Source organism: Budorcas taxicolor, chromosome 5 (genome assembly GCF_023091745.1).
Source record: "Budorcas taxicolor isolate Tak-1 chromosome 5, Takin1.1, whole genome shotgun sequence".
In the NCBI taxonomy this organism is placed as follows: Eukaryota; Metazoa; Chordata; class Mammalia; order Artiodactyla; family Bovidae; genus Budorcas; species Budorcas taxicolor.
Window position 1 is genome coordinate 137356629 of NC_068914.1, and position 256406 is coordinate 137613034.

Here is a 256406-nt window from a genome sequence, read left to right on the forward strand (position 1 = left end):
TCTGGCATCATAAGTGACTTCCAGAAGAGGACTATGTGAGGAGACCAGCCTTAGGCTCATTTAATAGCAAATTAGTCTACGTGTGAAAATGGATTTCAGTCAAAAAGAAGGAAAATCCTTCTAAGGGATTTATTTCAGAGCAGTGTTAATTAATCCCTGGAGCTAGACACATGTGTTGCTTCCTGCTGTTCCTGAGAAAGAGGCATCAGCACTCTCCTCCCATCTCCAAGGTTCAAATGCTCTTGAGGAGGCCCACAGAGCTCCACACTGGCCGCCACCTCAGGGCAGAGCCTGAAGAGGGCCTCTCGACTTTTCTCCAGCAGCTCAGCGGATCATGTCTGACTCTTTGCAACCCCAAGGACTGCAGCCCACTAGACTCCTCTGTGTGGGGATTTCCCAGGCAAGAATACTAGAGTGGGTTGCCATACCCTCCTCCAGGGGATCTTCCTGACCCAGGAATCGAACCCAGGTCTCCCATTGCAGGCAGATTCTTTATTATCTGAGCCATGAAGGAAGCCCAATATGGGTAGAATTATATTAATAAGTAGGGGCAGGACAGGATGGAAATACACCAGGATTTCCAGAACTTGATAAAAAGGAACACTTTTATGGGCTCAATTTTATGTATATTGAAGGAATCGATTTCTGACTCTTTTGTGGCCTTGTGGACTGTAGTCCACCAAGCTCCTCTGTCCATGAGATTCTCCAGGCAAGAATACTGGAGTCAGTTGCCATGACCTCCTCCAGGGGATCTTCCCAACCCAGGGATCAAATGCACGTCCCTTATGTCTCCTGCATTGGCAGGCAGGTTCTTTACCACTAGCGCCACCTGGGAAGCCCTCAATATATACATGTACATAACTTAAATTCTCTTTTTCCCTTATCCGATGGAATTAGGGGAGGCCCAAAACTGCAGAGCCTTGGCCTTAGGGATAAGTGGCCAAATTTCCCTTGTCTTTCACAATATTGAAGAGGCCACCTTCGACTCTAGAAATACTAAACTGCACTTTGGCCAGGTGGGCTCCTTAGACGAGGAGAGGAAAAGAGAAGAATTCATGAACATGGCCATTTTCAGGAAAAGAACAAAGAATATGATGGAAGCTCAGGAAGACAAAAGTATCAGCTCATGCAACCATCATTACTTTTGAGTCAGAAAAAGAAGTGGTCATGGAGTTAGATTTTGAAAGATGAACAGGTACCAAAGCAAGAAGGGCCTTGGACACAGAGACTAGCATGAGGCAAGGTCGAAAAGGGTGAATGAGCAAGTGTAGTTCAGGAAACCTGGAGCGTGGGTGTTGGCGAATAGAGAGTGGTCTGAAATGAGACTAGAGAGGGCAGGGGCTTGACCACCCAGGGCCCTTTTGCCAGAGTGAAGACTCAGGCAATGGGAATTCAGGCCATTACCACCTCTAGGAACTGAAATATAGCTAGTAGTTACAGGAGTTTAAGGCTACAGGAACACCATGTGATGTAGTGAAGCTGGAGAAAGACATGTTCTTGCAAGGGAGTATATGAAAATCCATCTCTTCTTTTCAAACCCATCTCTTCACTGTCCTAGGACCAGCCTCGTGTTCAGGGGTTCTAGGCCCAGCACTGACACATTTATTCACTACCTGAGCAAGTCACCTTATCTCCCTAAAACTTTTCATCCTTTCAAATGAAGATATTTATAGCTCTCTTACAGGGTTACTGTTACACTAAATGAGTCTGTAATGTAGGTAAAAACATATAACAGTGTCGGCCTATACTCAGCAAATGCTGTTTTATTTTCAGTTTCCTCTTTTCTCCTTTCTTCTACATTTTTCTGTTACCATAACCCTACTGAAATGAATTTCAACCCCACCTCCCCTCAAGTAAATTAAATATTACTTGACTTGTTTGTTTATTCATTAATCTGTTCATTCAGCAATGGTTATTAAGGACTTGGCATGTACCAAGAAGTGTGGCAGGAGTTAAAGATGAATATAGCAATGTCTACTCTAATAAAAAGTAAAAATAAATAAATACACAAAGGGAATGTAAAAATAATAGGAACTCTTCCTTGACTACTCCAGTTGTAAGCGATCAATCATTTCTCTGCTTCTTTATGCCACTTTCCTCACTTTTGGCAAAATTACCTTGTAATGCAGTTAATTTTTGAAGTGGCTGCGATTCATCTCCCCAACCAGATGTAAGTTCCATAAGGATGGGCACCATATCTCATCATTGTGGAGTCTCTTCCACGCCTTGATTGTGAGAATTCAATAAGTACATGTTAATACTTGTGGTGAGATGAAGAGGCAGAACCTTACACATTCTCATACTCACAGGTAACTTCCTATCATTAATGCACTCACACTCAGCACACTCTGTTTCTCCTTTTGTCTCATCATGAAATTGATATGAAACGAAACAAGGCACATAGTAGCGTTATCAGTTTTCATTCATAAGACTGACGTGTTCTTTCTCATTTCCTACAAACAATCCTCTTCCTAAATATTAGCCCTTCTCAAGCCTTCGATGCCACCCATGATCTCCTTATATTCTGCAGATGGGTGACCTAGCTTTCTTTTTCACAGAAAAAATAAAGCATGTTGAATGGGTGTATCTCAGTTGTTCTCTCCCTGTCCCTCTTCAATCTGGGCATATATATCCCCATTTATTTGTCTCCTCCTTCATCCTCTCTTCATTCTCCAATTTTCTTCCAATTTCAGATAAATCTTGCTTCTTCTCATAGTCTTCCCTGTCCCACAACTAATCTGCAGTATTTTTTCAAATATTTATTTACTTAATTGTATATTTGGCTGCCTTGGGTCTTAGAAGCATGAGATCTTCCTTGTGTCATGTGGGATCTATTGTTGAGGTGCGAGGACTTTCTAGCTGTGGTACATGGGCTCCAGAGTTTGTGAGCTTAGTTGCCCCACATCATGTGGGATTTTATTTCCCTCATCAGGAATCAAACCCGTGACCCCTGAATTGCAAGGTGAATTCTTAACCACTGGACTATGAGAACCAGTGGGGATTAGGACCCCTAATCCCCAGTATTTTAGGTCTTTCAGTGCTGACCCTCCCTCTGAGCAAATAAGCATGTTCCAGGAGTCTCTAATTAACTAAAGAAGAACAGAGAGAATAGAGGCGGGAGAGAAAGATGAAGAAAAGAATAACCATTCCTTGAATGATTCCCTCCACTAACTGCCTTATCTCTGCACTGTATTCATAGCCAGGTTTGCTTTGGGTAGAGATAGTATGTTTAATGGCTTTCCCCAAAACTAAAAATTGAATACACTCTCAATGCAGAAGTCTTAGAAAATACATGTTGCAAGCATTTCTTATGTCTCTATATTCCTTTCAACATAAATTTAATGGTAGTATTTTTCTCATCATATGACTGAACCATAAATTACTTAACCAATGCCTTATAATTGAACATTAAAGTTATTCCCAATTTTGTATCATTTAAATAATGTTGTGATCAGTATTGATATATGTACATTCTTGTGCATATCTTAGATAATTTCCTCAGGAACAAAATACAATTTCTGGGCCAGGGACCACATTTTTTTAAAATATAAATTTATTTATTTTAATGGGAGGCTAATTACTTTACAATATTGTCTTGGTTTTGCCATACATTGACATGAATCTGCCACGGGTGTACATGTGTTACCCATCCTGAACCCCCCCTCCCACCTCCCTCCCCATACCATCCCTCTAGGTCATCTCAGTGCACCAGCCCAGAGCATCCTGTATCATGCATCAAATCTGGACTGGCAATTCGTTTCACATATGATATTATACATGTTTCAACGCCATTCTCCCAAATCATCCCACCCTCGCCCTCTCCCACATAGTCCAAAAGATTGTTCTATACATCTGTGTCTCTTTTGCTGTCTTGCATACAGGGTTATTGTTACCATCTTTCTAAATTCCATATATATGCATTAGTATACAAGCTGGTTTTAGAAAAGGCAGAGGAACCAGAGATCAAATTGCCAACATCCGCTGGATCATCAAAAAAGCAAGAGAGTTCCAGAAAAACATCTATGTCTGCTTTATTGACTATGCCAAAGCCTTTGACTGTGTGGATCACAATAAACTGTGGAAAATTCTGAAAGAGATGGCAATACCAGACCACCTGACCTGCCTCTTGAGAAACCTGTATGCAGGTTAGGAACCAACTGTTAGAACTGGACATGGAACAACAGACTGGTTCCAAATAGGGAAAGGAGTACATCAAGACTGTATATTGTCACCCTGCTTATTTAACTTCTATTCAGAGTACATCATGAGAAACGGTGGGCTGGAGGAAGCACAAGCTGGAATCAAGATTGCCAGAAGAAATATCAATAACCTCAGATATGCAGATGACACCACCCTTCTGGCAGAAAGTGAAGAGGAACTAAAGAGCCTCTGGATGAAAGTGAAAGAGGAGAGTGAAAAAGTTGGCTTAAAGCTCAACATTCAGAAAATGAAGATCATGGCATCCAGTCCCATCAGTTCATGGGAAATAGATGAGGAAACAGTGGAAACAGTAGCTGACTTTATTTTGGGGGGCTCCAAAATCACTGCAGATGGTGACTGCAGCCATGAAATTAAAAGATGCTTACTCCTTGGAAGAAAAGTTATGACCAACCTAGATAGCATATTCAAAAGCAGAGACATTACTTTGTCAACAAAGATCCATCTAGTCAAGTCTATGTTTTTTCCAGTGGTCGTGTATGGATGTGAGAGTTGGACTGTGAAGAAAGCTGAGCACCGAAGAATTGATACTTTTGGACTGTGGTGTTGGAGAAGACTCTCGAGAGTCCCTTGGACTGCAAGGAGATCCAACCAGTCCATTCTGAAGATCAGCCCTGGGATTTCTTTGGAGGGAATGATGCTAAAGCTGAAACTCCAGTACTTTGGCCACCTCATGCGAAGAGTTGACTCATTGGAAAAGACTTTGATGCTGGGAGGGATTGGGGACAGGAGGAGAAGGGGACAACAGAGGATGAGATGGCTGGATGGCATCACTGACTCGATGGACATGAATCTGAGTGAACTCCGAGAGTTGGTGATGGACAGGGAGGCCTGGCGTGCTGCGATTCATGGGGTCGCAAAGAGTCAGACACAACTGAGCGACTGAACTGAACTGAACTGAGCTGTCAAAGATAAGGTGTCCATAGGTGCGTGGATTTATCTCTGGGCTCTCTATTTTGTTCCATTGATATATATTTCTGTCTTTGTGCCAGTACCATACTGTCTTGATGACTGTGGCTTTGTAGTAGAGCCTGAAGTCAGGCAGGTTGATTCCTCGAGTTTCATTCTTCTTTCTCAAGATTGCTTTGGCTATTCGAGGTTTTTGTATTTCCATACAAATTGTGAAATTATTTGTTCTAGCTCTGTGAAAAATACCGTTGGTAGCTTGATAGGCATTTCATTGAATCTATAGTTGTTTTGGGTAGTATACTCATTTTCACTATATTGATTCTTCCAATCCATGAACATCGTATATTTCTCCATCTATTAGTGTCCTCTTTGATTTCTTTCATCAGTGTTTTATAGTTTTCTTTATATAGGTCTTTTGTTTCTTTAGGTAGATATATTCCTAAGTATTTTATTCTTTTTGTTGCAATGGTGAATGGAATTGTTTCCTTAATTTCTCTTTCTATTTTCTCATTATTAGTGTATAGGAATGCAAGGGATTTCTGTGTGTTGATTTTATATCCTGCCACTTTACTATATTCATTGATTAGCTCTAGTAATTTTCTGGTGGAGTCTTTAGGGTTTTCTATGTAGAAAGAGACCACATTTTGAAGAGGTTTAATGTATTCACAGCTAACCTGCCTTGAAAGGGTACACTTACTGGGATGACCTAGAGGGATGGGATGGGGAGGGAGGTGGGAGAGGGGTTCAGGATGGGGAACACATGTACACCCGTGGCAGATTCATGTCAATGTATTGCAAAACCACTACAATATTGTAAAGTAATTAGCCTCCAATTAAAATGAATAAATTTATATTTAAAAAAAAGAAAGGGTACACTTACCAACTACATTTAAAGTAGTGTCAGGTAAAGCCTAATATTCACTCCATTTTTTTTAATGAATCATGACTTAATTTATTTGTTTTTATTGAAGTATTGTTGACTTGTTGTATTAGTTTCTGGTGTACAGCAAAGTGATTCAGTTATATATATATACTCTTTTTTATACTATCTCTATTATGTTTTATTATAGAATAGTGATTATAGTTCCCTGTGCTATACAGTAGGACCTTGTTGTTTATCTATTTTATATATAATATTCTGCATCTGCTAATCTCAAATTCCTAATTTATCCCTCCCCCACCCTTTTCCCCTTTGGAAGCCTTAAGTTTGTTTTCTATGTCTGTGAGTCTGTTTCTGTTTTGTAAATAAGCTCACTTGCATCATATTTTAGATTCCACACCTGAATGTTATCATATGGCATTTGTCTTTCTTTTTCTGACTTACTTCACTTAGTATGATAAGATCCAGGTCCATCTGTGCTGCTGCAGATGGCATTATTTCATTCTTTCTTATGGCTAATATCCATTGTATACATGTACCCCATCTTCTTTATCCATTCATCTGTTAATGGACATTTAGGTTACTTCCATGATATTCACTCTTTAATGCACTAATGTCTAGCTTCTACTTCCATCACATTATTGGATTTTTTTGAATTGTCCTGTCCAAGTCCTACATTGGTCTTCATAACCCCTCTAAAGCCTTTGTCACCATTGACAACCACTCTCCACACCCATGAAGCTTCCTCCTCCCCTGGTTTCTGTCATATCACTGTCCCTTGATTTCTTTCTTGCTTTTCTCTACCCCTATCTCCAATTCAGTCTTTCCACATTTCCTATGCTTCCCATTAAAACTGTTCCTCTTTTCAATCAAGTCTGTCAACTCATATTGTGAACCACCACATAGAAACAGATAACTCCAAAATCTCTACCTCCAATTTAAATACACCTCTCCTTACCTCTAGACCAGGATATTCAACCAATATACCTACAGGACATTGCCTACAGAACAGACAAACTCAATATTTCCAAAACTGAACTCATTATCTTGCCCCCAAATTTGTTCCTTTGCCTGCATTTTACATCTCAGTTATGATAACTCAGTTGTTCAAACCAGAAATGTTGGGGCCATGTCCATTTCTAATTATTTACCAAACCCCATCTCTTTTCGTTTTAGAGTTCTCCTTTCCTCTGAATGATGTCTGTCATAATCTATGATACCTTCATTTATATAGCACTTTATACTTTGAACTAAGCTTGGCCTTTTTGTTACTATAACCTGTTTTTCTGTGGCCTTTGGGTCTATGTCACGTCCTCACTGGGGACTGAGTTTGTATCATAAACACAAAAATTCTTTGGTGTATGAGGAAGGATATAAAATAATAAATCATGCATTTACATTTAGCAAAAGTTTATTGAATACATGAATGGATGAACAAACCATGACATCACCTCTCCTTAGCAAAATTCTAAAACAAGAGGTACATCCTTGGGTCCTGCCTTCTTTTTCTGTATGCCTTCTATTATTTCTTCCTCTGTCAATATCCTCAGGCTTTTCATACTGATGATTTGATAAAAATTTTCACTCTAGCACCTTTCCTAGGAATATTTGCCTGTTGAGAGGTCAATGCAATTGCACAGTTTCACAAAAACAAATCATTGACAAGGGGAAGATACTTTGGAATTCAACAGAGGATGCTTGCAAGTAGCTCATGTTGCCTTTGTATAGCAGAGACAGAGTTTTCTCATGATGTAGAGGTTACTATAAAGAAGTAATTATTTTGACTTGAAAAATACATTTGGGAGATGTCAGTGCTTATGGTCCCCTAGACAGAAACCATGGTCTTAGCTCATCCTCTTTGTTGCTGACTGGGGGACAGGGGCTGTGCTCTGAAAGTGGGTGGACAGGAAGCTTCTTCCTAAGGGGTAAAAACAGAGCAAGATTTACTTTGCCTACACCGGCCTTGTGGTACATTATTTTGATGTCAATAAGCCTCATATCTCAATCTCAAAAACTCTCTATAGTCCTTTCTTCAACAGTTTAAAGGAGAAAGAAAAAATTTTCAGACATGCTGATTCTGTGTGCATTTTTTACATTAAAGTCATTAAAATCCCTCCTTAAAAGCTTTCCAGGTACTTAACTGGATTTAAAAGGAAAATGCAGGACAGTTTATATTTCAAGAATTACATTATACTCGGTTGGCTTAGTCCATGTTTGGTTTTGTTTTTTTCCAAACTTGAAATGGCCCCCAGTTCCACTTGGAAAATAATAGTAATGCTGGCAGGCACAGCAGTCTCCCATTTTTTCAGACTGCAGGATTCCTCGTTACACACGGCTAAGATAATGTTCTGCACAGATACACCGAGAGCTCCACAAACGTCATGGCATTTATGCAATACATCCTTTTATTGGTGAGGAAAGAGAAATTTCAGGGTGGGATCAGGACAGCAAGAGACTGGTCTTTGAAGTGCTATGACATTAATTCACCAACTGCACGTCTCCATCCAAAGATATTTCACACTATAGAAGCTAAATTTCACCCCACTTTTTTTTTTTTAAGTTATCTGCTTAGGTGCATTTCCTTTTATTCCTGTAACATTAGCATGAAGAACTGAAGTGTTCCCATTGTGCTAAGTAGCAGTGATTCACTTTGCTGGCATCTACATCTGCCGCCGCTGCTTTCTGAACCAACAGTTCCTGACAGATGACATAACTGAAGGCTTTGTTTCTGTTATCCCCACCGGCAATGTGTGGTATGAAGACAGCAAATGCAATTCTGTTTTTCCTCCTCCTCTGTATTTCTTCCCTGAAGTATCGCTTCCAGTACTTCAGTCATTCACCTGTGCAATACCTATTGAGTATCAACTGTATACAAGAAATTTATGTTCTTCACCATGATTCAATTCTCTGACAGGGCCTTTTTTTGTGTGTGGTGGTGGTGGTGGTGGCGGCTGTGAGATTATAAGGGATAATCAATGGACTTCCCCTGTGATCCAGTGGTTAAGATTTTGCCTGCCCATGCAGGGGGTGCAGCTTTGATCCCTAGTTGGGAAACTAAGGTCCCACATGCCTTGTGGCCAAAAAACCAAACCACAAAACAGAAGAAATATAGTACCAAATTCAATAAGGACTTTAAAACTGGTCCACATCAAAAAATCATGAAAAAAAAATGGGTAATCAAAGATGTCTACCAAGCTCTTGGGAGTCTGGGATTGACGTGTACACGTGACTATATTAAAAACAATTACCAACAGGACTTACTGTATAGCACAGAGAACTCTGGCTCAATATTCTGTAATAACCTAATTGCATTTGAAAAACAGATACACGTACATGTATAACTGATTCACTTTTCTGTACACCTGAAATTGATACAACATTGTTAATCAACTATACTTGAATATAAAATAAAAAAAATTTTTAAAGAATATCATAGAGGTATCCACTTCCAGGCAAGATGAATAACAGTGACCAGACTTAGCACTCTGCCTGAAACAAATGGGAAAAAAGACAAAATATGTTTCAAAAGAGGTTTTCAAGAAATTGGATATCAGAAAATTAAAGGCAACCATCACTAAGAGACAAGAAGGAAATAAGAGAGCTTTAACACTGCCTCAGGTTGCCAGCAAGGGAGAGTTCCCAAGATGTAGAACAGGAGACAAGAACCCACAAAGAACCCTGAGGTGCATTAAGCAAACAGAGCTGGAAGTCTAGGTAGGCCAAGGCAGCTAGAATTCACATTGAAGGGTAACCAGAGAAGTGAGAGCTGCAGACAGAGCTCTGAGGATCTACAGTGGGTGTCCCTTGAGTATAAAAGAATGATATTCCATAATGGAATTCTGCCCAGAAATGACACAGGTAAAAGATTAGCAGTAAACAAGAATATTAAAACAGTTATGACAATTGTATTCCATATGGTCACTGTTAGATGAAAGACTGAGCATGTCTAAGTAGAAACATGAAAATAAATTTTAAAAATGCAAATCAAACTTCTAGACATGAAAACTACAATCCCTGAGATGAAAAATACACCATACGGGGATAACAAAGATCAGATGCTATAGATGAACATATTAGTGAATTTTCAGATCTAGAGCTAGAAACTATCCAAAAAGAAACACAGAAAGAAAAAAAAAAGATTGGAAGAAAATGAACATATTTTCCATGAGTTGTGAAATATCTTCAGGTGGCTTAACACACATGTAATTGGTATCCATGAAAGACATGGGGCAGATAAGTGTAAGTGATCAACTTTGTTTTCATATTGGATGAAAACTATGGTGGCTCAGCAGGTAAAGAATCCATCTGCAATGCAGAAAATGCAGGAGATGTAGGTTTGAACCCTGGGTTGGAAAGCAAAATATTTTTTAAATGCAAAAGCTGAACTAATGTATTAGGCATCTGGGAGGAGGAAATGGCAACCGACTCCAGTATTCGGACCTAGAGAATCCCATGGACAGAGGAGCCTGGTGGTCTATAGTCCATGAATTTCAGAGTCGGAAACAACTGAGCAGGCACGCATGATCATGACGCATGATAAACGCACAAGTCCTAGAATCTCAACAAACCCCAAACAAATACCCATGAAGAAAACTACACCAAGGAACATCATAATTGGGATGCCTAAACTCAATCGTAAGAAGAAAATAAAGTTTTAAAGCTGTCAAAGGAAAAAAGGCACAGTATGTTCAGAAGAACAAACATAAGGAGGATAACAGACTTCTCCTTAAAAACAAGACAGATGAGAAGACAATGGAGCAGCCATCTTTAAGGCACTGGAAGAGTGAGAAGTTGACCAAGGATTTTATGTCTTATAAAACACTTCAAAACGAAAGAAAAATAATTTTTAAATGCAAAAGTTGAAGTAATGTATTAGAAACTAGTTGGATGATATAAAAACTTTCTTCTTACTATATAAAGTTCCCTAAAAGATAATAACATGTCAGTTCAGTTTAGTTGCTCAGTCGTGTCCGACTCTTTGCAACTTCATGAACTGCAGCACGCCAGGCCTCCCTGTCCATCACCAACTCCTGGAGTCCACCCAAACCCACATCCGTCGAGTCGGTGACGCCATCCAATCAACTCATCCTCTGTCGTCCCCTTCTCTTCCCACCTTCAATCTTTCCCAGCATCAGGGTCTTTTCAAATGAGTCAGCTCTTCCCATCAGGTGGCCAAAGTATTGGAGTTTCAGATTTAGCATCAGTCCTTCCAAAGAACATCCAGGACTGATCTCCTTTAGAATGGACTCGTTGGATCTCCTTGCAGCCCAAGGGACTCTCAAGAGTCTTCTCCAACACCACAGTTCAAAAGCAGCAATTCTTCAGCTTTCTTCACAGTCCAACTCTCACATCTATACATGACCACTGGAAAAACCATAGCCTTGACTAGACAGACCTTTGTTGGTAAAGTAATGTCTCTGCTGCTATCCAGGTTGGTCATAACTTTCCTTCCAAGGAGTAAGCATCTCTTAATTTCATGGCTGCAATCACCATCTGCAGTGATTTTGGAGCCCCCCAAAATAAAGTCAGCCACTGGTTCCACTGTTTCCCCATCTATTTGCCATGAAGTGATGGGACCAGATGCCATGATCTTCATTTTCTGAATGTTGAGCTTTAGGCCAACTTTTTCACTCTCCTCTTTCACTTTCATCCAGAGGCTCTTTAGTTTTTCTTCACTTTCTGCCATAAGGGTATCATCTGCATATCTGAGGTTGTTGATATTTCTCCCGGCAATCTTGATTCCAGCTTGTGCTTCATCCAGCCCAGCGTTTCTCATGATGTACTCTGCATGTAACGTAAATAAACAGGATGACAATATACAGCCTTGATGTACTCCTTTCCTATTTGGAACCAGTCTGTTGTTCCATGTCCAGTTCTAACAGTTGGTTCCTGACCTGCATATAGGTTTCTCAAGAGGCAGGTCAGGTGGTCTGGTATTCCCATCTCTCAGAATTTTCCACAGTTTATTGTGATCCACACAGTCAAAGGCTTTGGCATAGTCAATAAAGCAGAAATAGATGTTTTCTGGAACTCTCTTGCTTTTTCAATGATCCAGCTGATGTTGTCAATTTGATCTGTGGTTCCTCTGCTTTTTCTGAACCAGCTTGACATCAGGAAGTTCATGGTTCACATATTACTGAATCCTGGATTGGAGAATTTTAAACATGACTTTACTAGGTGTGAGATGAGTGCAATTGTGTAGTAGTAGTTTGAACATTTTTTGGCATTGCCTTTCTTTGGGAATGGAATGAAAATGGACCTTTTCCAGTCCTGTGGCCACTGCTGAGTTTTCCAAATTTGCTGGCATATTGAGTGGAGCACTTTCACAGCATCATCTCTCAGGATTTGAAATAGCTCAACTGGAATAACATCATCTCCACTAGATTTGTTTGTAGCAATGCTTCCTAACACCCACTTGATTTCACATTCCAGGGTGTCTGGCTCTAGGTGAGTGAGCACACCATCATGATTATCTGGGTCATGAAGATCTTTATTGTACAGTTCTTCTGTGTATTCTTGCCACCTCTTCTTAATATCTTCTGCTTCTGTTAGGTCCATACCATTTCTGTCCTTTATCGAGCCCATCTTTGCATGAAATGTTCCCTTGGTAGGTCTAATTTTCCTGAAGAGATCTCTAGTCTTTCCAATTCTGTTGTTTTCCTCTATTTCTTTGCTTGATCGCTGAGGAAGGCTTTCTTATCTCTCCTTGCTATTCTTTAGAACTCTGCATTCACATGCTTATTTCTTCCCTTTTCTCCTTTGCTTTTCACTTCTCTTCTTTTCACAGCTATTTGTAAGGCCTCCCCAGACAGCCATTTTGCCTTTTTGCATTTCTTTTCCTTGGGGTTGGTCTTGATCCCTGTTTCCTGTACAATGTCATGAACCTTTTCCTTCCATAGTTCATCAGGCACTCTATCTATCAGATCTAGTCCCTTAAATCTATTTCTCACTTCCAAGGCAGGTTTCAGCAATGGAGCTAGTGGAGGTGATGAAATTCCAGTTGAGCTATTTCAAATCCTAAAAGATGATGCAGTGAAAGTGCTGCACTCAATATGTCAGCAAATTTGGAAAACTGAGCAATGGCCACAGGACTGGAAAAGGTCAGTTTTCATTCCAATCCCAAAGAAAGGCAATGCCAAAAAATGCTCAAACTACTGCACAATTGCACTCATCTCACACGCTAGCAAAGTAATGCTCAAAATTCCCCAAGCCAGGCTTCAGCAATACATGAACCATGAACTTCCAGATGTTCAGACTGGTTTCAGAAAAAGCAGAGGAACCACAGATCAAATTGTCAACATCCACTGGATCATTGAAAAAGCAAGAGAGTTCCAGAAAACATCTACTTCTGCTTTATTGACTATGCCAAAGCCCTTGACTGTGTGGATCAAATAAGCTGTGGAAAATTCTGAAAGAGATGGGAATACCAGACTACCTGACCTGCCTCTTGAGAAACCTATATGCAGGTCAGGAAGCCACAGTTAGAACTGGACATGGAACAACAGACTGGTTCCAAATAGGAAAGGAGTACATCAAGGCTGTATATTGTCACCCTGCTTATTTAACTTCTATGCCAAGTACATCATGAGAAACGCTGGGCTGGATGAAGCACAAGCTGGAATCAAGATTGCCAGAAGAAATATCAATAACCTCAGATATGCAGATGACACTACCTTTATGGCAGAAAGTGAAGAAAAACTAAAGAGTCTCTTGATGAAAGTGAAAGAGGAGAGTGAAAAAGTTGGCCTAAAGCTCAACATTCAGAAAATGATGGTCATGGCATCTGGCCCCATCAGTTCATGGGAAATAGATGCGGAAACAGTGGAAACAGTGGCTGACTTTATTTTCGGGGAGCTCTAAATCACTGCAGATGGTGACTGCAGCCATGAAATTAAAATATGCTTACTCCTTAGAAGGAAAGTTATGACCAACCTAGATAGCATATTCAAAAGCAGAGACATTACTTTGCCAACAAAGGACCATCTAGTCAAGGCTATGTTTTTTCCAGTGGTCATGTATGGATGTGAGAGTTGGACTGTGAAGAATGCTGAGCACCAAAGAATTGATGCTTTTGAACTATGGTGTTGGAGAAGACTCTTGAGAGTCCCTTGGACTGCAAGGAGATCCAACCAGTCCATCCTAAAGGAGATCAGTCCTGGGTATTCTTTGGAAGGAATGATGCTAAAGCTGAAACTCCAGTACTTTGGCCACCTGATGTGAAGAGTTGACTCACTGGAAAAGACTGTCATGCTGGGAGGTATTGGGGGCAGGAGGAGAAAGGGATGACAGAAGATGAAATGGCTGAATGGCATCACCGACTCAATGGTCATGAGTTTGGGTGAACTCTCGGAGTTGGTGATGGATAGGGAGGCCTGGCGTGCTGCAGTTCATGGGGTCACAAAGAGTAGGACTCGACTGAGCAACTGAACTGACTGAACTAATGAAAATGAAAGAGGAGAGTGGAAAAGTTGCCTTAAAGCTCAACATTCAGAAAACGAAGATCATGGCATCTTGTTCCATCACTCCATGGCAAATAGATGGGAAACAGTGGATACGTTAGCTGACTTTGTTTTGGGGGGCTCCAAAATCAATGCAGATGGTGATTGCAGCCATGAAATTGAAAGACGCTTACTCCTTGGAAGGAAAGTTATTACCAACCTAGACAGCATATTAAAAAGCAGAGACATTGCTTTGCCAACAATAGTCTGTCTAGTCAAGGCTATGGTATTTCCCAGTAGTCATGTATGAAAGTGAGAGATGGACTGTAAAGAAAGCTGAGCACCAAAGAATTGATGCTTTTGAACTGTGGTGTTGGAGAAGACTCTTGAGAGTCCCTTGGACTGCAAGGAGATCCAACCAGTCCATCCTAAAGGAGATCAGTCCTTAGTGTTTGCTGCAGGGACTGATGTTGAAGCTGAAACTCCAATACTTTGGCCACGTGATGGGAAGAGCTGACTCATTTGAAAAGACCCTGATGCTGGGAAAGACTGATGGCAGGAGGAGAAGGGGTCAACAGAGGCCAATTCAATGGGCATGAGTTTGGGTAAACTCCGGTGGTTGGTGATGAACAGGGAGGCCTGGCATGCTGCAGTCCATGGGGTCGGAAAGAGTTGGTCACGACTGAGCAACTGAACTGTACTGACTGATAGATCATAACCGCCCCTCGCTCCTCTACTTCAGCTGCTACCAAGCACAAACTTGGTTGCTAAGTAAAAACTAAATGTTTCATATCATAAAACCCTAGGACTTGGGGATTTCCTGTTATGGCAGCAGCAATACATGAACTAATGTAAGACTTGAGGAGGTAAAACTCTGAGTTGAAATCCATTAAGACAGACTGAGGAGTTCACTGTTTTGCTCTTATTAAGTCTAAACATCTGATTCTCCTCTCTGTTCTATGTCTACTTTGAATATATATGTAATTGTTTAAAGCACATTTATCCACTCATTATTTCAACAAATAGTTTCTAAGCATCTCCCGTGTGCCTGGTATTGGATACTTGGGACTCAGCAGTGCACAAGACAGATGAAGTTGCTACCCTCATGTAACGTATGTTTAAATGAAGGACTCTGTTGAACAAATAAATGAAAGAAGAAATGAATATATCAGAAGAAAAATAAGCAGTACCCACGTCACAGTGAATGGTTTTATTATCCATATAGTGTTCTGATACACAAGAATCACCATATTATCTGTTATGTGTGTGTGAAAGTCACTCAGTAGTGTCCTTCTCTTTGCAACCCCATGGACTGTAGCCTACCAGGCTCTTCTGTCCATGGGATTCTCCAGGCAAGAACACTGGAGTGGGTAGCCATTCCCTTCTCCAGGGGATCTTCCCAGCCCAGGAATTGAACTCAGGCCTTCCACATTGCAGGCAGATTCTTTACCATCCGAGCCAACAGGGAAGCTCTGTAGCTGCAGAAGAGAGAGAATGGGGAAGACACATGTGCTTCTTCACCATCCTGACTTGAAGTGACCTTCCTTATCCTCTGTATTATCTGTTAAGACCATCTTACACCACTGTAGGACTTAATCCCCTTTGAGCAGAAAATGCCCTAGTAAATGAATGAGTTTGCAACCATCATCTAGGAAACCATAACAGAAGAGAAGTAGTAGAGTGGGGAGAACCATTCATTCTCTTCCTAATCCAAAGTTAAGGACTTAGAGAGAAACCAATTGAGAAGCACCCATTTTTGCCCATAGACCAGATTTCATTCTATCTGGCAGTAATATTACCTTTAGAAGATGAGTACACATTCTCTTATCATAAAAAATATAGTATTTTGGAACTTATTGTAAAAATCTTACAGAAAGAGCTACAACACAACTCTATAGTAATGAACTTCAAATGATATGATAACCATATACAGTATAGCTGGGCTTTCAAGTTCAATATCTAAAGAAATAATCATTTTTAATTACTATAATGTATTTTGTATGTAAGCAATTTTAACAGCAAAATATTTTTTAATTAGCCACATGAAGAAACTATACAAATTAACTTAAGCCCCCATTTCCCTAAACTCAAGAGATTGCTGAAGGTCTAGCTCAAGCTCAGACATGGCTATTGATATAAGTTCAGGCTTTTGCTTTTACTTTTCCTTTTCTCACTTTGAAAAATCAATCCCTTCAACCCAACAAAAACAAACTGCTTTAAAATATTAATTATCTACTCTGTCTTTTTAAATACAACTATATATAAAATATGCACAAAGGGATGGAGTGGAGGAGGGGAGGGAGGCTTATAATTATGACTGATTGGCATTATTGTACAGCAGAAACCAACACAATATTTTAAAGTAATCCTCTTCCAATTAAAAAAAAATGAAAATGTGCATGAGTAATAAGTATGTAGCTCAGTGATCTGGTCTCAGTGGGAACATACTCACATATCACTCCCCAAGTTAAGAATTAGAATAGTCTCAGACCTCAATCCACTTGTCCCCTCCTAATCATAATCCCTTCAATCCTTCAGGCAACCTTACATCCTGATGCCTAATACCATAAAATGGTTTTGCCTATTTTTGAAATTTATGGAAATGGACTCATACAATATGTAATTTTTGTTCTCTCAACTTCATATTTTGAAAACCTTTTACTCCTAGAGAAAAGTTATGATTATATTTAAAATGTCACATATCATTAACCTAGATTTACTACTTGTAAATATTTGACCACATTTGCTCAATCTATCTCTCTTTTGATAAATAAAGGATTGGTGGATAGATAGATAAGGCAGATAGATAGATGAATTATTAAGAAGTAAATTACAGAATATGGATATGAATCACATTTTTTAAAGCTTCATCATGCAAATCCTAAGAATAAAGTCATTCTGTTACATAACAATAATATAATCACACTTAAGGACATTAATAATAATTCCATGATATTTAATATCCAGCTTATATTTCAGTTCAGTTCAGTTCAGTCACTCAGTCGTGTCCCACTCTTTGCAACCCCATGAATTATAGCACGCCAGGCCTCCCTGTCCATCACCAACTCCCAGAATTCATATTTAATTTCCCTCAATTATACCAAAAATTATTTTTCTAAACTCATTTTCTATGCAATATCTAATCAGTTCTCACTTAATATGTTTGGTTGTAAACTATCTCTTTGAAAGCAAAAGTGAAAGTTGCTCAGTCGTGTCCAACTCTTTGCAACCCCATGGACTACACAGTCTGTGGAATTCTCCAGGCCAGAATACTGGAATGGGTAGCCTTTCCCTTCTGCAGGGAATCTTTCCAACCCAGGGATTGAACCCAAGTCTCCCACATTGCAGGCAGCTTCTTTGCAGCTGAGCCACAAGGGAAGCCAAGAACACTGGAGTGGATAGCCTATCCCTTCTCCAGGGGATTTTCCTGATCCAGGAATTGAACCAGGGTCTCCTGCATTGCTAGTGGTTTCTTTACCAACTGATCTACTAGGGAAGCCCTAACTATCTCTTTAGTCTTTTTTAATCTAGTACCTAACCCCACTCTTTTTCTTCCATGACATTTTCTTTTAAGAAAATTTGTCTTTAAAATACCCTGCACTCTGAATTTGATTCTCTATGGTGTCAATTAACTTGTGCCTCTATCCCCTGTATTTCCTCTACTCTACAGATTAGGTCTGGAGGCTTCATGAATTCAGATTAAATATTTTTGGCAATACTTTATAGAAGTATACCCTATGTTTACACCAGTTTCATAATCACTCTTCTCATATAACTTCCTTCCCAATTCTTTATGGTGTTTCCAAGAATAGCAGCAACAATAAAACTGAAGAGGTTCACTGAATGTATGGAAGAAAATCTTGGAATATATGCATGGCAGTTTAACTTAGAGGCCTGCAGCATCATTTTTTCTTTCACTGAGGTCTTAGTTCCCTATCTCTCATGATGGCAAACAGAATCTTAAGTTTCATATAAGAAGGACAGCATTCTTTTTTTATTTAACTATTTCAGACAGAGGTAGCCAAATCTGATTTTGCTTTGCAGTTCAGTTCAGTCGCTCAGTCATGTTTGACTCTGCAACACCGTGAATCACAGCACGCCATGCCTCCCTGTCCATCACCAACTCCTGGAGTTCACTCAAACTCATGTCCGTCGAGTCAGTGATGCCATCCAGCCATCTCATCCTCTGTCATCCCCTTCTCCTCCTGCCCCCAATCCCTCCCAGCATCAGAGTCTTTTCCAATGCTTTACAGCATTGGACCTTGCTTCTGTCACCAGTCACATCCACAACTGGGTATTGTTTTTGCTTTGGCTCTATCCCTTCATTCTTTCTGGAGTTATTTCTCCACTGATCTCCAGTAGCATATTGGGCACCTACTGACCCGAGGAGTTCCCCTTTCAGTATCCTATCATTTTGCCTTTTCATACTGTTCATGGGGTTCTCAAGGCAAGAATACTGAAGTGGTTTGGCATTCCCTTCTCCAGTGGACCACATTCTGTTAGACCTCTCCACCATGACCCATCCAGTCTCAGGTGGCCCCACACAGCATGGCTTAGTTTCATTGAGTTAGACAAGGCTGTGGTCTGTGTAATCAGATTGGCTAGTTTTCTGTGATTATGGTTTCAGTGTGTTTGCCCTCTGATGCCCTCTTGCAACACCTACCATCTTACTTGGGTTTCTCTTAAAAATATGGAAGTGTGTGAAGTGTAGTTGCTCAGCCGTGTCCGACTCTTTGCGACTCCACAGACTGTAGCCTATCAGGCTTCTCTGTCCATGGGATTTTCCAGGCAATAGTACCAGAGTGGATTGCCATTTCCTTCTCCAAGGTAAAAATATGGAACCCTTCACGAATTTGCGTGTCATCATTTATTAAAGACAAACATTTAACAGTGCTTTTTATGTCTATTGGCATCAAAAAAGGCAGAAAAAGAAGAATGAAATAAAATTAGACAATTAGGAGGCAATGACAGTATTAGAGGGGTGGCTTTTAAGCTTTTTAGACCATGACTTACAACCAAGTATACACAAGAAGATATAAGTTGACAAAAAAAAATTCTCATAAAACCAAACTTCATTATGTGTGAAGAAACCCTGATACTTTATATCCTAGTCTCTCATTAATTTTTTAAAAGAAAACAATCTGTGTTTTATCCCTAAAATATGTATAACCCCTAATGGCTCATAATCTGGAGTTGGTGGAGGAATGCATTAGGCTAGCTAGATTAAGTGTTTTACAAAGAAATGAGAATGAATTGGAATAATAGCCCAACTCAGTAGAAAACTACATTACATTTTAATTATTCCAATCAGTGTTTTCCTTCAGCTTTTGCATCTTCCCAAGTGCTCAGTGGTAAAGAATCTGCCTGCCAACACAGGAGATGTGGGTTCGATCCCTGGGTGGGGAAGATCTCCTGGAGAAGAAAGTGGCAACTCACTCCAGTTTTCTTGCCTGGGAAATCCCATGGACAGAGGGGCCTGGCGGGCTGCCATCCTTAGGGTCACGAAAGAGTCAGACACTACTTAGGGACTAAACAACAACAACAAAAAGATCAACTGGGAAATACTTAAGTTTGTATTCTCACCTAATTAGTGACTGAACAATGAACAAGGCTACCTTGAGTGTATTTAGGGGGGATTGGATTCCTCTGCTGTGAAATTAACATGATTAACAAGTTCCCTGAATAAAGGTTAAAGGAGAAAGAAATGTGAAAGGGATGGCACAAAGCAACAAGTGAAGAATGTGTTTGGTTCCAGGGAGTAAGCGCTAAGGCCATAGTACTACAACTGCCCTTTTCTTAAAATCAGAATATGTAAGTCATGAGAACATTCAGAATCACTTTAGAGTGTGCCCCTGATAAATCATCACTTCCAGTGTTTCAGACTATTTGGAGAAGTGTTAAGTCAGACAGTGAGAAGTTCTGAGCCATAAAGGTCTTGGGTATATAACTAAATCCTCCCTGAGTGACAAGATTTTTGGAATGAGAAATGATGGAAATTGGCACAAATGACCAGCTCAAATGATGTGAATTTCCTGCCATGAAAATAGTCATTGAAAACCAGTAAAATGGTTTCAGTTTGTGCCGGTTTATTCCTCTAAGCAGATGTGTCTCACTTATCATTTGTTTTAATTATTCCTGATGTGTTGCCTATCACACCACAAGCTTCTTCAAAGGGAAAGGAAGAAGCAGTTGTCATAACAACAAAGCTCTTCATTACCCTGGGAAACTTCGACAGCTTTATTTAAAATGAAGGAGAAAAAAGAACCCTAACCAATTAGCTTTATCAGTCTGATTCATGTTCTTAAACTGATAACAGTGTTTCCTGAAGAACTTACAATTTGATGGGGAATGTGTCATGAATATTTATGGCAACATAAAACTGAAGAAAAAATTGGCTAGCTAATTATCACTTGGAAGGTGTCTCTGGTCAAATTTCTGCCCAGTGATCCATTTGATTTTTTTTTTAATGACTTTTATTAAACAAATCAAAGAATTAGCGGGACTTCTGCCAGCTTATATTCACTGGTTCAAGAACAGCATTGAGACCTATTTAGGTTTAAACTTTAAAAGCCCAGGCTTCACCCTCAGCTAATCTGATTTGTGTTAAGTTTGCATTCAGTTACACCGGAAACATTCTGTCCAGCCTTTGCCCCTTCCTTCTCTGTGCCAGAGATACAGCAGAAGTCCCCAGAGAGTTTTAATTCTGCCCTTCTCTGCAAAATTAAAAAAGCAGATGCTTTCTTCTGGTTGTGAGAGATAAGACTGAGAAGTAATTATTGTTCTGGTCCCAAATCCCACAGGTGTTTTCATTCCTGCCCTGTGACCACAGGAAAAATAAACAGTAAACCTGAGAAGGTCTAGTTGAGGTGCTCTTCAAGTTCAGACTTGAGGCCAAATGTTTGAATACCTCCTGCACATTAAAAAAAAAAAAAAAACTATGCAGAAGTAAGCAAACTTTTTCTGTAAAGAACAAGACGCTAAATATTTCTTACTTAGCGGGGACCTAAGGTTTCTGTTGTCACTCTTCAGCATCGCCATGCTTGAGTGAAGCTGTTTTAGACAATGTGTAAACCAATGGGTTTGGCTCCATCTGGTCCTACCATTGTATGCAGACCCAAAAGTATTCCCAAGAAATTAGATATCTACCACCAAAGGAACAAGTGCATAAGTTCTTCAAATAAACAACAGTGAACACTTGGAAAGCATGTCCACAAAGTTGTCTGCACTTATATTATTTCATTTAACCCTGAAATGAGGATTACTCGAAGTGGCAGGCATATCAATTTTTATCTTACACTTGAGAAAACTAGACCTGGGGTGCTCAGGTAACCTCCTTGCTTTTCAAGATCAAACAGCTGGTCTCTTGATGCCAGTTTTAAAGATCTTTCCACCACCTACCCAATTATCTTGAAAACAGTGCAGTTTATACAGATCAAACAGAAAGAAGTATGAATGATAACAATTTCTAACTCTTCTTCTTCTATGGGTAAGTGTAGTCAGTGCTCAAGTGAGTGAAAAAAAGATCATCAACACTCCTCAAAGTCTGCTGAGTTTCAAGTGATGCTAACTCAAGCATTAGACCTAGCTAAGAGTGACCAGAAAGCCAAAAAATTATGTTCAGGAATTAACTACATAGGCCTGGTTTTCTCTAAACTGCCTACCTCATAACCTGAAACCAAGAAGGGCTTCATCGACTGTTTGGGGGTCAAAAAAGGAAATCTACCAGAAACAGCCCCCACTGAGATAAATACAGGAGCATTTACTGATCAGGATTGGGATATTAAAGTCCACATATAGAAGAGAGTTTTTTTACCAAAGATTGTACAGGCAACTATTACTTAATTATGACAATTATACACAGTCAGGATATTACATTAGGAAACACAGATGCACCATCTGTTAAGGAAACATGATTTAACTGATTTTTTTTCCCCTAGACTTTAGCCTTGTAAATATTAACTCTACGTGGTTCAGCTCAAGTAAGAGTCTCCATGAAAAACATTGCCAACAGGACATCTATCAGTCATAGCCTTCGTTTCAATTCTACAAGAATTTACTGAATGTTTCCTAAGTGTCAGGCATAGTAAAATAATCTCTGCCTTCAAGGACTTTATACAGTGAGCAATAAGAATAAAATACATATTTAAATGAATAAAACAAGGAAGACTTCAGGTAGGAAAGGGTTTAATATTACATGGATCTAGAGGAAAAAAGAGATCTGGAGGAAAAGAAAGGATATTTCTTAAAGAAGAGGATCAGGAGAAGTTTCAGAGTGCACTAACAGATAAAAAAGTACACCACCTGTCCTGGCCCGTGAACTGGTGTAAACAAAGATACGAGGGCAGAAAATTGAATGGGGGGTTGGGAGTTTAGTTGGTTTAGAGTTTGCCATAGTGGTTAAAACTAAAAATTCAAGGACCAGGGTGCCACTGGCTGAAGGCTTTCGCCCCTCCACCCCGGTTCTTTTCTCTCTTTTGACATCTTGCCAAGGATGCGGTGCCATCATGGGAATTGATGTTCCCACAAAAAGGACAGAAAAGTTTGACATGAGTGGTGTGATAAAAAGACATGTTCACATGCTGAAATACAAGGAAGTCATTCTGGCTTATACATGAGTTAACTTGAATTTTATGCTAACTAAGAGCCTGTTGGTGGCCGATCAAACATACATTGTACATCTGCTTTAATTATGAAAGAAAAAGGGCATGTTGACCAGAAGTAAAAAATGTCCATGATAAAAATAAAGATTAGATGCCCCTTTTCATAGGGTGCCAATGCTGGTCCTTCTCCATGATAAAACTCCCTTCCCAGGGGCAAGGCCATGGTCGCTCGCTGTGTACATGCTGTTCTTTAAAAAAAAAAGCCTTGAAAAAATAAATGTAACCCTGACTTGTTTAGTGTTCTTTGTTCTGACGAGACATAAAACTTTGTTGGAAAGTCAGTTTCTCAGAGTTATATGGAAAGCGGGGGCTGGGTTAGCCCTCAGTTTGGCTCAAATAGAACTCTATGCTTGGGGGCATCCCTGGTGGTCCAGTGGTTAAGAATCCACCTTCTAATGCAGGGGACATGGTCCCTGGTCTGGGAAGATCCTATATGCCCACTGTTAGAGAAGCCCACAAGTGCAATGAAGACCCAGCACAGCCAAAAAACACAAAACAAAAAACAGCTAACACTCTATTCTTCTTATTGTTTATAGATTATTTTTGTAGATAAGCCCAAAAGCCAGGACATCTCCATAAGGTTGTTGGTCAGGCTGCACAGGCTTCTGGCTGGAGGAGCTGACTCCACCTTCAACCAGATTCTACTAAAGAGGTTGCTCGTGAGTCCCACCTACCGGCCACCTCCGTTCCTTTCCTGGATGACCCAGAAGATGAAGCATCCTGGCCAGGAAAGCAAAATAGCTGTGGTTGTAGAGATTATAACGGATGATGTGTGTGTCCAGGTGGTACCCAAACCGCAGGTGTGTGCTCTGCGGGGGTGCAGGCGGGCAGCCACACCCAGGACCACATCCTCAATGCTGGGGGCAAGCTCCTCTCCTTTGACCAGCTGGCCCTGGGGCCTCTCTCCCAAGGCCTGTGGCCATGACCTCTCCAGTCCTTAAAAGGGCCAAGAGGTATCCAGGCATTTTGCCAAGGCCCCAAGAACCTTCGCACAGCCACATCAAGGGCTCAGAGTTTGATGGGCCAGCCATGGCTACAAAAACTAATCTCAGATCTGCCTTGTTATGAAAAAGATTTCAGATGCTGCAAAAATTAAAAAGTAAAAAAAAAAAAAGGATAAAAGTTCAAGGACCTTATTCAGTCTGGAAATCTTCTATTTTCTTTTAGAGTTTACATAGTACATTTTTTTTCTCTTTGAGTCAATTCGCACATTCAAAAGTTGGAAATCTCACATAAGTTAGATTTCAGGCTCGTCTTAAAGAAGTGGAAAAGCCAGCAATCATGCCGACTATTATAGTCTATCAACATTCAAAGTCCTGCAGAGGCTGACCCTCAAACAGGTCCTCCCCCATGTGTCTGGTCCTCTCTAAATCCACCGTATCTACTTGTATTACCTATATGGCCTTTGTAGGCATTTGAACTGTAACAACTAGTTCAGAAGGAACACATGTGGTATCTTCAAAGAATTTGAAAGAATTTCATTATGATGAGGAAGGGGTGTAAAATTATTCTACTTACTTCACAAAGTAAGAAACTATTAAATTATAAGCCATGAGTTAATGAAATAGGAAAAGCAGGCTGAGTCATCTATATTGTGGAGAAGGCTGAAAAAGATAATTGAGCTGCTTATAAGCTGAAAATTGTTCATTGGATTCAAAAACAGTGATGGGCAATGGGAGGTTTTTGAACTCATGAAACTAACTCTGGCTTTTTCAAAAGATGTTAATTCTGACTAAAATAAAATTTTAAATGTATACGCCTTGTTTTAGTGAGCATGCAGGTTATTTTCCACCTATGTTGAAAATAAATGTACTGTGAGGTACATTGATGTTTTGATTTGGTTGACCTCAATTTGAATCATTTGTCCTATAACCTTTTTTTCAGTGCTCTACATGAATTTCAAAACACATTCCCATAAACTCAAGCATAAATATATGAGGAACCACAGTCATTAAAATACTTAGTTCTACAAGTTGTATGTTTGCCTATAACTTTCCTTTTTTAATACCACTTAGAGGCAATTATTTCCAAGCAGAAAATAACTCAAGCTGAATATACTCTAAAGTACATTTATATGTAAAAGGCAATCATTTCTGAGAAACAGGTATTCTAAAATTCTTCACATTTGCTGGGTTTTTGCAGTTCACTATAAAATGCCAGCTGATTACATAAGGAATTTAAAGTGATTTCTTTCATAACACTGATATATGCAGAGTCAGCCTTTTGAGTAAATAGTAGCTCCAACAAGAACTATTTTTATCCTATATTTAAAACATTCATGTTTTCCTTATATACTCATATAATTTTAGTAATTTATGGCTTATAATATATCTTTTTTTAATAAACAAGGTAATTTTTAAGCACCTTCCTGATGACCATTAAATTAGCCCAAGCTCTCTCATTTTTCCTAAGAAACATCTCATCCTTTAGTCTTTTTTGCTTGCTTTTCATTTCTTTCTGCCATTCTAGTTGCCTCTCCTCTCCTAAAGTATTAATCGCATCTCCCTTTGCCGTCATTGTTCAGTCGCTAAATCTTGTCCAACTCTTTGTGACCTCGTAGACTGCAGCACACCAGGCTCCTCTGTCCTCCACTATCTTCTGGACTTTGCTCAAATTCATGTTCATTGAGTCAGTGCTGCCTTCTAACCATCTCATCCTCTGCTGCCCCCTTCTCTTTCAGATACTATATAATCACTTCTCCCATTAAGGTGCTATATTTATAAAATTTCAAATCTAACACTTGGGTTATTGGAAAAGAATAAATCTATCAACGGCTACTAGTTATCCATCAGCTAAGGTTATTTTTCATTTCTATTGCCACTAGAACCATTTTAGAACCACAATTTCTTCAGCTTATTACAAGTAATCTTGAATTTGACAACTATATATGAATTACACAGATTTTTATTTCCTGGATAGGGTCTGTCTGATAACAAATTTTAAAATAATCTCCTTTTCAAGGCCAGGGATCTTAAGCCAACAAATGCTCATTCCTGACAACAGAACTGCAAAATACATTTATATATATAATTATTTTAATAATCATTTGTTTTCTGTAAGATGCTCACATATATGCACAGATTTAGGTGGTGTTGTGCCAGTCACACCTCATAAATCAATCTGACAGGTCCTTATAATCACTGGTACTTTTCACATTGGAATCTCCTATTTTTTAATATCTTCCTTGCACTGAAATCCTGAGACTATGTGTATTATTCCAAAAATGTTTCACCAAGGAGATGAAAACAGACTGGCCTATGTCTTCCTTGACCTATGCTGTGATTTCTTGGCTCCGTCCACACAAAATCATATTGTCCTTCTTTTTTGTGCCCCCTTACATTACATGTTCATATGAATTTGCAACCAACTATCACCCCAGTCCATTTAGCATTACTGCTTTCCACGTTTTTCCTCCTACATGAGTATCTGATCATTTTACATTTTCCAAATACAACAGCTCCATTTATCAAAACATCATTACTTGGAATAATTATCTGTATATAGTTGGTTGGCAAAATTTATGTTCACATTCTATGCACACCCATGCCCTAGTATGAATTTGGTGGTGATTTCAGGAGCCCCTATAAATAATGGCATCAAACTCTAAATAACTGCATCAAACTCCAAAAATGTGACTGATACTGAATTTTCTTTATGTGGTCATTTGGATCTCTAACTTCTTCCTGCTTAAGATTTTAAATTCATCTAGCATCATTGGAATTAGATGATGTCTACATCTTCATGATTTATAGAATAAAGCCATCTTCATGTATGTGTGCAAGAAGGGACAAACAACACTGATCAACAGTGTGATATACTAGGTCTATAATGAATATCAGTGACCACGTAGCATAAACAGCCTTGGTAGATATCTTGCAGCAGTGTCTTGCATGACCATTCAAGTCTTATATTTAACTTTTTATGTTTTATCTCTTTATATACATGCTAAACGCTTGAGAACATGCTTCTAGCAATATATAGTGTACATAATAGAGACTTAGAAATATATGAAGAAACAAGGAAGGGAGAGAAAGGCAAAGGAAAGAGGCAGTGGGAATAAGAACCCTTGAATAAGCCCAGGATGAGAAGAGTAGGAGGTCCAAAGCTTACCAAGTCTCCTGTTACTAAAATTTTATAGGGAAGAGGAGAGGTAGGCTGGACAAGGTAAACACATATACTGCTTATATTTTCGGAAGAAAAATAATCAGTACTGGACTTCCCTGATGGTCCAGTGGTAAAGGATCTGCCTGCCAAGGCAGGGGACAGAGGTTTGATCCCTGATCTGGGAAGATCCCGCATGCTGCAAGGCAACTAAGCCCGTGAGCCACAACCTACTGAGCTTGCACTCTAGAGCTTGGGATCTGCAACTACTGAGCCCATGTGCTGCAGCTACTAAAGCCTGTGTGCCCTAGAGCCTGTGCTCCACAACCAGAGGAGCCACCCAAGGAGAAGTCCGCACCCCGCAACTAGAGAAAGCCTGAGTGCAGCAACCAAGACCCAAAGCAGCCAAAAATAAATAAACAAGCAAATAAATATTATTTAAAAATCAGTGCTACTGTAAAGAAAAGGAAAACTGTCAGCTTTGAAAGAGGTGAGACTAAATATGAAATATCGGGTTGGCTAAAACGCTTGTTTTGGGTTTTTGTACAATGTTATGGAAAAACCTGGAACGAAATTTTTGGTCAACCCATATAAAGGATGGTTAGATAGCAATGGCTGGACTTTCAGCACATATGCAGCAGTCACTCTGTACCCAGCAGGCACTCAGCGCATGTTTAGGACCCATTAATAGTAAATCTCACCATGTCTATGAACACCATCATATGCCATCACTGGGCAAAGGTTTTTATGTGAATTATCTATGGTGAAAAAACTCATGAAATTTATCTAAGCAGGTAATCAATTCATTTTATATAAACACTTATTTAATGTACCTGACTTACCTTGTTGGATTCAGCTCTATACTGCAAACACTCTTCTAATCTCTATGTGTACCTTTATGCAGATGAAGAAACTGAAGCTACAAATGAGGAATGACTGACCCAAGCTTTCACAGCTAGCTAGGAAGTGGCTCAAGAGAGTTCAAACCCAGGTGTTCTAACTCCATAGCCTGCATTCAGACAGAACTCCTGGGACTCTTGATTAAGTAATGTGCTTTACAGGACAGAATGATGCAATTCTGTTTATACATTCTTACCCATGCCAGGCACCATAATATTAACTAATAGGTGAGTCCTATATATAACATACCCAAAAGGTAGCCTCGGGACTTCATTAAGAGATTTCTGGGGAATGCCTGAATCCATACACAGGAATGAAAGCTATATACATTTTGCTATTCTTGGGCCTAATTATGGACAACAAATTATTAATACTATACCGTGGAGTTGACATACCAATTCCTCTTAGGAATCTGAAATTTGTGTAAGCACAAGAACAGCTTCTGACCTCGAATCTTCTCTGTGCGTTGCCCCAGTTCTTCTACACTTTTGTGGTGTGAGCTGGTCTTTTTTTTTTTTTTTTTTTTGGTTTGAGGTCTCGACTGTGAAGAAGGCTGAGCGCCACTTTTGAACTGTCCTGTTGGAGAAGACTCTTGAGATTCCCTTGGACTGCAAAGAGATCCAACCAGTCCATTCTAAAGGACATCAGTCCTGGGTGTTCTTTGGAAGGACTGATGCTAAAGCTAAAACTCCAGTACTTTGGCCACCTCATGCAAAGAGTTGACTCATTGGAAAAGACTCTGATGCTGGGAGGGATTGGGGGCAGGAGGAGAAGGGGATGACAGAGGATGAGATGGCTGGATGGCATCACTGACTCGATGGACGTGAGTCTGAGTGAACTCCGGGAGTTGGTGATGGACAGGGAGGCCTGGTGTGCTGCGATTCATGGGGTCGCAAAGAGTTGGACACGACTGAGTGAACTGAACTGAGGATCAGTTCTTAAGTCTTTTCATTTGCACCTGCTTATAGTTCTCTTGGGCTTCCCAGGTGGCACTAGTGGTAAAGAACCCACTTGTCAATGCGGGAAATGGCAGTTTCCATCCCCGGGAAGATCCCCTGAAGAAGGGAATGGCTACTCACGCCAGTATTGTTGCCTGAAGAATCCCATGGACAGAGGAGCCTGGCGGGCTACAGTCCATGGGGTCACGGGGAGTCGGACACGACTGATGCGAGGTAGCACCCGCGCATGTAGTTCTCTTACGTGCCCTCTTTTTGAGTTTCTGGCGGGCTTTCGTCCCCTCGAACAGGTAGAGTTTTAGGTGTTCGCCTTCCTCACTTGTGTCTGGTTCAGAGTAGTCTGTCCTGCTGCAGCTCTCATGGCCGGTTCCTATCTCTTTGGCAAATAGGATCAAAGTATGGATTTTAAAGTCCATTGTCGGCCATCAAGAATGGCTTCCTGGGACTTCCCTGGTGGTTCAGTGGCTCAGATTCAGGAAGGGAGCAGCTCCTAATCAGAGAACTAGATCCCACATGGCACAGCTAAGAGTTCACAGGCTGCAATTAAAGACTCCGCATCCCTCAGTGAAGACCTAAGGGCGCTGCAACTAAGGCGCAGCACAGCTAAATCAGTAAGTTGTTGCTGTTGTTCAGTAGCTCAGTCGTGTCCGACTCTTTGCGACCTCATGGACTGCAGCGTGCTAGGCTTCCTTCCCTGTCTTTCACCATCTCCTTTGCTCAAACTCATGTCCATTGACTCGGTAATGCCAGCCAACCATCTCATCTTCTGTTGCCCTCTTCTCCTTGTGCCCTCAATCTTTCCCAGCTTCAGGGTCTTTTAATAAATAAATAAACATAATTTTAAAAAAGAACAGCTTCCTATTTTAGAAACATCTTTACCAGTATCCTGTACCACTATTTTCTACCCCTGGGAGCAGTGGCTCAGAGACATTTTCTTGCATGGCTTCATACCCAGTGCTGTGTAGTCTCCCGCTCTACTTTAGGATTCATTCTCTGCATCCTCACATCCTTCCCTTGTGTTCCTTAGTGAAGTGAAGTCGCTCAGTCGTGTCTGACTCTTTGCGACCCCATGGATAGTAACCTACCAGGCTCTGCGGTCCATGGGATTTTCTAGGCAAGAATACTGGAGTGGGCTGCCATTTCCTTCTCCAAGAGATCTTCCCAACCCAGGGATTGAACCCGGCTCTCCTGCATTGCAGACAGACACTTTATCATTGAGTCATTAGGGAAGCCTCCTAGTGTTCCTAATGTGTTCCTTAGGGCCAGCCTTTATCACTGGTCCATATCTGTGCTCTTTGTTCCTTTTCCATCCTTTGAGATTTCCCAGTCCTGGGGGCCTGGGTCAGAGAAAAAGCTGTAGATAAGCCCCAATTCCAATCCATGGCAGACCACACTGCCACACTCTCCTGTAAATAATTCAGTGATTCTGCCATAGCTCTAGTTCCTTTGTTTACATTGAGACCATCGTTCATCCATCTTTTGGGTGTCAGTGACAAAAAAATGAAATCCCAAACTCTTTATTCTGAAATGTAAGAATCTTTGTGATCTGAACTCAAGAAGCTGTAACTTCAGGCACTCTACAGATTTTTTAATAACTTCTATGTACTAGAGAAATGGCACTGAACGACACAAAGTTTCTGCTCTCGTAGCATTTACATTCTATGACTTTGTCATTAGTTAATATTTATCAACTACACTTGATATGGAAGACATATGTTAGGTGTTTGGGGGAGCCAATAAATAATATCCCTCTTTCCCAGTTGAATTCAGAAGCAATTCAGAGATAGAAGAGATAGACAGATGGTGATCAAACCAACAGCTTTATTACTGCTAAAGCTGATTGGAGAACATGGCTTAAGATCTGCCTTTATTGTTGAATTTAAAAGACTTCTTTTCTTATTTGCTGGGATAATTTGACAGCTGCAAGCCACTTTCCCCTAGAAACAGAGCCCTTTCCACTTGGGAGAGGGCTGGTGGGAATCCATGAAGCCTGTGGACACATTTACTCAGAAAAAGGAAAGTCCAAAAGGGATTGAGTTCAGAAGGGATTGAGTCCAGCTCCTTCAGTGTCTTCTGTTGAATCCACAAATCAGATAGCTGAAGGGAGAGGCTAGGAGTGTCATTCTAGCAGAAATCTCATCATATGGAAGCAAGAGACCAGTGTGTTTGTTTAAACAGATAATAAATGAGACTCTGAGAGCAACTAAGGTTGAATCAGGGGAAACTTATTTGTCCTCGAAACACTAAAGATTTATTGAGACTTTGCAAAGTCTCTAAGAGTCCTGGGTCCATGAGTTCTTTAAAACACTGATTTTGAGAGTTTCTGCAAATGGTCTTAACACTAATGATTACTTTCATTGTGAAAGCAAAAATTGCAGGTGAGGCAAAGATGTAGATTAGGAGCTGCAAAGCTTTCCATTCACATCTGAATGAAAATAAACAGCAATTTAAAATGCAGTCTATATAACGGTGAAGAGTAATTGTGACAGTAATTAGAGGAAATACTTTTAACAAAGCATGACATGTAGAGACAAGTTGTTGGAAGAGGCCTATCATTGAAAATTCAGTATCACCTCCTTGCAGGTTTGGATTTGTTAAACTATTTTCCAACAGAATCTAAGAAGAAACAAATGGTTTTCAACCATAACAACAGAAGTAATCACCAATGAAACCTCAAATAACTTTCAGTGATGACTCTTTTACTCTGGAGGCTGCTGGAAACACAAGAGTCAGTCTTATTCCTTGTTGCTTGCTCCTAAGAGATCAGGTCATACTGTTGAGTCCCCCAATTTATTTAGATCTGTTATTTTATTTCAAGTGCTAATTGTCTCTCACAACAAACAGAGACTCCTCTCAGCTGCAATTATTGGCATTACAATAGATAATCAACAGGAAAGCCTGAATGCAGAGCGGGAAGAGTTGCCTTGGTTACAAACTTGAGATTCTTTGGTATTGCGGTTCTAGCCATGTTTTGAAATTTCCTAAAACCTTCCAAGAGCAAAATATTACCTGCTTTCTTTTGTTTCTTGCATCCCGTCCAAGTTAGTTTTCACCAATATGGAAGCCTAGACTTACAATGATATACGTACAAGGTCTCCTCTATAAATAACCCTACAAAACTAGGCTTTCATCAAGAACATTTGTGTATACGTGTTCATTCACTTTTAAAATAATGAGAAGGAATCAGAGTTATTGTTTTGTGCTACAGAAGCATATTATTATATTTCCTCTATCCATAATTACACAATTCAGCCATTAAAACTACATTATCCTCTCATCTCTCTTTTTAAAAAGCAAACAGAAAAATAAGTCACCTTAGAGCCCATCACTGTTCACATTCCCAAATGGTATTTTCTCTCTTGAGTGCAGATTGAGTAGGGCTAGAAGGGCAGGCCAAAAGATCTCTGCTAGCAATTGTTTTGTTTTGTTGCTTCCCTGTTATTTAAGAAATTGAGATTTTAAAAGTTAGGGTTATTATTCAGATAATGATCTATTAAAAAGTACATTTAAAAATCCATGCTCTCCTTCCTAGAACTCCTTATTGTTTATTAGGCTGTATTAGTGGCCAGAATGAGCTCCTCCTTTGCTGCTGAATCTTGGTTACAAGAGATATTTTTGTTTATCTCTAAAATATCAAGTGAGCCCCCAAATGAATTACATTTCACCTACCTCAATAAAGATATTCAGATGTGTAAATGATAAATACCATTTATTAAGGACTTATACATGATAAACCCTACACTAGAGCTTTTAACAAATGTTGTATTATCTAATCATTACAAAAATCCCATTTTGCAGACATTGTGTTGTTATTTAGTCACTAAGTCATGTCTGACTCTTTGCAGCACCATGGACTGTAGCACAACAGACTCCTCTGTCCTCCACTATCTCCCTGAGTTTGCTTAAATTCATGTCCACTGAGTCAGCGACCTTATCCATCTAACCATTTTATCCCCCTTTTCCACACAGACATTATTATCTCTATTTATAGATAAGGAAACTAAAGCTTACAATATCACTGGAAGAGATTTGTTTTTAATCCGAAAATTATTTTATTAACAGCGTAGACTCGAATGCTTAAAGTCAGAATACTGGAGTAAAATCTTAGCTTTGTCACTTGGGGCTGTGTGATTATTGTCAAGTTACTTAACCTCTCTCTCTGTCATAGTCTTTTTTAATCTATAAAATGGGGAAGGTAAGAGAAATAGGCTTATGGTGAGAACTAAGTGCATCAATACATGTAAAGCACTTAAAACACTGCCAGGCACATTATAATTATCCAATGTTAGGCAGAAAGTGAAGAGGAACTAAAAAAGCTTCTTGATGGAAGTGAAAGAGGAGAGTGAAAAAGTTGGCTTAAAGCTCAACATTCAGAAAACGAAGATCATGGCATCCAGTCCCATCACTTCATGGGAAATAGATGGGGAAACAGTGGAAACAGTGGCTGACTTTATTTTGGGGGGCTCCAAAATCACTGCAGATGGTGATTGCAGCCATGAAATTAAAAGAGGCTTACTCCTTGGAAGGAAAGTTATGACCAACCTAGATAGCATATTCAAAAGCAGAGACCTTACTTTGCCAATGGGCTTCCCTGGTGGCTCAGAGGTTAAAGCTTCTGCCTCCAATGCGGGAGACCCGGGTTCGATCCCTGGGTCAGGAAGATCCCCTGGAGAAGGAAATGGCAACCCACTCCAGTATTCTTGCCTGGAGAATCCCATGGACTGAGGAGCCTGATGGGCTGCAGTACACGGGGTCACAAAGAATCGGACATGACTGAGTGATTTTACTTACTTACTTACTTACTTACTTTGCCAACAAAAGTCTGTCTAGTCAAGGCTATAGTTTTTCCAGTGGTCACGTATGGATGTGAGTGTTGGACTGTGAAGAAAGCTGAGCACTGAAGAATTGATGCTTTTGAACTGTGGTGTTGGAGAAGACTCTTGAGAGTCCCTTGGACTGCAAAGAGATCCAACCAGTCCATTCTAAAGGAGATCAGTCCTGGGTGATCTTTGGAAGGACTGATGCTAAAGCTGAAACTCCAATTCTTTGGCCACTTCATGTGAAGAGTTGACTCATTGGAAAAGACTCTGATGCTGGGAGGGATTGGGGGCAGGAGGAGAAGGGGATGACCGAGGATGAGATGGCTGGATGGCATCACGGACTCGATGGATGTGAGTCTGAGTGAACTCCAGGAGTTGGTGATGGACAGGGAGGCCTGGCGTGCCGCACTTCATGAGGTCGCAAAGAGTCGGACACGACTGAGTCACTTGAACTCTTTAAATATTGAACTCTTTAAATATTTGGAATATTATATAATTTCCCAATGTAATGATGCTTCAGTGTTTCAAATTATGTTGCTATTTAGTTGTTTCTTATATCTGCAATAATTTAATCATTTTTATCAGAGTCACTGAAAATTATAAAATATCAACATGATACAAACCAGTTTTTTCTTTACACCATGCTTAGCATAGCTGGATAAGCAATACAGATTTTAAATATAAATAAATATATATTGCTCTGTTACTTACAGATTTATTAATATTTAGAACTAGCCTTAACCTTTTTTTTGTTACTATTATTATCTAGAGGCATCAAAGCTGATACTATGCAAAATTGCTACAAGGTTGCCTTTCTATTCTGCTGTATACTCTCCTATAATTTCATTCATGTTCCCCTCTAATTCCACTAGAATCTATCTATTTAGGTTTTCTTCTCCACCAAAACTTGTTTTCAGATCTTTCCATTCATAATGGTTTTTAAGGTGTTTTTTTGGCTGCTACAGGTCTTCACTGCCAATGAGCCTTTCTCTAACTGCAGGAAAGGACGGTTACTCTCTCACTGCAGTGCACAGACTTTTCATTGCCGTTGCTTCTCTTGTTGCAGAGCATGGGCTCTAGAGCATGCGGGCTTTAGTTGTTGTGGCACATTGACTTAGTTGCTCCAAGGCACGTGGATCTTCCCTGATAAGAGATCAAACTTCTGTTACCTGCATTGGCAGGTGAATTCTTTAACCACTGAACCACCACGGAAGTCCCATAATGGTTATTAAGCTACCATCTCCCAGGGCAATGTAAATCTATCCCTCTATATTATGAGATGCTAGGACTAGGACTTGGCAAATGTTTTTCCTTTGTCTATTAGGCATAGCCAGTAGAGAGAAGGAGAGAGAGAGAAAGGTGGAATATGGACTTGATTTTTATATGTGAATTGCTGTCTTCATCACTCCCAGATGATACCTGAGAGGCAAAGCTGGGAAACTGCCCCATTAAGTTTCTGAGTCCTGCATCCATGGGGCCAGTCCTCAAACTTCTAGGTACGAGATGCTGCTACACAGCTCCACATACTGAGCAATATGAATCCCAACTCTGCAGGGTCCCCTCCTTAAGCTTGTAGATTTAAATGACTCAAACTTCTTCCCTTTGTTTCTCAGGTGGCTACTTCCTACAGTTACTGTCTCCATGTAACTTAAATATTCAGCCTCTGCTTTTTCACTCTTCCATCACTTGCTTAAGCAACTCTTTATCTCAAACTCTCTCTATTGAAATACCTAATGTGCTTTCTGATTTCCTATATGGACCCTGACTGATCCCAAAATTTATAAATAACTGTTTGAAATGTTATATTCTTGGAAGTTTTGGAATTATATCAAGAAGATATAGAAGGAAGAGTGAAGGAAAACTTAAAGCCTCTATCAGTTCAGTTTAACCATTCAGTTGTGTCTGACTCTTTGTGACCCCATGGACTGCAGCACACCAGGCCTCCCTGTCCATCACCAACTCCAAGAGTTTACTCAAACTCACATTCATTGAGTTGGTGATGCCATCCAACCATCTCATCCTCTGTCGTCCCCTTCTCCTCCTGCTTTCAATCTTTCCCAGCATCAGGGTCTTTTCCAGGAGTCAGTTCTTCACATCAGGTGGCCAAAGTATTGGAGCTTCAGCATCAGTCCTTCCAATGAATATTTAGGACTGATTTCCTTTAGGATGGACTGGTTGGATCTCCTTGCAGTCAAGGGACACTCAAGAGTCTTCTCCAACACCACAGTTCAAAAGCATTGATTCTTTCTTGCTCAGCTTTCTTTATAGTCCAACTCTCACATCCATACATGACTGCTGGAAAAGCCATAGCCTTGACTAAACAGACCTTTGTTGGCAAAGAAATGTCTCTGCTTTTTAATGTGCTATCCAGATTGGTCATAACTTCTCTTTCAAGGAGTAAGCATCTTTAAATTTCATGACTGCAGTCACTATCTGCAGTGATTTTGGAACCCAAAAAAGTAAAGTCTGCCACTGTTTCCACTGTTTTCCCATCTATTTGCCATGAAGTGATGGGACTGGATGCCATGATCTTAGTTTCCTGAATGTTGAGCTTTAAACCAACTTTTTCACCCTCCTCTTTCACTTTCATCAAGAGGCTCTTTAGTTCTACTTCACTTTCTGCCATAAGGGTCTATCAGTAGGGACTTTCATGGGGATAGAAAAAGAAAAGTTTTCCCTCCATCCAAAGAAGCATATTCTACCAAGGCAGTTAATTCTTCCCATAGGCAGGAGAAATTCTCTTACTAGGGGAGAATCAGACTTTTTTGTTCCATATAAGCCTTCAGACAATTAAATGAGATACATCCATATAACGGTAGGCAATCTGCTTTACTCAGTCTACCAGTTTAACTGTTTTGTTGTTCAGTTCGTCAGTCGTGTCCAACTCTTTGCGACCTCATGGACTGAAGCATGCCAGGCTCCCCTGTTGTTCACTATCTCCCAGAGTTTGCTCAAACTCATGTCCACTGAGGCAATATTAACAATCATCTGTTAACTTCATCTAAAAATATCCTCATAGAAATAGCCGGAATAATGTTTCACCAAATACCTGGGCACCCCTTGACTCAGTCAGAGTGACACATAAAGTGAACTGTCTCATTTGCTAACAAAATAAGGGACCAGTTGAGATTTCCATAGTCAAGTCAAATAGCTGTAATTGAAGAACTTCAGGGTAATTCCCCAGTGGCTCAGTCAGTAAAGAATCCACCTGCAACACAGGAGATCTGGGTTCAGTTCCTGGGTTGAGAGGATCCCCTGGATGAGGGCATGGAAACTCACTCCAGTATTCTTGCCTGGAGAATCCCATGGACAGAGGAGCCTAGTGCGCTACAGTCCATAGGATTGCAAAGAGTCGGACACAACTGAGTGACTAAGCACAGCACAGTACAGGCTAATTCAGTGTTCACTGGAGATTTTTCCTTCTATCCTGCCCTTGTTGTGTGAACATCATGTGTCTTTATTGTTTGGAATTTTTGCCCTGTTGGCCAGAACTGTTTGCATCTTTCTTGGCTGCTAGAAAGGCTCTTTAGTCCTTAGGCTTCCGCAAACCATGAGTGCAAGTCAGTAGCAGAGCACTGAGAAAATGTACAAAGAACCAAGATCCTGGGGAGAATGGGCTAAATAAGGAGGTATAAAACACCCCAGATTATCTTAAAAATTATCTATATTTTGTTTTAAATGGACAGTGAATTTTAAAGGTGTATGATATTTTCCTAAGGGCTATACTAGTCCAGATAGGGTGCTTCTGGAAAAAAATTAGAACGGAATCAGCAAGATGGGCTTCCTCTTCATTAGGAGTTTTTGATGACACTTCCTCTTGTTATCTGAATTATGTCAACAGCAAGTAAAACACAGCATCTAGTAGTCCACAAATTTTAAATTATTCAGAGACTGACTACATGGTTTTGGAATTACTATATCTCTATTCATATTTCACCCTTCCATTAGCATTAATATCAACAATAAGAGTATGTCTTTATAAGAGTGAAATTCATAAAATGGGATCTTTTCAATCTGAAAGAGATATTTAAAGGCACAAACCATGCCTACTCCAAGAACATCCAGGTGTACAAGCTGGATCTAGAAAAGGCAGAGGAACTAGAGATCAAACTGCCAGTTACTATCAGATCATAGAAAAAACAAGGGAATTCTAGAAAAATATCTATTTCTGCTTCATTGACTATACCAAAGCCTTTGACTGTGTGGATCACAACAAACTATGGAAAATTATGGAAGAGATGGGAATACCAGACCACCTTACCTGCCTCCTGAGAAATCTGTATGCAGGTTAAGAAGCAACAGTTGGGACCAGACATGGAACAACAGACTGGTTCCAAATTGGGAAAGGAGTATGTCAAGGCTGTATATTGTCACCCTACTTATCTAAGTTATATACAGAGTACGTCATGCAAAACACCAGGCTGGATGAAGCTCAAGCTAGGATCAAGATTGCCAAGAGTAATATCAATAACCTCAGATATGCAGATGTCATCACCCTTATGGCAGAAAGTGAAGAAGAACTAAAGACCCTCTTGATGAAAGTGAAAAAGGAGAATGGAAAGCTGGCTTAAAACTCAGCATTCAGAAAACTAAGATCATGGTATCAGATCCTGTCACTTCATGGCAAATAGATGGGGAATAATGGAAACAGTGACAGGCTTTACTTTCATGAGCTCCAAAATCACCGCAGATGGTGACTGCAGCCATGAAATTAAAAGACGCTTGCTCCCGGAAGAAAAGCTGTGACCAACCTAGACAGCATATTAAAAAGCAGAGACATTACTTTGCCAACAAAGGTCTGTATTATCAGAGCTATGGTTTTTCCAGTAGTCACGTATGGGTGTGAGATTTGGACCGTAAAGAATACTGAGTGCCAAAGAACTGATGCTTTTGAACTGTGGTGTTGGAGAAGACTCTTGAGAGTCCCTTGGACTGCAAGGAGATCCAACCAGTCAATCCTAGTGGAAATCAACCTGATTATTCATTGGAAGGACTGATGCTAAAGCTGAAAATCCAAAACTTTGGCCACCTGATGTGAAGAGCCAACTCATTGGAAAAGACTGCGATGCTGGGAAAGATTGAAGACAGGAGGAGAAGTGGGCAACAGAGGATGAGATAGTTGGATGGCATCACTAACTCAAGTGGACATGACTTTGAGCAAACTCTAGATGGTGACGGACAGGGAAGCCTGGCATGCTACTGTCCACGGAGTCACAAAAAGTCTGACATGACTGAACAACCGAACAGTTGGCCACTCCCTAACAATTGTTGCTGTTTTAGTCCCTAAGTCATTTGTGATCCCAAGGGCTGCAGCCCACCAGGCTCCTCTGTCCATGGGATTCTCCAGAAAAGAATTTCCTTCTCCAGGGGATCTTTCTAAACCAGGGATTGAACCTGAGTCTCCAGCATTGGCAGGCAGATTCTTTACCATTGAGCCACCAGGGAAACCCACTCACTAATGATGTGGTAAGCCAATTGTCTTAAGAAGGGAAAGTAAATTGCCAAGGCTTATGAATGAGTTAGTAGAAGGGATTAAAATTAGGCAACTGTTTCTTGTAAACTAATTTGCTTACACCTCTAGGGTACTTCAAGTGAAGACTATGACAACAGAAATGAAGGTAAGGATGACAAAAGGATTTAAATTTTTTGTCTTACTCTTATTCCTTCTTCTATGGAAAACTGGAAATTAACATCAGTAAATTACCTCTATTCCTGGAAAAGATATGTAATGTTTCCTAATCCAGGGTCTCAGACCTAACATATTTATATATAGTAAAATACAAAATAAATATAAACAATATAAAGCTATATTGTGTATCTATAATTACACTAGATATTTTAGATGTTACAGTGGTGGTGGTGGATTAGTCACTAAATTGTGTCTGACCCCTGCGCCCCCATGGCTCCTCTATCCATGGGATTTTCCAGGCAAGAACACTGGTGTGGGCTGCCATTTCCTTCTCCAGGGGATCTTCCCAACCCAGGAATTGAACCTGGGTCTTGAGCGCCGAAGAATTGATGCTTTTGAACTGTGGTGTTGGAGAAGACTCTTGAGAGTCCCTTGGACTGCAAGGAGATCCAGCCAGTCCATTCTGAAGGAGATCAGCCCTGGGAATTCTTTGGAAGGAATGATGCTAAAGCTGAAACTCCAGTACTTTGGCCACCTCCTGTGAAGAGTTGACTCACTGGAAAAGACTCTGATGCTGGGAGGGACTGGGGGCAGGAGGAGAAGGGGAGGACAGAGGATGAGATGGCTGGATGGCATCACTGACTCGATGGACGTGAGTCTGAGTGAACTCCGGGAGTTGGTGATGGACAGGGAGGCCTGGCATGCTGCGATTCATGGGGTCGCAAACAGTCGGACACGACTAAGCGACTGAACTGAACTGAACTTCTGCACTGGGGACAGAGTCTTTACCAACGAAGCCACCAGGAAGCCCTTAGATATTATAGATATACCTAAAACATACTATATATCTACAGTACGTATAATATTTGTGTAATATAAATATACATAAACACACTGCTGTTTTTTATCTTTGAAAATGCTAAGATCGACAGTTTTCTTTTCCTTGCTTATAATTACAGTTGAAAAGCCTGAAGAATCCCCAGTTGGCCCGCCACACTGACACTCATATAAAATGGCCTTCCAGAGCACTGATGTCCCTTGACTCCAGCATCGTCACTAGCTGAAGCTAGTATCAGTCTGCTTTCTACCATGGTCCTTTTAGCACCCAGTAGGCTGGCAGGCCTGTAAAGGAGGCTTCCCAGTAAGGTTGTAGAAACCAGGAACTTTACCTCTCAATTCACCCTGGCTATTCCCCTTATGCTGCAGCTGTGCTTAAGGACAAGAAAACCAGAGCAAGAACAGGGGAAAGGGCAGGTGGTCCACACAGAAGGTGCCTGTTCTTCGGAGAAGAGCTGGAAATTAACCCTGCAAGAGGTATACTGAATCTGAGTGGCTTGCTTTCCAGATACAAGGATTAAAAATCATTACCCTGATTAAAATCTGTCCACGGCTCCCCATAGCCTCCAAGCAAAATGCTGAGCCAGGTCCTTTGTGATTTTACCTCTGACAATTCATCCAATCATTTCTCACTGCATTTGCCCAATGCCACCTTCCTACCTCAAAACCCTGAATTGTATAACAGAGCAATGGTTCAACATCTGCCATTACCTTTACCTTCCCATTCCTCTGCACATGCTAATATTAACTGTGCTTGGGACACTATTTTATTCTACATCACTTGCCAATGCAAAGTGCCATTCTCACCTCTAGTATTCTCTCTGGCAGGACCTTCCCTCCCTCTGGTTTATTGTAGGGTATCTGTAGTAGCCAGTCTTTACAATGGCCTGAGATTATATTATCTCTTGATATTCACAATTTTACCATCTTCTCTTAAATTAAGTAAACTTGACCTGTGTATCAGTTTAGTCTCTCAGTCATGTCTGACTCTTTGCGACCCTGTGGACTTCAGCACACCAGGCTTCCCTGTCCATCACCAACTGCTGGAGCTTGCTCAAACTCATGTCCATCAAGTCAGTGATGCCATCCAACCATCTCATCCTCTGTCATCCCCTTCTCCTCCTGCCTTCAATCTTTCCCAGCCTCAGGGTCTTTTCAAACGAGTCAGTTCTTTGCATTAGGTGGCCAAAGTATTGGAGCTTCAGCTTCAGCATCAGTCCTTCCAATGACTGTTCAGGACTGACTTCCTTTAGGATTGACTCGTTTGATCTCCTTGCAGTCCAAGGGACTCTCAATAGTCTTCTCCAACACCACAGTTCAAAAGCATCAAAAAAGCATTTGACTTGTGTAACCTAATGGAAATTGTCAGATATGTGATTTTTTAACTGAAATATAGTTGATTTGCAATGCTGTGTCAATATCTGCTGTACAGCCAAGTGATTCAGTTTGTGTTACATATAAATACATTTTTTAAACATTCTTTTTCATTATAGTTTATCACGGATACTGAATATAGTTCCCTGTGCTAGGCTGTAGGGCCTTATTGTTTATCCATTCTATATATGTATTTAGTTGCTCAGTCATATCTGTCTCTTTGTGGCCCCATGGACTGTTGCCTGCCAGACTCCTCTGTCCGTAGCATTTTCAAGGCAAGAATACTGGAATGAGTTGCCATTTCCTACTCCAGGGGATCTTCCTGACCCAGGGATCAAACCCACATCTCTGTGTCTCTTGCATTGGCAGGCAGATTCTTCACCCCTAACACCACCTGGGAAGCCCCACTTCTATATATAATAACTTATATCTGCTAACCCCACTACCCAGTCCCTCCGTCCCCCACATCCCTCCTTGGTAAGCACAAATTTGTTCTCTGCGTCCCACTGTCTGTTTACTTGTCTGCTGCACCCACTAGCCTGAGGGTATCTTGACTGCAGAGAGGAATGCCTGTTTTAATTTATAGAGTTTCAATGATCCAGCAAAGGATGACTCCTAACAGTTATACAGGCTGTACAAGAGCTCAAGGGGGCCTGCCAATGTGCTGAAGCAAATGGGGACTGAAGTCCAGCCCTTGCTCACTCAGCAAGTGAAAGGTCCTGCTGCTACCATGGGAGAGAGACACACTCTTTCCTTGGTACTCACTAAATCCTATCAAAGGGTCACCATTCTAATCCATCCATTGTGTTAGGAAGGGTCTATTCAGGAGATAGAAACCATGCATACCGTGACTAAGGAAGGTTTAATACAAAGAATAATTAAATACAACAGGGGATGGGAGTAACAGAGGGCAGGTTCCAAGGGTAAAGAGAAGTGGAAACAACACAGGAATCACTGACACGGGCATCAGCCATTACCTCCACGACTGAGGCAAAGCACTCAAGTAAGGAATGAACCTAAAAGAGAGAGAGACCCTCGTCCACTGGGGCCAAGATACAGGTTTTACTGGAGAAAGCATGGGTCCCAGAGATGGCAGAGAAGTTTGTTGAGGTGCAGCCAGAGCAGACTTTCTGGAAAGCCATGCTATGGAAAACTGAAGGGAGACACCAATTGCAAGGTGCCTTACTGCTGAAAGAGAGCACACAGTGGAACAGGAAGAGGGACATCTTTTCCCATGTCCCTCCATCACCCTCCATTGACAGGCTTAATTTAGTGCAAAAGAGAAATGTGGCAGAATTATTGGCAAGGCAAAGAAGAGTGGATCTGTGGCTGAAAGGCTGTGGACTGATAACTGGCACATCCAGCTAGAAAGCGGCCTTTTTCTGATTTGTCTACCGAAAAGAGATGCCTTTTTCAGACTCTCAAGAAGGCACTCTACATTGGTTTCTGAAACAGTCATGGGTGGTTTGGGGTACTTTGTGTTCCAAGGTTGTCCTTTAAAAAAAAAAAAAAGTATTTGTTTATTTGGCTGCGCCAGGTCCTAGCTGTGGCATGTGGGATCCAGTTTCCTGACCAAGGATCAAACGCAGGCACCCTGCATTGGGAGCGAAGAGGCTTAGCCACTGGACCACAAAGGAAGTCCCTCAAAGGTAGTTCTTAGTCTCAGCAACCATTCTGCTCAGATGGCTGATTCTCGGAGACAATTTATGCAAGTGTCATCTCTTAGTTGGGCTTTCCAGATGGCACCAGTGGTAAAGAACTTGCCTGCCAACAAAGAAGATGTTAAAGATGCAGGTTTGATCCCTGGCTTGGGAAGATCCTCTGGAGAAGGGAAAGGCTACCCACTCCAGTATTCTAGCCTGGAGAATTCCAAGCACAGTCCGTGGGTTGCAAAGAGTCAGACACAACTGAGTGACTTTCACTCTCACTTTCACTTTCCAGTATTCTTGCCTGGAAAACACCATGGACAGAGGAGCCTGGCAGGCTATACTCCATAGGGTCACACAGAGTCAGACATGACTGAAGCAACACAGCACGCACACACGCGTGTTCATCTTTCTATTGACCATATTTTCAAATTGAACTTAGCAGCCTCTTGGCACTATTGCATGTCTCACATCAGACTGAAATGACCTACACAGTGACTGGTTCCCCTCTCCCTGTGGCTTCCTTTCCCAGAACACAACAGCCTGCGCTCTCTGAGCTTTGATGTCAACAGAACACCTGGATACCTTGTTGTTACAAATGTAGGCCTTGCAACTGATGTCATGTACATCGACTGAGTGTGACAGATGAAAGATGAAATGCTTCCCAATGTGGAATCTGATGAGGATACAGGACTTCTGTCATTTTCAGGCTGACTGGTTCTTAAAAGCAGTTTGGCTCATAATATCTGTCAGGAAAGGGTAATGTTTTGTGACATCAAATCACAATTGTATCCTCACTAATAGGGACATCATAGTAATTGATACCTGCGTAGATTCACACAGCATGAAACTGTGGCTTGTCATCTCTTCCTATTTGTACAACTTTTCTCAAAAATGAAATGATAGCATTGCTATAAACACCTAGCAGTCTGTTTATCCTGCCGATCTCAAGAAACACACTAATTATATGTTGAAGGAAAAGTTCAATTTCTAATGTATTTAGGGTAGAATCAATGTCAGTTAGTCTAGACAACACTTATGGAGTCTGAAGAAGTTACAGTGAAAGAAGAAAGTATATCCTTGCCCAGAAGTAACGTACAATCTACTATTTCTTGTCATGGCTCAGATAATTAAAGAATCCGCCTACAATACCAGATACCTGGATTTGATCCCTGGGTTGGGAAGATCCTCTAGAGGAAGGCATGGCAACCCACTCCAGTATTCTTGCCTAGAGAATCCCCATGAACAGAGGAGCCTGGCAGGCTACAGTTTATGCGGTCACAAAGAGTCAGACATGACTGAGCCACTAAGCACACTACAAATCACCATCTCCTCTATTTTGATATATCTATATCCTCACTTATTTAAGGACCTTTAAAAATGTAAACAGTTGGAAAGTAAATGTAAATCTAGTTCTATAAACTTATTAAAATGTCTTTGATAAGCAATTTTTTATGATAGAAAATTGTCACACAAAACAAATTTATACACAAGCTTTAATTGTTTTGCTATATTTCCTGGAGACACAGAGGGGGGGAAAAAAAACAAGACTTGCAAGTAAATAAGATGTGTTGAGCCTAATAACCACTGCTTTTAAGAAAAGAAACACAGGCAGCTACGGTAAATCAAACTTACATATCAATAACATCTTTCCAGAGAATCTAGACAATAAGCTTTGTTAGTACTAACTCAAAGAGATAGAAATGATGTCAATGAGAAAGGAAAGGAGTCAGTACAATGATTATAGTAAAAACGATAATTAGTGTTAACATTCCCTGAGCTCTTTCCCTGAGCCAGGTACTATTATAAGCCTCTAGATAGGTCTATTAGTTAGGCATCTCCAGAGAAAATAGAACCGAGCTGTTTTTCTAGAGAACCCTGAAACAGATAGGTATAGATATATGGACATACATATATAGAGAGAGAGGCTTCCTGGGTGGCTCAGGGGTAAAGAATTGCTGTCAATGCAGGAGGCACAAGAGATGCGGGTTCCATCCCTGAGTTGGGAAGTTCCCCTGGGGGGAGGAATGGCCCCCACTCCAGTATTCTTGCCTGGAGAATCCCATGGACAGTGGAGCCTGGCGGGCTACAGTCCATGGGGTCGCAAAGAGTCAGACACGATTGAGCACACACACACACATACATATATAGAGAAAATCATAATATATATATTATTTAATGAGGAGGGCATGGCAACCCACTCCAGTATTCTTGCCTGAAGAATCCCCATGGACAGAAGAACCTCAGGCTATAGTCCATGGGATCACGAAGAGTCGGACACAACTGAGCTACTAAGCACAGCATATTATTTAATATAAATCTCTCTCCATATGGAATGAGAGAGTGAATGATTATAGTAATTGGCTCAAGTGATACAGAGGCCTAGCCTCTCTTCTTTGAAAGCTGAAAACCCAGAAAATTCAGGGTATAATTACATTTACAGCAGATGCTTCAGAATCAGGAATGTTGATATCCAAGGGCAGGAAAAGATGAATGTCTCGGCTCAAGCAGAGTGAATGTGCCCTTCCTCCACTTTTTTGTTTAGCTCAGGCCCTCAAGGGATGGAATGATGCCCCCTCACACTGACGAGGAATTTCCTCTTTACTTCAGTCTACCAATTCAAATGCTAGTCTTGCCTGGAAACACTCTACAAACACCCAGAAATGATGAGCACCCCTTTGCCCAGCCAAGCTGACATCAAATTAGCCATCACAGGTGGGTACTGTCAGTATCAGTCAATGTGATTCCTGTTTTAACCACATAGCGCCACTGTGTATTCCCGCAAATGAAAAGAGAGACACACATGTTAACATGCATTCATCTATTTATTGAAGAACATGTAATTTCCATTGCTTTTAACCTACAACATACGGAACCCACAGTTGCTATAATGTTTACTTCAGTATTCTTGCCTTGAGAACCCCATGAACAGTATGAAAAGGCAAAAGGAAACTGAAAGATGAACTCCCTGGGTCAGTTTAGTTGACTTCAGGTGGGTCGCTCAGTCATGTCCAACTCTTTTCGACCCCATGAACCACAGTCCACCAGGCCTCCCTGTCCATCACCAACTCCCGAGGTCCACCCAAACCCATGTCCATTGAGTCGGTGATGCCATCCAACCATCTCATCCTCTGTCGTCCCCTTCTCCTCCTGCCCTCAATCTTTCCCAGCATCAGAGTCTTTTCAAATGAGTCAGCTCTTCATATCAGGTGGCCAAAGTATTGGAGTTCCAGCTTCAACATCAGTCCTTTCAATGAACAGCCAAGACTGATCTCCTTTAGGATGGACTGGTTGAATCTCTTTGAAGTCCAAGGGACTCTCAAGAGTCTTCTCCAGCACCACAGTTCAAAAGCATCAATTCTTTGGCACTCAGCTTTCTTTATAGTCCAACTCTCACATACATACATGACTACTGAAAAAACCATAGCCTTGACTAGACTGACATTTGTTGACAAAGTAATGTCTCTGTTTTTTCATATGCTGTCTAGGTTGGTCAAAATTTTGCTCCCAAGCAGTAAGCATCTTCTAATTTCATGGCTTCAATCACGATTTGCAGTGCTTTTGGAGCCCAGAAAACAAAGTCATCCACTGTTTCCCAATCTATTTACCATGAAGTGATAGGACCAGATGCCATGATGTTCGTTTTCCAAAGATTGAGTTTGAAAACAACTTTTTCACTGTCTTCTTTCACTTTCATCAAGAGGCTTTTTAGCTCATCTTCACTTTCTGACAAAAAGGTGGTGGCATCTGCATATCTGAGGTTATTGATATTTCTCCCAGCAATCTTGGTTCCAGCTTGTGCTTCCTCCAGCCCAGCGTTTCTCATGATGTACTCTGCATAGAAGTTAAATAAGCAGGGTGACAATATACAGCCTTGACGTATGCCTTTTCCTATTTGGAACCAGTCTGTTGTTCCATGTCCAGTTTTAACTGTTGCTTCCTAACCTCATACAGGTTTCTCAAGAGGAAGGTCAGGTAGTCTGGTATTCCCAGCTCTTTCAGAATTTTCTACAGTTTATTGTGATCCACATAGTCAAAGTCTTTGGCATAGTCAATAAAGTAGAAATAGATGTTTTCCTGGAACTCTCTTGCTTTTTTGATGATCCAGCAGATGTTGGCAATTTGATCTCTTGTTCCTCTGCCTTTTCTAAAACCAGCTTAAGCATCTGGGGGGTTCACGGTTCACAAATTGCTGAAGCCTGGCTTGGAGAATTTTGAGCATTACTTTGCTGGTGTGTGAGATGAGTGCAGTATGCAGTAGTCTGAGCATTCTTTGGCATTGCCTTTCTTTGGGATTGGATTGAAAACTGACCTCTTCCAGACCTGTGGCCACTGCTGAGTTTTCCAAATTTGCTAACATATTGAGTGGAGCACTTTCACAGCATCATTTTTCAGGATTTGAAATAGCTCAACTGGAATTCCATCACCTCCACTAGCTTTATTCGTAGTGATTGTTTCTAAGGCCCACTTGACTTCACATTCCAGGATGTCTGGTTCTAGGTGAGTGATCACACCATCATGATTATCTGGGTAGTGAAGATTTTTTTTGTACAGTTCTTCTGTGTATTCTTGTCACCTCTTCTTAATATCTTCTACTTCTGTTAGGTGCATACCATTTCTGTCCTTCATTGAGCCCATCTCTGCATGAAATGTTCTCTTGGTATCTCTAATTTTCTTGAACAGATCTCTAGTCTTTCCCATTCTATAGTTTCCCTCTATTTCTTTGAATTGATCACTGAGGAATGCTTTCTTATCTCTCCTTGCTATTCTTTGGAACTCTGCATTCAAATGGGTATATCTTTCCTTTTCTCCTTTGCTTTTCATTTCCCTTCTTTTCACAGCTATTTGTAAGGCCTCTTCAGACAGCCATTTTGCTTTTTTGCATTTCATTTTTTGGGGGGATGGTCTTGATTCCTGTCTCCTGAACAATGTCACGGACCTCCATCCATAGTTCATCAAGCACTCTCTCTATCATATCTAGTCCCTTAAATCTATTTCTCACTTCCACTGTACAATCATAAAGGATTTGATTTAGGTCATACCTGAATGGTCTGGTGGTTTCCCCCACTTTCTTCAATATAAGTCTGAATTTGGCAATAAGGAGTTCATGATCTGAGCCACAATCAGCTCCCGGTCTTGTTTTTGCTGATTGTATAAAGCTTCTCCATCTTTGTCTGCAAAGAATATAATCAATCTGATTTCTGTGTTGACCATCTAGTAATGTCCATGTGTAGAGTCTTCTCTTGTGTTGTTGGAAGAGTGTGTTTGCTATGACCAGTGTGTTCTCTTGGCAGAACTCTATTAGCCTTGCCCTGCTGCATTCTGTACTCCAAGACCAAATTTGCCTGTTACTCCAGGTGTTTCTTGACTTTCTTCTTTTGCATTCCAGTTCCCTATAATGAAAAGGACATCTCTTTTGGGTGTTAGTTCTAGGTCTTGTAGGTCTTCATAGAACTTTCAACTTCAACTAACCCCAGGTCGGTAGGTGCCCAATATGCTACTGGAGATCAGTGGAAAAATAACACCAGAAAGAATGAAGAGATGGAGTCAAAGCAAAAACAGTGCCCAGCTGTGGGTGTGACTGGTGACAGAGTAAAGTCCGATGCTGCAAACAGCAATATTGCATAGGAACCTGGAATGTTAGGTTCATGAATCAGGGCCAATTGGAAGTGGTCAAACAGGAGATGGCAAGAGTGAATGTCAACCTTTTAGGAATCAGCGAACTAAATTGGACTGGAATGGGTGAATTTAACTCAGATGACCATTATATCTTCACTGTGGGCAAGAATCCCTTAGAAGAAATGGAGTAGCCATCATAGTCAACAAAAGGATCCAAAAATGCAGTAAGGTAAGGTAAGGTAAGTCGCTCAGTCGTGTCCGACTCTTTGTGACCCCATGAACTGTAGCCTACCAGGCTCCTCCCTCCATGGGATTCTCCAGGCAAGAGTACTGGAGTGGGTTGCCATTTCCTTCTTCAGGGGATCTTGCATTACTTGGATGCAATCTCAAAAAGATAGAATGATCTCTGTTTGTTTCCAAGGCAAACCATTCAATATCACGTTAATCCAAACCTATGCCCTGACCAGTAACGTTGAAGAAGCTGAAGCTGAATGATTCTCTGAAGATCTACAAGACCTTTTAGAACTAACACCCAAAAAAGTTGTCCTTTTCATTATAGGGGACTGGAATGCAAAAGTAGGAAGTCAAGAAACACCTGGAGTAACATTAAAGTTTGGCCTTGGAGTACAGAATGAAACAGGGCAAAGGCTAAAAGACTTTTGCCAAGAGAACACACTGGTCACAGGAAACACCAACTTCCAACAACACAAGAGAAGACTCTACACATGGACGTCACCAGCTGGCCAACAACAACATCAGATTGATTATATTCTTTGCAGCCAAAGATGGAGAAACTCTATACAGTCAGAAAAAAAACAAGACCAGGAGCTGACAGGCTCAGATCATGGACTTCTTATTGCCAAATACAGACTTAAATTGAAGAAAGTAGGGAAAGCCACTAGACCATTCAGGTATGATGCAAATCAAATCCCTTATGATTATACAGTGGAAGTGACAAATAGACTAGAGGGATTAGATCTAAAGACAGAGTGCCTGAGGAACTATGAGATTGCCGGAGGAACTATGGATGGAGGTTCATGACATTATACAGGAGACAGGAATCAAGACCATCCCCAAGAAAAAGAAATGCAAAAAGGCAAAATGGTTGTCTGAGGAGGCCTTACAAATAGCTGTGAAAAGAAGAGAAGTGAAAAGCAAAGGAGAAAAGGAAAGATATACCCATTTGAATGCAGAGTTCCAAAGAATAGCAAGGAGAGATAAAGCCTTCCTCAGTGATCAATGCAAAGAAATAGAGGAGAACAATAGAATGGGAAAGACTAGAGATCTCTTCAAGAAAATTAGAGATACCAAAGGAACATTTCATGCAAAGATGGGCTCGATAAAGGACAGAAGTGGTATGGATCCAACAGAAACAGAAGATATTAAGAAGAGGTGACAAGAATACACAGAAGAACTGTTCAAAAAAGATCTTCACGACCCAGACAACCACGATGGTGTAATCACTCACCCAGGGCCAAACACGAATGTAAACTCATGTGGGCCTTAGGAATCATCACTATGAACAAAGCTAGTGGAGGTGATGGAATTCCAGTGGAGCTATTTCAAATCCTGAAAGATGATGCTGTGAAAGTGCAGCACTCAATATGTCAGCAAATTTGGAAAACTGAGCAGTGGCCACAGGACTGGAAAAGGTCAGTTTTCATTCCAATTCCAAAGAAAGGCAATGCCAAAGAATGCTCAAACTACTGCACAATTGCACTCATCTCACACGCTGGCAAAGTAATAGTCAAAATTCTCCAAGCCAGGCTTCAGCAATGCATGAGCCGTGAACTTCCAGATGTTCAAGCTGGATTTAGAAAAGGCAGAGGAACCAGAGATCAAATTGCCAACATCCACTGGATCATTGAAAAAGCAAGAGTTCCAGAAAAACATCTATTTCTGCTTTATTCACTATGCCAAAGCCTATGAATGTATGTATCACGACAAACTGTAGAAAATTCTTAAATAGATGAGAATACCAGACCACCTGACCTGCCTCCTGAGAAATCTGGAGGCAGGTCAGAAAGCAACAGTTAGAACTGGATATGGAACCACAGACTGGTTCCAAATCGGGAAAGAAGTACATCAAGGCTGTATATTGTCACCCTGCTGCAAGCAATAAATGCTGGAGAGGGTGTGGAGAAAAGGGAACCCTCCTACACTGTTGGTGGGAATGCAAACTAGTACAGCCACTATGGAAAACAGTGTGGAGATTCCTTAAAAAATTGCAAATAGAACTGCCATATGACCCAGCAATCTCACTGCTGGGCATACACACCGAGGAAACCAGAATTCAAAGAGACACATGTACCCCAGTGTTCATTGCAGCACTGTTTATAATAGCCAGGACATGGAAACAACCTAGATGTCCATCAGCAGATGAATGGATAAGAAAGCTGTGGTACATATACACAATGGAGTATTACTCAGCCGTTAAAAAGAATGCATTTGAATCAGTTCTGATGAGATGGATGAAACTGGAGCCAATCATACAGAGTGAAGTAAGCCAGAAAGAAAAACACCAATACGGTATACTAACACGTATATATGGAATTTAGAAAGATGGCAATGACGACCCTGTATGCAAGACAGCAAAAAAGACACAGATGTGTATAGCGGACTTTTGGACTTAGAGGGAGAGGGAGAGGGTGGGATGATTTGGGAGAATGGCATTGAAACATGTATACTATCATGTAAGAATCGAATCACCAGTCTATGTCCAATGCAGGATACAGCATGCTTGGGGCTGGTGCACGGGGATGACCCAGAGGGATGTTGTGGGGAGGGAGGTGGGAAGGGGGTTCATGCTTGGGATCGCATGTACACCCGTGGTGGATTCATGTCAATGTATGGCAAAACCAATACAGTATTGTAAAGTAAAATAAAGTAAAAATAAAAATTTTTTTTAAATAAAAAAAAATTCAATATCAAAAAGAAAAAAAAAAGATTGCCGGGAGAAATATCAATAACATCAGATATGCAGATGCCACCACCCTTACGGCAGAAAGTAAAGAACTAAAGAGCCTCTTGACCAAAGTGAAAGAGGAGAGTGAAAAAGTTGGCTTAAAACTCAACAGTCAGAAAACAAAGATCATGGCATCTGGTCCCATCACGTCATGGCAAATAGATGGGGAAACAGTGGAAACAGTGAAAGACTATTTTGAGGGGGCTCCAAAATCACTGCAGATGATAACTGAATCCATGAAATTAAAAGAAGATTGCTCCTTGGAAGAAAAGTTATGACCAGCCTAGGCAGCATATTAAAAAGCAGAGACATTACTTTGCCAACAAAGGTCCACCTAGTCAAAGCTATGGTTTTTCCAGTATTATATATGAATGTGAGCATTGCCTATAAAGAAAACTGAGCCACCAAAGAATGATGCTTTAGAACTGTGGTTTGGAGAAGACTTTGTGAGTCCCTTGGACTGCAAGGGGATCAAACCAGTCAATTGTAAAGCAAATCAGTCCTGAATGTTCATTGGAAGGACAGATGCTGAAGCTGAAACTTCAATACTTTGGCCACCTAATGTGAAGAACTGGCACATTTGAAAAGACCCTGATGCTGGGAAAGACTGAAGGCAGGAGAAGAAGAGGATGACAGAGGATGAGATGGTTGGATGGCATCACCAACCTGATGTAAATGAGTTTGAGCAAGCTCCGGGAGGTGGTGATGGGCAGGGAAGCCTGGCGTGCTGCAGTCCATGGGGTCACAAAGATTTGGACACGACTGAGCAACTGAACTGAACTTACTGAATGTGTGCATGGGTGCTCAAGCACTTCAGTTATGTCCGACTTTTTGTGTCCCCATGGGCTGTAGCCCGCCAGACTCCTCTGTCCATGGAATTTTCCATGCAAGAATTTTGGAATGGGCTGCCACTTTCCTCCTCCAGGGCATCTTCCTGTCCCAGGGATCAAATCCACGTCTCTTGCATCTCCTGCACTGGCAGGCAGATTCTTTACCACGAGCATCACCTGGAAAGTTTATGTGATTCAATTCACATGACATGCTTAGAATAGAATACATTTTACCTGTTATTATTATTATTATAGTCTCTTATTATTGTATGTCAACTCCTAACACCTGTTAGATCAGTGACCATGAGATTCAATACAATTCAGCCACTCCTTTTTTTACTGAATAATTTCCTTTTTTCCTATATGAAAAATCTACTGTTCCATAGATTTGGGGGCAAAAATATTGAAGGATTTCAGGATAAAAGGAATGTGAGGGTCAATTCTTTTAAAAACACATCATTTTAAGTCATTAATATTTCTCTGCACTCTTAAGGCATAAATAATATTTTGGTGGTTGATAAACAATGTAAAGTTTTTGGATTCCAAGGAGGAACAAATAGAAAAATGAGCCTTGAGCAGTGGTCCTTAAGGCAGTTGGAGCTACTGTAATGGAACTGACCAGTCAATTATTTCCAGCAACTAATTTCACTGGCTTTTCCATTTAATTGACTGGTAGCTTGACCACTGTACAGAAACGCTCGGGAATGCAGGCATTATTGAACAAAGCAAAACAAAGTGACCTATTAAAGTGGATTGCAATGAAAGGAACAGGGCTCTGCTGAGAGCTGGTTTTAAATAAGCTGCCCCATTTTGAAAAACAGAGCCTTCTTTTCAAATCTTCATTATTTGAAGTTATTTTGCAATTTCTGGTGTAAATGTAATTCTGGCCCTCTTCTCTGTTGCTCAGAACAATCTCCTCTCCATTTCTAAGCTTCTGTGTAACGTAGTTGTCCCTGTTGTTCAGTGGTTAAAGTCGTGTCCAACTCTGCAACCCCATGGACTGCAGCACGCCAGGCTTCCCTGTCCTTCACTGTCTCTTGGAGTTTGCTCAAGTTCAGGTCTGTTGAATCGATGATGCCATCCAATCATCTCATCCTCTGTTGCCACCCTTCTCCTGCCCTCAATCTTTCCCAACATCTCTGTCTTTTCCAATGAGTCAAGTCTTTGCATCAGGTCACTAAAATATTGGAGCTTCAGCTTCAGCATCAGTCCTTCTAATGAATATTCAGGGCTGATTTAGGATTTTTGGATTTAGGATTGACTGGTTTGATCTTGCAATCCAAGGCAGTCTCAAGAGTCTTCTCCTGTCGACAATTATTTTAATTCTAGTCAGTCTCTTAATTCTTATTCTTCTCTGAAATCTGACATTAGACACTGTTTTTAAGAATTTAGATAACTTCTCCATTTTTCCTATAAAGGAGAAAACTGCTTTTTCTTGTTTTCTTTTTTTTGCTGGATAAGTGACTCTACCCTCCACCTGTCTGTATTAACTTATCATTCACTTTGTACTGCTTTCTCACTGTCAAAAAAAAAAAAAAAAAGCTCTTTTTTTAAAGTCTTTTCCCTCTGTACTGTCACTTCAGATTCACAGTTGCTAAGTGTTCCAGGAGCCCACCAGAGGGACTTTCTTGTGGTGTGATCTGCAAACTTTGAAATAACACCCACCAGCAGAAGCACCATATGCTATGGAGTTACACAGTAAACTGACAGGAACATCTCATTTGTCATTTGAAATTCAGAAAATGTCAGCAATTTTCATACCCAGCAATTTCCTAAATGCCTCTCTGGTTAGCAAGGAGTAACATTTGCTATAAATGCACGTGAAAAGATGAAATTTTATGTTGTGCTTCTAGAGGAATAATAATAGCAAAGCCAGTACTAAGACCTACACAACTCGATGAGCATATGGACAGACATATCAAATTTCTACACTCACTTTGATCTATCCTATGTGAGCATCGCTAGGTGGATGGTTTTATTCATAACGTTTATGACATTTGGACTACTCACATTCTATAACACTGGTGATTCAAATGTGCCTTCTTATGACAAAATATAATACCAAAGAATATTTTTAATCCATTAAAGGCAAATTTAACATAAAACGCAAGCTGTCCCCTTTGTGATTAAGCTGAATTTGCATCCAGCAGCACTTTTAACCAACAACAGAGCCAACAGAGAAAACTACTTGGCAATTCTTCCTAATTAAAAGATGTTAATTACTGCTAAATATTATACACTTTCTATGTTATAAACGTTCATCTAAATCAATGTTATTACAGTACTAAAGAAATTAATAATGATTTTAAGTCTGGTAAAGTGTGGCCAAATTACCCATTAGTTCACACCATCAAATGACTTCACAATGAAATTTCTGCATTGATATCCTATAAAGACCAGAACATCCATGGCCTCACACATCTAGCACATCTTTTATGTGTCAATCATAGTGCCTGGTGGTGTGTCTTTTTCATGCCTAATATCATGACATGAAGAAGTAGCAGAGATTGTGTGAAGGTGAAGAATAGAACACAGTCTGATTCTGGGTGTTTCCTTCACTCTGAATTTGCCTTTAGCCAGCCTGGCCTCTCTGGAATAGAGAATGTTAGATTGAGTTCTCTACTATCTATATAACCAGTAGGTCATGACCAGTAAGAACAGGAAACTCACATTTACTGAGCTTCACAACTTTTCTCACTTTGATAGAATTGTCCCTTTCCAGCTGTGGTGCTGGAGAAGACTCTTGAGAGTCCCTTGGACAGTAAGCAGATCAAACCAGTCAATCTCAAAGGAAATCAACCCTGAATACCCTTTGGAAGGACTGATGCTGAAGCTGAAGTTCCTTACTTTGGCCACCTGATGCAAAGAGCTGATTCACTGGAAATGATTCTGGTGCTGGGAAAGATTGAAGGCAGAATGAGAAGAGGGCAACAGAGGATGAGAAGGCTGGAGGGCTTCACTGATACAATGGACATGAACTTGGGCAAACTTCAGGAGATGTTGAGGGCAGGGAGGTCTGGTGTGCTGCAGTCCATGGGGTCTCAAAGAGTTGCACATGACTTGGTGATTCAACAACAACAACATAAATGTCTCTTTTTGTATATGAGAGTTTTGGTGCTCAAAAGTGGAAGTCGCCAAATTTACACAATAGGTGGCAGTGTTCAAGTCCAGTCTCTGACCTCAATTCACAAGTTCTTTCTACTAGGTCATGCTCCTTGTTATGTAAAGAATATCCGAAAACCTCATTTTGATTTATGAGCCAATATTCTTCCTTCTGTTATCACTTGACCACAAGTCCTACTGTTTGAGTTTTGGCTCAAAAGGAGACTTGTTAATAAAAGAACTCCAGATTCGGCTCTGCCGCTGACAAAGTGACCTTGGAGCATCACTTTCTGCTTTTGAGCCTCAATTTCCTCATCTACAAAAAGAGTGACTAACTCTCTCCTAAGATTGTGGTGATGATCAAAGGTGTTGAGAAAGGTGTTTAAAACAAATATAAAGAGCAGCAAAGGTAAGGCACTTGGTCAACTGTTACACAGGAGAATGAACAGAGGTGGAAAGCAATTTGGACTCTTTATAAGCCACAACTGATAATCCATTCTTTGTAATCTGCTAATGGTTATGGGAGGCAGAGGCATAACCAGGGGTCCCCAACCCCCAAATCATGGACTGGTAATGGTCTGTGGCTGTGTGCACCTAGTTGCAAAGCAGAAAGTGAGCAGCGGGCGAGTGGGTGAGGCTTCATCTGTATTTAATGTGAGCTCCCCATTGCTCACATTACTGCCTGAGCTCTGCCTCCTGTCAGATCAGCAGCAGCATAATAAATGGAATGTGCTTGAATCATCCTGAAACCATCCCCCCACCCCACTGTCCGAGAAAAAATTGTTTTCTACAAAACAGTTTCCTGATGCCAAAAAGGTTGGGGACCATTTGAATAGCTGATTTATTGCAGTACTGAACACTTGGGAATGTGAATTTTAGAATCAGACAGACAGATCAGAGTTCAAATCCAGGCTCCTCCAACTTCTGATGGTTTGAGCTGAAGTATACTTCATCTGTCCCACCATCACTATCTCGCCTGAAAAACAGAAACATGAAGTACTATCTTATAAGCAGGGAAGACTTCTTGGACACACAACCTTGCCTAGTTACACAGGACCATGTTCTCAACAGGGTCTCACACTTGGTTTAATGCCTTGTGGTCACTAACTTGAAATTCCGAGTAATTTTCTCTTTGAGCTTGGGTTTTGTAAGTGAAGTCCAAACTGACAATGGAGCGTGCACGTGGGCAGAGGAGACATACATAAAGTGAATGCCTTGCTAGTCCATTAGCATATAACAGTCAGGATTCCCACGAGCACAGAATTCTAGTGGACCCACCAGGCATGAGAGTTCAGTGAGATTCAAAGCAGGTACAAAATAAGCATTTTAGGTCTGTTGTTGCTGTGTAGTTGCTAAGTCATGCCCAACTCTTGGTGACCTCATGGACTGCAGCATGCCAGGCTTCCCTGTCCTCCACCATGCCAGGCTTCTCCATCCTCCACTGTCTCCCAAAGTTTGGTCAAGTTCATGCCCATTGAGTTGGTGATGCTACCTAACCATCTCATCCTCTGCCACCCCTTTTTCTGTTTGCCATCAATCTTTCCCAATATCAGGGTCTTTTCCAATGATTCAGCTCTTCGAATCAGGTGGCCAAGGTATCGGAGCTTCAGCTTCAGCAATATTAGGTCTATGACTAAGTGGCAGTACTGACAGCCTGAGAGGCTATTCTTTCCCTTTGAACCAGAACTTGTTTGAAATAAAGAATACGTGCTCTGGAGTCTATAGCTAGGTTAAAATCCATATTCTTCCTCTTTGTAGCTGTGTGATCTTGGGCTGGTCATTTAACTATTCAGAGTCTCAGAAAAAAATCCACAGACCTCACCTGGTTGTTGTAAAAATCAGTGAGTTAACATGTAGAATAATGACTATAGAACATGTAAACACTCATTACATTTTTTGCAACTATTAATTTTGTTGTTTTGTTGTTGGAATACAGAGAAATTTAGTCAAACTTAGAGAAATCAAGAAAGGCTTTACAAGCCTCAGTTGAAAAAGATACATGCACCTCCGTCTTCATTGTAGCACTATTTATGACAGCCAAGACATGAAAGCAACCTAAAAGTCCATCAACAGATGAATGGATAAAAAAGATATGCAGTATGTAATGTATATGTGATGGAATATTACTCAGCCATATAAAAGAATGAAATGATGCCTTTTCATTTCATGGATGGACCTATAGATTACCATACTAAGTGAAGGAAGTCAGAGAAAGACAAATATATCACTTACATATGAATCTAAAAAACAGTACGAATGAACTTGTTTATAAAACAAAAACAGACTCACAGACATGGGAAACAAACTAATGGTTATTAAAGGGGAAAGGGTGGGAGAGTGATAAACTGGAAATATGGGGTTAACAGTTGGACACTACTATATACAAAATAGATAAGCAACAAGGATTTAATGTCTAGCACAGGAAACTATATTGAATATCTTGTAATAATCTATAATACATATTTTAGTTTGAAGAGAATCAAAATAAAAATATACACATATATATGTATAACCCAGTCACTTTCCTGTATACCTGAAACTAACACAATACTCTAAATCAACTGTACTTCAATTTAAAAAAAGAAAGGCTTTACAGAGGAGAAAACATTTGGTCTGTCCCTTGTGAACTTCTCAGTCATAGTGAAAATATTAGTTGCTCAGTCGTGTCCAACTCTTTGAGATCCCATGGACTGTAGCCTCTGTTCATGGAATTCTCCAAGCAAGAATATTGGAGTGGGTAGTCATTCCCTTCTCCAGGGGATATTCCTGACCCAGAGACTGAACACAGGTCTCTCACACTACAGGCAGATTCTTTACCATCTGAGCCACCAGAGAATCCCCAGAAATGCAAAGCCAGCTGCATAGATGGCTTAAAAGGGCCTGAACCATTCACTGACTGTATTGGGCCCGGCACATCCACCAGAGCCCTCTCCAAACTTTCAAATAACTGAGGCTTCCCTGGTGGGTCAGTGGGTAAAGTCTGCCTGCAGTGCGGGAGAACCATGTTTGATCCCTGGCTTGGGAAGATCCCCTGGAGAAGGAAATGTCAACTAACTCCAGTATTCTTGCCTGGAGAATTCTGTGGACAGAGGAGCCTGGTGAGCTACAGTCCATGGGGTTACAAAGAGTCAGACACGACTGAGTGACTCATACTTTACTTTTCAAAACTGTTTAGGAGAGCATACGTTTCTCTTTATAATTTAATTTATGCTCTTACGAAGACCCTTGTAAGAAAAAATAAAAGTCTTTTAAAAACACAGAGTTGTCAGAAACCATCTGAGAGTCCCTCACCGGAAGCCCACATAAGAGAACCTCTTAGAATAAAATTGCTTCTTCGTGTGCAGGCGCACACAGGAATCAATCAGTCCCTTCCTGCAGCTCTGGTCTGTTCATTTTATATAGTTGCCCAGTTTGACAAGAAATCTAGGGAAGGGCTAAGGAGTGTTGTCAGCACAAAGATGGGAGGGGAGTGATATACTACGCTAATAAAAAGACTCACAAAGGTCCCTGAAGTCATAAATCCTTCTCGCGGCTTTTAAAATTTGTTTCTTTTGTAGGATTGTGATGATGGAGCCCTGACATCCTGCCCTTTCCTTCCCTTTCCCCTGCATGTCAGGAACCCTGAGCTCAGTGCTCAGTGTGTAGAGAGAACAGAATCCAGTACAACTCCCTGCCTTCACCGTTCTCTCCCTCCATGTGGGTCTGGGCAGATGGAGACAAGGGGCCTGCTGCCTGGGCTCCCCAAGTCTCTCCTGCCTGCCTTACCCTCCCCATATATTCTCAGGATTGCCTCTTTCCCACACACGCCTGGAGAACTACCTGATTCTCTGAGGCATCAGCCAAAATACTGGCACTAGGAGCCTAGCATTTTTATTACAGTAAGTCCCCTGCATACGAACCTTCAAGTTTCAAGCTTTCAAAGATGTGAACATGCGTTCACACGTCCAATCATGTAAGTTAGTCCATGTGTCTGGCATACATTGTTCAGTTCAGTTCATTTCAGTCACTCAGTCGTGTCCAACTCTTTGCAACCCCATGAGTCGCAGCACGCCAGGCCTCCCTGTCCATCACCAACTCCCGGAGTTCGCCCAAACTCATGTCCATCGAGTCAGTAATGCCATCCAGCCATCTCATCCTCTGTCGTCCCCTTTTCCTCCTGCCCCCAATCCCTCCCAGCATCAGAGTCTTTTCCAATGAGTCAACTCTTCGCATAAGGTGGCCAAAGTACTGGAGTTTCAGCTTCAGCATCATTCCTTCCAAAGAACACCTAGGACTGATCTCCTTCAGAATGGACTGGTTGGATCTCCTTGCAGTCCAAGGGACTCTCAAGAGTCTTCTCCAACACCACAGTTCAAAAGCATCAATTCTTCGGCGGTCAGCTTTTTTCACAGTCCAGCTCTCACATCCACACATGACTACTGGAAAAACCATAGCCTCGACCAGACAGACCTTTGTTGGCAAAGTAATGTCTCTGCTTTTTAATATGTTGTCTAGGTTGGTCATAACTTTCCTTCCAAGGAGTAAGCGTCTTAATTTCATGGCTGGCATACATTGTTACATGCATGCATTCTCTACTAGTGGTTGTGTGTTTGTGTACCTTACAGCACTGTATAGAGTACACTAGCAATTGTTGTCATTTAGTCGATAAGTCATGTATGACTCTTTTGTGTCCCTTTGGACTGCAGCCCACCAGACTCCTCTGTCCATGAGATTCTCCAGGTGAGAATACTGGAGTGGGTTGCCATTTCCTTCCCCAGGGGATCCTCCTGACCCAGGGATCGAACCCACATCTCCTGCAATGGCAGAAAAATTCTTTACCATGGAGCCCAGAGTACAGTAGTACAGTATCTTTATTTCTTGCCTGTTCACTTGATGCCAGCCTCTGTATGCCAGCGATTGTACTTTTCGAGGTACTGTACTGTAAGATTAAAATGGTTTTTTTTTAATTTTTGTGTCTGTATTTTTAATGTATTATTTGTACAAAAAGTATTCTGAACCTATTACAGTATGGTACTATATAGCCAATTGTGCTAGTTGGGTACCTAGGCTAACTTTGTTGGACTTAACGAAAAAATTGTACAAACTTGCTCTCAGAATGGAAATCATTTGTATGTAGGGAACTTACTGTAATTCGATGGTTTTCTTTTGGTCTTATGTCAGTTTCTTCTGGGCTTCCCAGGTGATGCTAGTGGGAAAGAACCCACCTGCCAATGCAGGAGACATAAGAGATGTGGGTTTGTTCCCTGGGTCAGGAAGATCCCCTGAAGGAGGGCATGACAACCCACTCCAGTATTCTTGCCTGGAGAAGTCCATAGACAGATGAGCCTGGTGAGCTACCGTCCATGGGGTTGCACAGAGTTGGACATGACTGAAGTAACTTAAAGCACACGCATACGCACAGCTTCTTCAGGTGAAGCTGGCATGGGAAATACTGCAAATAAAGCACTGCAGTCTGACTTACCTCAGCAAGGAAAAGTATCCAGAATCCCACAAAGAGGTCATCTTTGAGCATGAGCAGTAATCACAGTGTTGACGAAAGCCATGGACAGAACATGACTGGCTGTTGACCCAGGAGCTAGGTGGACGCAGGCAATCAGAGGCTCCTCACCTCTCCCTGTCCTGGGAACATCCATTCTGCACCCAGTCTTAGAGCTGAAGCCGTTTAAGGCATGCAACCTTGAGAGAGTGAAGTGGTGTTGAGACCATCCGGATAGTATATGTGACTGAACCCCAGTAAGGCCTCTATGTAAATTCCTAAGATTTCGGTGGGTGGGGGCGGAGATCTATGCGTCATGCAGCCATCCAAGACAGGCCTGGTATGTAAGTTTTCTTGCTCCCTGAGAACTGCCACCTACCCACCTGGAGTGGTCTGCTTCTTCCTTTGTTCTCTTCTGGCTCTTCTTGTTCAGTTTCAGATCTGCCCCCTGGGAGTTCCTGAGATTATGAACCAACATACAGATGTAGTCAGTTTCCCCATTTCTCTACTTGGGATAATCTGCTTTCCTGTGCTTGGAAAATACAATTTGTCTTTCTATCAATTCAAGTAAAATGCCACGAGGAATATAAATTGATAAATGCCACTATAAAAATGTACTATCCCAAAGAAAATACTAATGCATTTTTATTGTCGGAGTTTTTATTTACTGTTACATGACTTTTCCTTCTACAGGGTAAATATTTCAGAGTTGCTAGAGATAGGAACATAAGTGCCCTCCCTCCCAACAAATATATTTAAAACAAAACCAACAAAATTCTAGCTTTTAAAAATGAATCTACCTATAGGGATGGGTTGTGGGGGTGGGAGAGAGACTCAAGAGGGAGGAGATATATGTATGGAGAGAAAAAATTGTGGTCAGTGGCTGTCATGTCTGACTCTTTGTGACCCCATGCACTCCTCTGTCCATGGAATTTTTCAGACGAGAATACTAGACTGAAGCTTGTTTGCATGTAGGGATGCCATTTCCTCCTCCAGAGGATCGTCCCAACCCAGAGATCGAGCCTCTGTCTTCTGTGTCTCCCACATTGCAGGTAGATTTTTTACTCACTGAACCATTGAGGAAGCCCAATGTATACGTATATGTATACATAACCCACTGCCGTAGTCTTGCCTGGAGAATCCCACGGACAGAGAAGTCTCGTCCCAAAGAATCAGACACAGCTGAAGTGACTTAACATGCATGCATGCATATGTATACATATATGTATAGTTGATTTACATTGTTGTACAGCAGAAACTAACACAACGTTGTAAAGCAATTATCCTCCAATTTAAAAATTTTAATGAATAAAAATAAAGCACATACTATAAAAATTCCAAAATAAAAAAATTACTCTATAATAAATTAGTTTTCCCTTCAACCAACTATGGCACACAGTGTGTTCATTCCAGCTCTACAGTCAGTGCCCCCAGATGTTTGTGTGTATGGTCCACTATGTTGCATTTTCCTCCATCAAGAGACAACGCCCAGCAGCATGGGTCCCAAAGAGAAGAAGACATGGAGCAGAGCCCAAGCTGACCCAACTGTAATGGGAGCAAGAGATGAGTCCACGCTGCCATGCAGGCAGCATCCCCTAGTCTAAGGGGAGGGATGGAGTGCAGCACTCTGAGCCTCAGGACAAGTCCAGTCTCTCTACTTTACAGCCACTTCTCAGCCTTTATTTTCCTTATGCAGCTTGAGCTGACATGTCATTCCCTACGTATCAGCCATTGGTTCAAATCACTGTGGGCTATTTTAACAAATTAATTTTGCTCTTAGATGAATTGGATCACTGTCACTGGGTCATTGGTGGGTCATCATCCTGCTGCTGTAGTCATCTGTCCTTGGAGTGCTGCTGCTGCTAAGTCGCTTCAGTCGTGTCCGACTCTGTGCGACCCCATGGACTTCAGCCTACCAGGCTCCTCCGTCCATGGGATTTTCCAGGCAAGAGTACTGGAGTGGGTTACCACTGCTTTCTCCTGTCCTTGGAGTGGGCAGGACAATTGTTTCTGGAGTCTGGCTGGACCAAGGTTTCCACCGAGAGCTGCCCATAGCACCTTAGGCAGAAGACAAGACAAGAGCATGGTCCAGAAGAGAAGTAAAGATTTCCCCTAACATTGTGAGCTCACCGTCATGTCGGATTTACAGAAGGAGAGGAAAATGAGAGATTAAGCAATAAATTCAAAAAACAAGATGATCAGAATCGGGTGAGAATAAGGTGTAAAAAAAGAGGAGAGGACTTCCCTGGTGCTACAGTGGATAAGAATCTGCCTGCCAGTGCAGGGGACATGGGTTTGATCCCTGGTCCGGGAAGATCCCACATGCCTCAGAGCAACTAAGCCCATGCGCCACAACTATTGAGCCTGTGCTCGAGAGAACACGAGCTGCAACTGCTGAAGCCGGTGAACCCAGAGCCTATACTCTGCAACAAGAGAAGCCACTGCAATGAGAAGCCAGCGCATCGCAACTTGAGAAAGCCCATATGAGGCAAGGAAGACCCAGCACAGCCAAAAATAAATAAATATACAAAAGAGCAGAATAAGGAGTCTGAGACTTAAAGTAGTCAAATGGCGAGCGAATATTTGAAACTTACTTTCTTACGGAGCCACAGAATCCTGAAGCTAATCAAAAGAATGTTCCTAAGGCTCTGAAGTCAATTCCAAAAATGTTTTTATCAGTGACGCAGTGACACTGAAATAAGCGTATAAACATCCCAAGATGCCTACTTTGAGGGGAAAAAAAAAACACCATCCTTGGCTGTGTGAATTCTGGCATATTTGCTAAACATCAGACATACTCCTTCCGAGTGACTCTTTAAATATGCAGTATGTTCAGAAAAACCAACTTGGAACACTGGTGTGTTTTATTTCTTTATTGCTAGAGGTCCTATCCTTTCCTTTGTTGTTTTTCCTCAAAACACAGTCTTCTTACTTGAAAATATTTATGTGTGTACGAGAGGACAGGAAATGTCTGAATTGTTCTATGAAACTTTTTTCCCCTACATTACTGCATTTTCACACATCTTTCTCTGTGGGGCAGAATGACTATGTTTTTCTTTATAGCCATCAGTTGGCAAATCCATGGGGACTCTACATGGCACGGCTCATGATAACTTTCTAGTTCTGAAAGGTTTGGGGGGACATGATACTAACGTTATATCAGAAGATGAAGTGATTCAACTTCATTTGAAACCTTTATCGGTCTGACTCCATGAGGAGAGGTGCCCTGGTTAGCCAGGTTACAGTTGGTCTGCTGACATATCTGATGCCTTTGACTCAACTTACAGTTTGCATTACAGCAGTTCGCTTTGAGATTTGGGCTAAGTCACTTTGCCTTCTGGAATTTCATTTTTTCTCCCAGTGCTTCCCATCCGTTTCACCAAGATTCTATGAATATTAACATCAAAAGGCTTTGAACTCTCCTAAAGAAAGGAATGCCTCTAAATATGGGGCAATAAGTGCTCTGAAAAGCATCATTTCATGCTGGTAATATAAATAATCTGGGGGATTTTACCAAGAGAAAAGTTACTTTGTACTGCTGCTGCTAAGTCGCTTCAGTCGTGTCCGATTCTGTGAGACCCCACAGACGGCAGCCCACCAGGCTCCGCCATCCCTGGGATTCTCCAGGCAAGAACACTGGAGTGGGTTGCCATTTCCTTCTCCAATGCATGAAAGTGAAAAGTGAAAGTGAAGTCGCTCAGTCAAGTCTGACTCTTCGTGACCCCATGGACTGCAGCCTACCAGGTTCCTCCATCCATGGGATTTTCCAGGCAAGAGTATTGGAGTGGGGTGCCATTGCCTTCTCCGTACTTTGTACTAATCCCGCGAAATAATGAAAATGCTTTGAAGAGATAGAAACTTACATATGTCCTCAAGATGTATATATAAGAACACTTTAACAGGGGTGGGAATAAAAGTGAATCAATAAGCAAACTGTTTGATTTACATTACTGTCACTCATATTTGAAGGAGGAAATCAAATTAGTGCAGAAGGCAAAAATCTGACAAAATCTTAATATCATTAGTCACCAGAGAAATGCAAACGAAACCACCATGAGATAACTACACACCCGGTTATATAGTAAAGGTAAATCAGCCACGTATAAAGCTAGCGAAAGTGAAAGTCGCTCAGTCATGTCTGACTCTTTGGGACCCCGTGGACTATACAGTCCACGGAATTCTCCAGGCCAGAATACTGGAGCAGGTTGCCATTTCCTTCTCCAGGGGATCTTCCTTACTCAGGGATCAAACCCAGGTCTCCTGAATCGCAGGCAGATTCTTTACCATCTGAGCCACCAGGGAAGCCCATATAAAGCTAGTAGGAGGGTTAAAAGACAAAGTAGTCAAATCACCTTTATCCACAGTAAGTAATTGAGAGATACACAGAACAAAAGTGTCAAAATATGACATCAAACACAGTAAAGCTTGTGGGCAAGGAGTGAAAATGCAGGGTTACTAAAATCTTTTGAACTTAAGAAATCAGTAACAAATAATCACATACATAAATACATACATACATTTTGGGGAATGTAATCACAACTATCAATGGACATGAGTTTGAGTAAACTCTGGGACTTGGTGATAGACAGGGAGGTCTGGCGTGCTGCAGTCCATGGGGTGGCAAAGAGACTGAACTGAACTGAATGTAATATCTTTGTACAGTGACACAAGGTAACTAGACATTGTAGTAATCATTTGGAAACATACAGAAATATCACATCACTATGCTTTGTAACAGGAACTAACACAGTGTTACATAGGTCAACTATTCTTCAAAAACAAACTCATAGTAAAAGAGATCAGATTTGTGCTTACCAAAGGTGGGTGATTCTTGCCTAGGAAATCCCATGGACGCAGGAGTCTGGTGGCCTACAGTCCACGGGGTTGCACAGAGTCGGACACGACTGAGCGACCTCACTTCACTTCAAAGGTGGGTGATGAGATGAGGAGGAAATGGATGAAGATGGTTAAAAGGTGCAAAATTCCAATAAGTAACTACTAGGGGTGTAATGCCCATGACTAACATTGCTGTATTTATATGGGAAAGTTTTCCCATTATAAGAAAAAAGAATTTTCCTATTTCTTTAATTTTGTACTTGTATGAGATGATGGATATTCACTAAACTTACTGTGGAAACCATTTCATAATGTATGTAAGTCAAATCATTATGCTGTTTATCTTACACTCTGTGCTGTATGTCAACTATATTTTGACAAAAGTAGAAGGAAAAAAAGTGAGCCAGATAGACAGGTGCCTGACCTCAAGAAGCTTAACTCCAGTGGAACAGTAATAAACATTTCACCAAGTTTCCCATTTTCTTTTCTACTGTAATCTTCTCATCCCTCCCCTCCTAACCAGAGAAGCTTCACTGAGCTGAGGAGGTAGCGCTCTTCCATATCAGTCTTTATTACTTTCCTTCCTGCCCCCGACAACGTGCACCCCACCCTATCTGACTCCAGTCTGGATAACCTATGACCTCTTACCTCTTCGTTGTGTTTTAATTTTTCTCTTTACAAACTTTCCAAGACAAGTTTCTTTTTTCAATGTATTTTTAATTGGAGGAAAGTGGCTTTAAAATATTGTGTTGGCTTCTGCCACACAACGACATGCATTAGCCATTAAGTAAAACTATGTTCCCTCCCTCTTGACTCTCTCTCCCCAATCCTATCCCACCCCTACATCTTGTCATAGAGGACCGCATTGAGCGCCATATGTTATACATCAACTTCCCATTAGCTATTTTACATATGGTAAAATGTACATACATTTACAACTTCCTTAGTGGCTCAGATGGTAAAGAATCTGCCCTCAGTGCAGGAGACCCAGGTCCTGGAGTAGGTAATGGCTATCCATTCCAGTATGCTTGCCTGGAGAATTCAGTGGACAGAGGAACCTGGTGTGCTATGGGCCATGGGTTGAAAAGAATTGGACACAACTGAGCGGCTTAACACACTTACATATGATAATGTATACATTTCAAGGCTACTCTCTCAACTCGTCCCACCCTCTCTTGCCCCTTCTATGTCCACAAGTCTATTCCTATGTCTGTGTCTCTATCCTGTCCTGCAAATAGGTTCATCAGTACCATTTTTCTAGATTCTCTATATATGCATTAATAGATGATATTTATTTTTCTCTTTCTGACTTAATTCACTCTGTATAACAAATTCTAGGTTCATCCACCTCACTAGAACTCACACTGGTCCAAACAGCAATCACCAAAAAATCTACAAACACTAAATGCTGGAGAGGGTGTGGAGAAAACGGAGCCCTCCTGTATTGTTGGTGCAAATGTAAATTGATATAGCCACTATGGAGAACAGCATGGAAATTCCTTTTAAAAAACTAGGAATTAACTACCATATGATCCAGCAATCCCACTATGGGGCATATGCCCTGAGAAAATTGAAAAAGACACATGCACCCCAACGTTCATCACAGTACTATTTAAAGTAGCTAGGACATGGAACGGAGAAGGCAATGGCACCCCACTCTAGTACTCTTGCCTGGAAAATCCCATGGATGGAGGGGCCTGGTAGGCTGCAGTCCATGCGGTCGCTAAGAGTCGGACATGACTGAGCGACTTCCCTTTCACTTTTCACTTTCATGCATTGGAGAAGGAAATGGTAACCCACTCCAGTGTTCTTGCCTGGAGAATCCCAGGGATGGGGGAGCCTGGTAGGCTGCCATCTATGGGGGTGCACAGAGTTGAACACGACTGAAGCGACTTAGCAGCAGCAGGACATGGAAACAACCTAGATATCCATCCACAGATGAATGGATGAAGTTGTGGTCCGTGTATACAATGAATATTACAAAGACAAAAAGGACATGTTTATTACCAAAGGTCTTTTTAGGAAAGGAAACTAAAAATTATTCAACATATTCTATGTACTAGGCATTTACATACCTTATTTAATTTGTCGTTATCGCTTAGATGATGTAGGTATTACTATCCCATTCTTAGAAGAGAAAACAAAACTTTTTAAAGCAATCTTCTCTTTCTTATTTTTTTGACAGTTAATTGCTTTACAGAATTTTGTTTTCTGTCAAGCCAGGTAGGACTTGAGGCTAGATCTGACTGCCAAGTTCACATTCTATTCTTACACAGACTTCCTCTTAGCTCGCCTGTAATAGCTCTGCTGGGTCATATACATGTTAAGATGTTCCTGTCATCTTATGTTGGGGGCTTCCCAGGTGGCTCAGTGGTAAACAGTCTGCCTGCAATGCAGGAAACACAGGTTCATTCCCTGGGTCGGGAATATCTACTGGAATAGGAAATGGCAACCTACTCCAGTATTCTTGTTTGGAAAATTCTTGTTTGAACAGAGGAGCCTGACAGGCTACAGTCTATGGGGTTGCGAAGAGTTGGACATAACTGAGCAGGCATGCACACCATCTTATGTTAGCTTATCCTTTAGATTTTTAGCTTTACAAGTATGACAGAGTATTATTACTGGGATTTCCCTAGTGGTTCAGTGGTTAAGACTGTGCTTCTACTGCAGGGCATATGGTTTCAATCCCTGGTCAGGGAACTAAGATCCCACATGCTATGCTGTGCAGCCAAAATAAAATTAAATTTAAAAAATTTTTAAAGAGTATTGTTCCTGTATAATCTAGAATAATGGGAGTTTAATAAATTTGGCTGACAGATTTTATTAAGATCTATTTTATTTATTGCTTTGTTTATAAAAGCAATACATGATCAACATTAAAAGATGAAAAACCAAGACAATCACAAAGAAGAAAATAAATCATACAGGACCCCACTTCCCAGGGATATCTGATTATTGCTATTTTGTTATTTCCGTGTTTTTTCCTTCACATATAACCTTTGAAAACAGAATTGGCATCATATTGTACATATCCTTTCATATTGTTTTTTAATTAGATTTTTGATACTTGGAATAATTTCCCATGCCATTTAATATTCTTCTACAACAATGATATTCTGCTGTAGTTATTTAATCATTTTCCTATTATTGTTCCTTAAGATTTTTACTATAAATAATGCTTGATGAATATGTCTATAGATATATTTGTGTACATCCTGCTTTCCTAAAAATAAACTCCTCTATATGAAACTGCAACTATTTGCTACTTCATGTGTTATCAAATTGGTTTCCTATGAAATTGTGCCAATTTACCCTTCTACAAGCAGTACATGGAGCACCCAATTACTGACAGTTTTGGCAGTAATTGGTATTATTATGTTCATTCTTAATTATTACCAGGATAATAAACAGAAAGTGATATGTCTTCTGTGAGTATGGTTTCAGTGTGTCTGCCCTCTGATGCCCTCTTGCAATACCTACCATCTTACTTGGGTTTCTCTTACCTTGGCTGTGGGGTAACTCTTCACAGCTGCTCCAGCAAAGCACAGCCGCTGCTCCTTACCTTGGACGAGGGGTATCTTCTTACAGCCACTGTTCCTGACCTTCAACGTGGGATAGCTCCTCTAGGCCCTCCTGTGCAGCAGTGGCCACAGGACTGGAAAAGGTCAGTTTTCATTCCAATCCCAAAGAAAGGCAATGCCAAAAAATGTTCAAACTACCACACAATTGCACTTATCTCACATGCTAGTAAAGTAATGCTCAAAATTCTCCAAGCCAAGCTTCAGCAATACGTGAACCGTGAACTCCCTGATGTTCAAGCTGGTTTTAGAAAAGGCAGAGGAACCAGAGATCAAATTGCCAACATCCACTGGATCATGGAAAAAGCAAGAGAGTTCGAGAAAACATCTATTTCTGCTTTCTTGACTATGCCAAAGCCTTTGACTGTGTGGATCACAATAAACAGTGGAAAATTCTGAAAGAGATGGGAATACCAGACCACCTGACCTGCCTCTTGAGAAATCCGTATGCAGGTCAGGAAGCAACAGTTAGAACTGGACATGGAACAACAGACTGCTTCCAAATAGGAAAAGGAGTACGTCAAGGCTGTATATTGTCACCTTGCTTATTTAACTTATATGCAGGCTACATCATGAGAAACGCTGGACTGGAAGAAACACAAGCTGGAATCAAGATTGCCGGGAGAAATATCAATAAGCTCAGATATGCAGATGACACTACCCTTATGGCAGAAAGTGAAGAGGAGCTAAAAAGCCTCTTGATGAAAGTGAAAGAGGAGAGTGAAAAAGTTGGCTTAAAGCTCAACATTCAGAAAATGAAGATCATGGCATCTGGCCCCATCACTTCATGGAAAATAGATGGGGAAACAGTAGAAACAGTGTCAGACTTTATTTTGGGGGGCTCCAAAATCACTGCAGATGGTGATTGCAGCCATGAAATTAAAAGAAGCTTACTCCTGGGAAGAAAAGTTATGACCAACCTAGATAGCATATTCAAAAGCAGAGACATTACTTTGCCGACTAAGGTCCATCTAGTCAAGGCTACGGTTTTTCCAGTGGTCATGTATGGATGTGACAGCTGGACTGTGAAGAAGGCTGAGTGCCGAAGAATTGATGCTTTTGAACTGTGGTGTTGGAAAAGACTCTTGAGAGTCCCTTGGACTGCAAGGAGATCCAACAAGTCCATTCTGAAGGAGATCAACCCTGGGATTTCTTTGGAAGGGATGATGCTGAAGCTGAAGCTCCAGTACTATGGCCACCTCATGCGAAGAGTTGACTCATTGGAAAAGACTCTGATGCTGGGAGGGATTGGGGGCAGGAGGAGAAGGGGACGACCGAGAATGAGATGGCTGGATGGCATCATGGACTCGATGGACATGAGTCTGGGTGAACTCCAGGAGATGGTGACGGACAGGGAGGCCTGGCGTGCTGCGATTCATGGGGTCGCAAAGAGTCAGACACGACTGAGCAACTGAACTGAACTGAACTGATATGTCTTCTATCTGCTGTTTCTCGGCTGTGAGTGAGTCTAAACAACTTTTCATAAATTAGGTACCCATGATTTGCAAAGTACCTATTTATGTCTTTTGCCTACTTTTCTGCTAGGATGTATTTTTTATTGATTGGTAAGCTTTCTATACATTGAGGCTTTGATTTTTTTTTCCTTCTTATGTTGCAAATGTTTTTTCTAGTTTCATTTACTTAAGAAAAGCCTCTATTTTTAAATGGTTAGAGATTCTCAAGAAGTTGTAAAATATAGTACAGAGTGCCTGGGAACCCTCCATCAAGCTTCCTGCACTGATAACATCTTATATTAACTGTAGTACATTATCAAAACCAAGAAACTAACATCTGTGCAAAACAGTTAGATACACTATAAACTTAATACAGATGTCTTCAGTTTTCCTTAAATCTACTAACAGCAATTTGAATCATAAATTTTAATGCAGCCTTTCTTATTTTTTTTAATCCTTTATATTCCCATTTCCAGTTTGACATGACAGAAGCTTGGAAGTTGCTACTCCCTCTTAAGAGGTGGAAAACTGAAGATACTGAAAGTCAACAACTCTTCTTGGATTCATAAGACAAGTTTGCAGGGAAAATCGCTGCCCCTCAAGACTGGAGAGTTGGATGGATACAAAGTTGTGGCTTCAGAGAGTCAAGACTCACAAGAAGAAACCAGCGTGGGAACCAGTGCTAGGATAGGAAAATATGAATTGTAATAAATGAATTGCTGGAGTCCCAGTGCAGATAAGTCCAAGAAATAAAAACTCCAAAAGAACTCATCATAGGGAGGCCCCAACAACATCAGGATATTATATTCAAAAGCAGAGACATAACTTTGCCGACTAAGGTCCGTCTAGTCAAGGCTATGGTTTTTCCTGTGGTCATGTATGGATGTGAGAGTTGGACTGTGAAGAAGGCTGAGTGCCGAAGAATTGATGCTTTTGAACTGTGGTGTTGGAAAAGACTCTTGAGAGTCCCTTGGACTGCAAGGAGATCCAACAAGTCCATTCTGAAGGAGATCAACCCTGGGATTTCTCTAGAAGGAATGATGCTAAAGCTGAAGCTCCAGTACTATGGCCACCTCATGCGAAGAGTTGACTCATTGGAAAAGACTCTGATGCTGGGAGGGATTGGGGGCAGGAGGAGAAGGGGACGAGCGAGGATGAGATGGCTGGATGACATCACTGACTCGATGGACGTGAGTCTGGGTGAACTGCGGGAGATGGTGATGGACAGGGAGGCCTGGCATGCTGCGATTCATGGGGTCGCAAAAGTCGGGCACGACTGAACCGAACTGAGTGACTGAACTGAACTGAACTGAACTGAACACCCAGGTATTCAATGAGATTTCCAAAGTAAACTTTGGAGACAAATCCTCTTTGGCTTCTGCAGGGGGAGGGGGAAAGGAACCATTTTGAAATACCTCAGAGCACCCAAATTTATTTTAATGACTGTTCTCTTTTTTTAACGTATGTAATTTTATTTATTTACTTTTGGCTGTTGCGGGTCTTCATTGCTGTGTGGGCTTTTCTCTGGTTGCAGCAGGCAGGCGCTACTCTCAGTTGTGTTGCGTGGACTCCTCGTTGCGGTGGCTTCTCTTGTTGCAGAGCACAGGCTCTAGTGCTTGTGGCTTGCAGGCTCAGGAGGTGCGGCTCCTGGGCTCTAGAGCCCGGGCTCAACAGCTGTGGTGCACAGGCTTAGTTGCTCCGCTGCACGTGGGATCATCCCAGACCAAGGATCAAACCCATGTCTCCTGCATTGGCAAGTGAATTCTTTGCCACTGAGCCACCAGGGAAACCTAGAGCACCCTGTTTTTAACAAGACTTGCCCTCAGGGGAAACTGCTTGTCAAGAGTTTAATCCACTCAGGTAGCATCAGAGCCTAACTGAACTGGGGAAGGGAAATATCCTACTCCAGCCCACCCTAGTCATCCTATGCCCTCTAAAAGGGGAGAAATAAAGCCTGAGAAACACTTGTGAAGTTCACAGTCCAGCGGCAGAGGCTTACTGAAAGACTGAGACCCATCTACAGGACTATAGAACGCTCCTCCTGATCCCACACTTCACCACATTAACTAAAGGTCTATTTACTACAGTTCTCTTTACCTGGTACAGCACATCTAGCTCTCAAGAAAAAGTTAGAAGGCATAGCAAAATGCAAAAAATACACCTTGAAGACACAGCTCAAACATCAGAACCAGACAAGGCAGGAATGTTAGAATTATCAGATGGGGACTTTTTTTTTTTCAGTTTGCTTACTGTATTTAATAGGCAGTGATGGTCTCAAAAATCTTTCTTTTCATCAGATGTTTGATCCCTTTGCAAAGCTTTAGGTTTTTGAGCTTGAACATGGAGCTTTATTCCATGAATAACATGGTTTTCCTGTTATCATGTATTAAGTTCTTTTTCTGAAGAAAATTGAATCCAATCCATACCTCTGTGAAAACCAGTCTTTTTATCAAAAGGAACAGTGCACGCTGGTACCTGGCCAAAGTGTGCAAATAGCTCACTTGGAGGCCACAGTCCAGGGAATTTTTCTGACAAATGCAACCAGCCAGTGGACGTTCATACACAACACTATAGCACCCCTCATTGCCAAAGCCACTATCTTTTATTTTTCAAATGAAGAATTTAAAACAGTTGTGATTAATATGCTAGGGTACTATAGATAGAGAACCTGCAAAAACAGATAGGTGATGGAAACATAAGCAGCGTGATGGAAATCCTAAGAAAGAACAAAAATGAAATGCTAGAGGTAGGGCTTCTCTGACGGTCTAGTAGCTGAGAGTTTGCCTCCGAATGTGGGGGACACGGGTTCAATCCCTGGTCCAGGAGGATCTCACATGCAGCGAAGAAACTGAGCCCGTGCACCATAACTACTGAACTCACCTGCCACAACTACTGAAGCCCACATGCCTAGATCCCATGCTCTGCAGCAAGAGAGGCCATCACAGTGAGAAGCCTGCACAACACAAAGTAGAGTAGTCCTCACTCAGCAAAGCTAGAGAAACTAAAGCAGGAGCAGCAGTGAAGACCTGCTAAGGCACTTCAGTCATGTTTGACTCTGCAATACTATGCACTGTAGCCCGCCAGGCTCCTCTGTCCATGGGATTCTCCAGGCAAGAATACTGGAGTGGGGTGCCATGCCCTCCTTCAGGGGATCTTTCCCAACCAGGGAGTGAACCCATGTCTCTTATGTCTCCTGCATTGGCAGGCAGATTCTTCACCACTAGCAACACTGGTAGTAGGACTATAATAATTTTCTCAAGGCTAATATGTTGTTGTTGTTTGGTCACTAAGTTGTGTCCGACTCTTTGTGACCCCATGGATTGTAGCCACCAGGCTTCTCTCCCTATGGGATTTCCCAGGCAAGAATACTGGAGTGGGTTGCAATTTCCTTCTCTAATGAAGACCTAGCACAGACAAAAATAAATATATAAATATTTTTAAAAAGAAAAGAAATGCTTAGAGGTATACTAAAAAAAAAAAAAATCAAAACTGTAACAGAAATAAAGAATTCATTTAATGGACTTACTAGTAGACCAGACATGACTGAATAAAGAATCGGTGAGTTAAATGACATATCAGTATTATCCTCGAAAATTAAAATGCAGAAAGAATTAAGTCTGAATAAGAACAGAATACTCAAGGACTGTAGGACAACTAAAAAAGTATACCAAATCATAATGGAAATGCCGCAGGAAAAGACAAACAGAAGAAATGTTTCAAACTATGACTGAGGATTTCCTCAAATTCTTATCAGACACCAAACTGTAGATTCAGGAAGCTTCAAGAACACAAAGCAGGATAAATTCCAGAAAGACTACACCTAAGCATATGATTTCCAAACTACAGAAAGTCAAAGAAAAAATCCTGAAAGAAAACAAAGGGAAAAAATCTTACTTATAGATAAAAGATAAAAATTCTTTCTTTCTTCATCCTTGAGGTTACTAGTAGCCCGTTATATTTATGTACTGTAATCTTATGAATCTCCTATTGTTGGATTGTTGTTGGAGATTCTTGGAGAAATACTAAATGGGTTTGAAAGTTCTAGTGCCAATCATGTAAGCTTTCTTTTCTTCTTCTGGGAACAAATCTAATATTGCCAAGGATCGCTATGCTCTGACAACTAAGAAATCTGCATGTTTGCACTGATGGAAAATGAGTCACTTCTATGAATCCTTTGATTGGAACCTGTGCACTTTATGAACTTTATGAACTTTTAAAAAGTATATATTTATATCTTCATAAGTTTTATGAGAAACTTACATTTTTATATCCTTAATTTGGCTACAGGAAGATGTATAATAATTTTATTGCAGACTTAGAATTTTATCTCAGGAAAGGTAGCCCAGTCAAATCTGCCTATGTAGAGCTATGTGGCCACTGGTGTCTGTCCACCACAGCTACATATTTTCAGCCTCTGGGGTAAAAGCCTGCTTCGGATGCCTGGACCCTTGGGATTTATAAGCCTTTCACCTTGAGGGAGATGGCTGATTGCAAGGCAGGTAAATTTAGAATACTATCTGGGTACTGAATTTGATGAAAAACCAAGGGCACATGCAATCCTTCAATCAGCTTCTGACTCTTGGAATGCTGAACTTTCAATCTCATTATAATTAAAAGCAACGGGCTTCCCTGGTGGCTCAGTGGTGAAGAATCTGCCTGTCAATGAAAGAGACCGGGGTTCAATCCCTGGTCCAGGAAGATCCCACATGCCACGGAGTGGCTCAGTCCCTGTGCCATAGCTATCGAGCCTGTGCTCTAGAGACCAGTAGCCACAATTACTGAGCCCACAGGCGGCAGCTACTGAAGCCTGCGCACCCTCTAGCCCACGCTTCGCAACAGGAGAAGCCACCACAGTGAGAAGCCACCGCAGAGAGAAACCCAAGCACCGCAACAAGAGAGTAGCCCTTGCTAGCCGCAACTAGAGAAAAGCCCAAGCAGCAATGGAGACCCAGCACAGCCAAAGATAAACAACTGATAATAGTAAAATAAATAAATAGATTAAAAATAATTAAAAGAGGGAATCAAGGCTCAGTCTGGCCCAGGCAGATTCTCAAAGCTGGCAGAGCCTAAAACATGAACATTCAGGTCATTTTCTATTTCTTTTAAGGATTATAAATACTACTACAATAAGTGTTAGTAGACAGTATTTATATCTTTAACATTTATTCAGTTATTTCCTTAGAATACATTCCTAAAAGTGGAATTCCTCAGCCAAAAACTATGCTTTATTTAGTCTTTTGGTAGATATTGCCAAAACTCTATTTAAGGGCTATACCAATTCATCTTTTTACCCATGGAATGCTCCTTTCCCACATCTTTACCAAAGCTGGGCAAGGCCATTCTTTACAACTTCTGAAGAATTAAATATCTAATATGAACCAGATCATCTTGATCCCCTACTTCAAAACCTCTAAATGTTCTCCACTATCCAGAGGACATATTCTCACACTTGATCTTTGAAATACTAAGAGCCCTATACAGCTTTTGTTTATGTGAATTATACTTACTAATATTTGCTGTATTATAATTAACACATTATCATACATCAATATAAATAAAATTTTTAATTTTTTATTCAATTCACTAAAAATGATAACTCCATCACATGCTAACATAAATAACATTTTTCTGAAAGATGGACTAATTTTTTGGTCTTAAAAAACGCCTATTTATTATTTCACAGTTTTTCTGTGTCAAGAGTCTTGGCAAAGCTTAATTGGGGCAAAGATAACTATTAGAAAAAAAACACTAGTAAGACACATGATATTGCTGTACATTTTTGCAAATCTCTTTAATGACTGGCTAAGAAGAAGGTGTTCTATTAGCCTAGAAGCTGAAGTCTCAGATCTACTTTGGCACTCAATCTGTCGTAATACTGCACACATGTACTTTCTGGAAAACTTTCCTGCACACTCATGAGAAAATGAGTGTGAAAAAAGTAAACGATGTCTTAGTACTAGTATGAATGTGGTTTTGGACTCCCCCTGAAATGTTCTTAGAGACCTTAGGGGTCTCCAGAGCATACTTTTAGAACCAAACGTCCAAAGGATAAAGGCTTACTCATTACCATGCCATATGAGTACTTTCTTCATTCAACCCTAAACTTTCCTTGATTATCCCCTGTTGTGCTCATTCTTGCAGCCAGACATAATTTTGACATCATGCATTTTCAGTTCCATATGCTTTCACATATACTATTCTCATCCAAGAATGCCTGTCACTGCTGGCTATATTGGGATTTGAGCGAGCCCAATAAATTATAACCTTATCCAAATTCTGAATAAACTGAGAGACAAAACAAAAAAGCAAACAGAGAACTAAGGATCACTTTTATTATCAATGGGGCTGGTTTTGAAGCATGAAGTTTACTAGATGGTGACTATGAGCTCCCTGAGATTCCACCCCAGAACTTAACAGACCCACCACCCAGAGACACACAGGGCTGGACAATGGCAGTTTTCCCGTATACAGCCCCTGCTCCATTATTATGTTCTGAGAATGGAGAAAAGGCTCACTCCCAAGAAGGGAGCAGGAATGACTGGAGCTACATTCAAATCCCCAGATTCTTATTTGAATGCAATGCATGTGTGTTCAGTTGTGTCTGACTCTGTCTAGAGTAGCCTGCCAGGTTCCTCTGTCCGTGGGATTTCCCAGATAAGAATACTGGAGTGGTTGCCATTTCCAAGGGATCTTTCTAATCCAGGGATCAAACCTGAGTCTCTTGGCTCTCCTGCACTGGCAGGCTGATTCTTGACCACTGAGCCACCTGAGAAGCCCATAAAATCCCTAGTCATACTCAAACATTAACTATTGTATGAAGTTTTATTTAACTTCCTGACATAGTCTCCATTCTGCTTAAATGACATATGGTACATATAAATTCAACAAGTTTTGAAGATCATAACAGGCAAGGCCCAAAAGATACAAATACAAATAAGGTACTATTTTTTCCTTCAAAAACTTGGCAGGGAGTGGCGACTTCCCTGGTGAGTCAGTGGTTAGGCTTCCACACTGCCAATGCAGGGGGTGCAGGTTCGATCCCTGGTGGGGGAACTAAGGTCTCACATGCCACACAGTGTGGCCAATAAATAAATAAGCAAAAATAAATTCAATTTAAAAAATTTTTTAAACTTGGAGAAACAATAACACCCTTTATCCCCTACATTCATTTTATTGACAAATTTGGAAACACAAAACACACAGACACCCTTTTTCTATGGAGTAATTTACAAATATCATCACACCATCTGAAATCTGTCTACATCATTTGACCCTCGTGAATCTGTTCTTGACTTTCACAATGCCCCTGAAATCGTTCCAGACTACTATCATTACCTAGCAAGATCTAGCCACTTCAGTGCCACCAGTAATTACTACCCCCCAAACCTACCAATTCATTTTTTTGTCCTTCCCATTTCCCTAGTAATTTTATACTTGGATGGATGCCTCTGTGTGTTTGTGTATTTCAAATTTATAGCTATAATGGTAGAAATCTGCAGCAACACAGCTCATTATATAAGGATTTGGAAATAACATGGGCCAAATCCCAGATCTAAGAACCAGTAGTAAATATAATAGAAGCCTGATATAACATGTTTAACCTGTAAGGAGGGCACTGTTTCTGTCCCTGAACAGCTCATTACAGAGATTCCACTGCATTGCTGTTCCTCCCCATCCCCATGGCAGCCTGTACACTGCTTGAGAGCACTACCACTGGCTGAATGGTTAGATTAAATGACGTTTGGGGGTCTGTTTTTATCCCCTGAAATTCTATAATTCTGGTGAATTACCTTTTCTTGGAAGTATCACACAATGGTTCAGTTCAGTTCAGTTCAGTTGCTCAGTCGTGTCTGACTCTTTCAACCCCATGAATGGAAGCACGCAGGCCTCCCTGTCCATCACCAACTCCTGGAGTTCACTCAGACTCATGTCCATCGAGTCAGTGATGCCATCCAGCCATCTCATCCTCTGTTGTCCCCTTCTCCTCCTGCCCCTAATCCCTCCCAGCATCAGAGTGGAGAGTGAAAAAGTTGGCTTAAAGCTCAACATTCAGAAAATGAAGATCATGGCATCTGGTCCCATCACTTCATGGGAAATAGATGGGGAAACAGTGGAAACAGTGTCAGACTTTATTTTGGGGGGCTCCAAAATCACTGCAGATGGTGACTGCAGCCATGAAATTAAAAGACACTTACTCCTGGGAAGAGAAGTTATGACCAACCTACATAGCATATTCAAAAGCAGAGACATTACTTTGCCGACTAAGGTCCATCTAGTCAAGGCTATGGTTTTTCCCGTGTCATGTATGGATGTGAGAGTTGGACTGTGAAGAAGGCTGAGTGCCGAAGAATTGATGCTTTTGAACTGTGGCATTGGAGAAGACTCTTGAGAGTCCCTTGGACTGCAAGGAGATCCAATCAATCCATTCTGAAGGAGATCAGCCCTGCGATATCTTTGGAAGGAATGATGCTAAAGCTGGAACTCCAGTACTTTGGTCACACAATGGTTACATTTTACCAAAGTGCCCAGTACATTCTCTATCATCATAGTTAAAAACACAGATGTTGGACCCAAAGATTTGCTGTTGTTTAGTCACTAAGTCGCGTCTGACTCTTTTGCAATCCCACAGACTATAGCCTGCCAGGTTCCTCTGTCATAGGATTTCCCAGGCAAAAATACTGAAGTGGGTTGTCATTTCTTTTCCCAGGGGCTGTTCCCAACCCAGGGATCAAATATACATCTCCTGCATTGCAGGTAGATCCTTTATCGCTGAGTCACCTAGGAAACCCAGAGCCAAAGAGTAACAGGTCTCAAATTCCAACTCTGTGTGTGACCTTAAAACAAATCACTTAATTTCTTTATGTCTCCATCAACTAACTCATCTACAAATTGATAAATATAATCGTACCTATCTTGTAGGAATGTTATGAGGATTAAAGAGTTAATACATATAAAGCACTTTAGAATGGTGCCTACAACATATTAAAAGTGTATAATCAACTACCAATTACTAGTCTGTATTAGCAAATATGTGTTCAAAGAATTTTGCAATTTCATGAATTTCCAGTAACTTAAAATATACATTAGGCACTCAGAAAATTCTGGAGAGTGATCTCTGAATTTTATAGATTTATCCAAATCCTTCTAAATACCTTGTCTCATTAAAATGAAAGTGTTTTAAATAAGAAAGGCAGTTACTCTTTTTTGAAAACTAATGCTCAGCATATATATCAGGCAGATACCTGTTAAATTTATCAATGAAATCCTACTATAAGAACATGTTTGCATAATTCTTTTATGTTAAAAATACTCAAATCCATTCTTTTTAGAGCAGAATCAAGAATCAAGCATCTACAAAATTCTACCCTCTCTTCTTTGCAAAATCTTGCTGTGGGTGTGTCAAATGTTCGAACCAGTCCACCAGGTACAGACACTGACTGCTGTTTAAAAGACACAATCGAAGAGCATATTAAATACTTCCACAAAGCTTGGAAAGTAAAGCTAACTTTCAACCATGGAAAGGCTTAAGCAGTAAATTTGGCACATTTGCTCTTAAGTCATTTTGAAGGCATTAAAACATATTTCAAAGATTTCAAACATGCAATTATTTTTCCTGCCACTCAAAATATGAAATAAACATTGCTCTAAAAAGATATGTGCTTTTTTACCCATCAAAACAAACAACTTAATGATTAAAAATTGCTTTCACAAACCATTTTCCATACATTTGCAACTCACCCAGCCAGTTTTTAAGTCTGAAATTATAGAAACCATTGGTAAAAATGGATCATTGTTCCAAAAAATTTAAATGCATTAAACTCAAGGTGTGGTTACTCTATGAAAAACTCCCTCTAAAAATATGTATTATGCATGTACTTTGGAATTCCAGTCACTAGCAAAGCTGTAGTTCTGTCTGCCTAATGGTGTTGATTTTTCTGTTGTTTATCCTGTGGATCAGCCTTATTTTATAATCCTACCTTCCCTGTATTTATCCAGAGTGATAGTTATTTTTTAAATTAATTTAACAAATAAATCCTGAGCACCTACTCTCTGTAAAGAACTTTGTTGTATATTGTAAGGGATTTAAAGCTGGTTGCAATAGTCCTACTGCTCAGAGTTCCCACTCGGGATGAGCAGAGTGATAATGCTGACAGATAGACTGAATATAAGACAGTCTGCTCTGTCCCCATGACTTTACAAGCTCCAGGCCATGTGCCACTGTGATGAAGGGAGAATACACAGGCCAACCAGACTTTGGTCCTAGACCATCCCTGCTTGACTTATTAGCTCCCATACCCCAATTTCTTGTTCTGCGATCTCCTAGTTTAAAACCTGGCTCCCTCTATCCACCATATTTAGAGCCTTTTCACTGACTCAGATTTCTCTCCACTCTGGAGTCTCAGACTTGCAAAACTCCCAGGTAAGAGATTTGCCCGTTCTGCTCTATCCCTCGGCATCCCTGGGGGACTCATTTCCAGATCACTGCAGATACCAAAATCCGAGGATGGTCAAGTCCCTTATATAAGACAGTATAGTGGTTGCATATAACATATACACACTCCCATGTACTTTTATTTCTATTTACATATTTTGACTGCACTGGGTCTTCGTTGTGGTGCACAGGTTTCACCTTGTGGTGACTTCTCCTGTTGCAAGCATGGGCTCCAGAGCCCAGGCTTCAGTAGTTGCAGTCTGTAGGCTTAGTTGCTCTGCAGCATGTGGGATCTTGCTGGATCAAGGATGGAACTTGTGTCCCCTGCATTGGCAGGTGGATTCTTATCCACTGTCCCACCAGGGACGTTCACTCCCATACACTTTAAATCATCTCTCAATTAGTTATAATACCTAACACAATGTAAAAAAGAAGGAAGTGAAAGTTGCTCAGCCCTGTCTGACTCTTCTGTGACCCTACGGACTGTAGCCTGTCAGGCTCCTCTGTCCATGGAACTGTCTAGGCAAGACTACTGCAGTGGGTGGCCATTCCCTTCTCCAGGGTGCTCTGTAAATACAGGCATACCTCAGATAGTGTGGGTTCACTTCAGCCCACCACCATCAAGCAAACATTGCAGTAACATGGGTCACACACTTTTTGGTTTCCCAATGCATGTGAGTTACATTTACACTACACTGTAATCTGTTAGGTGTGCAACAGCATTATGTGTAAAAATAAAACATATCTGCCTTAATAAAAAAATACTTTATTGCTAAACAGTGCTAACCATCAACTAAGCCTTCAGTGAGTCATAATATTTTTCTAGTGGAGGCTTTGAAATATGGCAATAATAACCAAAATGTAACACAGAGACACAAAGTGAGCAAATGTTGTTAGAAAAATGGTGCCGGGACTTCCTGGGTGGCACAACGGATAAGAATATCCCTGACAATGCAGGGGACACAGGTTCGATCCCTGGTCCCAGAAGATCTCAGATACTTTGGAGCAAGTAAGCCCATGTGCCACAACTCCCGAGCCTGGGCTCTAGAGTCCATAAGCCACAACTACGGAGCCTGCATGCTGAAACTACTGAAGCCTGCGTGCCTCACAGCCTGTGCTCTGCAACAAGAGAAGCCACTGCAGTAAGAAGCCCACATACCGCAACCGGAGAGCAGCCCCTACTCTCCACAACCAGAGAAAGCCCACATGCAGCAACAGAGACCCAGCACAGCCAGAAATAAACAAATAAAACAGCATGTGCATGTCAGAAAAATAACATAAAAAAAGAAAATTGAAGTACTGATGTTGTACATCTTCAAAGAGTGAATTGTGCTCCATGATTTAAAAAAAAAAAAAAATGGTGTGGATAGACTTGTTTGAAACAGGGTTGGCACAACCTTCAATTTATAACACACACACAATCAGGACTTCCCTGGTGGTCCAGTGGTTAAGGCTCTCTGCTTCTACCGCAGGGGCGTGGATTTGATCCCTGGTCAGGGAAATAAGAAATTCCCTGGTACAGCCAAAAAAATTTTAAAAAATAAAACATCCACTATTCATGAAGCATAATAAAGTGAAGTACAATAACACAAGGTATGCCTGTAGTTGCCAGGGCAGGGCAAATTTAAGTTTGTTTTTGGGAACTGTATGGTGTTTTTTCCTTTTAGTATTTTTGCTCCACAGTTCGTTGAATCCAGGGATGCAGAATTCCTAGATACTGGTCTGGCCTAGACCCCTACCCACCTCTTATTTCTCCCTCCCACCACAATCTGCCTGCCATAAAAGGAGAAATTTTAAAAGACACATGGTAATAATTTTATTATAAGAATGAGAGAAAGCAGCCATTACAGGAGGTCATAGGAGTGAGACAAGGCTTCTGATTTTGAATCTTCTGATGCTGTTTAGTGATGAGTTTCAAGGGTACAAAGCATGTTTATACTCAAACAATGATTAGATCTGTATTATCAAAGTAGTATATTTTTACATGTGTGATTTGTCGCTTTTTTTTTGTAGTGCCATCATGGTACCAGAGAACTAGAACTTTGCAAAGAGCTTCTACATGCCAGACACTTTCCAAGTTCAGTTTTATTTATTATTTTCCTGCACATTCTGATGCAGAAGATGTTTTATATGAGGGTGAGATATTGAATAATGCCAGATGCCCGTGCTACAGTTTCAATCCATATTTCTTAGCACTTTCAATTTTAGAGTTGCTGTTTCTACTAGTGATTTCAAGGTCCATCAGAATTTATATTCATCCAAACACAATGAACAACTCTTTCTATTCAAATGTAATATTCATACAAATTCTAAATCCTTGACCTCGAAGGCAGCAGATCAAAGAAAGTTGCAAACCCTAAGAAGACAGACCCATAACGTCTATGGATCAACTGGAATAAGTACACAGACTGGCAACAGGTGTTTTTACTGGACCCAGTTTGGCATAAAAGAGCAGGGGAGGCAGAACTTAAAAAAATCATACAGCTCCCCCCATTATTTGCAGGAAGCAGCCTGTCATCAAGGCAGGGTCAGAGAGCAAGAATGCAAGGAGAGACGCCTCAAAGCCAGTGATCTCTGGTGGCTAGGCAGAGTTAAGGCCAAAAGAATTCACTCAAAAATACAATCTTTTATCATGAGGAACTTACGTGTCTGTGAACAGCAAGAATTCCTGACTGGTCTAGAACCTGGACATGGTATCGCTCCCACACAAATCTCTTGTCAGTAGCTTGTCCGGAAAAACACTTCATCTTTATTAAAAAATGAGCATCTATGCAAAGCTATTACAAGAAAATGAAAGAAAAATAGATACAATGGAAGATAAATACATCTTTCATTGTAGAACAGGAAAAATGTTTCCATATAGCAGACAAAAATTGGGCCAAGCATACTGCCATAAACTTGAAAACAAACAAAAAGACCAAACTAAAGCTACCATATCTGTAAAGAAAGAGCCCATATCAAATATACAAGAGCTCAGGGAAGCTGTGGCAAGATAATGGGAAGTGAAATACGATTTGAAAGAACCCAGGAAACGATTCATTGGCAGCAACCAGATTTTGCCAAAAACATGGAAAGAAACAAGAGTGTCAGAAATAAACAAAAAGAAGAAATGGAAAGTTCAAAGTAGAAAAAAAGAAACTTAAAAGAATTAGAAAAAAATAGTAGCAAGACAGGACAGATTAAAGAGGTCTTAACACATGCAGTAACTTAGTATCCTGATGAAGATGTAAAACATAACAATATAGGAAAAAAGCTAAAGATATACTTCAAAGTAACTTTCTAGAAATATATCATAAACCTACAGACTGAGAGGGCATGCTGAACAACAGGAAAATTTGACACAAAACATTTAACACTGTTTTAGTAAAGTTACTGGACTTGAAAGAAAAAAAAACAAACTTGTGCATTAAGGCTAAAAGTTTGAGTCAGAATGTTACTTTCTACAGTAATGTTTAATGGCAGAAGACATTGGCGCAGTGGTACAAAGCCCTAGCGGATATAAACTGCATGGTTTAAGAACTGTCCGCAGTGAAATAGTCATCAAAGCATAATGAAAATGAACATTTTTGAACTTGCAAACCTCAGGAAACATTCCCTAAGCCCTTTCCCAAGAAACTACTACAAGCCAAACTTTGAAGAGCAAACAGATAAATGGAATACTGGTCCTAAGTATTGACCTCATTAAACTGTAGGACTAAAACGAAGACAATTTCTGGAGATCATGCTCACAGAATAGAATTTAAATGTTATAAACCTAATGATGTAGAAACAATACAGCCAAGGTCTGGAGGGAAAGAGGACAGATGGTGGGTAGTAATGTCAACCTGATGATTTTCTCGTCTGGTAGAGCAGAGGATTGAAAGATGATTGAAGCTGATAAATCATATGATAGAACTATAAGTACATTTCAAAATCTAAATATGAATGAAAAATTATGTAATCAAGAGTCAGGTGACTGGGAGAAAGTGGAAAACACTAATTTTACCATTACTCATGGCAGGAAGTCAATAGACAGCTGCCTAAAGAAATGTAAGTTTAAGTATTTCGGGGAAGAAACACTGTCATGTATCACTGGTGAGAAAGTATAAAAAGGATACCATAGGCTATCTCTAGACTGTTTCATGGGCCCAAGAGACAAGGGGCAACTTTGCAGTTTAGCTTTGGGGACTGACTAGAAGTGAATGGAGCTTCCCTGGTGGTTCAGTGGTAAAGAATCCTGCCAATGCAGGAGATTTGGGTTCAGTCCCTGGGTCGGGAAGATCCCCTGGAGAAGGAAATGGCAGTATTCTTGCCTGGGAAGTCCTATGGACAGAGGAGCCTGGCAGGCCACCATCCATAGGGTCACTAAAGAGTCGAACATGACTTACAGACTAAACAAAAACATAGAAGTGAACACACAGTTGAGAGGAAAGACCACAAACCATCTCTCCAGCATCAACTTGTTATATTATTGTGGACAACTATTATGACTGGTGACCATCCAACACCTTCTGAATACTATCTTGCCACCTCCTCACAAAAGGTCAAAGCTTTTGGCCCAGCTTCCTTTACAGGTAGGAAAGAAATGTGACTAAGGCTCCAACAACCAGACACAACTCCACAGGGGTTTGACACTCAAGAGAGCATCTTTGGCCACTGGGATAAATGAGCATTTCAGCTTTCAGGGGTGGCAAAGACAGAGGTTCTAGGTTCAAGTGCCCAGAGATGCTAAGAGTAAGTCACCCATGGAGCAGATTTTAAGATACTGGATGCTATTCAGAGCTTGCTGTCTCTGTGCCTATCTGGCCTTCCTAGGTATTCTGTAAGGCAGGGGTCCCCAACCTCTGGGCAGTGGAGCAGTACCTTCAGTCACATCAGCGGCAGCATTAGATTAAAAATAAAGTGCAGAATAAATGTAATGCACTTGAATCATCCCAAAACCATCCCCTCTACCTCTGGACAATGGAAAAGTTGTCTTCCACGAAATCACTCCCTGGTGCCAAAAAGGTTGGGGATCACTGCTGTAAGGTACCCAGTATGATTTTAAAATAAATTTATTTTCTGCTTAAGCTAGGTAGGAGGGATTTCTGTTATTTGCAACTAAGAACCATGCTTGACTATGTATAGTACCAGCAGAACACATATTTGGAAAGAAAAACAAAAACAAATTTTAAACACTTATTAGCCTTGAAGAAAACCAAGAACCTAATGTTTTCATTGGCTCCCAGTCACTTACACACAGTAACTTCACACTAAGATGATAAGTATCTGTGAAATGTTCCTCTCCTAGAACATGGTATCTGTTTCAAATATTAAAGAATGGATTCTGTTAAAATACATCTTGGTTTTAAGTGCAATTATCCAAGAATCACCAAAAGTTAAAGCATTCCAAAGAGGTAAATTCAAATACCACCAAGTCTTACTATCTTGGCTTGCTGAAATCCTTTGCAAGATTTTGTGGATGATTCTACACTCATCTAAAATGTTTATGCTAGGCTCCAAAGCTTACTTGTAAGCCCAAAGTTTGATCCAGTTCACTGCCTACTGTGAAAGGATTAACAGATAATGTTACTCTAGTCTCCCTTTTGTTCTCCACCATGAAAAAGCAGTAAAAAATACACATTTATCCTGGCATCTTGTGATAAAGAAGGTGTGCTGCTGAATGGATACATTTACATTGGAATCTAGGTGCTGAGTACAGTGGTTCTCAAAATGGGTTCCAGGATCAGAGCATCAATATCACTTGAAAATTTCTTGGAAATGAAAATTACACTGAATCGGAACTTCTCAGGGTGAGGTCCAGAATTCTGTGTTATAAACTCTCCTGGTGTTTGTGTTCTATGCTGAAGTTTGAGAACCACCTTCTTTGGCAGCACAATGAAACCACTCCAATCAGAGGAGAGTTAAATTCTGAGGATGGAATAGCAAGTTGCACCTTCTCAATTACACATTTCAGAGCATTAAAGGCATTCTTTTCTAGAACTAACTTAACTTCACATGCAGTACAAACTCACTTCTTCACTGAGGAGAAATGAAAAGTTACGCCCTTTGGAGCACTAGAAAAAAATGTAGGAGGTGAAATCCATTTCTGCATTTGCTTTCCTCATCATACTCAAGAGTCTTGCTTCTCAAAGGAAAATAGATATTTTTACAACCACCACCAAATGATCCTTTCCAGGACTCTTGGTTACCAAGATCCCATATGGAATCTTTTCCTGGGACTGTTAGACCTCAATTACTCTGCAGTCTTCTCCTTAGGCTAAATAATCCCAGTTCCTTTTACCCTTATTTAATGCTTTTTAAAAACTCATCATCGCTTTCAAGCTATGGAGTAAAATATGACCTCATTTGACTGTTCAATTAAATTGAAATGCATTTCCTGTCACTGAACTATAGAAATTAATGTCACAAAACCTAAGTTTCTTATATTCTACCTATGTTTTATAATACAAGATGTACTTCTTACAATAAAAAGTCAAACTGAGGTCTGTCCTTTCTAGATATTCTTATCCCTCCTCTTTACCCCATTCCTCTTCCTAAAAAAAGTTCAGTTCATGCTAAGGTCACTAAGTATTCTGTATATATTGGATTAAACATTCTGATCCTCATTTGCCCTATTAAATAAGAACTGACCAGATGGATATTCCTCTGACTCTCTCTCCTGAGCAGGGTTTAGTTAATTAAAAATGATTATTTTTACTACATATTTTATATATCAGCCAGATGTTACCTGTGGTCATTTCTGGAAAGGATCATTTGGTGGCAGTTATAAAATAGACATTTTCCTTTGGGAAGCGAGACTCTTGAGCCCAATCAGGAAAACTAATGGAGAAATGGATTTCACCTCATACCTTTTTCCTAGTGCCCAAACAGGATAACTTTTCATTTTCTTTGAAAGTAGGATCTATAAAAATTCTGTCTTCTAACTCTGCAGTCTGGCTCTACTCATGTTGTATCCAAAAAGGATCAATTGATTCAGGAAGAAAAATTAATGCTGGTTTCCATCTGTACCAGAAGTGTAAATTGCCTTTTCCAAAGAAACTGATTTAGTTTCTCTAGATCTGGTTTAAGACAGATATAGGTACGACACAGTAACTGTTCTGCTCAATCAGGACAGGGACTCCATTGTGTCACTGTCATGATGGCCTTCCGGATAGATTTATAACAGTTTCTGCTTTTGCACGGGTCTCCTAAGAAGCTACAGTTCATGCAAACTAATTTGCCTAAATTTCCCATTAGTGCTAAAATACTCCAGAATGAGGCAAAGATACTGTAATTACAAATCTGTTTTGCGATTACACTGTCATTTTCTCTTCATTTGCAGACAAGCTAGAAGCTAAACAAGTGCCCCCTCTTTTTTTCTTAAAAGCAAAACAAACAAAAACAAAGCGATGTTCAACTTTCTTTTAAAAAAAAAAAAATCAATTCTTGAGATCACTCAAAATTCTGAAAGTCTAACAGATTAAACAAACCACACTAGGGACCTCCCTGGTGGTCCAGTGGTTAAAGACTTCACTTTCCAATGCAGGGGATGTGGGTTCAATACCTGGTTGGGGAGCTAAGATTCCACATGCTTCACAGACAAAAAACTGGAACATAAAACAGAAGCAATACTGTAGCAGATTCAATGAAGACTTTAAAACGGTCCATGTCAAAATATTTTTAAAGAGAAAAATAACCACGCTATCACTTGGTTTAGGTTTAGAGAGTTGGTCTTCTCTGCAACACCATTTAGATAACTAGAGACAAATGTGAATCTTTCAAAAGTTTGACACTCACATGACAACAAACATAATCATTTGGTATGGCAGAGTGTATGGACAAGTAAGACACGTTGAATTCCAAAGCCCTGGCTACGTCTTGTAAAGTATCTCATGGCATGAGGTGGATCTATTAATAGGTTCTGGGCTCAGTTCTGATTTTCTACATCATCTTGCAATACTGACTTTCCCACTTGGAGTTGTTTTTTTCCTTTTTTCTCTCTCATGAAAACACAGAACTAGATATTCTCTAAAGTCTTCTTAAGCCCCTAAGTGATACGATGGATTGTTTGTTTAAAAATATCTTTCAGGCTTAAATTCTGCTTTCTTGAACCACTGCAACAATTTTTACAGAGGAAGGGGTAAGGGTGGGGTAAGAGTTGCTTTCATTAACTTACAAGCTTTAAATACAGAACACAGTGACTCATCTTCTGATTGTATAAAGCATCTACTCCCTGTGTCCCGAAGTACACAAATCTGCTTGCAGTAAATCACGGTCACCTCAGAAATGATCTCTTCTTGTTTTCACGGCAATCCACATTTACTAGTGTTTTCCTATTGAAGTCATCTGCGGTACATTTGATTTCAAGAGCCAGGTAAGGGGCAGACATTCCTGATGAAGGGGCTGACAGTCGCTACAGTAAATTGTCCTCCCAAATATATGATTGCTTACCTTTAGATCAGGCCATGCTCATCAGCCTCTAATAAGTTTGAGAGACTCACCAGTCTTAATTTCCTATGTGAATCTATAATTGTCCGCAGAGGTCAATTTCAGTGGATGCCTCATATAAATTAGAATTGAAGATAATGATGCCTGTTCACTTGATCAACTGAAATGACCAGCTGGGTTTAATGGGAGGAAAACAGAAACCCCTGTGAAATTGGAATAGCTTCAAAGGTGAGGGAATGTAATTATTTTTCTGCAAAAGTTTCTTCCCCAAAGGTGACTGGCCATTGTGCTGGTGGGCTTGTGGACCAGCATGTTGTAACGGTAGAAACGGCATTCAGAGCCACTGACCACATCCAGAGGCATAAGTCAAAAGTTTTCTCTGCTGAGCTGTGGGGGAAAGCAGAATTTCTTCTCCACTCTTATTTTTCATCATTTCATTCACAATTGGAGAAGTGCTTTGAGTGACGTGCCTAATTGACTTCTGAGAGGCAAATTCTAATTTAGGTTGCTGCAAAAGTGTTTTCTCTTTATAGCCATAAACCATTATCTCAGATCTGTTATCATAATCTTTAGGGTAATATAATTTGAGGTCTGAACAAATCTTGGTATCACCTACACCAACTCCTTTAACCTTACAGATGAAGAAACTGAGGCTCAGGCATGTGAACAGACAGGACTAAGGTCACAAAGCTAGAAAGAGGAAGAGGCGGGGTTAGAATTCAGCAGATGAAAAGACCAAACAAAAACCGATTTCCAGTCCAGTGTTTTCCACTTATGAGTAGCTGGAGACTTGTTTAGGGAGGAAAAGAAGATGCCTTCCATGAAAATCACCATTTAAGAAAACTTAATTTCTACAAAGGTGGGAGGAGGGGAGCTGAGAGAGACAGTGAGTAAACGAACCAGTAGCCCCCAAAGCAGATTACTGTTCCCCACAGCTGACTGGGGGCTCTGGCTATGTGTCTCTGAGGGCCGGGGGACAGTTTTACGTACCTCCAGTGACAGCACAGACTCAGGAGCCATACTGCCTGCCTGGGATTGATTCTTGCCTCTGCTAATTCTGAGCTCTGTGACCTTTGGCAAGTTGCTTAAGCTCTCTGTTCCTCAGTCCCTCATCTGATAACATCAGATGATAACATCAATACTGACTGTTGTGAGGATTCAAAACCTTACTGTACCAACCTTACTGTACCAAGAGATTAGATAAAGGCTAAAGTAAATTGATATACATAAGGAGCTTCACACATACTAAGTGCTATGTTAGGGTCTGCTGTTTCTTTCCTATTCACTCTACCAGGAAAAAGTTTCAGAATATAAGACGTAAGTGGTACTTCTTAATAATGTACACAGGTGCTTTATCTAGATAAAGACACAAGGATTATACTAGGAGACTTAGAAAGTCATGGATAAAATCCCTTTTTAAGTTTAATAGATTAACTTTTCAATATGTATTACTACAATTTAAAGTTTTTTTAATAAACGATAGGACTTTTCTCATTAAAAATATTCAATGATATCCATAGTTTCATATAAAATGACAGGTATTTCATTAGCAAAACAGTTAGTAAAAGAGCATATCTGTTGTGAAAATTAAAGACAAATTATCATGGCAGGAAACTCGTGCTGAGTGATTAGGAAATTAGTCCTGAAGTAGTTTGGAAGAGCAAGAGAAGTTCGGGGTGCTTCATTTTCTTTGGCCACATAGTGGTTCTTGGGCAAGTCAATATTTGCTCCCTTAGAATTTAACATTATCAAAGCTATCATTAACATTTTACTCAGAGTTCTTAAGAGAAAACCTTTGCAAAATTAACCCTGGAGATCTAGTAATTCAGATCATTTCAGATAAGCCTGAAATGGGGACTATGTGTAGATTAGTTGGTTTTTTTCCATTCATTCTTTAAGCTAAATTCAATGGAAATTTTAAGGGAGGGAAAAAAAAGTTATCTATCCCCCCATTTTTTCATTAAATAACTTTAGCAATCACATAGAAAGATAATTTTTACACATTGTTGCAAAGGACGGTTTTGGAATTTGTTGATGATCTAAGACATGGGGAGGTCATGGTAGGCTGCGTATCTTCCAGTCACATGATGGTAAATCTGTGGGGAAAGCAGAGTTTAGTCATCAGTTATTATATGCCTATTCATATCAATTAATAATGACACTACTACATAATGATTTTAGTTAATATTTCATTATGAAGCCCCACTGTTATGTACTTCAGCAGAATCTCCTTCCAACCTTACTTTAGGTGGAAGTTTGCTTGGAAGAAGGCAGGTGGGGTATGATGAGGTCAATGAACTGAGTTTTCATCTCTTTGTTCTCACAGTCCAATAAATGCCTTTTTTTTTAAATTGAAATTGACTTACAATGCTGTGTTAGCTTCAGGCACACAACAAAATGATTTATACACACACACACACACAAATATATTCTTTTTCAGATTATTTTCCATTATAGGTTATTACAAGATATTGAATGTAGTTCCCTGTGCTATACAGTAAATCCTAGTTTCTAATCTATTTCATGTATAGTAGTTTATATCTGTTAATCCCAAACTTGTAAGTTATCCCACCTCCCCTTTCCCCTTTAGAAAACATAAAGTTTGTTTTCTAAGTTATAAGACTATTTCTCTTTTGTAAATAGGTTCATTTATATTATTTCAGATTCCACATATAAGTGATTTCATAAAATATTTGTCCTTCTCTATCTGACCTATTTCACCAAGTATAATAATCTCCCAGTCCATCCACATTGCTTCAAAAGCATTATTTCATGCTTTTTTAATGGTTGAGTACTATTCTATTGCATATTATACACACACACACACACACACACCTTCTTTGTCCATTCCTCTGTCAATGGACATTTAGGTTGCTTCCATGCCCTGGCTACTGTAAATCGGGCTGCTATGAACATCAGTGTGCATGTATGTTTTTGAATTAGTGTTTTCTCTGCATATAATGACCAGGAGTGGGATTGTTAGATAATATGGTAGCTCTATTTTTACTTTTTTTAAAGGAACCTCCACAGTGTTTTCCACAGGGGCTATACCAATTTACATTCCCTCCAACAGTGTAGGAGGGTTCCCTTTACTCCACACCCTCTCCAGCATTTATTTGTAGATTTTTTGATGATGGCCATTTTTGATAATGGCAAGAATACACAGAAGAACTATACAAAAAAAATCTTCATGACCCAGATAATCACGATGGTGTGATCACTCACTTAGAGCTACATATCCTGGAATGTGAAGTCAAGTGGGCCTTAAGAAGCATCACTATGAACAAAGCTAGTGGAGGTGATGGAATTCCAGTTGAACTATTTCAAATCCTAAAAGATGATGCTGTGAAAGTGCTGCACTCAATACGCCAGCACAATTGGAAAATGCAGCAGTGGTCACAGGATTGGAAAAGGTCAGTTTTCATTTTAATCCCAAAGAAACGCAAGGTCAAAGAATGTTCAAACTACCGCACAATTGCACTCATCTCACATGCTAGTAAAGTAATGCTCAAAATTCTCCAAGCCAGGCTTCAGCAATACGTGAACCGTGAACTTCCAAATGTTCAAGGTGGTTTTAGAAAAGGCAGAGGAACCAGAGATCAAATTGCCAACATCTACTGGATCATCAAAAAAGCAAGAGAGTTCCAGAAAAACCTCTATTTCTGCTTTATTAACTATGCCAAAGCCTTTGACTGTGTGGATCACCACAAATTGTGGAAAATTCTGAAAGAGATGGGAATACCAGACCACCTGACCTGCCTCTTGAGAAACCTGTATGCTGGTCAGGAAGCAACAGTTAGAACTGGACATGGAATAGACTGGTTCCAAATAGGAAAAGGAGGACATCAAGGCTGTATATTGTCACCCTGCTTATTTAACTTACATGCAGAGTACATCATGAGAAATGCTGGGATGGATGAAGCACAAGCTGGAATCAAGATTGCCAGGAGAAATATCAATAACCTCAGATATGCAGATGACACCTCCCTTATGGTAGGAAGTGAAGAGGAACTAAAAAGCCTCTTGATGAAAGTGAAAGAGGAGAGTGCAAAAGTTGGCTTAAAGCTCAACATTCAGAAAACTAAGATCATAACATCTGGTCCCATCACTTCATGGCAAATAGATGGGAAACAGTGGAAACAGTGGCTGACTTTATTTGGGGGGGCTTCATAATCACTGCAAATAGTGACTGCAGCCATGAAATTAAAAGACGCTTACTCCTTGGAAGGAAAGTTATGACCAACCTAGATAGTATATTCAAAAGCAGAGACATTACTTTGCCAACAAAGTTTCATCCAGTCAAGGCTATGGGTTTTTCCAGTAGTCATGTACAGATGTGAGAGTTGGACTTTAAAGAAAGCCAAGAGCCAAAGAATTGATGCTTTTGATCTGTGGTGCTGGAAGACTCTTAAGAGTCCCTTGGAAGTGCAAGGAGATCCAACCAGTCCATCCTAAAGGAGATCAGTACTGAATATTCACTGGAAGGACTGATGTTGAAGCTGAAACTCCAATACTTTGGCCACCTGATATGAAGAACTGACTCATTTGAAAAGATCCTGATGCTGGGAAAGACTAAAGGCAGAAGGAGAACGGGACGACGGAGGATGAGATGGTTAGATGGCATCACCGACTCAGTGGACATGAGTTTGAGTGAACTCTGGGAGTTGGTGATGGACAGAGAGGCCTGGCGTGCTGCAGTCCATGGGGTCTCAAAAAGTCGGACACGACTGAACAACTGAACTGAACTGAACTGAACTGAACTGATTCTGACCAGTGTGATGTGATACTTCGCTGTAGCTTTGATCTGTATTCTCTAATGATTAGTGATGTTGAGCACCTTTCCATTTGTGCATTGTCCATCTGTAAGTCCTCTTTAAACTAGTGATTTTTTTCCTTTCTTAAAAATACTTGTCAGGTATTCCAAGGACAGCGGGCTGCTGCTCCTCACCTGCCTCTCGATGTCGGCAAGTAGAGTGCTGGCACCTATTCGAAAGAGTTCAGGCTTCATCCACTCATCTCCCAGCTCCTCCTTTATGAGAGAGAGCCACACAAGGGAGTCCTTCGCGCTGCGGATGCCTCCGGCCGGTTTAAAGCCTACCTGGAAGAGGGCAAGGGAAAGAGAACAATGCTTAGTATTGTTACTGCATTGCTTTAAAAACCAGTCTTGCATTAATATAGGGTCTCCATCCTTTCTCTCTTTTCTAAATCCTATTTCACTTCCCCCAGCACTCAGAGCACTGACTCAAGCCCATTCACAGGACAAAATGACTTTTCCAAGATTAATGGGAAGAATGTCACTGCTTCCAAGGAGACACTAATGAGAGTTAATAACCCTCATTAACATTTCACTTGCTGGAAAGTCATAAGCCTTAACCATCTAGACTATAGCTATGAACCTGGGATAAACAAGAGAGGTGTCAATAAACAGGAAAACATAACACAAGAGCCCGTTCATTCTCCATTTCTATCAGGAGGCCATGGGAAATGTACAGCTTTTGGCCCTTCAATCTGAACTGCAAAAGATACATTTGTGGGTTTAAAATGAGAAGAAACAATCAGTGAGGCTGTACTGACCAAACCACAGCAACCACCAAGGACAGGTGACACTTATTTTGATCAACTTAACTACAGGGACTTTTAAGTTGTCAGTAGACTGAGCTGCATAAAACAGCCAAACAGCTAAATAAGCACAGGAGAGAAAGACAGTGTAGGGGCCCTTCACACTTCAGCAGTCTCTGCAGGTGACCACCAATAGCACAATTCAGCCAGTATCTGATGTTTACAAATGATGTCCCTGAGTCCATTAGAAAAGGATAGATGTGTCCTATATACAGTAAAACCTGCTTATCTAGAAATAATTTTCTTAAGAACTTGACTATCCAATAGAGTAAATACCCAAAGCCCAAGGACTGAAGCTCACACATTTGACCACTCCCGAATTTGGTTGCTCTGCTGGAGAGCACCAGTGAGGGGGAGTGTTGGAGGGGTGGTTGTTGCTAACAGAATGCCAGAGAAGGGACACATTCGCCACAAGGAAAGTTGCCCCATGCTGCAACTAAGACGCAATGCAGCCAAAAAAATTTTTTAAAAAAAGAAAGAAAAGGAAACCTCAATTCAATAGAGTTGGGGGCGCTTACTCCTGGATAATAGGAAGAAGAGAGACTCTTCTTTCCTGGCAAGGACTCAGTGCGTGAATAGTCCCCGACTCCTTGTTTACTACACCTCCCATCTTCCTTTTCCTCTCAAGCATTCTTCTTCCCCTTCTTCCCTTTCCCTGCAGGGAGTTGCATGTGGCTCGCCACATTCACTGATCCCCAATAAATCCATCTTGGCTGGAGAAATAGCTGGCAGTCTACTTGCTTTAGGTCAACAAACCCTAGCTGGAAACTTCTAGCTAAACTGGCCTCCCCCCTTTTCCTCACCACAGTGCATCCAATGACCAACACTCAAGTCTCACCAAACCCACCCTCTGAATCCCTCTCCATACACACACACGCTTTCCTCTCAACTCTCCACACACACACACGCTTTCCTCTCAACTCTCCACACACACACGCTTTCCTCTCTACTCTCCACACACACACACGCTTTCCTCTCAACGCTCGGTTCCACTGGTTTAGTTCAGACCTTCATCAGTCCTCACAGGAACATCGGCAGAAGTCCCCGCACTGGTTTTCCTGCCTCGGTCACATGTCACACAGCTAAGCAACAGCCACACAGAGATTCTAACCACATCTACCTATCACTCTGGAGCCCAGGTGACCTTGTAAGAGTAAGGGGAGGTGAGGGTGGGAGAGGTAAGTGGAGTGAAGCTATTTATTGAGATAAGGCAAAAAAGAAAAGAAAAAATCAGTGAGCTGATATTAGCATACATGTTAATCATAGGAGCATTTTCTGTCAATTAGGCAGTACTGCACACAGATTTTTCTATATAATTCTGCTGTATCAGCAAGTCTATTTGGCAATGCTTTGAAACAGAGTTTCCAGCGTAAGTTTATCCTGTCTTTTTTTAAGGGAGAGAATATGGAAAACATAAATCTACAATGAAATCGGTTATGAAATATCAAACCTCTGCTTCTCAAGAGTGACACTAATCATGGACTGGAAGGCAACCCATTACATTTTAAAACATCTCTTAAATCAATGATGTGGAAGCTTCACCGTCTAAGGGTTGCCTGGATAGCTTGTCAACCCTCGGAGAAAATGCCCCTGATTTGCAGATACACACACGGGTCCTTTCTTTGTGAAGTCAAGTGTGATCCAGATGAATATGAACTGACTTCTACCCGCTTCTCAGTAAAACCAGGATGAACTTTTATTGGCTAAGGAAAGGGGCAATACAGTTAAAAACAAAGTCATGAAAGACAGCAAACTGTTCCTCCCTCTCTACCGGGATCTAGATCATTGAGCTGTTAAAACTTTTATTGAAATTCTTATGTAAGTGTTCTTTCAGGAAGGGACGTGTTCACTTTTAAGAAAACGGCTCAATGAGTGAATCAATGAGTGCTTGTTAAAAACAATACAGGACTGGGTGCCCCATGGAGAATTTTAATCCCGACTGTGGAGCTTACGAGGACTTCTCTGTGTAGCTCAATGGTAAAAAATCCACCTGCCAATGCAGGAGATACGGGTTCAATCTCTGAACCAGGAAGATCACCTGGCAAAGGAAATGGCAACCCACTTCAGTATTCTTGCCTGGGAAATCCCACAGACAGAGGCGCCTGGTGGGATAGAGTCCATGGGGTTGCAAAGTGTCGGATACACCTGAGCAACAAAACAACAACATCACAGAGTTTATGAACGTAGAGATGCCTGAGGACTATCCCTGACCCAGGGCTGCTGGGGGTGAGGGCCCAGGCATTTGGAAGTATAAAAAACTTCACATCAGTACTTCCCCGGCAGTCCAGTGGTTAAGATTTTGCCTTCCAATGCAGGAGCTGAGGGTTCAATCCCTGGTCAGGGAGCTAAGATCCCATATGCCTCATAGCCAAAAAAAAAAAAAAAAAAAAAATCAAAACAAAACAGAAGCAATATTGTAACACATTCAATCAGACTTTTGAAAAATGGCCCACATCAAAAAATTCTTCAAAAAAAAAAAAACAAAAACAAAAAACTGCATGTATTGGAATGTTTTTTGGCTGAGAGTAACCCCAGGTCTAGTGAATGGTCGTGATGTCATTTGAAGGTCCCGAAGCTAGAGTTCTCATATTTACAGTCTTTCTTTTTTTAAAAAAAAAAAATTGTTTTTAAAATTGGATCATTGCAGAAAGGCTACCAAGTAGAGGTTACTCAAGTTAAGTCAACTTTCCTATGTAGGTCACGGTAGATATTTATCCTATTTGTACTCTTTTAAGATATAAAGGTATTCTGAAGGAAAAATTCTGGAAGGAGTTCATCTCCTCTTAAACCTAGGTACCTTCTAAGAAAGGTCTCCAATTCCAAAATAAACTGAAATACAGTCACATATAAAGTCATCACATCCCAGCTGGCAAAGGATTAAAGTTCTTTTTTTGGTTTCTATTCAGCAGACATCAAGAGATTGGTTTTAAAAGATGCCTTTCGTGAAGGCAAAGTCTCATTTAAAAAAAAAATTACCTTTCTCTCCCGTGATGTAAAAAAAAAAGTAATCCTTTGAGATAATTTGCAGCTAAACAAGCAACTTGAAGTGAAAAGGAAAATCCAAACTCATTTTTTAAAAAAACACCTCATACACATTTTTTCCTTTTAAATTCATATGTTTCAAAAAATATGTATTATTTTTCGAAAAGCTGGCAAAAGCGAGCATATACCCTCCTCAGCTTAACAGTCTTCCAAAGAGCACATCTGACTGCCATAAAACGCAAAAATGGATATTTAATTCAAGAGCTATATAACGTCTAGCTACCTTTTCCCTGCTGTTTCACAGCATTTCATTATTTTGTTTAATAAGTTCATCTCCTCGAGAATTTTCTCTTCACCTCACATTATTAAAAGTAATAAGTTTTTCTGGACCGGGGGTTTCCCAACAGAAAAACCAATTTATGTGTGTCCTTCAATAATGACAGGAAAAGATTATTTCCCATTATATTGCATACTTTTCATATCACCACCACAGCTTATCATTCAATAAATGTTACTCTGCAATTCTTTCCATTCCTCAAGGAAGTTTAATTTCTGCATTAACCTGTTTTCGCCGGCCAACGCCTTAGCAGAAAGCCTCTGTTGTGGCAGAATTAGTTCGTTAAAGAACCCATTTAGGAATCTCTTGTCAGTGATAACATTGTCTTCGGTTAATAAAAGGACGAAAAGTGAGTTTACATCTTGATCACACCTACTAACTCCCTCACTCACCCTCACTTTTCTGTGAATCACACATTCTTTCCCCATGAATGTATTCTTTTGTCATGAAAGGTAAATTAAACGTTTATCTTAATAAAGGGAACGCATTCACAGCATCTGCATATAAAGACAGCTATCGTGGCTGTGACTAGTATTATAAATAACATCATCTTTACTCCAAGGAAGAAAGATTTGCTGGCAATAAAATACCTTGTTTCCAGTTTTCCAGAAGAAATCTCTAATGGCCCGAAGCATAACTATAGCTACTGGAAAGGTAGCATTTACTGTTTCTTTTCCCGTAGAGGTCTTAATAAAATCTGATCCTAAAAAAAAAAGAGGAAGAAAAGCTCCATATCAATTTTTTAAATTTATGAATTAAAATACTTACTTTTTTTTTCCTTCCACTTTTGAGTCAGCGGAAGGAGCAAGTCGTGTACCCTTTTTTCCCTGAGGAATTTATTTTCCATCAATTATTTGAAAAACTAAAACCAAATCTCTCTTTAAAGTCATTCTGTCCATATTTTTTTTTCTCTTACTTTGAGTGTATGCTCAGTCGCTAAGTCATGTCTGACTCTTTGTGACCCCATGGACCATAGCCCACCAGCCTTCTCTGTCCACGGGATTCTCCAGGCAAGGATACTGGAGTGGGTTGCCGTTGCCTGCTCCAGGAGATCTTCCCGACCCAGGGATCTAACCCACATCTCTTGAGTCTCCCAAGTTCCTCTTACTATAAAATTAATTAAATTAGGCATCAAATGGATTCTTCCAGACCCCTGGGGCTCTTGCATCTACATTTCCATATCATCAACTAAAACCAGGTTGGTTTATTTAATGGAAAACTGAGAGAAATAGAAACAATTTTTTGCCCTATGCTTAGGAATGCTGGAGACCCGGGTTCGATCCCTGGGTCAGGAAGATCCCCTGGAGAAGGAAATGGCAACCCACTCCAGCACTCTTGCCTGGAGAATCCCATGGAGGGAGGACCCTGGTGGGCTACAGTCGATGGGGTCACAAAGAGTCAGACACGACTGAGCGACTTCACTCACTCACTCACTCAGTAGCATCATATATCATCACACTACTACAAAACTGGAGGGCCTACTCATTTTCCCCTCATCTTCTTTCTTAGGTGCGGTAGAAAGTGTGCGGAACAGCTGTGCCAATACAAGGAGAATCATCACTAGCTGATGTCTACTGCACTGTCTCTTAACAAAAGCTGTCTTCCAACTAGACTGTGACTTTCACGAAAGACACCACATATTTTCACCTTGCAAATATTTTAAACAACTTCCTGTCTCTCAAATATATCCTCAACCTAATGATGTAGTTTAACAAAACAGCACAAGGAGCCAGAGAGAGGAGAGTAATAGTTAAGAGTTACTGAACTCTGGGTACTATGCACCATTCCAGTGATTTACAAATATTGACTCAATCCTCACAATAACTGTATGCATACTAATATGTACTAATAAGTACTAATATGATCCCTATTTTTAAGGAGGAAATGGTGACTGCAGCCATGAAATTAAAAGATGCTTACTCTTTGGAAGAAAAGTTATGACCAACCTAGACAGCATATTAAAAAGCAGAGACATTACTTTACCAACAAAGGTCCATTTAGTCAAGGCTATGGTTTTTCCAGTAGTCATGTATGGATGTGAGAGTTGGACTATAAAGAAAGCTGAGTGCCAAAGAATTGATGCTTTTGATCTGTGGTGTTGGAGAAGACTCTTGAGAGTCCCTTGGACTTCAAGGGGATCCAACCAGTCCATCCTAAAGGAAATCAGTCCTGAATATTCATTGGAAGGACTGAAGCTGAAGCTGAAATTCCAATACTTCGGCCACCTGATGCAAAGAAATGATGCTGGGAAAGATTGAAGGCGGGAGGAGAAGGGGATGACAGAGGATGAGATGGTTAGATGGCATCACTGACTCAGTGGACATGAGTTTGAGTAAACTTTGGGAGTTGGTGATGGACAGGGAGGTCTTGCATGCTGCAATGCATGGGGCTGCAAAGAGTTGGACACAACTAAGTGACTGAACTGAACTGAAAGGAAAGTAACTTGCTTGAGGTCAAACAGTAAGTGAGGGAGGAAGAATTTTAACAAAAGCAATAGAATTAAACCCATGTGCTACAGTGCCTCCAAAAAACTTAATTAGGGTCACACAGTCACACACAGGGTCCATCCTCCATGTGGTAATCTACCCTCAAACTGTTCTGTGGACCACAGCTCAGCATCACAGGCACTACCAGAGAGCCTGTTAAAAACGCAGACCCTCGGATCCCACACTGAACCAATTAAATCACAATCTGAATAGAAACTAGGTTCCCAGATGATTCCTGGGCAATTTATGGCCCACACCCATGGAATCTGTGAAATCATTTGTAATCTAATCTCTGAGATGCTCCCAAGGTCCATCAAGGTGGTCAAGAGTAGAGGAAAGAAGTGGCCAAACTTCCCCCTCTAGTTCCAAGGGCACAAAACACTTCCAGGGAGACTCTGTGGGCAGAGAAGTTCAAATTGACACACCTTGAGTAAGTACAATGTGAAAGGCACAGCAGAAAATATAAATACAAATCATTCAAGCTCTTTCCCTCAAAAGCGTACATTCAAGGAGCAGGTGGAGATGCAGCATAAATCCCACGTAATCACTTGATAAGCCAGAAGTCAGGAGATCTGGTTTCTAGCTCTGGCTGACATTTACCTTGCAAATTCCATCACCTCACCTTTCTCATTTATAAAATATGTCTGGAAATCCTTACTTGCCTCATAGTGTTATAAAAGTAATCAAAACAGACAGTCTCTATGAAAGGATTCTGAAAATTATCAATGTCATACAAACCGAAATGGAGCAGGGACCTAGGTAGGGCTGCAATCTGTGTAAGAACTATGAGAATTCTGGTCTACCCAATCAGGTCATCAGAAACTTTCTTTCCTTTGGACCTGAAGGCCCACTGGAAGAAATGGAGATGTGCTTGTCATGCCCGCATTCATGAAGAATTATTTACTGGGAGCTTACTATGGGCTGCATTCTGCCTACCTGCTGGGAACAGAGTGGTACACAAAACAAAGTTCCTGCCCTTGTGACTAGATTCTCAAGAAGAAAAAGACAATAAATAAATAAACACATAATGAAGGCCACCTGATGCGAAGAACTGACTCCTTTGAAAAGACCCTGATACTGGGAAAGATTGAGGGCAGGAGGAGAAGGGGACAACAGAGGATGAGATGGCTGGATGGCATCACTGACTCAATGGACATGAGTCTGAGTGAACTCCGGGAGTTGGTGATGGACAGGGAGGCCTGGCGTGCTGCATTCCATGGGGTTGCAAAGAGTCGGACACGACTGAGCAACTGAACTGACTGACTGCATGAATGAAGGCCAGGTGGAGGTAAGTGTGATGAAGAAAAGTAATGTAATGATCAAGAGAGTGATGGAGGTGGGGAGAGATAGCTGTAATTTAACAGTCATCATAAAAGTATTTCTGATGAGTGAAATCCAGAGAACTATGAAAGGAACCTTTGAAAAGAGCATCACAAGGAGGGAAACAGCAAGTGCAAAGGCCTTGAAGTAGGCATGTGCTAAGTTGATGAATGAATGAATGGATGGGTGAATGAATGAATGGGACTACAGAACCAATACCTGGCCCCTACAATATCAGAAATAACAAGCAGAGGGAAGAAACGAAAGCCAGGAAATACATGTAAAAGAACATCAGCAAAGATTCACACTGATACCAAGATGTGTTTTCCTAATAGGTGTCAGTGTCTTCTGATTCACTAGAAGGCTTTGGGTACCAGATTCGATACAAGGCTTCCCTGGTGGCTCAGTGGTTAAGAATCCACCTGCCAGTGCAGGAGACACAGGTTCAATACCTGTTCCAGGAAGATCTCACATGCTGAGGAGCAACTAAGCCCAGGCATCACAATTATTGAGACTGTGCTCTCAAGCCCAGAACTGCAACTACTGAAGCCTGCATGCCCTAGAGCCTATGAAGCCACTGCAATGAGAAGCCCATGAACTACAATAAAGAGCAGCCCTGCACTCTCTGCAATTAGAGAAAGGCATGCATAGCAATGAAGACCCAGCACAGCCAAAAATAAATAAAATTCTTTTTAAAAAACCAATATTGGATATCATCTAAATTCTTCATCTCAGAAGAGAGGCTATCAAGGGTACATATTAATAATCACTTCCCATTGTTATAGATTATGGCTTCATAGTTCACTTCTTTTTATTGATGAATAGTATTCTATTGCATGGTTGTTTCACCATTTGTTTATCCATTCATCTATCTAAGGATATCTTAGTTGTTTTCACTTTTGGCAATTATGAATAAAGTTGCTATAAACATTCATATACAGGTCTTTATGTGCACATAAGCAATTTTCAAATCAGTTGAGTAAATAACAAGGAAAGCAATTGCTAGATTTTATAGTAAGACCATATTTAGCCTTGAAAAAAACTGCCAAATTTTCCTGCAAAGTAGTTATACCATTTTTCATCCCCAACCGTAATGAATAAGAGTTCCTGTTGCTCTGTATCTTCATTAGTGGTTGGTATCAATTTTTGGCAATCTAACAAGTATGCCTATAATCAAGGGCATATGTTGTTAGATTAGATTACACCTATTTCAATTATGGATTACTACTGTAATCAGTTTTTCTTAAATTTCAAATTCCAATTGTCCATTACAGTAAATAGGAAAGAAACAGACCTTTGTATATTAAACTTATATCATGCAACCTTGGTAAACTCACTTAGTAGCTTCAGGAGTTCATTGATTTGGAGGGATTTTCTCCATAAACAGTCATGTCATCTACACAGAAAGGCAGTTTTACACCTTTCTTCTTGTATTAACTTCTTGTGATTGTTATAACAAATTATAACAAACTAGGTAGCACAAAGCAACCGAAATTTATTCTCACTGTTTGGAGGCCAGAAGTCCAAAATCAAGGAGGCAGCAGGGCTGTCTTCCCTGTGGAGGCACTCACGAGAACATCTTCCTGGCCTCTTTGACTTCTTATAGCTTCCAGCATTCCTTGCCTGCATCACTGCGAGCTCTGTCTCCAAATGCATATTGCCTCCCCTTCTGCATGTGAGCTTAATATTACTTCGCCTTTCTCTTATAAGGGCATGCGGCTGCATGAGTGCTCAGTCGTGTCTGGCTCTCTGCAATCCTGTGATCCTTAGCCCACCAGGCTCTTCTGTCTGTGGAATTTTCCAGGCAAGAATATTGGAGTGGGTTGCCATTTTCTACTACAGGGGATCTTCCCAACCCAGAGCATATAGGATGACATTTTGACCCCACTTGGATAAGCCAGAATAGTAATGTTATTTCAAAATCCTTAATTTAAACACATCTGCAAAGGCTCGCCCCACCAAAAAAAGGTAATGTTCACAGGTTCTGGGGATGAGGATGTAAATCTATTTTGGGGAGCCTTTATTAGCCTACCACACTTTCCAATCTTTATACATTGATTTTCCTTTTCTTGTCTTATTGCACCAACTAGGACTTACAGTAAAATGTTGAGTAGGAATGCTGAGAAAGAACATCCATCCCTGTTCTTAGAAGGGTCTTAGGGAAAAAGCATCCAGTTCCTCAGCATATTAGGTGAAGTTTGTTTGTAGATATGTTTTATCAAGCTGAGGGGGTTCCTCTCTATTCCTAATTTGCTGAGAGATTTTATTAGGATTAGGTGTTGGAATATATCAAATGTTTTAACTGTACCAATTGATATTAGCATACAATTTTATTTTCTTTTTTAGCTTATTGATATGGTAGATTATATTACATTGAATCAGTCTTGCACACCTGGAGTAAATCCCAGTTGGCTGTGGTATATTATTCTTTTTATATATTGGACTCATTTTTGCTACTACATTGTAGACAACTTTCACATCTATGTTCATGAGTGATATTAATATTCATCCATTGCTTTTCTTTCTCATAACTGATATTTGGGTAATGATAGTCTCACAGAGTGAGTGCTCTCTCTTCTACTTTCTAGACGAGATTGTGGAGAACGAGTATTATTTCCTTCCTTAAATGTTTTGTACAAGTCATCAGTTAAACCATCAAGAGCTAGTGCTTTCCTTTTTGGAAGGTTTTAAATATTTTTCTTTAATAATTTGCTTAATATTTATTCAACAATTTATTAAAGTATCAAATATAATATTATTAGATAAATTATCAAATATATTATTAAAGAAGAAAATTCATTATCTTATAATACTATCATTAAAATATTTTATAAAATAAAATTAAAATAACATCACTAATAGCCATATGTCTATTCAGACTATTTCTCTCGGTGTGAGTTTTGATTATTTATATTGCTCAAGAAATTGATCTAAGCCATCTGTATTATCAAACTGTGGGCAACGAGTTCTTCATACTATTCTTTTATTATTTTTTTAAAGTTGATAGGAATAGTAATGATCTCTTGTTTCTGATATTAGCATTCTCTCTTTGATTCTTGGTTATTCTAACTAGAGTTTTATCAATTTGATTGATCTTTTCAAAGTACCAGCTTTTGGGGTTTTCAAATTTTCTATATTGTTTTTGTTTTCAATTTCATTTCTGTTCTAAATTTTATTTCTGTTGTTCTGCTTGCCGTAGGCTTAAATTGTTGTTCTTTCTCTTTGTATGTCCTAAGGTAGAAGCTGAGATTATTGATTTTTGATCATTCTTCTAACATTCTTCTTAGAAATTTCCTTCTAAGCTCTGCTTTTGCAACATTTTACAAATTTTGATGAGTTGTACTTTAACTTTCATTTAATTAAAAAGCAATTTCAAAAACTTCCTTTAAGAATGTCTTAAACCAAATGTTATTTAGAAGTACCTTAATTTTCAACTATTTGGGAAATTTTCAGCTGTCTTTCTTCTATTGATTTCTAGTTTAGTTTCACTATAGTTCAAGAACATACTTTCTATTGTTTATTCTTTTAAATTCATTTAAGTGTGCTTTAAGAACCAGGATGTGTCCCTTTCTTGGTGAATGTTCCATGTGAACTTGAAAATATGTATTCTGCTGCTATTAGATAGTTTTCTATAAATGTCAACTTGATTAATACGGCTATTCAGGTCAATTACATCCTAGCTGATACTTGAGCTTGAGCTATCCACTACTGAAAGACAGGTCATGAAGTACAGTTATAATAATAGATTTGTCTATTTCTCTTTTCAGTTCTACCAGATTTTGCCTCAGATTTTGATGCTCTGTTTTTAGATGTACATGTGTTTAGGATTGTTCAGGATGTCTTCTTTGAGAAATGACCCCTTTATTTTTATGCAATGTCCTTACTTATCCCTAAAAATGTTCCTTTTTCTGAAGTTTTTGTCTGAAATTAATAACCCTTATTCTGAGGTTAGCATGGTATATGTTCCTCCAATTTTTTAGTTTGAACCTTTAAAGTCTTTATATTTAAAGTGCATTCCTTACAAACACATACAATAGGGTCTTATTTTTATAATTAGTTATAACTTTTCTATGTGTTGTATTTTTATTGCTACACTTCTTCCTACCTTCTCTGGCTTTAACTGAACATTTTATATGATTCCATTTTATCTCCTCTCAGCATATCAATTATACTTCTTTTGTATATTTTTTAGTGGTTGCCCTGTAGCTTTCAATATACATTTTTAAGTAATCTAAATCTACCTCCAAATAACTATATATTGCTATAAGTACTGCAGTTATTTTTCAACCAAGTATTCCTAATTTTTCCCTCCTATCCCCTATAACACCACTGTAGTTCATTTTCATTTATACATATGGTACAACCCAGACAGCATATTAAAAAGCAGAGACATTACTTTGCCATCAAAGGTCTGTCTAGTCAGGCTACGGTTTTTCCAGTAGTCATGTATGGATGTGAGAGTTGGACTATAAAGAAAGCTGAGTGCCAAAGAATCGATGCTTTTGAACTGTTGTGTTGGAGAAGACTCTTGAGAGTCCCTTGGACTGCAAGGAGATCCAACCAGTCCATCCTAAAGGAGATCAGTGCTGAGTGTTCATTGGAAGGACTGATGTTGAAGCTGAAACTCCAGTACTTTGGCCACCTGATGCAAAGAGCTGACTCATTTGAAAAGACCCTGATGCTGGCAAAGATTGAAGTCAGGAGGAGAAGGGGACGACAGAAGATGAGATGGTTGGATGGCATCACCAACTCAATAGATATGAGTTTGAGTAAGCTCCAGGAGTTGGTGATGGACAGGGAGGCCTGGTGTGCTGCAGTCCATGGGGTGGCAAAGAGTTGTACACAACTCCCTGGGTGTTCTTTGGAAGGAATGAAGCTAAAGCTGAAACTCCAGTACTTTGGCCACCTCATGCGAAGAGCTGACACACTGGAAAAGACTGATGCTGGGAGGGATTGGGGGCAGGAGGTGAAGGGGACGACAGAGGATGAGATGGCTGGATGAGACTCACGACTTGATGGACGTGAATCTGAGTGAACTCTGGGAGTTGGTGATGGACAGGGAGGCCTGGCATGCTGCAATTCACGGGGTCGCAAAGAGTCGGACACGACTGAGTGACTGAACTGAACTGAATTGAACTGAGCGACTGAACTGAACTGAATGGTATAATCACCCAGTATACTATCACTGTTACTACTTTAAACAGTTATCTTTTAGATCAATTGAGAAAGAAAATAATTTATTTTTGTCCTTCACTTATTTTTTCTCTGATGTTCTTTCTTTTTCAATGTAAATCAGAGTTTCTGACTTACATAATTTCTTACTCCCAGAATAATATTTTTAACATTTCTTATAGGGAAGATCTGCTGGCAATGATTTCCCCCAGTTTTTAATATGTCTAAGCCCTTTGCTTTTTAAGGACAATTTCACTGAATATAGTTTTAGATTGGTGGAGTTTTTTGCCTTCAGTACTTTATTTCAGTTTATTTTGACATGGTTTTCAATAGAAGTCCATTGAAATTGTTTCCTTTTTCTTTTCTCTGGCTTTTTATGAAATTTTCTACATGTCTTTGGTTTTCTTTAGTGTGAATCTTATATACATATATACTATGTAAAGGAATTTCCCTGGTGGCTCAGGCGGTAAAGCGTCTGCCTACACTGTGGGAGACCCGAGTTCAATCCCTGGATCAGGAAGATCTCCTGGAGAAGGAAATGGCAACCCACTCCAGTATTCTTGCCTGGAAAATCCCATGGACAGAGGAGCCTGGTAGGTTACAGTCCATAGCGTCACAAAGAGTCGAACACGACTGAGCAAATTTACTTTCACTTTCACATAGCTATGTAAAAGGAAATGGCAACCCACTCCAGTCTTCTTGCCTAGAAAATCCCATGGACAGAGGAACCGGGTGGGATACAGTTCACGGGGTTGCAAACAGTCAGACACAACTGAGCAACTGAATATGCATATCTAAGTATACTGCTTTTTGTTTGCTCGTTTCTGATATTTATTCTGCTGAGTGAGCTTCCTGGATCTATAGTTTGGTAAGAAAGTGAAGTAGCTCAGTCATGTCCGACTCTTTGCGACCCCATGAACTGCAGCCCACCAGGCTCCTCCCTCCATGGGATTCTCCATGTAAGAATACTAGAGTGGGTTGCCATTTCCTTCTCCAGGGAATCTTCCTAACCCAAGGATCAAACCCGGGTCTCCTGCATTGCAGGCAGATGCTTTAACCTCTGAGCCACCAGGGAAGCCCAATAGTTTGGTATCTATCATTAATTTTGGAAAATTCTTGGCCACTATTACTTCAAATATGTTGTCTGCTCAATTTTCTCTTTCTTCTTCAACTATTCCAGTTACATGTGCCACACCTTTTGAAATTACCCCACAGTTTTTGGATGTTCTTTTTTTTTTCCACCCGTTTTTTCCTTTGTATTTCAGTTTAAGAGGTTTCTTTTGATATATCTTCATAGTCACTGACTCTTTCCACAGTTCTATCCAGCCTCCTGACAAGGTATTCTTCATTCCTGTTTCAGTGTTTTTGATTTCTAGCTTTTTCTTTTGAGTATTTCTTAGGGTTTCTATCTCTCTGTTTACATTACCTACCATTCCTCATGTTGTCTACTTTGCCCATTAAGATTAACATGTCAGTCACAGTTACTTTAAATTTCTCTTTCTGGTAATTCTAACATATCTGCCATATCTGCTGCTGCTAAGTCACTTCAGTCGTGTCCGACTCTGTGCGACCCCATAGACAGCAGCCCACAGGCTCCCCCGTCCCTAGGATTCTCCAGGCAAGAATACTGGAGTGGGTTGCCATTTCCTCCTCCAATGCATGAAAGTGAAAAGTGAAAGTGAAGTTGCTCAGTCGTGTCCGACTTGTAACGACCCCAGGGACTGCAGCCCACTGGGCTCCTCTATCCATGGGATTTTCCAGGCAAGAGTACTGGAGTGGGGTGCCATTGCCTTCTCCAAACTCTGGTTAAATGTTTGTTTGTCTCTATAGATTGCGTTTTTTCTTGCCTTTTAGCATCTCTTGTAATTTTCTGTTCGATGCCAGATGTGACATCAGGCAATAAGAACAGAGAATAAGGAGGACTTCAGTGTGGGATTTTATGTTAATCTGGCTAAGAGTCAGGTTGTGTTTACTGTCTGCTGTAGCCAAAGGTATCAGAGTTTTTGAAACCTATAATATCCTTTTGTCTCTCAGGTTTACTTCAGTCTTCCTAAATCTTCCTCTTTAGGGAGAGTACACGTCTTTTAGCTCTGTCAGCTGTAATCCACTAGATTACTGGAGCCCTATTACTGTAATGACAATGCATGGGAGAAAAGAAGTATTTTATAATCTTATTATTAAATTTCAGTCTTTAAGTGGGTCTTTGTCCTTGGGCTGTAACCTTCATAAGTGTGTCTTGGCTTTTCTCCCTGATTTTGATGATTTAGGAAGACTAGAGTGAAATGCCCTCCCCAGTAGGATGAGGCTCTAACAAAGCCTTTTGCCTTGGAAAGTGGACCTTTGTTAAGAAGAATGATCTGGGCATATTTCACAATGATTATTTTCCTCTTTCCTTCTCAGGGCTAAGAGAAGATCTTTCTTGGCTCTTCACTGTGAGAATTTGGGGTTCCTGGAGAGAAAACCCACAAAAATGTAGGGGCCACATGCAGCCTCCAACACTTTGCCAAAATTGCCATTTATGTGTTCCTACCAGTTTGACTCTCACAGGCAAGCAGATCTCTGCTATGACTCTCAGAATCTGCTAGTCTCTACAGATTTCAAGGTGGCAGTTTGCCCTGTGACTTAAATTCTTTAATGTTTGAGAAAAGTCATTTATTTTCTGAGAAAAGTCTGAGAAAAGTCATTGATTCTCAGTTTTTTCAGTTTTTTTTTTCTTACTCCAAGTACAGTTACGAAAGCATCCAAGATCTTCACATGTCAACCAGAAGTTCTTAAATTTTAAGGCAAGCCTTTATTGTCTGGGAAGTCACATATGGAAGAAGATACAAATCATATGCAGCATTTGCATGTTTTGGATATAAGATTACAGTCAACAAGAATTGGAAAGGTTCAGATTCACAGTTAGAAAAAATAAGAGAAGGCTTCATGGAATGGGTGAAATTTGGGAGAGACCTTGAAGGAGAGATATAATATGAAGATGAGAGAGCAGATGGAAGAAAAATACCATTAGAAGAAACACCAAAAGCATAGAAAGTTCAAGACATATCCCAACAGTAATAAATGGATCCATCTAAGGAATCTCTGTGAGGGACAAGGAGCATAGAAGTACAGAATGGTGATATCTAGGATATGTGTGTCAATGTGGATTCTAAAATCTGACTATAACAATCCCATAGGAAATATAAGGTCTGATCATCTGAAATCAATGTTTAAGATGTTAAATATGGTGCTTGGATAGGCTGAGAAGGACAATTGAAAATCAGAGACTACATAAGAGATTCATAGAGCAGGTAGGTACAGGCACCACTGGCTATTTCTTTAAGTCCAGGAATATGACCTAGCTTTAATTACACAAAACACCTTAGAAAGTACCTTTGTATTTTACAACTGTCAAAAGAACAATGGATTTCCCAGTGTGAGTGAGTAGGCACACACTTTGTTTTACTTATTTTAATATTGCTTCCTTTGCCCCTCTGCTAAACCAAAATTACCTTAGAGAAATAAATGCTAGATTTGGAATTACTGACACCACAGAGCACCAGAGGTTCTCCTCAGAGCTCATGTAAATCCAACATTAACCAAGCTCACCTTTGCTCAGTTGGGGGAAAAAACCTTATAAGAAAATATCTCACAATTAAAATAGCTATCCATATAAATATTCTTTCATCAGTGCCCATAATTTCAATGAAATAACTAAACTAGGAGATGAAAGACCTGAAGGGTCAAAAGGAACACATTAAATAAGACAAGTATTCAAATGTGCTTGGTTGAAATTAAAATTAATAATAAATTTATAGTATGATATTAAATTATATTTTTTTATTTTCCTAATTTGAAATCTCTAGCACAAGAGTTTTTTCATGGTCTAAAGCAACTCAAAGCTTTTCTAAGGCCTATAATTACAAGTCTCCATGGTACAGTTTCATTAAAAACTTTCATTAAACAACAGCTGCCCTTGTATATGGTCTTCTAATCAATTTGGTCAAACAGAATGACTTCTAATCAGCTGTTGATAAAAATAGAAGATGAAATTTTAATTCTAATAGATTAACCACAAACTCAAGACAGTCTTCAAAATCCATCTAGCTCTATTCTCCAGTGGATTTAATGACTATTCAGCAACTCATTACTAAATAGAACAAGATGAACATTTTCCAGTTCATTAAAGAAATGTACTATGTATTTTTGCATTGTCCTCATGATTCGTTACAGGGAGTCTTAATTACAAGATAATGGATAATGGTTATTAAATGCAGACTGCAGTAATGAAGCTCTATTCATTTGCGAACCTCAGAGACTGCAAAGAGAGGAAAATAAAATTACTAGCTTCAAAAGATTAACGGATCAAATTATTATTCAATTTTGAAAATCTCATTCAGACTTCATAGAAACAAGAAGAGATTAAAAACTAGTATTAAGACCAAAGTAGTACATTTAAAAAAATAATATCTTAAGGCTATTACTGTATAATAAGCTTCAGATGTGATTATTAGAAAAACATATAGCTAACAATGGGGAAACATACATTTTTATTTCCTGAACAAATCTTTTTTTATGAGATAGGAAGTTACTGGTAGTATCTTAAAGGGAGTCTTGGTGAACATGGAAGATATATGCTACTAGGCTACAAAAGAACAGCACAATGGAAGGTATGATTAACATTTTATACTTCACTAATGAAAAATAGGATTTAAAATCAACTGCTGCTTGAGAAAGCTTGTCATTAAGTGGAATTCATGCCAACCCTATAATAAGAGCTTCTGGGCACATTATTCATTAGCACCATGTTTTCTACTGCTCTGTAAGAAATCACCGATTAAAGTTAGCAAGAGAGTTCTGTATGGTAATTATGACACTAATTTATACTAGAAATCTGCAATGGGACACTAAAAAAAAAACTACTGTACAAAAATATGAAGCCCCCAATTAAAACCATATTCTTAGATATTGTATTCTTCCACTCAACGTAGGCTTGAAAATAATTTGGGGTGAGACATAAAGTGAAAGCCAGTCAGTCACATCCGACTCTCTGTGATCCCATATACTGTACAGTCAATGGAATTCTCCAGGCCAGGATGCTGGAATGGGCAGCCGTTTCCTTCTCCAGGGAATCTTCCCAACTCAAGGATCAAACCCAGGTCTCCCACACTGCAGGTGGATTTTTTACCAGCCAAGACACCAGGGAAGCCTGAGACATAAAAGATTCAGCATATGGTTGAAGAACTGGCCAGAGGATGGTTGGAAGCAGATGGCCCTTATGGAGGTGTATCAACATGGTGCTCATACTCAGTCTGGAGACAAGTACACCACAAAGGCATCTTTACAGGATCCAGGGATATTGGCTAATCTTATGAAAAGTGGGGGAAATGTTTGCCAAAGGAAGAGAAAAGAGCCAGATTGAAAAAAATAGAAACACTAGCTCTCTTAGTTCTTTCCTTCAATTTGAAGAATGAGCTCTGGAAATACTGGGTTGGCCAATATTCAGGTTTTTCCATAACATCTTATGGGATCTCAAAGAGTAGCTATAAGATGTTATGGAAAAATCCAAATGAACTTTTTGGTCAACTCAATCTTTCTCATTTGGTCCAGCCCATCATGTGAAAAAAGCAACAGAGCAACACAATTAAGCAATAAGGCATGTTTGAGCAGAATGGCGATCAGAAAGCAATCACAATCTCAGAGTTAGAAAATATCTCAAATACCTCAAGCGGAAGATTAGTTCATGATAACCATATTCCTTGCAGTTGCCTTCCCCTCAATAAAAATTAAAATGTGGCCATTTAAAACAATGCCACACAGTATGATTCAAAGGAAATGCAAGGTAGAAACTCTGACTACATAATCCTTGATAATTGACAGTAATGACCCTGGGAGAATATTCTACACAGTTAGGCCAACCATACAAAGATATGTGTTAGAACGGCATGACACAAACAAGAGTCCTCAAGTTATGTCTAATATGCCCGAAGTTTCCTTTCGTTTCTAAAACTTAGATTCTTTGGAATGAGTTTTAGAACTGGAATAACATTAGAGATGAGTTACCAATCAATGCAAATAACATCTATTTTATAGTGGATCTAAACTGTGTAATTTTTCAAACGATTTTAAATAGTTTAGCTTAGTTAATGCTTTTCCAATTTGATAAAAGGATTGTTTAACTCAAATGTTTACAAGGTCATATCATCACCATTTGGGGCCAAGATAGGCAATGGGATACAGCAGAATGCCTTCTAAACTGAGCTCTAAACCTCCTCTGACTTTTACTATTGTATTAATTATTAATGCTCCTGAGGATGTATCCACGTACAGTCAACAGTTCAGAAATGGGCCCCCTCAAATCATGCTCTCATAGTTCTGACCTCTTTGCTTCCTTCTCTGTCTTCTGAGTAAAGTTGTCAAGCAAGTAGAGTGAGGGGGAAATGAGCCCTAGATTTGTCACTAAAACAAAGGTTCTGAACTTAGATCACTGGGAGTGGTTGCACAACTTCATGAATATACTAAACATCCCCTGAACTGCACCCTCTCAAAGTGAATTTCACCTTATAGGAATTACATTTCAATTTAACAGAAAAAGAAAAAATGAAGTTTGTTCATGAGGGGGAAAGCAGGAGAGAAAGGAAAACTAGTACAACTAACTCTAGGTAAAATTATTAATCAGTTATAATCACCTGTACCCTCAACCTTTTCCTGAACTCATGTCTTAAGGCTACTCCCAGTAATCTCTGCAAAGGGTTTTCCATCAGCTCCCAAGTATGACATCCATAAACCAGGTTTCCTCTCTCATCTTTCTTAATAATTATAACATAACGTTTAGCGATCATCGATCTCAACTGTGGTTGTTTACTGATAATGCTTCACTCTATAGATGAGCTTGATGGTTAAGATGGTAAAGAATCTGTCTGCAGTGCAGGAGACCCAGGTTCGATCCCTGGGCCGGGAATATCCCCTGGAGGAGGGAATGGCTATCCACTCTAGTATTCTTGCCTGGAGAATTCCATGGACAGAGGAGCCTGGTGGGCGACAGTCCATGGACTCACAAGGAGTCGAACGTGATTGAGCAAATAACACACAACACAACAAATGAGCAACATTCATATTCAAGAATTAAACGACCTACAGCATTATGTTTGAAGGAAAATACTTCAATACACTTATCATTATTGTTCCTTTAAAAATTTTTTTAAGAATGGTACCCAAACTGAGAATTTCATGCAGGCCAAAGAGGGGATTTTTATAAAAAGACCTTTTACGACCAGCTCAATGATGTGCCCTGGGATCACGGACTACCCAGTGCATAGACTAGCACTGCTCTGTCAAAGACGGTGGTCACTCAACCGTGTGGCTACTAAGCACTGGAAAAGTGGTTAAGTCCAAACCGGGATGTGCCACAAATATAAAATACACACGGTGCTTTGAAGGCAATACAAAACACAGACTGTAAAATATCTCAGCAAAAATTTTCATACCGATTATATGCTGAAATGAAATATTATGGATTTATTGGGTTAAATAATATATATTTTTATAATTACTTTCACCTGTTTCATTTTACTTTATTACTATGGCTATTAATTTCTTTTTAATTATTTATCTCAATTAGAGAGCACTCCTGCCTAGGGCTTCAATGAGACATCAAAACCTGTAATCACCTTATATAGGCTCCTATTTGATATCTTTTTAAACTAACAATCTTTAAATGTTGCTTTAAATTCATTTAGCTAAAAAGGCTTAATCCTGCCTAAAGTAGAATAAGAAGATCCTTGGCAACAGCACTTAACTATATTCTCTCTTGTCCAAAAAATTTGACTCTGCAACTCCTGATTTGAATACTGCACTCAGCCAAACAAAAGCGCTGTAATGAACTGGGCACACCCTCCTTAGAAAGCAGAGAAGATCTGCCTGGAGAACAAAAGAGCATGTCCCTAAAATGTCATAGGCCCAATCCCAAGCATGTATTACAGAGAAATTCTAGTAAATACATTTTTTTCTTTCTTGAATGTTCTGTGATTCAGTGCCATTTATGGATTCGCACCCTAGGAAACTGGCCAGCTGACTAGTCTCTTAATCCTATTCAGAACTGGTCTTGCTTTTGGTTTTCAAACATAAGAGGAACTCTAAAATTATACTTGCAAACTGATGACAATGTATAACATGCTCCCAGCTGTATGCTCAGTCCAACCACTCTATCCCAACCTTATCCCAATCCCATCCAACTAGTATTTACTGAGCACTTACCATGCTCAGTCAGTAAAGAATCCACTTATAACGCAGGAGACTGCCTGCAATGCAGGAGACGCAGGTTTGATCCCTGGGTCAGGAAAATCCTCTGGAGAAGGAAATGGCAACCTATTCTAGTATTTTTGCCTGGGAAATCCCATGGATAGAGGAGCCTGGGGGTCTACAGTTTATGGGGTCACAAAGAGTCAAACACAACTTGGCAACTAAGAAAAAAAAAACACCATGTATAGTACTCTTGTAAAAAGGGGGACAAGGGGCTTCCCTGGTGGTCCAGCAGTTAAGAATCTGCCATGTAAGGCAGGGTACATGGGTGCAGTCTCTGGTCCGAAAAGATCCCCCATGCCCCGGAGCAACCAAGTCCCCATGTGCCACAACTATTGAGCCTGTGCAGAGAGCCTGGGAGATGCAGCTACTGAAGGCCGCGCGCCCTAGAGCCTGTGCTTGACACCAAGAGAAGCGACCACAAGGAGAAGCTTGAGCACCGCAACTAGTGAGTAGTCCCTGCTCGCCCCAGCTAGAGAAAGCCTAGCAACAAAGACCCAGTGCAGCCAAAAACAAAATAAATAAAATTCTTTTTAAAAAGCCGGGGGGTGGGGGGAGCACAGCAATGTACAAAACAAGATTCCCTTTATTTTGGCTCTGCACCAGTACAGAAAACGATGACTCAGTTATGCAAGTTACATCTGTTTTCTCTTTCTCTTGGTCTGGTTTCTGAAAATTTTTCTGTATCTGTCTCTATCACAGTACCCTCCTTTCCAGAAAACTGGTGGCACCATTGGGAAGAAAAAAAAAAAAAAAATGAGATTCATGACATTAGGCTGGTACCTTATGATCAAAAGAAGATGCCAGAAATACACATAGGCATTGTCACTGTGGAGGTATAACAGTCTGGATAAAACAGTAAAGCGTTTTAGTCTCAATATAAAATGAAAACATCAATCTATACATCAAGGTACCATTGCCAAATGTCTCAAAATCAAAATGCTTTCCTTTTGGGCCACTGCCTAGAGCTGAACCTACTGATGTAGGGATTTATTATGGTAAGTAAATGTCCTCTATTGACATAGTAGTTTTAAAGTCATCTTATCTTAAAATGACATATCTAATATTTTTTTTTTCCTTTCCCATTTTCTAGGAGGGAAGAGGCAGACGAAACCTCAATAAAGGGTAAAATGTGATTCGGTATCACTATACTTTGGCAAAAAAGAGTAAAATGAAGAAGAGTTTTAACAAAATAACAAGCTAGATATGTTTTAAACAACTGAATTTCCTTCTGATTGCGCTTTCTATTGTCACGAGCAAGTTTGGAATATATAGTGTATATTAACATTAAAAGTCAGGTATGCTTGTGTGGAATCTATTAACTTGAGAGAAAATTACTCAAATTGAAGAAATCGCTGCTTAAAATGGATTTAGAAATACATTTTACTGAACAAAAGCGAGCGAGAAAATTAGGCTACTTTATCAGGATTAGAAAGTGCTATGAATTTTAAACACAAAGCTTCTAAAAAACAATGCAGAACATATTTGAGATTATCATACCTCAATGTCATCATAAATCTTTTTCCCCCACCAATTGATGATAAGTAAGTAGAGTGACTTTTCACAGTGACCTGTCTTTCGTAAAAGAAGTTGTGTTAATTTTCCTGAGGGGTGTTTTTATCTCTAGATGATTGTTTCGCTGTACCTGGAGATTCACACGCTTCTCAATAGCAGATCCAGAGATGGGTGAACCTTGAAAAGCTCTGAATGGGAAGTATTTACATGTGGCGCTCTCTGGCCAGCTGTCTGGGTTATGCAGTGACCACTTACCAACTACTTACAAAGACAATGCTGCCCTTTGATCGTTCGCAAATCATCTTCAAGTTAAAATTCTCACTATTTTGCAACCAGTCATACCTTCATTTATCTTTATTTCTTTTCCCTCAGCCACCACTAGAGACCTCGAGTCCTCAACAAAAGAGAAACAGCATGGCAAAGGAAGAAGTGACCGAGCCCACCTACCCATCCGTGGGTAAGGGCACCACTGGGATGGGTCACCGCAAACTTCTGCCAAATAACATGCACCATCAGGGTGTTAGGGTCATTCACAAATTCCCAAAAACACACAAGGCAAGGAAGGAGGAGGAAAAAGAAGTCTGTGAACTGGGCAGGAAGAAAGGTTCTGACCCAGACTGCAAAAGTCCTCAGTAAAGACAACGTGCCTGCCCGCTGGACCCATTTTACGTATTAATCAGAACTCATCTAAGAAATTAAAAGATGCTTGCTCTTTGGAAGAATAGCTATGACAAACCTAGACAGTGTATTAAAAAAGCAGAGACATCACTTTTCCAATAAAGGTCCATATAGTCAAAACTATGGTTTTTCCAGTAGTATGTGTGGATGTGAGTTGGACCATAAAGAAGGCTGAGCACTGAAGAACAGATGCTTTCGAACTGTGGTGCTGGAGAAGACTCTTGAGAGTCCCTTTGACAGCAAGGAGATCAAACCAGTCCATCCTAAAGGAAATCAACCCTGAATATTCATTGGAAGGACTGATGCTGAAGCTGTAGCTCCAATACTTTGGATACCTGATACCAAGGTATCAGAAGACCCTGATACTGGGAACGACTGAGGGCAAGGGAAGAAGGGGCTAACAGAAGGATGACATGGTTGGATGGCATCACCAACTCAATGGACATGAGTCTGAGCAAACCCTGGGAGATAGTGAAGGACAGGGAAGCCTGGCGTGCTACAGTTCATGGGGTTGCAAAGAGTCAGACACAACTTATCAACTGAACAACAACAACATCTAAGATCTCCTTGAAAGTCACTTTTTTTTTCAAGGCACTGACTTCCCAGTGAATAAATAAATATATATGCTCATATCTGCAAGGAGATCCAACCAGTCCATTCTAAAGGAGATCAGCCCTGGGATTTCTTTGGAAGGAATGATGCTAAAGCTGAAACTCCAGTACTCTGGCCACTTCACGCAAAGAGCTGACTCATTGGAAAAGACTCTGATGCTGGGAGGGATTGGGGGCAGGAGGTGAAGGGGACGACAGAGGATGAGATGGCTGGATGGCATCACCGACTCAATGGATGTGAGTCTGAGTGAACTCCGGGAGATGGTGATGGACAGGGAGGCCTGGCGTGCTGCGATTCATGGGGTCGCAAAGAGTTGGACACGACTGAGCGACTGAACTGAACTGATGCTCATATCCTGTATTTCCCTTATAGCAGAAGGGCTATATGTTCCTTTTCCAAAATTCTCAAGTAGAAATTGTATATACCCATACAGTAAGAAAGTATATTTCAGACAAATAGCTTACATTACACACTTAACACAGAGGCTTTATCTGCCTCTCACAGAACTCCCTATTATAAAACTAATAGGTCTGATTTAAGGCCACTGGTTTTTTAGGAGATTTCCCTCCCCCCACAAACAGAATAGAAATAGTTTCTTAATATGTATAAGTTAAGTCTTCATTTACATTCCTTTTAAACCTATATTTTAAAATTTCAATACATATTTAATGTTTTTAATACTGCCTATATAATTGCCTTGAGTGTGGCATTTATTCCCTCCCTCTGAAGTACATGTTTTATCATAAATGTAATTTCTCCCAGGTATTTCAGGGGAGTTATTAAATGTCAAAATTCAAAGTGAATATATAGGTAACTTTAAAATGTAAAACCCCAGTGAAGAAAAAATTTCAGCTGTTAAGTTGATTACCGAAAACGGGAAATGGGATTCACAATGATAACCTACAAGGGAAAAAGGCATTTAGAAAACTGGGTTAGAGACAGCAAACAGTGTCAACTTATGCTAGCGATCTATTTACTTGTGCTTCTGTCACAAATACCATCAATTTATTCTTGAGAAAGAAGGTTCTCTGGGTTGACTTGGCCCAGGTTTTTATATTTAATACATGGAAACAAAAGAGCACAAAAATTTTTAAGTATGAAGCCCTAAAAATTGTTGAAATGTGGAATGAACAGATAAGACAGGTTTGATGGTGGCATTTTTCATTTCACAACCTTCAACTGCTTAAAGAGTAAAATCGTAAAATTTCCACTCTCCAGGGTCTGAATTTAGCCAAATATTCCATTGCTCCCTTCTTCTGCCCACCCTAGAGTATCTTGGACTCTAGCTAATTCTGATGATGATAATATAACAACAGGAGGAGAGGGGTCTTTTATTTTGCTAGGAACTCACTAGGTGCTTGGCTTTATGTATCTATTCTCATCTGATCTCCACAATAGCTAGGAAGGCAGGTTATTCTTACTATTTCCATTTACAAATGGTGAAACAAGGGGTTATAGATATTGACGAACCTAGGATAACAGTTTTTAAGTGTCACGAATGGAATTTAACCCAGCTTTTTCTAAGTCAAAGTCCAGGCTTTTCACCACCGCACACTTCTGCCTTCTAAACCAGACTCATTATTGTTTTGCAAAAACATCCTCTGCCTTATCAACCTCATACCCTCCTTCTTTCCTGCCTGTCAAAATCCTACCTAGCCCAATTCAACTATTTCCTTCAATATGAAGTGGCACTGACATTGCTTTCTTCCAATTTTTAATGTAAATGTGATGACTGGAGCTCTGGCAGCCACCTTTCAACCACAAGGGAAACATCAAGCAAATAACTGAGGTACCAATCTAGACAATGATGATGAACCAACAGTGGTAGCTGGCTACACCTCCAGACTTCTCGTTTTATGAGAAAAATAATTCCTTATTTATTTGAGCCATCACTGTTCACTTCCGTGCTATCTGTAACTGTTTGCTTTCACTCTTCTGACAGAAATTCAATGGTACACTACATCGGTTAATGTCTCTCTCTCTCTCTGCAGTCACTCTCTGCAGCCAAAGACACAAAGTATCGCCCCCTACACATGCTCTGCCCTGCCTGGCTGAGATCCCGAGGAACTACCAGCTATGTCTATCTGGACCCCTAACTCTCCATCCACACTGGATGACAGGAGTCAAAGCCCAGCTAGATAAAGCGTGGAAGGAAAAGTAGGAGGCGAACCGTGATTTGAGAAAGTTGGTAGGAATTATTAGGAAAAGCTCAAAGTGCAAAGTCACCGAACATCAGAGATTTCTGGTAGAGAAGGAACTTCTGAGGACTAGCAAATGACACCTCTATAAAGCAATCTGTCTGAAGAAGTTACCAAAGAAGCAGAGAGAAAGGAACCATTTTTATCAACAGAGAGAAAATACTGGGAGCTCAAGAGAGTAAAATATGGAGGAAGAAACTAAAGTTCAAGTCTTTACAAGCTAAAATTGGAGGGCTTCCCTGGTGGCTAGCGGTAAAGAATCCACCTGCCAATGCAGGCACCCTGACTTCGATCCCTGATCCAGAAAGATTCCACATGTTGCAAAGCAACTAGACTCCTGTGCCACAACTATTCGGCCTATGCTGTAGAGCCCAGGAGCCACGTCTGCTTAGCCTACAAGCCACAGCTGTTGAAGTCCACGTGCATAGAGCCCATGTTCCACCTTTTGCCTTCAGTCTTTCCTAGCATCAGGGTCTTTTCCAATGAGTCTACACATCACATCATGTGGCCAAAATATTGGAGCTTCAGCATGAGTCCTTCCAATGAATATTCAGGGTTTATTTCTCTTAAGAGTGACTGGTTGGATCTCCTTGCAGATCAAGAGACTCTCAATGAGCCTTCTCCAACGTCACAATTTAAAAGTATCAATTCTTCATTGCTCAGCCTTCTTCATGGTCCAGTTCTCACATCTGTACACAACTACTGCAAAATAGAGTTCTTTTTTTTTCTACTTTTTATTTTATATTGGAATATAGCCCATTAACAATGCTGTGAGAATTTCAGGTGCACAGCAGAGTGACTCAGCCATACACATACATGTATCCATTCTCCCCTAAACTGCCCTCCCATCCAGGCTGCCTAGATTTCTATTGTTTAAGTCACTCAGTGTGTGATGCTATCACAGCAGTCCTACAAAACCAATGTGAGAACGTATATTTAAAAAAGACATCACATGCAGCACTATTTACAATAGCTAGAACATGGAAGCAACCCAGATACCCATCAACAGATGAATGGATAAAGAAGTTGTGGTACATATACACAATGGAATATTACTCAGCCATAAAAAGGAATGCATTTGAGTCAGTTCTGATGAGGTGGATGAACCTAGAACCTATTATACAGAGTGAAGTGAATCAGAAAGAGAAAGATAAATATCATATTCTAATGCACAAATACGGAATCAAGAAAAATGGTTCTGAAGAATTTATTTACAGGGCAGCAATGGAGAAAGAGACATAGAGAATAGACTTATGGACATGGGGAGCAGGGAGGAGAGGGTGAGATGTATGGAAAGAGTAACATGGAAACTTACATTACTATACATAAAATAGCCAACGGGAATTTGCTGTATGGCTCAGGAAACTCAAACAGGGGTTCTGTATCAACCTAGAGGGGTGGGATGGGGAGGGAGATGGGAGGGAGGTTCAAAAGGGAGGAGATATAAGTATACCTATGGCTGATTCATGTTGAGATTTGACAGAAAACAACAAAATTCTGTAAAGCAATTATCCTTCAATAAAAAAATAAATTTAAAAAAAGGCATCACATGAACAGGTGATAAGGAATGCATCTATTATTATTACTTTGGGCTATGTTAGGTTTTGGTTGTGGCACATGGGATTAGTTGCTCTGCAGTGTATGGGATCTTAGTTCCTCCGCCAGGGATCAAACCCACATCCCTCGCATTGGAAGGCAGACCACTGTATTGCCAGGGAAGTCCCATGAGTGGGTCTTGAACAGTTCAAAAACTGAAGTTAGGTCACTTATGTTTCAGACAAATCCAAAGTCAACTCTCCAGGGTGCTTCCCCAGGATGAAGCAGGGGACGAACAAAGAGATGAGAAAGGAAGGCACAGCCAGGAAAGCAGCCCCGGGCCAAGCAGAGCATGAGATGCAGAGGAAGAGATGAGAGGAATGGACTGACCCCTTGCCCAAGACAGGGTGAAATTTCAGGAGAGGACAAGGACATAGTTACAGGCAGGGACCAGCTAAGGAAGAACGACTAGGAGAGAAAAGGGATACCCCCAGAGGGCAGCAGGCTCTGAAGTGCAGGGGTATCCCCATGTCCTCTGCCAATGATCTTGCTGGTTCCTGGTCATGCATGAAGTCAAGGTTACATCCAATGGCTCCTACCTGGTATTTCTTTACCTATCTGGAATCTCTCTAGCAAGTTCAGAGCTTATAACCTTCTGGTTATAAAGTACCTAGTAACTATTGAAAGTGAAAGTAAGTGTTGGACTGCTTCTGTCCATGGAATTCTTCAGTCAAGAATACCGATTAGCATTAGTTGCTAAGTCATTTCTCATGAACTGTGGCCTACCAGGCTCCTATGTCCATCGGATTTTCCAGGCAAGAATACTGGAGTGGGTAGCAATTCCCTTCTTCAGGGAATCTTCTCGTCCCAGGAATTGAACCCAGGTCTCCTGCATTGCAGGCAGACTCTACTGTCAGAGCCACCAGGGAAGCCCATTATTCTACTTTAATTTGATTGGATCTATCTGGGGCACTAAGGAAAGGGACACTTTGTCTGATAAGTCCACACTGGGAATTCCTTTCTAAGCTCCCAAAGCATCTGAACTCTGAACGAGTCTCCAGCCAAATGCTTCCTCTCCCCCACTTCTGACCCTGGGGAACAGGAGACACGTCATTCCATGTTAATATTCTCCTAGTCAGACTTTCCTGGTGGTCCAGTGGTTACGAATCCACCAGCCAATGCAGGGGTCATAGGTCTGATCCCTGGTCTGGGAAGATCCCATATGCAGCGGGGAAACCATGAGGCTCCTCTGAGCCTCACTCTGCGACTAGTGAAGCCTGCCCACCTAGAGCCTGTAGCCTGCAACAAGAGAAGCCGCCTCAGTGAGAAGCGCACGCACCACGACTAGAGGGTGGCCCCCACTCACCACACTAGAGAAAGCCCGCACAGCAAGAAGACCAAGTACACACAAATAAATGAATAAATAAATATTTTTAAAAACTCGCCTATGCATCACTTCATCATCCTCGGAAGATTCTCCTTCTAATACCATTGACTTTCTTCCTGTCTTTCCTCAGCTGTATTTTCCCCCTTACTACCTACTAACACTCTTCCTACTAACAGACACAAATTCAGACCACCACCCCACCTCTGGAAATTGATGGGGTTCAGTAATCCCTTTTGGGTGTAGAATTACTTGAACAATGTACATCCTTAAGAGAATCAAATGCGACATCACCCAAGACCACAGATGGTGGCTTCGCAATGCCTGTGTCCTTTTCTTTGTTTCTGAACCTGAATCTCTTTCCCATCTCTGTGGGAGGTGCTTTCTCCCTGGGTCAATTACTTGAATAAAAATCTGGAATCTTTCCAGTCTAGTCCTGAAGGAACAACCAGAAAAAGCGATAGTGGAGAAGGCTGGGTTCAACGGAAAACTACATTCAATTATAATTGAGTCCCTGATCACCTCATGGGGCCTCCGCAATGGCTCGGCAGGTAAAGAATCTTCCTGCAATGCAGGAGACACAGGAGATGCAGGTTCAATCCCTGGGTCAGGAAGATCCGCTGGAGAAGGAAATGGCAACCCACTCCAGTACTCTTGCCTAGGAAATTCCATGGACAGAGGAGCCTGGTGGGCTACAGTCCAAAGGGTCACAGAGTCAGACACGACTGAGCAACTAAGTACACTGATCACCTCATGGGAGTCTGTATGGTTAAAAAACAAAGAGGGGGAAAAAAAGGCAAAGAGGGAAGACAGAGTTATCAGCCATGCCTGGATGTGGGCTTACATAAGGACAGAGGATGAAAGTGAGAAATGTACTTCAAAAATAATTTCAGCAGAAAAATGTATTTAATAACCACTCAATTTAGAAAATACCATCTCTAATGAAAATGTCTCCAAGTGATAGTTTTAAGGATTTCCATTTTATATTTTTGAATGGCATTAGAATAATGAACGCTGTGAGATGAGGACACAGGAGAAAGCAGAAGAAAATCTGCTTTTTAACTAAGTTATCTCATCCGCAGTCCTACTCACAAACTGCCACATCCATGAACGCGACTAGAGATAACATTATAAACTCTGAGGTAATTTATACACTTTTCGTTTTTATTAAAAAATAAACAGGCAAATTTTAATTATTCACTAGAATGTTAATATAAAACCAGTGTGATAGCAGCTAACATTCTACAAACAGCCTTTTGCTGGCTTCGTGTGACATGGATGATCTAAATTCTTCCCCATTTCATTGACTATTCAGTGCCTCCTCCGTTGTCCCCTGCCCAATTTAGCAGCTTTGTAACACAGGAAACTTAACTTTTGATGTCGCAGTTGATGATAAATTTTTTACAAAAAGCATACTATAACACGAATTCTTAGGTCACTAGGAAACCAAAGCATCAAGATAATTCAAGTAAAAGCATGAATTTCCTTTTTGCTCCCAAATCACGGAAATAACTGTATTCGTTCTGTTTTGCTTTATGTGCCTTGTCTTGCTAATGTTTTCTAAACATAAAAATAACTTCTCTTTCTTTTATCTTCATAGCCTTACTCAGACTTCGTTTAAAATTCTTCTCCTTGTTACAAGAGCAGAAGAGTAAAGGAGAAGCGGTGAGACTCTGGTGGATTGCTTCTGCAACAAGCTGGTGAGACAAACGAAGAGGTTATGAGACAGGTCTAGGATCTGGGACCCTTTGCTGGAATGCCTGTACCTGGACGGACTTTCCAGATGGCTCCGTGGTAAATAATCTTCTTGCCTATGTAGGAGACATGGGTTCAATCTCTGGGTTAGGAAGATCCCCTGGAGAAGGAAATGGCAACCTACTCCAGAATTCTTGCCTAGGAAATCCTATGGACAAAGGAGCCTGGCGGGCTACAGTCTGTGGGGTCACAAAAGAGCTGGACATGACTGAGTGACTAAACAATAGCAACTGCACCTGGACACACCTCTCCTTGAGCCACAAAATACAAAGAAACTGTATGGGACTAAAGATAACTGTGTGCATGTGCAGTTGGGACGAGTTCAGAGACCAGAAAACCCTAATGCCACTTCTGAAGATCCGGGACCAAAAGCAGGGTATTGCACATGTACCCTTGTACACAACAACACCTAAGGGGTGAGCAAAACACCTAAGTCACCCCTCCAGCCTGACCTCTGGACACATCCGTACCCTCACCCCATATAAGGAACCACCCCATCCCAACTCAGAGAGGGAACAGGGAACCTGTTACTTGATTTCACTCCTCCTTTCCCCCTACTTCAGCAGAGACCCCAGTAAAGGCTTGCCTGAATTTCCTGTCTGGCCTCTAGTCAATTTCTATTGATGGAGGAAAGCCAAGGACCCTGATGGATAACAGGTGGAGGACCTTGTAACAGGAGGCAGAGGTTCAGCTTCCTGGGCTGAAAAAAGCCTTGCACTGTGTGTTGAGTTGCTTCAGACGTGTCCAACTCTTGAAGCCCTATGGACTGTAGCCCACCAGGCTCCTCTGTCCATGGGGATTCTCCCAGGCAAGAAATACTGGAGTGGGTTACCATGCCCTCCTCCAGGGGCCCTTGCTGACCCAGAGATCGAACCCGAGTCTCATGTCTCCTGCATTGGCAACTGGATTCTTTACCACCAGTACCATCTGGGGAGCCCCACCTTTTGGGGGCCTTGCTTCCCCTGAACTTCCTGTCCTGACCAACTGCACCATCATGAGCTGTTTTGTCCTCTTTCTCCCCTGTTTAGCAGGCAACCAGTCATCAAATACTATTCATTCCACCCCTTTAGTATCCCCCTCAGCTGTCCACTCCTCTCCAACCCCACCACTGTGCCCAGGTTCAGATCCTTATCCTGGTCACTAGATTGTGACAGCAGCCTCCTACCAGGTTCCTGGTCTCCCCCCAAATTCACTCCCCTGAAAGTGAAATTCTGATCACTACTCTACCACTGCAGAGAGCAAGAAGGGAGGACAGGGAGTCTGGAGAAGGGGCATCTTATTGACCTTCATCGCCTGTGCCTAGCACATAGTGGAGAAAGAAATGGATGAACGAATTTGTCGATCACTCACTTCCTGGCTATAAACTGCCAAGGCTAAAAACTTGCCACACCGGCAGACAGGAACGCAAATTCTATAGCAGAGCCATAAGCCTCAGGCTGCTTACTGGCTTCATGCACTGGCTTGCCACCCTAATCATATCAGTGTTCTCACCATGGCATGCTCTTCACAGCTCCAGGTATAAAAGGGCATGAGCTTCTTTGCCTGAGATGTCCCTCCTCCTCTGCACCTAATGACTCCTCCACGCAGGTCACTTGCTTTGTGAATCCTTCTGTGAGACCTCAGAGGGTGACATGTTCCTGAAGCCCCAGAGTAAGTGTACCCACAGCTCCTACCATTCCCAATAGGGCAAATCATAAACCCCATTTTTTCATCTCACCAGACTAAGAGACACTGTCGGCATTTAAAGGGAAGGCGCTGCTCCTTATTTTTCTCTCCCCTCTCTCTTGTCATCTCCTTTCCCAATGCCCAGAATGTTGTTGCTGTTTTAGTAATAGCAGAGTTGTGTGTGACTCCTGCGACCCCATGGACTGTGGACTTCCATGCTCAGAACAGCATCTGATAAACATTAGATGCTCATAAAATACCTGCTGGATGAGCCTTTTCAAGGGAAATAAATACCCCAGGTATTAGGAGGACAGAAAATCTCACCCTTCCCTTCCCCACCAGCCCCTCCTCCAGCCCCTATCTTCACCCCATCCCTTACCACCCCTCAATCTCTCATTTCCTTCCACTCCCCAGCACAGCTGGGACCTGGGCAGGGAGTCCCCATTCAAGTCCTAAATCTAATACCTTGCAGATGAAGGGAAGAGGGACCTCAATATTATCAAGGCAGCCAAAAAAGATGAAAAATGTTCATAGAGACCTAATTAGACATACAAAGTCAGGGCCTTTCATAAAACACTGTTATGTGTTGGTTAGGATCTACAGAACTGCTGTTGCAGTGTGAAATTTCAGTTACTCTGTCGGCTAAACTCAGGGCTGGCACAGAGATCAAGTAACCATCATGATCTTGTTCTACGGGAATACAGGTTCAGAGTTCCCAATGAGCCTTCTGTAAGGTAACTACCTACCAGAACAGTCAGCTTGTTCATAGTGGACTGTTTTTGCTAAAGTTTTTTTCCCCTTGAGTTTGTAATTCTCTCCCTGAATAATTTCTAAACTACTAAGATGAGTAGAAAGGACTCTTGTCTTATCATCAAGAAACCTGTATTCCAGATCAAAGGCTTTCATTCCTGCCTACATAGTAGACACACAAAGGGAGTTTTTTAAAGTACTCATTCAAATGCTCCCATTCAAGATGGTTAAAATCAGAATCTCTGGGTGGTAGGATCTTTTCAACAGTTTATGGAAGAAGCTCTTCAGGAAATTCTAATTTGCAAACTGGGTGGAGAACCTAGACTGTGTTTTGACTCATTTGTTCTGGGGTAATTTCCTCATGAATCTGACTTGTCTGAATCTTGGTTTTCTTACCTAAGAAAATGAAAGCTTTGAGATGAACAAAAATTTCTCTATATCCTATAAGTTTCTCCTGTTCTTTCCAGTTTTCAAAACGTTTGGAATTTTTATGAGTTAATTTTTGAACGTTTAGTTGCTCTATTCCTCTTGGCTTATCTGATGATGTACAAATCAAGAAAAAACAGACAGAAATCTGCAAAGACCTTTTAGTAACTGAGACAGAAGGAGTTGCAGGCAACGTTCCAATTTGAAAAGTATTCTTCCCACATACTTAACTAGTTCCTGGGAAGACAAAAGTTACATGTACAATTACTTAATTTTACAGTTTTTTTAGAGCCATTATATTAAAACTTTTACTTCACTCTGTATAATCGGAAGAATCGAATCACCAGTCTATGTCCGATGCAGGATACAGCATGCTTGGGGCTGGTGCACGGGGATGACCCAGAGGGATATTGTGGGGAGGGAGGTGGGAGGGGGGTTCATGTTTGGGATCGCATGTACACCCGTGGTGGATTCATGTCAATGTATGGCAAAACCAATACAGTATTGTAAAGTAAAATAAAGTAAAAATAAAAATTTAAAATAAAAAAAATAATAAAAATAAAATAAAAAACTTTTAAAAAGGAAAAGAAAAAAAGTCCCCGTATACTATATAATATTTCACTCCCTCAGATACATAGCTTTATCATTCTAACAATGCCTTTTTTTGCATATGCTTCCATTAAAGCCACGACTGCAGAGTAAGCTGATGATTTCAATGATGCCCCCTCACTCCCGAAGTCTTTTTTATTCAGTAGCTCACTGAGCAATTTAACACACAGGGTCCCTAATTTCTTTATTCTAAGGATGGCAATATAACCTTTGTCTTGCTTTGACCAAGTTTTCTCTTAGTTAACACATCTTTTCAAGTTAAAAAAAAATATTTTTTCATTGATTTGGCTTATAAAGTAAACCGAGAAACCTGCAAATAATTTTGTGAAAAACAAATAAAGAAATATTCACCCTTGCAGAAGAAAAGAGAACACAGGAGAATCGCTTGCTCTATTTTATAATATCATGGTACATGGTGTAGTCTCATGTCAGTATTTATTATCAGTCATTTAGTTTATGATAGAGAATAACTTTTGATTACTGATGCTTGTAGTATTACTCACTCTGTCTTGGACTGTTTGAAGATCTGTATTTTTATTACAAAGTCCAATAAAAATAAAGTGAAAAACCCATAGGTCCCAAAACTGATTCCTGGCTAGTGCCGTATGTCACTCCTTTCCAATCTAAAGAGTATTTCCTTCTGCTGTTAGTCTCTGCCTCTCGCTCATAAGCAAATTTATCTCCTAATGCTTCATTCTTTATTTTAGCCATTAATCTCCTATTGAGAACCTTACCAAATGCTTTTTGCAGATAAAAATATTTAATATCTACTAGATTTCCCCTATCCACAAAGCCATCCAACACTGCTTAGAGGGGAAAAATCAATCTTTTGTACCTGAATTTAAGTTTGCTGGTTTGACTCAATGTATTTTTCTCGAAACTTCTTCAGGTCTTTACAGGAAACAAGAGAACCATAGGGCCAAAACGCCACTTCTCTTTGTTATCGGTTCAATTGTGCTCCCTAAAAAGGCATGTTGAAGTTCCAATCCCCAGAACCTCAGAAAGTGACCTATTTGAAAATACAGTCATTTCAATTGCAACCAGTTAGGTAAAAATAAAGTCTTACTATGTAAGCTGGGCTATTACATGATGGGTGTCCTTATAAGAGGAGAGACAGAAATACACAGGAAGATGACCATGTGACAATGGAGGCAGAGATGAGAGGAACACATCTGTTAATATAAGCCAAGGCTTCTCTGGTGGCTCAGACAGTAAAGAATTTACCTGCAATACAGGAGACCCAGGTTCGATCCTTGGGCCAGGAAGATCCCCGGCAGAAGGGAATGGCTACCCACTCCAGTATTCTTGCTTGGAGGAATCCTTGGACAGAGGAGCCTGGCTGGCTATATATAGTCCATAGGGTCACAAAGAGTTGGATACGACTGAATGACTAACACACACACACAAGGCATGCCAAGTATTGCCAGCAAACAACAAAAGCTTTCTAGCAAGAAAGGATTCTCTGCTACAGATTTCAGAAGGAGAGGGCTTGTGGACACAGCCTTAATTTCAGACTTCGGCCCCCCAGAACTTGAAAACAAACATCCTTTTTTTTTTTTAAGGTACCCAGTTCTTGGTACTTTCTTAGGGTGCAGTTTAGAAAACCAATACCCTCCCTCTTTTCCCATTAATCCCATATTTGCAGGCCCTGTCTATCCTGGATTTAAGTCTACCCAGAAATTTCATACATACACAACCTGTGTGTCTGTGTGCAGGCATGTAAAATATTTTTCTCCTTTAGTATCCGACTCCAGGCTGAAGAATCACAATTAACACTTAGAGCCAAAGGACCATATTTAACATTTAGAGTCAAAGGATCATATACAGTGTTTCTTCTTTCAGGATCATATTTACCTCCAAAGCAGAAAGCACCCCAATGGTCGCTGAGTATCATATATCTAACACTGGCTCCAGTGGGCTGTCATCCCAGCAGATTCTTTGAATACCTCCTACTTCCTGATGTGGCCATGCAAATTCCAGAAAACCTGGACTTTATCAAAACTCTGCTTTATACTGGGCTGAAATCCATCTTTCTATATCTTCTAAAAGTAATGTGCCAGTCCTCCGTCCTTGGGTAATAGACAACAGTCATGTCTTTTCATGCCTTGTTGTGTATGCTGCTGCTGCTGCTGCTGCTGCTGCTGCTAAGTCACTTCAGTTGTGTCCGACTCTATGTGACCCCATAGATGGCAGCCCACCAGGCTCCACCTATGGAGCTTCTCCAAGCAAGAACACTGGAGTGGGTTACCATTTCCTTCTCCAATGCGTGAAAATGAAAAGTGAAAGTGAAGCTGCTCAGTTGTGTCTGACTCTTCGCGACCCCATGGACTGCAGCCTACCAGGCTCCTCTGTCCATGGGATTTTCCAGGCAAGAGTACTGGAGTGGGTTGCCATTGTCTTCTCCACTTGTTGTGTACATGCGTGCATAAAAGCATGTGAACACAACATCACAACCCCAATGCTCACATTCTTCCCAAATAAGATGTCCCCTTTCCTTTCAATCACTCTGCATGAGGATGTCTCAACTTCCCTCATCCCATGCTCGGCCATCCTTCTACACATGCTCCAGTACCATTTCCATCCTCACACCCTTTCATCGTATCTCTCTGCTCCTTCATTCTCATACGGCCCTTAGCCTTGACCTCTCTCCTCATCCTTCCTCAGGTGGAAAAGAAAAAGGTCAACTTCAACTGCTGCCTGCGAGCTGCTCCCTGGGCACCCCAAGGAGGAGAATCTAAAAACAAGCTAGAACCTTGTACAGAACTCAAGTGGCCATTGATATGCATGACCCTGCACGTGCATCATCATGGGACCATCAGCAGAGCAGGTAGAGACAGTGGAAGCTACTTGAGTTCAGGGTTCTCTTGCAATCTTCCCTTTCATTTCAGTAAGGATTTGCTGTGGGTCTATGATGGGTGGGGCTCTGGGTTTGCCTTCATGCGGCTCTTTCATGAGTATTTCACGTCTACCACCCCCTAGGGGATTCCTTGGTGGCTCAGATGGTAAAGGATCTGCCTGCAATGCAGGAAACCCAGGTTTGATCCCTGGGTTGGGAAGATCCTCTGGAGAAGAAAATGGCAACCCACTCAAGTATTCTTGCCTGAATAATCCCATGGACAGAAGAACCTGGTGGGTTACAGTCCATGAGGTCGAAAAGAGTCAGACAGGACTGAGCGACTCACTCACTCACTCACCCCCTAGAGTTTTTCTCCAAACATTCTCTCTCTATTGTCTTATTTTTCTTGTCCTCCATAGAAAATTACCATTCAACATATAAATCTCATTCAGGGACTTGAGAAATACTTCTGGGCCTCCAAAGGTCAAACATAGCTTACACTTATCTTTCATAATCTAGATTGATGGTGGGACAGAGAGCAGGATGGCGCAGTGACTGAAGTATGGAATCTGGGGTTGAGTCCTTCAGAATTCTGCTCCGTCCTCAATGTGTGGCCTCAATCTAGTCACTTAACCTCAAGCCTCAGGTCTCCAAGCCACTCAATGCTGATAAGGTACCTCCCCTACTTCGCTTTAGGACAACTGCAAAAAGAATTTGGTGAACTACTCCACAAGATTTATTAACCTTTGTTCACGAAATGATTCAACAAATACATACGGTGGTGGTTCAGTTGCTAAGTCATGTCTGCCTCTTATGACTCCATGGACTAAAGCCTGCCAGGCTCCTCTGTCCATGGGATTTCCCAGGCAAGAATATTGGAGTGGGCTGCCATTTCCTCCCCCAGGGGATCTTCCCAACTGACCCAGGGATCAAACCTGCATCTCTTGCACTGCAGACAGATTCTTTACCACTGAGCCACTAGGGAAACCCCAAATATGTATATCAAGTATCTCCCCAGTGCAGAGGACTAAGGGGCCCATTCGAGGGTTTCAATTCCACAGCATTTATGAGTTTGCTAATAGGTGAGTAACTGGCACAGATACTATATGACAAATTACAAAAATCAACATGTTAGGAAATAAAGACAAATGAATAACAATCTCAGAGACACAAGCAACTACCTATGGGTCTCACCTCCAAGTCATAAACCAGAATTTCACTAAGAAAAAAAAAATACCTAATTCTTCTGCTGAGAAAAATACAGATCTCTTTTAAAAAACGAATTTTATATATGTTGTTTACAATTGTATATTTTGATGTCCTTGTACCTGATGACTTATCCCATAAAGAAGCATTTTCTAGGCACTGGCTATGTGCAAGTCTTTCTGCCCAGGGGATTTCTCTTAGCAAGCCAGGTCTGTAAAAGGCGGTTTATATGCTTTCGGAATAAGGTGGGTTACTTTTTTTTAAATTTCACATAGTAAAATTTTATACAGACTAGTGTACACCACATAAAAAACTAAGCTTAGAAGGTATCCCTTCCCTGCCCCTCCTCCCTAGAAGTCTAGCCATGAGGAGACAGAGAAAATGCTTTATGCTTAAATGCTTAAATAGACTTAACCTGTTTTAAAAAATGACATGCATGGACCAAAATGCACCATCAGGAGTTCCTGCCCTGCTGGGAGGCCAGCAAACATGGGAAGTCCTCTCTTCTGTGGAGTTTTTTATTTTACACTCAACAAAGGATGGGGAGGGTGTGGGTGGGCGAAGGTAAACGTTCTGAAATTTTTGCTTGGGGCCTTGAATAAGATAGCAAGTTAATTAGTTTTTACTCTGTAAGTGGTTTAATTTTCAGGGCTGGTTTAAGGAACTGTAAATAATTCTACACTTTAAATTCTTTACTTTTTAACCTAATACATGTATATTCTTATGCTTTCCACAGTGATAAACTTTCAACTGAAGCAAACTTTTTCATAAATTAAATGCTTTTCCTATGAAAGACAAGATCTTATTAAAAAAAAAAAAAACAGGCTGGAACACCACAGGGGTCTGGATGTGCCATCTGGATCAATACTCCTTCAGGATACAAAGATTTGCAGCCTCAGATGAAGGACTCAGTGTGACTTATGACAGTCTTTAGAAAAATAAATCTATACTGTCATTTATACTAGGATTGATTCATATTTAAAATTTTTTAACTTTAAAAAAAGTCTTAGATGTTAATTTGCTATTAATCACAGCATTTTTTTTTTTTAGGGTTTTGGTTTCCTTCAGTCACAGCAAATTTCCCACTGTTTTCTCTCTTTTTTATTTATTTAATGGCTTCCCTTCTATTTTCTTCTCTTTTTCTCAGCTTCATCTCATTGTTTCTGTATTACTTTGATCTTATTGGGTTGCATTTTGAGTATTCCCTCCCCTGGTTCCTACTTTTTTCATTTTTGATTTCCTATACGTTACAAAATCCCAGCCAAGTTCAAAACTCATTTCGCATTCCCTTCAAGGTCTGCTTTTCTCAAGCCCCATATTTTTATGTTTGTACTCTTTCCACAGATCTTCATCAGCAATTCAAACCTGATGACATTATGATTGCATCTTTAGTGCTTTTCTACTCCAGCCTTATTTATCATGCCTGCATTATTTCCAAAGATAAGGTCTAGCATAACTTCAGAGCAGAGCTTGTTAGCTGTTGCGTGTGTGTGAACAGTCCAGGCTACTGAAAGATAAAGCCACGTGCCTACAATCTGGCTTTATTCTTAATGTGTGCATTTGCTGGGCGGAAATCCCTGAGCAGTAGATGACCTGCTTTCGACTTCTCTTTTCTATAAGCATGTTTCCCTTTCTATCTTACTTCCTATCACCTTGTTCTTGGATTGTTTGATGAAAAAAATATGGTGCTCGTTTCTCTTCCCTGATTATATTCCCTTCAAACTGTTTACTCCTACTTCACCGTCTTCTTTTTTTGTATTTCTCTCACCACATTTCCACTAATGTAAAAGTAAGATCGATTTTCTCTTTTTTGAAATATTTTATTTTAATTAATTAATTTATTTATTTGGCAGCCTCGGGTCTTGGCTGCAACACACAGGATCTTTGTTGCATCACGTGAGACCTTTCATCGCAGCAAACAGGCTCTCTAGTTGGAGCTCAAGGGCTCAGTAGTTGCAAAGCGCCTAGTTGCCCCTTGGCATTCGGGATCTTAGTTTCCTAACCAGGGATTGAACCCAAGTCCCCTGCACTGCAAGGTGGATTATTAATCACTGGACCACCAGGGAAGTCCCAAGATCCATTTCACTGATGGAAAAGTCAAGGCAAAACGTTTTTCCTTGGTCCTTTCCTTGCCTCTGGAACTATCTGAGAATCCTAAGAAACCCTTTAGACATCATACCACACTGGTTGGATTGCTCAAGCCATACTTTGTATATATAATCTCCTTGCCAAAGGTATATTTTTTCTAACTTTTTGTTCAATTAAAGTAGAAATTTGCTCTCAAAACAACATGTCCAAACTCTACAAAGTTGTGACACACCAGGAAAGAGGAATCTAGATCTAATCTAATCTAATTTCATTTTGCCTGTTTTCACTTTTCTTTATCTTATCTTTCTCATTGATTCATTTGTATATTCCACAATATTTCCTTAGGCTTTCTTAGATGTCAGACATGGTAGCAATCACAGAAGAATACAGATAAGTAAGATAAGAACCTCTTTGGCCTCAAGGAGGTTCACAGTTTTATACACATACACACACACACACACACACACACACACAAACACACACACACTATGTGTGTGTATATATATATATATATGCACACACACATACCCCTAACAGATAAAACTACTGATGATGATACTATATGACAAATGCTACTGGTATTTATAATTATCCAAGGAGGAGGACAGTATGAACAATTAGTTTTGCCTTTAAAAGATCATAGAGAGGTTTCGCGCAATGCTGCGAGGGAAAGACCAGAAGCAGACAACGAAACACTTCAATTAGCTTTAGCAGAAGAGAAATGGAGGAACCATAGAGCATTAAGGATGAATTCAGGAAGACCCGAGACCATGGAGAACTTGCCTGCTCTTTACACTATTTTCCAAGGAGAGGTTGCTATGGTCACAGACTATGGAGCCTTTATCAAAATCCCAGGCTGTCGGAAGCAAGGTCTGGTCCATCGAACCCACATGTCATCCTGTCGCGTGGATAAGCCCTCTGAGATAGTAGATGTTGGAGACAAAGTGTGGGTGAAGCTTATTGGCCGAGAGATGAAAAATGATAGGATAAAAGTATCCCTCTCCATGAAGGTTGTCAACCAAGGGACTGGGAAGGACCTTGATCCCAACAACGTTATCGTTGAGCAAGAAGAGAGGCGGAGGCGGTCCTTCCAGGATTACACTGGGCAGAAGATCACCCTCGAGGCTGTCCTGAACACCACCTGCAAGAAGTGTGGCTGTAAAGGCCACTTTGCAAAGGATTGTTTCATGCAACCAGGTGGGACCAAGTATTCTCTGATACCTGATGAGGAAGAGGAGAAAGAAGAGGCAAAGTCAGCAGAGTTTGAAAAGCCTGACACCACGAGAAATTCTTCTAGAAAAAGAAAGAAGGAAAAGAAGAAAAAGAAACATAGAGATAGGAAGTCATCTGACTCTGACAGCTCAGACTCTGAGAGCGATACAGGCAAGAGGGCAAGGCACACATCAAAGGACAGCAAGGCAGCAAAGAAGAAGAAAAAGAAGAAGAAGCACAAGAAGAAGCACAAGGAGTGAGAATGGAGCGTAGAGAGGGTGGCTGAGAGAAGGAATCCAGAGCCTGTGCTTTGAAGCCTTGGCTCTCAGAAAGACTCAGTAGTGAGAATATGGCCTCCCACCCTCTTCTCTCCTATGGGAGATGGCATCCCCTTGTGCCACAGGCAAGTCTGGGAGTTAGGTATCAAAAGCAGCTGCCTGAATGAGTTGTTCCCTTATCACTCTTGGTCCCTTTGCAAGTGACCCCTGCAGCTCACCCAGTTCATTCACCCAGCTTCATTCAGCAGGAGGTCGTATTACCCTCTCCAGCTGCCACTGCCAGAGCCAGATTCCTGTACAGGAGTCCAGGCTAGAGCCACAGGAACTGCTGTGGGGGTGAGTCTGGCTATAGTTGAACGGAGGGATTGGCCCCTACCTATTGGCCTGCCTGCCCTGGCCTGATTGGTGGATGGTCTCTGTGACATCCAGCACACGGGCAGAGGGAGACTGGCAGTATGAGGGAGAACACGGTAAGGAGTGGTGCTCACTTTTTCCATCCCCCCAACATGATTCTGCTATGTTAGAAGTGACAGCCAGTGGTCACAGCCAGAAAAACATTGTTTGCAGTGACTTAGCTTGTTTGTGACATTCCATCAGACCACTGAACCAGACAGTTCAAGCCGAAATCATTGCTTTACTTTGTATTTACTACAGTGTGAGTCAATTGGTTCCATTTCAGGTTTCTGCTTAAAATCCTGGTACTAAAAAAAAAAAAAAAAAAAAAAAAAGATCATAGAGAAATCTGACAGAGTATGAAAATTTCACTTAAATCTTTAAAAACAGCTATCAGGAGGGGAGAAGGCTATGACAGACAGAGGAAATGATGTAAGGAGACAGAAATACCTGGGATATTTACAAATAGCAGTAATGACCATACAAAATAGCAGTACAGATAACCTTTTTTTTCTGTTAAATATAGGGGTCTTATTTATGTGGTTGCTTTTATTAATTTCTTTGTTGCAGCATGCAGGATCTTTATTTGGGGCACGTGAGATCTAGTTCCCTGACTAGGGATTGAATCTGGGCCCCCTGCATTGGGAGTGCAGCATCTGAGCCACTGGAGCACCAGGGAAGTCCCTAAATAAAGATACCCTTTTAACTGATTTAATTTAATTCTTATTTTACCATAGAAGAATACCTACCTCGCAGAGTTATTGTAAAGATTAAATATAAATAAAACTCTTAAAGAGTGTCTGTCACACTTACAGATTATATCACATATATTTCATCTATTCAAAATATTTTCTTTTTTTTTTTTTTTTTTTTGGTTCTTGGATCTTTGTGGATCACTGTGGCTGCTGAATAAGTGATCTCATACATGGCTGAAGAGCTGAGGTGGCTGCTACAGCTTTCATCATGGAAGAATTAGAAACAATGACAATGATATCTAAAAAGTATACTATAAAAAAATGACACATCTAATTATGATTCTCAATGAATCAGATTTTTTTTTATAACTTTCTTTTTTAGGACAGAGTCAAAAGCTGGCAAAACAAGTTCATATGTAAGATTCATTAAACAATTCTATTAATACAATCCCTGGAGAAGGAAATGGCAATCCACTCCAGTACTATTGCCTGGAGAATCCCATGGACAGAGGAGCCTGGTAGGCTACAGTCTATGGGGTCGCAAAGAGTCGGACACGACTGAGCGACTTCAGTCAGTCAGTCATTAATACAATAAGCTTTAGGATCAGTACAGAATAGAGTCCAGCTCAGTTTCTTTTATCTCCTACAGCTATACCAGGGCTTCCCTGGTGGCTTAGTGGCCAAGAATACATCTGCAATGTAGGAGCCTCAAGAGACGCGAGTTCGATCCCTGGGTTGGGAAGATCCTCCAGAGAAGGACTCTTACCTGGAGAATCACAAGGACAGAGGAGCTTGGCGGGCTATAATCCGTGGGGTCGCAAAGAGTTGGACAGGACTGAAGTGACTTAGCACACACAGCTACACCAAAATCACATGCGTTACTTCATTTGAACTGATAATTAAATGAATTTATTTGTTCAAGGGTCACAGATTCTGTAAGACAGGACAAGAGTCCAAGTCTTCTAACTCCCATGACCATGGCTCCTTCCCCTAAAACATTCTGAAAGATTCCTCAGCGTTAGTTCCTCAGTCATGCCCGACTCTTTGCAACCCATGGACTGCAACCCAGGCTCCTCTGTCCATGGAATTTTCCAGGCAAGGATACTGGAGTGGTTTACCATTTCCTTCTCTAGGGCATCTTCCCAACCCAGGGATCAAACCTGGGTCTCCTACACTGCAGGCAGATTCTTCACCAACTGAGCTACCAGGGAAGCCCTAGATTAAGCCAAAAACTAGGCTACTAATCACTTAGTTGACCAAAAATGTAAACACACTCTGGATAACCAAGCGTTTACTTACAGTGATGTATAACACCAGACTAACATAGTTATATATATTTTTACCTCTCTCTCTTTAGAGAACTGGGTTTATAATAATAGAAATGGCTATCAAAATTATAAGATATAAATTATTATGAATGTAAATGACAAACTCCTTTCAAGATTTTTGATGCTAAATCGATGGGAAAACAAAAGCCATGAAGAATTCCAGACATGATAGAATAAATGTTAATAGACTTGGCCTCCTGCTATAAATTGTTATATAAATAACTGTGCAACTGAACAAAATATATAAGGCAACTATTTTTAGGCATTGGGAAACTGGCAGCTCAAGATAAAGACCTTAAGGTAATTCAGATATACAATAAGGACTTTTAATCAGCTATTACAAATATGTTTAAAAATTTTAAAGAAAATATGATCTCAATGAATTTTAAAAAATGGAAAAGAGTAGAAAAATTAAAATTCTAAAAAATAACAAATGGATTCTAAAACTAAAAATGTTCATCGGCACAAATTTCAGTGGATGGGCATAAAAGTAAATTTAAGGTAGAAAATAAGGGTCAATGAACTTGAAGAAAGATCCATGTATATTAGCCATTCAGAAAAAGGGGGCTGAGGGTTGGAGGGGAGATTAAAATTGAAGTTAACAGGGCCCAGTAAGCTGTAGACAATATCTAACACTCAGGAACTTGGGTCCCAGAAGGAAAAAAAAGACTGGGGAAGAAAATATATTTGGAAAAATATTTTTTTTAATGTCTAAAACAACAACCTACAAATCCAAGAAGCTCAATAAACTCCAAGGAAGGATGAATATGAAGAAAACCACACTTAGGCACATCATAGTCAAATTAGTGAAAAATAAAGAGAAATATTGGTGGCCATAGCCAGAGTAAAATGAAACATTACTTACAGGAAAACAGGAAGAAACAGAATTCCAAGAAATGGAATGATAAGGTTAAGTACTGAAATAGAAATAAAACTGTAACCTAAAACTCTATATTCAGCAAACCACCCTTGAAACATGGAGGTGAAAAAAGACATTTTTCAATGAACAAAATCTGAGAGAACTAATCACCAGCGGACTACAGGAAGAATAAGAGATAAAGAAATGACATGCAGAAGACTGGTTTTACCTAGGTTTCTTCTTTTAATTTCCTTAAAAGACAAATATCTATTAAAAATCACATCACTTTGAGGAGGGGTTTATAAACAGGTAGAAGAAGAAGAACAGTAAATAATTCTGGGGACTAATCAGGGTGTAAATGGAACTGCTGTAAGGTTTTTATATTTGTGACCTATGAAATGTAAAGAGGAATATAGGTATGCCTCATTTTATTGTGCTTTGCATTATTACACTTTACAGATATTGCATTTTCTATAAATTGAAGGTTTGCAGCAACCCATCATCAGGTAAGTCTATCAGTACCATTTCAAGTCTCTGTGCCATGTTTTGCTGATTCTTGAAATGTTTCAAAAATGTTCATTACTATTATATTTGTTATGGTGATCAGTGATCAGAAATCTTTGGTGTTAATAAATTAATAGAACAAGTAGACCAAAATAAAACCAAACAAAATCAGATCTAAAAAATGTGACCAACCAACTTGAGTTAATTGACATTCACAGAACATGATGACTAACATTGGCAAATAAATGACACTTTTTTCAGTGCACTTGAAGCAGATACTTAAATATACCATAAAATGGGGTATAAAATAAATCTCATTAATTACAAAAGGCAAAAGATTTTTAAAATTTATATTCTCTGAGCATAAAAGAATTTTAAATTTTAAGTCAGTAATAATGATATCCATAGAAACATAAAATATTTGGAAATTAAACATTTCATACTAAATAACACTCTAATAATATTCTAAACAACTAGAAAAATTAGAAAACATTTTTAACTGAATGATAAAGCAAAAAGAGCAAAATATTGGTTCTTTGAAAAGATTAATAAAACTGACAGATCCTTAGCAAGACTATAGTTTCTACCAAAACAAAACAAAGAACAATAACAATAAAAGGAAAGAAAACAAAAATGGTTGATATTGGGAATAAAAAAGGAGATATAACTACAGACCCTACAGACAGACTAGTAAGAGAATATTCTAAACACCTTATATCAATAAATTCAGCAACTCCTATATTTGTACAATGAAAAACAAGCAAGCAAACTTCTTATACACAGAATGACGTGAATGGATCTCACAAGTATTACACCTCAGGGCATGTAGGTGAAAAAAAAGGAAGAGTACATACTGTGTAAGTATAATGTTCTAAAACTGGCAAAGCTAATTCATGGTGATAAAATCAGACCAGTTATTGCACCTGGAGCAGAAGGTTAAAAAGAGCGGAACTGACGTCAAAGGGGAATAAATGCTGTTTCTGGGAAGATTATACAAACTGTCAAAACTCACCATATCATACATGTTAATACTTGAACTTTATTGAATATAAATTTACTTCAATGAAGATGATTTTGAAGAAAAAAAAAGTTTTTAGATAATACAGAAACAGGATGAAAAGTGAAGGCAGTCCACAAATTTCATTTAAAAAATTTTTCTTTACATCTGTGTCTCATTTGCTGTCTTGCATATAGGGTTATCATTACCATCTTTCTAAATTCCATATATATGTGTTAGTATACTGTATTGGTGACTTTTGGACTCTGCGGGAGAGGGAGAGGGTGGGATGATTTGGGAGAATGGCATTGAAACATGTACACTATCATGTAAGAAACGAATCACTAGTCTAGGTTTGATACAGGATACAGGATGCTTGGGGCTGGTACACTGGGATGACCCAGAGAGATGATATGGGGAGGGTGGTGGGAGTGGGGGTTCAGGGTTGGGAACTCATGTACACCTGTGATGGATTCATGTCAACGTATGGCAAAACCAATACAGTACTGTAAAGTAAAAAAATAAAATTTAAATTAAAAAAATTTTTTTTCAAAAACTACTTCATTTCTATTATATGCCTCTGTAACAGAATGACAAGCAAAAGCTGTGGGTCAGGAACTGCTAGATGCTTTCACACACATCTCACAAAGACTGCGCCTTTAATTCAGGATAAGGTCTGGCACAGTGCATTGGGAGACAGATACACCTGAGGCCAGAACACTTGGGTTCAAATAATGACTTATATGATCAGTTAGCTTTGGGACCTTGGGCAAGTCCCTCCATCTTAAGTTTCTTCATCAGCTACAGGTCTGGTGTGAAGGTGAAGGAACATAATTTTGAAGTATCTAGTAAAGCACAGCACAAATACAAGTTCTATCACTCACAGTATCAAACACTGATCAGATGAAAAACTGAAGGAGATAAACAAGATGGACTGGGATATGAGCCAACAGGAAGAGACAGGTGACGGCATGTTTCCAGTCACATTTCTGTCTGTGGATGCAAAGGGTGGGGTGGAGGGTGGAACAGATGTGTCTAAGCATGAGGACCTAATAATGTTCCTATTTTAAGCAACAGGTACAGGGTTGGCTTGCTTACCCAGAATGAATACACTTTCACTGTGACCTGGATCACGCCATTCTGGGCTAACTCCCTGGTCCTGTTTCTAAGAGCATGAAAAGGGAGGCTACCTGTCTACCTAAGACTCCAATGGGCTTTCCCCAGGCTCCTGAGGGTTCCAGCATCTTCTATCATTGGGGACCTTTGGAATGCCAATATAACTGATGACCCATTCGTTACAATGTTCCATTCTTCCCCATCCTTAGGTTTTCAGAGATTTCAGTTTAAATAAAACAAGCAGAGCAGAGATCTTTTGGATACAGCAGCAAACCAGAGCAACAGCTTCATTAATGCCTGGTTGGCTGAATTTCAGTACAATTCCAGGGAACCACGCTAGGTCTGAGAGAGTCTTTAATAAAAAGTACATGAGTAGAAAAATCTAGAGAGTGACTGTGATAGAGGCCCAAATTTAAGAAGCGAGAAGTCACGTATATTCATCCAAACATGGAGCCACTAGTAGGGCAGCTAAAGATGCAACACTCCGTCTTGGTATAGCAAGTTATCTGACAGAGGTTTCAATAAACCTCCATGGGAAGGATTTCCCTGGTGGTCCAGTGGTTAATAATCCACATTGCAATGCAGGGGATGAGGGTCTGATCCCTGGTTGGGGAACTAAGATCTTACATGCTGCAAAGCAACTAAGCCCAGAGGGAGCAACTATTGAGCCACGCACTCTGGAGCCCATGTGCCACAACCAGAAAGCCAGCTGCTGCTGCTGCTGCTAAGTCGCTTCAGTCGTGTCTGACTCTGTGTGACCCCAAAGACAGCAGCCCACCAGGCTCCCCCATCCCCGCGATACTCCAGGCAAGAATACTGGAGTGAGTTGCCATTTCCTTCTCCAATGCATGAAAGTGAAAAGTGAAAGTGAAGTCGCTCAGTCGTGTCCGACTCCTAGCAACCCCATGGACTGCAGCCTACCAGGCTCCTCCATCCATGGTATTTTCCAGGCAAGAGTACTGGAGTGGGGTGCCATTGCCTTCTCTGAGAAAGCCAGCATGATGCCGCAACTACTGAGCCCCTGAGCCAGAGCTACAGTCTGTGCACAACAGAAGATCCTGCGCCACCTGCAGGGCACGGCAGGTAACTCACGGAGCCTCGCATATGAAAAGGAGGAGACCGCGGAGGCTCAGGCAGGGTCTTGGGAAGGACCTTTATCAAAGCCAAGCTGAAGGAATTTATATTGTATCTTGAAAATGAAGGGCCGCCACCGAAGGATTTTAAACAAGCGCTACCACAACCCAATTAGCATTCCTGAGAGATCATTCTGGCAACAGTGTGGAGAACAGATTGAAAGGGGACAGAAGCAGAGACTGGAAAACTAGTTAGAAGACCGTTGAAGTGATCCATGTGGGGAATGACAGTGGCCTAAGATAGCAGCACACAGGATGGAAAGAATGCATGAAATACGGCGAAAAACAGAACTCTCAAGACTGATTCACTGATTCCTATGAAGGTGAGAAAAAGCAATCAGTGTCAAGCTTGTGTGTATGAATAGCTAGACCTGCTGTTTGTGAAAACAAAGACTGAGTCAAACTACATTTCAAAAAAAAACAAAAACAAAAACAATGACACTGCCCTAAATTTAAGAAGAAAAAATAAAACACAGACAAAAGCTCAGGCTGCCTTAGACAGGACGGATATGGATCTCTGAAAAAAATCAAACACTTAAATTCACAGAGAGGAATAAGTCAGAGTTAAAGAAATTCCTGTCTAACATATGTTGATGAATGAATAATCAAAGACTTAACACAGAAGGCAATTCACTAACAAGAGAGCCATCTACTGCCTTACAAGGATAATGCAGTGATGAAATGCCACCCAAAAACGTGGAAGAAAGCCAAGTTTGTGACCATTTCCCACTGCACATGTATTCATAAAATAGCTGACCCCTCCCACAGGAAAAAAAAAAAAAAAAACCCCTTCAAGTGGTTAGCTGCTGCTGCTGCTAAGTCACTTCAGTCGTGTCCAACTCTGCAACCCCACAGACGGCAGCCCAGCAGGCTCCCCTGTCCCTGGGACTCTCCAGGCAAGAACACTGGAGTGTGTTGCCATTTCCTTCTCCAATGCATGAAAGTGAAAAATGAAAGTGAAGTCACTCAGTCATGTCCGACTCTTAGCGACCCCATGGACCGCAGCCCACCCGGCTCCTCCATCCATGGGATTTGCCAGGCAAGAGTACTGGAATGGGTTGCCATTGCCTTCTCCGCAAGTGGTTAGCACTTTCAGTTAATAGCCAAATGCTTCGACTTACCAATTTCTCTTAAAAGCATCCATTCAATATATACCATCATTTCAATATAAAACGCTTACCTGCCATCATGGCTATCATACTGGCTTTATAGACGTTGGTGAGAGATCCAAGTTCTCCTGTGGCTAAGATGGTTTTGAGGTGAGCCTCCCCACAGGCCTTGCGAAACTGACGAATCTCATCGTACAGGGCTGAGCAAGGAGATAATTGAGGCCGTTACAAAGCCGGCAAGTGATAACATAACTTGGCAGCCATTTAGAACTGGTAGAACCCATCTCAGATTTAGGAAACATAAACCATTTGTCACTTTCTAAAAAATCACCCCAATTTAATATTGCCTCAAGCATTCTGTTGCAGTTCCCCTCCTGTTCTAAGGAACTCCTTCGTTTGCTACCATGAAAGAGTTTCTATGCCCTGGCCCCAGGTCCCAACCCACAGAGCTTTTAAAGTATCATTATAAAGACATGCAAATTACAAATAATTTCTACTGCTTTTGTAGGATGGTTACTTAGGAGAAAAAAAGAAATTCATCTACCATATATACAGGGGTGTATCACTTTGCAAACTAAAGAAAAAAAAATCCTCCAGTCCTTTTGAATTCTCCCATTCACACATAATAAGTTCTCTTGTTGGAATATAAAGCAGGCCTTTCCTGAGAGCTCTGCTAATGAAAATAAAGACATAACAGTTTGCCCCACTCTCTGTCAGGGTATTTGTCCATGCATGCGTGTGTGCTAAGTCGCTTCAGTCATGTCTGACTCTGCAACCCTATGGACCATCGCCTGCCAGGCTCCTCTGTCCATGGGTTTCTCCAGGCAAGAATACTAGAGTGGGTTGTCGTGCCTTCCTCCAGGGGATCATCCCAACCCAAGGATCAAATCTGTGTCTCTTACATCTCCTGCATTGGCAGGCAGGTTCTTTACCACTAGCGCCACCAATATATCAGACTAAAAAGCATTCAGCCTAGACAGGGAGTGATGGGTGTATGTATACAAATTCAGCCGTGGAGGAATTCAGAGATGCAGCTTTGAATCTATTATCTCTGACCCCAGTACCACATTTGCCTTCTAGAGCTCCATACAGCATTCATAAAGCACCTGAACTGAAAATATATATATATTTATTTTATACACACATATACATATATACCCTCAAAGCCCATTATACTCAATAAAATTAAATTGAAGGGGAAACATTTCATATTCAAAGTAACAGAATATTAGCAAGAAAAATCAGTACAGTATAATGAGTATTAAAATTCTGAAAAATTATTTAAGACTGTCTATTGCCAATAACACCAAGCTCTTAACCTGCATCAGGTTGGCTACATCTCATTTCCTGAACTTCAGTTATTGCTACACTATCAGGATTAAGTAAGTAAGTAAAGTCACTCAGTCGTGTCCAACTCTTTGTGACCCCGTGGACTGCAGCCCACCAGGCTCCTCAGTCCATAGGATTCTCCAGGCAAAAATACTGGAGAGGGTTGCCATTTCCTTCTCCAGGGGATCTTCCCAACCCAGGGATCGAACCTGGGTCTCCTGCATTGGAGGCAGACGCTTTAACCTCTGAGCCATCAGGATTAGGGTAATAATAAACATTAGGGTTACGAGAAGCATTTTTAATGCTAAAATGACAGTTGTATAATTCACAGGTTTTCTAAAGTACTTATAAAAGACTAAAAATCAGTCTTGAGTCAGAAAACTAAGTCAAACCACTCAAGTTTTTGGTGTTTTTATTTTTGAGGGGGGATATGCGCCATGCCAGACACCATGCAGGATCTTAGTTACCCAACCAGGGATGGAACCCACGCCCCCTGCAGTGGAAGCATGGAATCCTAACCACTGGACCACCAGGCAAGTCCCCAAACCATGAAAGATAAAGATGGAACAAAACTTGTCTTCTCAATTTTAGAAAACCCAAACTTAACTTGAAGCGCGAAGGATTCTATTACAAGACACATGGAAAAGTACAATGTTTGTTGCCTCCAAGAGGTACCCATGTTTTTTTTTCAAGAAAGGGCAGAATATTTTTACAAATTCCTAACAGTCAGTAGTTGTTTCAGAAATGACCCGAGATGCCACACTGCCCACCTTACCCTGCATGTCGCACCTAAACCATGAGGAAATCATATCACCCACACATCCAATACAACAACTTGCAAGAACAGGATAAACAGCAAAAGACTATGCGGCAGTAACCATCTATATTCTTTTAACTCAGAGAGTGAATCTTGGATGGAAAAACAGTTCTTGAAAATAGAAAGCTGTCCTCTAAGAACTAGTGACAAGGAAACCTCTTGAGCTAAAAATTCAAGAATGATAATCTGGAGTTAAGTTGTGATCTAATTAAGGATTTTTCTTCCTAGTACAATGAGCAATCTCAAGGGTCAAACAAAGGTGGATTTAAAACTCAACTCCAACACTTTCTGTGTGACCTTAGGCAAGTTATTTCTCCCAGCCTCAGTTCCAGCCTTAAAGTATCAATAATAATATTTATTTTATAGGTTATTTGAGGATTAAAAGATAAGATATATACAGATAGATAGGTATACACACACACAAAACTTTGTGCATTGCCTGGCTTATTGTAAGCATTCAAAAAGTTTAATCATTATTATTAAGTTCAGAATTCTAGTAAAATGAATTTTTACTAAGTGCTGTTGATAAAAGTTAAATCTTGGTTCATACCTGACCCAACTTTTTGTACTACACTGAAATTTTGTTATATGGATTAGTGGTTATATTCAGTGAGCCATCAGATAAGACTTGAAAATATTTTGTTACAGCATTTGTAAAAGGGAACTTTGGCCTGTATAACAAAATTCTTAAAACATTGGTCCTGAGCATATTTATAAGCAAAATCACCAGCCATTTTCTAAAATATATTACCCTTTAATATCCACTGAAGTTCTTCACCTACAGTTAAAATTAACCAGAAAACCCAGATGTATTTTATGACTCAATTATCAGCCACCTGGAATTCATGCTTTTTAATCCATGACCCAAACAGAATGAACCAAAAATGGTAACTCTGAGTTTCACTGGATTTAACTAATATACAACCATTGCCTTCTAATTCTTTAATTACCAACTCTTTAAATTATGTTACTGACCTGTCTCATCACATAACAGGATCAAGGTTAACTGAAAAAGTATCTTACATCTTTAAAGATCAACACTGGGAAAGCTGTTATTTGTTTCTGTTACCATTCTGCCCAGAGTCTACCAGGACAATTAAATCAGAAAGCATACCTAACCTGGTCTTTTTAGAATGCAGTCTGTGTGTGCTGTGCTAAGTCGCTTCAGTCGTGTCCAGCTCTTTGCAACCCTATGGACTGTAGCCCACCATGCTACTCTGTCCATGGGATTCTCCAGGCAAGAATACTGGAGTGGGCTGCCATGCCCTCCTCTAGAGATATCCCTGAGTCAGGGACTAAACCCAAGCCTCTTCTGTCTCCTGCACTGACAGGCAGATTCTTCACCACAAGCAAGCACCACCTGGGAAGCCCAAAACGAGGTCTGGGCTCCATCAAACGAATGCTTCTACATAATCCTTTGAATTTTACTGAGTGATGCAAAGATGAAGGACAGTTAGAGATTTTCATCAGTAATGCAACGTCAGCAATGGCAGTAGATCCGAGAGTCCACAGCAGTCACCAGCCAGCAGGGTACCCACGCTGGCCACTGGCAAGAGCAACAGCACTGGTCTCGTAAGCAGACTCTTTCTGCTACACATCTGGCTTACTCTCTGCTCCCCAGTCTTCATGGTCCTGCTTGTGCTCCAAGCCTGCTTCTCAGCTTCCCACTGATTCAGTAAGCTACCCCAGATCCTCCTAATAATAAATCATAAACCCCTTTTCAGCTTGCCATGGGGCTTCCCTTGTGGCTCAGACAGGAAGGAATCTTCCTGCCTGCAATGTGGAAGACCCAGGTTCGATCTCTGGGGCGGGAAGATCCCTTGAAGATGGACATGGCAGCCCACTCCAGTATTCTTGCCTGGAGAATTCCATGGACAGAAGAGCCTGGCGGGCTGCAGTCCATGGGATCATCAGAATTGGTTTATTAGTCTTCAACCTATGACTCCAGTATAACACATAGACACTGGCAAGTATGGTATAATGGACAATAGTGTGGGTGCTCTGACTGCCTCGATTTATATTAGAAGACTGCACGCAGCACCAAAGGATAGCCCCCGACTCGTCGCAACTAGAGAAAGCCCGTGTGCAACAATGAAGACCCAGTGCAGTCCTAAATAAACAAATAAACAAAAAGCAGAGGACACTATGATCCACATTTCCTAAAGAATGTAAGATACAACCTCTTTGGGGCACGAGAAGAGATGTCTAACTTACTACTGTGGTGTTCAGTCGCCCAGTTGTGTCCGACTCTGCGACCCCATAGCCTGTAGCATGCCAGACTTCCCTGTTCTCACTATCTCCTGGAGTTTGCTCAAACTCATGTCCATTGAGTCAGTTATGCCATCTAACCATCTCATCCTCTGTCTCTCCCTTCACCTCTTGCCCTCAATCTTTCCTAACATCACGGATAGATAGACAGAGCTGTATGCATGTTTATAGGTGTGCGTTATATACATTTATGTATTTCGTAGATCTGTCCCCTGAGGAGGCATGGAAACAGCAGCAACCCTGTAGAAATGAGCACCCTGTAGCACCCAGATCTTCGTTCCTAAACTCCAGCCTTCAATGAAAACAAGCAAAGCTCCTTGGGAAAGTGACTGATTCCAAGCCTGGGGCAGAGAAAGCTAAAAATCAGCCCGAAATATCTTTTAAATAAATGTAAAGAAGGTCTTAAAGAATAACAAAAACATGTCAAAAGGGCAGAGGAGCTAGCCTGAAGCAGCTCTCATCTGTCAAATCTGGGACAATTTGAGTTCCAGAATAAATAATGATAGTAATGGATTATAACCAACTGGAAAACAGAAAACAAAAAACAGGCATCTATGAGTTCTTGAAGAGAGGAAGAAACGGAGGGAGAAGGTAATGCTAACTAATGAGTATAAAAGAAATGATGGAATCAGAAAAAAATCACCATTTCCAACTATCAGAGTATAACAGAAGAATTACCAATGAACACTTAAAACCACTGAGTAAAAGTTAGATGAAGAACAGGATATTAACCATATCTCCATTCATAAAATACTTACTAAAATACAAAATATTTATTAATTTTACAATGGAGAAACTTGGCAGAAACCATCTTAGCCAAGTAAAAGCGTAACACCGTCAATAATGGAACAGATCAACATTTCGGGACTCCTGAAAGCAGAGGACATTGAGAAGAACAGAACAAAACTTCAGGGGTGGGCCTACCAAAAACACCTAATGTGAATCTAATCATGAAAAACCATGTAACCCACCCAGACTGAGGTACACTTTACAAAATAGACCTCAGTTCTTCAAACACGAGAAAAGATTGAGGACTGTTCCAGACTGAAGAAGCCTAAAGAGACACGCGGGCTTCCCAGGTGGCTCAGTGGTAGACTCTGCCTGCCAGTGCAGAAGGTGCAGGAGACCTAATGGTAACATTAATGACATTCATCTTAATTTCCTGATTTTGATGGTTTACTGTGGCTTCACATGTTTTTAGGAAATACACACTGAAGTACTTAATAGTAATGTATCAATAGGTCAGCAACTTAATCTCAAATAAATCAGAAAAAATATATCTATATCTATTTAACTTTCTCTCTGCATACACGTATAGAGAGAAAGAAAGAGAAAGAGGAAAGGCAAAAATTTTAATGGGATAGAATTTTATAACTGGGAATAAATGGGAGTTTTGTGTGCTATTTTTGTAACCTTTCTGTAAGTTGTAAATTATTCAAAAATAACAGTTAAAAAAGATACGTTTGTTATACAGTTGTAGTTTATTTAGTATCCAGGTAGTTTTCTCACGGGAGGGCTTTTGAAACTATCAACTATTCTACTGGTTTTTTTTTAGAAAAAAATGTGTGATTATATATGGTACATATTATTTTGTAACCTGCTTTTCTTTCCTTTGATATATCATAGATATCTTTCCAAATTAATAAATTCATGTCTGTAGCACATTTTTAATGGCTGCACAATCTTCCGTTGCATGGTCATAAACAATGTATTCAACCACCTATTACTGGATAGTCAAAGTTTCAGATTATTTGCTCTTATAAACAATACTTCAGTAAACCCTTTATGGTTAAGTCTCTGCATATATCATGGCCTTGTTCCCTAAAGCATTTATTAATTTTTCTGCTCACATTCTCAGAATACCCATTCACTGTTAAAAATTCAAACATTACGGAAAATGAAAATTCCCCATTAAAAAAAAAAGAACAATTCTTGCATGTATCAGAAAAATAATAATTTGGAAAGCTATTATAAAAGATGACTGACAAATGAAAATGGAATTCAAACACCACGACTGCAAATTAGTCAGAATAATGCAAAATTTAACAAAACACACACACCAGAGCAGTGGCTGGCAGAGTGATGTCACATTAAGAAACCTGATAATAAATGTTTTGACTTATAATGAGGTTTTCAGGAGTAGCAAAAGTGGGTGTACTAGAAACCCAAGATGGATTACATTGCAGATGCTTAATCAATATAACGGCACAACCAGCAGACGCGTGGTCTCCTGTCTGTCCCCCCTTGTCCCTCCTACTGCTGCTACGCTGAGGAGAAGACATGGAGGTCATAACCTGACCTTCTGTTTGTCCCTGCCAGTGGGAAAAACAAGTGGGGCTGAGCCAGTGGAGTGGTCCATGGCAGGATTTAGATAATCCAGCCACTCTGGGAAAGGCCTGGACGCTGACCCAAGGGGATGGAGGAGGTCACGCTGCATTGGTTTTAAAGAGTATCCAAAACAAGGTGATCGCTGGCTCCCTGTGCCAGCAGGAACTTGCATCTCAAGAATTCAACTTTTCTCTATCTACAAGTCTCTTCTTCCTCTCCAGCTCCTACTTAAAAGGAAAACAGATTCTTCATCTTGAGGCTGCTGGCAACCTGTTAAGCTTTCTGGAAAAAGTACCACTGTAGACTTAGAAAAGGGCTAGCCAGATGGCTCAGTGGTAAGGAATCTGCCTGCCAATGCAGGAGACACAGGTTCGAACCCTGGGTTGGGAAAATCCCCTGGAAGAGGAAACTGCCATTTTTGCCAATACTGCAGTATTCTTGCCTGGGAAATCCCACGGACAGAGTAGCCTGGCGGGCTATAGCCCGTGGGGTTGCCAAGAATTGGACACGACTGAGAGGCTGAGCACAAAAGCACACAGACATAGAAAACTGTTAGTCAAGCTTTCATGTATAGAAATTATGATTGAAGTTAAGAACCCAAGTGTTTAAAGATTATATAGCCCATCTAAAAGCCATAAAGTAGATTTCCCTTTATATTTCGTGCTATTCAAAAGCACTTAAAAATAATTGTTAACGAACATATCTAAGCAATTATTTTTTGAGTACCAGAAAGATGTTCAACACAGCAAGAGTGGCCTGAAAATCACTCTTAAGATAATTATATGTACAGTAAAACACTTAATATAAAATTACATGGCAACCTTCTAATCTAAGAAAGTCACAAAATGTTCAAGAACAGTTTTCATCCACTAAGACAACTAATTAATCTTGAAAGACTAAAACAGAGATGAGCTAAAACACTAGGTAGTAAAATAACCACCTACAAGAGATAAAACACACACATTTTTGTCAATAGTATTTGAAGTTTTGAAGAATCATAGCATAAAAACAAAAACCATAAAAGCATACAGCAGTCGTTAAGTATCTCCAGAAGGTTTCTGTTATAAACAACCCTCAAAACAGAAAGCCCAGGTTATAGATTATGTGATTCCTCCCCAAAAATGTGTCTATAGATTTAGAGATTGCTTTTCTCATAAGATATTATGATTAAAAGCTCCTCAAAATAAAGAAAAACCCTAATTTCTTTTAGGAGATATTCTTTCTACCACCCTTCTTTTGTAAAACTAAGCAAATAAGAAAAATAAATTGTATCATCCTAAAGCTCTTCAGGATCTCAAGGCATATACTCCATAAACCAAGTTTAGGAGAGCTGAAGAACCGAACAGGGCAGGGACTTCCCTGGTGGTCCAGTGGTTAAGAATCTGCCTTGCAATGTAAGGAATGAGGGTGTGATTCCTGGTTGGGGAACTAAGACTAAGACCCCACATGGCTTGGGGCAACTAAGTCCACACGCCATAACTAGACAGAACGTGCACCTCAACGAAGATCCCACGTACTGCCACCAAGACAATGCAGATGAATAAATAAATAAGTAAAAGAAAAAAATAATCAGACAACTACAAAAAAAATGGAACTGAACAGGGTAAAAGGTATGTGAGGCTGTGGATACAGAAGACAAACGATAATTCCAGATGTGATTCTGAACACATAATGCTGGAAAAATGTCCCAGACGCGGCCACGTTTGGCGTCACCAGGGAGCTCCTGGTGGCTCAGTAGGTAAAGAATCCACCTTCAATGCAGGAGATGCCGGTTCTGTCCCCGGGCCAGGAAGATCTCTTGGAGAAGGAAATGGCAGTCCCCTCCGGTATTCATGCCTGGGGAATCCCATGGACAGAGGAGCCTGGCGGGCTATAGTCCATGGGGTCTCAAGAGTCAGATACGACTTAGCGGCTAAACCCCCACTACCTGCTCGTGCTTCAGTGTGGAATGGGTTTCCAAAAACTAGTAACACCAGCTCTAGGTCCTGGAAGATGCTTGAATCTGATAGTCTTTCCATATCACTGGTAATATATTAGGTAAATATATGCAGCAGAGTGGTCATTAAAAAGTTTTAAAAAATTGAAAACCTCTGTATATTTACAGAGCATGGAATGCATTTAATTTTCAAAACCTGCTCAATAAGATTTATGATGTGATGAACATCTTCTGGTGAATTCTTTCTTCAAAAAACTGTTTGAGGTGTCAACCTCAATATCATCATTAAAAAATACCATATTACAAGGACTTATCATGGGAATAATATACGCAGACAAGGAACAACACCAAATACAAAATCACAGGCCGTTATAGCTGGAAACACCCATAGAAAACCCATATGTCTTATCCCCTCACTAGTAACTTAATTTATTATTTTATTTTTTGGCCACACTGGACAGCATGTGGGATCTTAGCTTCCCAACCAGCGATTGAACTAGCATCCCCTGTACTGGAAGCTTGGAAGCACAGTCTTAACCACTGGACCACCAGGGAAGTCCCTGGTAGCTTTTTAAATGGAGGGAGGCAGTTAGAAGAGAAGTGCTCACAGACCAGGTGTAAATTACCTAAATGATAAACACTAAAACCTACATCTTTAGAATTCTTCTTCATCAGCTGGATGCCTCTGCTATGTCATTACTTCCCTTGGCAACACACTACCTTCATCAGGAGGAGGGGGAGAGAGAAGAAACCACAGTGCACATGGAGAGATTCATCTGGGCCAAGCAAGAGGATGACGAATTTATGGACATCATCTAATTTAATCTCTATTACTAATATAACCCCATGAAGCAGATGTCACTATGCCTGTTTTACAGAAAAGGAACAGAAGGTACAGACAGGCTAAGTGACTTATCTAAGAGCAAACAGCCACTAACAATAGCACCAGGATTCCAACCAGGATTTGTCTAACACAAAGACCTTGCAAAGACCATAAGATTTCCAGTCTCCTGGAGCAATCCCCCACCTTCTTGCTTGCGTGCATGCTAAGTTGCTTCAGTTGTGTCCTACTCTTTACAATGCTATGAATCACTTTCCTGTCCATGGGAATCTCCAGGCAAGCATACTGAGTGGGTTGCTGTGCCACCCTCCAGAGGATCTGCCCAACTCAGGGATCATACTTCTTGTCTCTTATATCTCCTGCAATGGCAGGTGGGTTCTTTACCACTAGCGCCACCTGGGAAGCACCCCCCTACCCTTCTTACTCCACAGTATATTTGTCCTGGGTACTTTCTGGGTCTGACTGTGACTCCAATGATGGTTGGCTCATCTGGCCGGCTGACTCCACCTCTCTCTGGGTCCAGCGCAGGACAACTACTCTCTTCACCTAAGGCACAGTCTTCCCAGGGAGAGAAGAACTAGCCTCCCAAGAGCACAGAAGTAGATGTCTTTCTGGCTAAACTCTACAGAGTAACCCTGTTCCTTAAGCCTTCTGTTTACAGCCAACTGCAGAACTAGGCTTAATAAACAATAAACACATGGGAAATATGATTTGTATTAATTAATGAATATGCAAATTCAACAATGCTTCAATTATGTGGCGCCTAATTCCCAAGTGGTGCCAGTGATAAAGAACCCACCTGCCAATGCAGGAGATGCAAGAGACGCAGGAAGATCCCCTGGAGGAGGAAATGGCAACCCACTACAGTATTCTTACCTGGAGAATCCCATGGACAGAGGATCCTGGAAGGCTACAGTCCATAGGGTTGCAGAGAGTCAGACACAACTGGGCACGCATCCTAAACTATATAGAATCAAGAACTAGAAGCGTGTTAAAAAAAAAAAAAAGTTGCTCCAAGTTAGTGCTTCTCCTTAGGCATATATGGGATGGCTGCGGGGGGAATGTGGAATCCAAATGATCTGGAGTGACTTTCAGTGTAGACCCTACTCCTCCCTAAATCCAGCCCCCAATTCTGACAGTACACATAATTGGGGGGATGTCTTGGATTCTGTGAGACAGGGAGGTGAGGCAAATCACCTGATAATGTCTGAGAACCAGCAAGACATTCCACACCCTACCCAGTCAGAACTACTGTCCCAAGCAACAAGTTAGATGGTGTCCATTTCTCTGCCCAGATGGAAAGGAGTGAGGGAAGGACAGTGAAACGAGCTGACAGTAAAAAGCCTAAGAACAAAGGACCAGGCACAACAACAATAGCAGAGATGTTTCAGCAAAAAAATATATGAAGTCTAAAAAAAAAGCACAGCAGCCTGGACCATTAGCTATGGAGCCATCACCTATGGGACCATCAGCTATGGGACCATTAACTATGGGGCAAGTCATCTCCCAGACTTCAGCCCCTGAGAGCATCACTGTGTTCCAGAATAATACACAGGCTGACCTCAGTGATACTTTGGTCCAGTTTCAAACCAGCGCAGTAAGCCAAGTAATGGAATAAAATGAGTCATGTGAAATTTTTGGTTTCCCAGTGCATGCAAAGTTTATGCTTCTACTACACTGTAGTGTATTAGGTGTACAGTAGCATTATGTCTAAACAAAACAGTGTACATACCTTAAAGGAAGAAATACTTTACTGCTAAAAAATGCTAACCATCATCTGAGCCTTCAGCAAGTCACAATCCTTGTGTAATAGTAACATCAAAGATTACTGGTCATAGATCACCATCATATAATAATAATAATAATGAAAAAGTTTGAAATAATGTAAGAATTTCCAAAATGTGACCCAGAGACATGAAGCGAACCAATGCTGTTGGGAAAACAGTGCCTACAGACTTGTTCAACTCAAGGCTGCCCCAAACCTTCAGTTTGTAAAAATCTGTGAAGTGCAATAGAGCAAAGCCAAATCAAATGAGGTGCCTGTAATCACTGATACAACTGCCATGAATGACCTAGACAAAAATAAGCTGTATTTAATAGAACAAGTAAATAAAGTCAGGGAAATGAAAATATTTTTCATGGATTTCTAAAGTGGCTGGATTCTCTGCTATGGTGAAGACTCACTGATTCCTTTTAGGCTGTGCTGGGTCTTAGTCACTACACTGGCTTTTCCCTAGTCATGGCAAGCAGCGGCTACTCTCTAGTTATAGTGCGAGGGCTTCTCACTGCGGTGGCTTCTCCTGTTGCGAAGCGTGGGTTCTAGGGCACACAGGCTCAGTGGTTGTAGCCCATGGGCTTAGTTGCTCCATGGCATAGAATCTTCCCGGATCAGGGATCAAACCCATGTCTCCTGCTTTGGCGGGTGGATTCTTTACCGCTGAGCCACCAGGGAAGCCCAGATTCACTGACTTTGAACATTTGCTTAAGTGAAACTAATCAATTAGTTCAGTTCAGTTCAGTCACTCAGTCATGTCTGACTCTTTGCGACTCCATGAATCACAGCACGCTGGGTCTCCCTGTCCATCACCCACCCCCGGAGTCCACCCAAACCCATGTCCATTGAGTCGGTGATGCCATCCAACCATCTCATCTTCTGTCGTCCCCTTCTCCTCCCACCTTCAATCTTTCCCAGTATCAGGGCCTTTTCAAACGAGTCAGCTCTTCGTATCAGGTGGCCAAACTCCTGGAGTTTCAGCTTCAACATCAGTCCTTCCAATGAACACCCAGGACTGATCTCCTTTAGGATGGACTGGTTGGATCTCCTTGCAGTCCAAGGGAAACTAATCAACAAAAAGCATCATTTCATGGGGAATAATTTTAGTGGGAAAATGGAATGCAGGTTCCCAAGTCACAGACTCAGGTCCCGCACTCTGGAGGTTTAGTCCTCAGCACAGGTAACGGCCAAAATCAATGTGGACAGGAGGTTCCCAAAAAACAGTGTGCAAAGCCTGAGAAATTGAGTTTGCTGGGACAGAGCCCAAGGACCACAAACACTTCAGTGAAGACAGGGGAGATGGAGGAGCTTGCAACAAGACACAGGAGGCATCAGAAACACAAAGGAAAACCTAAAGACAGTGGGATCATCAAAGCCGTGACAAGAGAGTGTTTCCAGGAAGAAACTGTCCCTTGTGTCAGCTGTTTCTGGGCCACAAAACTAAATGACCAAAGAGTATTCCCAGGGACAGCAAAATAAGAGGCCACTGGTGTCTTGGGAAAAACAGATTCAAGGGAACAAGTAAACATAACTCTTATAAGAATTTCAGCCATGAAAGGGAGACTCAGCTGGGGATGAGCAGGAATGGAGCCTGTGGGCTTTTTATTTTTTAATCATAAGAACTTTTGGATGTCTGCTAGGATGCTGATGGGAGGAGAGAGCTCTGAGAAGCAGCTGGGGAAGTGGACACAGGAGGAAGAAGAGGAGAAGGAAAAGGGGAGCAGATTGGATGCAAGGACCTTGAGGAAGTTCCTGCCTAACAGATGTATTTTCTCTGAGAAGTAGTAAGAAGGTAATTTGCCAAGACTTAAGGAGCCTCAAGGTGGTGGAGGGCTTCTCAGGTGGCACCAGAGATAAAGAACCTGTCTGCTAAGGCAGAAGATGTAAGAGACATGGGTCGATTGCTGAGTTGGGAAGATCCCCTGGAGAAGGAAATGGCAACCCACTCCAGTAAGAATCCCATGGACAGATGAAGCCTGTTGGACTACAGTCCACAGAGTCGAACAGAGTTGGACACGACTAAAGTGACTTAGCATGCATGCAAGGTGGGTGGAAAAGTTAAAAGTCTGAGGAAGTAGATTTTATTTAATTTTCTGACATGGGCCATTTTTTTAAAGTCTTTATTGAATTAGTTGCAGTATTTATGTTTTGGTTTTTTGGCCACGATGCATTTAGGATCTTTACTCCCTGGCCAGGGATTGAACCCACACCCCCTGCATTGAAAGGGGAAGTCTTAACTACTGCACCACTGGGGAAGTCCTGAGGAGGTAGATTTTAAATGACCACCAAGATGAATCCAAGCAGAGGAATAACAAGTCCTTCTCATATCTCCCCTCTGAGTTCATATCCCCCTGTGACCATGAGAAATGGTGAAGAGACACTAAGAATGGCCAGGTTTTAAAAGCAGGATTCTTTCTCTTGGTTTTTAACCAGTGTCCTCCACACCTTAGTGCAAAGAGAAGAGGGACCTAGACTGGAATGTCTAACACCCTCATAGACGCCTCCATCAGCAAATTCCAAGAAATCGATGATAGGCTCATATTTTAGAAAACAGCTAATATTAAAACATGACACTGAAAAACACAATATGTAATCAAATTTGGAACTGAAATTAAGACAAAATATTGCAGTGAAAAAGGGCCAAGATGTTTGCAGGCTTCTAGTTAGAATTAAATTTCTAGTATTCAATGGTCTTTTTCAATTTGTTTGGGGTCAAGAGGTTATTAACACCACAGAAAAAGTTAATAGAAAAGTACGGTCTGGGACAAAGATACGTTATTATATTTTACATGAATGTCTGTTATTGGGAAATTATCAGTTCTTAAAAACAACCATTCCTGCTTCATTAAAGGAAAGCCAATTACATCAAATCTCATCTCCTATTGTATTTGATTTTCCAATTAGTAGTATTCTAAAGACAGGAGCACAAGTTATAATACAGTCTATATATGTCTATAATTACTTAATAAAAGATAAAGAGCATACAGTTTTTTAATCCAACTAAATGACACAGAGTTTATTTCTAAATTTGCGCTAGTAGTTTTGTACGAGATGTAAGAGACGTGGGTTCAGTCGTTGGGTCAGGAAGATCCCCTAGAGGAGAAAATGGCAACCCACTCTAGGAATCCCATGGAGAGAGGAACCTGGAGGGCTACAGTCTACAGGGCTGCAAAGAGTCAGAGATGACTAATGCAACTTAGCACATACAGCTTACTCATTTTTTTCCTACTCTAGCTTTAAATTTGAACTGAAATCTGTTACAAGCAGCAGACAAGTAGAATTAACATATAGGGACAAAGGACATCTACTTAAAATAAGCCATTTAAGGATGGTTGTAAATGCCCAAGGCACACATGATCCATAAGACAACAAAAATCGAAAGCACAAAAAGATATTTGTGCACTGTCAAGGATTGAAACCTGGACTTCCCTGGTGGTCCACTGGTTAAGAATTTGCCTGACAATGCAGAGGACATGGGTTCAATCCCTGGTCCAGGAAGATCCTACATGCCTCAGGGCAATTAAGCCCATGCTCCACAACAAGAGAAGCCACTGCCGTGAGAAGCCCATGAATGCAAGGAAGAGCAGCCCCTGCTCGCTGCACTAGGGAAAAGCCCACAAAAAAGCAACAGTTACCCAGCAGAGCCAAAGCAGACAAACATATAAAGAACAAAGAATCTGAAAAAAAAGTACTGACACCTGGTAAGGATTTAAAAATGTTGGTGGGTACCGATGGGAGTATCAGATAATGGGAACAACCTGACCTTTTTTCCTAGACACTTCAGAAGTGCTGTGGGCTTCTGCCTACAATGCAGGAGAACTGGATTGGGAAGATCCCTGGGTTGGGACGATCCCCTGGAGAAGGGAAAGGCTACCCACTCCAGTATTCTGGCCTAGAGAATTCCATGACTGTATAGTCCATGGGGTCGCAGAGTCAGACACAACTGAGTGACTTTCACTTTCACTCAGGACTGCTGTACCAGTGGCTGGATTCTCCTGGAATACAGTGATGCTCCCCAGAGGCTACATAAATCTCTGAGACAACCCGCCCCATAGCTCATGGTCCAGATCGCTGTGCCTTTTGACTTCATAAATATTTTTATTTAAATGTTGCTATTGTTGCTTTGCCTCAACTTTTTAGAAATCAATTTATTTATTCTGGCTCGGTCTTCACTGCAACACGGGGACTTCTCTGGTTGCAATGCACTGGATTCTGTAGTTGTGGCGTGAGGACTCTAGCGTGCACGGCCTTAGTAGCTGCGGTGCAATTGCTTAGTTACGGCCTGTGGGATCTAGTTCCCTGACCAGGGATCAAACTCGGGCCACCTGCATTGGGAATGCAGAGTCTTAGCCACTGGGCCACCAGGGAAGTCCCCTTTTGCTGTCAAGTTTTTTAAGATCACATCCTATTTAGCTCATGTGGCACAGTCTCTTGCTGAACCAGTATTTCCCTCACTCCTTTCCACCGAGGCACAGAAATGTGCACCATCCAACGTATAAAGAATGAACGGAAACATAGTGAATACTCCAAGCCAACATTTTCCAGCTTCACTTGCAGCCAAGCCTGACCACAGAACTCGATTCAGGGCCATGAGGTGTAAGCAAAGATGGTGTGTGAGATCTAAAGACAGGACAAGCCCCTATTTCCTGTCTTCGGGGAGACAAGTGTAAGGGCCGGAGCTTCAAAAGCCATTGTAAACAATGGAGTGGTCTTGAAGCTGAGATCAGATGCTATGATCTTGGGAAGCCGAAAGTAAAAGAAGCTCAGGCCCCTGAGAACTCTGAGGGACTGCCACAATACTCCTGAAATACCTATGCCTAGACTTTACATGAAGGGGCTTCCAAGTGGCTCAGTGGTAAAGAATCTGCCTGGCAACGCAGGAGATGCAGCAGACATGGGTTCGATCCTGGGGTCAGGAAGATCCCCTGGAGAGGGCATGGCAACCCACTCCAGTATTCTTGCCTGGAGAATCCCACGGACAGAGGAGCCTGGTGGGCTACAGTCCACGGGGTCACAAAAGAGGCAGACAGGACTAAGTGACTATGCATGAACACAGACATTACATGACAGAGTAAATCCTTGAGCATTTAAACCACTGACTGAATCTTTGTTGCTGCCTAACCAAAAGCATTTTTTAGTGAATAAACAATGGAATTAGAATTTACAGAATATGAGCTAGATGGATTGATGGATAGAGTCTAGAGATACCTATGAGATATTGGCAAGTCCAATTGTTAGGTTAAGGGAAAATACATTAAGCATGATCCTATTTTTAATTCTAACTTTTCCACTTTTTAAAAAAATATTTATTTTAAACTTTACAAAACGGTAGGTGTTGCATATGTGTATATGAAGGGGAAATGGCTTGGAAAGTTGTGCGATGCAGTGTTATTAAGGGTTATTTGTAGGGGAGGAGATTAAGTAGAACACCTACTTCCTTTATTACTGGTTAATTAACAGTGAGAATTAATTTTAATTAATTAATTACAAATTACCCTTTGTAATTAGAATAAAGTACGCCATTTATTTGATAGCTACATAGCTAAAGAGACAATACATTATTCTGGTTTTATCCTATGATTTCATTAAAAATTTTCAATTAAGCTACATATTACAATGATTTTTTTTAAAAATACAAAATTGTACTTATTTTAGCTATCAACAATCTCTGTGGAGTAGGAAATGGCAACCCCCACTCCAGTATTCTTGTCTGGAAAAACCTGGTGGGCTACAGTCCATGGGGTCAGAAAAGTCGACATGATTAAGCACATCCTACCTCCTTTGATTAAGTAATGTATCAATATTATTAGCTCAGCTTCAGCAATTTTTACATATACACTGCAATAATATAAGATGTTAATGATACGGGAAACTGTATGCAGTGGGGTGTGCACAGGAGGTATATGGGAATTGCATACTTTCTGCTCAATTTTCCTGTAACTTAAAACTGCTCTAAAAAATACTCTATTAACTTAAAAAAAATCTCTAAGTATATAAAATATATTTAATGTAGAAGCAAAATCAATCTCTTAAAAAAAGAAACAGCTTGTTACTGGACTGGGCAATGTCTTATTGTAATTGACTTGATAGTAAATCACAAATCTTGAAGGTGAATACATAACAAAGTCCAAAGGAGCTATGTTCAAGAACAGGAGTAAACATAGACTTCGTCAACTAATCAATAACCCCACATCCTCAAAATCCACAAAGATTAATATAAAAAAGGGAAGCTTCCTCCAGCATATTAAAATAAACTCTGCATAAAATACTTGCCTGAGGTGATTTTTGTACTGAGTAACAAAACAGCAGAGAAGAGAGCAAAAGTTACTAATTCACTGCTTGGAAATAACTGATTCCTTAAAAGGGATCTAAAAAGTTCATGCAGGTGGGCATCTGCCCAGAGTTATAAGCAACAAGGATGAGCAGTCTTAGTCATGTTTTCTCCTCCATTCACCCTCTGATCTAGTGACTTGTAGTCTAGAACAGTGACTTCCAAACCACGCTGTCTCTTTTCAGGTCCTCGCCATCTGGATGACCGGGGAATGACTGAGTCCCTTGGGTAAGCACGTGCCCTTACCTTTCCACTGGCCTGTTAGCACCAAGGTCCTGTTAATCACCACATCAATTTCCGTAGCTCCATCTTCCACGGCCAATCTGATCTCTTCTAATCGTGTTTTCAAATGAGTCTGTCCAGCTGGAAAGCCAGTGGCCACTAGCAGAGAACGAACGAAGGAAGAGAGGGAGGGAGACAAATTTCAGTTGGTCGGTATCGCAGCAAAGAATTTCAGACCAAAAAAAAATCAGTGTTCAGACCAAAGTATAACAACACTTTAGAACTTCATGCATACCTTGCAAAGTGAACTGTGAAGAAACTGAATGTGATCCTACATAGCACTGATGTTAGGATAAATACTAGTACTATATCTTTTGAAAGATCTGAAATTAAGCTGCTGGCAGAGATGTTAATGGGGGAACTTTTGGAAAATAGTGATTAAGAAGATATGTCATCATCACAGTAATACTCATAAAGCAGTAGCAGTAGCCCTGTGGATGGACACTAGTTAATCCTGGATCCTAGTTTTGACCAAGTTGGCTATCACTGTTATGACTTACTCATTCATATTTATAGCTGTTGGAACCAAATGGAAATACACGTTCCATCCACTGCCCATCTTCAAATGAACAGTTAAGCAGATGAGAATAAAGGAGAAATACTGCATGATGGAAAAGCACCTAATTAGTCTACAAAACTAGAGCAGCAACTGGAGCAGCAGTGAGTCAGGAAGAATTAGCCCAAGTATGAAAGTGAAAGTGAAAGTCACTCCATTGTGTCCAACTCTTTGTGACACCATGGTCCATGGAATTCTCCAGGCCAGAATACTGGAGTGGGTAGCCTTTCCCTTTCCCAGGGGATCTTCCCAACCCAGGGATTGAACACAGGTCTCCCATATTGAACAGAAGGAAAATAGAAACACAGTGACACTTTCGGAGAAAGTATTAACATTTTTAACATGCTTATCACCGATTTCATTCTTGTGTCTAAAGGTAACCTTTCATGTTTCCTTGACGTTATAAAATTCCTTGGGTCTGCTTCCTTAGAGGAAATTATGTTTCCCTGTTGTGTAAAGGAAAAGCTGAACTGATTGAACCTAATGAAAAATATTAAAAAGCAGAAGTATTACCTTACTGACAAAGGTCCATCTAGTCGAAGCTATGGTTTTTCCAGCAGTCATATATGGATGTGAGAGTTGGACTATAAAGAAAGCTGAGCACTGAAGAATTGATGCTTTTGAACTGTGGTGTCAGAGAAGACTTTTGAGAGTCCCTTGGACTGCAAGGAGATCCAACCAGTCCATCCTAAAGGAAATCAGTCCTGAATACTCAGTGGAAGGACTGATGCTGACGCTGAAACTCCAATACTCTGGCCACCTGATGTGAAGAGCTAACTCATTGGAAAAGATCCTGATGCTGGAAAAGACTGAAGGTAGGAGAAGGGAACGACAGAAGATGAGATGGTTGGATGGCATCACCAACTCGATGGACGTGAGCTTGAGCAAGCACCGTGAGTTGGTGATGACAGGGAAGCCTGGTGTGCTGCAGTCCATGAGGTCGCAAAGAGTCAGACACAACTGAGCAACTGAACTGAACTGAACTGAATGAAAAATGAAGGCTGATTAAGGTGAAGCTGCCAAATACTTCAGGAATCTTCACGAATAGCTATATTAATATATAAATACTGTATACTTTGTTTCTCTTGATGCATCCCTAACAAAATAAATTAATGATCTTCTCAGCTTCCTTCTTTAAACCACAAGGATATCCCTCTGACATCTTTTAAAAGGAGAATCTAATTTAATATCTATCTGTCCATTTGTAAACACACACACACACACACACAGGGAAGCATTCAGGAGGACTTTTCCCTCCCTCATGCCTTGTTCTCCTACTGCGTCTTTCTTTAAGTCAATAACTCTTGAACATACCCTCTTTTATTGTTCAGGTTTGGGGATGGCTCTTGTCATCTCAGACCACAGGGACTATGATCAGTCTAACTCCATTTCAATCCCCTTTAATTTATCCACTACCATCCCCTAACTTATTATATTATGAAGTAGATCATGGCATTCTCTACTTAACATCTCTTGGTATCTTCCCCATCAACAAAATAAAAGCCAAATACCACAGCCTGGTAAGGTTTCCCCATGGGGTCTGGCCCCCATCTACCTCTCCAGCTTCAACTCCCCAGCTCTCCCTTTGTCCTACCTTAGGAAGCAACACCTGCAAACTCATTTCAGCTCCCTGGATGCACTTCTGCACCTTTACACATGCCAGCTCCTCTGCTGGAAATGCCACTCCTTAGCCTGCATGGCTGCTAAGTCACTTCAGTCGTGTCCAACTCTTTGTGACCCTATGAACCATAGCCGGCCAGGCTTCTCTGTTCATTGGATTCTCCTGGCAAGAATACTGGAGCGGGTTGCCATGCCCTCCTCCAGGGGATCTTCCTGACCCAGGGATTGAACCAGCTTCTCTTGCATCTCCTGCATTTACAGGCGGGTTCTTTACTGCTAGCACCACCTGGGAAACACACTCCCTAGCTTATCCACTCTCTCAACTCCTCCTTGTCACCAACCTCTGCAGAATAAATCACTCTGCACTCAGAGTTACAACTGTATCTTCTGCATAGTTTTATTATTATACTTGACAAAAAAATAATATGTCCTACATTATGGTTTTTTTTTTTTTTAACTTGACGATTCCTCCTTAACAACTGAATTTCCTTTAAGGTCGAACCTGCATCTCCTGCACTGGCAGGCTCTTACCACTGAGTCACCGGGAAAGCCCACAGCTCTGTAGTCTTAGGAATTAATATCATGTCTGTCCGTCTAGTCAAGGCTATGGTTTTTCCAGTGGTCATGTATGGATGTGAGAGTTGGACTATGAAGAAAGTTGAGTGCCGAAGAACTGATGCTTTTGAACTGTGGTATTGGAGAAGACTCTTGAGAATCCCTTGGACTGCAAGGACATCCAACCAGTCCATTCTGAAGGAGATCAACCCTGGGATTTCTTTGGAGGGAATGATGCTGAAGCTGAAGCTCCAGTACTTTGGCCACCTCATGCGAAGAGTTGACTCATTGGAAAAGACTCTGATGCTGGGAGGGATTGGGGGCAGGAGGAGAAGGGGACGACAGAGGATGAGATGGCTGGATGGCATCACGGACTCGATGGACGTGGGTCTGAGTGAACTCCGGGAGATGGTGATGGACAGGGAGGCCTGGCGTGCTGCAATTCATGGGGTCGCAAAGAGTCGGACACAACTGAGCAACTGACTGCTACTCAACAGGCAATGGACAGATATGAAAAGAATGAATAAATACAATCATCAATTAAATAGACAAGACTGGTTAAAATTATAATAAAAAACTATATGGGATTTCCCAAGTGGTTCAGTAGGTAAAGAATCTGCCTGCCAATGGAGAAGACGCAGGAAAGTCAGGTTAGATCCCTGGGTCGGGAAGATCCCCTGGAGAAGGAAAAGGCAACCCACTCCAGTATTTTTGCCTGGAAAAGCCAATGGACAGAGTGCCTGGTGGGCTACAGTCCCTGGGGTCACAGAGTTGGAAATGACTGAGCACAGTACAACAGCATAAAATCATATAGATAGGGACTGCCCTGGTGGCCCAGTGGTTAAGAATCCGCCTTGCAATGCAGAGGACATGAGTTTGTCCCTGGTGTAGGAACCAAGATCCCACATGCCTCAGGCAACTGAACCCATGCACCACAACTACTGAGGCCACATGCCACAACTACTGAAACCCACACACCTAGAGCCCGTGCTCTTGCGACAAGAGAAACCGCTGCAGTGGGAAGCCTGCACACCACAATAGAGAGGAGCTCCCGCTCACGGCCAACTAGAGAAAGGTAAAGTACAGTCAAGAAAAATAAAATAAAATAACTATATAGGCAATACCTCAAGGCGTCTGAGTTGAAGGGAAACATACTGAAAAAACGACAACAGAAACCACAGACTTTACCTGATGCCACTGGGATGTCACAGCCTGCAGCCTTTAGAGCTTTCACTGCATCACACACGCGGGCAGGATAAACACAAACAGCAGCTGTAGTGATGCCTATGGAGAAAGGAGGCATAACGGCCTACTTCATGTGAAGTTCAAGTCACACAATATGCTTTTAATTATTATTTATACTTCAACATTGGCAGAAATCAAAACCAGAGAAAAAAATAATCCTCCTACGACATCGCAACAAATTAAAAGGCTTTTACTTTCCACATTCCCTTCTAGTTCTTGACAACATGGATCATTTTCTCATCCTTAGAGAATAAAAATTTTTAATACATTGTTCCTGGAGGTTACTATAGTACCATTTGTTGAAAAAATATCCTAAATGGTAAACTTAGTGGCTTTGAATCAATGAAAGTGTTTTATTTCATGTAGATAACAAAATCTAAGTTTTTACAGGGTTCACACAGGACAGTAGATGAAGAAAAATAGAAGTGAACCTTGCAAGATAGTACAGGCAGACCTTGGAGATAGTACAGGTTCAGTTTCAGAGCACCGAAATAAAGTATCGCAATAAAATGAGTGACAGGAATTTTTTGGTTTCCTGGTGCATATAAAAGTTATGGTTACCCTATATTGTAGTCAATATTAAGTGTGCAAAAGCATTATCTTCAAAAAGTACGTACCTTAATTTAAAATTAAGGTACGTACTTTTTAAAAACATAATGCCAAATAATTACAATGGTAATGTCAAAGATCACTGATCACAGATGACCATAAAGAGTATTACAATAACGAAAAAGTGTGCATTACTGAGACAATTATCAAAATGTGACAGAGACAAGAAGTCAGTGAATGCTATTCGAGAAACAATGCCAACAGACTTGCTCAATGCAGGGTTGCCACAAACCTTCAATATGTAAAACACAGTGTCTGCCAAGTGCATTGAAACAAGGTATGCCTGCACTGCAAAATGACATGTCACTAATCCTATTCTCTCTTTTGCGGAAAATAATAAAATCTGGATCTGGAGCCCTCAGTTTGAGGAATAAGCTCTTAAATTAAAAAATCAAAGAGACACTATAAAACAGTAGCATAAGACTCATATAAAGCTGCTGCTTTTAAGTGTCATAAATGGTAGGTGTTTTATCATTAGCGTAAAAGAAACATACTACTTTCTAAATGCTATGCAGCTGTTTAGATCTATAAGTTATCTATTAACACAAACTATTTGTGAAAAAATGCCTGCATTGGGTCAATGCAGCATTAGTTGCTTTCATTAGAGACAGGCACCTAGGATCCATGAAAGATCCCTTCATGGGCTGGCTCCTAAAGCTAGCCCATTGAGAAACGAGGCACACTGTCCTCTCACCCTCCAGGTCTCAGTTTTCACATTTAGAAACAAGGGCATTCACTCTCAAAGTCTCCTCCATTTCTAAAATGTTGAGGTTCTAAACTTATGGCAACTTAAGAAAGTCTTTTCTTTCATGTACATGAAGAGATTGAATATAACTATTTTTTCTCAAAAGATCTAACCCAATATACAAGCTGGCAATATTTCCCATTTGTATTTTATTCTCAAAAGTATTTCATTTACTCACAGAAAATACTTTATGTATGAGATGTGATTATTAAGTAATGAGACTGGCTTTTTCACACGTGGCTAGGGAATCAGAATCATAGTATTTGAGTCACTAGACAGAAAATTTCCAAAACTGAAGAACTGGAACAAAAAATAAAGAAACTCAATACTTGCAACTTTTAATCCATGATGGGAAAGAATTGACCTAAAAATGAGACTCAGATTCTCTCTCTGCTGTTTTTCAGAGAAGAATCTCAATTATTATTACTCTGTATACACAATTCTATCACACTTTTTACTGTTACTATCATTTCAGCATCCAAATCTTAAGTCTTCTTAGATTCAGTGATTGCTACTGTAAAAAAGGTAAACACCAGACAGATGGTACACATTACCTTTATCGTGCATATTTAAAGCTTTTAAGAGGTCTTCCCGGATTGGATACTTGGCTTTATAACACAGCCTTTGAACGTTGGAAGCTGTGTCATCACCTGAAAGTGTAGTAAGATCTATACAGGTAACAGCCTTCAGGAGCCATGCAGCCTGGTTTGAAGAAAAGTAAAAACAAGGTTTAAAAAAAAATAATTAATCTCCAATCCAAAACCATTAGGTACATAAGGGTGCTAAAATCTCATGTCTAGGGACTTCCCTGGTAGTCTGATGGTTAAAACTTCACTTTCTAAGGGAAGAAGGGGTTCTAGTTCAAGCCCTGGTAGGGGAGCTGAGATCCCATATGCCTTGGGGTCAAAAAACCAAAGCATTAAAGAAAAAAAAAAGCAACACTGTAACAAGGTAAAAAAAAGACCAAAAGAAAAAAAAAAAAAGTCCACATCAAAAAAATCTTTAAAAACAAACTGCTTTAAATAAAATAAAATCTCCTGTCTATGCTATTCTGAGGCATACATTCTGATGTGTTCAAGCTTAACCAAAAAGATGAACGTTACATAGAGTAAAATTAAAGGGGAAAAAATTGCTTATAAACTTTTTTCTTCCACAGATACCCCAAATGGAAATTTCTAAAAGAACAAGTCTCCCCACATGTGACTTTTGCATCTCAAGACTCAGAGGTGGGTTGCCAGTTCCTTCTCTAGAGGATGTTCCTGACTCAGGGATGGAACCCACGTCTCTGCATGCCCTGCATTGGTAGGTAGGTTCTTTACCACTGAGCAACCTAGGAAGGTTCTACCCTGATAAGGGAGAACTCGGGAACAAAAGTTTCCATCTTGTATTAGACCTCCAGCCCTGGGACCTGGAATGAGACACAATAAAGGGTCTCTACTTTCTTTTTTTTTTTTTTTCCAGTGTAATCCAATTTCAATTTTAAAACAATATTCACATTTCACAACTCATTCAAATAAATTCCTTTTATCTTTTCAATCAGATTCTTTCTAAGGATGAGCAAAATGCAACCCGTCACACTAAAGGATTCAATCACGATATTTTGCCTCACTTGTGGAATGAACTGAATTCCTTTCCATCCTGAGATGCATAGCATGTCTTTGGTTAGTACATACTGAAGAATATGCTGACCACCAGTACTCTATAAAGCACCATTTTTCAAATTTTGAAAGATAATTTGGGAAAACTAATCGTACAGTAGACATGATGATCAAAGAATATCAACTCTCATAACCTCAAGGCCTCCAGCAACGGACCCACCAGGTTTTGGTGCCACGGTTTTAAAATTAAAATAGAAGACAAAGGTGTGTCTAAGAAACTGAATAAGTATATTGAGAAAATATGCCATTTAATTCACTCATGAAAACAAAAATGCCTCATATTCATTTGCAGCTTTGCCACTCAAGAATGATAAGATTTTAACCTGTTTGGATAAGCATGTTATCTTTCTCCAACCCATCTTCATCATATATGAATTATTAAAATAAGTCATGGACAGCTGCAATCTTTTAAGTTGAGATGCCGCTTGAGTGAAATTCAGTCTTGTGGCCTCGAGGGAAGAGATCAGGCCTGTAAAGCAAGGGAAATAGTTTTTTAAGAAAAGCCCTTACCTGCCACTCCTTTTTCACGGGTCTACGAGCCTGGATTTGTTCTGCACGTCTTAGCACTGCTGGTTTATTCACTTGTATTTTGGAGATCCAGCTAAGGTCTAGAAGCAAAAAGAACAACAATTTAAAACTTGAAGATTTTATTAAATACATTCACTTGTTTTTTACACAGTCCTCAAAAGGAAAGACTTATCAGTATCAAAACATTTATTTACTTTTTTTTTTTTAATTTTATTTATTTTTTTATTATTTTGGCTGCATCTCATAGCATGTGGGATCTTGGATCCCCGACCAGGGATCGAACTCACATCCCCTGCATTGGAAGCATAGTCTTAATCATTGGACCACCAGGGAAGCCCAAAACTTTTTTTTTAAAGTTATATTTCTTTTCCACTCAACTATAAATAACTTTCTTGAAGGAAGCCCAGCTATGAGAAGTCCTACTCTGTGCAAAATCAAATACATTTGGAACTAGGAGAACCTGTACTGATTCATTACACAGATATGCCTAATGGTGGAGGAAAACATAAGAGAATAACATTGTGTTATTCATGTCACAGGCTTCATTTCTGCCGGCAGAGAGTTATCTGGGAGTGCCCAGTCCAGGAGAATGAAGGGTTAATAAACATATAAATGAATTAACACTGGGGCTTAAAGGAATCCTTGATCAATATCCCCTCACTGATAAGATTAATATCTATTAGATGCTGATAGGATACCCCCATTCTTTCCTCAAAGGAGAATTTCTCAAAGTGTATTAGAAATTAGAGCATTAAAATTAAAAAAAGTCAGAAGAGGGAAAAGAAAAAACAAGCTGCTCAAAATTCTGGGAGAGAGACTTCCTGATGGTCCAGTAGTTAAGACTCCACGCTCTGCGTGCAGAGGGCTAGGAGTTCGATCCCTGGTCAGGGAACTAGATCCTGAAGCCGCAACTAAGACCCGGCACAGCCAAAAACAAAAACAACAAAATTCTGGGAGACATGTCTGTTGCTTGTTTTGAAATGCTCTCTCCTATCGGTAGGGATTCCCTGGAGGTTCAGGGGTAAAAAATCTGCCTGCCAACGCAGGAGACAGGAAATGAGCACTCGATCCCTGGGTCAGAAAGATCTCCTACAGGAGGAAATGGCAACCCACTCTAGTATCCTGGCCTGAGAAATCCCATGGACAGAGGAGCCTGAAGGGCTACAGCCCATGGGGTTACAAACAGTCAGACTCGACTGAGCAACTGAGCACACACACAGCTTGACAAATAAGATCTGCATATATTTCAGGTGTATGTTTTGATAAACATATACACTGTGAAAGAATCACCACAGTCAAGCTAATGAACATTACCTATTACTTCACACATTTACCATATTCTTTTTCCTTTTCATGTATGCTGAGAGCATTTAAGACCTACTCTCATAGCACATTCCAAGTATACAACACAGCACTGTTAACCATAGTCACTCTGCTGGACAAAAGATAAAAGATCTTCAGGAATTCCCCATCTTGCGTAACAAAACTTTGTATCCATTTGCTTCTCATTAAAGGACTTTTGGATCTCTACGAGAGAAGTTGGGACTGAAACATGAATAAAATACCTGAGGACACTCCCCTTAATTAAAAACTAATTTTTACTACAATTTCCCACCAAAGATCAGAACCCACGAGGCTGGCTCTCGCACATCTCAGACACCACTTGCTAGAGGTCCTTGCAAGCCATCTCTGGGAGAATGTAATAGGATCACTTCTCTCACAATATCAGCCTCCACTGTTAAAAATATCTTTAGTGGTCATAAAATCAGCCAGCCCCACAGTTAATCCAGCCATGGAATTTGCCTCTGTGACCTCCCATGATAATGAATTATATAAGTGACTATCCCATTTTATTAGCATTTAATTTGCTACTCTTTAATTTCATCAGATAACCCTTGTTCTCCTATTATGGGGTCTGGGGAAAAGAAAGGACTGATTGGCCTTTGTTATGTCCTTCATAATTTTTAATATTTTATTCGAGTACCCTTTAGCATCTCCTTTCTCGGAGAAGTGATTCTAAGGCACACAATCTCATCAGGACCATAGAAGTTTCTCTTAGGGGGCCAGGAGGAGTTTCAAGCACATGTCTCTTTGGGGAGAATAGGCGTAAAGCCATAATTGGAAGATGATAATTCTTTTCAGAAAACTCTTCCATGGAGAAAATCCCAGTGCTCCTCTTAGTATGCCATTTCAGGGGCTTTCAGGCCCTTCTTTCAATTATAAATTTGTTCTTAAACACTCTTTTCTTTTTTTAAAAATCATTATTGTCTTTCTTACTTAAGTCTCTGTGGAGACAGACATCATTTTCCTTGAAAATCGACACTTCACCTTTCCACCACTTCCTCTTATGTTCATGACTGTTCCTGTACTTCTTCCCAATATTCCTAAAAAGTGTGATACCAAATGATAACTCCATAAAAGGAGGTTTATATTGTATTTTGATTTTATCTTTGCTCCTAATGGAGAAAAATACATGGTGATATTTCATTAGATTTTCTCAAATTTGGAAAAGTAAGAAAGATTAAATTTCCTATGTTTTCACTTCTCATTCTTTCTGGGTTTTTATACCTAAAATTGTACCACTAAATCTGTGCCTTAGTGGTTGTCCGCAAACAGTCGGTTCTTGAGATGCGCTTCCATAGTATATTTTTAATCCCAGCATCTATGTACCTCTTCCAATTGTAGGCTCCCAGATGTCTATTTTTCCTGTGTTGTTTATCTTCAATTCTAATTTTCAACTTGCTAGGAATCACTCACAAATGCCAAACACAGAAATAAGTGCTTACTGAGCCCACCACATCGCAGTAAATTTATTTTTTTACCTTTGACACTGAACAACTGAAGTATCAACTTCATCGTGTCTAATCTTTCAACCTTAACCTTGGAAACTGTTAGCTTTTTTTTTTTTAAAGGCTTGGATGTCAATATATATCTGATCCAGTCAAGCTCAGAAAATATTCAGTTTATATTAGTGAGAAGACTCAGCCTTGCCCAGTTTCTACATAGTAAAGATATAAGACAGAGACTGTGCTAGGAGCTTCATCATTTCTAACAGGTGGGGTCTGGAATGAGTCTTCATTTGAGGACCTAATCTAATATCCAAAAATATAAAATATATTTCTGTTGGTATATGTGCAAAAAAATAATAGAATATAGACCAAATTGACTATGCCAAAGCCTTTGACTGTGTGGATCACAATAAACTGTGGAAAATTCTGAAAGAGACGGGAATACCAGACCACCTGACCTGCCTCTTGAGAAATCTGTATGCAGGTCAGGAAGCAACAGTTAGAACTGGACGTGGAACAACAGACTGGTTCCAAAGAAGGAAAGGAGTACGTCAAGGCTGTATGTTGTCACCCTGCTTATTTAACTTCTATGCAGAGTACATCATGAGAAATGCTGGACTGGAAGAAACACAAGCTGGAATCAAGATTGCCGGGAGAAATATCAATCACCTCAGATATGCAGATGACACTACCCTTACGGCAGAAAGTAAAGAGAAGCTAAAAAGCCTCTTGATGAAAGTGAAAGAGGAGAGCGAAAAAGTTGGCTTAAAGCTGAACATTCAGAAAACGAAGATCGTGGCATCTGGTCCCATGACTCCATGGGAAATAGATGGGGAAACAGTGGAAACAGTGTCAGACTTTATTTTGGGGGGCTCCAAAATCACTGCAGATGGTGACTGCAGCCATGAAATTAAAAGACGCTTACTCCTTGGAAGAAAAGTTATGACCAACCTAGATAGTATAATCAAAAGCAGAGACATTACTTTGCCGACTAAGGTCCGTCTAGCCAAGGCTATGGTTTTTCCTGTGGTCATGTATGGATGTGAGAGTTGGACTATGAAGAAGGCTGAGCACCGAAGAATTGATGTTTTTGAACTGTGGTGTTGGAGAAGACTCTTGAGAGTCCCTTGGACTGCAAGGAGATCCAACCAGTCCATTCTGAAGGAGATCAACCCTGGGATTTCTCTGGAAGGAATGATGCTAAAGCTGAAGCTCCAGTACTTTGGCCACCTCATGTGAAGAGTTGACTCATTGGAAAAAACTCTGATGCTGGGAGGGATTGGGGGGAGGAGGAGAAGGGGACGACCCAGGATGAGATGGCTGGATGGCATCACGGACTTGATGGACGTGAGAGTCTGAGTGAACTCCGGGAGATGGTGATGGACAGGGAGGCCTGGCGTGCTGCAATTCATGGGGTCGCAAAGAGTCGGACACGACTGAGTGACTGAACTGAACTGAACTGAGACCAAATTGATGACAATGTTTGTCTTCAGAGGTAGAATCACATAAGATTTTTACTTTTCCATGCTTTATAGTTACATAATACTTAAAACCTTTTTTTTTACTTAAAACTCTTACAAAGAGCATGCATTACCTTATTGAATAGTAAAAGCAAAATATACTTAACTCTTTGGAATTAAGAGGCACTGACAACAGTGTGCAGGTTAGGAAGAAAGGGAGGGAGACTAGATTAGGTAGACCAGTAAGATGACTGCTGCTGTAGCCCAGGCATTAACACATGTAATGTGTTTCTGGGGCATTTCACCACACCAATACTTTAATGACCAATCCTCGGCCACAGAGCTCTTCCACAAAGCCAACCTGACATGACTACAAGGTGCCAGGCAGACATGATAAGGTCAGATGCCACTTTTACTGCTTCCATAGAGAAGGTCACCAAAAACCTTAGCACCAAATGTCACCAGACAGAACCTTATTACTATATGAACCGTATGATACCAATGGGGCTTCCTTGGTGGTGCTGTTCATGGAATTCTCCAGGCAACAATATTGGAGTGGGTTGCCATTTCCTTCTCCAGGGGATCTTCCTGACCCAAGGATCAAACTCCCATACACTATGTATTTGGGATTAGGCCTTTTTATTAAAAAAAAAAAAAAAATCTATCAGCAACAATAAGCTCAAAATAGTATGTTTAATGAAAAATTAGGAACTTCTGTGGCAGTCCAGTGGCTAAGACTCCACACTCTCAATGCAGGGGGCAGGGTTTGATTCCTGATCAGGGTATTAGATTTCATATGCCACAACGAGCAATCAAAGATCCTGTGTGCCGAATCTAAGACCCAGAGTGGCCAAATAAATAAAGATTTTGAAAAATTAAATTCTGAATTTCCATTTCTCAGAAAAGTTCATGATCTGCAGTTTGCACAAAATGCTTCTCAACATTTCAGTTCAGTTCAGTTCAGTCACTCAGTCGTGTCCCACTCCTTGCAACTCCATGAACCACAGTACACCAGGCCTCCCTGTCCATCACCAACTCCCAAAGTTCACCGAAACCCATGTCCATTGAGTCAGTGATGCCATCCAGCCATCTCATCCTCTTTTGTCCCCTTCTCCTCCTCCCCCCAATCTTTCCCAGCATCAGGGTATTTTCAAATGAGTCAGCTCTTCGCATCAGGTGGCCAAAGTATTGGAGTTTCAGCTTCAACATCAGTCCTTCCAATGGACACCCAGCATTCACCTCCTTCTGGATGGACTGGTTGGATCTCCTTGCAGTCCAAGGGACTCTCAAGAGTTTTCTCCAACACCATACTTCAAAAGCATCAATTCTTCAGCACTCAGCTTTCTTCACAGTCCAACTCTCACATCCATACATGACTACTGGAAAAACCATAGCCTTGACTAGATGGACCTTTGTTGACAAAGGTCAACAAAATATCTCTGCTTTTTAATATGCTATCTAGGTTGGTCATAACTTCCCTTCCAAGGAATAAGTGTCTTTTAATTTCATGGCTGCAGTCACCATCTACAGTGATTTTGGAGCCCCCAAAAATAAAGTCTGACACTGTTTCCACTGTTTCCTCATCTATTTCCCATGAAGTAATGGGACCGGATGCCATGATCTTCGTTTTCTGAATGTTGAGCTTTAAGCCAACTTTTTCACTCTCCTCTTTCACTTTCATCAAGAGACTCTTTAGTTCTTTACTTTCTGCCGTAAGGGTGGTGGCATCTGCATATCTGAGGTTATTGATATTTCTCCCAGCAATCTTGATTCCAGCTTGCGCTTCTTCCAGCCCAGCATTTCTCATGATGTACTCTGCATAGAAGTTAAATAAGCAGGGTGACAACATACAGCCTTGACGTACTCCTTTTCCTCTTTAGAACCAGTCTGTTGTTCCATGTCCAGTTCTAACTGTTGCTTCCTGACCTGCATACAGGTTTCACAGTTTATCACATGCCAAAATATCTCTACAAAAATATCACTGATTCCAAGACCCAAATCTGCTTAAAAGGATTCATATCTACTTAAAATATTAGCAGTTATGTTAAGAAGCCTGTGCTTAATGATGGCAATTTCATATAGCCTCAGCAGATACAGTCATATAAAACTATGAAGCATGACTTCTCATTTAGATAAAATGAGTATTCTATATAGTGCTTGTTTTTACATCCCAAATTTCTAGTGTATGTTTAAGGCAGCAGTATTTATTAATTTGTTGGCTCCAGAAGCAGAAGAATTTTACAAACAACTAGAAAACGCCATTTTATATCAGTCATGGGTGTTTTAAAGAGAAAAATCAGCTAAATTAATTCAAATATTGGCTCATTTTTTAAAAAATCTAACATTAAATTCAAGAAAAAATTTTTAAGTCTATTTTGTTGAAGGTAAAACACCTAACATTATGTGACCACCACTATAAATTTAAACAAGTTAGCATTGAACAGATCAATTATTTGATTTTGCAGAGATACCACAGATGCAAATTTTGTTAGAATATAGCATCAAAATAGAAACAATGTTCTTATTAAGAAACTGAGGAAGCAGAAAAACACTTGGGTTTGGTTGTGATAGATACATAATTTATAATTTCATCCAAATGAGTTTTCCCACAGTCTAACAATCAAAGTGCAAGCTATCGCTGTCAAATTTTAAATATTTTACATATACACAGAATAAATGAACTACCTGATCTTTGTGAGAAAATTGATGTTTAATTAAAAATAAATACTTCTTCCTGGCACTGTGCACTATGTTTTACTGGTTATCATCAGTTGAATGTTAGGAACGTATGACTCTTTGAAGAGGAAAAACAATATTCATTGAAAGGACTGATGCTAAAGCTGAAACGCTAGTACTCTGGCCACCTGATGGGAAGAGGTGACTCACTGGAAAAGATTCTGATGCTGGGAAAGACTGAGAGCAAGCAAAACGGGGTAGGGGGTGGGCGCTGGGGAGGAAGGGGCGTGCAACAGCGGATGAGATGCTTGGATGGTATCACTGACTTAATAGATGAGTTTGAGCAAACTCAGGGAGATAGTGAAGGTCAGGGAAGCCTGGCATGCTGCAATTCACGGGGTCACAAAGGGTCAGACATTACTTAGAAACTGAACAACTAAGCATGCACTTCCCTGGTGGTCCAGTGGTTAAGAATCTGCCTGCCAGTATAGGGGTCAGGGATTCAATCCCTGATATAGGAAGACCCCATGTGCCACAACTACTGACTGAGCCTACCTGCCCTAAAGCCCCTGCGCTGCAACATGAGAAGCCACCACAACAAGAAGACTGTACACCACAACTACAGAGTAGCCCCCACTCACTGCAACTAGGGAAAGTCCTTGCACAGCAACGAAGACCCAGTGCAGCCAAAACTAAAATCAAAAAAAAAAAACTATTATGTAAATAAAACATGCAAAGCCTCCAGTTTTTGAAACATAGTGAACTACAATTATTTGTTGACAATTGTTTGCAAATATCGCAAAGAAGACGACCCTGAAATTTATCCCTCTGCAAACTGTAAGAAACGCCCCGGGAAGAAGGAACCACCCCTACGGACGGTTGAACAGGGTCTTTTATTGGGCGGTCGCTCTCGGGCAGAACTCCCAGGGGCAGGTAAGCAGGGGAGCAAGGCGGGGTCTGCGAAGCAAAGGGAGTCTGTGGCGTAAAGGGAGTCTGTGGAGTCTGCGAGGTGTGAGGGGTGGGGAAGGGGTTTTATAGCCCGGGCTGGGGCTCCCATATAAGGAAGAAAACGCAGGCTCAGCGGTGATTGGTGTTCAAGGGCTTCGTGTCAGCTCCTGATTGGTCGGCTTGGTTGCCGGCCCGTCTCCGGGGTGTGTCTGCAGCGCCCTCTGCCGGGGCCTGTCCCGACATGCCCGGGCATGCCTCAGCACGCCTGACCTTTCCCTGACCTTTCGTCCTGACCTCGCCCTGACCCTTCATCCTGACCTCGCCCTGACCTTTCATCCTGGCCTTGCCCTGACCTTTCACAAACGAGAGGGCTTGAACAAATTAAATGAGATTTCAACCCCTATACAGGCTTAATTTTTAAATTCTAAAATTGTACTTGGGAATATCTCAACCTACCTGATTTGATTATTATCAATCATTGTGTAAGTGCTTCTCAGGTGGCACTAGTGGCAAAGAACTCGCCTGCCAACGCAAGAGATGTAAGAGACTAAGGTTCAGTCCCTGGGTTGGGAAGATCCGTTGGAGAAGGGAATGTATTCTTGCCTGGAGAATCCCATGGACAGAGGAGCCTGGCAGGCTACAGTCCATGAGGTCGCAAATAGCCAAACACGACTGAAGTCCCTTAGCATGCATACCTATCACTGTGTAACAAACTACCTCAAAATGTCATGCCTAAAAACAGCAATTCTTTTATGATTTCTCCTCACACTATTGGTTGACTGGGCTGAGCAGGGCGGTTCTGTTGCTGCTCTCACTTGAGATCAGCAACTTGTGACCACAGCGAGATGGTGATGGGGCTGCACTCCCAAGTCCTGTGCCTCAGAGGGAGTGGCAGGAGCCTGGCCTCTGCCAGGGCACCTCCATGTAGGTCCAGAACATCCCCTTCTTTACCAACCATTTCCAGCAGGGCAGCTGAACTTCCCAGAGAGCTGCTCAAGGCTCCCCAATCATACCACAGCTGTTAATCACTTCCGTTTGGTTACAGGGAGTCTCAGGGAGAGTGTGATCAGTGCAGTGGAGGACAATACAAAGACATCGATTTCAGAGACCTGGTCCCTCTTTGGAGACTGGCTACCACAAGCTCCAACATTAAACTGAATACACTGATATTCTGTACTGAAAAGAATTTAAATGGGGGTTCTACACCTAATTCCAATGTGGGGAGAAGCAGTCTTTTTATACCACCATGCAATGCTTAAGACACCAATGTAGGATGAATTATCCTACAATTCATCTAAATTATGACACTATCTATCCAGAGGTATTTTCATCAGATTCCCCAGGTTAAGCACTCAGTCCCACAAGACTGCCCAACCCCCAACCCCACCCCACTCCACTTTAGACCCCAGGTGCAAGTCCAGGTAGGTTATCACACAAGCTTCCAACTTACCATTGGAGGTTCCAATTAACCTGAATTTGATTGATCTGCTAGAGCGGTTCAGAAGACTCAGAGAAATATTTTGCTTACTAGATGATCAGTTTATTATAGGAGGATGTAACTCAGAAACAGCCAGATGAAAACATGAAAACGATGCAAAGGGAAAGGTTCAAGAAAGGGCAAAGAGCTTCCAAGTACTCTCCAAGGGATCCTGAATCACCCTGAATCACCACACGTTTCCCACCCAGAAACTCTCCAAACCCCATCCTTTTGGGATTTTATGGAGACTTCACTACATAGGCATGACTGATTAAATCACTGCTCATAGATGACTGAACTCAACCTCCAGCCCTTCTCCCTAACCCGGAGGTCAGCTGGGGGAGTGAGACAGAAAGTTCCAACTCCCCTGGGGGAGAATGGATACATGTATATGTGTGGCTGAGTCCCTTCTCTGGTCACCTGAAACTATCAAAACATTGTTTGCTAATTGGCTATGACCTCTCAGCAGACACTGAATCTACCAGGTGCCTTGATGCGTGTATGCTAAGTCACTTTAGTTGTGTCCAACTCCGTGTGACCCCATAGACTACAGCCTGCCAGGCTCCTCTGTCCATGGGATTCTCCAGGCAAGAATACTGTAGCAGGCTGCCATTTCCTTCTCCAGGGGACCTTCCTGACTCAGAGATCAAACCCAGGTCTCTTATGTCTACCTGCACTGGCCAGAGGGTTCTTTACCACTAGTGCCACCTGGAATGCACATAGTCATACCCCAATGGGCTATACTCCAATACAAAATAAAAAGGTAAAATAAATAAATAAATAAAGTTCCAACTCTCTAACCAGTGGTTGGTTCTCCAAGCACCAGCCCTGATACTTAGCTGAGGCCCCAAAGTCACCTCATTAAATAACCCAGGTCTCACATTGCAGGAGGATTCTTTACCATCTGAGCCACCAGGGAAGTCCCATTAATGTAACAAGACACCTTTACAGCTCTCATCACAGGAAATCCAAAGAGTTTAGGAGCTCTGTGCCAAGAAGAATAGATGAACACCAAATATATATTTCTTATTATAAATCACAATACCACAAAAATGAAATTGAGACAGCCTGTGATTTTATAGTATATGAATTTAGTAAAACATTCAAAGAAAATCAAGACCTCTTTTTTGACAAGATTTGTCTTATGAAAAGTGAAAGTCACTCAGTCGTGCCCAACTCTTTTCGACTCCATGGACTATACAGTCCATGGAATTCTCCAGGCCAGAATATTAGAGTGGGTAGCCTTTCCCTTCTCCATGGGGTTTTCCCCAGCCAGGAATCGAACCAGAGTCTCCTGTACTCCAGGCAGGTTCTTTATCAACTGAGCTATCAGGGAAATGGAGCAAAATACATTAACTGTTAAACTATTTGTACTAAAATATTTACATATTTCAATATTTAAAAAATGAGAATTGAGAATGGTCTCCATTTATACAATCTGTTGTAAGTGTACCAAGTACCAAGCATTTGTAATTATTTTCTCAATTAAAAATATTATGTTCCACACAGAAAAATCAACTGATTGTGTCAAGGATCTCAAATTTAAGAAACATAAAATGAAAGTATGAAAAAATTGCTGGACATTTTAATACTTTAAGAAATTTTAAAAAACTACTCTTCAGTGCTTGCTTCAGCAGCACATATACTAAAATTGGAACAATACAGAGAAGAGTAGCATGGCCCCTGCACAAGGATGACACGCGAATTCGTGAAGCATTCCATATTTTTACATTTCTCCAAAGAAGACATACGGATGGCTAACAAACACATGAAAAGATGCTCAACATCAATCATTATTAGAGAAATGCAAATCAAAACCACAATGAGGTACCACTTCACACCAGTCAGAATGGCTGCAATCCAAAAGTCTATAAGCAATAAATGCTGGAGAGGGTATGGAGAAAAGGGAACGCTCCTACACTGTTGGTGGGAATGCAAACTAGTACAGCCACTATGGAGAACAATATGGAGATTCCTTAAAAAATTGCGAATAGAACTGCCTTATGTCCCAGAAATCCTACTGTTGGGCATACACACCGAGGAAACCAGAATTGAAAGAGACACATGTACCCCAATGTTCATCGCAGCACTGTTTATAATAGCCAGGACATGGAAGCAACCTACATGTCCATCAGCGGATGAATGGTTAAGAAAGCTGTGGTACATATACGCAATGGAATATTACTCAGCCATTAAAAAGAATACATTTGAATCAGTTCAAATGAGGTGGATGAAACTGGAGGGGTTATACAGAGTGAAGTAAGCCAGAAAGAAAAACACCAATACAGTATACTAACACATATATATGGAATTTAGAAAGATGGTAATGATGACCCTGTATGCGAGACAGCAAAAGAGACACAGATGTGTAGAGCGGACTTTTGGACTCTGCGGGAGAGGGAGAGGGTGGGATGATTTGGGAGAATGGCATTGAAACATGTATACTATCATGTAAGAAACGAATTGCCAGTCTATGTCCAATGGATACAGGATGCCTGGGGATGGTGCACGGGGATGACCCAGAGAGATGTTATGGGGAGGGAGGTGGGAGGGGGGTTCATGTTTGGGAACGCATGTACACCAATTGACAGGTACCTGTCAATGTATGGCAAAACCAATATAGTATTGTAACGTAAAATAAAGTAAAAATAAAAAATTAAAAAAAAAAAAACTACTCTTCAAAAAACTACCAATGGCATGATATCAGAGACTTATACAACTAAGAAACTAAGGCTGAGTAATTATTCAACTTACACTATAGTGCTAAAATAATTTATACAAATACATTTTTATTTGTGCATGTGAATATATACTCTTTTACAATGAATTTTTTACAGGTTTTTAAAAAAATGTTAGAGTTGGACCACAAAGAAGGCTGAGCACCAAAGAACTGATGCTTTCAAACTGTGGTGCTAGAGAAGATTTTTGAGAGTCCCTTGGACAGCAAGGAGATCAAACCAGTCAATCCTAAAGGAAATCAACCCTGAATATTCATTGGAAGGACTGGTGCTGAAGCTGAAGCTCCAGTACTTTGGTCACCTGATGCGAGGAGCCAGCTCATTGGAAAAGACTCTGATGCTAGGAAGGACTGAGGGCAGGAGCAGAAGAGGTGACAGAGGATGGATGATTGGATGGCATCACAGACTCAATGCACATGAGTCTGAGCAAACTCTGAGAGATAGTGAAGGACAGGAAAGCCTGGCATGGTGCAGTCCATGCAGTCGCAAAGAACAGACACAACTTAGTGACTGAACAAAGAACAAGTCAAGTCTTAGATGTGTGATGGTTAATTTTATGCATCAACTTCACTGGGCCTCAAGGTGCCCAGATATGTGATTAAACATTATTTCTGCGTGTGTCTTGTGAGGGTGTTTAATGGATGGGGTCAAGGCCTAAATTGGTGGATGGAGTAAAGCATATTCTACTACTGGTTCTAGTAGTAGACTAATATAAGATATAACTTCCAACTTAAAATATAGAAGATACAGAAGTAAGTTAAATGACATCATGAGGAAATAATCAGATAAATCTAGAAGCTGGGTCAGTCCACAGGTCTCATAACCTAGCATCATCAAACAGCAATTTATTTTGTAGTAATAATTAACATACAGAAAATACAGAAACCAACATGAAAAGCTTGTAATAAGAAACTGATTCACAACTATAAAATAGCAGACTAAGAGTTATGTTTTTTCCTTCCCAAACTTTAAAATCTAAGTATCTGGGACTTCCCTGGCAGTCCAGTGGCTAAGACTCTGAGCTTCCAGTGCACGAAGCTCCATCCATCCCTGGTGGGGGAACTAAGATCCTATATGCTGTGCTCTGCAGCACAACCAAATAAATAAATAAATAAATATTTAAAATATAATAAATAAAAGTGGTGTATAGCATACACTACATTTTTTAAAATGTAAATATTTAACCTTCTACTAATACAAATGTGTAAATCACATTACACTGAAACTCACTTATATAGGTATGTAAAAACTAAACTATACATTTAGGATTAGAACATTCTGGCTGGAGAATCCCATGGACAGAGAAGCCTGGCGGACTACAGTCCATGGTGTTGCAAAGAGTGACTGGAGTGACTTAGCAGTAGCACCCAGTCTGCACACTTTACCCTCCCCCAATCCTAATTCATATGTTGAGACCTAATCACCAAAGTAATTGTATTCAGAAGTTAGGCCTTAGGAGGTGACCAGGTCATGAGATGGAGCCATCACAAATAGGATCACTGCCCTTATAAAAGAGTCCCAGAGAGATCCCCTGACCCTTTGCCATGTGAGTTTATAGTGAAAACACAGCCACCAATGAGGAGACCGGTTCTCATCCAACATCAAATTTAACAGCACCTTGATCTTGGACTTCCCAGCTTCCCAAACTATGAGAAATAAATTTCTGTTTCTTATAGGCTGCACATTCCACGGTACTTCCGCTACAGCATCCTAAACATATATCAACAACATTTGTTTTTAAAAATTACAGTGAAACTCTACAGGTTAAAATATCATAGCAGTGGGTGCCCATGTTTTTAAATTCACCTCAATGTATTTACAAAGCTAACACATTTTTCACTTATCAAAATATCTTTAACTTGACGTCCATCAATTGTCTTTCTAAGCTCTCCTCCAAAGAGTTCTGTTAGCACTAACAGTATTATTTGCCATAATAAAACTGGTATCAACCAATGACTGACCTCCCTGGGCAAAGAACAGCAGTTTTTCCTTTGTACTCTTTTTGCAATTGTTTAAATATGTTGAAATCTATGAAAAAAGCAATACTTTTTACTCTGCTGGCATTTTTCTTAAACCCTTAAGGGAAGCATTATCAAAAGGTTTTTCAGAAACTAAGCTGATATTTCTCCAGGTTCCCAGTATGAAGCATTTCATTAACCAGTTCAAAGAACTCTTAACCTGCCAGGTTGGGACCATATAGCTTTCCTCAGCAGTCTACATATCAAAGTTGTTTGAGAAATGTACTGTTGGCTTGAGCCAAGAAGTCAAAGAAAGAGGCAGTTAAAATATCCAATAGTTCCCCGCCCTTTTCGTTTTTAATTTACTAGAGTTCTGAGTGAGTTCACTGTAAAACTTAAACAGCACAGTGGTAACACAACCAAACCCGCAGGCCATCTACTGAGGCCTTGTACTAGATTGCCAAGGATAGAGATTAACCAAAGTGTAAGGAGTATCAGCTCTGGAGACATAGCAGTGCCCTGCAAGAAAGGAATTCTAGCTTCTGGTTCTATGATATGAGCATCACTGGGTCTGGAGCTGGAAAACCATGGATGGCTGTTTACGGACCATTGCCTCCATGTCAGGCACTTGTTAGCTACCTCACAATGTTTTTATAGTACAGCTGGTATGATGATGCAGGTCTTCTGTGATTAACTTACCCACCAAGATAGAAAGCCATTACTGACAAGGAGGAAAGAAACAGCCAGCTTGGTGTGACAGCCATCATTCAATGGATCTGAGCAGGAATGCTAAACAGAGGGCGTGACAGTGCAGAACAAGGCAGGAGCTTGGGTTCTGGCTCCAAATCCATCACTATGAGAAGACCAGGACAGCCAGGAAGATTCCAACAAGTCCACTTGTGCTGATTAGCAGAAATGAACTTCAAGTCAAGGAGAGGGAAGACATTTCACATACTGGGTGTAATATGAATAAAGACCAAATATGGGAATGGTGATGGCTTGTCCACAGAACAATTAAAATGACCAAAAGTTCTGTTTGGGAGTAAAGATACAGCGGCATAGGTAAGGTGCTATGAAGTCACAGGGAATCTTGAAATTTAGCCAGAAGACTCCACATGTGACGTACTGGAGAACTACTATGAATTTATTTGATCAGTTGGTATGTTAGACATAATAGAAAGACCAGGAGCGGTGGGAGAAGGAATTATAGCCCAGTTTCGGCAACTGTATAATGAACACATGTGTGCACGCTAAGGCACTTTGTGTGTTAGTTGCTCAGTCATGTCTGACTCTTTGCAACCCCATGGACTATAAGCCCACCAGGCTCCTCTACCCACGGGGATTCTCCAGGCAAGAATACTGGAGTGGGTTGCCATTTCCTTATCCAGAGGAATTTCCTGACACAGGAATTGAACCCACGTCTCCCAGATTGCAGGCAGATTCTTTACTATCTGAACCACCAGGGCCAATCCCAAGTCACTTTAGTTGTGTCCAACTCTTTGTGACCCTAAGTCCTATAGCCCATCAGGCTCCTCTGTCCATTGGATTTCCCAGGCAAAAATATCGGAGTGGGTTGTTGGCAGGCAGGTTCTTTACCACTAGCACCACCTGGGAAGCCTCATAATGAACACTTACTTTCTCAAAATCTGGGAGGGAAAAAATAAAAGTTAGTTTAAAATAGTTAAAAGAAATGGTTAAATGGGAAAAAGAAATAGGGCCAAATGGGTAGGCTCTTTTGCCTTTGATATCAAATGATAATGTCAAATGAAGATACAAATAAAATGGGGACATTCTGAAGATGTTTAGAACGAGGATAACTTGGAACATTTACATATATTCTCTAATATATGACTGCGAAAACTTGAAGACAGATCACAGGGGAAATAAAAAGGAATCTGCATTCAAATCAGCTAGAAACAGATTTAGTAAGCCCTATCACACTAGGTGGACTTCCCAGTTGGCGCTAATGGTAAAGAACTTGCCTGCCAATGCAGATGTACGAGACGAGGGTTCGATCCCTGGGTCAAGAAGATCCGCTGAAGGAGGGCATGGCAACCCACTCCAGTATTCTTGCCTGGAGGACCCCATGGACAGAGGAGACTGGTGGGTTGCAGTCCATGGGGTCACAAAGAGTCGGACACGACTGAAGAGACTTAGCACAGCACAGCACATCACACTAGATGCCAAAATTACTGAGTTGGCCAAAATTACAGCTATGTTGCAACCAAAAGATGTGAAAATAAGGGTAGAAATAGGACCTTAGGTCTTATTCTACCTTTTTAATGAGTAAACAAGGGACACAGTGCTATGAAAGTTTAAGAGAAAGTGAGGATCTGCACTTCCCAGGCCATCTAGTGGTTAAGACTTCAAGTTCCAATGCAGGGGGCACAGGTTTGCGCCCTAGTCAGGGAACTAAGGTTCCACATACCACAAGGTGCAGCCAAACCGGAAAAAAAAAAAAAAAATCCCTCTTTAAAAAAGAGAGAAAGTGAGAGTCTGCTGGTGCAGGAACTAAAAAAATGCCATGCTGAAAGAATCACCCCAACAGCTGTGAAAGGGAAGAGATAAGGGGAGGGTGGGGCAGCTGAGAAGGCAAAGAACTGCATTCTAAGTGAGACCCTAGGGTGGAAGAATTCAATTCAAATATAGTTTCAGTTCAGTTCAGTTGCTCAGTCGTGTCCGACTCCTTGTGACCCCATGAATCGCAGCATGCCAGGCCTCCCTGTCCATCACCAACTCCCAGAGTTCACCCAAACCCATGTCCATCGAGTTGGTGATGCCATCCAGCCATCTCATCCTCTGCCATCCCCTTCTCCTCCTGCCCCCAATCCCTCCCAGCATCAGGGGCTTTCCCAATGAGTCAACTCTTCGCATGAGGTGGCCAAAGTACTGGAGTTTCAGCTTCAACATCAGTTCTTCCAGTGAACACCCAGGACTGATCTCCTTTAGGAGGGACTGGTTGGATCTTCTTGCAATCCAAGGGACTCTCAAGAGTCTTCTTCAACACCACAGTTCAAAAGCATCAATTCTTGGGCATTCAGCTTTCTTTATAGTCCAACTCTCACATCCATACATAACTACTGGAAAAACCATAGCCTTGACTAGACAGACCTATGTTGGCAAAGTAATATCTCTGCTTTTGAATATGCTATCTAGGCTGGTCATAACTTTCCTTCCAAGGAGTAAGCATCTTTTAATTTCATGGCTGCAATCACCATCTGCAGTGATTTTGGAGCCCAAAACAATAAAGTCTGACACTGTTTCCACTGTTTCCCCACTTATTTCCCATGAATTGATGGGACCAGATACCATGATCTTTTAGGGAAAATTAAACTTCTTTTCTTTTCTGAAAAATCAGGAAAACCTATCAGAGAGAAACAGAAACAAAGCCTGAAAGACAGGCTGGGAACATTTCACGAAAGGCCAAGACTGATAGATTGAGACAATTATATCTAAGTCAATACAAAAAGGGGAGACATCAAAGTTTTAAATCATCATTATAATCTGCCCTAGGATTCTAAAAGCATTTCAAAAGTTCTTCAAACCCTTAGTTTGAATAGTTAGGTATACATAACAGCTAATCTAAATTTCAGTATCTGCTTAAAACTAGTCTAATCGGTCATATTACCACTACAGAAATGAACCAACAAATCTCAGGTGACATCCAGAAGACAAAGTCAACAAGCAAACAGACAAACTAACAAGAAAAACTCGCAACTAATGTAATCATTCAACTCCTCACACAGTCCAACTTCTCATATCTAATGTAGTAAGTTTAAATCTGGATTCCTAAGCAAACATTTCATTTTGAACCTCATTGCTGTTACTTACATATCTGAAAAGGACATGGTATTAATTAGTTGGGCTTCCCTGGTGGTTCAGATGATAAAGAATCTGCCTGCAGTAAGGGAGACCTGGGTTCCATCCCTGGGTTGGGAAGACCCCCTAGAGGAGGGCATGGCAACCCACTCCAGTATTCTTTCCTAGAGAATTCCATGGACAGAGGATCTTGGCAGGCTGCAGTCCATGGGGTCACAAAGAGTCAGACACGATGGAGCGACTAAGTACATTAATTAGTTAATATAACTAACCACCATAAGAAAGAGTGCCTTTGGTATTACATCCCTGGTGCTATTCTTCTGATTATATCAACTACTGTAACAAACTGACAACTTACATGGTCCCCCTTACAAGACACAACTACTCAAATAAATTTAGAAGCCTTCAGCCTAGAACGGGGCTTCCCAGGCGGCTCAGTGGTAAAGAATCTGCCTGCAATGCAGGAGACATGGGTTTGATCCTTGGGTCAGGAAGATCCTCTGGAGAAGGGAATGGCAACCCACTCCAGTATTCTTCCCTGAGAAATCCCATGGACAGAGGAGCCTGGTGGGCTACAGTGCATGAGGCCACAGGAAGTCAGACACGACTCGGCAACTGAGCACACATGCACGCTGCCTAGGATACTCTCCCCTCATCCTCACCCAGCTGGCTCCTTTCTCATCCCTCAGATACCAGCTTAAACATTCTCAGAGAGGCCTTCCTGTCACCCCACTTACATTAGGTGCCCCTGCTAACGTGCTCCCCCAACACCTTGTACTATTTCTGTCGTCAAGATTATAGTAGAGCAGATAGAAGGGAACAGTGAAGGTTGATATCCAGAGCCACCATCAGCTTGCTTCCCCTCCACTTTGAGAAGAGTAGCCATCTAGCTTATGTCCCCACCTGGAAAAAGATTGGAGGATTCACCTCCACAGAAACGGACCAGGCCAAGAGAAGACCACGAATTATTGAACAATTGAGAGTCTTTCAATGAAATAGCCCAGCAGAACCATCCTATGGTTGATAAGCCCCATCCATGCCCTCCAAAGCATCTAATGAGCTTTTTACTGATACAAATACTGGGAGGAATTTCCCCAGGACAACCATCATTTCTCAAATCATTTATAAGTTGAAAATCTATTGTTCAGTGAAGCCACCTTCAGGCTGCAGCTTCTGCGTCAGCACTTGCTGCTTCACCTTGCACTTTGATGTTTAGGAGATAGTTACTTTAGCTTCAAACTTTTCTTCTGCAGCTTCCTCACCTTACTTTGTTACTATGATTGTTATTTTAGCTGCTAAGTCATGTCCGACTCTTTGCGATCCCAGGGAGGACCCCCTCTTTTGGCAGAGTCACAAAGAGTAGGACACAACTAAGGTGATTTAGCACGCACACTCATAGAGTAATTAATTGGGCTGATTTCAATACTATTTACTCTCAGGGAATAGGGAGGCCTGAGGAGATGGAGAGAGATGGGGGAATGGCAGGTCGTTGGAACAGTCAGAACACAGTCAACAATTATTGATGAAGTTTGCTCTGAACATGGTTCATAGTGCCCCCAAACAATTACAAGAGTAACATGAAAGATCTCTGATCACAGATTACCATAACAAATATAATAACAATGGAAAAGTTTGAAATACTGCAAAAGTTACCAAACCATGACAGAGAGATAAGAAATGAGCAAATGCTGTGGGGAAAATGGTAAGGGCAGATCTGCTCGATGCAAAGTTGCCAAAAACCTTCAGTCTGTAAAGAGTACAACTTCTGCCAAGTACAATAAAGTGCAATAAAACAAGGCACTCCTATATTTCATTTTCCCTCTATTTCAGAAATGTCATTAGGAAGTATACCATTATATTCCTAAAAGATGAAGCTTCTCCATGCTTATAGACCACCAGGGCTCACATTCTGGACTTAGACTTAACATATGGATTTACATGATAATTGACATCTCATCATATCACCTATGCTTTGCTTTGTAAGGATAGGAGAAAAACAAAAAAAATCTAAGAAGCAAGAAGACAAAAGGTCCTTTACAGTTTCTTTGACACTCTACCTTATTTTTCACCTTTATGAAACAGACTTATTCTATCAGCCTAAATCAAGCATTGGTTTTCGGCCTCTATCTACACCCTTTCCAGGCAAAGCAAGTTGGGAAGGTACATGGACTTTCTGAATTTGGAAAGCACATGTTTTTTAGACAAATTAGCATCTTAAATAAATTTACTAATCGACAAAATTTCCCATATTACAAGACATTTCCTTGCCAAGATCTTGATTTTACCCTATACCCTTTCATAAAGACACCCTATAAGGCTTACTAAACCACATTTGGTTTTAAGTATGTCCAAATACTTTGTTAGCCTTTCAATTCAATGAACTTTGGGAAAACTTATCAGAGTTTCTCCAAGCCCTTAAGTGTGCCCAGTGTTCAAAAGGAATCATTAGACCTCAGAGAAATTCATCAAGAAGCTGGAAAACTTTGGCCCCCTGGTGGGTAAAGATCCATCTCTCAGTCCTTTGAGAAGATTTGATTGATTGTTCTAGGAGCTAAGAGCCTCAGAGAAAACCTATTTAACTCTTTCGTCTCAATGAGAGACTGGATGACAGGCTTTCCTAAATTAAAATCTGAAAGTGTCTCAAAAGGCCTTTGGCATTTTTAGAATAGAAAACATTATTCACAAAGCTGTATCTCTGCTGGATATCATGCCAGTCACACAAGTTAGTCTGCAAGGATACTTAAATGCCACAAGAGACTTACACACAACTAATCCTATCAAAGCATAAGCATAATTTAAAGGCTGCAGAACAGAACTTAAAACAGGAATAAAAGTTACTTCATTTCAGTTTAAACAAGTATGTTAAGCTCCCTTCCAAAAATAAAGAATAAATACGTTAATGGAATTCAACAGTTACTTAAAACCTATACTTATTTTTCCTGAAACCAATTCCCCCATTACTCCTGCCCTGTCCTTCTGTTTTCATAACACACGTCACACTTACTTGTCAATGTAAGGCAATACACAAGCTCACCCAGGAAGATTTACTTTTTCTTTTTTAATTTTTATTGGAGTAGAGTTGCTTTGGGACTTCCCAGGTGGCTCAGTGGTAAAGCACTCGCCTGCCAATTCAGGAGACATGGGTTTGATCCTGGGGTCGGAAAGATTCTCTGGAGTAGGAAATAGCAACCCAGTCCAATATTCTTGCCTGGAGAATCCCATGAACTGAGGAGCCTGAAGGGCTACACCCGATGGGGTCAAAGAAGAGTCGGACATGACTTTGTGACTAAACAACGTAGTTGCTTTATAATATTGTGCTAGTTTCTGCTGTACAGCAAAGTGAATCAGCTATACGTATACATATATCCCCTCTTTTTTGGATGTCCTTCCCCTTTAGGTCACTACAGGGCTTCTCTGATAGCTCAGTTGGTAAAGAATCCACCTGCAATGCAGGAGACCCTGGTTCAATTCCTGGGTTGCGAAGATCCGCTGGAGATAGGAGAGGCTACCCACTCTGGTATCCTTGGGCTTCCCTTGTGGCTCAGCTGGTAAAGAATCTGCCTGCAATGTGGGAGACCTGGGTTCAATCCCTGGGTTGGGAGGGATCCAACCCAGGTTGGGAAGATCCCCTGGAGAAGTGAAGGGCTATGCACTCCAGGATTCTGGCCTGGAGAATTCCATGGAATGTATAGTCCATAGGGTCGCAAAGAGTCAGACACGACTGAGAGCCTTTCACTTTCACTTTGGTCACACCAGAGCACTGAGTAGAGTTGCCTGTGCTATTCAGTAGGTCCTCATTTATTATCTGCTATATATATAGTTGTATATAGGAACATTTACTTTTATGTTTTGTCTCTAAGGTAAGATGTAGTAAGTTATGAAGAACACGTGTTAAGAAGGGCATAAACTTATTTCCTAAAGTTTGTGAGTTCATATTATTCCTGACACTTCACCTTTCAGGCAAATACTTTTTAAATGTCCTAAGGAGAATCACCACAATTTTGCTACTAAACTTTGTGTATTTTGATTTTGAAACCAATAACCACTTTTACCAAAACAAAAACAGCAGATGAGCGCTTGCAGCAGAAATCGACGAGGAACTAAAGAGCCTCTTGATGAAAGTGAAAGAGGAGAGTGAAAAAGCTGGCTTCAAACTCTACATTCAAAAAACTAAGATCATGGCATCCGGTCCCATCACTTCACAGCAAATAGATGGGAAAACAATGGAAACAGAGACAGATTTTATTTTCTTGGGCTCCAAAATCACTGCAGATGGTGACTGCAGCCATGAAATTAAAAGACACTTGCTCCTTGGAAGAAAAGCTATGACAAACCTAAACGGCATATTAAAAAGCAGAGACATTACTTTGCTGACAAATGTTGGTCTAGTCAAAGCTATGGTTTTTCCAGTAGTCATGTATGGATGCAAGAGTCAGACCACAAAGAAAGCTGAGCACCAAAGAACTGATGCTTCTGAACTGTGGTGTTGAAGACTCTTGAGACTCCCTTGGTCTGCAAGGAACTCTCCAAGAAATCAGTCCTGAATATCACTGAAAAGACTGATGCTGAAGCTGAAGCTCCAATACTTTGGCCACCTGATACAAAGAAATGACTCACTGGAAAAGATCCTGATGCTGGGAAATATTGAAGGCAGGAGGAGGAAGGAAAGCCAGAGGATGAGACCCAATGGACATGAGTTTGAGCAAGCTCTGGGAGGTGGTGATGGACAGGAAAGCCTGGGGTGCTGCAGTCCATTGGGTCACAAAAAGTCGGACACAACTGAGAGACTGAAGTAAACTGGACTGAACTGACTTGTCTGGGATTACTTGCCTAAAACAGTTACTTGATGACATCAATGATACTTAGCCAATAAATACTTACTCTGTAGTCTGGTTATTTAACAGTTTTCAAAGATGCTGATCACCCCTCAAAAATTAGAAAAATAAAAGAACTTGGGATGGATAAATTCCCTTCTGGGGTGAGGGGCAGGAGGACCTCCAAATGATAACTACCTATAATACATTTCCAAAGGAAGAGAAGCAAGTCACTAGAAAGGACTTCCCAGGTGGTGCTAGCGGTAAAGAATCTGCCTGCCAAAGCAGGAGACGCAAGAGACAGGAGGTTGGGAAGATCCCCTGAGATAGGAAATGGCACTCTACTCCAGTATTCTTGCCTGGAGAATCCCATGAACAGAGGAGCCTGGCTATAGTCCATGGAGCCACAGAGAGCTGGCATTATTGACTACATACCTTCTTTCAACATTAGACTCCAGCATAGGCCTCCAGGTGCCCTAGATCCTTTGAACCTCTCCCTCACAACCCCATGTTATATTCCAATTGGCAATGTTCATGTTCACAACCAGTTATTTTTGAGCATTAAGGTCAAAACCTTTCAACATTTCTGTTACATCTCTTGTAAAGAGAAAGCTAAGTAACCCTTACCATAGCTCACCACATTCCAGGCACCATGCCAGCTGCCCTACACATAATACCTCATTTAATCTTCAGTCTGTGACCCAGCTTTTATTCACCACATATTTTTAGCTGTGAAAATTCAAAAATCATAGGTAGAAGAATCAGGACTCGAATCCCAGGCAGTCTGACTTCAAAGGCCAATCTCCTTCCCAAAAAAAGAGGCTTTATACATAAGTGAGTAACCATCCCAACATATACATTAATTTGCAGAAAAATTTAACCTAAGGGTTACAACTACACACCCAAATTCTCAAACTGGGATGTCATCCTTTGAAAGTGACGTGAACGAAGTTTTGAAAGAAAATTGAAAAAAGAAACATTTATTGCATAGCTACTCTATGTACCACGCATGCCTTATATCACCTGATTTACAGAATCCTCTCAATATCCTCTGATTTACAGAAAATATCAAATGCTTTCCACAGCCCTACATACCACAGTCTCCTGCTCTCCAGGAATGCCTTTATCTGTGTGTAAATACATATATCTACACACATGCAGAAGGAGCCTGGGGTATAGCTGTACCCCTTAAACAGTAGGCGTCTAACACGTGCTAAAACACCCTGCCGGTAAGAAGGCATGGCTGGAGCTGATGCCACCACCTCCCAAACAAACCAACTCCCACCACGTGATGAAACACAGTGATTGTCAACACTGCCTGGGAATCTCTGCTTAAAACCCAAGTTAGGCAATTCCAGCCTCCTGGTGCATAATCAAAACTCTGCCTCCTGCAGCAGCAGCTGATAGCCTTCCACAATTTCTCCTCAGGAAGAGCTTCTCTGATGGCACAGGATTTTAACAAGGACACTGCTTTTACCAGACACTCTGGGACACATCACCAAAAACTTGAAATTACCCCTACTTTAAACAAGAAGGGATCTGATGTGCCAACTCGGAAGTTCAGCTGAATCAGCTCTAGAAGAGCATCTCTGAGGCCATGCTCATCGTTGGGAAACATCGGGGAAGCAGTCCCCCTCAGGGTGTGCCCCCAGGAACACAGGCCCCCCACTGCCACCCCCACTGCCGCACCAGAACTGGAAGCTCCTGAGGCAGTCACATGACTGAGCCAGCTCTCCACAGGAGCTGGGTCCAAGTTTTACAAACAAGGCTGCTCCCTTCTGCAAGGGAGGATCTAACAGCTACGGAAGACTGGAAGCCTGAGAGATATTCTGTAAGGTCAACTGTATCAAACACAGAGTGGACAGAAGTCAAAATGGCAGGGAATAGCGAGAAGGTTCCTCGCCAGCCACCCAGTATTCCCCCTGGTTAAATATTACAAACTGCACAACGAAAGGGTCACTCCTTGGTACTTATTAAAGTTACCTTTCCAGGGGAAAAGGAGCTCTCTACATCATCGATCACTCACTCATTGGTGAGGAGGGAATTTTCTGTTCTTATTCCAGACAACATTTTTTTTAAAAAGGAACTCTTATTTTTGGCTGCATAGGGTCTTAGTTGCAGTGTGCAGACTTAGCTGGCCCGTGGCATGTGGGATCTTAGTTCCCCAACTAGGGATCAACCAGTTCCCCAAATTGCAAGGTAGGTTTTTAATCACTGGAGATTTCCCGGACAGCTTTTATACAAAGGGAGGCACCCTCCATATACTGCAGGGGTAAGGAGAACTTGCAGCAAGAGGCAGGTGCCCCAGAGTCAAAATTTCCCCTGCCTCATAAGGAAAATCCCTAACATGAGCTGACTCTCGATTACCCAGAGGTTAAAGATCCAGGATCCAACCCTGAATTGGAGGGACGGATGCTGAAGTGGAAGATCCAGTTTTTTGTTGTTAAATCACTCAGTCGTGTACGACTCTTTGGGATCCCACGGACTGCAGCACACCAGGCTTCACTGTCCTTCACCATCTCCCAGACCTTGCTCAAACTCACATTCATCAAGTCAGTGATGCCATCCAACCATCTCGTCCTCTGTCGTTCCCTTCTCGTCCTGCCTTCAATCTTCCCCAAGGTCTTTACTCTGGCCAGTACTCTGATACCAGGAGCCAACTCATTAGAAAAGACCCTGATGCTGGGAAAGACTGAGAACAGAACAAGAAGGTAGAAGGGAATGACAGAGGATGAGATGGTTGGATGGCATTACCAACTCAATGGACTTGAGTTTGAACAAACTCTGGGAGATAATGAAGGACAGAGAAGCCTGGCGTGCTGCAGTTCATGGAGTTGCAAAGAGTTGGACACGACTGAGTAAATGAACAACAACAAGTAATATGAGGGATGTTAATAAAGCATCACAACAGGGAATTCTCTGATAATTCAGTGATTAGGACTCTGAGCTTCCACTGTAGGGGGTGGGGATTCAGTCCCTGGTCAAGGAACTAGGATACCACAAGCCATGAGGCATGGCCAAAAATAATAATAACAGAGCATCACTACAAAACGCAAACACAAGACAGAAATCAGTCGGTGCCATAAGCAAAGGCAAAGGACTTTGGGAGATGAGTGGTAAACAGCAAAGGAAATGAAGCAAGCCTTTAGAGAAGGAGGTGAAGTAATAATAAAAGCCATATTTTCAGAAGATCACTGGACTAATGGCTACCACTAATCAAGTTAAGGGTGATTTAACTATATTTCTCTTTGAATATTCATACTAATTCTGCCACAAAGGCATTTGGTCCATTCTACAGATGAGGAAACTGAAAGAGGGTAAAGTGAAAATGTCAGGCGCTCAGTCATGTCCAGTTCTCTGTAACCCCATGGACTGTAGCCCACCAGGCTCCTCTGTCTGTGGAATTCTGTAGGCAAGAATACTGGAGTGGGTAGCCATTCCCCTGGAGGACCAGGGGATCTTCCCCAAGCAGGACCAAACCTCAGTCTCCTGCATCACAGGCAAATTCTTTACCATCTGAGCCACCAAAGAAGCTGAAGCTCAGAGATTAAATTACTTGTCCAAGGTCACACAGCACATATCAGGACTAAGATTTAAAAAGGTCTCTATGATCCCAAACTCGGTTATTTCTAGGATGCTGCATATAGAATCTTTAGAGCATAAAGTATATTTATTTAATTCAATTATTGGGCATGAAATTTTAACAGATGTAGGGCTTCCCTGGTGGCTCAGAGGGTAAAGCATCTGCCTGCAATTCAGGAGATCCGGGTTTGATTCCTGGGTCGGGAAGATCCCTGGAGAAGGAAATGGCAACCCACTGCGGTACTTTTGCCTGGAAAATTCCATGGAAGGAGGAACCTGGTAGGCTACAGTCCATGGGGTCGCAAAGAGTCAGACACGACTGACAGACCATTTTCATTTTAACAGATGTTAATAGACATTCCTATTTCCAGCTTTGAAAGAATTCAGTTCAGTTCAGTCACTCAGTCATGTCCAACTCTTTGTGACCCCATGAATCGCAGCACGCCAGGCCTCCCTGTCCATCACCAACTCCCAGAGTTTACTCAAACTCACATCCATCAGGTCAGTGATGCCATCCAGCCATCTCATCCTCTGTCGTCCCCTTCTCCTCCTGCCCCCAATCCCTCCCAGCATCAGAGTCTGAGTCAACTCTTCGCATGAGGTGGCCAAAGTACTGGACTTTCAGCTTTAGCATCATTCCTTCCAAAGAAATCCCAGGGTTGATCTCCTTCAGAATGGACTGGTTGGATCTCCTTGCAGTCCAAGGGACTCTCAAGAGTCTTCTCCAACACCACAGTTCAAAAGCATCAATTCTTGGGCACTCAGCTTTCTTCACAGTCCAACTCTCGCATCCATACATGACCACAGGAAAAACCATAGCCTTAACTAGACGGACCTATGTTGGCAAAGTAATATCTCTGCTTTTCGATATGCTATCTAGGTTGGTCATAACTTTCCTTCCAAGGAGTAAGCGTCTTTTAATTTCATGGCTGCAATCACCATCTGCAGTGATTTTGGAGCCCAAAACAATAAAGTCTGACACTGTTTCCACTGTTTCCCCATCTATTTCCCATGAGGTGATGGGACTGGCTTGCCATGATCTTCGTTTTCTGAATGTTGAACTTTAGGCCAACTTTTTCACTCTCCTCTTTCACTTTCATCAAGAGGGTTTTTAGTTCCTCTTCACTTTCTACCATAATGGTGGTGTCATCTGCATATCTGAGGTTATTGATATTTCTCCTGGCAATCTTGATTCCAGCTTGTGCTTCTTCCAGTTCAGCATTTCTCATGATGTACTCTAGTTGGTAAACCTATTTATCACCTCCTGATTGCCCCACTGGGTTTCCCTGGTGGTGAAGTATCCACCTATCAAATGCAGGAGACTTGAGTTCAATTCCTGGGTTGGGAGAATCCCCTGGAGAAGGAAATGGCAACCCACTCCAGTATTATTGCCTGGCTAATCTCATGGACAGAGGAGCCTGGCAGGTTACAGTCCATGGGGTTGCAAACAGTCAGAAACAACTTAGCAACTAAACAACAACAAACAAAAAACCACCATACATGCATATTCTCCCCATTATCAATGTCCCCCCAACAGTGGCACAATTGCTACAATAGATAAATGTATGCTGCCATGCATCCTTTTCACCAGCTTGTAAAGTACAAGCCAGTGCATTGGAGTCCCCTAGCCACATAGGGGACTAGGGGACCAAGGTCACATAGCCAGATGCTGCCAGAGTAAGGACCTAATTCTGGGTGCTTTCCAGAAAAACCACAATCCATAAACCTGGTGAAGCATACACAGCCAAGCACAGATCCCTGGACATTCACTGTGTAGGCTGCCTGAGTTTACTTGGCTTGTAAAAGTACTACTGTCAGCATCAAAACAATTGCACTCTCTTTCAGAAGCAGAAAGAACTCTGCTTTGTTTCTAAGACATCTTCCATATTAGCACCAGTGCTGATTGCCTGGACTGTGCATATTAAACACTAACTTCCACAACTTCTCTATTTTATGTGATGACTAGTGTAATACAATAACCAGTTAATCAATTTTCCTCTGCAGACTGAAATTGTGACTTCTTCTTCCTGGAGCCAGATCCATGAGGTGTTGCCACTGATAAAAACCCATGCGAGATCTTCATTTGTCTCACCCAAGAGATTTCCCACAGTACTTTTAAATGATTACCCAAAGGTCAGTAATGAATACCCTGTTGACAGGTTCATGGTTTGAAACAGGGCAACTGCACATCCCAAGGATGAGCCAAGTCTGCTCTCCTTGGCCAGAGTGAAGCTTTGCGCTTTCCCAATTTTAAAGTCTGATGACAGGTTTCTCAAGGGCGGGGCATCCCAACTTGTATGGCCCTGGTCTCTCTCACAAAGACAATGTTGAATACACACCAGGTACTCTATGTAGTTGTGCTGGATGGAAGGATTTGAGAGTATAATAATGATTACTTCCTGAAGAATCAACACTTTTTGCAAAAGGAAAATAAACTCTGCTTATAAAGACACGGAAGACTGAAATATGTTTCTTTCTTTCTAAAAAATTATCAGAAGTATTTAAGTTTCTCCATAAATACTGAAGAAAATAAAACAATTTCCCTTCAAAAATGCCAAAATACACAGAGCTGGAGCTACTTTACTAAATACAAGTGTAAAGAGGATTGTACCCTTCCTCCCTGAGTCCACAATACAAACTTAATTTGTAATCTCCAACAAAATATGAATATGTTCATTTTCCCACCAGAAAATTAACTAAATTACTCTTTGTGGTAGACAACACCATGTCTTTGGGTATTAGATCTTCAGGGTCTGTCCCCTCCAGTCTCTGAGATCATGAAGAATGTGCTCTCAGGTCAGTTTCCAAAATCATCACAAAGACCACTGTTTGATCACATTTTTCTATTAGCCAGAGGCATTATTTCAATAAAATGTGCTCCATTTCAGATATAATGCACTTTTCAGATAAATATACCCATTTAACTGTCCTACACTCCTGATGCTTCCAATACTGCCTTCACAATATGCTTTAGACAACATATTTCAACTAGAAAATAAAAGGATAAATTCTCCCCAAATTTGCTTACAGAAACTTAGCTAACCAAAGATTTAAAAAAAAAAAAAAAACTATGACATATAAAGAGATTTATATTAAGGCAAAAGTGACATAAAAAGGATTTCTCAAAAAATAATCTAGTCATCCCTTGGTATCCACAGGATTGGTTCCGGGAGTCTTGTGGATATCAAAATCTGTGGATGCTCAAACATCTTACAGAAAATGGCACAGTACCACCAGCCCTTCACAGATGCAGAACCTGTGGATACAGGCCAACTGAATAGTCACTGAAGGTTCTCTGAAACTCCAATTAGTCTGGGTCACTCTGTCTTACTGCAGGGTTCTGAATCTGCAGTGTTCCTAAGAACCTTCTGGGGAGCTTGTGAAAATGCAAGTTCCTGGGCTTCTCTTCTCATATGGATAGTTAAAGCTACTGTGGAGGTCAGGAATCTGCCTCTTTTAAACTTTTTATTTTATATTGGAGGGTTGTTGTTTAGCCACTAAGTCTGACTCTTTGCGACCCCATGGACTGTAGCTCACCAGGTTCCTCTGTTCAAGGGATTTCCCAGCCAAGAATACTGGAATGTGTTGCCATTTCCTTCTCCAGGGGATCTTTCCAACCCAGGGATCAAACCTGCATCTCCTGCATTGGCAGGCAGATTCTTTACTACTGAGCCACTATGGAAGCCCATATTGGAGTACAGCCAATTAACAATATTGTGATAGTTTTAGGTGAACAGCAAAGCAACTCAGCCATACATATACATATATCCAATCTCCCCCTGAACTCCCCTCCGGGATGCCACATAACACTGAGCAGAGTTCCCTGTACTATACAGTAAGGTCCTTGTTGGCTAACCATTTTAAATATAGTAGTGTGTACATATCCATCCCCAACTCCCTAACTATCCCTTCCCCCCAGCAACCAACCGTAAGTTCATTCTCTAAGTCTGTGAGTCTGTTTTATAAGTTCCTTTGTATCATTTCCTTTTAGATTCTGCATGTAAGGGAGCTCATACAATATTTTCCCTTCTCTGTCTGACTAACGAGGAGGGAGGTATTGGAATAAATCAGCAACAAGAGAGAGCTTCATGTCCAGTACCACCTGCAACAGTCATGTGCCCACAGGTTTAACTTCCTTAGTTCTCCATTTGCTCGTCTGTAACACAGGGATGTTAAACTGATATCTAAGATGACTTCCTGCTAGGAAACTGTGACATGTTTAAAAAAAAAACAAAAAGTAGCCTTATAAACGTGGACTCTGTTTATTTTCCTAGAAAACAGTGTTTGACTATTCCTGCTGCTGCTGCTGCTGCTGCTGCTGCTGCTAAGTCGCTTCAGTCGTGTCCGACTCTGTGCAACCCTATAGACAGCAGCCCATCAGGCTCCCCCGTCCCTGGGATTCTCCAGGCAAGAATACTGGAGTGGGTTGCCATTGCCTTCTCCAATGCATGAAAGTGAAAGTGAAAGTGAAGTCGCTCAGTCGTGTCCGACTCTTAGCGACCCCATGGACTGCAGCCCTACCAGGCTCCTCCATCCATGGGATTTTCCAGGCAAGAGTACTGGAGTGGGTTGCCATTGACCATTCCTAGGTAATGTTTATACATAGATCTCTACATCAGAGGGACTTCCCTGGTGGCTCAGATTGTAAAACGTCTGCCTACAATGCAGGAGACCCGGGTTCAATCCCTGGGTTGGGAAGATCCCCTGGAGAAGGAAATGGCAACCCACTCCAGTATTTTTGCCTGGAAAATCCCATGGACGGAAGAGCCTGGTAGGCTACAGTCCATGGGGTTATAAAGAGTCAGACACGACTTTTCTACAACAGAGATAAACAGTCTCTTCTTTTCTACAACAGAGATAAACAGTCTCTCTACCCGAAATGTGCCAGACACTGAACGAAACCACACATTCACACACATATGCACACACATACACACACATACACACACACCCTACCTTGTGGCCATGGGGCAGGAGTTGGGTCTACTAGGTGCTCAGTTGAAAAGCTTATCTGAACCAAGATTACAAGAGCAGTTAATTTGGATTATTTCCGCCCAACATTAAAGGCCACAATCTCGACATCATTAACCACAGTCCAAGAGAACCAAAGCACCAGCTAAGTGGCACCTCTTTAGGAAGGGACTACTGGAGGCTGCTCTTATCTCAGACTCTGCTTTAGGGGAGGAAGGCCTGACTCTACAAAGAGAGTCAGAACTCGCAGCCTGGAGTGTCTCCACACTTTAAAAAAGTCTGTATAGTTTGCTGGAATGGAGATGAAACACTTATCCTTCTCATGCGACCACGCTGGTTTCCAGGGAGCTGCCTGTGAATGGCTGAGGCGGGTGGAGGAGAGATACAACTGCAGACACGCACACGACACACACCAAAGTTAACTGGAAAATTTCAAAGTGCCTTTTCATGCCTTTAACTCAAAGATGAACACATTTCAAGGTGACCCAATCCTCCAGTGGCAGGCAGTGTTTTAAAAGGGCCGACGCTCTCCACTTAAACAATTTCTAGTGACACGTCTAAATCGCATCCTCTGGGGCTCTCTGCACTGTCTCGCTGACTAGCCTTTCTTTCCTGGCAGAGGCATCCTGTTTCACATGAGCGCTTGAAGTCTGTCTTCCCTTCTAACAATTAAAACCCATAGAGCTCAGATGCTTTTCTTTTTTTAACTTAGCAGGCACCATGCAGGACTGTTGATCATTTATTTAATTATACCACAGACACAAATGATTCCTTTATAGCGCTTTCTATTTACTAAAATCATGCATCACATGTGCTTCCTCAGTCGTGTCCGACTCTTTGTGACCCCATGGACTGAGCCCACCAGGTTCCTCTGTCCATGAGATTTTTCAGGCCAGGATCCTGGAGTGGGTTGCCATTTCCTCCTTCAGGGGATCTTTCCAATCTGGGTATCGAACCCACATGTTTTGCATCGCTTATATTGGCAGGCAGATTCTTTACCACTGAGCCACGTGGGAAGCATTTATCAAAATAGTATCAGAATAATAAAAGATAGCCTTATCACTCATGCTTATAAGCAAAGCATAAAAGACTTTTAATATAAAATCAAAGTTCAAGTTCAGAAAAGGAGGTCCCATTTAAAATCTAAAAGTATAGAAATTCTCTGGTGGTACAGTGGGTAACACTCCGAGCTCCCAATACAGGGGACCTGAGTTCAGTCCCTGGTCAGGGAACTAGATTCACATCCCACAACCATTGAGTCCATATGCCGAAACTAAGACCCAGCACAGCCTAAACAAATAAATAAAATATTTTTTCAAAAACCTACAAGTGTACATAATTATATATTGACTCTGTGTATGAATTTCATACATAGAATATGAAGGACTTTTTTCTTCTTTCTTCACTAAAATAGTATGGTTAGTCATTATAGAATGAGAAGATTGCACTAGAAATCTGAAAATTGGGTTCCTATAGTTAATGAAACATGCCAGGCTGTTTTGGGTCAGTTCCTTTGCAGAAACTACTCCCTGTCAAACACATCCTTTCCAAAAACCTGCTCTGGACTACCTGTAAATTCCTCTGTAACTTTCTAATTTGATTACTTCTATATGGCATGAGTTTGAACAAACTCCAGGAGATGGTAAAGGATGGGAAAGCCTGGTGTGCTGCAGACCACAGGGTCACAAAGAGTCAGACACAACTGAGTGACTAAACGATAACAACAACAATATGGCCACCTGTGTTATCCTGTGATCATTTTCTATACATGACAGTCTCCTTTAGTTGACTGTGAGCTTCAGGAAAGCAGAGACCAGGCAACGCTCATTTTGGCAGCCCAGCCATTATCATGAGCAACAAGGAACAAGTGCCAGGAACAGCAGGAACTCTACTTCGCTCTCTTTTTTTTTAATGTGTATAAGTTTATAATAAATAAGAATAAATTTTTTAAATGTATTCTGGTCCCCGTCCTCTCCAAACAACTGTCCTAAACCCCACCCCCAGCCTGGGAAGCAGGGGGAGTCATTGAGCCAGAGAACCACCTGCTGGGGGTACTGACGTGGACAGCAGCCTCATGCAGCAGTTGGAGTACAGGCTGGATGCAGGTGCCCGGCGCAGGGGGTCAGAACTTGAGAAAGTCAAGAAGAATGTCTACTGGGCATGGAGTATGTACAACCCAGCATGTAAAGGGTTTCAAACATGCAAAGGAAGAAAAACTGAATAAATCTGTGATGGTGGTCTGGAATTGGAAGAATCGGTATAAATTCATGGTTTTCACTATACAGAGCGATATAGATAGATGATAAGTAGGTAGTCATATAAGTAAATGTGTGTGTGTGTGTGTGTGTGTACACTGTCTAACTCTACCAAGTGAGGGGCTTAGGAGCAGGGACACGCCAGTTTCCATACCTACTGCCCAGATCATGGCCTCTAAACACCATTATCCACTGAAAAAAACATTCCTTGGAGAAAGAGCTGACTCTAGTGCTGGGACAGGGAAAGTACTGAAAGTGAAAGTGTAGTCACTCAGTAGTGTCTAACTGTTTGCAACCCCATGAACTGTATGTAGCCCACCAGGCTCCCCTGTCCACGGAATCTCCAGGCAAGAATACTGGAGTGGGTTGCCATGCCCTTCTCTGGGCAATCTTCCCAACCCACGGATTGAACCCGGGCATCCTACATTTCAGGCAGATTCTTTACCATCTGAGTCACCAGAGGAAGTATTGGGTTGGCCAAAAAGTTCATTTGGGCTTTCCCATAAGATGTTATGGAAAAATCAGAACAAACTTCTCAGCCAATCCAATATAAGAGAAGCCTGGAACACCTTGTTAAGCCAAAAAAGAATGAAGTACTTCAAAAATAATGAGACACGTTAAAACGAGAGAGGAGCTAGGATAAAGAGAATCCCATTAGCAAAACCTCAACAATTTCAATATTAAATAATGATAGTAAAAACTATAACCCATTTGAAAAAAAATAGGAAACCTCAAATGTATACTAATATAAACAAACATAAATAAATGGAAAATTTGCAGAGAAACAGGGTACTTAGTTTCAAAGTACCACAATACAAAAGACATATGAATTATGAAGGTTAAAGTAACTTTACAGTGGCGAAGCCTAGGAGACAACACCTTAATCAAATGATCAAACTGAACATCAATAATGAGACAAATCAATATCATGGGCTACTTAATAGGATGCAATGAGAAGTACACAGCATCATTCCTGAGAAATTCCTGCCAAGGATACATAATCTAAATCTAACCACAAAACAAACACAGCAAAAAGAAACAGAGGAACATTCTATAAAACAACTGGCCTCTGTACTGCGAAAGTCAACAAAACGCTAAGCAATCATTTCAGCCTGAAGACAACTAAAGAGACATGACGATTCGAGGCAACACATGATACTGAAATGAATTTTTTTGAACGAAACAAACATTATTTGGACAACTGGCTAAACTTGAAGTTTGTGGGTTGGATGATAATAATAAATTTATGTTAAAAGTTTTCAATTTGAGGACCACAGTGTTGTTGCAGTCTTTGAGGAAACTGCCCTTGTTGTTATTGCTGTTGTTCAGTCACTCAGTTCCATTCAGTTCAGTCACTCAGTCGGCAACCCTATGAATCGCAGCACGCCAGGCCTCCCTGTCCATCACCATCTCCCGGAGTTCACTCAGACTCACGTCCATCAAGTCCGTGATGGCATCCAACCATCTCATCCTCTGTCGTCCCCTTCTTATTCTGCCCCCAATCCCACCCAGCATCAGAGTCTTTTCCAATGAGTCAACTATTCGCATGAGGTGGCCAAAGTACTGGACTTTCAGCTTTAGCATCATTCCTTCCAAAGAAATCCCAGGGCTGATCTCCTTCAGAATGGACTGGTTGGATCTCCTTGCAGTCCAAAGGACTCTCAAGAGTCTTCTCCCACACCACAGTTCAAAAGCATCAATTCTTCGGTGCTCAGCTTTCTTCACAGTCCAACTCTCACATCCATACCTGACCACTGGAAAACCCATAGCCTTGACTAGACAGACCTATGTTGGCAAAGTAATGTCTCTGCTTTTGAATATGCTATCTAGATTGGTCATAACTTTCCTTCCAAGGAGTAAGCATCTTTTAATTTCATGGCTGCAATCACCATCTGCAGTGATTTTGGAGCTCAGAAAAATAAAGTCAGCCACTGTTTCCACTGTTTCCCCATCTATTTCCCATGAAGTGATGGGACTGGCTTGCCATGATCTTCGTTTTCTGAATGTTGAGCTTTAGGCCAACTTTTTCACTCTCCTCTTTCATTTTCATCAAGAGGCTTTTTAGTTCCTCTTCACTTTCTGCCATAAGGGTGTCCAAACCTTTGTGATCCCATAAACTGCAGCACTCCAGGCTTTCCTGTCCGTCACTGTCTCCCAGAGTTTGCTCAAACTCATCTCCATTGAGTTGATGACGCCATATCTCATCCTCTGTCATCCCCTTCTCCTCAGCCCTCAATCCTTCCCAGCACCAGGGTCTTTTCTAATCAGCTGGCTCTTCATATCAGGTGGCCAAAGTACTGGAACATCAGTTTTAGCATCAGTCCTTCCAATGAATATTCAAGGTTGATTTCCTTTAGGATTGACTGGTTTGATCTCCTTGAAGTTCAAGGGGCTCTCAAGAGTCTTCTCTGTTATGGTAACTCATTTAAGGTACAGTTTAGGCATAACTATCTAATTTCTTTAAAAGACAAAAATAAATGGAAAGTAACAGTATATCACATTTGCAGTTATTTTAACTGCAGCTTGACTCAGTGCAGCTAGCCATCGGACCTAGTTCTGTGAAGGCAGGGACTCCCTTTGTCCATGTTGTATCCCTAGAGCCCAGGTAATGTCAACCAGTTCACAACTGCTACTCAATAATGACTTTTGGATGAATAAATGTATTTCATAAAATACAAAATTCGATCTTGCTTCTTGGTTTAGCAACTAATCCAAAGCTGATCTCCTTTATCTGTATTTTAAGCAAATAAATTGCCTTGTCTGTTCTGACTTGAATTACAAAAAATGTTTCTACAGAGCAAAACAGTTTTCTCAGTAATCTTGGCTCCTGATCATTTCAATTGTAAATATATGCCTAAAACAATTTCTTTTTACTGCAAAACAGGAAATTCATACAATTGTCCCCATCTTGTCTCAGCTAAAAATCAGTTTTCAAGGAGTTTTTTTCTTTTTTTTTTTCTGTTTTTCAGAAATCTTTGAAAATTTCCTTTCTGTACACAAGAGCTTGGCTTCCCCAATAGGTCAGCAAGTAAAAGTCTTCCTGCAATGCAGAAGATGCAGGTTCGATCCCTGGGTCAGGAAGATCCCCTGGAGAAGGGAATGGCAACCCACTCCAGTACTCTTGCCTGGAGAATCCCATGGACAGAGGAGCCTGGCGGGCTATAGTCCACAGGGTTGCAAAGAGCTGGACATGATTCAGCATGCAAGCACATACACAAGAGCTTGCAGATATACCGGCAGACAGCAGAGAGATCCTTCGAAGTCACCTAATACAACACTCCCACTTTCCAGATGTCCCCAATGAATATCACATTTGGAAGGAAGCCACACTGCCAACATACTTCATAAGCCTCTTGAGATCTCTTTGAAGACAGAAGTAACAAAACTGAATTTTAATGATATTCAGAAAAAAAGAAAGTAGAACATCACTCAAACTTCCACGTGGCTCTAGAGGTAAAGAACCCACCTGCCAATGCAGGAGATGCTGGAGACGTGGGTCGATCCCTGGGTCAGGAGGATCCCCTGGAGGAGGGCATGGCAGCCCACTCCGGTATTCTTGCCTGGAGAATCCCATGGACAGAGGAGCCTGGTGGGCTACAGTTCATGGAGTCACAAAGAGTTGGAGATGACTTAGCAACAAAAGAATAACAATAACAAAGGGCCAAAGGTGCACCACAGAAATATAAAGATTATAGTTAGATAGATTATCTCTTTTTCTTTGAGCAGTGTTGGCTGTAAGTGGGTAGGTGACAGCTATGTCTTCCTATGAAGAAGGTTTGACTAGTTTGGAATCAGAAGGAAAAAGAACCTTAGAGCTGGTCTAGCTTTTGAGCAGCCTGTGGCTTTGGCCAAGGTCCTTGCTTTCTTGAGTGTGGCTCCTGGGCCTACAGCATTAACATTAGGTGACAGCTCATTAGAAATACAAATTGAGATCTCAATGAATCAGAAGCTCTGGACATGGGGCCAAACCATTCCAGTGGTTCTGAAATGCACTCAGGTTTGAGAACCATAGGTCAATCTATAATCTAATTATAATCAAGGTGTGAAGTGAAAGTCACACAGTCGTGCCCAACTCTTTCCAACCCCTTGGACTATACAGTCCATGGAATTCTCCAGGCCAGAATACTGGAGTGCGTAGCCTTTCCCTTCTCCAGGGGATCTTCCCGACCCAGGGATCAAACCCAGGTCTCCCACATTGCAGGCAGATTCTTTACCAGCTGAGCCACAAGGGAAGCCCAAGAATACTGGAGTAAGCAGCCTATCCCTTCTCCAGTGGATCTTCCCAACCCAATAAAGGATTAAAAGTTCATTTCTTTAAAAAAGTTAGTGTTTATTTCAAAAGACCAAGGCACTAAGTAATATAATGCATAAATTAATACTGAATGATTTTTTCCCACTACATAAATATTTCAAATAATTTATTTTAGCATTTTAGGCTAAATCTCTGTCTGGATTAATGATTAATACCAGTGAAGGAAAAACACCCAAGAAATATATCTGACGTTATTTAAACAAAGAGAATAAAACAAAACTATGATCATTTAAATAGCTGCATAAATATTACATGTACTATTATTCTACATAGCAATTGGTTTTTGTTTACAAAAATCAATTTTTCTATAGTTTCTACGCAGCAATTGTTTTTCTTTTGTCTATACTGTTATTTTTCAACAAGAAATGGACATGATTCTAATTCTTGCAAATAAAATTAAAATTTTCTATGTCAGTTATAACTCAAGGAAAAAAAAGCAAAAAAAATGGTTTAATTGTGCTTCTTGAAAGAAAAACTTCTATGTTTTGGTGAAACAATAGTGCATCAAATGGTAAACAGAGTCACAGCCATACCCTGAAGATACCAAGGTGACTAAGGCCTATGCCCACTCTTATCCTCCATCCATCATCTTTCTGGATCTTCCAATCTAGGAAACTCCTTTTTTCACTAAAGTCCACATTTCAAAGATACAACTAGAGTTTAGAATATAACCTACTAAAGGGCAGTGAGTAAAGGTGACTCAGTGTGGTGAGGAAATCACCTGCCTTCATAAAGACAAGCTTCTACCGTTCGACAAAAGTTCTGAACCATCTCATGAAATCCAAGCTGTTTAATGAGAACAATCACTTTAAGAGAGAAAGTACCTAATTTTCACAAAATTGGCCCCTAAAAATAGAATTTTCCTTATACTATTGTATACTTACTTGGCATATTGTGAGTACTATTATATACTATTTGTGCGTACCTAGTAAACTATTATATACCTTATACTTACTATATATGTGGTGTATAATCGTTTACTGCTGCTGCTAAGTCTTTTCAGTCGTGTCCGACTCTGTGCGACCCCTTAGACAGCAGCCCACCAGGCTCCCCCGTCCCTGGGATTCTCCAGGCAAGAACACTGGAGTAGGTTGCCATTTCCTTCTCCAATGCATGAAAGTGAAAAATGAGAGCGAAGTCGCTCAGTCGTGTCCGACTCTTAGCGACCCCATGGACTGCAGCCCACCAGGCTCCTCCATCCATGGGATTTTCCAGGCAGGAGTACTGGAGTGGGGTGCCATCGCCTTCTCGTTTACTAGGTACTCACAAATAGTATGTGTGCGTGTGTTAGTCACTTAGTCGTTTCCGACTCTTTGCAACCCCATGGACTGTAGCCCACCAGGTTCCTCTGTCCATGGAATTCTCCAGGCAAGAATACTGGAGGGGGTCACCATTTCCTTCTCCACATAAATAGTGTATAATAGTAAGTATATGGTATACAATAGTTTACTAGGTGCTCACAATGTATCAGTTAACACCCTCTCATTTAATCCCCAAACCACTTTATGAGACAAGTACTACTATTATAATCATTTAACAGATTAAGAAATTTAAGCAGAGTAAGTTATTTGTCCAAAGTCACACAGCTAAAGTGAAGATTCTGAATACAGATAAGCAAGCGATCATACTTAAACTAAGATCCCTAACCTTTGGCTCCATCATGGTTTTGCTATGTCTGAATTACAAATTTTTCACATTCAGGAAAATCAAAACTAGGTTTTCTTGCCAGAAATATTTGATAATATCAATGAAATGAAATAAATGGCAAAATAATCCAAGCATTTTTATAAATCATTGTACCTATAAAATCATACAATTTCCATTAAGTTATACAATCCAAGGACGGACTATATAGTGCCAGGTGGCGCTAGTGGTAAAGAACCCGCCTCACAATGCAAGAAAACATGAGATGCAGGTTCGATGCCGGGTAGGGAAGATCCCCAGGAGGAGGCAATAGCAACCCACTCCAGTACTCTTGTCTGGAGAATCCCATGGACACAGGAGCCTACACTCAGTAGTGTTACAGAGTCGGACACGACTGAAGTGACTTAGCATACAGCACATAGTCCAGAGACCTGACAACTTTTTCAACAGTACGACCACTCTGGACATAGAGCTGTGCCAACAATAACCCATGGAAAGCCAGCATTAAATAGCGCAAAGTAATTTTAATACGGAACGGAGGTTTTCATCTGGTTTGTTTGCGGGTCTTTGGGTTTTTTGGTTACTGCTGTTGTTCTTTGCAACCAGGTGAACGAATGAGCTGAAAGGTCAAAGTCGAATCCCTTTCGATTTCTTCCACCGCTTATAAATACAAGGCTCGTGAGTTAAGACTTGCAGGGTCCACATGCCCAAGGGTTCAATCTCCTGGATTGCTGCCCCCGCGCCTGCGCCACCCGACCGGTCTAGCACTCGCCTCCGGGATCCCTGGCCAGGGCACCGAGCGCCGCAAGGCTGGAGGAAGCAAGGGATCGAGAACAATGGAAAGGAGAGGGAGCGATTGCGGGCCCTTACCGAGCTCCGTGCCCTGCTGGTGCGCCGACATGTCGAAGAGGCCGCAGCACAGCTGGCTCCCGGAGGCCGCCTGTGTACTGCCCTTCCTCCTTCCTCCAGCTCCTGCTTCGCCCCTCCCCTGCGTCGCCATACCACGCCCCTCTTCCGCCAGGCCACGCCCATCTAGGGGCGGGACCACTGAGCAGCCCGGGATGGCTGGAACGTGACTCCCTTGACTGAAGAGAAAATCGCACCGCCTACCCCCACTCTGTCCTCTCCGCCAGGCGCAAAACTCCAGTACTAACTCCCGCAAATCATGCTGCGAGAACTCGTCGTCAAATACTTCAGTTACCGCCTGCACTGAACAAAAAGCATTTTGAAACTTTTCCCGGATTACAAAACAAGAAGGGAGAAGCTCTTCCCAGTTACTGTTAGCAGAGCTCTGCGGCCAAACACCTGAAAGGGCATCCGTGGTTCCCGAACTTTTTAAGGGCCACCAACCTGCACGCCAGAGTCCCCCAAGTCCTGTGACTTCTAACCTAGGCTTCCTGAAGAGAAGCAGCTCTGTGGTCTGAAAAACCAGGGGGCTTAGGAATGGGCCTCAGCTTTGCTCTGAAAGCAGTTAAGTGTGACGCTGGCCATAACTGCCTTTTTTAGCTTCGTTTTCCTCATCTGTAAGAAAGCACCTCGACATCTTGGAGCTCTAAAGCTCTGATTCTGTGAATTTTTTCAGCCTGACTTTTTTATGACCTGGAGGGTTAAGTTAACTGGAGTAACTCAGCACAGACTATTGATCAGCTCCGTACTCACCATCAGAGACAGCTCCACTCTGATGAAAAAGGGAAAACTTAGTTACAGTTTGTTTACCATGAGCCAGTTACTAGTCTAGGTACTTTCAGAGAAATGATAGCAGTGGAGTCTCAGAACAATCCCGCCAAGCATGTACTATAGTCTCCATTGTTGTACATAGAGACATCAAAGTTATGAACTGAGAGATCCTGGCGTAGTAGAAACTGCATGTGTGCTCCGTCCTGTCCGACTCTCTCCGATCTCATGTGTTGTAGCCAGCCAGGCTCCTCTGTCCATGGAATTTTCCAGGCAATAATATTGGAGTGGGTTGCCATTGCCTTTTCCAGGGAATCTTCCCCACCCACGTCTCTTGCGTTGCCTGCATTGGCAGGCAGATTCTTTGCTGAGTCAACCAGCAAGACCAGTGGAAAGTGAGCAGACTTCAAATGGGTCCAATTCCTTAATACACCAGCAATTCCATCTAATGACTAGCTGATTCTAAGAATGTTACTTCCTGTAAAATACAGATGATCAAAACAGATTTAACTTGCAAAGTTGTATGTGTGTAAAGCAGTAATACAATACACATTATGGCACATAGTAGGGACTCAACAAGTAGAAACTGTTAATGTTATTGTCAGCTCCACACAGTAACTATAGGCTTCATAGAAAAAGTAATTCCAGTCTTTTCCCTCTACATGGAACTGCCTCTCATCTTTGTCAGCCCAAAGCCATTGCTGAACATTTTCGATGTGCCTACATCCCATGCAGACATAAAAGAGCATTTTTAAAATTTTCTATTTATTTCATTTTTTGGTTGCCGTAGAACTATATATTGTCACCCTGCTTATTTAACTTATATGCAGAGTACATCATGAGAAACGCTGGGCTGGAGGAAGCACAAGCTGGAATCTAGATTTCTGGGAGAAATATCAATAACCTCAGATATGCAGATGACACCACCCTTATGGCAGAAAGTGAAGAAGAACTAAAGAGCCTCTTGATGAAAGTGAAAGAGGAGAGTGAAAAAGTTGGCTTAAAATGCTACGTTCAGAAAACTAAGATGGTGGCAGCCAGTCCCATCATTTCATGGCAAATAAATGGGGAAACAGTGACAGACTTTATTTTTGGGGGCTCCAAAATCACTGCAGATGGTGACTGAAGCCATGAAATTAAAAGACACTTGCTCCTTGAAAGAAAAGCTATGACCAACCTAGACAGCATATTAAAAAGCAGAGACATCACTTCACTGGCAAAGGTCCATCTAGTCAAAGTTATGGTTTTACCAGTAGTCATGTATGGATGTGAGGGTTGGACTGTAAAGGAAGCTGAGTGCAGAAGAATTGATGCTTTTGAACTGTGGTGTTGGAGAAGACTCTTGAGAATCCCTTGGACTGCAAGGAGATCCAACCAGTCCATCCTAAGGGAGATCAGTTCTGAGTGTTCATTGGAAGGACTGACGTTGAAGCTGAAGCTCCAATACTTTGGCCACCTGATGTGAAGAACCGACTCTTTTGAAAAGACCCTGATGGTGGGAAAGATTGAGGGCAGGAGGAGAAGGGGACAACAGAGGATGAGATGGTTGGATGGCATCGCCGACTCAATGGACATGAGTTTGAGTAAACTCCAAGAGCTGGCGATGGACAGGGAGGCCTGGCGTGCTGTGGTTCATGGGGTTGCAAAGAGTCGGACATGACTGACCAACTGAACTGAACTGAACTGAGGACTTCGTTGCTGTGCATGGACTTTCTCTAGTTGTAGCAAGCAGGAGCTACTCTTCTTTCTGATGTGCGCACTTCTCATTGCACTGGCTTCTCTTGTTGCAGAGTACAGGCATTATGCACGCGGGCTTCAGTAGCTGCAGCACACAGCCTTCAGTATTTGTGGTGCATGGGCTTGGCTGCTCCATGGCATATGGGATCTTCCCTGACCAGGGATCAAACGCATGTCTCTTACATTGGCAGGCAGATTCTTAACCACTAGACCACCAGGTAAGTCCTGTGTAAGAGTATTTTACCTATTTTTATCTTCACCCTGAAAGCCCAGAGCTGGCCTAGCACTCAAAGCTAGACCACCGCGCTCCCCAGTAGAATATAATACAGTTTTACAGAACACCAACATCAGCCAAGGCCACTGGACCCATGATAAATACAAGATCACTTGTAATCATCAGTTCAGTTCAGTCGCACAGTTGTGTCCTACTCTTTGCGACCCTATGGACTGCAGCATGCTAGGCTTCCCTGTCCATCATCATCGCCCGGAGTTTACTCAAACTCATGTCCATTGAGTCAGTGATGTCATCCAACCATCTCATCCTCTGTCATCCCCTTCTCCTCCTGCCCTCAATCTTTCCCACCACCAGGGTCTTTTCAAATGAGTCGGTTCTTCACATCAGGTGGCCAAAGTACTGGAGTTTCAGCTTCAGCATCAGTCTTGCCAATGAATATTCAGGACTGATTGATTTCCTTTAGGATGGACTGGTTGGATCTCCTTGCAGTCCAAGGGACTTTCAAGAGTCTTCTCCAACACCACAGTTCAAAAGCATCAATTATTCATCACACAGCTTTCCTTATAGTCCAACTCTCACATCCATACATGACTACTGGTAAAACCATAACTTTGACTAGATGGACCATTGTCAGTGAAGTAATGTCTCTGCTTTTTAATATGCTGTCTAGGTTGGTCATAGCTTTTCTTTCAGGGAGCAAGTGTCTTTTAATTTCATGGCTTCAGGCACCATCTGCAGTGATTTTGGAACCCCCCAAAATAAAGTCTGTCACTGTTTCCATTGTTTCCCCATCTGTTTGCCATGAAGTGCTGGGACCGGATGCCATGATCTTAGTTTTCTGAATGTAGCATTTTAAGCCAACTTTTTCACTCTCCTCTGTCACTTTCATCAAGGGGCTCTCTAGTTCTTCTTCATTTTCTGCCATACGGTTGGTGTCATCTGGTATCTGAGGTTATTGATATTTCTCCCAGGAATCTTGATTCCAGCTTGTGCTTCATGTAGCCTGGCATTTTGCATGATGTACTCTGCATATAAGTTAAATAAGTTGAATACGGGCAGGGAAGCCTAGGGTGCTGCAGTCCATGGGATTGCAAAGAGTCGGACGCGACTGAGCAACTGAACTGAGCTGAACTGAACCTGGAATTAATCTACACAGTTTGACTATATCTTAAATTGGCAGCATTCAGAGACAGTGGGGATACAATGCAAAAAGCGAGGTTTTTAAAAATTTTGTATTTATTTATTTTTGGCTGTTTTGGGTTTTCACTGCTGCACGGCTTTTCTCTAGTTGCAGAGTGGGGGCTACTCTCTGCGTGCAGTGCTCGGGTTTCTCATTGCAGTGACTTCTCTTGTGGAGCACGGGCTCTAGGATGCACATGCTTGAGCTGTTGCAGCAAGTGGGCTCAGTAGTTTCAGCTCTCACATTTAGTTGCTCTGAGGCATGTGGGATCTTCCCAGATCAGGGATCGAACCCATGTCTCCTGCGTTGGCAGGTGGATTCTTTACCACTGAGCCACCAGGGAAGTGCAGGGGTTTTTGTTGTTTTTTTTTTTTCTAATGAGGAAATGTTGCTAAATTTCACTCTGTGGATTTCAGTTCTACCTTTTTGCCTTCTGAAACTGATGTAGTATCCATCCTTAAGGTAAGGCCTCTCAGATCCATGGGCCACCACTGCTATGCTGGACTCTCCCAAAAGATTTTTCCTAAAGCAGATTCTAGGCTCCACCACAGCCTTACTGAATCATAATCTCTAGGACCATGAAATCTGTATTTCTAAAACAATTCCCTCAGATGATGTTTACGCAAGCTAAGTGCAAAGAATCACCAGCCTAGAGGCACAGAGTAAACCGTGCATGCTAATCCGGAGCTCTGGCCCAAATTGTCTTTCACAAGGGTGAAACTGTCTTTATTGTATTCTTTTTACCCATGCAAATTTTGCATGCCATTCCTTTTTGTGACTTTTTTTTTTTTTTTTTTTTGCTCCCCCGGGTCTCTGTTGCTGAGTGCAAACTTTCTCTAATTGCAGCAAGTGGGTGGGGGCTCCTCTCTAGTTGCAGTGGCTTCTTTCATTCCAGAGCATGGGCTCTAGAGCACAGGCTCAGTAGATGTGGTGCATGGGCTTAATTGCCCCGAGGTGTGTGGGGTCTTCTGGGACCAAGAATCAAACCCATGTCCCCTGCATTGGTAAGCAAACTCCAATTATTGGACCACCAGGGAAATCCATGTATGTTTTTTAATAAAAATTTCGAGTTGTCAGATAAATTACTTTTCTCCCCACCCTCCCACCCCTGACTCCTTCAATTAAAATTAAAGCTCTAAGAATATGTTCTATCTTGGAACTTTTAGAACCTACCTGACTGGGAGATAGGAGTAATCCAAATGTTAAAGGTCAAAGGGCATGAACTAGTTGTGTTTGCTTAGTCACACACCCAGGCCTAGTAGAATATTTGTTAGATGAATGATTATTTATTACTCTTTGTGCTACTTTCTTAGAGTGCCCACTGTGTCAGTAAGTCCAACATTCAACTGCAGTCTCTATGATTTCTTAGAGCAGTCATTCACACGTTCCTTAGGTAAAAATTCACTTAGACTGGACTGTCAGTAGTATTTCTAAATCAGATGGGGGAAACTGTAGAAACAGGGAAGGTTGGGAAAGAGTATTAATATTAGAATTGAAATTTTCAGAGCTGTAGAGCGACTTCTAGAGCTTCTAATTTCTACTTCATAGTGAAATAAGAACTTCCCAGGTGGTCCACTGGTTAGGACTCCGTACTGTCACTGCTGAGGGCCAAGATTCAATCCTTGGTCAGAGAACTAAGATCCCATAAGCAGTATGGCATGGGGAAAATAAAAAAAGGATTATATTGTCTTTTTTATGAAGCTAAATTTATTCAATTTAAGGAACAGCCCTTTATTCTGAGACTCTGCCCTTCACTACCAACTAGGATTTCAAAACGTCCTTTCTTTCATGATGATAGTGGTGGTAGGTGATGTTTTAACAGACTCACTTGGCAAAATTAGCAGCAGACCATGTTATCTTGTCATTGACACCCACTCCCCATCTTTTTCATCTATTTTTCCAACAAATCCCAAAGCTGGGAGGGATCACTGATAGAATAAGTATATAATATTGGGGCTTCCCAGGTGGCACAGTGGTAAAGAATCCTGCTACCAATGCAGGAGAGATAGGTTTGATCCTTGGGTCAGGAAAATACCCTGGAGGAGGAAATGGCAACTCACTCCAGTATTCTTGGCTGGGAAATCCCATGGACAGAGGAGCCTGTCCTCTGTAGCCTGTCCAGGGCTACAGTCCACGGGGTCACAAAGAGTCAGACACCACTGAGAAACTGAGCATGTACCCACTAGGTTATATTAAGTGCTTCCTACGAGTTAAGCCCTCTCCATCAATTATTTGATCTCTTCCCCCCGCTAGGCAAATCTATGTGTGAAAACTGTCATCTCCTTTTATAGATAAAGAAACTGAGGCTCAAAGAGATTAGTCTATAAGTGCTAGAAGATGATTCAAACCCAGGCAGTATAACTCACAGACACATACTTACTGTTCCTACTATTTCTCTGAAGCCAAACTCATTAGACAAGTCATTTAACCTCTGAAATGAAGTTTCCCATATGCATATTGGAGATATTACCTATCTCATGGGTTTATTGGAGAAATTAAACAGTAACATTTTAAAACTAAGCGGAAAACCTAACATAAGACACTTAATAAATACTATTTCCACACACATCTGTAAACTTAAACCAGTTATTTTCCACTTGACCAAGTTCCATTCTCTCATTAATTACATGAAGTGGTGCAGCCTATAAAGTACTGTTACTGTCCATTAGCTATCATTTAGATGCATACTTTGGCCTTGTTTACTCAAGTAAATTTGTAAGATGTCTCATTTGTTTCTTCAGGAACTCTACTGATTTTAAACTCACACTTGTCTAGGTGATACTATGTCACACTGGCAATGTGCATTCTTATAGCTCAGCAAAGCTAGGCCTATCTGAGAATGTTTGTTTTCCAGTAATTCTTTTCCTTCAGGAATCCCCCCTAGGGTGCAGTAACATACGGTAATCCAACAGAACCACTGTCTGAAAATATTCAGGTGTAGAACATAAGGTTCCTACTAAAGAAGTATTTTCCCTTGTTCTGCATTTTCAATTCCCCATTTTATTGTTGCTCTGTCCTGAAAAGTTACATCCATTTGTCTCCACCTTGGTCTCAAAGAGGAATAGGCAGCTAAGTTAATAATTCCACTGAATTTGAACTATTAAAAAGTGTAATCTGTAAATTATTTCATAGCCATTAAAATGAATGTGTTGGGACTACCCTGGCAATCCAGTGGGTAAGACTCCGAGTTTCCAGTGCAACGGGCTCAGGTTCCCGCCCTGGTCAGAGAACTAAGATAACACATACTGTGTGGCAGGAAAAAAAAAAAAAAAGAAGAAGAATGTTTAACTTTATTGACTGCCATGAAATATTCTTGAGAATTGACTGTACTCAGTCCTGGTTTCTTAGGAAAAAACCTCTAAATGACACTAAAACTGAGAAGCAATGATGCATAGGGTAAATTATTAAAAATTAGGCAGGATTTGAGCTATAATGAGATTAGGATGTGGAGAGGAAGCTGCAGAGGAAGAATGGAATGGGAATCAGAGTGGAGATGGAGAGACTCTTATCACACAAGCTGAAATCCTTGTAGGTGATTGAATCTCAGGTCAGCTGAAGCTATACGTGAATTCACTGGAGAAGCATGTGCTTTGGGTAGGTGTCTGCCATATCCGACTTTCGGTGGATAGAAAGATCTGCTCTGTGGAGGACAGGTGAAAAATCATCTCCCTGCCTTGGTGTGATTTGATGCTTGTTTAGGGACTTATTTTGACTTCTATGAGAGCACTTCCAATATACCAGCCACCTTTCTAAGCAAAGCAGTATTGGTGAAGACAAAAAAATAGACAAGCGTATTTCAGATAGCAGGAAGATTAAGTAGGACAAAATCGCAAGTGATGAGGACTTGACACCTGAATCAAAAGAAAGGGCCAGCCATGCAAATATTAAAATGAGTGGCCCGAGTAGCAGAAATAGCAAGCAAGCCAAGTCAAAGGCCTTGTGAGGAACTTTCCTGGTGGTCCAGTAGTTAATATTCCACCTGCAGGGGGTGCAGGTCTAATTCGTGATTGGGGAGCTAAGCTTCCACATGCCTTGTGGTCAAAAAATCAAAACATAAAGCAGAAGCAATATTGTAACATATCTGATAAAGACTTTAAAAATGATCCAACATCAAAAACAAAAATCTTAAAAAAAAAAGGAGGGGGGGTGTTGAGAAATGAAGCCACTATGGCTAAAGCAAGTACAAGCAAGGGAAAAAGTGAAATCACAGATGGGAGCAGTCAGAAAATAGTAAAAATATGGTATAATAGGAAGATACTATGGATTTAAACAAGACAGTCACTCAGCCTCTTCAAATCCTCAAGTAATTAGCTTTCCTGTGTAGAGGACGGATAGGATGAGGGCGAGGTGAGGGAGTAGGGATAAAAGAGGAACAGTTTAAAAAAAAAAGGGGGGGGGGCGGGAACAGTTAGGCGCTAGAACAGTCCACATGGAATAGCCTGGCCTAGGGTGGTAGCGGTGGAGATGAGGCCAAGTACAGACTCAGAAGAGTCCACAGGACTTATAAGGACTAACAGACTCAAGGACTTTATGTCTTTCAGCTTGAAGAAGTATTAGGCAGTGCCCATGAGTGGAATGGGTAACAAGTTGAGGGGAAATAGGTTTGGTTGAGAAATTAAGATTTGTTTTCCACAGGTAAACCTGAGATGCTTACTAATGGTTATGATGGAGCAGCAACTGTGATATTAAATTCTGGCACTCTAGACCACCGGCGGGATTTAGGAATTTGAAAGATTTCGGAAGATACTGAATCCTACATCTTCTCTTCAGAGACCAGAGCTAGAAAGTACAGACCAGACCTGAGGTTAAGCATAAAAGGAGGAGCTGGCAGATATAGAAGCAGTCAAAAAGATGTAAGGAAAATCAGAAGTGTGATAGAAGTTTCACAAAATCCTAAAAAAAAAACCTTCAAAAACAAGGAAGTAAGACAACTGAATGTTGCTAAAGGTTTAGTTATGGGGGCTTCCCAGGTGGCTCAGTGGTAAAGAATCTGCCTGCCAATGCAGGAGATGCGGGTTCAATCCCTGAGTCAGAAAAATCCCCTGGAGAAGGAAGTGGCAACCCATTCCAGTATTCTTGCCTGGGAAATTCCATGGACAGAGGAGCCTGGAAGGCTACAGCCCATGGGGTCAACAAAGAGTCTGACATGACTAAATAGGAGCATAGCGACTAAACAGCAGCAGCAAAGCTCTCATTAAGATCAAAACAGAAAGTAACCACTGAGTTAGAAACACACAGGACACTGGAGGCTTTGACAGATACAATTTTAATATGCAAACTTGAACTTTTTGCTAAAATAAATTCTACTACAGGCTTCTATTTGGTGCAGTAAGCAGAGTAATGGCCCACTAAAGATGTCCATATCCTAACCTCTGGAACTTTCTGATGTTTCTTACATGCCAAAAGGGACTTTGCAGCCGGGATTAAGAATCTTGAACTGACATGAGCCCAATGTAATCACCAATGTCTTTGACATGAAAGAGGGTTGCAGGAGACGCAGATTTGAAGATGCTGCATTGTTGGCTTTGACAATGGAGGAAGGGACCATGAACCAAGCAATGCCGGGGGCCTCTGGAAGCTGGAAAAAGCAAGCAAAGATTCTCTTCTACCAGAAGGAATGCAGTTCTGCCAACACCTGCCAACACCAGCTCAGTGAGACTGATTTCAACCTTCTGACAGCCTCAACTGTCAGGTGAGTTTGTGTTGATTCAAGCCAAAAACCTGTGATGTTTGTTACAGCAGCAGTAGAAAATTAAGACACAAAGGATACCAAACACTGGCTGTTCCTACAGCTTGTCAAGTGGTTTGTATACTTAGCATGTGCAAGGCCACCAAGAAAAACAAGGTTACCTCTCAGAGCTAAACTAGTCAAGTCCCTAAAAACATATCCTCTGTTGTTAAAACAAAAGTAGCTAATGATCAACTCTACTAATCTGGCAAAAGCCAAAACCTAAAATGACTCAACTGGATGATCAGAATCTAATAACCTAAGAACTTGGCAGTTAATACAATACAATCAACCAGAGATCTGACCAACATGAACACTGTAATTAGATAAGTATAAGCTACGGTATGACAGAGTTCCGGGGCTCGAAATTCAACTTAAAACTTTTAACTGGAGGATATTGGCTTTACAATGTTGTGTTGGTTTCTGCCATACAACATTAGTCAGTCACAAGTATACATATATCCCCTCCCTCCCACCTTCCCATTCCACCCCTCTAGGTCATCAGAGCACGGACATGAGAGCTGAGCTCCCTGAACTATACAGTAACTTCCTGCTAGCTATCTACTTTACATATGGTAATATACGTTTCCACACTACTCGGTCAGTTCATCCCACCCTCTCCTTCCCCTGTAGCGTCCGCAAATTTGTTCTGTCTGGTCTCTATTCTTGCCCTGCAAATAGGTTCATCAGTACCATTTTTCTAGATTCCATATATATGCATTAATATACGATGTTTTTCTTACTTCACTCTGTATATAACAGGCTCTAGAGTCATCCACTTCACTAGCACTGAATCAAATTCATTCCTTCTTATGGCTGAATAGTATTCCATTGCATGTATGTACAGCTACTTTTTCTTGATCTATCCATCTGTCGATGGACACCTAGGCTGCTTCCATGCTTAAACTTTTAGAGATTTCAAGCTATCTGCCACCCGGGGATGGTATAAGTACACATCTATGTAGGGTCTTTAGACCTTTAGGAAACCTAAGTAGAAGAAATTCTCTTTGGTCATGAACTTCACAAATTACCAGGCAATTTCAAAATTCCAATCGGTGCATATAAAGCTCAGCTTTATTTACAGTATGATTAGAATCTGTGGTACACTGAGAATACTGCTGTTGCAAAGGATCAGGCATGTGGCAAGCTGACAAGAAAATACACCCTCCCCCCACCTCCTCCACCCGGGCGACCCTGTGTGGACCATCAGTTGACTTTCCGCAACACACCTCTCTCGGACCTCTAAGGCAGTCACAGCCTACTGTGCTTTCTTCCAGTTACCAGAAATCCTCAAAGACTTATTTTGGGGTTGGTTACTTTATTTAAGGAAAGTTATCAAGGATCATTCACAAGATAAACAAGGAGAGAAAAGCAATTTGGCAGATATTATTCATTTGTCTGAAGTATTTCCAAATAAGTTCAGTAGTCCGCCCATACTATTAAAAAACAAAATGTATTACAAATCTAAACTCAGTTGATCCATTTTATTAGAAGGCTGGTAAAACAGCTTTTGGACTATCACCTGAACCTAAAATGGTAGTGAAACAAACAATGCAAGACTACAATTATCCCCCATTTTTATAAAATCTCTTCTACCTGTATATATATATACACAAAGGTATACTAATGTGCAATGATCAATTTTAACAGATTTTAGGGGTTAGTGGGATTTTGCGTGATTTTTCTGCTATCTTGCTGCTAATTCTGAACTTTTTTTTTCTTATAACAAGTAACTATCATTTAAATAAGTCGTTTTTTTTTTTTTTCTGAAAGTTTTCTTAAAAGGCAGTTCAAGCATTTCTGTCTAGGAGGGAGATTCCCTGGTGGCTCAGAGGTTAAAGTGTCTGCCTCCAATGCTGGAGACCTGGGTTCGATCCCTGGGTAGGGAAGATCCCCTGGAGAAGGAAATGGCAACCCACTCCAGTATTCTTGCCTGGAGAATCCCATGGATGGAGGAGCCTGGTAGGCTACAGTCCATGGGGTCGCAAAGAGTCAGACACAACTGAGCAAATTCACTTTCACCTTCACCTTAGGAGGGAGAAAGGTATATAAAACTCTACCAAAGCACATGAAGACTTCAAAAATCCAGTGCAAGTACCTGAATTTCAAAATCAGGAAACAATTTCTGTCCACTACAGATTCTTTACCTGGGTGGTCTCTTGACATGATATAGAAAAACTTTCTGGCCATTTATAAAACTACAATCTATGGGGACTTCCCCAGGGGTCCAGTGGCTAAGACTCCGCACTCCCAGTGCAGGGGGCCCGGGTTCAATCCCTGGTCAGGAAACTAGATCTCACATGCTGCAACTAGGAGCCTGCATTTGCAACTGAAAAAATGATCCCAAGTGCCATAGCCAAGACCTGGCACAGCCAAAACATCCCAACTACTCATATCTATCAATTTCCCCAAGAAACACACACAGCATTGTTTTAGAGCCATTTTATTGAGACAACTAAAAACAATTAGATGTTCAGAAGCAGTGTACAATAAAAGAGAAATCAAACTGTTACTTTATCATGTATTCCCTCTTCTTTATAACTAAAGCAAAAAAAACAAAACAAAACCCAGCTTTCTGCTTTTAAGGGAAAAGTCAGAAAAACAGGCCAATATACTTTCCCTCTTCATAATAACATAAACAGCTACAAGAAATCTAATTGTAATAAGAGAAATTGGATGTTGGCTTACACATACTCATTAAAAAGACAACAGACCATCACATTATAAGAGCATAACCCCACCTGCCTTTAGCTGATACTCTTGTGTTCTCACTCATAGGTATCACCAAGTAGGTTAGTTCCAGCACTGGAGCTAATTCATATTCCTCATTATTTACTGCTCATGTTGCTGTAAGCAGAGAGTAACTCTGGAGGCTGACACTTTTCTCTGCTTGTTTTAGTCCATAAGTTGTGTACTGTCTGTGGCATTTGCCTGGTGCTCAGGCCTTAACTTCGGGAGTTGAACTATAGATGGAATCTGAATTCTCTGAAGCAATTTCTTCTACAATTCAAAAACAGGAAGTCACATTAGTCGACTTAAGGAAGGAAAGAAGCCACTCTATATTTCTGTGAGATTAAGGAATGAATCAAAAGTTTTTCAAGCATGCTGGTGAGGGGAAGCAGAAGAGAACAGTACACACGCCACGAGCGATGAGCCCAGGCCACTAAGAAGCAATGAGGAAAGACCTGACCATTTCCCAGCGAGCTCTTCTGCTCTAGCCGGGCTCTCTTTGTGGCTACATTTTCAGTGACTTCAACTGTCTAGTAGACACTGAATTAAAGTCAAATTTTTGAAGCTCTGGCTCCCTTTTTTGATTTGAATTTAAATCAATAATATATTTGATCAGAGCACATTACAATTTATAATTCTATATTTGGGCAAGAGCACTTGGTGCTTAACAAGTGTTAAGTAAAAATTACAACTGCAACAGTCTATTTTAGCATCCTAAGTCAAACTCTAAGTTCTTTAAGAGTAACCATATCAGTCATCTCCATGATACATCTCCGTGGCTAGTACCATGCAGTAGATATTTAAAATGATTTATCTTTTATGTATTTATATGTATATATAAATATACATATATTTAAACTTCGTATTATTTAAGTATATGCTTACATTGAATAGATTTTGCCAATGAGTTAACTAATACTTCCTCCAGGACCCTACAGAAGTTAACTGTTAGTATTTACCTAGCTCCTCTTCCGCTGTCTCTGGAAAATTGATCTTGGGCTTTGCCAGCTCACCACTATCTTCTTCTATGAAAAGAAAAGCAATGATGATTACATGAATTACAACATCATGAGCAAGTTCTAGTATTTTAACAACTAAGAAGAGTACACCAAGACTACAGTAAGCAATAAACTGCAAAACACCTTTTTTTAATAACTGTAATTCTAAAATAGTATATCTTTCAGATTCAGACTTTTAGATCCAAACTCTAACTACTTGGGATCAATAACAGCATTTTTATTAAAAACATGTCTACTTTACTAGTAAGGATCAATAAGTAGTAGTATTCAGAGATTAATGGATGATTTATTCATCAGGCTACTCTTTGCTTAAACCTGATTCTAAAGAAGATAGAAACAGAGACAGAATCAATAATGAAAAATGATACAAAATTATGAATAAAAATTCTTACCAGGAAGCACACATTTCCAAAGGCCATATGTTTTTCCTACCACAGTTTGCCATAGTCTCAATGTTCCATCTTCAGAACCACTGGCATAGAGTTCTCCATCAGGACTAAACCTCACACAGTGAATAGGACCAAAGTGTCCTTTGTAGGATTCTGAGAAAGAGAAAGGGTATTAGATAATTTAATACTTAAACAGGACATTAAGTATTGATACGCTAGAGAAGATGTGAAATTCCTGAGGGCAAAGTCAAAGAATTAAAACTAAAGTCATTCTCATCATAAACAAAACAAAACAAAAAAACAAGACTTCATGTTCCAATAAAGATAAAGGAGACTTCCGTGATGGTCCAGTGCTTAAGAATCCTGCCCGCGAAAAGCAGAGGATATGAGTTTGATGCCTGGTCTGGGAAGATTCCACATGCAGCGGGGCAACTAAGCTGCATGTCTCAATTACTAAGCCAAAGCCCTAGGGCCCACAAGCCACAACTACTGAGATTTTATTCTGCAAGCAGAGAGATCAGTATGAGAAGCCCAAGCACCGCAACCAGAGAAGAGCCCCTGCTCGTCACAACTAGATGAAAAGGCTGCACACCGCACAGCCAAAAACAAATTTTAAAAAGACATCTAGAAATCTCTTTTAAAATAAACCAAAAAAAAAAAAAGAAAAAGAAAGGGAGGTAAATGACACCCCACCTTCAAGTCTACAGAAAGCAAGTCTAAAGTCTATCAATTCAATCCCCATTTTCAAATCCTAAACTCACTATTTACCAAGGAAGCAATTCTTACTATGACTACAGAGAACCACCAGATGGAGCTCTCTTACACACTCTGCCTCATACTCTCCTAGCAGACGAGCTGTAGTCCACTAGTCATTCGATCACAGAGTATGAAGATAAAGGATCAACGCCGATCCTATATAGAGTTTAATGAGAAAATGTACACATTAGTAGTGGTGTTATTCTGTTTAAGGCATATCCTTATTTCCGAACTTTCTTCACTTACTTTCTAATGCCTCATCACCTTACCAGTTTTTGAAACTGTTTATTAGACCAATGTTCTTATTCTGTCTCCATGTCCTCTCAACTCAAAGACATTCATGCACAAGCTTCTCTCAGGGAATATCATAACTGTGATATCATGAATATAAAAAATTATCATGAGTAGAAAGAATTTGAGATTTTGAAATAAGAATGTCTGCGTCCAAGGTTCTATATTCACGAATTGCAACCTCAGATACCCAGCAAATAATTTCTCTTCTTCAGAGAATAAAACATGTGGCCAAACATTCTAAAACTTGAAAAGTGACATTAAATAAAAACAGGAAAGAATCTCTATTTAAGTCACTTAATATTCAACCAATAAATTATGAACACTGAACAATTAAAATAGATTCTATTTAGTGTATTCACTGAGGTTCCATTTACCCAACACAATCCATCAGTTTTCCCAAAGAAACAAAACAAAACTGTGTTTTATTCTCTGTGTACAATTCTAACAAGCTTAAATTCATTGGACTGTAAAGCAGGATAGCTAGAAACCAAGTGAGCGAGTGAAGTGAAGTGAAGTCACTCAGTCGTGTCCCACTATTGGCGACCCCTCTTTACCACGCTCCTCCATCCGTGGGATTTTCCAGGCAAGAGTACTGGAGTGGGTTGACATTTCCTTCTCCAGAGGATCTTCCCGACCCAGGGATTGAATCCGGGTCTCCTGCATTGTAGGTAGACACTTTACCAACTGAACCACAAGGGAAGAACTAGAAACCAAGTAGGAGCTAAAAAAATTGGCTAACTGATTGCAGTGTTAATCACTGAAACCTAACCTTTGATCAAGGTACCTATATAATCTTAAGAGAAAAAAAAAAAGACAACTTACCTAATTCTTCTCCACTATTATAATCATACTTATAAAGTTTAAAATCTTCACCACCTGCAACAAGAAATTCTTTCTCAGGATGAAGAGATGCAGAATTGATGGTTGCAGGAGCTTCAAAGGATTTAATTGGGTCCAAACTAGAAAAAAAAAAAAATTTATAAGTTTAAAATATTTCATAAATAATATGAGGAAATAATGTTACATTTAAAATGTTCCTAAATTCTAAAACTTAAGGAATAATACAATATCCATTTATTCAAACATACTGACATATGTGAGGAGGTCAGAGGAGCGTGGCAGGCTACAGTCCACAGGGTTGAAAAGAGTCAGACATGACGCAGTGACTGAACAACAAAGTGCTGCTAAAAAAAAAAAAAAAAAACCCCTCTAGGTGTGGAAATAAGGGAACTCTTATACACTGTTGGTGGGAATGTTAAGTTGGTACAGCCATTATGGAAAACAGTATGGAGGTTCCTCAAAAAGCTAAAAATACAGTTGCCATTATGATCCAGTAATCCCACTCCTGGGTATGTATCCACACAAAACTATAATTCAAAAAGATACAGGCATCCCTATGTTCATAGCATCACTGTTTACAACAGCCAAGACTTGGAAAGTAAATGGTCACCGACAGGTGGATGGATAATGAAGATGTGGTACATAAATACAAAATATACTCAACCATAAAAATGAATAATGTCACTTGCAGCAACATAGGTGGAACTAGAGATTATTATACTAAGTGAAGTAAGTCAGAAAGAGAAAGACAAATGCCATAAGATATCCCATATGTGGAACCTAAAAGATGACACATGATCTTATCTACAAAACAGACCCAAGGACAGAATGGACTCGTGGTTGCCAAGGGCGGTGGGGGATGGGGTAGGGATAGAGTGGGAGTCTGGAGTTAGCAGATGCAAATTATTATATAGAGAATGGGTGAACTAGGCCCTACTGTAGAGCAGAGGAAAATATACTCAATATCCTGTGATAAATCTTTAATGGAAAAGACTATAAAAAAGAATGTATATGTATGACTGAATCATTTTGCTGTAAAGCAGAAATTAAATCTTATAAGTCAACTATAATTTTTAAAAGAGGAAAAACACCAAACAAAAACATATCTAAATAATATTAGGGGGAAAAAAAAAAAAACCAGAAGGCTACTATGCCCAAGTGAAATTCATACCCAAAATATACAGCCCATTCCATAGAGGGATATCCATTTTGTGCAGTGAATGCCTTCCTGGAAATGATTAGGTTGGTTAATGAAAACCGTATGGCTAATGTACTAGGATTCTTACTTTGAAAAAAAAAAAAATTTAATTCTGCATTGTTTAATTTTTCCAGGACAAACATGCATTACTTGGTAAACAGAAGAAGTTTTTACAGCAAGCAATTAACTAATATAAAGGGTTATTTGTATATTATTTTCAGCTGCTGAGAACTTTTAACTTTCTGCAAAGGAAAAAGCTTTAATGCTGTGAAATATAAAACTGCTCAAAATGCCTCAGTTTTTAACTATCAGGCTATAAGATAATAACTAAATCTGAGACTATAGCCACGTAATAAAAATCCATGCATAACAGCAACTTCCCTTGAACATCAATGAGTTTGGGCATCGGCTAACCCTTTTCCAGGCTAACCCTAAAAATCCTGAAAGGCTTCCAACACAAAACATTAGAGCATTTCAGCTCGGAAATGCTGCCATCCTACTCCCATCATCACACACTACAAAGCATGAAAATGAAAGTTAGTCATGACTCACGCAGGATCACTGAATAGCAACTTTCTGGCTTAAATGGCAGAATATTTAATAGGCCAGCAAACCTCCACCACCACCATTTCAGGCAAGGTTCTACAGCAGGGCTGCACGCTGCCCAAGTCCAGAAGCAACCAATGAACTCAGTTGCACAATTTAATGGTTTTGGGCAATAACAGTCCATTATCAATTCACTGTGTGTGTGTGTGTGTGTGTGTGTGTGTGTGTGAACTCTCTAGCATTCTTAATTGCTCATCTCCATCTTGATTGCCTTCTCATTTCTTCAGCCATTCAATGAAGCTCAGCTCTGCAAGTGGCCCTTTACAGAGAAAAGGTCAGGACTGCTGGTCAGAATATAAAGTGGTACATTCTTTATTGAAATCAAATAAGTGGTATGTACACTAAGAACTTTAAACACATGCCTACCCTCTGTTTTGTTTGCTTAAACTAGTTTATTCAGGGGTTCCATTTTTACTCCTCAATAGATTTTCTGTATTTCTCACATGCTTCTTCACCCATCAGTTCATTTAATTCTTAAGAGTTACTCAATGTGGCCATCATCTTCATTAACAAGATCTGTTGACAAGTCCTGGCTTTTCTGCAAGAGCTTCAGTAATTTCACTTACTTCTCCTGAGAGAGGAGAACAGAGCTCACTAGTAGTTTTCACACTTTCCAAAGCACCTGCTCATCTTGTCTGTTCAACCTTGTTCCAACTTCAGGCAGACTAAACGTCTCCCAAAGATTCCTGTGAAAAATTGTTGATCCCTATTCAAACACCATGTTCTGTTGTTATCCCCTCCTGTTTCTCTGTGATTTTACCCACCCGAGAGCAGTGCAGCGTGTGGAAGGCACCTGTCCAGGGCCGGGATGGGCAGGCAGGGGAAGGTGACAAAGCTGCACGCAGGCTGCAGACTGCGCCAGCCATGACACTCCTGACCTCTGAACTGACAACTCTACCGACAGGATTCTCTTGTGAAGAAACATGCAAGAGATGCGATCATAAATCTCACTTCAGAGTTAAAACAGGGGAACTCATGTGTGACATGGTAGACTCTATAATGCCTCCCTGGTGGTTCAGATGGTAAAGAATCCGACTGCAACGCGGGAGACCCGGGTTTGATTCCTGGGCTGGGAAGATCCCCTGGAGAAGGGAACAGCTACCCACTCCAGTATTCTGGCCTGGAGAATTCCATGGACTATATAGTCCATGGGGTTGCAAAGAGTCGGACACGACTAAGTGACTCTCTCACTCACTCAGACTCTATAATAATACACCTAGTAAAAATGTTTCCAAAGAATTTTAATGGCTAAGAATATCTTAGAATAAAAAAATGAAAATTATACTTACTAGGATCCTTGTAACTAAAGAAAAAAACACAAACAAACACACACACAGCCCCCAAAGAAAAAAAGACTAGCAAAAAACACAGCTACCAGTAACTTTCTGGTTCTATGGCTATAGGATTATACCCAAGTTTTCTAAATTTCCAACATAAGCGTTTAATATATTTATAATCATAAAATTAAGTCTGCTTTTAAAGAATTCATTAAATCTCTGCCCTACTTGGAAACAGAAAGAAAAATCACTAATTTTTCTGAAATTTTAAAGTGAAATGGCAGAATCAAGATCACAGAGGTTTTAGAGTCATGAACAATATAAATTACAGCATCAGTCTAGGGATCTTTAAAGAAAAATATACATTAAAAATTGGTAAATTTTACTAATAATGTCCCAAACACCTGGAAATTAATCTGATTAATTCTTCTGATTAAAGTCTACCAAATTTTCAAAAAACTCACTATTATTAGGTATGGAAACAATCTTCTTCCATATTATATCATATAGGCCAAGATTTGTCTTTAAAATAATTAAATACCTTAGTACATGCCTTGCAAATGTTAAGTACACTAAACTGCCCCTTTGTTACCAGAAAAGATAATGAAGATACTTCTCAGACATACCTTACTGCACTATGGAAAGCAATAGATCGTCCATAAGTTATTACCAAAATCTCTCCCTCAGGAATGTATTCCATACTGCTAACGGACATATTAAAATTTAGAGATTTCACTTCCGTCATAGTAGCATGATCCCAAAGGCTGCATAAAAAAGAGAAGAAGGTAGCATTTACTCATGTAAGAAAAATATTTACAGCTTAAATTACACCCGCAGATTAACTAATGAAAAAATAACCACAACTGTAGTAAAACAACCTCCACTCCAACTCACAAATTATAGATGATACTGAGAAATGTGGCTTTCGCACAAAACACCAAATTATTTGGTAGCTTGTTGGTAAAGTCAAACGAATACTTTAAATATATTTCCCAAATGATTATGCTATTAAGATCATCTCCTAATCTAATCAATTTCAGCACTGCTCTAAATAATGGTTCTTACACTCTAATACCCTGTGGCCAGCCAGTCCACTCAACCCAGGTTAAGAGCACCTGCTTATAAAGATGTCAATAGTTTTAATTAAGTCTTGTGAATCCCACTCTATGTTTATAAAGACAGCTCCAAAAATATGTGACCCAGATGCAGCCACAGTTGTAATGTTCAGACACAATTCTTCCTACATGATAGTTACAGAAAACTTAACTATAAGCTCCAAGGTCAAACATGTTTTCAAACTTAAAATTATTAAAGAAAAATTACTCACCGAACAGTTTTATCATCTGCTGAAAGGATCTGTTTATCCTCACTGCACCACAAAGCCTTTTTAATACCAGAGGTGTGACCGCTGATTTCCTTAGGTTCTTCAGATGAAACAATTTAAAAGACAATTGTTAATACACCTGCTATGTCTGGGCAAAAGCAGATGTTGCAGGCAATACCATTCAATACAACTTTAACTTTGGGCAAACCACTTAACCTTTTGAAGGCTACATTTCTTCACTGGTAAACTGCGATTAACAATAGTCACTTATACCTCAGAGTTTAACAATCGAACATTTAAAGTTGCTCACCCCGCCCTGCACCATCACTTAAAAGAAGAAGTTACTACAGGTATCTTACATTAACCTCCCCGAAGCAACAATCTCTATCCCCAAAGTTTTGTGTGTGGGAATCTGGAGGCTGGCCAGCGGTGGACAGGTCCGAAGAGACCACACTAGACCAGGACTATGATCCCCGCTTACTCTTCGGCTACATGATGTTTGTGTGGATAGCAAGAACTGAATGCAAGACACAGACAGACACTGCTATCAGACACAGACGAAAACCATGCACACATTATCGCAGCCGATTATCCCCTGAACTTTCTAATCTGGCGTCTAACGGGGAAACGCTCTTCTTTCTAATGCAAGACAGTGGAAGAGTCACTTCCAAAAGGCAGCTTTGAGAAAGGGAAAAGACAAAAGCTATCTGCCTGAGCCTTCAACTATCTTGCTGAATCAGAAGGTACACTGATTTGGTGAGGTCAGAGTAGTCTGCCATGTTTCAGCATAAAGTTATTAATTCCCAGGTACCAAAGGAGAATAAACATAAACGCAGTTTGTTTCCTCACCTTAGAAATACCTTTAGAAAAGGTATCTCAAGGATAACTGCTTAACTTCCAATGTAGCTTTCACTTTGTTATAAGCTTCTAAAGCTTACTGACTTATGAATAAACTGTGCCCACAACACAAAATTTAAGAACCCAATTGATATATAATAAATAAATTTTTTCTCATATTTTGGTAGCTTTTAAAATATGCAGCATGTGACTAGGAAAGCACTGAAATACTGCAAAATGGAGGTGAAGATCTGGACTAGGGAAGAAAATGTATCTCTTACAACTTCTGTGCACTGAGAGAATTTATAGAGGAAATGACAGATTTCACCATCCAATTATTAAAAATGTGTATAACACAAACCTTACTAACAAAATGTAAAAGCAAATGACAAATGAGAATAAATTTTAAAACCAGTAAGAGAATGAACAGGTGCTTATTAGTCCACAAAAGTAAATTAAAATGGTATTCGACTATTTTAACCTCATGAATTATTTTTCAAGTTCACATTAATAAGAATTTTTCTATTAATCTGGCAAAGATAAAGCCAGTTATCAGTGTTTGCTAGAACAGGCTGGCTATATAGGTACATTTTTATACTTCACTGGTGGCCTCTTTGGTAATATCTATTAATGGCTTCCAAATATATCTCCTTTTTGTCCCAACAATTCTATTTCTATGTAGATATGCTACAGAAACAACTGTGAAATATTTGCAACTATAAGGATGTTTAGCATAACACTGCTTTTAATCTTGAAAATTTGTAAATAGCCCAAGTAGGCCATAATAGGAGATTGGTTAGTTTGCCTATCCATAGAATGGAAAAGTCATACAGTCAATAGAAAGAATGAACAGAGTATTCAAAGACATGAAAAAATTACCACAGATTTTAAACATTCATCTGAATAGCTGATATACCCATGTGGTTCAAAAATCTAAGTATGTATATTTACATTGAAAATTCTTACCCTTCTCACCTTCTACAGATAATAACCACTCCTTCTAACCAAAAGGTAGTTAACACTGTTATGTACCTTTTAAGACTTAGTGTCATAATAAACGTTTATCAGGATAAACTTTTCTTCTTAATAGTGTAAAAAAAATCCATTTAAAAAAATCTGCAATAAAAATGAAAAAAGACTGGAAAAACATGAACCGAAAAAGAAAGTCATTAATTAATAATACTGGATGATGAGACTTTCCTGGTAGTCCAGTGGTCAAGCTTCCAATACAGGGGGTGTGGGTTTGATCCCTGGTCAGGGAATAAAAGACGCCACATGATGGGGGTGGGGGATGGACTGGGTGGTGGATTAAAATGTAATTTTTTCTTTGTGACTACATTTTCCTAATTTGAGTACTGAACATGAATTCCTTTAATCAGGAAAAGTTATTTAAATTAAAAGAAAACAAAACCACAAATACATATGAATTAAAATTACCTGCTTCAGGTTTGTTCAAGTCATATATGCGTAACAGTTTATCCTGTCCCCCGGTTAACAAGTAATTACTATCCTGAAAACACATACAAGTAGACAGGTATTAGATTAACTACTTTAATAGTTATATCTCTTTGCAGCTTCTTCAATACTACATAAAATGCAAATAAAGCTCACAGATATCACAAAGAGATGCACACAGATCAATTATTCCTGAGAAAATACTATAGAGCATTTATCTTTCTCATAATTGCCAAATCCTGTAAGCTTCCCAGTTCAAATGTCACACCACCAACCACATGGCTTCTCTCAGTTGGCTCTGATCCCGCTGCCTACTGAGCAGTATGACTGTGACGATCTCAAATTTATCCTCTCCCTTCTAAGTCACTGGGAAACATTACTTGGGTTTTTTAGATGTTTGTTGCTACTGTTGATACAAGAGTTCCAGGGTTCTTAAAAATCTCATAGGATCAACCAAGAAAAAATACAGTTGACTTAAACAACTCAGGGATTAAGGCACCACCCTCCACACAGTGGAAGATCCACGTTATCAGTTACAGCCAGTCCTCTATATATGTGGTTCCCCCCCCGACACTCAGTTCCTCCACATCCAAAGATTCAACCAACTGTGGACTGTGTAACACTGCAGTATTTACCACTGAAGAAAATTCATGTTAAGTGGACCCTACAGTTCAAACTGTTTTATTCAAGAGTCAACTGTAAAGGTGTACAGTTTAATCTAAAGTCAAATCAAATGTAACCAGCATATACAAAATACTCCCCCACAAAACCAAACATGAACTAAACACAAGCCAATCAAATTTAAAACCACAGACATATTCTATAATAACAGCAATTTAACTCCCTAAAACAAATTCCACTTTCTAATACCTGCGTAAAATCCACCGTCTTCACAATGTGTTTATGAGCCAGGGTCATCAGTTCATCTCCTGAGACAGCATCCCATACTTTGCTAAAAGTAAAACATAAAAAAGTAAAAGACAAACATATGGTAATTTTGATAATTAGTTACCAAATAAGTTATTTGAGATGTTATATAAATGTATTATAAGGTAAAAATGATACAGCAATATAATTTTGACAATGGAAAAGATCAAATTTAAGTAAATAAGATCCATGAACCATAAATCCTTACTTTCCTTTTAGCCTGTAGCCATAATATTCTTATAACACGACTGCAAACATTTTAATCAATTCAGTTTCACCTTTCCAATTTTTTTCATCTATATTCTCATATACACAAGAAACAAGAGATGAAAAACAATAAATACTTTAAAATTTTTTACAGGAAAAAGAGATTACATAAAATTTTAAATCAAGACGGTAGAGAAAAAAATACTCTCCCATCTCTCCCTCAAAGTTGACTTAATTTTCAAATCCTAGTCCAATTAACCTCCACACAAAGTATCAGCCTTTGATTACATAATGCTAATGTTGAGGATTTTAATTATAAGTTTTCAAATCTCTCAATTGTAGGTTTTCCAACAAACCCATCCCAACCCAAAGTATATGTGTGATTGTGTGTCTATACACACATATGTACGTATGTGTATGCTGGGGGATAATGATTAAATAATAGTTCACAGAAATACTGTTAAGAAGTTCCCCCAAATAAAAAAGCCTGAACAATAAAGAAGAAGAAAAAATTCATTTTAGATCAGAAGAGGTGAATGAAAAATAAACAAGAAAACCTTCCACATGGGAAAAAGAAATTGTTATGAGGAACAAGCTATGCTCCATAATAATTATTCTAATAATTCCATTCTAATGTAATTGACATTTATTTTTAGGAATAAAGTGAACAATGAAACAGAGAAAACAAAAGAAAAACAGAGAAAGCAAGGAGTATTTTTTTCTTCACTCATTAAACACAGAATAAACGTATCAAGTATGTCACTCAAGACTCAAAAGGGAGAAAAGGGAGACAAAAGGGAGGAAAAAAAAAAAGGCCCCAAAGTTCTTGCTTCAGTAGTGTTAGCTTTAGCTGAGGGGGGGAAATATATATATATATATATATATATGTATATATATATATATATATATATATATGTATATATACAATAATATGTTTAAGAAATATAATTAAGGGACTTCCCTGGTGGCCCAGTGGTTAAGAATCTGCCTGGCAATGCAGGCGACATGAACTCCACCCCTGGTCGGGGAATTAAGATCCCAAAAGGTGGGGAGCAACTAAGTCAGAGAGCCACAATGAAAGATACTGCATGACATAATGAAGGTCCGGAGTGCCTCAACTAGGACCCAGCCCAACGCAGTCAAATAAATTTAAAAAATAAATAAAATCTAAGCATCAAAACCGGTAGCCTTAAAGAGCATGGAGAAACACACCAGGGGAGAAATGGAAACATTGTAGAGAAGTGTAACAGTATGCTCAGAGAGACAATGTCAACTGTGAGTGGCATTGCTACTAAACTCTCAAAGACTAATTTCTCTTTGCACAGGAAACCTATTCCACCCTCTCCCATTTCCAATTCAACTCTCTGGTCCAACCCTACTTTCCCAACCTCATTTTGCATTATTTCTCTGAATCTAGTCACATCAGATTATAAACAATCCTGCACACAAGCCATGGCTCCTCTGTCTTTGCTCATAGCGCTCTACTTAGTCTGTATTTTTATAATCTTAGGCTTCCCTGGTGGTTCAGTGGTAATGAAGCCACTTGCCAATGCAGGAGACGAGGGCTCAATCCCTGGGTCAGAAAGGCCACTCCAGTGTTCTTGCCTGGGAAATCCCATGGACAAAGGGATTGCAACAAGAGTTGGACACGACTTAGCGACTGAGCAACAACAACAAAGTTTACATTCTCAGCTATCACAGTTCTACTCATCCTCAGGGTTTATCACTAATGCTATTTTTTCACTAAACCTTCTATTTTTCTCACTTCCATCAACCATTCCTTTCTGTTCTTCCACAGAACTCAGCTTATACTGTTTAATTTTACTTTACTTTTAGTTTTGTCTACATGTTTACTCTTAATCACAGGGAAATCGGTGAAGAGTTCACATAGATTAGACTGCTATAGTAACAGAAGGTATCATAGGGCTTCCGAGGTGGCTCAGATGGTAAAGAATCCACCTGCAATGCAGGAGACCTAGGTTCAATCCCTGGGTCGGGAAGATCTCCTGGAGAAGGTTCTGGCAACCCACTCCAGTATTCTTGCCTGGAGAATCCCCGTGGACAGAGGAATCTGGCAGGCTATAGTCCATGGGGTTGCAAAGAGTTGGACATGACTGAGCGACTAAGCACATCAAAAGTGAAGAAAATATCAAATATATTTGAAATCTCTATCCTATTCACATACTCTCGAGTCTCAAAGAAACTCTGGGTGATGTCCTTAGAGATACTAATTTCAAGGATATTCAATCATCTTCCCCAAACTCCCCAAAATCTAATTTCAAGGATATTCAATCATCTTCCCCAAACTCCCCAAAATCTAATTATTCTGCTTAGATCATGTCCATTCGTTGTTGCAGAGGCAAGAACTGGAGCGACTGCACTAGCACCATCCAGAGGGCCAATATATCTACACTCGCTTTCCTCCCACTTAGATACACTAGTAAAATCAAGTGCCACCCTCTCCAATAGAACATGTTCTAGTCACTTGTACTAACTTTGGCACATTTCCATTATTCCCAATAAGAGTCCTAAAAACAGCTTAGAATCCTAAAAGGAATCAGGAATAACCTAAACTCCAGGCAAGAAACAGTTATAACTAGCTGGCTACAGGGATCAAATCAAAGCAGGGGAAAGGACATCCTCCATAGAGCTCCCTGAGAGAAATGGCAGGAAGGGTCCATAAAGGAAGGTGGTTAATGAAACATCAGTAACAATACCCTCTCAACAGCTAATCCTGTAGCATTCATCTCTGTACAACTCAAGATGTACCTGCCATCTCCCTAAACTAGTGATACCTCTTATGTCCTCAGTTTTTTGCATATGATCAATGCTATCTGTTCAATACTTTTCATATTCTGAGAAGGGAGTTACCAGTCTCAAAAGAGGGGCTGCTTAACATACTTCTTTAAGGCCTTAACAAAAAATTAAGCTATTTTGGGAAAATGACTGCCTGTCTTAACATGATGGCCAAGCCATCAAAAAGGAGACACAAGCACCTTTGATTTACTGAGAACCTTACTCAGAGAAAATTTAGCTCTTCCTATTGGCTTTTTACAAGAGGAAAAAAAAAAAAAAAAAAGAGGATCAGGAGATGTGGTGGTAACATTAGCTCTATGAATTAAAAGACGAATTAAAAGATATAAAGAGAATGGTGTTTCAGGGATAGTTTCAGCTGACTTGCCTGCCCAAATTACCTCAAGACAACATTCCAAACTGACTCACGGACCAGCCCTGCTGAATATACCTTGTCTATAAGAAAAACGGACAAAATTCTCCTTTAGATAAACATGACACCTAAAATTACACTAATGAGCTCTTCTTTATTGGGTCAAGTTCCATAACAGCAGAGCCCATACAGGTCATTAAATGAGAATACAAAGAAAGGATGCACACATCCCCACACTTCACAGACAGACACACAGCAAATGAGGGTTAAGTCTCAGTTCCCACTAACCAAGCACCTGCTATGCAACTGACACAAGGCTACATTCAGGCATGTAAGTGAAAAAAATCTCTCTGACTTGCCCCCAAACCACGCTTGGCTTACATTCATTTGACAAATACGAAACAAGAGGTTTAAGAAACATCTCGTGATCAAATGGAAAATACAAAGTATGGCTAGCACATGAACTCAGGCCTTGTTATTTAGTTGCGAAGTTGTGTCTGACTCTTTTGCAACCCCATGGACTGTAACCTACCAGGATCCTCTGTCCGTGGGATTTCCCAGGTAAGAATACTGGAGTGGGTAGCCATTTCCTTCTCCAGGGGATCTTCCTGACCCTGGGATGGAATCTACGTCTCCTGCATTGGCAGGCAGGTTCCACTAGGGAAGCCTGAATTCAGGCCTGCTTAATGCAAATGCTTACATCTTTCCCACTACATCATGGCATCTGAAAGCTTGAACTGAGAGGGGAAAAAACCCAAAAGTATTCCCTCTTGCTATTTAGATCTACTAGAACTTCCTTGCATGAAACCCAAAGGTTTCTTGGCTTAAGCCACAGATGTTCCAAAAGAACACATGACTTTGGTCTATTGGGGTGGTAGCTATCAGTGTTATCTTACACATGTTAACATTTACATAGCTACTAGATTTCAGGTAATATTCTAAATATAAACATATCAACTCATTTAATATTCACGACGAATGAAAGTTGCTCAGTTGTGTCTGACTCTTTGCGATTCCATGGACTACACAGTCCATGAAATTCTCCAGGCCAGAATACTTGAGTGAGTAGTCTTTCCCTTCCCCAGGGGATCTTCCCAATCCAGGGACTGAACCCAGGTCTCCCGCATTGCGAGCAGATTCTTTACCAGCTGAGCCACAAGGGAAGTCCATTCATGACGAGAGGTAGGCACTATTGCTATTCTCACTTTTATAGATGATGAAACTGCGAAAAAGAGAGGTTAAATGAAGTTCACAAGATCACAGAGCTACTAAAGGATGGAGCCAGGGTTCAAACACAATCTGGCCCCAGCATTCATGTTTTTAATAACCCCGTGTAAACACAGACACTAAGACCTGAAATGTTAAGAAAGCCCCAAAACAACACTGAATACCTATACAGAGAAACGTCCTCAAATGTATGACTTGGGTTATTAATGCTGTTAGTGACCTAAAAACAAAGATAACTGTGCTTCTAGCAGCAAGATAAAATCCTGACTACTCTTTTCAGAGCTCTGTTAAATATTTAAAGTGCCATATTTTTCACACCTTTTCCTCTCTCCATTTCAGAGTAATTATCACATGAGCAGTAATTTCTATCTAATGCACTTCGTTTCTTTTCCTAAGGGCTGGCATTACAATTTGTCAAATGTACATCAGGTCTTCATAGATTTTACAGAGATGGGTATCATTCCTAACAAGCTTCTGTACAAGCCTCAGATCAGAGCAAGACTGTCCATCAGGCAAGAGAAGACAGAGCATTTTGCTCATGTCATTAGCACTCATGTTTGAGCCAGATAACACATAACTGAGATTAACAGAAATGAATCTCTCCAGAAATGCAATTTAAAAGATCGCCTATTTTAATGCTAATGTCTGTAGTGTCTAAGATTTTGTTACATTTTACCTAATCAAATTTAAAATATCACTTTATTAACTATTAACTTAGCAAACCGAGGACCTAGTTTCAATAATGACATTTTAAAAATCCACCTAACAAATATCTGAAATCTCCTGGAGAAGGAAATGGCAACCCACTCCAGTATTCTTGTCTGGAGAATTCCATGGACAGGAGAACCTGGCAGGCTACAGTCCCTGGGTTCGCAGAGTTGTTAATTCCAGTTTTCTATCTCTGTTATGAAACCAATGACATTCTCTCCCAGTGACAATGTTCCTAACGGACTCAGCAAAAGATAAACTTTGGAGAAATAGAAGGGGAAAAAAATAGGTTGAACTCACAGGAGACACATGTCTCAGAAACAAAACCAAGATCTGTAATTCATCCATTCTTAGTCCTTCTGCTTCAGAAACTTCCTTAAGTTATTTGTTTGACAAAGTGCTCAACAAGCCAGGTATACAAAAAATATAAGACATGGCCCATGGCCTCAAGAAGCAACAACAAGTAAGTCAATAAGTACTATAAGAGGCAGAAGTTTAACACAGCCAACAGTGTGAGTAAAAAGAGGGAACGGACACCCTCACCTTCCTGCTGCTGCTGCTAAGTCGCTTCAGTCGTGTCTGACTCTGTGCGACCCCACAGACGGCAGCCCACCAGGCTCCCCCGTCCCTAGGATTCTCCAGGCAAGAACACTGGAGTGGGTTACCATTTCCTTCTCCAATGCATGAAGTGAAAAGTGAAAGTGAAGTCGTTCAGTCGTGCCCAACTCTTAGTGACCCCATGGACTGCAGCCTTCCAGGCTCCTTCGTCCATGGGATTTTCCAGGCAAGAGTACTGGAGTGGGTTGCCATTGCCTTCTCCACCCTCACCTTCCAGTCCTCCACAAATCTTCCTTGTATGAGAATCACTTTTACTTCCTATTTTTCACATCCCATAATTAACAAAGGAGTCTGTCACATTATAACCATGCATGCCGACCTCTAAAGCAACATTTGACATTAAACGATTTACATAAAACCAAGCAGTTCCTTATTTTATCAGAATTGCATAGACTCACAATAGGGCAGAGCACAAACCCTTACAATGGTTATGCATAAACATAACAACATCTATTCTTTGAAGGCAAAGAAAAAAGTTCAAACTGACATTTTAATTTTTCTTACTGATCTATCATCTCAAATTTAATCCCACATCAGCATGGGATTGTATCTCCCTCTGTTTATTTAAAAATTCTATTAAAAAAAAATTATGTCTTGTAAAACTCACTCCACGGCACAGAGCTCTACAAGTTTCAACAAATACAGTCATGTATGCACCACCTCAATCAATCTGCCTTTATTTTTCATAATAAACCTAGTATGTTTGCTTAATACAAAGGCACAACACATTCACAATCGCTCTTTAGTGTAAAATTCTGTTTTAAAAAACCAATTTTTAAAAACCTCTTTCACTCTCAAGACTCTCAACTCAGTCTACACATGTACAATAACCCTTGACATTGCCTTCCTTAAAACATTTAAGTGTCTGCTAAGTCACAAACATTAGGAAGTAGAGGGACCAAGGTTATGTAAGACATGACACACATGAGCAGACAGGAAAGTGGGTCATTGGCAAGCCAGCTTAATAATATATGCAGAGCCAAAAATCAGAGTAAGTAAGGTCCATTCTGGCCACAATGAGTATAACCAGGCTGTGGGGCACGGGGTGCGCAGGGCAGATGATGATGGTGAACTAGGATGGGCCAAAGTGTAAAGAGGCAACAACTGAAATTTAACCTTTAGGCCGATGATTAAAGGCTGCACATCGGAATCACCTAGAAGAACTTCTGGCAAGGAAATAAACTGTTGTTGGGGACTTTACTGCCCCCCTACCCCCACCCAGACCAATATGTATATAAGTGTTTTAAAAGCTTCTAATAATGTACACCCAAGGTCATGGATCTCTGACAAAGCAGAGGTAAGACAGGAAAAGCATTAGCTAGAGAAGTGACCTGATATTTGTGTTCAGGAAGAAAACTGACAGCACCAGGGAGGATGAACAGATGAGAAACGACTAGTGGTAGGGACCTGAACTAAGATGGCAGTGGCATAAGAAATAATGGCATCAGCAGACATTCTGCTAGTGCAATCAACAAAGATGACGATAATCTAGATGCAAGGGGAAAATCAACAATTTAGATTTCACCCCTACACAAAATGAAGTCATTTGAGTCTGAGAATCATTTAAGAGAAAGAAGCAAGTAGGATCAGGCTGGAATTCTGGTGCGATCCAACACGGGGTGTTCCATATGGTAGGCAGTAAGAATTTCACGAGTAACCTTTAACGACGTTTTGATCATTTCAGAGCACAATACACAGAGAACTTCCAAGGTGGCCATTTCTGGCTGCACTTACGCTGTGAAATCTGCAGCGGCTGTCGCTGCCTTGGTGGCATCTTTATTCAATGTTGCGCCCCAAACGGCACCCTTATGACCCAAAAATGTTCCAATCCAGTCTCCTGTATCTCCCTGGCGAAGCATAGGCTTACCATCTAAAAAATATTGAAGAAGATATGCGACTTAGAAGTTCGGAGGACTTAAAATCTAAGACTCAAACATAAAACGATCATATTGAAAAACAAAGTGGAAGCTGTTTTTGTTGTCTGAACTATTCTCACTCACTGGGGTCACTAAGGATTGTTCAGAAATAAATTCAATGAGAAACCCAGCTGCACATTCTCTTTGGGAAGCATCTGTAACTAGGTAAAAAGATTGACCTGCGTCAAAACAATCTAGATTTGAGTCTTATTTTGGACAAACTTCTTAACACAAATCTCAGCTTCCATCACACACCCACACACACAGCTTCCACTTGAAAGATGGAAAACGGAAATGAAAAATTCCATGCGAGAAAAGACTATTCAATGAGATAACAGGAATGCTAAGTCTTCGTAAAGTAAGGCCTGGCCTAGTTGCTGCATTCTGCCAAATCCTTGAGAGATATTTACACTGTTTGTTGGCCCGGACGTCTAGGCAAGCGCACAGTTCAGCTTTTCCAAAAATAGCAATAAAGGTAAAATGAGAAGCCTTCTTTAGGGGCATTACTTAGCAAAGCCTCTCGGCGTCAGCTGCGGAAGCCCTAACAACTACTCCTCTCCCCATCAGCCCGCCGTGGGGCCCTAACCTCAAACGCTGCGAGAGCCGCAGTTCGTTCCGCAATGGGGATGCCAACCTCGTTCGCTTTCCGCCCGACCTCAGCCATCAGGGGCCCGACTACCGGCCCCGCTCACCTTTGCAAGCGCTGATTAGAAAATAGCCATAAGGCGTGATGCCACTGAAGGCCAGATCCACCACAGGCCGCGTGTGGCCAGAGCAGGTGAGCGGCGTCTGCCTCATCGCCATGGCGGCGGCGAGCCGAGAGATCGCGCTGCAGAGCCGAGGGGTCGTCTAGTCTTTTCTCTCCTCTGTGGCAGCGCCTCCGGCTCTTCAAGGCCCCCGCCCCGACACTGACGCTGGGCCAAGGCACAGAAAAAGGCCAATCCGGTGGCCCCAAGGTCAGGAAGGGGTTAGGGACGGGTCAGGGAGTCCGCGACGGGAGACCGACCGCCGCCGAGGGAGGGAAAGGGAAGGAAGGAAGAGAGTAGGGGAAGGGGAGAAACGGAGAACGGGCGGCCACGACCCGTACCGTCCACACCGGTACCGGCAGGAAGTGACGACACGAAAGACGCTGAGCGTCCGCCGGAAGTGACGAAGTAGCGGGAAGGCGGATTCGCCCCGCAGAAGCTGCATACAGGCGCGAAGACGGCAGCGCGCCGGCGCGAGAGCACGTACGGTGAACGCGTGACGCTGGCCCCCGCCTGTACGCACGGCTTCTGGCGGAGCTTTTGGCTCTGGTTCAAAGTCGGGGCGCGGATCTCTGAGCTCTCACTCCAGAACGGCAGTGGCCATGGAGTTTCTGGGCAGAGTTGCCAGGTGCGAAAGCGGGTACTGCTCACTTGAACCTGGCGGCCCCTGTGGGTTGTGCACCAAGCAGTTCAGGCGGTTGAACTGTGCTGGGTGTGTGAACATCTGCCTCTAGTTGTTCCCGGCGATGACCCAAACCTGCAAACAGTACGAACTTTTTTTCATTCCTAACAGTTATATAAGGAACCTCCTGCGGGATTGTCTCCAGGGCCCTTAAGTACGTTCCCCAGCCACGTAACATTTCTCCATTGCTAGTATTTTGAACGAGCTCTGTGACTTTAAGTGAAAGTGAAGTCGCTCAGTCGTGTTCGACTCTTGGCGACCCCATGGACTGTAGCCTACCAGGCTCCTCTGTCACTTCCTTCGCCAGGGGATCTTCCCACCCCAGGGATCGAAACCGGGTCTCCCACATTGTAGACAGACGCTTTACTGTCTGAGCCACCAGGGAAGTCCTGTGACTTTAAATACAATTTTTACTTTTTCTTTTGAGGCCTTCGAAGGACTCTAGAACAGTGGTCCTCAAATTCTTTGATGAAATACACCAGTAAAGCTTGAGTTCCCATTCGCAGTATACGGATAATAATTTGTAAGTTCAGTTCAGTTGCTCAGTCGTGTCCAACTTTTCAGCCCCATGGACTGCAGCACACCAGGCCTCCCTGTCCATCACCAACTCCCGGAGTTTACACAGACTCATGTCCATTGACTCGGTGATGCCATCCAACCATCTCATCCTCTGTCGTTCCCTTTTCCTCCTGCCTTCAATCTTTCCCATCATCAGGGGTTTTTTTAATGAGTCAGTTCTTCACATCAGGTGGCCAAAGTATTGGAGTTTCAGCTTCAACATCAGTCCTTCCAATTAACACTTAGGACCGATCTCTTTTAGGATGGACTGGTTGGATCTCCTTGAAGTTCAAGGAACTCTCAAGAGTCTTCTTCAACACCACAGTTCAAAAGCATCAATTCTTCAGCGCTCAGCTGTCTTTATAGTCGATCTCTCACATCCATACGTGACCACAGGAAAAACCATAGCCTTGACTAGGTGGACCTTTGCTGAGAAAGTAATGTCTCTGCTTTTTAGTATGCTGTCTAGGTTGGTCATAACTTTCCTTCCAAGGAGTAAAGTGTCTTTTAATTTCATGGCTGCAATCACCATCTGCAGTGATTTTGGAACCCAGAAAAATAAAATCTGCCCCTGTTTCCACTGTTTCCCCATCTATTTACCATGAAGTGATGGGACCAGGTGCCATGATCTTAGTTTTCTGAATGTTGAGCTTTAAGCCAACTTTTTCACTCTCCTCTTTCACTTTCAGCAAGAGGCTCTTTAGTTCTTCTTCACTTTCTGCCATAAGGGTGGTGTCATCTGTATATCTGAGGTTATTGATATTTCTCCCGGCAATCTTGATTCCAGCTTGTGCTTCTTCCAGCCCATCGTTTATCATGATGTACTCTGCATGTAAGTTAAATAAGCAGAGTGACACTATACAGTCTTGACGTACTCCTTTTCCTATTTGGAACCAGTCTGTTCCATGTCCAGTTCTAACTGTTGCTTCCTGCCCTGCATATAGGTTTCTCAAGAGGCAGGTCAGGTGGTCTGGTATTCCCATGAAAGTTACATACATGTTAGTTCATAGGCAAAACTAGAAATGCTAGAATCTATAAACTAAGTATAATAGAAACACTGGTGTTTTCTTCTGCAGGCTGCACACTTTTATCCCTGCATGGTGTGACAAGGGTAACTTGAAGGATTGCTCATACAAAGTCTGTTATGAGCAGGAAATGTCCTTCCCTGTGCAAGTTGTTCCTTTCCTTTGAAATTGGTTAGAATGTCAACCGAAACACCAGAGATTTTTGTGGCTACTTCACTGATTTATTCTCAAGGCCATGATGTCTTGGCACGTATCAATACATATTTAATCAGCCCAAATGTCTGAATGGTTCCTTCTGCATCATCTTTTTTTGGTAAATATGTATCTTCATTCAGGAGTCACGCTGATAACTTGAATGGAGACTTGAAATGCTTCCCTTTTCTATTTCTTCAGCCTTTTGTTCATTCATCAGTACAACAGCACTTACTGTGTATGTTTTCAGTTATCTTTCCTTCTCTCTGTGCCAACTCACCCTGTGGTGGAACGCACAGGTACACACACTCCTTTCACGTTTAAATTATGAGCTCCTTAATGGCTTTGTCATCTTTATACTGTAGTGCCCGGAAAGTGAATAGCATTTATTTTATGTTTAAAATTGTTTTTGCTGTATATTTGCTTTACAATCTTGTGTTAGTTTTTGCTGTACAGCAAAGTGAATGAGCCATCCTCAGTCCTGTCTGACTCTTTGCCATCCCGTGGACTGTAGCCCACCAGGTTCCTTGTCCATGGAATTGCCCAGGCAAGAATACTGCAACTTCCTGCTCTAGAATACTGGAGTGCTTGCCACTTCCTATTCCAGGGAATCTTGCTGCCCCAGGGATCAAACCTGTATCTCTTGCATCTTCTGCGTTGGCATGCAGATTCTTTACCACTTGAACCATCTGCTGCTGCTACTGCTAAGTCACTTCAGTCGTGTCTGACTCTGTGCCACCCCACAGACGGCAGCCCACCAGGCTCCCCCGTCCCTAGGATTCTCCAGGCAAGAACACTGGAGTGGGTTGCCATTTCCTTCTCCAATGCATGAAAGTGAAAAGTAGAAGTGAAGTTGCTCAGTCGTGTCCGACCCTCAGCAACCCCATGGACTGCAGCCTTCCAGGCTCCTTCGTCCATGAGATTTTTCCAGGCAAGAGTACTGGAGTGGGGTGCCATTGCCTTCTCTGCTTGAACCATCTAGGAAGCCCCAAGTCAGCTATACTTATACACATATTGGGGGCATCCCAGGTGGCTCAGTGGTAAAGAACCCACCTGCCAGACAGGAGACTAGGGTTCAGTCTCTGGGTTGGGAAGATCCCGTAGAGAAGGAAATGGCAACTCGCTCCAGTATTCTTGCCTGGGAAATCCTATGGACAGAGGAGCCTGGCAGGTTACAGTCTATGGGGGTCACAAAGAGTCGGACTCAGTTTAGCAACTAAACAGCAACAAGTACATATATCACCTCTTTTTCAGATTTCCTTTCCAATTAGAGTGAATGGCATTTAGTGAATGCTGGAAAAATGATTATTTATTAAATTTCTGTATTAATGCTGGAGATAAACATAAAACACAACTCCAGTTAGAAAAACTAGTCAGTAAAATGTTAATATATGTCCATCTGTAGCTCATTGTGTGAAGATAAGCCTACAACTGAAAACTGCCTTGTATCTAAAACAAAAGGTATAATTCCTCCTCATTTGTATTCTGAGTTCTTAGAGTATACTGTATTGTGATCAGTTCCATGGATTTCAAAATCAGTTTAATATTAGAAGACAGACTACTCCAATTATTATAATTAACCACATCCACCAAATAATCGTAAAAGCAAGAGAGTTCCAGGAAAATATCTATTTCTGCTTTATTGACTATGCCAAAGCCTTTGACTGTGTGGATCACAGTAAACTGTGGAAAATTCTGAAAGAGATGGGAATACCAGACCACCTGACCTGCCTCTTGAGAAACCTGTATGCAGGTCAGGAAGCAACAGTTAGAACTGGACATGGAACAACAGACTGGTTCCAAATAGGAAAAGGAGTACGTCAAGGCTGTATATTGTCACTCTGCTTATTTAACTTACATGCAGAGTACATCATGAGAAACATTGGGCTGGAAGAAGCACAAGCTGGAATCAAGATTGCCGGGAGAAATATCAATAACCTCAGATATGCAGATGACACCACCCTTACGGCAGAAAGTGAAGAAGAACTAAAGAGCCTCTTGCTGAAAGTGAAAGAGGAGAGTGAAAAAGTTGGCTTAAAGCTCAACATTCAGAAAACTAAGATCATGGCAGCCAGTCCCATCACTTCATGGCAAATAGATGGGGAAACAGTGGCTGACTTTATTTTTCTGGGCTCCAAAATCACTGCAGATGGTGATTGCAGCCATGAAATTAAAAGACACTTACTCCTTGGAAAGAAAGTTATGACCAATCTAGACAGCATACTAAAAAGCAGAGACGTTACTTTGTAAACAAAGGTCCGTCTAGTCAAGGCTATGGTTTTTCCAGTAGTCATGTATGGATGTGAGAGATCAATATAAAGAAAGCTGAGTGCCTAAGAATTGATGCTTTTGAACTGTGGTGTTGGAGAAGACTCTTGAGAGTCCCTTGGACTGCAAGGAGATCCAACCAGTCCATCCTAAAGGAAATCAGTCCTGAATGTTCATTGGAAGGACTGATGTTGAAGCTGAAACTCCAATACTTTGGCCACCTGATGTGAATAGCTGACTCATTTGAAAAGACCCTGATGCTGGGGAAGATTGAGGGCAGGAGGAGAAGGGGACGACAGAGGGTGAGATGGTTGGATGGCCTCACTGACTCAATCGACATGGGTTTGGGTGGACTCCAGGAGTTGGTGATGGACAGGGAGGCCTGACGTGCTGCAGTTCATGGGGTCGTGTGGGGTCACAAAGAGTTGGACACGACTGAGTGACTGAAGTGAACTGACTACATTAAAGACTTCCCTGGTGGTTTAGATGGTAAAGAATCTGCCTGCAATGCAGGAGACCTGGGTTCTATCCCTGGGTCAGGAAGATCCCCTGAACAAGGGAAAAAATCTGGCTTAAAACTCACATTCAGAAAATGAAGATCATGGCATCTGGTCCTGTCACTTCATGGCAAATAAATGGGGAAACAACAGAAATAGCAACAGATTTTATTTTCCTGGTCTTCAAAATCACTGTAGATGATGACTGCAGCCATGAAATTGAAAGATGCTTGCTCATTGGAAGAAAAGCAATGACAAACATAGACAGCATATTAAAAAGCAGAGACATTTCTTGGCCAACAAAGGTCTGTATAGTCGAAGCTATGGTTTTTCCAGTAGTCATATATGGATGTGAGAGTTGGACAATAAAAAAGGATGAGTGCTGAAGAACTGATGCTTTCGAACTGTGCTGTTGGAGAAGACTCTTGAGAGTCCTTTGGACTGCAAGGAGAACAAACCAGTCAGTCCTGAAGGAAATCAACCTTGAATATTCACTGGAAGGACCAATGCTGAAGCTGAAGCACCAATACTTTGGCTACCTGATGGAAAGAACTGACACGTTGGAAAACACCCTGATCCTGGGAAAGATCAAAGGCAGGAGGAGAGGGGATGACAGAGGATGAGACGGTTGGATGTCATCACTGACTCGATGAACATGAATTTGAGCAAACTCCGGGAGATGGTGAAGGACAGGGAAGCCTGGCGTACTGCAGTCCATGGATTTGCAAAGGGTCAGACACGACTGAGTGACTAAACAACAAAAACAAACCACAGTAAAAGACCGAAAAAAATGATATCGATATTTCATTATATTGTGCAGAAAACTTTAGATAAAATTTAATGTGCATTCATTCATAAAAGCTGTTATATACCAGAACTAGAAGGGAACCTTCTAAACCTGATAGAATATCTGAAAGAAATATCACACATAATAAAAAACTTATAGTGTTTCCTATTAGGTTAGGTATGAGATAAGAATGAGTATGACTATTACTCCAGTACAGCATCGAACTAGATGTTTATATAACCCTAAAAGGCATAGATGTTGCAAAGAAAATTACAAATCTGGGATTATTTAAAGATTATTTTGGAGATTATATATAAAGAAAAATCTATACATTTTTATATTTAGGTATTTTTAAAGACCTAGTATAAATCATTTGAATTAGAGTTTAGCAAGTTTGCCAGGTTTTAAAAAAAATACAGCGAAAGCAATTGCATTCCTATTTCTATACAACAAACAGGAAATGTAATTTTAAACTATGCTATAAAATAATAAAATAGCATCAAGAGATAAAAAGTACTTGAGAATAAATCTGACAAAGTATTTTTCCCAGCAGGAAAATTTAACTCCCAGAGGAGAGTTTAATGAATAGATCATTTATTAAGTGGTCAGGATCAAAAGCAAGCAACAGAGTGGTGGAGAAACTCAAAAGAGAAAATGGGGTACTAATTATAGGTCTGAATGGGCAACTGAAAAGGAGCAGTTACCTGAACCTAATTTCATAGCACTCTGGCTACAGGAGAAGGTGACAGTCAAGAGCTGCAAGGCTGGACTTTCCTGGTGGCCCAGTGGCTAAGACTCCATGCTCCCAGTCCAAGGGCCTAGGTTTGATCCCTGGTGAGTAACTACACAATGCCACAACTAAGAGTTGAAATGCTGTAACTAGTAGATCCTGTGTGCTGCAACTAAAACAGGCACAGCCAAATAAATAAATATTAAAAAAAAAAAAAAAGAGCTGCAAGGCTCCAGAGAGGAATACAGCTGCAGCCAACCATCAGCAATGAAGTAGGCAAGAAGGCAGGGATGTGTATATACTCAGATCTCCTACCCATACTTCCCATAGGCAAAAACTTTACAGAGGCCAGAAGGCAAGGGAGCCCTCTGATGAACTCCAAAAATGTCAACCTTCTAAGACACAAACCAAAGCACAGAAGGAAAAAAGAGAGGTCTGGTGAAGTAAAGTGAGAATATTCAATTACTTTTCAGGGCTTTGGGGAGCATGATAAATTATGTTAAAAGACATTAAAAATACAAAAATAGAGAGTTGGCTGTATTGTTCATGGATGGGAAGATTCAATATTGGGAAAACATCAGTGCTCCCCTGTTGGGGGCTGAATGTACTGCCCCCAAAATCAGATGTTCGATCACTAGCCACCAGTAGCTCAGAATGTGAGTGTATTTGGAGACAGGACCTTTGAAGAGATAATAAAGGCAAAATGAGATCATACGGGTGGGATCTAGTGCAATATAACTGGTGACTTACTAGAAGAGGACACGACAACACAGACCATGGGGTGACTACAGGAGGACACAGTGAGAAAGCAGCCATTTGCAAGCAGAGGAGAGCAGTCACAGAGGAAACCAAACCTGCAACACCTTTTCTTTGTTGTTTATTTGGGGGCCACACAGCTTGCAAGATCAGAGTTCCTGGAACCCATGCCCCCTGCAGTGGAAGCCCAGAGTCCTAATCCCTGCACCCCACCAGGGAATTTCCAAACAGCAACACCTTGATTGTACACTTCTAGCTTCCAGAACAGTGAGAAATAAATTCCTGTTGTTTAAGCCACCCAGTCTGTGGTATTCTGTTATAGAAGCTCTAGCAAATGAATACATCACCAAAGTGATACACAGATTCAGTGCAATTTCAAACTCAGTTGCCTCAGTTGTTCAAATTAAAGCTTAACGTGCTTATGTTAATAGTTATATAGAATGGCAAAAGACCAAAACTCCCTGACACACCCCAGAAGAAGAAAAAACAAGGAAAAAAGACTTCTCTAACTAGATATCACAGATTATTTTTTAATATGTATTTATTTTTGGCTGTGCTGGGTCTTTGTTGCTGCACTGGGACTTACTCTTGTTGTGGTGCACTGGTCTTCTTATTGGGCTTCCCAGGTGGTGCTAGTGGTAAAGAACCCGCCTGCCAATGCAGGAGACAAAAGAGACACAGGTTTGATCCCTGGGTTGGGAAGATCCCCTAGAGGAGGAAATGGCAACCCACTCCAGTATCCTTACCTGGAGAATCCTATGGTCAGAGAAGCCTGGCGGGCTACAGTCCATAGGGTCACAAAGAGTCAGACACAACTAAAGTGACTTGGCATGCGTGGGCTTCTTACTGTAGTGGCTTCCCTTGTTGCACAGACTCTGTGGCACGCAGGCTTTGGTAGTTGCAGCAGCCTGAGGGCTCCAGAGCACAGACTCAGTAGCTGTAGTTCAGGGGCTTAGTTGCCCCGAGGCATGTGGAATCTTCCTAAATCGAACCAGTGGGATCCCCTGCATTGCAAGGCGGATTCTTAGCCACTGGACCACCAGGGAAGCCTTAGCTATCACAGATATTTTGATGTCATAATAAACACTGTGTCAATGGCACAATGCTTAGAACAGAAATAAGGAACAAAATAGTCCATGTGGACAGAAATCTAATCAATGCAAAGCTGCACTGCAGATCAGCCAGAAAAGAATAATTTCAGCAAAGCTTGAAGGTGAATATCCCCCTAATTGAGCTTCCAGATGACACAGATGACCATCACCTTTATTTGGGTCTTATAATATGCTAAACAGAAGCCCCAGTTAAACCATGCTAGATGGCAACACAGAAACTGCGAGATAACAAACCTGTGGCATTTTAGGCTGTTAATTTTTTTTAATAAGGTATTAAGGTATGCTTGACATATAACATTAAATTAGTTCCAGGTGTACAACCTAATGACTTGCTATTTGTATATATGGTAAACAATCAAAATAATAAGTCTAGTGAACATCACTTATCATACATAGTTACAATTTTTTTTTCTTGTGATGAGACATTTTCAGCTTAGCAACTTTAAAATATGCAATACAGTATTATGAACTCTAGTTGCCTTGCTGTACATTGCATCCACTTATTTAGTTTTTAAGTGAACTTTTGTGTCTTTTGACCTCCTAACACATTTCATTCCCCCCACCCCTCCGCCCCCGCCACCCCTGCCTCTGGCAACTTTCAATCTGTTCTCGATATCTATGAGCTTCTTTAAAAAATTTATATTCCACATTTAAGAGAAATCATATGGCATCTTTATCTGTCTTACTTGTTTCACTTAGCATAACACCCTCAGGGTCCACTTATGTTATTGCTGATAGCAGGATTTCATTTTTTTTATTGCTGAACAACTTCCCATATTTTGTATCAGTTCAGTTCAGTCACTCAGTCGTGTTCGACTCTTTGCGACCCCATGAATCGCAGCACGCCAGGCCTCCCTGTTCATCACCATCTCCCGGAGTTCACTCAGACTCACGTCCATCGAGTCCGTGATGCCATCTAGCCATCTCATCCTCAGTCGTCCCCTTCTCCTCCTGCCCCCAATCCCTCCCAGCATCAGAGTCTTTTCCAATGAGTCAACTATTTGCATGAGGTGGCCAAAGTACTGGAGCTTCAGCTTTAGCATAATTCCTTCCAAAGAAATCCCAGGGTTGATCTTCAGAATGGACTGGTTGGATCTCCTTGCAGTCCAAGGGACTCTCAAGAGTCTTCTCCAACACCACAGTTCAAAAGCATCAATTCTTCAGCGCTCAGTCTTCTTCACAGTCCAACTCTCACATCCATACATGACCACAGGAAAAACCATAGCCTTGACTAGGTGGACCTTAGTCGGCAAAGTAACGTCTCTGCTTTTGAATATACTATCTAGGTTGGTCATAACCTTTCTTCCAAGGAGTAAGCGTCTTTTAATTTCATATATTGTATATATATATGTATGTCACATTTTCTTGCATCTGTCAATGGACACTTAAGTTGTTTCTGTATGTTGGCTAATTGTAAATAATACTGACATAAACATGGGAGGACAGATAGCTCTTTGAGACACTAATTTCCTTTGGATGTATGCTCAGAAATGGGGTTGCTGGATCATATATGATAGTTTCATTTTTAATTTTTTGAGGCACTTCCATACTGTTTTCCATAGTGGCTGTACCAATTTACATTCTCACTAACAGTGAAAGAGGAGAGTGAAAAAGTTGGCTTAGAGCTCAACATTCAGAAAACGAAGATCATGGCATCCGATCCCATCACTTCATGGGAAATAGATGGGGAAACAGTGGAAACAGGGTCAGACTTTATTTTGGGGGGCTCCAAAATCACTGCAGATGGTGACTGCAGCCATGAAATTAAAAGACGCTTACTCCTGGGAAGAAAAGTTATGACCAACCTAGATAGCATATTCAAAAGCAGAGACGTTACTTTGCCGACTAAGGTCCACCTAGTCAAGGCTATGGTTTTTCCTGTGGTCATGTATGGATGTGAGAGTTGGACTGTGAAGAAGGCTGAGTGCCGAAGAATTGATGCTTTTGAACTGTGGTGTTGGAGAAGACTCTTGAGAATCCCTTGGACTGCAAGGAGATCCAACCAGTCCATTCTGAAGGAGATCAACCCTGGGATTTCTTTGGAAGGAATTATGCTAAAGCTGAAGCTCCAGTACTTTGGCCACCTCATGTGAATAGTTGACTCATTGGAAAAGACTCTGATGCTGGGAGGGATTGGGGGCAGGAGGAGAAGGGGACGACCGAGGATGAGATGGCTAGATGGCATCACGGACTCGATGGACGTGAGTCTGAGTGAACTCCGGGAGATGGTGATGAACAGGGAGGCCTGGCGTGCTGCGATTCATGGGGTCGCAAAGAGTCGAACACAACTGAGCATCTGAACTGAACTGAACAGTGCACATGGGTTCCCCATTCTCCACACCCTCACCAAATCTGTTACCTCTTCTTTTTGATAATAGCCATTCTAACAGATGTGAAATGATATCCCATTGTGGTTTTAAATTGCATTTCCCTGATGATTAGTGATGCTGAGCATCTTTTCATGTACCTGTGAGTCATTGCATGTCTTCATTGGAAAAATGTCTATTCAGTTCCTCTCCAACGTCTTTAAATTAGATCGCTTGAGTGTTTGCTATTGAGGTGTATACGTGAAGTCGCTCAGTCATGTCCGACTCTTTGCGACCCCATGGACTGTATAGCCTACCACGCTCCTCTGTCCATGAGATTCTCCAGGCAAGAATACTGGAGTGGGTTGCCATTTCCTTCTCCAGGAGATCTTCCCGACCCAGGGATTAAACCTGGGTCTCCCACATTGTAGGCAGATGCTTTACCATCTGAGCTACCAGGGAAGTTCTTCATATATTTTGGTATTAACCCCTTATCAAATATAAAGTGTTCTTGTGTCTTTCTAGTGTTCTTGCCTGGAAAATCCCATGGAGCCTGGTGGGCTACAGCCCATGGGGTTGCAAAGAGTCAGACATGACTTAACAACTAAGCAAAAGATAAATGGGTTTACAAATATTTTCTCTTATTCATTTTGCTTTTTGTTATTTTGGAAAGAGATTCGCTGCTTGTGGGGTGAGAAATCTCAAATTATATTCCAAGTAAAGAAAAGGGAGACAATATGGATACTTTTGATATTGCATCTATCTTGGTATTTAGGACAGAAAGATCATATGGTTTTGTAGGTAGAGACAGAGATAGAGATATAGACATAAATAGACACAGATATAAACATAGACATGGCCATACCCCTAGGCATAGAGATACCTATAGAGATAGAGATAGTTTGATGATATAAAAGAGATCCCCTCCCCCCACCACCACTTACACTTTCCTGAGAGGAGATATTATATTGTTCAGAAGAATCCATTTGGAACTGTGACAGGAAGGAAAGGGGCAGGGCACAACTTTTGAAAGAATGACACAGCCCAAGGACATAACATAGGCCAGTTAGAATCAAACGGGACTAAGATGGCAGACAAGAGTAGACCTTGATCCTCAGTCAGCAAGTGAAATGACACACCCAGAGGTGCAGGACAGTTCCAAGGCACTTTTAAAAGACCAAAGAGTGGGTGATGGCCCAAATCCTGGAAATCTCTGACCCTTCCCCAAAATAGTTGGAATAGTCCTCCCACTCATTAGCATATGAAATTATCCAGCCTATAAAAACTAACCATGCCACATTTTGCAGCCATCCTTGCCCTCTGCAATGGCCTGCGCTCTGTCTGTGGAGTGTGCTTCTCTCTGAATCTGAATAAATCCACTTCTTACCTATCACTTTGTCCCTCAGTGAATTCTTTCTGCAATGAGACATCAAGAACCTGAACTTCATTAGGCCCTGAAACCAGGTACTGTGGATTTTGGCTGGGTTTGAGTCCCAGCCACCTGGATTCACGTCCCAGGCTGTGGTGAACAGTTTCAAAGCTGGCATCATTTTCCCTTAACTATTCAGACAAAGCAATTCCAAACTAGAATGATGGTTCTAGTAATATGGATATACCTAGGAAAAAAGCCAGAAGATCCATATCCAGAAAATCAAAGGTTATTTTTTCACAAAAGAGTAGACTCTAAAGTCACATCAGGATGCTAGATTGTGTTTTCTTGGGAAGAAAACTACTCATGGAAGTGAGCTGCCTTTGTTCTTTTGTAAATCGGGTAGAAAATGGCAGCCGCACCCATTGATAAAGAGACCAGTCTGGAATCAGAACACTCACTCCTTTTACCCCCTAGAACCCCTGCAGGGCCCCTGACAAACTCTTCTGTTCCTTTGGGAAACCTCAGGCCAAGGAAAACCTCATCACCTTGTGAACAAAACCTGTGTAGTTAAACCACACACAATAATGTGGCCCCTTTCTCAACTAGGGGATTCCCTGGTGGCTCAGACAGTAAAGAGTCTGCCTGCAATGTGGGAGACCTGAGTTCAATCCCTGGGTTGGGAAGATCCCTGGAGAAGGTATTCTTTCCTGTAAAATTCCATGGACAGAGGGGCCTGAGGGGCTACAGTCCATGGGGTCGCAAAGAGTTGGACATGACTGAGCAACTTCACTTTTCTCAACTAGGGGGAAGTTGAATTTCCCTGAGAAAATAGGTGGAAACCCTCAGTGGTGCAAGCCAGAGAAAGGTCTGCAGGAAGAGGGTTAGAATTTGGGGAGACAGAATCCAGAAATGAAGGACAACCACCTGAATGCCTAAATGCTGAGGGCTCTCTGTTTTCCTCTCACTTGTGTGATATGTCAACTAAAAAATACAGTCACAACCTGAAAGTAGAGAGTTATTTTATTTGGTGGGAATGTTTAGGAGTCCTCTGGGCCCAGGGAGGGGATAGTATCTCAGTAGCTCTGAGAAAACTGCTCCAAGGAGGCGGGAAGGAGAGTCAGGCTGTCTTCATGTTTGCAACAACAGATCAGGCAATCTGAACATTAAAGATCAGATATCAAGTTAAAGAATTTAGCATTTTATGTATGGGAAGATGCAAGCCTCTGGGCTCACTGAATTCATTCCTTTCATATGCACCTCAGCTGCTGCTGCTAAGTCTCTTCAGTCGTGTCCGACTCTGTGCAACCCCACAGAC

General features: G+C 40.9%; 3 protein-coding genes and 3 non-coding genes across 8 annotated transcripts; 2 read left to right on the forward strand and 4 right to left on the reverse strand.

Annotated features, from left to right (window-relative positions):
* Positions 1-91611: 91611 nt before the first annotated feature.
* DERA (deoxyribose-phosphate aldolase) lies at positions 91612-211012 on the reverse strand. Of its 2 annotated transcripts, XM_052639664.1 has the most exons (9): positions 210883-211012; positions 170552-170649; positions 168938-169085; positions 166973-167068; positions 163018-163152; positions 145219-145347; positions 99598-99710; positions 95018-95167; positions 91612-92165 (listed from the first exon to the last, which is right to left on the reverse strand). In XM_052639664.1, exons 1-9 carry the CDS (start codon positions 211010-211012, stop codon positions 92109-92111), a joined length of 1056 nt encoding a protein of 351 aa, XP_052495624.1. In that variant the 3' UTR covers positions 91612-92108. The 2 variants fall into 2 exon arrangements, with proteins under 2 accessions (XP_052495624.1, XP_052495625.1); XM_052639665.1 differs by lacking the exon at positions 145219-145347 and having other exon boundaries at positions 210883-210976.
* Positions 136177-137710, forward strand: LOC128047455 (zinc finger CCHC domain-containing protein 17-like). The gene has a single exon (XM_052639666.1). It carries the CDS (start codon positions 136270-136272, stop codon positions 136993-136995), a length of 726 nt encoding a protein of 241 aa, XP_052495626.1. The 5' UTR covers positions 136177-136269; the 3' UTR covers positions 136996-137710.
* TRNAW-CCA (transfer RNA tryptophan (anticodon CCA)) lies at positions 146664-146736 on the reverse strand. Its single transcript has one exon. It is a non-coding gene; the product is annotated as a tRNA-Trp (tRNA).
* LOC128049072 (U6 spliceosomal RNA) lies at positions 181541-181647 on the forward strand. Its single transcript, XR_008199445.1, has one exon. It is a non-coding gene; the product is annotated as a U6 spliceosomal RNA (small nuclear RNA).
* Positions 211013-222993: 11981 nt separating the features above from the next.
* Positions 222994-243170, reverse strand: STRAP (serine/threonine kinase receptor associated protein). Of its 2 annotated transcripts, none has more exons than XM_052639709.1 (10): positions 242753-243170; positions 241879-242014; positions 234162-234243; positions 233274-233346; positions 231003-231099; positions 230302-230439; positions 226577-226713; positions 224708-224857; positions 224256-224318; positions 222994-223566 (listed from the first exon to the last, which is right to left on the reverse strand). In XM_052639709.1, exons 1-10 carry the CDS (start codon positions 242862-242864, stop codon positions 223505-223507), a joined length of 1050 nt encoding a protein of 349 aa, XP_052495669.1. In that variant the 5' UTR covers positions 242865-243170; the 3' UTR covers positions 222994-223504. The 2 variants fall into 2 exon arrangements, with proteins under 2 accessions (XP_052495669.1, XP_052495668.1); XM_052639708.1 differs by having other exon boundaries at positions 224256-224321.
* Positions 231398-231581, reverse strand: LOC128049145 (small nucleolar RNA SNORA23). Its single transcript, XR_008199508.1, has one exon. It is a non-coding gene; the product is annotated as a small nucleolar RNA SNORA23 (small nucleolar RNA).
* Positions 243171-256406: the final 13236 nt, after the last annotated feature.

Bases quoted from the DNA above. Each gene is read 5' to 3' on its own strand.
- DERA (XM_052639664.1), bottom strand. From the start codon at position 211,012: ATGGCGACGCAGGGGAGGGGCGAAGCAGGAGCTGGAGGAAGGAGGAAG. The intron at 95,168-99,597 runs GTATTTTATTGC...GCCCTCTTCCAG, and splicing joins TCTGGAAAACTGGAAACAAG to GTAGGCTTTAAACCGGCCGG. The intron at 92,166-95,017 runs GTGAGGAGCAGC...CTTTCCCCACAG, and splicing joins TTGCCGACATCGAGAGGCAG to ATTTACCATCATGTGACTGG.
- STRAP (XM_052639708.1), bottom strand. From the start codon at position 242,864: ATGGCGATGAGGCAGACGCCGCTCACCTGCTCTGGCCACACGCGGCCT. The intron at 242,015-242,752 runs GTGAGCGGGGCC...AATATTTTTTAG, and splicing joins TCTAATCAGCGCTTGCAAAG to ATGGTAAGCCTATGCTTCGC. The intron at 234,244-241,878 runs GTAAGTGCAGCC...TTTTACTTTTAG, and splicing joins GCCGCTGCAGATTTCACAGC to CAAAGTATGGGATGCTGTCT.
- LOC128047455 (XM_052639666.1), top strand. From the start codon at position 136,270: ATGAATTCAGGAAGACCCGAGACCATGGAGAACTTGCCTGCTCTTTAC.